At 41.3% G+C, this 258,510-nt stretch overlaps 3 protein-coding genes across 8 annotated transcripts; 2 read left to right on the top strand and 1 right to left on the bottom strand.

Moving 5' to 3' along the window:
• Positions 1 to 44,691: 44,691 nt before the first annotated feature.
• Positions 44,692 to 45,582, top strand: TSSK6 (testis specific serine kinase 6). Its single transcript, XM_050900413.1, has one exon. The coding sequence runs from the start codon at positions 44,749 to 44,751 to the stop codon at positions 45,580 to 45,582; it is 834 nt and encodes a 277-aa protein (XP_050756370.1). The 5' UTR covers positions 44,692 to 44,748.
• Positions 45,583 to 60,743: 15,161 nt separating this feature from the next.
• Positions 60,744 to 176,416, bottom strand: MYO1B (myosin IB). 6 transcript variants are annotated; one of them, XM_050899465.1, is made up of 31 exons: positions 176,344 to 176,416; positions 158,004 to 158,144; positions 143,305 to 143,420; positions 125,297 to 125,391; positions 122,022 to 122,126; positions 119,012 to 119,058; positions 116,330 to 116,393; positions 107,087 to 107,185; positions 106,612 to 106,715; positions 105,581 to 105,728; positions 104,781 to 104,899; positions 103,900 to 103,986; positions 103,505 to 103,570; positions 91,433 to 91,537; positions 89,857 to 89,919; positions 88,886 to 89,086; positions 86,551 to 86,777; positions 86,183 to 86,383; positions 84,815 to 84,908; positions 84,220 to 84,369; positions 81,994 to 82,062; positions 80,205 to 80,291; positions 79,828 to 79,914; positions 77,031 to 77,117; positions 73,803 to 73,877; positions 73,256 to 73,390; positions 72,243 to 72,349; positions 69,103 to 69,235; positions 67,379 to 67,531; positions 66,321 to 66,448; positions 60,744 to 63,734 (listed from the first exon to the last, which is right to left on the bottom strand). In XM_050899465.1, exons 1-31 carry the CDS (start codon positions 176,368 to 176,370, stop codon positions 63,611 to 63,613), a joined length of 3,444 nt encoding a protein of 1,147 aa, XP_050755422.1. In that variant the 5' UTR covers positions 176,371 to 176,416; the 3' UTR covers positions 60,744 to 63,610. The 6 variants fall into 6 exon arrangements, with proteins under 6 accessions (XP_050755422.1, XP_050755417.1, XP_050755418.1 ...); XM_050899460.1 differs by lacking the exon at positions 176,344 to 176,416 and adding an exon at positions 174,278 to 174,335; XM_050899461.1 differs by lacking the exon at positions 176,344 to 176,416 and adding an exon at positions 170,958 to 171,012.
• Positions 176,417 to 212,868: 36,452 nt separating this feature from the next.
• On the top strand, positions 212,869 to 251,462 carry STAT4 (signal transducer and activator of transcription 4). Its single transcript, XM_050899467.1, has 22 exons — positions 212,869 to 212,996; positions 214,547 to 214,691; positions 228,131 to 228,229; positions 229,023 to 229,115; positions 231,053 to 231,131; positions 232,753 to 232,838; positions 233,760 to 233,911; positions 235,129 to 235,287; positions 236,210 to 236,302; positions 237,151 to 237,210; positions 238,624 to 238,641; positions 238,721 to 238,814; positions 239,650 to 239,694; positions 243,029 to 243,112; positions 243,380 to 243,478; positions 245,944 to 246,085; positions 247,246 to 247,289; positions 248,076 to 248,170; positions 248,613 to 248,749; positions 249,189 to 249,380; positions 250,657 to 250,723; positions 251,244 to 251,462. The coding sequence occupies exons 1-22, from the start codon at positions 212,869 to 212,871 to the stop codon at positions 251,425 to 251,427; spliced, it is 2,295 nt and encodes a 764-aa protein (XP_050755424.1). The 3' UTR covers positions 251,428 to 251,462.
• Positions 251,463 to 258,510: the final 7,048 nt, after the last annotated feature.

Raw genomic sequence — 258,510 nt, 5'->3', positions numbered from 1 at the left:
AAAACCTTCAGAGTGATCAAGTGTATGACAGTACATGAATGGCTTTAATTTAGTCACTTGGGAAAGAGTTCAAACCAAACTCCAGGAATGACAGTGTCCCTGGCAAAGGCTGGACAAAAACAATTTTATCCGTAGAACTGGTAAAATCTTTCCATACAGATGGGGTTTTTCTGCCTTCCTCTCTACCCTTTGTCTGCCCCATCTATTTAGAGCGCTTGGAAAACAATCATTTTGTATCCTGTGTTTTCAGCCCCAAGCACAGTAGGACCCCATCCTGGATCACTCATCAGGCCCTACCAAAACAAAACATGACTCTTGGTACTAAAATGTCTGGGACAGGACAGCCAAAGGCCATATGCTGCTCTGCCTCATGGAGAGCAACCCTATGGAAAACCTCCACAACCAGTCCCAGCTCTTGCGTTCTGACTTACTAGGAGGAGAGAAAAAAGAGAAGGTGGATCATACAGCAAATCTCATTGGAGATTTGAGGAGAATCCTTCATTTTGCAAGAAAAAACAGCTAAAAAGAAAAGAATACTCACCTTACAGCAAGTCTCGGGCAGAGAGGAAGTCACGAGGGTGGTTAGCTCAAAAGCAGAAAACACTAAAAAGCACTTCACCAAGGACACGCTTCTAGTCATGTGTCACTGGTAAGATAGTTTCAAGTGAACATCTGTCCAGGAAGGCAAATGTCAGCGTAACACAGCAGCTGGGAGAGGTGCAAAGGACGCCAGATCTGGGCTACCAAGCCACCTTGCTGTTGTAGTCAGTATACTTGCAAATAGGCAGACAGGCTACCTTTGCGTCAGTGAATGTGACCACTTCTCTGCAACACATCATGCCTAGGCTGCCTGGTGCTCATCGGCCAGCACGGAGCCACCAGGCCTGCAGCAGGGAGTGCAGAGACCAACAGTAAGCACAGGAGGAGGTGGATTTATTTTGCGCTAAGGTTAAGTTTAAAGCTGGTGGGAAGAGGTTTAAAGTGGAAATGACAATACAGCAGGGCCCAAGCAATCTAGGAGAGTTCAAGAGCACACTGATGACAATTTCTGGGCACAGGTGATCGAGGAGCTAGTAAGGAAGGGTTCTCTCCTGGACCAAATACTTATAAACAAGGAAGAACTGGTTGGGGACATGAAGGCGGGGTCAGCACTGGGTGCAGTGACCATGAGATGGTGGAGTTCAGGATCCTAAGAGGGGAGAGTGGGGCAAAAGGCAGGACCACAACTCTGATTTTGAAGAGCAGACCTTGGCCTCTTCAGAGGTCTGCTTGTGATACAGTCCTGGAGAGCATAGGGGTCCAGAAGAGCTGGCTGGCTTTCAAAGATCACCTCCTCCAAGCTCAGGGAAGGTCCATCCCAACAAGTAGGAAATCAAGCACAGGCAACAGGAGGGAGGCAGACTCTTTTCAGTAGTGCTTGCTGACAGGATAAGAGGCACAAACTGAAACACATCAGATTCCATCTGAACACAAGAAAACTTTTTACTGTGAGGGTGCTCAAAAACTGGAGTAGGTTGCCCAGAGAGGTTGTGGAGTCTCCCTCCACGGAGATATTCAAAACCCAGCTGGACACCATCCTTGGCAACCTGCTCTAGCTCATCCTGCTTGACAGAGGTTGGACTAGATGATCACAAAAGGTCCCAGCCAACTTAATCGATTCTGTGATTCTGTGAAATATTTCCTGTCTTCTCAAATGCAAAAAGAGACACAGAACTCCAGAAAGCTTGATGTGTGGAGTAGGAAGGCAAGGTCACAAATTCCCTGTGTCTCCGTAAGGGGCTGGGACTGTGCTGGGGAGACAGAGCTGGTCATCTTCTCTGTTAGTATTGAGGAGATGCAAGTTCCTTCCAGATTCGTTTTAAGACAGTGTTTACAGTGTCTATTCTGCCAGTGATGAACAATTTTGCTCTGTTTGTTTCACAAAGAGACACTTAAAATCTTGCTCGTATTTTTTTAATCGTCATTCCAGTTGCCAACCCGTGAGAGTGCCCTTGGTGTTACCCAGCAGAGATTGAATGATTCCTATTTGCTGTGAAGGTGACCTGCAAAGCAAAACAGTTTTTTCTCCCCTGCTTCTTTATAATGTATAAAGAAACCAGAATTATTATTAATTTATTTTGTTTTTCTAGTGTCTTCTTTCCTGCTGCTTTTTTAACCTCAGAACCATAAGGCTATCAAGTCGCAGGTGTGGGTGATGGAAGCACCAGCTTTCTGACCTCCTCGCTGGAGGTGTAGTCAGTCTTCTGCAAACAGGAGGAGCACAGAGGGCTTTGATGCAGGTGTGTCTTCAGCCACAAGAGCTTCCAGAAGACTCGCAAATACCCTGTAACAATGGGTACGCCTAAAATGAAGTCCGGAAGCCACGACAGCCATGTGCAATGGAAAGAGAGAAGAGAGAGATGCATTGTTAGTATCTAGGGTTCCTGCAATAACCTGGTCTTAAAAAAATGTTAATGAGCACTGACTGCATGAGTGAGTCACACAGAGAGACAGCACCAAAACTTTGCTCATGCAGTTCACAGGAGCAGCAGGGAGCATGTTGAATAAACTGTGACTGCAGCCAAAGGAGGAGCCTTTCCATCACTGAGGGAGTTGAATGTCTGTGTGCCACTCAGTCGGTGTCTTACCACACAAGCCAAATTTAGCCCGCAATGAATGTCTACAGCAAGGGTTCCACTGATGAAGTTAAGGCCGTTTCCAAGCTCATTTGCTTGCTGCAGAACATTTTTCTTCTGTATGCAAGATGCAAGTGTTTATAGGCTAAGACTCACAGGGTGGTTTCAGTCCAAACAAAATCAGAGTTGAGCTGTTAAGAGAGTTCTCAGCAGTCACGAGTCTGGCAGAAGTCCCATGCATCTCAACAGGGCTGGGATTTCACCCTCTGGCTGTAAGGGAGTTACGCCAGCAGAGACATTGGTCCAAACTCCCCTTTTTCTGTCAGTTGCTCAGTATTCAGTGCTACTGGAATCCCAGAGTAGATCTTCCTGCAAGAAATCTGCCAGCAAGAGCGAGAGCTGATGTTTAGTATTTTATTGTACACAGAGATTAAAAATGTACAGAAGCCTGCAAATGCTACCTTTAACCAAGCCTTACCAGGCCATTACCATGCGTCTGACAAGCTCCTAAATTAAGCTACAGGTTCGGTCAGCTGTTTTTTAACATTGATGACACTTCAGCTCCCTGATGACACTTCAGTGCCCATTTAACAAGCTGGCGGCCAGTCCGGCATTCTGGAGACCCCAGAAAACAGTGGTTTGGTGCCTTCAGCATCTCTTGAGCACACCATATTCAGGCATCGGGGTCAGGATTTCCCCAAGGAAATATGAATGACTCCAGGGGAAGCCACACAGGCTTGAGAGGAACTTCAGTGAGAAGTCAGTGGGACAGATGCAGCGGGGAATCCCCGCTGTGTTGGGGTCCTGCTCCTGGCTCAGGAACACAGATCCGAGCTGCCTGCTGCCCCCCCCGCCTCAGGGCAGTGCACCTGCAAGATGCCTGAAGCAGGAAGGACTGCCAGGTGTGCGATGCCAGGATTTCAGGCAGCTTTGTCTACCTACCTAGCTGTTAGCTAAGAAAGCCGACTGAGTACCTGGGCACCGTAATGTACTACAGAAAAAAAACCAAATGCAAAGTAAACATTCTGAATTCGCAGCATTCTTTCCAGAGGAGCCACGTGAGTGTCCTGCAGCACTAACGTAGCCTTTTCTTCCTGGGCTCCACACGTTTTAGCAGATGTATTCATCTGAGGACCCAGTCCTGCAAGGCGTTTATGGAAGTTCTTTACCTCCCTCTTTTGATTAATCCCACACACATCAGTAGGACGACTTACATGAAATCCCTCATGTGGGGCAATTCTAGGGCAACTTTCCTGCTCAGCTGTGAATCTGGGCTTGGACCAGAGGAATTTGGGTCTAAATTTGCCCCATACAGGTAGAGAGCATAGGAGCTAGTGCCTCCTCATCTTTTCCATTGAGATCCAGAGGACTATGCGGAACAAGTCTCAAAGATTTGTGGGCTTAAAGCCCGCTAACACTCACAATTGCTGTTTCTTGGGTCTCCAGCGAGTCCTATAGCAAAAACCAGACCTCACAGCCTTGCTACTTCATCAGACTGATCTTTACTTAAAAGGTTTAACAAGTGCAGATGGGGGGATTAGCACTTTCCCACTGTAGCTATGCCAGAATAACCCCGGCTCTGTTCACGAGGACACCAGTCACAGTCGCCTAAACCAGTTCAGTAACTTCTGTTTACATAGAGAAAATAGATACCAGCTTTACACCAACAAAAATGTGGAGTGATCCCTTAAACTAGCCCTGCTGCTGTCGTTGGTTGGCTGATACAAGAGACAAATGCTTCAAGTCAGAGGAAGAAGGCAGTTCCAGTAGGGCACAGAGCTCTGCACAGGCCTCTGCCTTTCCCCTGAGTGAGCTGAGTCACTTGTTTCACACATGTGGCTCAGCGCAGGGCAGTCAGCACTAGGGAGTTGTCTGAAGTGGCTCAGAAACCCTTAAAATACCGGCAAGGTATCTGGTTTTAGCCAGGGGAGGCAACATTTCAAAAGGCTTTGGAAATGCCTTCTCCTTTTGTTAGCCCTCTCTCTGCCAGGGGTGACTCCTGCAGGCTAGCCCATGAGTTTGTCCCATGGCACCCCTGTGGCAGCAACACATGCCCTTAGAGATGAGGAGGATCTCTTAATTCTTTCCACTCCAGGAAGGGTTTTGCTTCTCACCTCTCCTCCAGTGCCTGGAGGAGGTATGCAGACATACCACATCACCCTGTCTGCTGGCTGGCTCCGCAGAGCCTAATGGGCTGGAAGTTCAGTGTTGGTCTTGCATCATCTAATGCTGACCTTCAAAAGAAAAATAGGGGATTTATGTCCAGGAAGGAGGCTTTGAAGATTTAATTTGGTTTGGATTTATTTTTTGTAATGGGGATTTGGGTTTCTTTTCTGTGTTTTTCTTTTTTTTTTTTTCTTTTTTTCTGTAGCAGCATCTGCTTTTCCCTGAAAGTTTGTTGGTGGTCTTAACAATATGGACTTCTACCTTTCTCAAATCTTAATAAGCGATAGGGTGTGTTAAAGATGGAAAAAAACCGATCTTCCCACAAGTCTATTCCCTAGGCAGAGGAACCACGTTTTGTTTGCACTGCCACAGAGCTGGATGAAGATGTGGTGACCCCCACCCTGCCAAGGTAGTCACCACCCCTCCTGCCTCACCTCCCAGCACTGCTCCACGTGTGACCGCTGCATTCCTGTTAGGCAGACAGTGTGCCTGCTGTTTCGCTAACAAGTCAGAAGCGGCTGCAACACCTGGTGGAAAAAGTGGGGGGGGTGCGGTGCTGGGATGAGTAACTGTGGGAATATTAGCCCTGCCCTCTGTGCTGTGCAAACAACGCGGCCGTGCTGCCAGTGATGTGGCTTATCGCTGGCAGGTGCAGGGCACAGAGCAAGCTCGTATCTGCAGAAGAGCATGTAGGCACAGTCTCAGTTGTTTAGCTCTGTGTTAACAGCAAAAACCAAATCCTAAGTGGACTAAACAAATCTCATCGTGGCAAAGTGCTTCATAAATTACTAATTCAGCCTCCGGCAGACTAATAGGGAATCAAGCTGTTCACCTCAGAGTATGACACATTTTTCTTTCTTGCCTTCTCCCTGTGGCATCTGTAGATAGATTCTGATGTGCAAAGCTTCGTGTCAGTGACTAATGAGCACCTAACAGTTGCTGCAGATTTCCATAGGCTGCACATTATCACTGCTATTTACAACATCAGGAAAGGACCTAAGAATCATACACTTGGGCCAAAAAGGGTCAGCAGATAAAAAAATGTTCTTTCAGAACATCAAACTTGGTGATACAGCACATTTCAAGTGTCACTGGCAACACGAAGAGGTTTTGTACCACAGCTTTTGCATTTCCACTTCCATTTTCTGACCATATATAACATCAACATTCCTGTCCAGATGGGATAACAAAGGAAATTGTTCCTTCTGAAAGCCACCAATGTATGTGAAATCAAATGGGTACTCCAAGTGGTCCTTTGTGATGAGCGCCTCTGGGAAGGTACTGTTTGAAACCAAGTTGTAGTTTGGGATATCTTAAAACAGAAAAAAAGCCTAACTCATAGTGCTAACGTGTTAGTAGGAACCATTTTACTGCAGCTTACGTTGTTGCCCCATGTTGTGTTAGGGTGTGGGAGGGAATGGAAAAACAAACAGTATAGTGAAAGCTTCCTAGGGCTTCCCAGCTCTTGGGCTTGCTGATGACTGACAGTTCAGGAACACATGTTCCCAGATATTCCTGAATAATCCAGGCAGGGCAGCTCAGAATAGGACCATCCACCCCGCGAGTTACTCGGAAATAGGTGTTGCGCTTTGAATTCAACGTGCTCCAACTGAAAGGCACGCACTCAGGAGGGCAACACGGCCGAGCTGCTCCGGCATTGCACAAACAGGGACAGAGCTCCTTATGATCCCACAGCAACTCCAGGCACAAAAGCTGTGCAACAGGCTCTCAGGTTACAAGCCTCACGTCATCAGCCTCAAACCAGCCGGGTGATCATTCCTTCCTGGCATCTTACGCCTACCAGCAGGTTAACCTTTAGAGGCCTGATTTAGTTCTCGCTGCAGTGCCCAGGAGCTCCTCTGAAAGGCAGTGCCAGTGGAGTAGGCACCACATAGTCAAAGGCGATTTTACCCAGGCTTTAAAAAAACCAAAAAACCAGCTCGTATCAGATGTCTCAGTGAATGCAGCTTCACTTTAGGAAAGAGGAACATGATTCCTCACGGGCACTGGTGGGGAAATGGTTATCCCAAGGCATCAGATGCCTTCACTCCATTTATTTAAAGGGGTTTGCCAATTGAGTGCATTTCTGCTATTGTAAAACTTGTACTACCATGAAATAACTATTGTTTCTGTTCTGCTGGGTCTCCTTGACCAATAAAAGGCTTTAATAATAGTAAAATATCAGATACTGTCTTCATGTTGTGTAGCAAGTCACTCCTTTCCCTTCCTGTTACTGTCGGACATATATAAAGGAGAGCTAAAAATTCGATTCTTGTATGGACTGATTTTTTCTGTGTTTTTAACCATGAAGACACTGGTGCTGCCAAGTATACTTCTTCCTGTTGAGGTTGTATTTAAAGCATTTCTAAGAGTGTCATCTTTGCTGCAGGGTGGTATTAGATAATACTTAACAAGATATATTTTCTGCAAAAGGAAAATTAATAATTAAATAATTAATTATTGGAACTAAGCTTAACAAGCAAACGTAAATAAAAAGTGTTATATAGCCAGGGGACCAAAAATTCCTCCAGGTTATTCAGTTTGCAGTTCTATTACCTATTGATGCTGTAGTTTCATTAAGTTCTCCAGTCAAGCTAGGCAATACTGAAATCTTAGCATACAAGAAAATTATTTTGTATTACAGATATTTCAGGCTTCTTTTGTAATTTATAAAGAAATAGAAGAGCATCAGTCCAACTGTTTTATGTAAGTCATCTTTACTGTATGTGGATGTTGACCTCCACCTGATACAACCTGAGGGTTGTGTCTGGCATCTTGAACTCCAGGAGGAGCCGATCCTTAAAAATTCCACCCAGTCATTCCAGAAAAATACCCTTAGCTTCTGCTCCAAAGGCTGAATACAATGGCAAGAAGAATCTGAATGACCCTACTTCAAATTTGAAACTTGGTCCTCTTTTTCTCTCACATCTCTGGAACGATTAGACTAACTATGGAGCAAGTAGCGTCAATGGCAACAGTGAAAAAAGGGATGTTCCTAAAGTGGCAACCACCTGAAGGCAACTCGTAAAATACTCCAGATGATGGCTAACTAGCAGAGCTTTTGCTGGGCAGATGACCGTGAGCCTAGAGGACGGTTCTTGCCGTGCTGATTTACTTGATATGATGAAGGCTTCAGTGTAATCGAAGTCTTTCATCTATTGGACTTGTCTGTATCCTGGACTTCAGTGTGAAAGATTAAAGCCAATACACATTTATTACCAGAGTTTTGTCTTACTCCTTCTACAGCAGTATTTTAGCTTCTGCTGGGTTCTCTGATTTTTCCTGTACCAAGAGGGAGTTTTTCCAGTAAGTTACACTACAGGTTTGTTAGACTACTGTTTCATACACTGTTAAAATACTGTTAGGTAAACTAAAACAAACTCCTAGAAGAACAATCCACTTATCTTGCAATACTGATGAAACAAATAATATTTTATACCTGTCTAGCGTCTTCCAATGGATAGAATCCAGGCACGTTATCAATGGTATATTAATTTAACCTCTTGAAATGATTGTAAATTAATGGATATTGTACTTGGTTAACAGATGAGGAGATATTAAGGAAAGTGGGTACCTTCTCAGTTTGGGAGTTGCTAGATTTGGGAGTAAAATCTGTTATTTCCCCAGTTGTATTGCAATGTCTGCTATTTTTTTCCAAAGGAAGCAAACAGCAAACTATCAAAATGATCTCACCATTGACATAAGTAGGAGTAGGACTTCATTCCCTGATGCAGAGTATTTTCCTGTGATATCCTCAGCACATTTTACAGGTCTGGGTAAAGTCAGTCTGCCTCTCCCTCCCACATGGGCTCACATACGGAGAGTCCGACTGAGAAAGTACTTACTGGGACATATGCGTGTCCATGGAAAGTCTGCCGTTTTATCCGGTTTGCTTACTTCCCGTAGGATCATTAGGAGGCACATCATCTGCTCGTTGTCATTTAGTCATCTATCTCTTATGACTGATGTGCTGTGATTATGATTCTGCTGTGATGCAGAATTGAAAGACACGAACACCTCAATAACACGGTTCAATAACCCCCTAAATAAGTTAGATCCTGATCATCATCAGATGCCACGTAAAAGAAGATACATAATGACACACATCGTGAATATTTTTGTACAGGTTTTCCATATTCGAGGTCATTTTTCTCTCATGATACAACAAGAGTTTTTGAAACGTTCATATAAGCCGGGCTTTAACCAGATGTTAATTTCAGAAGCTTGGCGGCACCTTTCTGGTTTTGAAAGCCAGCCCTATATTGGAACTATAACGAAACTCTGCAACGTACATGTGTTATATTAAGAAAACTCCTCGTGACATTTGTCAGCCTAGCTACCAAGGTGAAATCATGGCCAGTCCAGCAAAACAGAGAGATGTGCATCTGACCGTCCCTGCCCATCTGCAATGCACAGGGACCATCGAGCAATGCCAAGAACACATTGCTGAGATTGAGGGGTTTGTTTAGCCTGACACAAACCCTCTCAGCACAGCCCCTGCCACGGCTGCTCACCCCCACCCAGGAAACCCCGCTGAATTCCCAGCACCGGGAGCCACTCCTGCAGTTCCCCTCAGCCTTCTCTGAAGCCTGCAGAGCAAGGGAGCTCCCTCCTCTGACGGCCTTGCTGCAAGCCTGCAGAACCACGGCGTCATTTCTCTCCCTGCTGTTTATTTTTCCAAAATGCATCTGTGCCAACACGACTGGGTTTCTTTTCCAGCCAGATAAGAAGAAATGGCTTTTGCTACTGCAGTGTGTTCACTTCCCTGGAGTTAGGAACCGTGACATTTACATACATTTATCCCAATCAATATTGCTGTATTTCTGAACAGGAATATCAGTAAATCCTGAAGAAGATTAAAAAAAAAAACCACCAACAACCAACCACTGTTGTATTAGCCATTCCAGATTCTCTCTCTATTAAAATTTTTATCCTCTACCTCCGCATTCACTGAATTTGGTGGTCACTACCCCAGAGAACACACATCTCAACTTTGCAGCTCTCCTTAATTAGCAGGTAGCAGAGCAACACGTAATTAGCAGTAAGTGTTGTCTGTTTTCAGCCAAATGATGCACCAGGGGAGGGTGCAGAGAGCTCACGTGGAGCCTGTGTCACGCAAGCCACTCCATGCTGGCATTACGGCCATGCAGGCTCTTCCTGGGAGAGCTCATCAGGTAGAGGTTACCCAACACCTCAGCAGAGACGTGTAAAAGACGCTCAGAGCATCATTCTGATAGCCACCTTCTGATTTCATGGGGTTGATTTGGCATGGAGGTATCTGGTGTGCAAATCACAGACCAGGTTAAGGGCTTTATAAATAGCCCCAGGCTTTCTATCAACCATCACTCCCCTCATCCCAGTAGCAAGAGGTGTAACAGTGGCAGGAACCCCATTGCTAAAGGTGCATCAAGCAACTGAAATCAGCAGTGGTGGCTAGTACAAAACACTTGCTTCCTTTAATGTCAAGACCTAAGAGTGGGAAATACTCATTTTTACCAAAGCATGAGTAAAGATACAGCAAAACAGTTTCAGGTCCGTGGGAATTTGATCAAACTGCTTCAGTTTGTCAAATGGAATAAAAAAACCCAGTTGGTTTTGGTTCAGCTTGGCATTAACAGGTATCTACCCAAGTTGTCAGAGTACTTCATAGGAACTACAGTTAAATTATTTCATGCCCCCATTCTCCTACATGGACCATGCTCCCCCATTTAATTTTCCACCCCACTGTCCCCCCTCAGCAGTGGCAGGGCCTCATGTGGTTTCCCTGGCCAGGATGGAGCACAGGAGGTGCTGCCCTGCTGGAAATCTGGGCCATGGAGGAGAATCGAGAACACGGGGCATCCAAGCCGCGGTTCCTGTGGGCACTGCTGCTGCTCAGGCAGGGAACTTCTCTGCCCAGCTGACCTGGCAAACACAGCTTCAGCATTTCAGAGTCATGATCTTTTTCAGCAAGGAAAATGACTGTCTTTGTCCCTCCCCTGGGGGAAAATAAGTGTCAAATAACCAGAGTTCTCCGTGGGACAAAATTTGTTGTTGTCAACTCTCCTGCCACAAGCCCAGAGCCGCTCAGCCCTGCCCGGAGGAGGTCAGCAGGGTGTGAAGGCTGCCCTGCATGCGCCCTGCCAGCAATGAAAGGGACGAGCATCAGCAATGGCTGGGAAAGCGGGGTGAAAACAAAAACCCAAACCACAATCTGACATTGAATGCCAGAACACCATCAGTGAAGCTTCCCTGGCCCTCCTTATCAAGACTGACAATTTTGCATGAACGCTGCCAGACTGTGCACAGCACCGCAGTGCCCCCGGGACTGCCTCCCCCCCGCTACACACAGCCGTGCTAGGTGGCCCAGCACACACCTGAAGCTAGCACCCAAAGGGTTAATTCTGCTCAGGGAAGTATCACTCATTTGAAGAATCAGTCACTAGACACCAGGTAGTTTCCATGGCCAGTAATTAAACCAATTTGGACATCCAAAGGGCAGTTCTCTTGCCAAGGTGCAGCAGCTCCTGGCAGACAGTCCTCCCAGCTCTCCTGCATCCCGCCGTTGCCATGGCAGCATGGAGGATGTGCACCTTAGTGCTTATTAGGCTCCAAGAAGCATTTCCCATGTGAATCAGGCTGCGCAATCACAGGCACAGAACTGTTAAACCATCACGGTATGAACATTAGCAATGGACACAATTACACGAAACTCAAAAAGGTGCTCATCTTCTTTGCATGTTGGCTGTCCCTATTTAAGGCTTTATCTCTTGACTTCCAAACCACTTCAGTAAGCAGTGTCTGCTACATGGAGACATCAGGTAAACAGACATCCTTTGCATTTGACAAAGGAGCCCTTCTCCCTTTCCACTCCTGTTACAGTAATTCCTTTAATATTTACCCCCCATGCAGTGTTTATTCTGCAGTCAGAAAGGAAATTCATCTGCTGTGCCTGTGCTAGCGACCCCCTGGAATTGCCAGCAGCAAATGTAAACTCCAGCGTGACCTCCTGGGTCTGTAAAGCCCGTTGCCCTGGATCACGCTCTGCTGTTTTAGTTTTTTAGGATTCCACAGATGCCAAAAGTAATCTTAGTTTACATTAAATACAGGCAGGTCGAAGACACAGCACTGAAGCCAAGAGCACTACTTGCATGAGTAGGGCCTACTCACAGGCAAAGGGTTACTGGTAGAAATAGGGATTAAAAGACTGAAGCCATCAGACCGTAAGTCTCTTTTTTGCTGTGTCAGGCCTTGGCTATGTAAACTGGTCACTGGAGCCGAAAGACTTCCAGGATGACGTTGCCTGGAGATCACAGCCCCACCTACATTCCCCCAAGGCTAGGCTTGGGGCTTTTGAAGTTTCTGCCATTTTGGAGGACACCCAAGCCTAATTACAGCAGGGACTAGGTGCTGCCAAAAGCACAGAAGCTGCTGAAAATGTCGTCATGATCTAATATTGCAAAAGTGGCTCGGTGAAGCTGAGCAGTTGGTTGAGGCTCTGGCTCCCAGCAGAGCAGTATATTAAGGAGTGAGGCGGTGACAGGTAGTGACGAAGCACCCACAGCAGTGACCCTTTCAGGGCTCTGACAATACCCTGCACCAGGACAGAGCGTGCGCTAGCTGGCTGGCGTGAGGGTCTTCCGAAGTACATGAGGGCTGCGACCTTTGACAAGGTCAGTAACAGGTCTAGGGTGACCCAGTGTGTTAATTTGAGACATCTGCAGCAGAGAGGGAACCCTGCGATGTTGAGTCATGTCACACAGCCACTACTTTGAGCCAGTGACTTGGCTACAGCCTGGGATGCTGCCCTGCCTCCCACTTGTTAGCTGTGGCACAGGCAAGAGAGGTTTTGCCCAGACTGTGGCTTGAGAGACCTGAGAGTGTGAGACAAAGTGGCTCTGGTCTCTCTCTCTTTCTCTCCTACTTTCAACTAAAAGGAAGTCTGCCTTTGACAATGCATCCTCCACCAGTGAACTCAGCGGTCTTCTGTGATGGCTCCAGCTCTGTCACACGCTCTATAGCGGTGGACATCACAGCACTGACATCTTTGCAGGTTGGGGGCTAACTCTGGTTAGGAATTCCCTGCACACGTCGCCTTGGTACCACTTTCTCTCTGGCCATACACAATGCATACCTCCTAGGGAGGATGACTGGCAGCCTGGTAAAAACCGCTGTGCTGACAAGAGCACCAATCTCTATGGGGTGGGTAGGAGTGATGAGGATAATGTCAACACAGGGACAAAGCAGAGAGCCTTTTCCTAGCAGCCTCCAGTAACAGCACCATTTCAAACCCCCACGTTTGTGCAAGCCGATATTTCAGTGCCTTCAGGTTGCTATGGACAACCAAAGACTTCTAAACTGTCTTACAGAGCAGCGCCCTGTCACACAATACACAGCAACACTTGGCATTTTTATTACCAGGAGGTCTATATCAGAAGGTAAGAAATACTGTCATCGCTTTGCAACTGAAGATACTAAAGGTATGATCACTCTTCGGTAAAAGTGATCCCTCAGGTAAACCCCACCCATTTAAATGCTCTAGTACCTGAAATCACCTCCTCAAACATACAGCCCCTTCAGAGAACCCACACAACGTCTGGGGCTGAAGCACAGGCAAACTATGTGGAAGTGAGTCACTGGGATAAGAAGAACAGGCTCTAGAAAACGACAGGGGGATTACTGGGAAGAAAGGTCCCTGGAGTGAAGTTTCCCCACGCGCATAATCCCGGCTGCAGCGAAACTGCGTGTTTGTTTACAGAGCAGCCTGCTGACTGCACGCACAGCGAGCGGTGTTTCCAAGGGCATACACAGAGCCGTGAAGAGAAAGCCAGGGACGGTGCAGAGCCTCCATGCCCCCCCGTCCGGCCAGCTGGCATCCGCCGCGTGCAGCGCATCCTCATCCACATGGCTTCAGAAACCCGAATATTTAAAAAAACGCCCACAAGTTCTTTCTTTGGATCTATCTCATGAACATTAACGTGGCGTTAGTAACACTGTGCCTTCTGGAGGCAGGGAGTACTGTTACCTGCAATTCAGACACGGGAAACGAGGTGGAGCAAAACGAAGTGACCTACCCAACATCGTGCAAGAGGCCCATGGCAGAGCTTAGGTCTCCAGAGTTTGCTGACAGCATTGCAGTTTCTATCAGGACAAAGGCAACGATGAAATTTAGTAGCGTTACTCCCATTTTAAGCTGGTGAAAATACCTGTACAGTCTGCAGAGTTACAGAAACTCACCCTCCGCAACCTGTTGCCTTAAGCATAGAAATACACTTTCATTTGCTCTAAAATGAAAACTATGATACAAAATGGTGCAGGATAGTTAATAAAATTACAGTCTCTGAACCGTTCTTTGGCTTGGCACAGAGAAAATGTCAAGGAAAAAGATCTACGAGTAGATTTTGCTTATCCTTCTCCATCTATACTCAATGCATGCCCTCCTGTCTTTCAGCAGATCTGCAAAGTGCCACCTAATTTATCTTCCCACCAACACAGACACAGAGAGCACACCTCCATGATTAATGGAGTTTTATACGCAAGGAGTTGGTTACATTGCAGCAGACAATGAGAAATTTGATTACCACTAATACGGTATTGACACAAATGTCAATGCTGTAAGGCAAGCAATATCGTTTTGAATCAAGGATCCCTTTCATCATTATTATTTTTGTTTGCTTCTTCCATTTTAATAAGCTGTTGCTCTGTGTATTACCCAAATACTCCTGACTAAAACTATCTGGGGACAATTTAGTTTTTATGTAACACTTCATTAAGTAGGAGGCACCTTTAACAAAAAGGTGCTATGTGTTCACGTAGCCCTATTATCATTTAAACACACAATACTCCAGGCAAAAACTCCGGTCAGCTGATGCCTTTATCTCAGTGATAACTAATCTGTTGTTTTATCAAAGTCAAATACAGCGGGAAGTGGGAATAATGGCTTTTTTTTGTCTCTGGAGAATTGCACCGATCAAATCACTCAAATCTTGACCAGTCAAAAATTAAATTAAGCCTGGCAATCCCATCACTCAGCGGAACGACTGAGGGAGTCTGATCTGCAGGTGGGGATCTTTCCTTGCAAAGGGCCCACCACAGCATGGGTGGGAGGCTTCAGCTGATCAAGACTTGTGTTCCCCTGGCCACCCCTTCGCTTGGGAAGAGGAGCATCCTTCCCAGCTGGGCAAAGGCATAACAGCGCTACTCTGCTGGGTTGTCTGGTGGGAGCAGTGGCTCGGTGCAGGGCTGAAGGGCTTTGCACTCAAACGCCTTTCCTGGTTCTGGACTTCCTTGGCCAGGCTGCCGATTTCAGACTGTGGTGCCTGACCTGGGCCTTACCTCCTGTCTCCTTCCCCACACCCGTCCCTTCCTTGCCATTGCAGAGGTCTAGGGGTCTCCCACCCGTGAAGGACGATGGCTTCAGCTGTTTTCCCTGTCTGCCTTTTCATGAGTGAATCTCATTTCGATGCTTTGTGACGGTGCCTCCAGCCTCTTTGGGAGCTTCCAAGCACTGCCTGCAAGCCCCAGGTCTCAAATGGCATCCAGCTTGGCGGATGGAAATGGGTCCATGAAGAAACCCAGTTACCCTCACTGAGTGATCATTAAATTTCCATGTCTTCAAGAAGGAATTAGCTTAGCTTCTGACACAAGAATTTCAATAAGGCCTAGAGAAATAGGCAGGATGGGAGAAGAAGCAGAGTTTCTGGGGGCTACGAAGGGAGCTTTTAGTGGCATCCGTGCAACAATTAAAATCCTTAAACACAGCATGGAGGCTGCACAAGAAATTATACCAAGCCTTGAAGCTGAGAGCGGAGTGGAGGGAGAGGAACGGGAGGCAGGGGAGAGACAAGCCTTATGGCCAAATGGCAAAGTTCATGCATCGCTTTGAACTTTATATCTGTCCTTCAGGAAACGAAAGCACAGACCAGGCAAAACAAACACAACAGAGCTTACCTGGGCAAAACCCGAAGTGGAAATTGGCAAAACCAAAAAAGAACTTTAAGAGCTAAAGAAATAAAAAAACCTCCATACTTTTTATTAAAAGCTGAAAGTCTGCAAAGGCATTTGTAACCACCTGAATGGAGCAAAGTATGAGATAGAAAAGCACTGTGAGGCAGGTAAATAATCTCCTTGTCTCCGTCCTGCTGCAGGATGCAATAGGGCAGCATCTACGTCTGACCTGCTCCTTGGGGCGATGGTCCGAGGTACTGTCTGGAGTGGGGTGTGAAAGGAGGACACACAAGCTCAAACTGGTAAATAAAACAGAAAAAATATTATCACAGGACTGGAGTGCTTTCATTGAACTGGTATTTCTTCTGCTGTTACTAGTTTGCTTACTATTACGCCTGAAAATTGGGAGTAATAATAGCTGAAAATAAAGCATGCCAGTAACGGAAAGCTAAACTGTTTGAACAAGTGAGTGAATCGCTCGTGCTGCGGGTATCAGCTCGGTTACAACAAGTGTCCTCTTTTCTTCTTCGGATGTTATGGCCTCTGACTTGTTTCATCTGATAAACACGTTACACCTGCCGGTCAGCAATTGCGTAGGTGGGCATTTCTTTCTTCCTCAAGACCTAGATATTCTCACAACCCAGTGTTATCCTGGATTTATTATTTAGTGGTGACAGCAAGTTTAAAAGCCAAAATGAAGGAACTGAGTCACAAACAAGAACGAATTGATACTACTTCAAACTTGGGAGAGTCAGTTCTATAAATAAGGAATACAGCCCCATAGACGAGATAGAAAAAGGCTTATTTTGAGTCTGCCAAGGTGCTCTCCAGCCACGGAAAGTCAGAGGGCAGCTCTGCTCTTCACCTTCTAAGCGTTACGTGATAGTATTCCGACTCCCGCAACATTAAAAGGAAGACGACAAAGATCACTACCCAAATCGTTGGTCATTAGTGCAATCTAGTAAACAACCATAGACATGAGCTACAATTACACCAGTGAATATAAAAATTGTATGGAAATGCCAGCCATTTCACGCTGCAGGCTATGAAACAGGCAACAGCTGTGACAAGGAAAAACATTCCCGTCCCCATCACTGGGGATTTTAAAAACTGAGTTAGACAAACACCTGCCTGGTGAAGGTAAAGCTAGGCATGCCCTGGGGCAAAGGGGTAGCCTAGACAACTTTGAAAATGTTATCCAAGCCCTATTTGCTACAGCCATACATGTGCAACACTTCACAACTGCAGAACTGACTGTTCAGAAGTCGGTGTCTGCTGGCAGATGAGATCACGGTTACTACAGTAACCACAGCGATTTTCTTTTCTAAGGGATAGACAGAGGAGCTTTTTTCCTCAAACTGTAAGTATGCTCAACTCACATGCTTAAATGCCTGCTGCTTCCAGGCTCTACAAACTAGTCCTGAAACAAAGAGTAGCAGCAGTGTTTGGTCCAGGCGTGGGCAGTGGTGGTACCCCCCAGTACCCACACCTGACATCGCAGGGCTGCTGCAGAATTTAGCACCGCTCTCCCAAGAAATTTAAAAAACAAACAAACAAAAAGCCTCCACAAATCTCCTTCCTCCAGATGCAATGCTCAGGTTTAAAAAATTGCAAATTAAAAACTAACTGAAATAGCTACAGAAACGGAGAACAGTAATAATCAAGAAAATCTAGGGTTCTCATTGGTAGGCCAGGAACAAGCTTGGTGTGAGACTGGAGATTGCTGTGCACCCTGTAAATAAGCTACGTGGACTGCCCTCTACAGTATATCATTAGACTGCACTTAGTTGGCACTTTCCTAAGTCACTAGGAGTATTTTAAAATTCAAGTTGTACATTTAATTTATCCTCCCACTTACCCATACCGTTTGAATCTAAGTGTGAAAGCTTGATCTGCCACATTTCTCTTTCTTTACTTTAAACATTTCTCCATTGCTTTACGTTTACTTTCCCTAACAGAGAAATAAATGTTATTCTTCATTTGGTAACCTACTAAAAACCCCTCTGTTGGTACTCATGTTGCTGATAGGGATATTCTCTAATGCTTTTAATCCTCCAGTCCTTATTCGGGGAGTCATTACTTGGGAAAAACTGCTTTTGAATCATCAGACTTGGCCTGAAATTGAACTGATGGAGCCTTTATTCAACCCAGATAGAGCACTGGTTTCGATGGCACGATGAGCATTAAATGCTCACCAGTAAGAGCAAAGGCTTTCTAAACTGTCCCTCACGTATGCAAGTGGGACTTAACACCTCCCATCCCAGCACTGGTCAACTGCAGAGATCGTCCTAAGCATATTTCTAATGCCGTGTAAGTCTGATGTTTTGTATGAATTTACTGATGCCTAGCTTTATGCCTTCTATCCCATTCTCATTGCCATATGTGTAAAACTTGGGGTTTTTTTCCCCCTCTATGAAAGTCTTCCACTGGGATCTGCTTCTCTGTACTGGGCACTTTTAACAGCATCACAAACTCCTTTTCCCCAGCACATAGTTTCCCATCCTATTGTATTTATGTCTCTGCTTGACTTTCTCTGCCAGCACATTTGTTGAGAAAATAACAGCCCTTGGGGGCAGATAGTTCTTATATTTTCTTCGTGCCTAAAATAATTGTACCTACTTATTAAAAATCTCACTGACAATATGATACAATAACTTTTGTGATTTATTTATCTTTCAGTGAGCTTTAAAGAGAGATCCTGCCTCTTTTCCACCTTTGTACTGTATAGTCCATCATCAAATGCAGCCCTGTGCTCTGATGTTCGTAACATACTACAACAAGAAATTGGTCTTTGAATTACATTTATTCTACCCTTATCTAGTTGATTTACTGGTTCCTCAAATATTTGCTTCCTTATACTATCTTAATTGAAGATTCCTCCTGCCTGTATTTTCTTTCACTGCTATTCTACAGAGAACAACACTTTCCTAGCAACACTTTCATGCTGTCCTCCTCATTTTCTGTGTACAGCACCGTACCTATTTTTTGCCATTGCTTTAGTCTTCAAAAAATCCAACTAAAAGATTTCAAGGGCATTAAAACCAGCTGGATTCCATGATGCATTTTTTCTTTTCCCCAAGGAAGCTGAAGGCACAAGCAAAACATTTATAGGAGGTACCAGCATCCTTAAGGAACCTCCTTAAGGTCCCTTGCCCTTGTCTTCTGTATGCCCAGTATTTTTCTGGTAACTTGGTATGCAAGGCAAAGGACCTATTAGTTGTGGGTTTGTTTATGTTTTCTGGTAGACATGCCTGGAAACATGGCCAAAACATCACCAGTTTCTGGTCTGTTCCTGCTGTTCTAGCTTGGAGTAACTCAACCATAATTAATGTTCCACTGGTATAATGGAGATCAGCATCTGGCCCCACAACTTGCCCAAAGCAATGTCTAATATACCCAAAATCAAGAAGTTTAGCCTTCCTGCAGTGTTAAGAAAGTAGTCGTGGTTCCCTCTGAATGGGGTATCCCAGACATACTGACTGATTGCACTGTTGGGTAGGGCGCAATGCAAAGCAGCTCCTTCACTCTATGCCTTGCTAATGAGAGATCAATAGTAGATATTATAATGAATTTATTCTTGTGACCAGCGAGGTGGCCTGATCCTGGCATTGCTCCACATCTGCCAGCACTATCCGAATCAGCTTCGGGGGGCACCGGTACTTTTTTTAGAAGAGGCTGCTGATTTCAAACCTCTGCCCTGCGGTGGAAGCTCTCGGCTGTGTGCCAAGGCTCTCGCAGAGACCAGCCTGGAAAGCGGGAAGAGCCCCAGCAGACTGGAACAGCAGAGACATGGTTTTTCCAAACAAACAATGAAGCTTTGCTAGCTCAGCCTCACTATCAGTTGGATCTGTACCTGTGAATGAAAAGCAGATGAAAAGATCTACAAATTTAATCTGTTGGGTGGCGGTGGTTTTTTTTTTAAATCAGGTAACTGGAGTATGGGAACTCTCATCACAGAGCAGACTAACAACCCAAAATTGTAAGTGAGCAGTGGCAACTGCTTGGAATAAAACAAAAAAGAAAAGGTAACAGGTTCTTCCAGAAAAATACCAAACAGAAAAGGCAATTCTTAAATATATTAGAGAAGAGGCAGACACGTCATAGGGCTGGTACAACTCAACGGCAAGGACTAAGAACTTCACTTTACGCTTTCTCCTGCACCGTACCAACCTCTTTGATAAAGTGGTATTTTGTGGCAAGGATTTACGCAAATTAATTCTGAGCATTTCTTTGATTGGTTTAGCTCTTCTTGGTTTTCGTATCTTTGAGTGTCCCCTGTTTATCCTTAAAAGAGAAAATGGAAATGGTGCACCTGATTATCTCCTCACAATATCACAGAGCGTGGCATGGCACATGATGGCACTCCTTGTTCTTTTCTAGTACCTTCTAAAGTTTCCCAGGGCTATTAATTGGGCTAATTTGTAGCCCAATTTTGAAGCCTCCTTTTTCGCAAAAAAATAATCATCCAGTTAGAAGGGAGTTTAGCCCTTGAGAGCAACAGAAAATCTCAGTTTTTCCTTTCCTGCTGTGTGCTGAAACAGACCTGTATCTTGTCTTTTTTTTTTAATTAGATCCAAAGAAGGTGACTAATAATGACCACAAATAGGAAAGCTTTGCCTGAAGTTGCTAATAATATTCTATCACGTTATCTTTAAATAATTTTTCATGGATTATAGACGTTTATAATTATGAATCCCCCCAGCTTCATTTTATCTAGTACAGTAACATAATCAAAATCATCCTGCTCCAAACTCTATATAGCAAATCCTCTTTTTAAAGCCCTTGTTCAACGTCCTCCCTCATTTTCATTTTCTTTGCTGCTGCTGCTTATTATACTAAAGCCTGGCATCTGAAAATTGAACTGTAGCGTTAACCATTTTTTCAACACAGCCCATACCTATTCTTTCTGGATGTTAATACTGTAAGTATATTTTAAAACACCAGCCTGCCTGCAGTGAAATGCCTTGCATTCCCATTGTGTTACTGTAAATACCATTATTATGAAGAAATGATTGACTTTAACGCACTGTTCAAATAGTCTGCAGAGATGTCTGTGGTGCCAGTTTCATTCCCGTGCTTTAATTATAATTTTAATCATCCATGATCTTCCATTTGTTTGTGCTAGAAGTTAATTATTTTTTTTTCTATCACAAAGCACTGGAAGGATGTCTTAGTATTAATAATTTTTATTATTAAGTAGATTTGCACTTCGCTCCTGTTCACTTGCTCCGCTAGATCCTCAGTTTCCAAAGCTGCTTCTAAAAACCCACGAAACATCTAATTTCATCTGCCTCCCACCCTCTGCACCTAACCAGGACATTTGATGACTCGTTTAGACTTGGACTTGCATTAGCAGAGAGTCACACCGCAGGGTTAATACAGGTACATACCTACAGGGCAGCCGAGCAGCCAGGGTCCCACAGCTCTGGGGACCTCTCAAACCCTTTTCCTTGCCCTGTGGTCAATAATCTACATCAGATGTCCTTCACAGCTTGCGGCAGACTATATCCTTTTCTCTCAGTTCTTCAAATTGCCATGAGAGGGGAGATATAAGAGTGAGGAACCGAATCTGTCACATGTCTCTGCTTTTAACACTACCCCCGTACTATCTTTGGCAAACAGATACAGGAGAACTTGCTCCGCTCTGCCACCTGGACACCCGGTAGTCACATAACATGGCACCAGTCCTGAGACAGTAACTCCAGGTGAGTGGTGGATGATACTTGTTTGGGGCAAAGCACTCGACTAATGCAATCCACCTCTTTCATCGTACAGCGAGCTCACCTTAGGCTGCAGATTGCAAGACTTGATTGCAAAGGAGCAACGTGTTGCTCAGTTTCTGAGGTCACTTGAACCCCACCGAAAGCTCTGCCAGGAGCTAGAGGCACTCTCATCCTGAAAGCAGGCGCAGCAAGGCATCATACTCAGAGGCTCCCGGGTGACTGTCATTGCCTTGCAGCAGGTAGAGGGGCCTACCTCATTAATCAAGCTTATCCTAATATAAGGTTATACCTTTATATGATTAAAAATCAGCCTGATAAGAACATGCCTGAAGTCCAAATACAGAAGATCTGGAAAAGGACTGAAAACTCGCACTGGGCTGACCGAGCCTCCTGCTCCACACAGCCTTAACTCTAGCAGGGAGATGAAGGACTCACAAGCGCCCTACCAGCTCCTCGGCCGCAGCAGACTACCTGGCAGGCTGCAGCTCTGCAAGAGAAAGCACGAAGGAAAAAACCACTACTGATTTTAGGAAGCGATACCGGGGCTGCAGAACCCGACCCCCCAGTCTGCTCGGCTGCTTGGCCACCTGCGAGAAGTACCGGCTCACCTGCCCATGTGCATCCGAGAAGGCAGAGAAAGAAATAACTCTCCACCTGATTTTCCTCATCGGTCTTCTTTGGATGCCTGCGCACACTACACAGCCTGCGGGTCGGCTCCAGGGGCAAGCAAAGAAATATTACTTAGAAACAATTAAAGAGAGGCTCAAGCTGTGACGCTGGATTCATTTTTAAAAAAATCCCAAAGCGTGGCAGGTATTTGGATATCTGCTATTAGTTCACGTCCACGCCTGGAAACGCAGCAAATCTGCGTTACTTTTCTGCTTCTGTAATTTCAATGAGCAGGCATTGGACGTGCTGCGAGGTCATTTGATGTTACGCTTTTCTGCTTTTATCTGTTTTGCGGATTTACATTGCTTGCCCGCGTGCGAAGCGTTTCTCCTTTTGCAGCGGGCTGCAGGCAGCTGCCTGCGCAGGGCCGGGCTCGGCGCGCCTGCTCTCTCCTGGCAGCCTGGTGCTGGGGAGGACGGGGGGGGACAGGCCCATCAGGAGCCGGTTTCGTGCCGAGGGGGTGACCCACAGCAGATTCACACCAAGGTTTTCACCCGCTGCAGTGCCTGCCAGAGTTTTCCCGTGAGGGGTTAATCTTCCTACGTGAACTGTGCCGAAATACTGTACTTTCAAATGTATCTAAAATAACATAAATATTACAGCAATGTGTGTAAAGCACAAAAAGGGGGAATCAGAACAAGGGGAAGGGGGCCTCTCTGAATTAAATTAAGAACTATCAGTTTTTTTCCCATCAGGCTTTTTTGGTCAGTAGCTCCTGTATTTTACATCCAACAGCAAACACAGTAGCCATTTCCAGAACAGCTGTATCACTGACGTAAAGACACCGAGGCAAATACACTCATCAGAGGTAAATACACTCACCAAGTAGCTACAAGGAAGGCATTAAACTAGGGCTAAACACACCGAACATGTCTTAATCTCTCTGACATCAGGACATGGAGAGCAGCCACCAGAGCGACCTGAAAAAAGCAGAAGCTGCAGGGTGGAGTAAAATCTTCGTGCCACCAAAACTTGGGGTGAGGCCGTGGTAGACCTCAGGGGCCAGGAGCTGGCCAGGCTTCCAGGTCTCTGCCCTCCTCCTCCGCCCAGAGAGGCTGAGCTGCCTCGCTTATGTAGCAATGGAAACGCAACCCTCCGATGAAAACAAGACTGGTGGCTTTCAGGCAGCTGGACTGGAGTGTGAGGCGGCCGTTTCCCCCCCTGCGTTACCCAGGACGGGCACAGAGCTCATGGGGCCTCTGCCAGGCAGCAGAACCAGGTCCTGAAAGCCAGGAGGCCCTCGGGGGGGCTCAGCGTGGGCCTGCCTCGCTGCCCGCATGCCCGCTAGCAGTGTGCATCTCAGCCGAGGGGGACAGCAGCCCCAAAGGGGCCAAGAGATGCAGCCAGCACTCTGGCCTGAGCACCTGGGACAGCTGTGCGGTGCCCGATTACTGCTCATCTCAGCTCATGCTGTGCTTCTGTACAGCTGCGTCGCAGCGTACGCCTATACTCAGTTCTGCATTATGCGTATTTTTATGCATATATTCAGTTCTGCTTTATCCCTGTGTAACTCTCCTACTCGTATGGCTCCCTGGAGCACTGCGCAGAGCTGGCTGCCACCAAGCAAGGTCTTCAGTATGTCTGCAGTGGTTATGCATGCCAAGGAGCAGCCCCACCAGCCTCACCCAAGGCCCTCCTTCACAATACCTTTCTTACTAAAATCTGCCTGGAGCAAAAATCTGACCCTCCCGGAGTGAGTGACTTCAGACTCCTTTAGTGGCTATTTCTAACCTCCAGGCTTTCCTCAGAGAGGCTGTTCTCCAGCATTCCTTCCAAGTGATAGTAAAGCTGAATCAGATGTGACTTACAGCGGTGACTATTAGCTTCCTAACAGCCCTGCCATTCCTTTTAAAGGCCACCCAGAACAATCATCTCCTTTTTTGCCTCAGTGGAAGAGTAATTAGCACCTAAACCATCAACCTGTATGCTGAGTGCTACGGTTGTGAGCTGCGCGCTCATCAGCTCCCATTTCATGCTGCCTATCCAAAAAGCTGAAATCATTCTCACTACATCGTCATATTCACGTATCGTTCTCAGTTAGTTGGACTTCACTTGGTTATTGGCAGAGAACAGCCTGTGCTTCTTGACTGATACTAGGGCCAGAGCGGAAAGATGCTGATCTAGAACAACCATTGTGTCCATCTTTTGCATTACACTGTCTTTGTTTTCTGCAGAGGTTGTGCTTTCGCATTAAATACTGTCTTCCTTTTAATGTTGCTCTGCTGGATTTAGCTCTGTATAAAATGATTACTACCTTAAAAATAATTTTACAAAAAGCGGGAGCAGCCAATGCTTAGAAGTGAATCCTCAGCTTCCTCTTTTCTCCTCAGTGAGACATGAATCAAAAGCCAGCTCAGGCATAGGTAAAAGGCTAACATCATTTCCCCAGCAGGGAGAGGAGGAAACGCTCACCTTGGAACCAGCACGGTACACGGGGTTTTGTGGGGATGGAGCAGAGCACCCCTCACATACCCTCACCCTGCCTTCCGTGTTTTGCCCGCGCCGGCCCAACGGCATCGTCACCTCACCCTCTCCTTTTCTGGTGGCGGACAGCCGAGGAGACGATGACGATTGATAAGCTCCTACTGCTGCTGCCAAAGCCACTTAGCGCTGACTCGGGTGAGAGGCATCACAGGACCTCATTTACCAGCTCCCCACAGGAGTCTAGCACAGGGTTAGGGGCAGGCAGGTACGCCTGGAGCTGCCGCTGCCGTTTCTGCAGCCCCCCTCTGTTCGTAGCCCCCGCACACTTCAGGGAGTAGACTCAGACTCAAGTCCCTGAGCCCTGTCTTTCACATAAGACTGTTCACAGCCTCGGGAAACGAGAAACCAGTAAGAAATATCATGCTTTAGAACTTGAATAGGGTTCAGCTGGCTGAAGACAAGCTTCAGAGCCTTCTCCAAAGTCTGTGAAGCTGGTGGTAATGCAAAGACTCCCCTTGACTTCAGAGGGATGAAGTCCCAAGGGAAGAGCGAGTTGATAGCTGACCTGCTTGCCTCGCAGCGCAGGCTGAGAAAGGGAGCTGTAGCAGAAATCTCTTTGGTGCATCGTTACAAGCAAGTCCCCTGACGCTGCAGATGCTACAGGAAAGATGAACATGAGGTCTGGGTCTCCCCGGGTTTTTTGTTGTTTTGCTTTTGCTGAAAGCTGCTGTTATGGGGAGACTCCTTTGCTGATCTGATTTTGCCCAAGTGTTTGTGCTTCAGAGTCACTTAATTTAGTTAACAAACAAATTACAAACTCACACAAAATCTTGGCATTTCAGAGCATCCCAGTGCTCATCTATACTCTCCTTGCTAATATTTGCCCATTCCCTTCCCTCTTTCCCCAGCCACTCCGCTGCTATCAAAGCTTTCTCGTCAGACTCTTTCCTTAGACTTTAGGCTCACAAACAAACAGCATCCTTTGTTGTTTCCCCCCCTAGAATACCGGGATATAAAGGACAAACCACAGCGCTGATACAAATATCAAATTAGCAACAACAAACAAGAGCAAAACCCTTCATATAGGAGTTTCCACAGGAAAGCCCAGGGACAAAACAACACGATGTGTTTCTTACCCCCCACACACCTTCCCAGGCTTTGTTAGCAGTGTTACATTTACAGTCCTCAAGCGAGCAGCCGGGGCCCCGAGCACGCTGGTGATCAGTACTGCGTTGAGGGCACAGCGAAGCAGGAGACCACACCCCATCGAGACACTAAGGCTGGGCAGGGCAAGCATTTTTATCATCCAAATTCTAACAATTACGTAAGCGAAGGGTCTCTCCTTCACTGCTGGGATGGGCTAAGGAGGTACACACAGCCTGTTTTGCTCAGCTGGTGTGCAGTAACCCACGGAGCCGTGGTAACCTGCTGCCTTAGGGTTGTCCCTTTGTGCCCTAACGCCTTGTTCTGCACAAGTGCTGGGCTGTGCCTCCAAAATACACATAGTAGAGGTAGGAAAAACGGTGTAAATTAACCCATTTCTTTTTTTAAAAGAAACAAATCTCTCATTTCTAAAAAAACCCTGTCCACAAAGTATTATTCATGATAGCCTAACATCTGTTACTTTTTAAGTAGGAGTTTGAAGAAGGTTGTCAGTCCACAGTTACCCTGTATTAAAATCCTGTAGGTCAATATGGGAATAACTTCCCTTTATTGAATAGATAAATTATACATACCAACAAAAATTTATCATAAATGAAAAATCAGGGGCTTTTTTCCTCCAGCTCTCACAATACCTTTTCGCATACTGTATAATACACAGTATGTGTGGTTTCCATTATGGAAAAAATGGTTTGTTGACTGTGACAGGCTGTAATTAGACTGCAATATAAAGCAGGGCCAGTGTAACACTCCATGTTCATACACTCTGCATCACAATGGGATCTCAGTCTTGGTTGCCTGTTCCTTGTGCCTGCCGTAATAACCAGCATTAAGAACAAGAGCGGGTAAAAGCTCTTTTCTTTGCATATAGTATACAAAGTCGGCCTACGGGTTCCATAAAAAGAGTGATACTACGCTGACCGTACCAAATATGAATGGAGCTAAGAAATGAGCTTCTCTCCAACACTGAATTTGATCAGTGAATTCCAAAAGCATCACAGACAATTCAACCTGGGTAAATGTCAGACCTGTCTATAAATCAGATTAGTTTTGAAGATTCTCCATCATGAGGCTTCTACTACTTTCAGCAACCAGGTAGAGCATGATTTTTCCAGGGTTTGGAATTAAACACAGTTCCATGAGTCTGTAAGTTAGTTCAGCTTGCAAAAATGCAAGTTCATTTTTATTTTACCCAGACTGGGTTCTACTTTAATGCTGGACTGGCTCCAAATCCCTGAAAGTGTTGAAGATACAATCAGCTGCCCTATCTGAGGAAGGCCAGGGACAATTCTAGATGGTGGAGGTTGCAAGAGACTGCTACCGACGTATCTAAAGGACAGAGTAGTATAGCAGGTACAATGGGAAGGGGTGGGGGGGGGAAATCAGAGATACTGTGTAGGAATAGAAAGAGAGACAATGTTGGATCACAGGAGAGCACATAGGGTCAAAACCCTAAGATGAGTGAACTCATGAAAGATCTTGAAAAGAAGCGTGACCTTGGTCATGCAGGAATTCAAAGAGAGGAGCAATTACAAGGTCACACTGAAGAAAGCTCAACTTAGCTGTGTATTCTCTGGATCGGAGGGAGATTTTGTGCATACTAGGATGCAAGAGGGGAAGAGGCTGCAGCAGCCAGTGCAGGAGATGTTGAAAGAGACCTTTAGGTGGAAGGAGAGAAAACAAACACGAGCGCAATAGGTGTTATCTGAGCGGGGTTATTGTGATCTCTTCTGAAGAACTGGTGAGGAAGCTGGCAAGGAAAGGACTCTGCTGGGCTTGTTGCAGCAGCTATGCTAGTGAATAGTTGCCGGTCACAGAGCGCCACGTGTCACCAGGGTGAAAGCTCTGGAAGGTTGTTTCCCATCTCTGGCTTTCTTTGCTTTCCTCTGTGAGCAGCTCCCATTCAGATGCTGTGATAAAGCAGGTTTCTCATTTGCATTTTCCAAAACAGGCTGATGGTTTGTTTGCTTTTTTAAAATTCTTTCCTATGACCTTGGCTGGAGAAAGCCCACAAATTACTTCTGCTACTTGACTTGACCACTCATAGGAAGCAGAGAGGAACATTGCAGCAGTTCTCAGCCCGTGCACGTCATTGGCAGCTGCCTGGTATCTCCCAGGTTTCAGCTCCAAGAACTCAGCCTTTCAAGCAAGCCAGTTTGATACGAAAAACCACAGTATAGATAGGAAATAGAACATTGCATATGTCTAATTACTGTTCCTCTGCTGCCCTAGCAATTAAGAGCAATACTAAACGATCTGTGGGCTGTCACCCTTGCACCCTGGCTGTGTGTGTTCTGAAGGGTTGATTTCACACTGAGGGGGGCACACGGCACACAAGAAAACAAAGACCCCTATTTTTTCCAAGGCAGCGACTGCTTGTGAAAGCCCTTGCAGCAGTTTGTTACGGCCTGTGTCATGGAAAATGCTGCCAAACATTCAAAAGAGAGAAGCAAAGATCTGAAAGATCTGCAGAAAATAAAGCCAATCACCAGGGCTGGGATTTTCCAAGGGAAATTAAGTGGGACAACCGTACTGAAGAGTGGACCTAAAATACTGTGAATATTGCTGTCTTGCTGTGACCAAATTAACTTTTGTGTGACTTAAAATAGAGCTGACAAGTCCGTATGTGATCCGAAATAGCTTCATACAATGCAAGGCTCTTTCATTCACTTCCATTGAGAAGGTTTTCTGCCTTACGCAGCCTAACCGCAGGCAAGGTACCATGCTAATGGAGAGGGTCTTAGTGAAGGGCTGAGGCTCCCAAACACAGACGTCAGATGTGAAAAAGCAAAGCTGGGTGTCATGGACGCAGCGCTTTGTAGGAGGATGTACTAGATATATTTGCTATTGAAAAACCTACCCTCTTTGTTCAAGGAAAGCTAAGTGGTTTCATTTCTCTGCTGCAAACAATTGACTTCCTCCTCCTTCTAGCAGAAGGAAGCTGCGGGGATTTTAGGCAGGAGAACGTTAACCCCAGAGAGAGGCCACGTCTGAAATACACCTACGTACACCAGTCACTCATGGCTGCCTCAGAAACACTGGTTTGCTGCTTGATCTATTTCTGGCTTCAGCAAAGGAGAAGAAGAAAAACAACCCACCATCGATTTTGCAAGTAGTTGTTCTGCAGAATAAACCAGACCAAACCCAGTGTTTATTTTGCTTCCTGGGGATCTGTCAGAGAGGTCACTGGAGGAGTTACAGAGATTTAGAACAGGAGATAAAGAGACCTTGTTTTCAGTTCAAGAGGTTGATACTTCCTGAAGCTACCCACCTGCCCTAGATTTCCCCTTCCTACAAGAGTTTGGTAGAAAAATAAAACTTATAAAGGCCAAAACCTGTGAATTCTGAAGTGGCTTTGATTCCCCAAAGGAGGGGTTTAGAGCAGGCTCTTAAAGACAGATGATAAATTATAACCCTCTGCGCAGGCTCTCAGCATGAAACACGGCCACGAGCATCCTTTCTCAACGGCGCTCTCTTACTCCTTTCTCAGCCCCTTCCCTTGCCTTTGCTGCCGCCTCAGCCCAGCTAGCTTTCATTTCTGCTGCCACACGGGGATGAGTCCTCCCTTAGCCCATCCTGCAACAGCTAGGATGTCCTCCACTGGAAAGCTGCTCTTTGCTAGCTATTTAGAGAAAAGCGGCTCCCGAGCCCCTGGATAGGCGACTGAGCTAAAATGCCCTGTGGCAGCAACGTTTTTGCCCGGCTGGAGGCTCCGTGGAGGTAGAAATGCTGGGCTGGAAGCAGGCGGGTACACCTGACCTCTGCAGAGCCCTGGATGCAAGTCTCCAGGGAGGCACCGGCACAGACGGGCTCGGGCGGGCGGAGGGGAGCAGGCGTCCTTTCTGGCAGGTTGCAGCCAAAGGCTCTGACTTTTAGTACTTGGGTTTGTGAAGGGTAGAGGCAGAAAAGCAAAGGCTATCTGTAAGATGTAGTTTCCCAGACAGGTGCAGTGCTGCTGGGGATTGCATTTACATCAGGCATAAGTCATTAGGCTTAGCAAATGGAAACGTTTAAGGTCTCGTGCATTAACCAAGAATCACAGCACTGGCTGCAGTCATCTTCGAAAGGAGAAAACAAGTGACATTTGCCCACACAGAGCAAAGTGAAATGGGAAGCAGGAGGCCACACCATGACAACACCCAGCAGCTAATTTTTTTTTTCAGGACAAGATGAATGTAAGAGCAGCCAGGCTGCGTGAGAGGAGAGGTCTTTCCAGTGCTGTTCCCTGTCCCTGACAGTAGCCACCTCATAGAGACTGGGAAAGCATGTAGCAAAACTTCCCCAGAATATTTTATCCGAGGATTTGAGGAACTGAAGCCTCCCTCTGAGACATATGGCAGAGGGCTGGAAATGCCAGTGTGCCCACACAGGTCCTGTACTAGGAAGCATGGAAGTAGACCTCCCTTTGAGGCCGATCCAAGAGGAAAAGGTGAGGTGCATGGCTACAACAAAGCCTTCTGAAATGGCCCTGTGGCAAGGAGTACCTCCGGGAGGCGTGCAGAAGAGGCAGGCACCAGGGCAAGTGTAATTGTTGCCCACCCAGTGCTTTGCTCAGCAAGTCTCCCGGCTATAGCTGATGCAGTTGAGTGCATGTCTCGGGGGTAGGCACAGGAGGGGGAGCCCGCAGGACACGCTGCTCCTATTCCCATGTCTACCTCAGGAAGCCCAGCCCAGCCACTGTGATCTCTCCGTGGTTAACACAAGAAAGCTTGAACAGAGCAGGAAAAAGTCGATCAATTTGCGATGAAAGAGACTGTAAATCATGCACGCAAGCAAACCGGTGACGGGACAATCAGCTGTCATTAATGAAGACCTGGATAAAAAGAGATGAGGAAGCAGAACAGTGCACTCTCACCTGGCTCCTGCAATTATGCACTCAGAAGCATTAAGCATAATTAGATAGAGCCGCCTATTTTTGGAGTTAGGAAAATGCAGCAAGAGTGCCTAAAATCAGATCCTCCTAAAAGAGAGTGGGGAGAGGGACTACAGAAAGCAAATGCACTGCCTGGAAAGCACTAGTGATGGCTTGCCACGCTCTCCTGACCACTGCCAGGGAGGACATCTTCCATCTGGGGGTCACAGCAATGCAGGGAGAATCCACAAGCTTTGGCAGCAGAATAATTGAAGATTTCATAATGCAGGGCCTTTTCCCATGCCTGAGGACAAAATGCTTGATCAGCACCTTGCAATCAAGCCTGCAAGCCTGACATATCAGGTATGTTTGGTATTCTGAGAGGTGAGGAGGAATTTCAGAGGGGCTGGAGAAGCAGCAGTTTCTCCCTAGCCAGAGGCTGTGTCTGCCAGTAAAGAGACGACGAAAGAACATCCAAGCTGAAAACAAAGGCAGCTAGGTGGGAAATTCCCCTCATTATAAGTGTAAAGAGCATTTTCGTAGTAGGAAAAGGCACAGAAAGGAGCTACAAAAAGTAAGTCCTCATGTCCTCCTAAACAGACTTTTTTCTCAGCAATTCAGACCCAGAAACTCCCCTTCAAATATTCCCTCTCGGAAACAAGCTGTAAAATCTGCAAAGGAATGATGCATCTCGCCTAGGAATGCAAGGAACCTATGGAGAGGGATGCTAGGAGGAAAGAGAGATCGCACCAGCCATTTGTGCCATCACCAGGTGCCTCCCTGTTCTAAAGCTGCTTGCACAGAATCCCACCTGGCACAAGGCAGATCTGCCACAGAGCAGTGGGTTGCAAGTCTTTGGGAAGGAATGGAGACATCCAAAGGAGCAGGCCCTGATCCTGTATCCTCTTAGACATGCTTCTCTTATGAGGAGCCTACGTCTGTGATTGCATTTTCCTTCTCAAAGAACTACCTCTCAGACCACCACTGGTATTACAGTGCCATGAAATACAGGACATATCTGACAGGTCCCCTCTGCTCTGTGTTGGTTTTGAGTGCTGAGGGGTTCAGAAGTGCAAAAAACTTCTTATTCTGAGAGACAGATTAGAGAAAAATCAACATCTGATGCTATATTCTACCGTCAAAATTAGCAATGGCCATATTGATCTGTTCAGGTAATAGCTATGCGGTTAAGTCAGTGGTTAATTTTGAATTAGATCTGCACCTCGTGAAAAATTGACCACCACACACCAGAAAAGAGAATGTCGCTTGAATATTTAAAAAAAAAAAAGGGGGGGGGGGGGGGCAGGGAGGCATATGAACCCACTTCCAGTACATGCTTTGCCAGCATACTTTGCCAGTGTGCAATGAATGCACACTGAGAGCGGCATCTTCTCCCTGCTGGGGCTGGATCCATCACCTGTGGTTCACACTGTTGATCCTGGCTGTCAGTCCCAGAGGTGTGCAGTGCTGCTCCACCACCAGTCTGACCGCACCTTTCGGGAAGGTCTTAGTCACTGGTGGTGTCTGTTTACTCACTGGCCCTCAGGGGCTTTCTCAGCTGATGTCAAACCAACTTCTCATATATATATGTCACATGGGAAAGTAATCTGACTGTATCAGTGGTCTAATTTTGTCATTGCTGCTGTGCAACATACATGGGAAGCCACTGGAGGAACTGGTAAATGACCAAGATCTGAGCGTCTCTGGACTGCTGCTGCAATATATCCTTTGGGACCAACCAGCCTGTCTTGGCACAGGCCTGCCTTTACTGGCCGTGAGTGCAAACTGGATAAGAGACACTGGAGAGAGACACGAGGGTCATTTTGACAGAGGCTTGTTTCAGGCCTTACTGCTTCCTTTTGCTGCCACCATTTCTAGTTTAATCCACCAAAAAATGGACTATTGAAGAAAATAAACATGCCATAGCCAGGCAGGATATGGATCTGGGAGGACAGAGGGACAAGCAGGTTATGCATTTGATTACGGTGGAATAGACATCAGAGGGATGTGGCCCTGGAAATATTCCTGCACGTAAGCCTGCTTCTCCAAGAATACAAGTCAATATTTGCAGAAAATTCCCATGCTCTACAGACATCACAAACACATCATGCTGGTCCTTTTTGTGGACCTTTTTCACCACTCTCCCAAACGCCCTTTTGCTTATTGTAGGGTGCAGTCTGAGGCTTATGAGCTACGTGGCTGGCAAGTAGTTGAAGCCTGGTCCTCTCCTGGGTCTTCATGCCATAGTGACCAGCGTGACTAGGCTACCACAGGGTGATCCAAATCCCAGTCAGGATGGAGAAAGAGTCGCAAGGGTCATTAAGACTGCTGCCTCCAGATCACCTTGGGGCCTGGACACCCATGCCTGGCTCAGCCCTATACCATGGAGAAGTGTGGGATCACCACAGTCATGACCTATGGCCCAGAAGTACAAGTTATGCCCAGATGTGCATAGGGTAACAATTCACTTCACACTTGGGTGAAATGAAACGCAGGGGTGCCTGGGGACCCTTCATGCTGTGGGTGTAAGTCACCCCACGTACTACTCCTTTCAAGTCCCAGGCTCTTTTCACCCCCCCATTCCTGTGCCCTTGTGCCTCCCTACAATCTCATCAGTCAATTGAGTCTTACACAGTGACAAAGATGACCAATTTCTTAAACTGTGCCAGGATTGTAGCTAGTGTTCCCATGTAGGGCAGGAGGACCCTAGGGACTCTTTAATGTCCAAATCCTATAGCAAAAACCTATCTGGGAATTGATAAGATGAGAAAGTTTTTATCAGTTGTTTCTGTGACTGCAGATACCGCCTGCCCAGTGCTGTGGTTGCTTTTCCTCTAGAGCTCACAAAGGCTCTAAGGCTATTTTTTCCCCCTGGGAATGAAAATAAATCACTCCAATCAGCTGCTTTTCTTGAGGTGCTACAAAACAAACTACAGTGGAAATGTTATCATTGGTAACAGATTTAGCCTGCAGGACCGTGTGTTCATTTAAATTTTAACATTTAAAAATAGTTTCCCGTGGCACCATGTAAACACAAGGTATGGCCAGCACAAGCAGATACAAATTGAGTGAAGTTATATTGCTTCAAGTTGTTTATTTCTGCATTTGACAGCTACTGACAAAACCCTGCCTCATTGCTCCTCCATGCCCTCTGTGCATTCAGGACACCAGAGTGACTCTGAGAGAAGGAAGAGCATGCAGGAGACATTACCATCTTAATGATTACACTGATGCCTCTCTCTGTCACACCTACATGCCACCCAAATATCTGGGAGGAATAAAACATTTACTATCTTGACAAACTGATTGTGCCTGATTCACACCACTGCCAGAATTATAGCAGTCCCTAAGAGCCCAGAGATGCCATCATTAAACTCCTGCTTACCATGCTACCATTACAACCTGCTGATACAGGCTTGATGGGACAGCAAAATGGGGTTTGAATCCACTATCTTCTCAAAAACAAACAAAAAAAAAAACCAAAAAAAACCCAACAAAAAAATCAGCTGTTTTCTCTGGAAGCTGTGAGCTGGAAGGGAGAACCTGCAAATATTTTGTCATCCCCCCCCCCCCCCCCAAAATAAACTTTAAATGCACCTGCTCAGCTGTATAAATAAACCAGCTGGGGCGGGGGGGGGAAGATGCGCAAGAGAGGCTCTTGTCTGCTCAAAATTCAAAGCTTGCTCCTGAGGTGGAGAGCCTGTGTACTGGAGGCAGAGGCACCCCGAGCAGCAGCCGACCTCCCCGCTTTGCTTTCCGAGCGGCATGGCAGCGGCCGGCTGGCCGGGGCCAGTGCTGCAGGAGGAGATCCTGCTCACGCTCGCCCCAGTCCCTGCACCTGGAACCGCTGCCTGCAGGGCATCAGCTGGGCTCTGCTAATCACACACTCTTAAGACTCGCAGGCTGGCCAAAACTGAACAGATTTAAGCCACAGCCCTAGCAGAAGCTATCATTCCTCCAGATGCCAAGGCCTTGCCCTGTCAGACTATCACAGCTTCTCAAATAATAGGTTTTTCCTCCTTTCCCACAGAAATGATACTTTCCTAAAATACGGCTACTTTCCTAAAATACTCAACTTTAGTCCTGCCTGGCACAAACCAGCTCAAGCCACGCAGTTAAATCTTGCCGAACTTAGAACAAACTGAGAGCAGGATCCAGTAAGTAGCAATCAAACAACTTGCCCCCTTAAAATGAAGCCACTAAATACCAAAATGAAAGCAGCCGATGCCTTTATACAGGCTGAGGACAAGCGAGAACCAAGGAAACGAAGACAGCACAGAAGACGTGCTGCGTCCTACCTCGTGGGAGCTTAGAAAGCAAAGCAGGGAGGTGGAGAGGCCAAGAGTTGTCGTTGCAAGGAAAAAGGCTTCAGCACACAAAGCAAGGTGCGCTCAGAAGTACAGGGATTTCTCCCCCCTCCCAGTTTAACAAAGGGGTGCCTGATCAAGGAAAAAAGAAGATCTATCCTAGCATTTCCCAACTGCACCTAGCTGGATAAGTGTTCCTCACATCGTTTTTTTGCCCGTGCTCTGTCTTCCCAACCGATTGTGCTGCCTGGTATAGCTGGATGACATCCAAGGGCTGCCGCCCTGTAACAGCGTCATTATCTTTAGGGAGATAATGACATGGGAAGAGGGAAGGGGAGAAGCAGCAACATGAAAGACTGACTGTCAGAGCCCAGTACAAGTTTTCAGGCCTGGCATTTAGGAAAACTCTATTTCTGATGTGAAGTAAACTAGATCTAGAAATAGAAAAAGAAAAGATATGGAAGCCCTCATCATCAATCTTAGAGGCTGGCTTTTCAGAGAAATCAGCTTTTAGGGTCATGGACTCATCTGCCAGGTGGCACATCTTTTTCAACTGAATCCTTACCACAGATGGGCTTTTAGCTGAATTTGTTAAAAAAAAAACCCAAAAGAACCAAAACAAAACAAAAAAAACCCAAACCCCCAAACCACACGTGCAGTCTCATATGTGTACATGCAGGAAAAACTGTCACAAATGTCAAAGGCTTGTCATTTCATATCTTCCTTAAAACAGAGGTTCTTTCATAATCCTACAAACATAAGGAATCAGGGAAATGATAGGTCTATATGACACCAAAAGTTTCTGTTAGTTTGTTTGCCTATTTTCGTGCGTCAGAGTGGCTACTGAAAAACAGGCAAAGTGTTTGGTCTTAAGTATCCTACATTCAGAGCATTAACAGCAACAGTGGGGCATCAAGAGCCATATTAGCTGTGATATAGTTACGGTTCCATAGGATCGTCCCAAATATTTGCTGGAAGTTGCGTTTTTATTCACGTTTTATTTCTTTTTTAATGTTTAACAAAAGACACTACTGCAAAAGCCAGAGGAGAAGAGAGACCGGTCACGCTCCCCTCCTCTCCAGGCTGTTCCCGCAGTCGGCAGGGATTTGCCATACTTACCCACGTCCTTATTTAACACTTCAGTCATTCTTCACACTCCTTTGCAGGAGACGCCAGGGCTTTGAGACAGGTCTACCAGCAGGTGCACTGGGACTCAAGCGCGCTGTGAAGGAATACAAACACCAGCTAATTAAATCTATTGTTAAAACAATTTGTTTCTTGCTGGGGCTGAGTCATCTGAAAGTGTTTAAACAAGACAGGTTTCATTTCTGAGGGCAGACTGCCATCTTCACTCGGGAGCTCCTCACCCTCCTCGCTTCTGTTATTTTAGATTTAAAGTACAGCTCAGCAGCAGAGAAAGGATTTATACTGAAATAATAATAAAATAAAAATCCAAGGCCAAAATTCTGAACTCTCCCTTAGAGAAGTGTTCGGTGGGAAAATCCATGATTTAGCTAGGCAGCAGGAGCTCCTAGAATAAACGACAGTGGTGAGCAATGAGATCTGCAGCGCAGGAATCATAAAGGTCTATTTCCAAGGAACACCTGCCCCCAAGAGGGCACTGTGATATTATATACTTCATGGCTTGTGAGCACCCACCGCCTGAGCAGCGGGGCGCAGGCATGCCCATCCCTCCATCCCAGCCCAGGCTGGCGTGCCCGGCCTCCACGCTCTGCAGTGACTGTCGGTAAATCAAGGGGAATGCCTGGTTTCTGCTTTCAATGGATTTATCTCCCTTTTAGGGAAACACGCAAGCAGGAAAGCGGCAAAAAGCTCAATTTTCTGGAAAGCCAAGCAACAAACGTAACGCAAGGTCTTCTGCTACTCGTGTGAGCAGATCCGTATTTACTGCCCACCCAAACTGCCCGCCCTTTTGTCTCTGCGTGTGATAAGCCTCAGTTTGCTTTGGCGGTTTTCCTCTCAGGGTCATGGCTAGTTTCTTGCTTGGTTTCCCAGGCAGTTTCTTCAAATCCCACAAAAGCCTGTCCAGTTAGATGTTGGATGGAGTAGACAGATGGAGTCTGTTCAGCAGACAGACCTTCAGACCCTGTTAGCTGCCTCCAGTCTTGTTCCTGAAGTGCCTGCCTGCCTACCTCCCTCTTTGACACATGCATACCCACACCAACTATCTGGTCCAAGATTACCTCCTTCTGCCACTTAGAATTTGTCTTTACTCTCTTCCAAGTCTCAGCCTTAACTTTCTCATCAGTCTTGACAGCTCTGAAGCTTTTTGGTTTGCACGTCTAGCCTGTTCTCTCCTTTAACTCCAGCCCTGCCAGACTCTCGTACAGGACTGGCTCATCCAGGGCTAACCAGACCTGTGGGATCTCCGTGATCAGTTGAGCACCTTCAGGAAGTGTTTTAACACATGACTCTAGAGCAACTCATGAAATCAGCCTCTGACGACGTCCATACCATTTAAAGGCATTTAAAGATCTGCTCCACAGCCATAACACTTTGCCATCAACTTTCCAACTCTGTGTACCATAGGCTGTCGTATCCTAATTACAGGCCAAATTCTGCAGTCCTTAATTGGCCACAGATTAATTACAATAGGTGCCAGACAACTAAATCTCTTTCTGAATATATAATGCTCTGTGATGAGGTTCTTCACAGGCAGGTAAGTAAATCAGTATAAGGAAGAAATTTAAGTATCGTTCATTTGGGATAGTTAACCACAAAACACTTACTTACCTGCTTTTCTAACTTCATTATATTTGGATTTAACAGACATAACTTGACATGGTAAGAAAAGCTTCTCATTTCCCAACTTTTCTCTTGACCCTCGTCACCACCCAATTCCAACTCCATTTCCACTAACCCAAGAGGCACTTGCTGCAGCTTTTGAAATCTCTGCCTTGCTTAAAGCCTCACCTGAAGCCCGCTCCCTCCTGTTCGACAGTCAGCCATGACAAAACACCGGCTAGCTCTGCCTAGGGACAGAGATAGCAGGCACACAAATACAGTAAGCAAGTCAACAGCTGCGGTAGGCGTTTGATCTTTCAGCTATGAAAAGAGATTTGTTGAGGCTGAACCAACAAGGAGAGCAAAGAAACGTTCCCTGGTCACAGGAGACATGCAGCACAGAGCCCCAGTTCCTACCCATACCTTTCTTACCAGCTGCCCAGTGCCGAGAGGGTATCTCAGCAGGCTTGCTGAGCTCTTTCCCTGGCCTCAAGGAGGGGCAGGAAGAACAAGCTTAGACACTTCTCTCAACCCGGGAGCCTGTCAACACTGCACAGCCCTTCCCTTTGGCTCGTGAGGATGTTTGGAGGATCTCCCTGGTTAAGTGCGCAGGAATCAGCCACTTGAAGGCCAAGCCAAGCGTCTGAAGCATGGGCCAAGGAAGAAGAAGCTTCCCAGCTTTCGGAAGGGAGGTGGTGGGAAGGAGCCATCTGAACAAAGACCTAGGGAGATCAACACTTCCAGCCAGGAAAGGGGTGTGGTGAGCTCCCGAGGCTCTGCTCCCAGCTCTCCCCAGCCATGCCTCCCCCTGCTCAGCAGCCATTCCAGCACCAAAAGGAAAGCTTGCTTCCCTACACAGCTGGTTTTCCTTAGTTCTGATGAGCCAGGCATGACTTTCCACTTACCGCAAAGATGGAGGCATAGGATCTCACTCTTCTTCCTCCCTCTTTCCAAAAGAGTTTTGGTGCAAAGCCTCTCAATGGCAGACGTGCCAGGGGAACCCTCCTGCTCCTCAGGCAACCAGCCTGCCAAAGCCTGCTTAGCCCCTTTTGTCTCCCACTCCACTCTAGTTTATTGCCTTCAGGTTTGAGATTCTTGGCAGGTGCAGCCTGGCAATGCCAGCCCTTTCCATGCTTCATCTCCTTTGGCACCTACTGAGGCACTCACACGCTGCTCCAAGAGGCGGTGGTGTGGCCTATTGCCATATATCCACTCCCTCTGATGGCTTACAAGCCCATTTTATGTCCCTCACACGGTTTAAATTCTCATTTACATAAAGAGATGTTTCTGGCACACAAGGCTTGCCAGCCTCAGGTTTCTCTTTGGTGTCTGAACAACCTTGGTTAATCAAATGGACATCCACAGTTTTCTGTTTGGTGTTCCTCATCTTGCTGAATTTCTAGGAGACCTCTTACTAGTCCCACAACCAGCTTCACTAGTTTATTCTGTTTGAACAAGAGGCCAAGTGCAAGACCTGATGGCAAACAGCTGTGGGGATCACAGCTGCTTCTGAACACCAGGAACGTGAGGTCCCAGGTCTCCTTATCTGCCAAAGGGGTAAAAAACCCAACATAGCCAGAGTATTTTACACAAACACCAATCCTTGAAACATGAGAGGAAAAAAAGAAAGGAAGAAAAGAGAAAAAGCAGCACATTACCAAGCACAGCTTCCTGACCACCTGCGACTTTGGTTTTCTCCATTGCCAAGGCTGCTGTTGCTGCCAGTAAGGAGCCACGAGACCATGGCCAAATTTAGGCTGCAGTTGTACGCACGCACGCAGAGCTTTCATCAAACGTTCAGAGACAAGGCTTTGCAATTAGTTTTGTACCTTTGACTTTACAGGTCCATTTAACACCAGTGCCTAAAATAATCTCAGAGACAGCTTGATTTTGCAGGAAAGGATCTAGGGCGACAACAGCAATTCAGCTCCTGAGGCAGCTTGGATTCGGTGTGCTTTTCATGGGATCTGCCCCATTTTTCCAACTGCTCAGATATCACGCAGGCCAGCGATCAATTACCTTTAAATAGCTCAGTGAATAGTACTTGGCAAGTAAGGGGCAAATAACATCACTAGAAAAATGAGAGTACTTGCCAATAGTATCTTTTTTTTTACTGGCTATGCCCTATCTAATGAGTGGCTGTACTTGTTACAAGTTAGCCTCAGCTTGGCTTGTTCCCTTTGGTACTAATACCTAGAGAGTGTAGTATAGCTCCATGGGACTACAGAAGAATTCTCATCTGCAAAATTTTCACCAGCCTTCAGCACCTGCAGCATCCAGATGGATGGAAAATAGTGCTACAAGCAGCGGGTTTCTTTTCAGGCCAGTGTTCTCTGTGAAAGTAAATCAATCATATTAAAAAAAATAATAAAATCAAATACAGGATAAAACATGGAAAGCTTTTGTTGAAAGAGCTTTCTTTACCCATTGCTGGCAAGATGATCTTGGTAACTTCAGCATCTGCTAGGAAAAACTGTGGTTACCCTTTGCGCTATCTATAATGAGGTAGTCAAGCAAAAATATTAACATTATTTATTTTTACTTCTTGTGCAGCTGTTTGCCCATTCCCACATTCACAGGGTGCTAAGCAATAACGTCTGGCCATAGACTGGCCACAAAGTGGGGCACCTAGGAATTACTTGACTGGTCTTGAAAGTTAAAACTCCTGGGCAAAATATTTCTGCTTGTATGGAAATAGACGTATTTAAAGAAATCTCAAGGGCTCCGTGCAAGTACAGAGGTCATTCTACACATTGTAACTTACAGCTTCATGGCATAAGGTGTAAAACTATGGTTTGTTTTGGCTTCTAGGACATCTGCATTAACAGGAGTTATATTTTGGTACGCTTGTGCCGGCAGGACCCGCGTTACGCTCAACAGCATTCGCTCACATGTGAAATCCCTGCCCCAGAGGTGTCAATCTGTCATCAGATCAATGACAGGCACTCTGAGCCCATGTGGCCGCTCTGCCCCTTCTGCCCCCACGCCAGCGGGACTCCCCGCAGCCCTGCCCCGATGGATCGGGTCACAGGATGGGGGACTTTGGGAGCGATGGGATCGCAGGGGAGAGGGAGAAGTTTCCGAAGCATACGTGCTCTAATGGCCCTCTTGTTAGCTCAGTTGTTTGCCATACTGCATGACAGCTGGTATCTCAGTCCAGTAATTACACTGAGGTAGCACTGCCTCGCTGAGGTTCGGCAAGAGGGCAGCCGCCCGAAGAGGCACTGCACAGACGTGTTTGATTAACCCCGATGTTCAGATAGCAGACTGGTGATTTAGCAGACTGGTGATTTCGCAGCTATCAGCTGCAGCACAGCCAGGATTTTCCTGCAAGAGAAGACCTAATTATTAGTGAAAAAAAATCTATGGAATGACGCAGAAAGAAAAAAAAATCCTCCTCTGTTACCTCTCATGGCTTATTTGTTCTTCTCTGGTCAAAGGTAGCTGTATACAGTACAGAAGGCTGGAGGCCTTCAGCTGCGTTAGCTTCTCAGCGAGGTTGAGTGACCCCCAGGGAACACCATACTATGTAATTGTAATGCACCCAGGACCCAGGCAAGGTTAGCTCAGAGCTCCTCCTGGTTTTGGTGTGAAGTGATGCCCAGCACAGCTTGGTCTCTGGTGAGCAGTCCAGCCCTGGGCGATGCAGGACGCACCCTGGGTGAACTTAGCCAGGGAGGTACATTAGCTTATGCTGAGTTTGAAACAGGCAAGTTGCTTCTGGGGCACCTGGTAGCTCTCTGGCGTCCCTGCACGGCACAGCAGCTCGAATGGTCCTTCAGGAGTTGATCAGCCCTTTGGCAGAGGAACTAACTGCGTGTCAGGCTGATGCACGACCACGCCGCCACAGTTGGAAAACATCCCCATAATGAAAACCCTGACGGTGAGCTCCAATAATTTGTGCCTCTGCAGACCAGCTCCTCCTGCTCACGTACGAGATTTAACAAACTGGTAATTGCTGCCTGATTTCTAATTACTCTCATTTACAAAAGCAATGGAACAAGTCAGTTCTACAAACACAGCTTTGGTGCAAAAAACGTACCAGAAAGCTCAGAAGCTTGGCATCCTTTTATATGTTGGTACTGAGTACTCTACTAAAGCATATTGGTGTGACCTAAATATTTATACCACAGATAGCAGTACTTGAGGTGGAGGGATTGAAAGCAAAAGAGATTTTTTGGTGCATTTTTATACCAGTAAATGTTGAGCCAGCAGCTAACAAGGCAAAAATCTGTTTCTCTGAGATCTAAGCACAGCACAAAAAGCTGAGCTCAGATATCTTTCCTCCTCCTCTGCCTGACAGTGTCCTGCCAAACCAAAACCTCTCATTCATGCCTCTTGCTGTCTGTCTGTGGAGCTTTTTGCAGCAGACCCAGGCCATGCTGCGAGCTGCGGGTCAGGAGCACGGCGATGCACAGTAATGATGTCTGCAGCCCTGGCAGCAAAGCCGGCTCGCAGGGGTTTAGCCTGGAGCGTACAGGAGGGGGAGCATTTGCTATGATATCTGCTCCGTCCCCGTTTTCACCAGCGCTTTCTTCCCTGTCTCCTTCGAGGCACTGCTCAAGCCCTTCAGCCCCCAGGATGCTCCTGCAGCATCTAACTGCACAGGGCTTTCTCTGGGCTTAGCAGAGGGCTTACTGAGTCTGAAACTGTCCATCTCAGCCACGCTTGCTGAAAACCTCCCAAAAGTGACAAGCTCCCTCGAGCAGATGGAGAGTTACCAGCAAAGCGGGACTCCACAACGTTACTCCTTACCATCGCAACATGGTTCGTAGCCACTGCTTCGGTTTTTCCACTGCGGTTTGGACAATACCCCTTCTGGTTATGTTACTATAGGGGACTTCAAAGAGGTTTCCCATAAATGAGGATTTTACCTGTAGGCTTTGGGAACATGTCTATAACGTGAACTCCCGTTCCTGTTTTAAAAGATATACTGAGCATCAGCCAAGCCCCTATAGATAGCTACACACACATCTTTCTATCTGTCAGAGCATGTGATGACGGCATTTTCCAGAGGTGCTCCAGTAGTAAGTGGGGAAGGGATGCCTGGTCTAAGCATTTTCCCTTGTAAAAATGCCCACATTGGTTCAGTTATGTTTAGCCACCTCAAAGTTCCCAGCTCCTGTGAAAAGTCCAGCTCAGACCTCTGCTGAAGTCACTGTGGTTATGACTCACGGGCTAAAGAGAAGTGCCAGGAAATCATGTGTATCCAGCAAAATGGCTTTCTGCATCTGGCCTGCTGATTGCTAGGTGGGATTTTTTTGTGTTTAAGTAACAGCAGTTTCTGAACGGGAACTTCTGGAAATGGCTTCTTTCTGATCTGCTTCAGAAGTAAGAAATCTGGGGGCATTTATTTGATGGCCCAAACAGGAAGGGAGCGTTGGCTGGGTCACATCCTGCACCTCTGTGTGCGTGTGAGATTCCCTCCGCTCGACCTCCATGCAGACATCAGCCCCAGGCAAAGTCCTTGCCATCAAATGGGGCCACCACTCTCTTCAGAGGAGATAAGGAAAGACCGAGGACATTCCTCAGTGGCCAGCATAGAGTCATAGAATAGTTTGGGTTGGAAGGGACCTTTAAAGGTCATCTAGTCCAGCCCCCCTGCAATAAGCAGGGACATCTTCGACTAGATCAGGTTGCTTAGAGCCCCGTCCAGCCTGACCTTGAATGTTTCCAGGCAGGATAGCTCCTGCACAGTAGCAAATCCTCCATCGTGCAATGTACATGCCGCTTGCCTGGCCTTTTGACAGCATGCCTGAGGGTACATGCCTGGCAACTGCACTTCCACGGCACGTTGAATTCCCATACTTCCAACTGGCCTGTAGAAATAGCATCTGAAGTGGGAAAGTGGTTTGGTTTTGACCCACAACTTCTGCAGCAGATAAAACTTGACATAACGATTGCATTACTTGCCCTTAGGAGTCAGGGCAAAGCACCCCCGCAGCACCTAGAGACCTATGTTTGCAGTTTGTAATTAATTTAATTTCCTCCAGTAACTTCAGAACACTGACAAGATGGACTCATAAGAAAGAATTTCTTCCATCTTCGGTTGAGTCTTATTCCTCCTTAGAACTGATTTGCAGAATAAAACATATATTCAAAAATTAAAAATAGCATTTGGGTTGGTATTCAGGAAGACGGATATTTTGTGGTCCTAGGCTCCTTTGTACAGCTGGAAAGGAAATGTGGGCTCCACAGGGAGGACAGGATCCTTGAGCAGCTTAAAAAACCAGTACAAAGCAGAAACAACTGTTTGTGAGAGCCGAGGACGCAGCACCTGGAGGAAGGAGCCAACACTGGCCAGAGACGCAGCACGCAATGGGAGGGACGCTTTGCTCCGGAGTGGGTGTTGCAACCCAGCCCAGCTGCCCTCTGCTCCTGCCCCGTGCTTAATTCAGCTGTCACCTTATGGCAACCATAACTGACTAAAAGCCTTTAAAATCTAAATTACAGAAGCTCTTTGAAGGATCTCTGGTGTCACTTCTTCTCTATCAGTCTCCAAAACATCATTTTGATAAAAATAGAGGGAGAGCAATTCCAAGTTCAAGAAACTGAAAAGCTGTTTCTTCTGAAAGATGCATTTAAAGTTCCCTGTCCACACTACACAAAGTCAGAAAGCCTACCTAGTAAAATAGCTCCCTGCACCATCGCAATAAAAAGGTAAAAATTTACAGCCAGCCAAGGTGGTTTGCAGTTAGGGACAGTAGAAATCACTCCTTTGTACCACTCTGTGCGGTTCTGATTTTAATATAACTAATACCCTGGTATAGGTCCCCAAATGGATTCCTCATCCCAGAAAGCTGACATTTTAAACTCTCATCATCCAAAGGGCCCTATTTTGAAAACTCAAGTGAAGAGGCGGAAAAGGTAAAAACTCTAAAATATCCACCAGTGGGAGTTCTCCCCCGGCGTGTGCGTGGGCACGCCTGGGACACCCGTGAGCGGAGGGGACTCACCAGACACCCTTGTCATCTCACAAAGGCGCTGCCACCCAACACCCCACCCCATCACAATACCTGGGTGAGCCCTGGAGCCCACAGAGGCACCCGTGGCACCATGGGGGAGAGTGAAGGTCAACAGCTGCCACGCACCATATATTAAAGCTTTCCAATCCTGGAGCAAAACACCAGCTTCGATTAAGCCCATCGGGATCACACATCATGCCAAAAAACAATACAGGAGAGAAGCTACTTCATGAGCTGGGCTACAGGCTGGGTCACACATTAGGGGAGGGCAGCTTCTCCAAGGTGAAAGCGGCCACCTCCAACAAATACAAGGGCCCCTTAGCCATCAAGGTGGTGGACCGGCGACGAGCACCCCCAGCCTTCGTGTACAAGTTTCTGCCCCGGGAGCTCTCCATCGTGCGCAAGATCCGGCACCCCAACATCGTGCGCATCTTCGAGCTCATTGAGGTCTGCAATGGGAAGCTCTACATCGTGATGGAGGCGGCAGCCACGGACCTGCTGCAGCTGGTGCGGCAGCTGGGGAAGCTGCCCTGCGTCCCCAAGGCCCGGGACATCTTTGCGCAGGTCGTGGGAGCCGTGCGCTACCTGCACGACCGCAACTTGGTGCACCGGGATCTCAAGTGTGAGAACGTGCTGCTCACCGCTGATGGCCGCCGCGCCAAACTTAGTGACTTTGGTTTTAGCAAGGAGGCCAACAGCTACCCAGACCTGAGCACCACGTTCTGCGGGTCAGCAGCCTACGCTTCCCCAGAGGTGCTGATGGGCATCCCCTACGACGCCAAGAAGTACGACATGTGGAGCCTGGGGGTGATGCTCTACGTGATGGTGACCGGCTACATGCCCTTTGACGATACCCACATCCGCAGCATGCCCCAGCGGCAGAAGAAAGGGGTGCTGTACCCGGAGGGGCTGCCCCCGCTGCCGGAGCCCTGCCAAGCCCTCATCGCCCAGCTGCTCCGGTTCAGCCCAGCCTCCCGGCCCGGCGTGGAGCAGGTGGCCAAGAACAGCTGGCTGAAGGGGGACATCTGAGTGAGGAAGCCCTCCCCAGAGATCCCGGGAGAGCACAGTAACACTTTAGTGCCATCAATGCTGTAGTGGAAAAGCACTTCTGTGGTTTATTGATCATTTTGAGCCTTGGGGTGCCTGTATGTGGAGCTGATTGAACTTCAAGCACCGGCAAGACCACGTGCTCTCAGAAGCTGGTCAAATCCCTCCACAAAGGAGACACGTGAGCCTGCTGCGGGTTGGGTTTCAAGACACAATGACCATGCTGAGCTAGCGGTAAGAGCCAAGCGTGGGGCTGCTTACACCAGCGGTGGCTGCCTGACCGCAGGGGGGACCTGCACCCCCCGTCAGGCAGGTCGGGGCTCTCCCATGGAGCCAGCGGCCAGGGCAGGGTGGCAAGGTGCAACATGCAGCAGCACAGTCCTTTATGTTGCCTGCTCCCTAGTACATGTAATGAACACTGACACTCCCATGCAGCTACCCCTCTCTGCTGCTCCCCCCCTCTGCCACCGTGTGCACAGGGCAGTGCCCAGGACTGCAGGAGGAAAGCTGTTCTCACGCAGGTCTTGGCTTGTCCTCAGCCTTGTTTGCCACCAAACTGTGTTTGAGCTGGTGGGAGGGGAGAAGTAGTGGTCCTGCAAATCACTACTGCAAAGAAAATTTCGCATTTTTTGTGTACCACCGTTTAGATCTCACAGTGATATTCACAGCCCAAATTCACAGAAGGATCTTTGCAGGCAACTGGACAGCATTAGCGAGCCAAAAGTTTTGGTGTGCGTTTGAGATCCACACCTTACATTCAACTACATCTTTCAGATATCGATTCTTACCAACATCTGAAATCTCTGCCAAAACATATTTGATGAGAAAGAAATGCCACTGGCCATGGAGAACCTGAAATGGGAAAGAGATAAAGATATAAAGGAGAACTGCTTTGCTGTTCACCTGCTGTCCAGCTTCAACATAGAAAGTTACCAATTACTCTGAATGCAGCCCCCAAAATCTACTACATATCCCTACTGGCAAGTCCCATTCTCAAAGGGTTAATTAAAGGTAGGAGCTGGTATCTGAAATGTGCTTTCATGAGACATTTCAAATCCCCTTTAAACCATCTCCAATCTAGCTTCCACCGAAACTGAAGTCAAACAGAAGATTTCCAGTTGGGTGGTCTGCCCGTCTTCGTGTTGCTGGTGCCACGTGAGCTAACACAACACAGCCCTGGCAGCAGCTCCCGCAGCCAGGCTACGTCTTACATGAACAAACCAGTGCACATGGTTCTGCTGGAAGAGAAGGAAACATCTTTGGCAAAGCAAACATTTTAGGTCTATTAAAAGCAGCAGTTTAAGTAGAAAAAGATGTGGCAGCAGAGCCAGTCCAAGGCTTTTCAGCACACGGGCTACAGTGAGTTTTGCCACCCCCAGAATGAAGATTTATTTTGTTCTCCTCCTTGCAGCTGCAAAATAAAACTTCATAGCAGCAGCAGCAGCAAAGTCCAAAGTAGACAGAGTAAGGGATAGGAAGGGTGTCCTGGGGCCGTCCATGGCGATGGGGGGACAGGGGAAGTTTTCCTGGGGAAACAGGCTTGGGAAGGATCAGGAGGATGCTGGGGATGCAAAAGAAGGAGAGAAATCATAAGGATGCAGGAAGTGAGGAGGCGGATTTCAGGGTAGTGAGACTTTCAGCAAGGCTCAGCTCTCCTTTTTCTACTCGCCTTCCAACCACCCTGTCAGCCTTATCCCTCTCCAAAGCCACCACCTGCCTTTGGGAGAGGTCTCCACTCCATACCCCAGGATATCCAGGTACCTTCTCATCTCCATCCCCTGCCTCACTCCAGCCCTTGCTTACCTCCAAGTACCTCCCCACAACCTGGGAAGCAGAAACCTGATGCCAGACCTGGTGCTACTGTATTGCCTCTCCTTTTGCTTTCTTTTAATTTTCTTTCGTTAAAGACAAAGCTGATAGAAAATGAGTCGTTCTAAAACCCAGACCCTATTAATCTCCCCTCAGCACCACGTTCTCCTAAACAATTGCATCTGTTGAGGACATGAGTTGGGACAGATGACTAATGTTTTGCACGGATGTACCCCCTTGAGTGGCTTGGGAAAGCAGCTGGGGTTCGAGTGGCAAGTGATCTGAATGAGCCACAGGAGGCTCGTAAGGCTGCCCCGCAGCCCTCGCCTTCTCCACGCAGATGGTAATCTCACAGGGCCCGGCACTAACGATCTCAGAGCAGTCCGGAGACTGTGAAGATAGTCCGTTACAAGTCTAATTATGCAGATTGAAAATAAAACTCACAATTAAAGACTCTGAACCAATTCTTCTCTAATTTGCACCAATGGGAAATGGGTTTTGAAGGAGAGCAGAACCAGAGGCGTTGAGCAGGCTGAGGCTCCTCGGCCGTGCCCCGGCAGCGGGGCCAGGGGCACGCTCTGCGAGCATCCCTCCCCTCCTCTCTCTGCACCGGAGGGACTCCTGAGGTCTCTGTGTGTGCTAAGCCTGCCGCTTCCCTGCGCTTATTTCCTCCTCAGGAGCGTAGAAATGCTTTTTAACCTTCCTGGGAGGTGCACAGTCGATGGAAGTGCCCCTTCCCTGACTTCTGGCAGATGAGCCCTGCTATCCCAGCCATGAATCACAGTGCCCTGCATTTATGGGAGAGCCCTTGAACTTTGAACGAGCACCTGTGGGAGTCATAAACAGCCACACAGGGCTATCAATGTCCCGATCAGTCCCACCAGCATCGTTCTGCAATGTGACTCTGTCCTCCTCAGGCTGTTTGTAATGTACTGGTGCGGTACGATCTGGAAATGAAGGGTCCTGTCTAATACCAGCACCAAATAAATAACTTTCAATGTGGGAGCTGATCACCATGCAAGATACACAATAAATATATTTTATTTAATCCTTCTTCAAGGACAAGAAGGGAAATGTTGAGAGACCGTATAAGGCAGCTCTGTAGTATGCCACCATCTAGCTCCTGTTGGTCTACAGGTCTGAGCATTACCCCACTTTCCTCCCACTGCTTTTTTGTCCAAATTCAGCATCACCTTGCCTGAAATACGGTCTTTTTTCAGGCAAATGAAAGGAAGGGAGATAATTCACTGCATGTTGACATTAAAGCTCCCTTTTCAACTAAGCAAAAGTTGCTTTCAAGATTTTAGGTCATAGCTGATGTGTCTGATAAGCTTTAGGACTCAGCTATTTAAAAGTCTACATGTTAACAAAACTCTGGAGATAAATATATTCATGAATTGTGGGAAAACACTGTTAAGTAATCAAACATCTCGTGTATTCCTGCATTAACTCTCGAGCTGGCTCTCTCAGGGCCGTACATTTCTGCCCACAGTGAAGCTGGGCTGCCCAGCCTGCAGCTAATGACCTGCTTCAGTTACCCTCGGCCGAGCCAGCACGGGCAGGTTGGGTGAGAGACATACCTGAGTGACCCTGCCTCATTGGGAAGGCAAAGCTTTCAACAGGCAATTTAGCAAATAAATATACCTCACTCTGCTTGAATACATTAACCTTTCCACAATTGCAGTCTTTAGTGGTAGCAGCCTTTTATCCAGCTACCTAGCGTCCACCTCTCTCTTTTCAGACCCCGTGCTGTACCAAGTTATGGGTCTCCATGCTTTTGTGTGCATCTTAACCCTTCTTCAGTTTAAGATCTCCTCCTCTTCTCTTTTCATAGTCCATCGCTCTGCGGGTCTCTACACTTACTTGTCTGTTGGAAGAGAGAGGGAGGGAGAGAGGGGGCAAACATTTTCCTGTCTTGAGCCATTTGATTATCTTAAGAATAATTAAAAAAAAAAAAAGCCAACAGGTTCTGGCCAAAGGACAGGATCCAGAGGCTCTTTGTGCACATAATTTTCCTTGCAGACAAGAAGCTTTCTGTGACTAATATTTTCATTTTCACAGCACCTAGCAAACATTAATCCTCGCTCTAGCACCAAGTGGTAAATATTATTCTCCCCGTGCCATAGCGAGCAGACTAAGTAGCTTACCTCAAGCCAAGAGGATTTCATTTTACATTACAGTTCAAAACTTCCCTGGCCTCCAGTCTTCTGGTCAGATCATGACTCTGTCCTGAAGTGATAATAAATTCAACAATATTTGATGGCCTGGAAAGACATGTGAATTCCCTCTCCCAAAGCTGCTTCCAAATCGATCTCATTTTATCTCTGAATGAAAGGAAATATACTACAACAGCAGATGGCTGGAGCTTTTTTCCCATGCTCTGAATCAGGGATCCAAATTCCTTAACAGCATTTAATACCCCTTTTCAACAGTCAAGGGGGCACCCACACCGCGGGATGTAACGTGAGCCCAGGTTGCCCAGAGAGGTGGTGCGATTTCCATCCTTGGAGGTTTGCAAGGGCCGACCGGACAAAGTCCCAGGCAGCCTGGTCTGATCTCAGAGCTGACCCTGCCTTGAGCAGGACATTGGACTGGAGACCTCCGAGGTCCCCTCCCACCCGAGTTACTCTGTGATCCCACAAACCCAGAATTCTGCTATGAGGTGATGACTATTCTTTCTCTCACAGATACACAGACTTCTCAATGATTTTGACCACAAGGGTGATAAATAACTATTTTCTAGACCCATGAAAATGTGGGACAGCAAGCAATGCCTGCATCTGCCAATTACGTTTTGGTTATCATTGACTTCTCTTATAGGTGGCAACATGACATAAGCACCTAAAAAGACAGAGCACAGGGGTAAGCATGGTTGTTAGGTGTTTCTCTTTGAAGTTAAAGAGCTGCATAAGGGTGGGTGGGGTGTCTGTTCTCCTTCCTTCCTTCTCACATTATTATCAGCCACAGCAGCAACCAACAGATTCCTTGAAAGACATACGTGGTGTTATTTCTTTCTCTCAGCTGACAGATGTTCATTATATTCAGGTAGCACCTAAATGTCACAGGAGCCCTGTTGTGAGAGGTCCTGTGTACGGATGTTGTTATTGATCATCCCTGCCTCAGAAGATCTCACCTCTTAAATGAGAGGCACCTTGGCCACAGGAGAGGACCTTCTCTTGGACCATGCAATCTGTAGGTGGCCTCACAAAGAACAGAGGGTAGGATACCATGGTGATCTGTTTGCCTTATGCATTACCTAGCATCAGAGAAGCAATTCTGGGCAGCAGAGCTCACAGTGTGCTTTACAATACAAGTGATTCCTGCTAAAAAAATAGGAAACTAATTAAATGCCTCTTAGCAAACCAGTTTAACGCCAATAATGAGACAAGGTCAACAGCAGCAGCAGCAGAGTCAGCATGGTAGCTGACAGGTTCACAGATCACCTTGCACCCTCGTAGGAGTGTATTTACAAATGGGCCAGATCCCACCAGATGCTGAGAGCTCTCAAAGCCCTACTAAATGGTTTTAAAGTAAATAGTAGCTGAGGGAACTGAGCACCACCAGACACAAGCCCTGAAGAAATCCCTGACCACTCCTTCTCCATATGGCCATTTTGCTTATTCTCCATGTACTGTATTGACCCGCTGGAAGTGTAACTGGCAACATCGTTTTTTTCGTAATACTCTGCACAGCACTGTCATATCGGCATGTTCTCCAGAGAGGGACAAATGCGCCATTTCCATTAAAACCTTAATTAAAAATACAGCTGAAGCATTTACTGCAGCTGACTTGGCTTTAGCTTTAGCTCAGACGTTGGCATCCCCAGCCTGAAGGCTGGTGAGATGTTGGAGTTCCACCACAAGTACAAGGTAGGGCTCGGTGGGTGGAGGCAAAAGGGAGTTTGCAAAAAGGAGAGGCAAGATTTGCACAGCGCACTGGCTGCTACGTCCTCCTAGCAGAGCACAGCGAACAAACAACCTCACCCAGGGGACACCAACAAACCAGACAACATTCTCATTAATTACGAGCAAAAAAACCCCAAAATACGCATTATTGTCTCAAATATAATGATAATCCTTGGCTCCTCGTTTGCATGTTCATTAGCTTGTTAATAGGATACCTGTTATGGAGGACCTAAAACACAGAGTCATGCACATATACACCCAGTCATTTGTTATAACAACAGCTTCCTCTCTTTCTATTTGACATATTTCTCCCCTGTCCAGAAAATGGTTCAAATTGCACCATCCAGGGCAAACTATAATTGATGAATAAATCTCGAGGAAAGCAATTTTGCTTTCTGTGCATTATACAGCCAATTATCTCTTCCAATACTGAGAGCTATGTTTATTTACTAGTGATGGATCCAGAGAATTGCTGGAGGAAGGACCCATGGGAGGGTTGGACCTACTAGCAACCTTCAAATAAATACACACAGCCTTCAAATAAATACACATATTCTTATAAATAGGGGGAGAAATATCAAAAGCAAGTCCTCACAAGCAACAGGTCTTCAAACCACTGCGTCAGAGTAGAAGGAAACTACTACTGGCGAAGGAAGCACCCGTCGTGCAGAGGGGTGGCCCAGGCACAGGCGAGGACAGACCTCCCGAGTCCGAGAAGGGAGGATGGGGAACGATGTGCCCGGGGAAGCAGCGCGGCAGCAGGCAGGACAGCGGCGGTGGCACAGGGGGGGCTACGGACACGGAGGCAGAGCTCAGCCAGCCTGGGTAAGCAGGGCAGTTGCTTGTGTACATCTTGAGCTGATCATGCCATAGTTTCTGATTCAGCGGCGTGGTTGACTATGAAGATGTGAGTGAGACATTACTCAGGGCAGAAAAATATCCAGGACGTTCCCTGGAGGAAATTCATGGTGGTGACTGTAGCCTTTCCTGCAGCCACGTGTATTTCATTTCATCTTCACGGCAGAAAAAGCAACTTCAGTTTTCTATCTTTTGTTAGACTATTTCAGGCAGCGCCTGGCAGGACGACTTTCATGGAGACAACTGTGCTGGTGGTTTTGGGATGGAGCATCAGTCTGTCAGCAGATCAAATCTATTACAAATGCTATTCTCAAGACATTGTGCAGGATCTAAACTTCAGATCAACAGCTCAGCACAAACTTAATTTCATTGTGAAACTGGAGCCTTTTCATATTTCGTCTGTAACGCTTCTAAGACATTTGTGTTTTTCGTTGCACCCTGCTCCATTTCTTTGGTTTTACTCTACCCCTAAATTTGCTGCGTGCCGCAGATTTTTACGTGGGCAAGGAACAGCTGCACCTCAGATGCTTCGCTAGCAAAACTCCACAGCCACACAGCCCCACAGCAGTCAGGGAGGACACCAAAATGGGCATCAGCCGGTGACCTACCTGACAGCAGGGGAGCAACAGAGATTTTGTTAAGTGGGTTGGTGGGTGTGTGGAATGTCCCATCGAGCAAAAAGCATCAGAGGAGACTTTCGCATGTAGGACCAGGACTTTAACCGAGTGCATACGTTAAAATGCTGACTACCTCAATTATTAACTCTGCTGAAAGTTTAAATCTTGCTAGTCTCCAGAATGAATGGTCAGATAAAACAAATTGCTATATTGAGTTATGGTTGAAATCATCACCCACAAAAAGATCATCACAATGCATCGCTTAAGTTGAGCTCATGTTTCCAAGATCTTCCCCTAAATTTATTGGCAAGAAAATTTTAAATAAGTATACATGCCTGCAGAGCTGCAATTCATGCCTGAATAGGACGGAATCTATAGCTAATCCCAGTATCAGAGAAATACAAAAAATAGCACACAGAGGGTAGTTTTTTATAATGGTGACATTTTTTCCAGTAGTAGACAGACTCAGGTCACTTGCACGTATTTAGCATCTGTCAAATGATAAGGGCTGTTGCCAGCTAGCAAAGCACACACGATCTCACTCTGGGCACACCAAACATTTCCATAGCTTGTCATTACCCATGGCTTTTATAATCTCTGCCACCAGATTTGCAATTCATTACTGCAGCATAAGCAGACCGTAGCAAATCTTCTCCTCTCACCACCAAAAAAACCCACTTCCACTCATTAAACTATGAAGTTCTCAAGCGGGACCTGACCTTACCGAGCACTGCGGTGGACGAGAGTCCTGGGACACTCTCTGGCCTCAAGCCTTCTGCGTAGGGGACGACACGCAGAGTACGAAACCCTTGCGTGGCAGTCGCCCCCCGGTTGCCCATGCACTGAGGAAGGAAGGTCAGTACTGCGCCTTGCAGTGCCGCAAGCAGACAACGTTGGAAAGAAATCAATGGTGGCGTAGGCTAGGCATGGTCAGGAGAGGACTGCTGCTGTCAAGGATGGTCTATTGTGGTAAAGATTTCTTGGTGCTATTACTACACATCTTGTAAGGTAGCTTTCCCCACAGTTTGAAAAAAAAAGTTCTACACAGACGAACTCACAACAACGAGTGACATCGGGTAACAAACTATGAGGTTCAAGGAGTGCGGGAGACTGTTTTTCACGTCGATGGCTAGCGGTCATTTCAGCTGCTGCTGGGGCTGGGGAGGCTGGAAATGTGGTTGCTTGGAGCTGGTAGGAGGAGGAAGGGTCATAAGAAAAAAGCCCAGAGACCCATGGAAGGTCGAAGAACACACACACAAAAAAAAAGAGCATGTTGTGTCCAAAGAAAGTTCAACAATTTTCCCAGCTCATTGGATTGTGGGAACTTTGCTTTTCCAGGGAATAACTATGCTATTTTTAGCATTTTTATTATTCAATTTGTCACGAGCCGTCTCAGGAGACTATCAACAATTGGTTTCAAGCAGCATCTGACCACAAACACTTCTCCACATGTGATTTAGAACATCTGGAGCGAAGGAGTCGGCTTTCAAAGCATGCCAGCACTGCGCTGCCTCCCCACATTTCTTCTCCTTCCTTCTATCTTCACATCCATTGTCAGACTGTGCATAGCAAGCAGGCTCGAGAAGCCCAGCTCAGAGGCCCTGACAGTGCATCGTCACTCTGTATTTGCTGTAAGTGCGCAGGGAGAGCGGACACCGCCTGCTTTGAAGAGGAGCACGGCCGGGGATTGCTGGTGGCACGTTCCCCGCGTCGCCGAGCTGCAGTGATTTATACGTCACGTCCCCTAAGGATGGGAGATGCGAGTCTTGGCCTGGAGGCCGGCCAGTGCGAGAACTCGTGCCAAAGTGTGAACACTGCATATCGCATCCACAGACCCGAAAAGGAGGTGCATGCTTTGCTCCATACCAGCTGTAGGCACTAGTAGCTCTGTATTTGGTGCACGGATTTCTCCGGCAACCTGGGGAAACCTTTTCACCAGAGCTCTCTGGCAGGTAAATTGTAAATTCACAAAGCAGTTCTTCAGCAAGCCTGAGGAGGGAATGGGAAGATATGAGAAAGGAATCCAGGCAAATAGCAGAGGAAATGACATTATGATCCCAGCTGGAAGCTCTGTAATGATCTGCTTGGTGTCTGCGCAGAAACCTGCATGAGAACGGCGAGAGGTTCTGGCCCCCGCGGAGCCAATGAGAATTTTATCATCAGCTAGAGGGGGGTGAAGGTTTCACACAGTCATTAATTTTTTGTTCATCTTTAATTTCTCTGAATGATCCACACGGATGTGGTGCAATCATACAGTAGTCTGTATTCACACCACCTTCTGCCTTGCACGTCTGGCTTCCCCACACGGCTTCCAAAAGCTGTGTTCATTAGGACATATGCTGTGGTGCTACCAGCGCTCCCCAACCAAGTCCCATACAAATCCTGGCTTGTAACAATGAAGTCAGCACTGGGGGAGAGAGAAATCTCAAACTGCACTTTGTAAAGAGCTGGTGACGTTGCAGCAGGATCTGCATCTACTTCTTGTTCTCCTTTATATGTTTTTAGAGAACAGCTGGAAAAATTCAGGGACATTTGTCTGTCTTAAGTTAGAAAACCTGGGATTTTGGCACGCAGTGTCTTTTAAGAGAGCTCACGAAGTCCTTGAAACCTGTTACGACCGCGGAAAGCACAACCTCTGTGCCAGCGCGTGGTTTTGCATCGTGGCTGAGCTGGAGTCACAGCTCCCCACGTCCGCTCCCCCCGTCCAGCCCCATGGGGCTGCGCAGGGACCTGCGTCCCCCCCAGTTTGCTCCTGTCGCGGGGCGACTTCTCGGCCCTTGTAGCACATGGCCCCGGCTCACCGCAGGGTCAGGGTGGCACGGCCGGAGCCGCGGGCAAGAAGGACCAGAGCAGGCTACTGCAGTGGCAGGAAACGCGCTGGTTCGGCCGACGCTGAAATGTGAAACCACAGCCTCAGTTTTACTTTTCCAGCCATTTTTAGGAAAGAAATAGCTGTAAATACAGGTCTCGTTTGTAGTTGCTAGGATCCATTTTGTTTCTTTTTTTTCAATACTGAGAACTGTTTTCAACTCCCTTAGTAGTCAGTTCACTCTAAAAAAAAAAAAAATAAAAATGAGGAAATTTGTCCCTTTGTGTAAAATTACATTTTTTCACGAGGAAAAAGATGCATCCTTAAAGCCACAGCGACCTTTATGTCACATTGCAAGTGCAACAATCCAAAAAAAGAAGAAAGAAAAAAAAAAACCAAACAAAATCACCTGAATTAAGGCCTCCACAAGAGACCAGGCATTATCTCCAAGGAAAAAAGTGGCCAAATCCCTTAGATAGTGAGGAATTGCATCCAGTGGATGTGCCAGGCTGAAGCTGTTCACACACCGTGCACATTTTCATTTCTTTGAAGTACGCACCCTGGTTGCGGATACCAAAAGCAGCTCTCCAGGCGCCACTGCGAGAGCAACGTTTCCTCAGTGCTGCCCTGCCACGTCCCAGCAAACGCGTTTCCCACCGATTAAAGTTGTCATCGATATCGAACTGAGCAATGACGAAGTCCAAAAGCCGCACGCTGATCCTCACAAGCTACCTGTGAAGCATGAGTAAGATGGCTGCCATTTTGACCGACACTCTGGTTTTGGAGCTCAGGTCTTCAAGATTGAAGAGGCAAAGCAGCTAAGCCCTGAAGCCAGTGGCTGTGGTTCAGCAGTCACTAACAAACTCCTGATGCCTTGCAGCTCAAGTGTCTTTTCCAGATGCCTCTTACCCATACCCTGCTTTTGATTTGGTCTCCCTTCAGAAAAGGTTTCCTGCTCCCCCTTACATCCCACCAGTTTCTAGGAATTCCCCCGCAAGCATGACCGAGCCGTAGCAGAGATGGGCAGAGAGGTCTCGGGTAAAAGGAGGCTGTAGGACACGCTGGGGTAATGCGAGAGAAGGGAACATCTGGCAGTGCAAAACCGAGCGCGAGGAGAAAGCCACATCAAGGGAAGCCTCTAAATAACACCACGGACCGGGATTAGCACAGGAACACTAAAATAGATCAAATCTACAACAGGCTTTGCTCCACCCTGGCTGGAGGAAGACGTAGGGCCCCACCCGTGGCATCCCAGGGTCTGGCAGCTGGTGAAGATGCTCTCCTCTCTTTGGAAAGGGTTTCCTCGCCCCCTTTGTACAGAAGAGCCTGAAGATGGGCTTGAAACTTGAAGCATGGATCTGGCTCACAGTCCCCCCTCCTTTTCCAGTTTGTTCTTTTGTTTGTTTGTTTTACCCTGAGAAATCCTACCTCCGCCTCAGCAGAAGGGAGAAAACCGCCCAGGTAGGATCAAAACCCACATCCCAGGACTGTGCGGTGCTCGGGAGCCAAGCACGTGCGGGACATCGCGTGATGTCAATACAGCAACGCTTTCCAAACAGAGCCTTCAAATAAAGGACCGTCAGGGAGAACATCTCTGTGCCAGAAACGGGCTGACTGTGAGCTGGAAACAATTCTACATATATGTTGCAATGAGTTTGCTGTTGGTTTAAAACAAATGCCTTTTTTCTGTATCAGAAGCAGCTGAAATTTTTTCTTATTTTTTGCATTATCCCCAGAACAGCTCATGAAAACTCAGGAACCTGCCATCACAAGGCCACAATTCCCATATAATATTAAGAAGTTTGGGATGCAATCAACATTTAGGATCTTCCACTGCGAGCTCATCCACAACTTTTGGACTTTATTGTTAAAAATTAAATGCTATTCAAAAGCTTATGCTGATTTTGATCAGACAGCATTGCTTTGAACACCTCCAGTTGGAGTCTTCATGGTTAAACTTATGCCAAGGCCCCTTCCCATAGCTATAGCAGCATACAGGCAAGTAAAAGCACACATAAGTGTATTCGCAGCTATTTAATGCTCCTTTGCATCTGAATATAAATGAGTTCCCTCCTTTTGGCACCACAGTTTGAAACTACCTATTTCATATTCTGATGGATTCCTTTTTTCAGGCTACAAGAAGCACGTACAGCAACCTTGAAGGCTGCATGCCGTGAATCAAGCCAGCAGGGACTTCATTACAACATCACTTCAAGTGGATTCTTCTTCTAACAGGAAGAGACAGAGCACATAGCAAAGGCAGCTTTTCATGTTTCCGGCTTCAGTTTTGCTTTTTGTCAGAGTTTTGGGAAACACTGGTGATACTGATACAGCTAGCAAGTTAACTCAAAAGGGAACAAAGCATCTTTCATTAAAAACAGCTCTTGATTAGAAGGGAAATAAAGCATTTCCTGTATGTTCAGCTGAAACCAAGGTACCGAGATGCGGTGGTAGATAATGGAAGAAAATAACCTAAAAGAATACATTGCTGCTTTACCCTGGAGACATACGCCTCCCTTTATCACTGCAGAGAACGCCAGAGGCACGAGGGAATCGGGGCAGGAGGAATCGGAACGCGATGAGAGTCAGAGTGGGAAATGGCACCCAGCATCTCTGAGACCGCCCAGCATCAAGTTACTGGTGGGGAAAGGATTTGCAACGTCCAGAAGGGACGTTGCCAGGCCAGCAAAAATCACCATTTGTTGTGGCAAAAAGCATCGTCTCTCAGAGAACAGCCTAAAAGGCATTCGATGTTTCAGAGGGTGAAGGTGAGACTGGGCAGTAAAGTCCCGGGAGTCTGGGCAAGGACTCCTACAGAAGGACTCCCTGCAGATCCCCAGCACTTTGCCATGTTTCCAGGGAAGAAGATTCCCCGGCCAGAGGAATATTTAAGTTTTTATCTTTTCTCTAATAATTAAAGTCCATAAACAGTAGAATGTTATACAGCAGAGATCCTTACCTTGGGTTAAGTGCAGGGTGCAGCCTTGGAAATCAGTTGAATTATTAAGAAGGTATATTCAGATTCTTCAGATTTTCTCTTCATTCATGTATAAAACCTTTTGTGCTTCATACTTCAAAATTTTGCCTAGTCAGTTCACAATCAGATGTCAATGTCTTAAAAGTTTAGGATGAAGGAGAGGGGGAATCTGTTTCTAAAAATCTTTTAGGACTCAATTTCATCAGTTGATCATCATCAAAGTTAACTGCAAAGGCCTCAAACTGTCCTAATCCTCATTTTAAGTTAAAGCCTGAATACCCAACTCATCCATGTGGGCAACGGAACAGGAACAGAACTGGTTCTAGCTGATAACTAGATTAAGTTGATATTCCTCTCACAGCCCCAATCCTTTAAATAGCACTAGTTTACTGTAGACAAATACAGCCACACATGAAATAGTGATGTGTTTCCTTAAAACCAACAAATTTGTAGGAGCACTTTTTCCCTCTGTGCATTCCAGCTAATTTTTTGAGACTGGCCAATGCAAATCTGCCCCAACCTATGTAAATACATTTTTACAAGAATTATTAACAGCAACTGCAAATTCACCACAACCCTCCGTCCTCTATATACTCTGCTTCAAAAGTGTGGAAGAACTGAGAGATTCAGTGCTGTTGAATGAGCGAGTACTGCTGTCAGTGTTACCCTGCAAGAAAGATCGTGGCTTTTCCATGCAGTGTATATAGATAAGTGTGCGCTTAAAGCAGCGACCGCTCATACGTATGATGTTTCAGCAGAAACAAGTGCTGCTCTGCCAACAAACTCTGGCAATGAAGTTTTATCTTCATACACTAAACCTCTCTTTACCTACATCTCTAGGAAGAAACACTCTGGTTAGTCGTAAAATGGAAAGTCGTAAAATGGAAAGTCTCACTGTAACTGGGACTGACATGCGAACGCTGTTCTCTCTGAGGGAGGATGCCACTGCCCGAATTAAGTCTCCTGAAACGACTTAACAGATCACACAATTTCAGACAGAGAGGTCTGTAGTGGAAATTAGCAAATATTGTGCTGGAATGGCTACAAGATCACGCTACATGCCAACCACCTTTAGTTACCTTTAACTGGAAGGTCATGGGACAGTGACATAACATGTAATTATTTTAAACCACGTGATTAAAAGCAATATTCAGAGAATTTCTGATCACTTTGAGGGGTTTTACAAACTTTGGTAAAGAATTGTTCCTCCCACTCACAGTCATATGTCTGTGTAAGCTACAAAATACTCCAATAAGGATGGAAGCTAGATAGGAGGAAAGCCAGAACTCATCTGTCAGTGATGCTAGAGATTACTTAAAATTCACGCTTGCTTGTATTGTTATAAGTTGGCAGCATCCCCATAAAACACTTCCAGTTCTGTCTTTGAAACGCATGTGTGTTGGGAAGTTCTAATGTCCAAAGCATCATAGACATGTGCCCATCACCATCACCCTACAGTGCAACCTTCCAAAATAACCATGACCATTTCCTATAGAATATGGAAAATATGTTGTTCTTCAAGATTAAGGATCTAAAAGCTTAAGAATTAACAGTGAAATCTACACCGACTGGGGAAAATGATCTCATTTCATATCAAAATTTTGAATTAATTCTTCAATGTTTTTCCCAGAACTGTTTAGAAAAAGGCTCTTACTTTTGCAATGAAAACAAACCTGGATTAAAACTGAAAATGCTTTTTTCTGAATTGACATTTTAGTTTCTTTCTTCCATAACTTGTATGATGAACAAAAATATACATAAATCAGGATAAAATTGTTAAGGATAAAGAGAGAGAAAAAGATCACAAGACAAAACGTGGAATATGATAGGTTTGGGGCTCAAAACCATTTTTTTAAAAATCAGATTATCTGGCTATTAATACTGTTCTTAGGGAATCAGTCCAAATCCTAATGTTAGGAAAGTTGAGTTTGCAGAATTTTCAGAGAGAACTATGTCGAGGAAAGGACTTGCACTGAAGAATTGCACTGAAAAAGGTTACTGTGAATCACTGAGGAAGACATGCTGCCTCTTAAGGAATCACGTACAAAATAAAAATGTCTTCTCTCTCCAAGTCACACACCAGTGTTGTGTATATTTAACCTAAAACCCAGCCACCTGCTCTTTTCAGATTTGATGGCAGTAAGGAAGATACAGATATAGAGAAAGTATAGGTCTAGGAACAGAATTTTATTTGATTCTGGAAAGTATCATGCAACAAATCTCATTTTTTTTTAATGATCCTTGCCCAGCTTTCAGATGACAAATTAAAATTTACAAGTAAAAGGATGTGTAAGGTTAGCACCATAGGAGGAATAGTCTTATCTTTACAACTCTATTTGATAGACGATTATAAAAGAAAACAGAGGAAAAGAAAAAAAAACAACCTAGGTGACCTTGCATTTTTACTTTTAACATCCTAGATACTTAAATCTAAACATCAAGATACCACGACTCTCCTAGCACATCTAAATAATTCATGTTCAGCAAAACTTGCTCTGTACATTGAGAAATATTTAAGTGGCAAATGGTAACTATCACAAAGTACCAGCTAATATGCAAGGTAAAAATTGTAAAGGTACAGAAAAAGAAATGAAACAACAGAAATCAAGTGAGGAATTTGTCCCTCTTCCAGTCTTTTGCAGGTATGACTATCATAACTTGCTGCAAAGATCAAAAAAATAAAAGGGATGTGCACTGGGTCTGGCTGGGATGGGTCAAATATCCTAACATTATCCTGTAATACCCTAATTTCATGGGCCAAATATCCAGATGTACTTAATCTAAACTCTCCCATTTCCTACCTGCAAGCAACTACAGGATTACATCAGACTTCAAATGTTTGTTTTCCTTACTTTTGTGTTCATTTTAAAAATTTGCTCCTTGTGGTTCTTCCTGTAAGGTTTTCAAGATAGTGGACAGTTTTACAAACCCTCCAATCTTTACCAAGCAGGAATTTTAATACAGGAGTTAGGAGCTTTAAATGCCATGTTATTATGTGCTGTCTTCTTAAGGCAATGGAATAATTCCTTTGAAGCCTCCTAATTTTACATTACAAATTGATACTAAGATTTCCTGCGTAAGCATCTCTAATTACAATACATGTAAAACTATTTAAATTTTATTAAACTACTAACCTGACTCAATTATTAAAAGAAGGGTTCAAACTAAGATCATAAGGAAGAGGCAACTTTTTGTCATAGTTTGGGAAATACATCTTTTGATTACTGCCACCTTTCAAGGTCATGTGCATGGACTTTTAACAGCAACATTAAAGCAACCAGTTAAAACAATTGTTTTGTATCCAAATCATAGCAAAATCATTTACTTTAATCCCAAAGCAAAATGCGGTATAACCCAAACCAGCTGGTTTTTGCCGACCGATAACCTTAGCACTAGAACATGCAGTAAATGCCGTTTTAACGCGGAGAGCCAACGTTAACGTTGAACTACCCAGAGGAGCCTTCGCAGCCACGAGTGCTACATCACTTTACCACCGGGAGAGTAACGAGACTCTGAACTTGTCTTTATCTTTTCTTTATTTATGCTTGGACTTCCAGCACTGCACATCAGATACCCAGGGTCTTAATCTGTCCTATATCAGACTGCAAAAATACAATGCTTTCTCAACTGTCCTTGCGTCAACAAATCAAACAGTCACATCCAACAAACCCTTCACTTGAGTAGTTGCTTCTATCTAAAAATGCATCTCTCCTCTTCAGGATTTCAACTAATGCTTCTGGCTTATAAAAGATTAAGTGCAATCAGTTACACTGAAAGTTTATAATGCAGCTCTTGATTGTATTTTCTGTGCACGCATTTACATCAGGCACACAAGTTATATAAAATAGTTTGGAGTACAAAAATATGGTTATAACATAGGAGTACCAAACAGCACAGAATTAGAACAGTTTTATTACTGTAATACCAATTTATATACAGACCCTCAAATTAAAGATTTTTTTAATTCTAAGTATTCTTCCCAAATTGACAACTGTAGTGTACACTCTAAAAAACTGCAAATTAACAACACAAATCTATTTTAACCCCTACATTGTCTATGCAGTCTGCACCAATCCTCTCTTGCACACAAAAATGTATTATAAATAATTTTTCACAAAATGTCACGTATGTTTTATTGCACATTGTACATGCCAATATCTGAAAGAAAGGCTCAAACCTTTCGCTTGATAACTAGCTGTTTAAATACCTAGCATTTACTGGTGTTATGAATACTATTGCATTTTTCAGGCTCTAATCTTAACTGATAATTTAAAAGAAAAAAAGCAGAACAGAAAACATGCCTCAAACTGTATAGCTTTTGTGAAAGAAGCAAGCTTTTTTAATGTTACTGATTTCTACTGTATAAAGTCATTAAAAACATCTGACCTAATTAAAAATCCTGTTTCAAAATTTCTGCATTTTTTACTATAAAATTATGCATATAGCTGCTTGTATAATCATATATTCCTTCTGTTTTGCAGAATTAGACATTCCTGTGCTGTATTGACTAAAAGATCGAGTTACATAGGTCCTAGTGTTAACTATAGGAGTTAGTGTGTCAGTCTCCGTTCTGCCGGTCTCCCCAGCGGTGGCAAGCAAGGAGCCCGTCAGAACACCAGAACAGGTCGGTATAAAAAGACACTGGGCACGAGTGGCCATCAGGCATCAAGGCCATGTATAGTTCCTGTTAAGCGGATCTCTAGACTAAGGAATATGAGTAATTTATCGTTAATATGTGGGTCTACGGTATGCTGCACTAAAATATGACCGCTAAACAAAGAGAATGATTCGTGTGTGACAGATATGTGCCAGCTGGTAAAAATACCTCACTGGGTAAAAATCTGCATTTTGAGGGTTAAAAGTCTGGCACGAACAAAACCATTAAAAAGTCGATTGATCAAATGTTTTGCCAAGGGTTTCTAAAGCTATTAGCCATCAACAGCTCCAGAAAGGGATAAAAACAGCAAAACCAAACAACCAAAATTGCACTATTACAAAGAAACAAGTCCGTGAAAGGGAGAGTCACCAGCTGCAGTTAAGGGACAGCCACTTCAAGAAGCCGATTGTTTTTTCGCTTGCAAGTTGGGATGTTGCCGTTTTTCTGGCTGCCCTGTATGAACTTCACACACACTTTGTCTTGTCTGAACTGGACCAGAAACCTAGGAGAGGGAATAAGATACGTTTTAGTTAAAGGTGGAAAAACCCACACGAGGAGCACAAGTCTTTTCCTGTTGGTTCTGAGCATCACTCCAAAAGATGTCATTTTCAGGTCTGTATTAATAATAAGAGTTGGGGAATAAAAAAAAGCCATAGGTTATGGTATGGCTTGAGTCTCCTTCAGGTAGTATCTCTTAATTATTGCCTTTTGCCTGTAACTGTGGACCTTTTACAACAGTTAGTTTGCTATTCCTTTAGAAAGAAGGCAGTTTATAACAGAATTTCTAAGGTACCAGAAATGCAGCAAAGACTATTTCCACCTGCTTCACCGTCGTCCAAAGGGACTTTTCTGTTTTCATGGAAGGAAGCTAAATACTTCTATAGCAACAATCGGGAGTGCTGCTCTTCTGGTTTATGCTTAATTTAGTATATCTGGTATTTTATCGGCTCTCATATTTCTAATCCTTTGTTAGCCTTTACAGCCCCCTGCTCGGCAACTGGGAAAATTCACTTCCTTCCCAGCAATCTCCAAATTTAGATATTCCCTACAGTCCAGGATAAATTAATCTGGATTTGACTCTTCACTTTTTACTGGAAGAGAAATTTCATTGAATGTGGAGAATTGCTTTAAAAAAAAACCAAACCAACAACAAAACCAACAGGCTCCTGTGGAGCCTCAAATTCCTCACTGATCTGGATAGCAAGATTAAAAGTAATAAACAGGGCAGCGCTGCCTTTTGGCTCACATGGAGCGGCTGCTGACCTAAAAAGTCCTTTGTAATACAGCAGATTTTCCCTTTTAGCATCCTTAAAAAGTCCTCCAGCAGAGGCCAAAAATTTCAAAGAATTTGTTCTCCAGCCGGAAACCACAAATCAAGCTGACGGCAGAGCTCAGGGGAGGAAGTGGCCTCTGCTGCGCCGACTTGCCCTTCAGTCCCGCTTTCCTGCTGCACAGCCCAGACGCTCAAACATTAACTTGTTCGGCGCTCCCAGCCATGCAAGCATCCGGAAAACGTGAGTAGCTCTTATAGCCATCATCTCTTGTCACCAACGCTGCTTTTTCCTAGACCCATTGTTCCAATTATATATATAAACGGTATGTCTCTTGCTAGACATACCCCTGGATCAACAGCATTTTTGCTTATATCAGCTCTTTTCCCAAAAAGTAGCGTACAGTAGTCAAAATAAGGCCACGTTTTCTCCTCAATCCCTAGTTGCGCTTGTATCTAAACTCTAGCAGGGAGAAGAGATCACTGCTTCACCATCAACAGAGGTGGAACTGCTAACAACTTAAAATTATTTAGTCTGGATAAACTCAATAGCAATACATATTTGCATGTTTTTAATCTGCAAGACAAGAAACAAAACCACATCCCAAAATGCAAGACTTCCAGAAAGCAGACTGTTTTCCAGACCTAAGGCAGGCAGGCAGTCCAGACTAGTGCAATGCATGCTTAAACTTTGTTTTAGTAGTTTATTCCTTTGTAGCCATCATTAAACTAGAAACTTACTGGGGACAGCCACACTCTTTCAGAGGCTAAAAATGCACACCCTTGAGCAAATTAAATCACAGCTGGTAACAGAACAAAGGAAAATGGCAGATGTCATTTTCAAGGAAAGAGCAAAATTAGCCTTTAAGTAAACCCTCAAATCCGAACAGATACAAACTGTACTCGCCATCATGACTCTACAATACAAGCAGTGCGGTGCAGCCAGATGAAAGGTTCAATTTTTGCCTACAGAAATTTTATTTCACTATTGTTAAAGGGTTCTAAATTTTCTTCTTTATTCAAAATTAATAAACCCACCAAAATCAACACTACTGAAATCAGGGGGCACTTCACACAACAAACGGAGCACATAACTATGGTGGACTAAGTGAGGGACTCTTACTCAGCAGGCTTGAGGAGTTCACACACACACAAACATTTTTATTCCATGGCGATAAACACTGCAAGTGCAGTCCTTACTTAAGGCCGAAATATGAAACTGCACCAAGCAGAAAGAAATACTAATTTGAGATGCAAGCTTTTTAACGACCAAAAAACCCAAAACAACAATAGGTGGTTCAAACACCATCAGCAGGAATTTTAAGAATACATTTTTCACCTTCACAAAAGAGAAGGTAGAGCTTTATAGACCTACATTACTAGCAGCATCGTTACGTGTGTTTGGGGAGGAGCTTTCCATTCTGTTTTGGTTGTTTTCACTAGAACTTGGCACCTAGTGTCCACTTTAATCAATAAACATCTCATAGGAATATGTGAACTTTTCAGTCACACATAAAACGATTCTCTCAAATGTAGTACCTCTTAATTATTTCTACAGCAGCAATTCTGCTTCATAGCCCTATCTGAAACTACCTTAAGAAAAGCACATTTTTTCTAATGACTTTCAAGGAAATAAGAACCAAAATTAATACTAGAAATGAGTACACATTGAAAATTGGATCCTTATTTACAAGTATTCTGTCAAGAGAAAAGAAGTATTAGTCACACAATAGTGTTTTGTTTTTCTAACATTAGATACTTGACTTTTTAGCACGTTGCATTGAAGGAAATGCACTTTTAAGCAAACAAGAAACATACTCATCAGATATCTCAATGTTGAGCTTCTGTTTGGTTTGGCTGAGAGTAGTGCGGTAAAGTTTAGTGGCCATTTCAATAAGGTGATCGCTGCTGAGCAGGAAATCTCCTTTACCAGCTGCTCCTGAACCCTGAAACAGAAAGGAAAGTAGTTAGGACTACCAAAACCTAGAATATGAAAAATACTAAATGCCAGCCAAGCAGGAGGTTTTACAAGGAGTCTTCTCTTCCCAGCACAATGAAACAACAGTCTTTTATCTTGTAAATTAAATAGGGATGCAATGTAGTGTATAGGATCAAAATGCAATTCACTCTCAAATAAACTACAAACCTGTTGAGAAAGTTAAAAACCCCTTCCGACCCTAAACGAGGGTCACCTTCATTTGTCCTACAAAACTGTAGTGTTTCTGTATCTCTCTTCTGGCTACACCGCAGCAAGCTCACAATATTTTCAGAAAAGAACAGAAACAAATTACCAACACCAGTATTAGGATGAAGGTGGTCGGTATGAAAAGACACTATATATGACATTCTTCAAATCCATTTAAGCTAGAACACAAATGTCAGCTTAATGATTTTAGCAGAGCAATGCTGACGGTGCAGTGAAGCAAATATAGCACTGAACTAAGTTCTTTAGAGCTGAGTAACCAAATTAGCTGTGCCATAATGTGGATTTCTTGGCATCCCATAAAGAAGAGAGAAATATTCTACCAGTGTGTCAGGAAGAATTATATGAGCAGCTAAAAAGGAAAACACTGCCATAAGGTATCCGAACCAGATTAAAGGCCCATATCACAAATGGAAAACTCCAGTCCTGAAGAGGCTACAGTGAAATATGAAGTCTGATTTTCACAAGTAAATGATCGTTCATAATGTAATAACTGTTCTCATTTGGCTTCAGTAGTTTAAATCAAAGTTTTTGCAGATATGGCAAAGTTCAATAAACTTCTAAACCTACAGGCTAATCACTACGATTTAATGCTACAAGATAATTAATAAACAATTTTTATATCACCGCATGTAAAACAGTTGTATTATTGTACTATAAAGTTGTAACCAACCTCCTTGAGGTGCACTGCAAAGAAGCCATCATTTTGGGAGCTCATGGACACTTTGGTAACATCTCCCAGCGGAACCTCTGACTTGATATTCCCAGATTTTTGATCCGCAAGAAGAACGTTATTTTTGGTTAATAAGAAAATCCTGGATGTAGCCTAGGAAAATACAAAAACGCAAACCATTATCTACACAAAGAGAGAACTGGTCTTTATTGAACATCTACTAAGACTACAAGCAGTTCATAGAGTTAATAAGCTTGGCCCACATTAATAAATATGAACATCTGATGTTCAGTAAAAGCTGCAGATCAGTTAAAATCAGGTCAAATTTATTTATGTGTCTAATTATAGATCGAGAAGCTTCGCTCATTTTGTCACATATGCTTAGGCGTAAACAGTTCCTTTAATTACTAGCTTACAGTTATAAAATTCAGAAACTGAAACTCAGAAACTATGCAAATCAGGATAACCTCATTTCTCATGCTCTGTCAATCCCCAGGAAAACCAACGTACCTTTTCAGTGACAGCTAATTCAGGGTTAAGCCTCACTATTTACTGTTATTCACTGAAACTGTGTTGCAGAACAACACAAATCACATAGGTATTGTCAAAGTTATGTTCTCCTCCCTTTATCTATTGGAATTATTCTTTAGGAGGATAAACATTCATATTTTCAAATGACAAATATTTTTAAAGCATGAATGTGCGTTCTTAAATTAGTTTTAGAAAATAATAAGAAAGAGAAATGAGAACTTAATCTACATATAGCTTTTTCTCCTGTAAAATTTTAAATAATAAAATCTTAACTATTATAATTAAGTAGCTGTCTTAAGCACATAGAACCATAGCTCTTTTTTTTTTTCTTTTTTTTTTCTTTTTTTTTTTTTTTTTTTTTAAATCTTGACAGCTGTAGCCTATGCAAGTACAGGACAGATATCGTCTTCATTTAATTAGTTTCTTCTAAACCGGAAAATTAACTTGGCATCAACAACAGGCAACCTAATTTCACTCCTACAAATGCATAAGTGACATCTACTAGTTCTAATATTTAGACAGATATGGTGAAAACAATTACATTTACTAAGGGAGGATAATACTCCCTGGTTTAATAAGTATAATTTAAATGCAAAACAAGTTCTGTGTTGGCAGGATAAAAAAGTACCCAGCATATTTAACAGCTTTATTCAAATGATACAAGAAACTTGCCTCTTCATTCCAAAAAGCTTTTGATATCAATCAGAAGATAGGCAAAGCTAACAAAGTATGCCACTCACAATTTTAAAACATAATAAAATGTGATAATCAGGAGCTTGAATGACAATGTGAACCTTGAAAGGTTAAGTTTTCTAAATACTTGAACAAGAACAATATTCTCTAAATATTTATTTTCTTCAATTGGCAAATAGAAAATCTAAGTTTGGTACAGAGACTACATTTAGTTGTGAATCAATACAGTCTGTTACCAGTTGATGAGATGCCATTATTGTTTGGAAAAGTCACTGAAAACTACAAACCCAAACACAAATTTAGTAATCTTTACGTAAATGTAAAACAGGTGTTTAAAATCACCAATTTACATAAATCCAACATTTCCAGTCTTGCCCTTAAAAAAAGGCATTTTTTTTTAAATCCTTGGACTATTACATGACAGAAATGAAGTCTCCCTCTCAGTTTATTTATAACAAAAATGATCTACCCTTCTGGATAAAGCAATTCCATTTTATTACCTTCCCATTAGCTCTATTGATCTTATTCACAACTTCTGCAATAATGATCTTTTCATCCACAGCATCTTTAAGTTTTTTGTACTTGGGGTTCTTGCTGATTTCCAAGTAAGCCCCTTGGAATGGCTGCCCAACACTGCCCAACAAAAAGACAAGGGGAACACAAGTTAAATATGAATCTCAGGGAAGAAGCAAACCTCCTGAGACCGTCACATTCTGCTTCAGGCTTCGTGGAGCCAGGAGATGCACCAAGTACCATTTTCAATGACTCTATACTGCCAGAAGCTTCCTTAAGCTTTGATACACTCTCTGCCAGGGAAAGTCATTTGCTGCTTCATTTTTAGTGAAAGAATACTCTAAACAACCCAGAAACCTCTACTCACAATTTCTACCTGTTTTAAACAGCAACGCAAAATAATTTGCTATTGTCTAACAGAATAATTAGAACAATACATAACTGAACGCAAACAGGGCTCTCAACGTGGTGTTCGTTTATGCAGCGTAATTGTCCTCCATCCTGCTGAGAAGCTGAAAACTGCAGCGCCCTGCGTTCTGCCCCAGGACTCTTCAGGCTGGTACCACCATTCACTCAGCGCGGTGGTGTCGGCATTGATCTGTGCCGTGCAGGCATACTACCTCAGCTGAAAATAACTTGGGAATTGCTACAAAGTAGTGTGGATATAGTCCCCTTTCCAGGGGGGAAAGGGGAGGAGGAGGGGTAAGAAACAGTACGTGTCTCAGACATAGAATCTTGTACACATTAACAGCACAGTGATGGTGAATAAAGAGAAATTTATCACCAAAGATTTTTTTTTTTTTTTCCCTTGCTCTGGAAACATTTTCCAATTAAATGGGCCAAATTGCTACGGATATCAGACACAAGTACATCCTTGCACATGCAATCAATTTTGATTTAAAATCACCCAATAACAGTCTCCGTGAACACAGGAAATAAAACTTCAGCAGGACTGACACCTCTGCTCTTTTGAAGCATTTCAGAGTGACAGACAAGAACTTGCCTTCAAGATCTCCTGTTGTTTGTTAAATGTGTACCAGCTCTTCATCAAGACTTGCTGCGCTTGCAAATCACCCCATCTTTATCCACCTCAGGGTTATACAGTAAGAGCTTCGCTATCAGTTAAGAATTGGTGAATACAGTTGCTGCTTGCTTTGTTTAGCAGTCACTTTAACTAATCACTTTGATTAAATTACAGTCAAAGTACTAAATGCAAAGCTTTGCCAAGACTAGAGCCCAAGAGGAACCAACATATTATGTGGAATAGCACTGCCTTTGTAATTGCATCTCTGGCACACAGGGAGATGGGAGAAAAAAGGAAGGGTACTGGTATTTTAGTAGTCACAAGAAGTCCCTCTCTGTTCTTAAATAATTATGTTATACACAGAAAATTAGCCACATCCTATGAATCATTATCATACTAAGTAATCAGAAACTTTAGACAGAAATTTCTTCCACCCTTAGGCCAATTAAAAAACCCAACAGGAGCTAATCAGCTATGAATACAAGACAAAAAGAGATGGAAATGTTTCTAAATGAGTGCAGGGTGGGGAAAGCATTCTAACTTCCTACCATGTTGGAGCTTTGGGTTTCTTTGTTTTTATTAATTAGCATTATGAAACCATAGTCACCAAAACAGTAGATTCCCCTGTGGACTTTGTCCCTAATCAAACGATGACGCTTTACAAGCTAAAACTGAAATGAATCAAGTTACCCTCTATCACATATGCCACTTAAGAACGTCTTCGATAAAAGTAACTTAGGTATGTATTTTGCTGTACAATATTTCATTGTTCAGTCTTGGTGTAAAAAGTACCAAACCAGGGATATAAATAAAATTCCTTCCTTCCCAAGGAGCTCTACACTGATCAGATGTATACTGACTCAAAGCAAAAAAAACTTGTTTGCTCCTAGAAAAGTCCAAAGGCAGCATCTTTCTCTTTTCCCAGCAGCATAAAAAGACATCCCAAAGCAAATAAGGAACAAACCACAACATATACAGCCGTTAAATAAGTGATCTATTGAAGGGAAGAAAGAAAAACATATACTGAGCCCATTACAGGAATAAAGGAAATGTCTCAATAAAAAATGACACAAAACAAAACCAATAAAACACACAAACAACCAAGCAGAGCTTGTCCATGCATGGAACTGCTCTCATCAACTTTTGCAGATTCCTGTTCTTCCCTCTACTGAACTTTGCTTCTCGCTTTATAGTACCTTGTTCCTGCTCAGCTCAAACTATGGCTTCTAAAAGAAAATTCTCCTGAGATGGACAAGACCTTTGTTTTCAAGAAAAACACAATTTCTAAGCTCATATTCACTTAAAAAGTTCAATTCAACTTCTTTCAAGGACATCAGCTCTCTTTTTTGTCAGTTTTATTGCATGCAAAAAAAAAGTGCATTCTTTAGGTAAAATCAGATACCACTGCACTTTCTTGAGTAATGTTAGCTCTGCAGATAGCAATGACAAGAATTTATCAGTTTTTAAGAATGCAATAATCTGAGAAACCAAAAAACTTATTTGCAGAGATTTCACATTTTTAAGAAGTCTCCAATTAAAAAAAAAAAAATAAATTCTAAAATGGAAATGAACTTCTAAGCACCTTTTTTTTTTTTTAAGTATTCTTTCAAAAATATATATACCAATGTATCTAACTCTTAAATTACCTAGTCTTCACATTAGAGCATTATGCTGAATGTACTAAGTTTGAACATAGGAGTGCTCCCTGGCACGCCTCACCTGGGAGTGACATTGTCACTTACAGCCTTTCAGTTCACTCTGCATTTATTGGTTGCAGAAACCAGCGTGATGGAAACTAGGGGAAGGGGTGAGGGTTTTTCCCTTCTACAAGTTCTCCAAACTTCTACGATGTGAACAGGTCACGGGGGGTTAGAACAACCAGTGCTCAGTATCACAGGATTAGTGGGCTGCAACAACATTTAAGTCAGAAGCAAAGTGAGGTCAGTTTCCAGGATTGAAAAGTAAAATGATAGAGGGACATTGTCAAACAAGGAAAATGCTTTTTCCTGCTTAAGATGAAATGCAAAATCTTGCTTAGTTTCCTAAATCTATGTAAGGATATTGAATTTATTGTACACTAAAAGCAGCAGAATAAGTCATTACCTGGCTGGATATAAGGCCTTCTTGTCCTTGAAAAGTTCACTTGCTTCCAGTTTTTCTTCATATATAAGCTTCTGCTGATCTGTGAACTGGTCTCTGTACTTTTTACACTACAAAACATGATATATTAAACCAAAAAATTATCCTTCCAAATCTGATTTGAAGCAGCAGCACCACAGACTAATGTTTGCTTATTGCTCAAGATACACATTCTTTGTATACTTCTGAAGTGACTCAACTCCATCCTACATGCCACTGTAGCACAGTAACAAACCGCAGAGGTGTTTTTCTCCTCACCCATTCTAGAAACTTCTGAATTACACCAAAAACAATATCTAAAACATCTCATTTAACCACGTTGCATTTGAACATGAGCTTAATCTATCAGATACCAGTCATTGGAAGACTGTGCTAAAAAGGTTCACAGAAACATATATACAGTTCCACAATTGTGGAAGTTTATGTAAGCAGAGAGAAAGAACAAAACACAGCTGAGAGGATGAATTTTGCAGGCTCAGAAAGAAAAACTGTTCCTTGACAATTCACAGAAAACATAGCCCACAAGATCAGTAAAACGTCTCATCAGCACTTATACAGATTCTCGTCGGTCTATCCACCCAAAGATCCAAACCAAATTTCAACTAACCACAGTTCATAAGTAAAAAATACTACCTGGTACTTCCAATGTTGATCTAAGAGCTAGTCCCAGTTCCAGCCACGGACACAAGTATTATAAGCTACCAATTAACAGGCAACAGGCATGCTGCTTTAGTATTAAGTTAAAAGCTGATGGCAGGAAGCAATCTTCTCTCCCTAGCCCCAGAAAGGAGTAGGCAGGATAGTTATACTCCTTGCAGGCCAAAGACAATGATCAAAAGACATATTTCTTCCAAAGAAATAAAATCATCCTGGCTGGAACGGGAAGAAATACATCCTAAAAATAGGCTCTTCATGAACAGAACTACTGAAAATCATGTGATGAAGTTCCGTACAGACTGGACCAGAATGTGTCCTACCCTCCACAAATGGAAAATCCTCTTTAGTTCCTTGTGAGTTGAATCCAAGAAAAGGTAAGGTCTCGCTGGCCAGTTTTTATCTATTGGTGATAAAGAAGGCATCTTATTCTTCATTTCCAGGAAGTATTTTTGCATCTGTGATAGAATTGAAACAAGATGTTTTATAAATATTCAAATACCAGAGTTATTGAAATAAGCAAGGAAAAGCAGACGCTCTGTGATTAAAAGCACAGTTACCAAACTGCAACTCTCAGTTTTAATAAACCTGAATATGGATTTAAAAAGCCAGGTATACTGAGAAATGCAGATTTAGATATCATACCAGTGTGGCAAATGCTTAGTTAGTGTCATTCTCACACCTTCAAAACACTATCACTATCCTTTCTTTACAACATCAGAATATTTAAGTTGTCAATTTTCTGTATGCTTAGCGTAGACATTTCCTTACAAAGACTATCAAGACTATAATACAGCTGTTAATTTGGCTAGAAAACAAAACTTTAAAACACAGAAAATGTACATGTGCTTTGTATGGATATATACATACAAGTCTCTGAAGGGTAAATTCATAAATTTTCCTTCCAGCATTGGCTCTGAAGAATTTCCTGTACTCTCTACGGACCTGGAAAGTTAAACAAACACTCAAAGTGAATACAAAGAATGAATTTGTTTCTACAGGTACTCTTTTATAAAGCTCTATGGCAGAAAATACTAAAAAAGCATACAAACATGCAAAGTGTTCCCTGAAATAGCAACACTAACTGGGTACATTTAAAATATATGAACCAGGCTGGGGACCAAGAGGTCAGAAAGTTACCTCGGATGACCTGAGTACAGTCATCTGCAAATTTAACAGAGAATTTTAAATACTTTCCTCTGAAAAAGCAAGATATTCAAATATTATTGAATTCACAGCATGCATCCATTTTCATAGGCTTTTGCATAAAATTGGACTGGAAAAAGTGAGGTATCTTCAGTAATACATATTTTATTGTGTCTGAAGCAACACTGAACTGATATTAATTACACAGTTAACTGATGAACTGTTTCTGATTTTTCTCTTTTAAGATTCTTAATACACAGAGTTTACTATAATAAAAAAGTTATATTTTTTTCAGAGCAGACTTATACATGTCTTTTCACACAAGCAGTCTTCATTCCAAAAGGAAAATAAGTTTTTGGTGTTTGATAAGAGCAGAGAATCAACACAAAGATTGCTTAATGTCAGCAAGGTTGATATTTGCTCCTAAAATTTATTTTAAAAAAAACAACAAACAAACAAAAAACAACCAAAAAAGTGATCGTTGAGAACCATTTTTGCAGGTGATACTAATTTTTTTACACATGCTTGTAAATGCAAGTTTCAGAGTACTTGTTTTGCCCTTGGTATTTCTCAGTGCTAACTCGCATAGTGCCTAAATTCCTCCCCTCAGAAAACCCAACCTGAGAGCACGCACAACTGGTTTGCAGTTTTATGTGAAGCCCAGGCTCATGTCAAGTTAGCCGAAACATCCCCCAACTTTTTTCAAACTTTGGCAAAGCCTGCAACACACCTGTTAAAAGTTTTGAGCAAAAACCAGGGAAAACATTGTGGCTTTGCATAATTTACCCCAGAGCAAATTTAGTGGTTTTAGCTAACTCGCTATGTGTTGCTGAGTTCACTGTAACCAGAAAATAAAGGGAAACCCATAGAGGAAAAACCCATATTGACTTATACAAAAAAGTTTGCTTGGCTTCTCCTGGCACACCTTCTGCCCCATACTGAGTGTCGTGCATTTTAAGATAAGCCAGCATTTTGAAAGCAAGAATCTGTCACCATTCTCGGATTAAAAAACCCCCACAGATAAATAGGCTTTGCTTAATTACACATTAAGTGGCATCAACAAAATGGACAGCATTCAGCTGTCTTCATTCTATGCAAACACAGTACGTAATCTTTTCCTCCCCACTTTATAAGGAAAATTATTAGAGTTCTTATTCACTGATTTTCTGTAAGGTTTAGTGCTCTATAATCAGTGTACATCCTTTATTTATTATTCAGGGATGGAAATTAAACACACTCAAAGCCACTCCAACCACAATCATCCCAAATCTCACCATGTTCTCATAGACTCTTTTTTAATGATGTTGCTTTGTATTATTCTTCGTGAGCTGCAAGGTGTGCAAATTAATTTGGAACAAAGCGACTAATATACACCCACACATCCTATTGGCACTGCAGGGAAGCTGCAAAGCAAGCACTGAGAAATGCAAGCCGTTCCAGAAAAGCCTAAATCTGGAAAGTACCACAAATGCTTATCATACAATCAAAAAAAAAAAAAAAAAGACTCAAGAATTAATGGTTTAATCTTGATCACTTTTATCAACTTTAAATCTTCACCTCCATATGTCATGGGTGAAAGTACTTTGCCATCAGACAAATGAGAATTGCCTGTGGTAACAGTAACATATTCGAATCACAGACTATGTTCTTATTCAGAAAAATCTGTGTGTTTCAGGTGAGACGGAAGTGCTGCTTACACTGTTTAAAAAATACATTGAAAAACCACACCACAGACAGGCAGAAACATATTCCTGCTCTAATGTGCCTTAAAGGTTTTGGATTCATCAGTTTTCATTTAAATGCCGCTGTTTGATATAAAACAGCCTCTGAGTTCTCAGGAGGGACATATTCTTGTTTTAAAATCATAAAAACAGACCCACTTTGGCAGTAATACCTAAAGTGTGATTCTGATCTGCAGAACGACTTCTTAAAATGGCTCCTTTGTATTTCCAGCTCTGGTTTCCATGTATGTATTGTAATGGATTTTTAATATACGTAATATACATAGATTGTATATAATTATGTTTTGTAACTATTTTTCCCATTTCATCATTATTGGAATAAGTATGAGAATATGAGGGCTGGGCTTTACTCTGCATTATCAAGCAAATTGTTCCCTTTTATACTTCTGTAGTCTACAATATCCCTATTAGCAAAAGTGACAGCCAGCCAAGCAAAACTGATTCAGATTTCCAGTTCTTCAGGACTGCATCTGTAAAACTATGTTTGAAAACTGTGTTATTTAAATCATGTGGGCACAGACCTGAAACATCTTAAGATGCCATTTTCATAGTCTATTTACAGAGCAGAACTACATTTTTCCAGATTACAAATGTGTTTTCTTTTGCCAACCAGTCCTTGAAAGCAAGGGACAGAAAACAAAAGACTCTTGTACGTCTCAATTTTTCTGGGAATTCATGGCTGCCACCAGCCATAGGTAACTGCAGGCAATTCCATACCCTTAAAAGGCTGGATGGAAGCGACAGGACATCATCATCTGCTTTACACCATGCCCTCGACACCGGGGTCAAGGGTCTAACGTGAGCAGCAGTGAGAGTCAAACAGCTCCACCCCGCTTCCCATTCAAACAAGCAGAGGTCACAATAAGAAAATACATCCTTGTAATCTTTCCGGATAGGATCTTTGCCAACATAGGTCAGGTTTTTAAGTTAACAAGCGTAACAGAGTCTCTTTAATCTGACATTTGTCTTTCACTTGAAAACTGAAATTCCTGATGTGACAAAAAACACCTGAAGCCTAAATATTGCTGTAAATGAGGCACTTTCAGCTTATGAGTTTTTCAGTAAAGTCCATGACAAAATTAAGCAATGTAATTCTGTGTAAAAATCATCCCTACTCGTGAGCCCACATAACTGCTTGTTTATTAAGTGTTAGTAAGATGCCACGCTTTATTGAGTTCATGTTGACAGATGGGAGTGTTTGAGAAAGTACCTTCAGTCCAAGCCAGTAAGCCCAAATGACTGCAACAGCATGCTTACGCCTAGCCTCCTCCTTCAAGCGTTTCAATTCCCTTCGAGCCTAAAAGGTTTAGATAGTGAACAAAAGAGACAGCCCGATGCAGATAGCACAACCACCAGGAAAAGGCTTCTCCCAAATAGAACAGCCAACTTACAATCAAGGTATAGAAAGAAGGAAGAATAGCGTTTCACCTTTAAAATCCAATGTGTCAGTGTGAATTGGTGTGAAGCCACACAGGAGGCCAAAAAAGCCTCTACTGCTGCTTAAGTGGCATGTACAGGTAAGAATTTTGTCAGCCCTGTTATTCACTATCAGCGTTTCCAACTTCTCTTCCGTGCACACCTCGCAATCAGTGGTGTCTCGTAACTTGATTCTAATGGAGAACTTTGCCTGCAGTTGCGTGATCAAAATAATGCATATAAAAATGAAGACTTACTAAAATCTCACTATCTAGTCACTTCTTCCACTGGCAAGTGCGTGGGCAGAACAGAATCAACTCTGAAACTATGTATGTAATGATGAATTACCGGCACTGTATTGATGGCTTTTATTCTGGAGGTTATTTTTTATTTTGATCTTTAAGTACTTTAAAAAAAATTCTCCAGCCTGGTAAATTATGTCTGTCTGTGGAATGAAGGGCTAGACCCCCTAAACCTAGTGCCCTCCTCATGTACAAAGATATAGGCACCTACCTACATTTCATCAATCATTCCCATTTTAGGAAAACAATTTGCAAAGTATTCTAAACACAAAGGCATGTGTGGGCAACTTAACAGAATCTCACATTTTAGGAGATACCAGTACGTTTGTTATTCAGTTATCTGATGATAAAAGTCAAGTAAAATGAAGAGTTCCAGTATTATAGGATCAGTCACAGCAGCTCTAGCCATATATCTGCAGTTGTCAAGTTACATGTTGTCAAACAGACTTGTGCAACAGCAGTTCCAGCCTGTGCCAGTTACACTTTTCTGATGTAGCTAGAAAGGTTAATTTGCATCAGATGTAGGCTCTCAAAGAATATGTTTTCACTCATCTGCTTAGAACAAAAGCTCCTACTATACAGCACTGTAAAAACAAGGACTCTGCAAAGCTTTTTTCTGTCTTGTGAAAAGAAAGGAAACCGAGAACTTGAGGTCTAGAGCTCTTTTTTTTTTTTTTGTAAAGAAAGTGATCTCTGATGATAACTTTCAGAAACTTTTGTTTTAAATATTCCCCTGGGAAAAGATAAAACATCACACCAATAACAAGTTTTATCTCTTATCAGATACCGTAATTCTTTTTCTAATCTTAATTCAATTTAGATTATCTTTAGAGAGAGATATATTACTATTATTATTTAGATTATTTATATTTAAGGAATAAGGAGGCAATTTTTCATTAAATTCCTGTGAGCCAATTGATAAAAATAACTACTAAAACATGTTAAAAATTATCCAAATCTACTAAATATTTAAATGAGGAGCTCTAACACAGTTAACACTATTGCATCCACCTTCTGGATGTGTCCTTTTTAATTCTAAAGAACATCTTAAATCTAGGAAAGTAAACATCACTTCTGCAGTACTGAGCAACTTTTTTGGTGAAAGGAACTCTGGTTAAAAATAAAATAAATTATCAATGTATTGCATTTAAACAAGCGTAGAGGAAACAGTGCATTTGTCAAATTACACAGCTACCTAAATATCAAGCTGGAACTGAAAAGTTCCACAGTCTCTCTAGTATGAGGGAAATTCTGTACATGTTTGTTTGGATTCCCAGGGCTGCCATTTCATTAGAAATCTAATAAATTTATATCAAAATAGCAAAAGTCAAACTCAGCATTATACTCCAGATGTAATTTGAGCACATTTCTCCATCTAGTTGGCAAGGTGTTCTGACAACACCCCCACACCCCCAACCTAAATAATAACTGGAAAATGTTTTAAACTTAATGTATTTACTCAATATGGTTTTCAACTAAACTACGGATTTATTAATTGAAACCAATAAATTTTCGACCTCTAGTGAACAGCATTGCAAATGTTCACATAATCCACAACTACGGGCTGGGGATTAGCAAGAATCTTTCAGTGGGACTTTGCTTCTGAAAACAAACAGCTGATGCTGGAATTCCTGGGATTTTTCTAGGGCTGTAAGTTTAGAATTGCAAACTGACATAATTTTCTGCTAAAAGATCAGGTCATAAAACCGCGCTTTACTTGTACTTACTGAAATTTTCTTACTGGTTCAAATCACAGCCAGAGAATCAATTAAACAATTAAAACTAAATTTAGTAAAACTTAATAGCATTTGTTTGAACTTATAAGTGAAGACTGTCCAGGGTGCAGAATATACAGCCTGGTGAAAATCTCAATCGGATCACTAATATAGTGTCACTGAAAGCACTTGTTAGGGCGGAAGAAAAACACACCAAAACCACCCAACCTTCTCTCCCCCCGCAAACCATGCTTTGCATATTTACATGTAGTTAAATGCATTTCCTAATTTGAGAATACTGTAGTCCAGTCATTTTTAATCTAGTCTAACAGCTTGTTAGTGCAAATCACTACTTGGTTGCCATGCAAAGAATTTCCTACTCTACAAAAAACTGGCATACAAAATGTTGTCAGATTTATTAAGTGTGGCATGAATGGAAATGGAAGGAATCAATGATCATGCTCTATTATTTTAAAGTCAATTGTATTAGTCACTAATTCTCACTATTTACTACTGATTAAATGTTGATATCGTTGGGTAATGAAGGGGGGCATGTGGTATGTGCATGAAGTACCTTATATCCAAGCCAGTAAGCCCAAATAACAGCAATAGCATGTTTATTTCTAGCCTCCTCCTTCAGTCGTCTCAGTTCCCTTCGCGCCTGTGATGCATTTGAAAATGGGATACAGAAAAGCTTAGGAAAGAAAAGGTTACTGCAAGTTCCCAATGGTGCAAGAAAGAAAGAAAGAAACGAGTCACTACAAATAGCAAATATTAAAGCGTGTCCCAGCTTCCCAGATTGCACCAGCTAAAACATGTTAGCAGCAAAGAGAAACAAAAACAATCAGCAGTTTAAGCCACCAAAAATATTCCCAGATAACTTTACCCTGAAGGGTCTTCTTCATTCTATGTAGAGACAATCAAGTGCTCAATTTGTCACCATTTTCTTACCTGGGTACCATGCCAATAAGCGGCAATTATTGTGGCAGCCTCATTACAACGCTTCTGATGCTTAAGTTCCCGAAGAAGTTTCCGAGCCTGTAAACAATTGAAAATGTTATTTTATTAAAAAAAATAACTATACTTTCTTAATGATTTTAAACTAAGGCACTGCAACCTGTAAATCTAGGCAAAACCAAAGAACAATGCCTCCAAATCCCCAAGCAAATAAATTCACAAAAGCTACACAGCCTAACATTTGCTGTTCCAGGGCGGATTCTGTGCACAAGTGAGAGCTTGGGACTGGCAGTTCAGGGGACCTTAGTTCATTGTTTAGTTTTCTCCCAGATTTGCTGCATCACCTGAGATATCTATATGTCTGTCTGTACAATGGTAACAATACTTTTCCTGCACACAGTATATGTCTTATCCATTTAGACTGCAATAAAGAATAAATCACAAGTAAATCACCTGGCTTTAGGTCACACTAAAGGCTGCTGTCATACCAGGCTTTTATCCATGGCAGTGCTACCACAAAAGAGCGTGTTCTCCAATGACAAACAGAAAACCATAACTCAAGATGAGATGATGCTTTTACCCAGTTTTCTTCAAATAACACTCACGGGAAAAGACAGCATGTCAATAGTTAGAATGAAAGGATATTTTTAACTCATTTAAACAAAATAATAAAGACAAAGTAAAAAAAAAAAAATCAAGAAAAACAGTAAAATCAAATTATGCTAGCTTATTGCTGGCAAACTCTAAAACCTTCTGGGCAGGAGAGGGCTATTTACACCTATAGCTAGTAACTGCAGCCCCTTCCTTCCCTGTCTGACAGGAAGGGAATTGACTCCAGAGTTAAAGGCAGTTCTCTCTTCCCTAAATAGAGGAGAAAGCCACATTTAGTGGCGTGGAGAAAGGTTAATAAGAAAACAGAGGAGCCCAGGGACATTTTTTCTGAAGCTGGACAGCAGTAGTTGCTTTAAGCACTGTGGCTGCTTTCACGTGAGCTGTTAACCTCATTTTTACCTCTTATTACAGCATCACTCCTTAAGTCTCTACTATGGCTGCAGGATTATCCCTTCACGAAGTACCAACCTCTCAGAGAAGAAGCAAAGTTGTAGCAATTTGAGGCAGAGGACAAGCAAACAGCAATAAAGTACTTGCTCAACACAAGTTGAGTACAGTATACTTTCACCCCTCCACTTAGCACACAGAGGAGAATTGAAGACTTAACCCAAGTAACATACTGCCCAGGTGACCCAAACTCTTTATTTTAAGCCTGCTTTCAATTTTGTTCATTCTTTGAGAACCCTGTTAACTGTAAAATAACTGCCAACCACAACTTATTTCTTCCATATCAGTCCAATGTTACAGTTTTCATAAGCCCAGTGGCAGCATCCCGGACCATCCCGTTCTGGAGCTGCCGGGCTGCCTGGTTAGCACATACCTAGGTCTGCTCTGAACACCAGACTCACTCATTCACACTCCAGCCCATGTAAAGAGGGCACCTCTCTCCAAATTCTCTGGCAGAAGACACCCCAAGGATAACCCAGTAGTTCAGTGTGGTCTCAGCCTTCCACTTGCACCGTTTGCAGGGATTTATAGCCGAGGCTGCATGCAGATGTCCCAGACTCACATCTTCTATGGCAAACACGAGTCTTTAACAACGGCTACGGCACAGCCACAGCTCAATGGACAGAAGGCACGAAAGTCAGGAGGCTCAGTGCACTTGGAATGTGTTTTCTGACCTGCTCCTTACCGCACCATGCAGACATAGCCGCAGTAACAGGAAACTCACCTTCCATCCTCTGATGTAAGACTGTACTATAATAGCCGAACTCTTTATCTTCTGATACTTTTTTTGTTGCTGTATTGGAAACAAACATGTGATGCTTAGAACAGAATATTGCAACTGTAAAATACCGTATAATAAAACTTTCATTACTAACATTTGAAAATATGATTGTGTAAGAAGCAAACAATTTTTGACCAAGCAGGTCAGAGCGTAGATTCTGTGTTCAGCTCGAGGGGAAACAAAGCACATCAACAATGCTGCGTGGACAATGTCACTCTCTGTTTACAGAAACACTAAGTTCATGGTCAGCAGCACAAAAGTGACACGGATTAAATACTAACAGTAACAGCTTTATTTGTCTTTCCCACCAACAGAGTAGCATACAAACCGTCACAAATGCTCAGGTTTGTTGGCTAAGCTTTTCACCTTCGTTTCGTAAGACTTGTGAGTTCCTATTACCTGCAGTCCCTTTATAATACAAAATGCTGATGATAACTTAGGAACAGGAAAAAAGAAAATCCATGATTCCTGAATGACATGCTAGAATATTATCCAGGTATCCCATTTTGAACAATAGATTTCCTTCTAAAAAGCTAACCACTGGTCTACTGGAGAACTGAGTATAATACTAAGTGAACAACAGTTGACAGACTTTGCAACAAGGCTTTTAGACTTTTTAGACACTCAGCCCACTCACTCACAGTGAACATCTCTGCGAGCAAGCTAGAGAGAATCCCCTCCAGGCCACATTCATGCCATGACTGACATCCGTCATGCCTTACAAGGGAACAGACAGGCAAGTGTCTGCAGATCCTTTAGCCAAGCCTCCAGCACAAGGAGCTGTCAAAAAGCTTTGTTCATGCAAGGATTCCTTATGAAACCTTCCAAATCACAGCGCCTATCAGCCATGTTGGGTTAGGAGAATGGTGCCCTCCACCTGCATGAAGAGGCTGAGGAAATATCTCCATTGTCACCCGTAAGTAATTCTGAGGGTCTTGCTATGACTTCATCGTGCATTCAAAGACAACTGCTGCCATGTTTCACCAGCGAATCGATAAAGGTCTACAGTTAAGAAATCAACAATGATGTGAACTTGGTCACGTATTTGTTTTCATTTCTTTATATTAAAAGTTGTGCCCATCTAGCTGTGGTAACTCCATTTTTAATTCACTAAGATTGTATGAGATCATAATGAAGCCATATGGGCACAATGCAATTCTGTAATGATGCTGTTTGTAGAAATGGTGCATTCAATCACAGAAGTTCAGAGAGAACAGTTTTTACAGTAAAAAAGCATTTATTCATACTTTTTCCAAATGATATATATTTCTCTCTAATTATCCAAGATAACTGAACCAGATACTAACAGCTTTCAAAATGATAAACAGAAGTGCTCATCAACTGAAAACCAGTGCTTCTCAATTCTGCAACTTGCAGTTTAAGATGCTGCTTTCTTTCCATATCATATATTTTATCAAGCTTTCTGATATGCACACAATAACAAAATGCAGCTGAGATGTTTAAGAATTGTTTTAAAACTTAAAAAAATCTTTTTTTATAAGTCAATGTTATTTACTAACTGATGAAAAGACATGAAAAAGTCACGTAACAGTACTTGTTCAGTTCATGACACAGAATACCCAGTCTACAAACAGATTTGAAACTGTTTTAGAACTGTATCAGTAACAATACTGAACTACGAGTCTTACGAGCTATAATTAAAATAACTCCCTAGGATCCTCCCAAGCAGCATTCTTGGGCCTCAAATGCAAAGGTTCCAAAATAAGACAAAAATACAAAAAAACCTTAGGAATGACTGAATTCCACAGAATTGCACATGTATATTAATGAACATTTTTTACACATTAACCATATGTTTTGAAAGCACTGTAAGTGCCAGGCAGCACAGTATTTTAGCTGAATGAAAAAGACTCTTCCCAGCTGGCCCACAAAATCCTGCTCTCCCAGAGCTAAAGGACTCTGGTGAGCTTTTCAATTATTTAAGCAGAAGCACAATGTAAATGCTTAATAGTGGTCTATAGAAACTAAATTTTCTTTATTCATATTATTGGTACTTAAATACTACCATGAAATTGAATTCTTTCAACACTTCTCCATCCATATCAGGGAAAAATATTGCATGAAGGTTATATGAAATATCAGAAAGTTATATGAAAAAATGTATTAAACAATGAAAAGAACCCCCATTTAGTAAGGATAGTATCTTACTGCATATCTCCTGTACCAGGAAGCAATCACAATCTGGCTTTTTTTCATTAACAAGAAGCGTGTGCGGCACTTCCAACCTCTATAAATCTTCTCAATTAGAGTAGCCAAGTCCTCCAACCGCTGCTTTCTCAGATCTTCTAGTTTGAAGAGCTGGGTGTGGGTTTTTTTAGGATTTTGTTTGACATTGGAAGAAAAACAGCAGGGGAGAAGAGACCAGAAAAAAAACCCATAAGCACAGGTACTGTAAAAGAAATCTCTCCTTGAGTCAAGTCCCCCTCCAGACACCTTTTGGTTTATTCATCTCCAGAGCTATGGGCAGATACATCAACAAGGTTTGTGGCAGATACGCTGTCACAAGTCAGTGCACGAAAGTTACATTAAATTCAGGCTGACAGCTATTGTAGAGTCTTCATTCACACCAATTTTAATGGGTCTAACGTTAAAAGGTGCCTTTTTGAATGCTATATTTCACAGCAATATATCAAAGCACTATATCTAGAAACATCTGTAGTAACCAGCTAGTGAATTATGCAGTTCATAACAGGCTATCCTCATGAAAGATGGCTTGATTTTGCAGAAGACATTTTTCACTTACCGTTCTTGGGTTGCGGATGAATATCTTTGATCTACCAAATGAAAATTCTTCTTCAGGGATTTCCAATTCATTAAACAGTACCTCTACTCCAGCCCTAATAAGAAGTGAATGAGCTTAACAAACGTGACCCCCAGCTCTAAAACTTCTTAGTTTACATATTCACAGATTAATTTATAGAAAGTATATGAAAGCATGTTTTAAATTCTTAAATAGTGCTTGACATAAGAAGATTGAAAACCTAACTCATTTACTCACTGGTTATTTAGCTAAAGGCAAGAGTAATCACTGTAAAGATTCAGAATCATTTGATGAATAAAGAGCAATTTTTATTTAACAGCATCAGCAATGGCCTATTTTTTCCTCTTATATCTATAATGATTTTACTTTAACAAAAACAAAAAAGGAAAGGAAAGGAAAGGAAAAAGGAAGGGCTCTCACACTAACATCAAAATGTGAAACAGACTGATGAGTTTGACAAATGCTAATATTCCACTCTACCAACTGCATTTTATATATGTCAACAAAAAAGAAGAGAGGAATTGCACAGATCTTTGTGATGATTGTAACAATGCTATTTTTATCAATACTGCACTTCCACCATTATCTTGATAACCTAAAGATTTAAATTGTAGCTAAAGATACTAACTTATTATGAAAGAAATTTAAATCATGCTATTGGTGGCCACATGTAAAAAGAATTAAGAGAAGCGCATTTGCCTACCCAAGATGTTATCTGTAAAAATACATGTGAATACTATGCAATTTAAAATTATGTATTTAATACAATTGATTTGCAAGAGGCATTATCTCATAGTTGTTCACCAATCATGATGTAAAATTATTCATGAAAGGCAGAGGAAGATTGCATGACTGTCTTCAAAGAAATAGGTGTTCCTACACTTTGAAAGTTGGTTATTAAAGATAAGTGACCTTCTGATCATTCCAGACCTCCTAGTCATTTTGATTCCACTCCAGTATTTCTGTCTCATCCTTTCTTTCAGGCCCAAATCAGTAAAGGCTGCAATATATTCTAAAAACAATGTGCTCTCCTTGCTCACATGCAAAATCTTTTCCATTAGTAGATCAGTTCATCACTAAAATAATCTCCTTTGCCAAGGAACTGTAATTTTTAGCCTACTGAAAAGTATAGGTTTCCCAGTGAATGAACTCATTCAAAATCTGGAACAAGATGCTAAGGAACAACGTACAGGTAAAACACTTGAGCCACGCTGGCCTACTTTTTAATTTACTTTTAAAATAGTTGAATGTTCATTAAATTTAAAAAAAAAGAATAAAAATCAGAACATATGGAAGATAGTAATTTCAATCATTGGAACAGGACAGGTAAGAATACTGATGTTTTCCTACCTGGCTGGCCCTCTCCAGTGGGGCCATGTCTGCTTACACAGCATTTTGTACCTCTCCAGGCAAGGCTCGTACGCCTGCCTGAATGCGTAACCTGCCCTCCTGACCCGGACGTTCTCCAGAAGACCGAGGTAGCGGATCTGGTGGCACACCAGGGCATCATTGAAAATGTGTGCAGCCTTTTTGTCATTGGGTTTGATGCATCTGGAAAGGGAAATGAACAGGGACACTTGTTTGCAGCACTGTACGTGTCAACAACTACTATTGCGAGTTTAAACCATAGATTTCAATAGTTTGTCTTTGGATATCAAGATTTATTTTAAACTTCGCCAAACATAAATTCACCAAAGCTTTGCCACAGGGTAATTTACCTGATATAGTTTGGATTTTTTGTCTGAAGATTTTTCATCAGGGTAGCAACCGAAGCCTTGAACTGTGAACCTGCCGTTGGTGGTCTCTTTAGATTGATCTTAGCGGGGTTACCTTCTGGGAACAATGCTTTGATAAGAGAGTGATTGGCCTTCCACATGGCCTGAGAGAGGTCACGGTACAGAAGATCATTATTTTTGTCAACAAATCCTTCCACCTGGTACATAACCTGAACAATACAGAGAGTCTCATCAGAGCATGTTTTGAACTATAACATAGGCCAGTTCAAGATTGACCCAAGAAACTGATTTCTCCTTCTTTCTCACTATCCAAAACAAATGAAAGACATTTCCGCTTTCATTTTAAATTTGACATTTGGAAGATGTTTTGTTGGATGAAATTTCTGTGAACACGCTACCTGAGAAAGAGGCATTTTCTCACACTGCTAACAGTTCCTTGTGCTGATCAATTCTGGTTTCTGAAATAGAAAAAGCCCTTCTTCCGTGATAATTCTGATACACCATCACTTGCCAATACTCCAAAAATAATCTTTTTTTGGCTGACAAAAGGTTTTCTCCCTCTCTTTTGAATCACAACAGCAAAAATACCCTTTCCCTTCAAAGTACTAATGCTTAAATTATTTGCCTAACTAAAACAAGATACGAAATATCACCTCGTGATATCGCAGCAGCGAACAGCTATCTCTGCAGTCCTCAGGGGACTGTTATTTTAAAGGACTTTTACCAGGAAAACAGTCCAACAACAAGAAGCATGAATGCAAAGCTCTGACCTGCAGCTGGAGACCCAGAAGGCATCCAGGGGAACTTCACGTAGATCTCAGATTGCTACTGGCTTTTTTAATTTTTGAGGGTAGGGAATTTAGTTTGATTGTGACAAGTCATCCGGCTGGTAATACAGATTCTTCAGCTTCATGATTTCTCAGTTCTGTGTAGATATGTACTATGTACACAGAATATTGAATAAAACTAATACTGACATAGCCATATTTTACACAACAGCAAGTGACTGGGAACTCAGGCAGCATTTTTCTTTGGAGTACACATTTCTGTTTCTGACAGGTGTGGTAAATGCCACTACTGAAAAAACTGTTCATATGAACTTGTTTATATTTCATAAAAGGAGAATCAAACTTTTGTTGTCCAGTGACGAGATCAAAACGTTCTCAGCTGAGGATGGAAAAAACAACATTCCTCCCAAAACAGGAGGAATTCACTGACTGCTCTGCTGGGTAAGTGAATGCCAGTAACAATCAAAGACCCTCACTGCCTGCTAAGACACAATCTGTTTGCAGTCACTCTTGAAGTACTGGGGTATTTTCAATTCGCTTTGAATTTTGACAACCAAAGAAATATCTAAGTATTAATCCTCGATAGATTATATGCAATTACAAAATCTTCTTGGCAAGTACATAACGTAAAGTTAACGAATGGCTCCCTCAAAGGCTGTAAGTATGATTTCCAGCACTATTTTGAATGAGCAAATTATTGGGCTATTCAAAATTGTAAGATTGAGAAAATGTTAAAAACTAGGGAAGTATTAAACAGTCCTAGGAAAATTAAACACTTTCCAAATATTCTTTACTTTGTGAAATTAACAGTTCAGCAGATTCAAACAAGAGGTATAGTTTCAACCCCTACGTTTACTTTTAAGTTTTTTTAAAAATAAATTGTCGTCTTTTTACAAATTTAATTATTTTGATTTTCATTAATAAAAAGTCATACTGAATTACACATCAAAAACTACCAGATTTGTATTTATTCATACTGCTTATGTTGTAAAAAGCAAATACATTTGCAAGCCCTCTGTATAGCTTTCTCTTCCATCTGTTTAAACACACCGACTGTCAAAATAAACTCAGTTCCTTCAAATGTACAAAACCTCCACTTTCTCATCAACATGACTAAGGACTTCAGCTAGCTCAGTGACAAAGAACGTTTTCCAAAATATCTTGCCTTCAAACGTGTGTGAATTTTTGTCATTCTAAACAACGTTTTATTTCCAGAGACCTAGCAGCACAAGCACTTCACCACCAAAGCATGTGGGATGTCTTTCTCCTTTGATGAAAGAACTGGCCTTGATTTCAGCTAGAGCAGCATGATCTCTGAAAACCTACCAGCCCAAATCACGAATCTGAGGCTTAAGATGGAAAAGATTAAGATGGGTCTGGATTTTTTGATCAACTATTGACTCAAGCAATTCTCCTCCGTTACTGTAACATCATTTAATGAACGAAGAGCCTCCTCCTTGTACCAGACCTAGGCCTCACACAGGTACAACACCCTCCACACACCACGTACTCCCTGCTTCACCAGGTACCTTGCCAGCGTAATGTTGAATCCTGAAGCAGCTGTGAGGCAAGGAGGTGTCATTGAGGAACCGGGAGCACTTGCTCATCCTGCTCTCAAAATGCTGGTGAGTGGCACAGACTTGGTTCAGTTTTTCTAAAAAGGTGTCATCGGTAACAGTTCCTGGTCTCAGGCATTCTTCATCTAGCATGGCCAGGATTCCAGTTTGGTTCTGAAGTTTCAAGACAAGAGCTTTAGTGTTTGTTTCCATCATGGCATAAAAAGGAGACTGTTCTCTCCTGTTTGACTTCTGCTACCCAGAAAAATGTTCTTCAAGCCATCTCAAAATTTGGCTCTTTTCCTCATCCCCATTTCCAATAGATTTTTAGTATCTGCATTTTTGAAAGACTGCTTCTGAGATCTGAATCTTGAACTTCATGTTGGCATTCCGTGTCATTTACTCAGACTGTAGAAACTCCAACTTAACTGAAACTAGCCAGTTTATGGGTAAAACCAGCATACATTTTATGTTAATGGTTAAAAACTGTTCTTTTCCAATTGTTAAGGAATTTTATCTTTCTTGCTGCGCTAAGTCCATAGGAAGTCCTCTTATTAGATACAAGTACTTTCTGTGCCTAACGCACTCAGTAACAAGCCATTGAGTTTTCTAGTTTCCATATAGAAAGAAATGTTATTTACAACGCAGCATGTGATATCTGCTATTGAAAACAGCCCTAAATGTAAACATTTAAGAGTTGTTTGGGGGCTTTTTGCATAGGTGCTGCTGAACATTTCTAACAAAGTACCATATAGCCTTATAAAAAAAAAAAACACAAAACTGTTTTAGTAAAATAAACTTTTACCGTACAAAATAAGATGACTAATACAATGAGTGGCTTGTTTCATAAAATCAAAGCGTGTGAGGATGCGTACAGACTTTACAGCTAAATTCAATCCATGCATTAAAAAAATTATTCAGAGAGATTCTTGAATATAACTTACATTTTCTATTAGGTCACAAATTATAGCATTGTTGAAATACTCAATATGAGTCCATTCAATCCCCTATAAGAAAAAAGAAATAAATGTATGAACAGGAAAACAATTGAGGGAGCTTTTCCTCCAGGCAATTTAAATGATATTCCAGTTAACCAAGATACTACTTTCAAAATTGGTTCTATATGCTTACCAACATTTTGTTTATTAAGAAAGAAATGCAATCATCTACTACTAACATTATCTGCGCAAAATGACCGTCCTTGAGCGGCTGCCAAACTCGCTCTCCATTCCTTTCCCCCACCCGTGTCAGCTTCCCATGCACTCCCCTGGCGCCCCGCCAGCCTCCTCCCGCCGCCCGCCCGCCCGCCCCAGCACCGCTCTGCCCACGCTCCCACTGCTTGTGAGGAAATAAGCCCGTTTCACTGCAAGCATCCGAGATCAAAATTTCTAAGCTCTTAGTTGTTGGTTTGTTTTTTTTTTAATGGGAGGAAGAAAGAGGGCTAAATTTAGATGAGACCATCTGAAAAATCCAGAGTCTGGCTGTTGTTCAGATATTCCTAATATCCTAATTTTTTCAAATATCAGTGATAAAATTTCCAGCATGAGATGCCAATGCATCAGGAGGTAACACTGGTAGGGCAAAGGACTGGAAAAAGAAAATATTAATTTCATTCTTAATTTGCATCCTGCGGTACTTCTTACAGTTTAGTTTTTTCAGAGCATTTGAAATATCATTCAAGAACCAAATGGCAGTAATGATGTTTCAAGAGTTTCACCACTGAATGCAAAAAGAAAAAAAGACATGCCCAACTTCATATTATCCTCAGGATTATAAGGCAGGAACTTTATTTAATTTTTAAAAATGTTTATACAGCAAAATGGTATCATCCAATTTGAGTACAGATAGCGTATGCCAGTTTCTACAGCTGTGAGCTGGTATTTTGTCTGAGCTCTGTATATCATGGGGAGTACTGCTAAAACCTATTAAAACTTTAACTTGATGTTCGCTCACAGAATAACGTCAACCACCAGAGTCCGGGCTCCAAGGCACATCTTAAAATTTACCCATAAAGCTCACACAGCTCCCTTCAATACTTAACTGAAAGCAAACTAGAACCAAAAATCTATTTGTAGTTTCTTTCATCTTGCATGCTATTGTTTTACCCACCCAATTCCCTTTTGAAACAGGATTAGCTGTGGTTGGTGTTGGGGTGTATCCCAGACACTACTGTGTAATCCAAAACACAGGCTGTAGGGTAATGGCACTAACACCAGAAAGTGATATTAGTCTTCTAATAAATTAATTAGCCCTTGCTCAGAACTGCCAGTCATTGTTTCCAATGAATGAGAGCTGGGTCTGGTTTTTACCTGGAGAACTCACAATGTGAAACAAAACCAAAACCAACTTTTTTTGCTTAATGTAACTACCATACGGTCCTACACGAACATGCTCCATGCCAGGCCTGTGGTCAAAAAGTGACCCTGTTCCCTGAAAAGAGGTTCCAGTATGCATGCCTGTGTATCTTTACAGGGACAACAGGAAGAGGAGAGGATAAGGAAAGATCCATTCAAGTATTACCTCTCGGATGTATTCCTCCTGCTCTTCTTTGAGGGTAAGTTCAATGAAGATCTGCTGCAACTTCTCATTACAGTAGTTGATAATGAATTGCTCAAAGCTGTTGTCCTGTCAGATAAAACATGTTTGTGTTTCCTGTTGTGTAAACACCCTGGAACTCAGCTGGAGTAAGTTACTGCAGCAGCTTCCAGTCAACAAGCTGCTTTATTAACTACTCCTTCGAGTTTTGTGATGTGATGATTGGAGTAATATTTTATTGAGATTAGTTTGGAAGTTTTAGACCAAATCCTTCCCTGAGGCTTTCTCCATTGGGAGGGACAAAAACTCTGTAGGTTATATGCATGATGCCTCTGTATCGATTCCTTGGGACAAGTCATAAGGGCACCTGTAGTGCCAGGGAATAAACAACCAAAGTTTTGCGTACACTAATCTGTCCCCATATGTAAAATGTAGTCTCCTGCAGGTTTTGAGAAATAAAATTATGACAGTAGCATTAGCTCTTCTCCACTCAGTAGCCAATAAAGTATCCTATTTCACTGCAGATCGAGGCCCAAGCTGCTACTCCGGTTGCAGCTGAGCCCGAGTTAAAAGATTATTGGCTCCAGAGATCAACCCACCTCCTCCCTGCCAACAAACTGCTCATGTAATTGCCCCCTGAAATGATGGGAATTAAAAGAACTTTATCAACCAAAAATCCTCTAAAAGGCTAATTCATATAAAACTGGGTTAGGGAGCAAGCATGCGTGTGGCCCTTTGCAGAAGGGAGCAGGGAACGGAGCAGACCCCAGCAGGAGGGGTGGACAGCAGCAAGGCTGCTCAGTGACTGCAGCCACAGCAGCCTACTCCATCACAGCTGCACGGAGGATTGCTGCAGGAGCAGGGCTGTGACATTACAGCAGCACGCTTCCAGAGGGACACACGTCAGCATCAGAAATGATGGCCGCAGCAAGCCCCTAAATACCACAGGTAAAGCCTTCGCACACTCAAGTCAACTGAATTTTTACTGCTAACATCACCAGGGCCAGGATTGCAGCATAAAAGCTGTGGTTCACCACTTCATCTCCGTTATCTTAAATGAGTGCAGTTTGGAGGCCAGGTGCCCATTCTGAGGACCGGTTTAAAATGCCCCTTTCAAAGAAAAAGGGAACAGCAGCTTCATTAGTTCTTTCCAGTGCTTGAAAGAGTCATTAATATTATAAGAATTCCATGCATGCATCTGCAGAAATAACGGCAATCAAGAGTAATTTTGGATATCTGCTGCTGGTCTTCTCTTCTCAGCTTTAGGGTTGTGGGGTTCCCTCCCCCTCTGACCTTTTTTTCCCCCCCCCCGCTTTCTTAATTACTAGTCATCAAGAACACTTTGGTTATTTAGGAAGCCTGAAAATTTGCAGAATAAACCACTATGCCTTTTTACACTATCAAATAAGTCTGCTATACAATACCTGTGAAGGTCAAGTTATGGTGATAGAATTTTTATGACTAAGGGCAACTGCAATCATTTAAATGTTTAAATTAAGGATCTGGTTGCTAAATGAGATTAAGAACACACAAGCAGATTAGAAAATATTGAGGTAGCACAGATTACTTTTATCATTTTAGTTTTAGGTAAAGCAAAATCATAGCTGATCACCAAACTTTCTCAGCCACATCAAACTCTGCCCCTCACACCAACTGCAGTTATCAGTCAGAGATTGCAAAACTTGCATAGCTCTAGATGAGAAAGTTAAAATTTGGCATGCATCAAAATCAGCACTGCAAACAAGTCATACTTACTGAATTCTGTTGCAAAAAGAAATTACATAAGCTGCAGTCAGTACTTATACTACTTCCATAACAACACAGAATATATCTATTAGCATTTATTTAGCATACCAAGTAGATCAGTCTTTTTATCAGACTCGTATTTGTACGTCACTGAAAATGTGAAGTACTACATAAATGTTATTTATTACTTCTTTGCAGATGAGTGTATCTTTAGGTACTATCCAAAGATTATCAAATAAACCGGGAGATTGAGGCACATCAGAGCGTAACACAGAACAGCATTCTTGCATTGTCATGTCTCTAAATCACCATGTATCTCTTGTCTCAAAAAGCCATATATATAAACTTTGGTAGACAACTCTCAGTAAAGGGAGAGGAGAACGGGGAAGGGAAGAGAGAGTACTGGAGGAAGAATGAGTATAAGTTTATTTGACACATTCAGATAAGGCCATCACTTTAGGTATATTGAGTTTGAAGTAAAAGGACCCCAACTGACACATCACCTTGACAAAGAGGAAGGGTAAAACAGACTCTGCATCCTCCTGCCAGGCACATGCCACCCAGCGCAGAAAGATTGTTTCTCCAAAAGATCATGTTATTCCGATTACAAGGACTGCAGGACTTTTCGCTCACCTATTATACACAGTCTTCGTCTTCAAAAGAGGATGGAAACTGAACTGCAAATCCAGCTAAACCATCTAACTAAAAGGTCATTAACAATATATTAAAGTAATTGCTAGATGCTTTCCTGGTTTGCTATGTATCTGTGATATTTATGGTTTGCCAAAGAAAGGCAAACCAAAATCCACAGAGTTCTTCACATATCACTCACTTTAAGGTATGAAATTCTATTTGACATTGCCAAGCCCCTGAAAATTGCTGTTCCAGGAAAAAAGTCATTGAAGAGTAGTAGCGATGTTGTTCTTTATGTACAATACAGAGCAAAAGGCTAACAGTTAATTACAGCAAAGAAAATGAGGAAAAATGTTTGGAATTACTAAAATTCTCAAAACACTTAACTCTGAACAGACCAGAAGACACTTGGTAAATTAACTACACTTCAGAAAGAGGCATTTCCTTTTACAGGTTTTAAGAAACACCGTATGAAAAACCAATTAGAGAGTTTATCTCTGGGTAAATCTGAGTAAGGCAACAGAGATTGTGAATTTATTCTCCCTTATTGTATATCTATAATTTTTAATTATGTGAATGCTTCACAAAGCATAGACGAATGCTCACAAATGAATTGTCCCCCAATATTTTAATGAAGGCTCCTAGAAATTAATATGACAGAAGTAGAAGGGATCTAAAGGACTTCTGACATTGGTTTTTAGAAGACAACAGAGAATGATTAATATCAGTGATAGCACATCACTAAATCCATTCAGGAGAAACAGGCTGGAAGGACCCAGCCGTCAGAGACTGTACTTGCTCCTTACACTGACCATTTGCATTAAGCGACAGAAAGGGGTTTGACCAACACAGAAGCAGCACGGTCAGACCCAAAATTTCAGGAAGAGTTAGTAAATTCAAATATTCTTAGGAAATTTTAGGAAAAAAAATATTTAAGACCAGCACTTCTCAAAGTGTCAGCTTCTCTTCCAGGCTGTAATTCTGCTACTTTAATGTTGAGAGCATCACTTCAATCCCTGCATTTTTATGGCAGCATTTCAGACTATCCCTTTGAAATCACTGTGGAATACAAAATATAACCTTTGGGGAAGAAAAAACCACTCAGTCTCTCAAATTAAATTAAAGGTGCTGGGAAACAGAATGTCACCTGAGATAGGCTTAAAGTCATGTCAAATTTACAGATACAGATCAACCAACCACCGTCAGCTTATCCTCTCAATCTTTTATCAGGTGCAACAATAAATTTAGACAAGTGGAAAAATTCACTGACAAAAATCAAAGCCTACTTCACCATGTTTTTCACTTCACAAATAATGGTGTCTTGCTCATACAGCTTTGCTCTTTATCAGCCTTCAAACTACCAGGCATCAGGGTGGCATTTCATGAATAGCAAGTTTTTGAACTCTAAAAAAATTCTGCTCCATGCAAAAAAATATAGAGCTTATATACACAAGCAGATCACGATGTTGTACTTGCTCAGGTTGTTAGAGTCAACCATGAAAAGATAAAAAGTTCTAGTTTCGAACCACTGCTATTACATGAATTACATACAGGTGCTTGAAAGTCTAAGGAAAATATTTTTTGTTCCTCAATATTTTACCTAATTTCTTCTTTGGAAGATTCCAGTCATGTGTATCATGGAATCATCTAAAAAAAACATATATGGATGTTCCTGACCTTATAACATTGTTATACCAGTAAAATACCAACAGCAAACAGACAAAATAAAAATATTTTTGTTAAAAAAAAAAAAAAAAAAAAGGCTAAAAGTCTCTTACTGGTCCTAGGCAGAAATGTCTCCATATGCTGATGCTGAGTGTAATTTCTTGCATTAGACTTAGGAACACAAAATATCTAAAACAGGGCATTTTCCTATGAAAACCAGCTACCTTCTAACCCTCTCTCCCCACAGAGAATTCAAATTGACTTTTGAGTACCCAGATTCCAGTGATTTCCAGAGACACTGAGGCAACTAAGATACCTACTTAAAACTGAAAACTGGGTACTTTTCCATACTAGCAGGCAGGAATAAATTCTTATCTTCCACCTGCCTAATAAAGTCCTAGTTTAAGTGTTCAATTTTCTTGTGTCCTCTCCAATTCACTGTTTTCCCCAAATCAAGCATATGTTGTAGATCCAATTCTACAGACTCAGCTATATCATCAGTATCACACCTATACAAGGTGTTTCTCAATATTTCCTCTTCCTTAATCTTCCATCACACCAGTTCTTGTTGAGAGCCAATTAAAAAAAATCTACGTATTGCTCAGTCTACAACGACACTGACAAAAAGGTGTTCAGCAACACCTTTACAAATACCTTATATGAACACATACAACAACAACAACAACAGAGAAGTATTTAAAGGAAAAGCATAATTTAAAACAAACCCTAAACATTTCAAGTCATGAGACTGTTGAAATCAACAGAACTAATGCCATTAAAATGAACTTTTTGATCAATATGGGGGGGAGAAGACATACAGAGACTGATGCTTTTGCTCTAACAGATATAGCCCCAGAAAGTAACTTTTCTCAACATCAACGCAGCTCCAGGCATCAGAGGTCTCTGACCTCCTCTTAACATAGGCAGGTGATCCCAGGCAGTTCCGTCAGGCCCCTAGACTACTGCTGAGGCTCCTAGAGAAAAAGCCAGATGGCAAAAGTAATGATGATAAAAGACCAATGTATTTGCTTCACTGAGATGAATGGTGGAATGAATGGTGAAACCAACCAGCAAATTTAATTTATATCCTACTGTGGTGTCTGGGGATAGGGATTTTTATGTATGACCACAGAAGCATATGAGTTTATGAGATGAAACTAAGAAATTTAAATGCTAGAAAATGAAAATCAGCAAAATGGGGAAAATGCATTTAAAGAAAATGAAAAAAGACACTATTTTTATCTTAGAAAGCAATAAGCTACATGTGACTCAGTTATAACAATTTTTTTTTATTTTTTACAGAGTTAGTGATGATATGTTATAAATATTTATCCCTTACTTTTCTGTTTACATATACAAACATTTGAGTAATCAAACTTAATTGAAAAATCTCATGTAAACTAGAATAAGCTCTGTGCTTTTGTGTAAATATCTCTATAGGCAAAGAACCAGAGAAGCATATCATTTAACTATAAATATTCCACGTATATGTACTCAAACTATGTTTCAGTGTATCTAATGGAAGCAAGAAAGATATATGCCAAAGCTTCAGGGATTATCCATTTTCCATAGTTGCGTAGCACAACCGACTTCAGTCCTTATTGATGCTACTAGCACTGGTAGAGAACCAGGCACTCTGAAATCCATCTTGCTCTCAGCTGTGGTGTCCGGACACACAGGTCTAAATGAAATTTGGAGTTAAAAGGGTAAGAAACTAGTGAATCCAGTGCACACAATGCATGTGTGATCCACGGGGAAACCCAGGTACAATCACTTCAACAAACTCAACCTGATAAATTACAGTCCTGGAACAACAGGAATTACTAATAGACAAGAACCTACTATATAATCATATCCATTCCTCTACTAAGACAGAATAGCTGCTGTAGGGCAAAATGTTGTTCTCGCAAGCTCAAGCAGAGCATTTGTGTATATTTGCTCCAACATTTCAAATATTTCCTCTGTTGAAAACAGCCAGCCAATGGGTTTTACTTCATAAACTTGCGTTTTGCAAAATAAGCCTCTCTAAATACTTAAATTATAATGTGATTAATTAAATGGTGATTAACTTCCTGGGATGCACCCTGCTTCTCAATATTCTAGCACTCAAGGAAATTATTGCTTTAACTGTATTTTAAAATCACCATAGCACCTAGGAGTCCAACCAAGGGTCCCTCTCTGTAAAGCTCTTCTCTTTCATAACACTTGCCAGCAGATGTAGTGGATCAATTATAGATTAAAAATTCAGTTCTCCTCTTTCACACTAGACTGGGCTTTGCCCTGTGCGATCAGATTGAACAGAGGGCCGGGTACACGCATTCTGGCACTGCCGCTTGCCAGTATACAATATGCTGATGGGCATCAGAAAATGGTTGAACAATTTCAAAAAGGAAATCTGTTGCTATAGGTAGAGTGCCTCAAAAAGGTGGCTGCAAATTGCAGTCTGGAGATGAAGGCAACTACCAAAACAACAGACATCCATGGCTGAGTTAGAGCCAAAGTCAAGACGTGAAGAAAGGGTCCCCAGAGCGTAAAAGAATGAAGGGGAAAAAAAAAAAAAAAAAGATGAAGATAAAAGATGATCCTGATAAGCCACTTTTCTCTGTATGCTTTTTTTTTCTCTAGTAAGTTGTCTTTCTAGCATAACTAGACCCTTCTCCAGTAAAATCATCCTTAGGGGGGAGGGAGGGGAACTCTCTGGGCCAGCAGCAATCTCTCAGAGCTCAGCATGCTCTGCAACTGTAATTTCGTTCATGTAATGAACAGGATAGAAAAAGGCAAAGCAACTATTCAGCAACTGGACCGAGCTGTCGTATAGGTTTATGGTAAAAGTGGAAATACCTCCCCAATTTTTTCATGCCTTAAACATCTCAGAAAGGTATTTTCAGTGTTTACCCCCTCCTTATTTGGTTACCTCCCTCTAAAAAAAAACAGATAATGACCACAATTGTGAACACGTTAATGTAATGAAACTGCACTCTTCATATTTCTAATGGATTCCCTCAATAAAGATATTGGCATTTTATCAATGTCCAGATGACAGTTTATGTAGTACATGCAATATGACCAAGCTTCTTTCCATCACAAGGGACTTCTACACACATGAAACAAGCTAATTGCCATAAATAAATAGAAGTACTATCAATGCGCATCACAGACTGTGAGAAATGGACCTGATTTTACTGCTGGCTGGCTTGTTTGGCTCTTTTGTTGGTGGTATTTTTATTTACTTCTGGGTTTCATGCAGAATGTGATGGATGCTGCCCCGTCTTTGCATGTTCTCGTGTACCTGGAGCAAAAGCAGTTGGTCAGATGCTGTCCCTAAAGACAAGGCATTCACATCACCTCAGGTCAAGCCTCAGCAGATGTCCGAGGGCCAAATGGAAACAGTCCCTCTCTTCTTGCAGCCTTTACTTTTGCAGCTCTATCCCCAACGCATCCCTGCTTCTCGTCAGGCTAAAATACGCGGAACAAACTACTCCGCTAAGGAATTGAGCGGAAAGCATTCACACTCTCAAACTGTCTTCTCAGGGCCTGGCAAATTTCAGGAATAAGCCTTGTTTGGCAGCCTTAACTTTCATAAAACTGCACTCCAAATCATTAGCTTCGTCATATGGTCCAGCTACATAGTGTCGCCTGAATAAAGCCTTTAAGCCAACTAGCACGCACAGACATTTTTATCTGCGAAGGCTAGGCAGGATGAAATATTCACACTTGCTCCATGACATTCATTTCTGCATACCCTAGCCCTCATCTCCACAGGAAATGTACACGACAGAAAATTAAACGTCCAAACTGAACAGAATGAATCTTCTGCTCTTCTCCATTGAAACCTGCCAGGGCCTCAGTCATCTGCCTTCTACAGCCTTCATTTCTTTTTCATAAACCCCACCCCTTCCACAACCCTACCCCAACATTTTGCAGAGATGCGGAAACCACTTCTGCCCAAAAATACAGAATCAAGCATGGAATAAAACAAGACCAGCCCTAAACCTACCCCAGGAAGTCTGCAGTCAAGCTGGTTCTGAAATTCCCAGTGCCACCAACCATCGTCCCTACCCCATCTCAAATCACAGTCTAGACTTCAGACTGACTACGCATGCAGCCGCTCAAAAATGTGGATAAACATACTTGGAGCAACTGGTGTCAGGCTTCAATCCATTGCGCAAGCTCCAGCAGCGTTACACAACCAATCCAGTCCCGTAGCCTGCATTTTCACGCTAATCCTAGTCCCTAAATCCTTGCCCATAGGCAATTCACGCAGAGACACCCAAAATTTCAGCATTTCACTTTCAAAACATTCGGTCCCAGCACACAGCTTACCACAAAGGGCATGGCAGGATTCAAAAATAAACACAGCTTTACAGCACCTGTTTTGTGGATTGTTTAGCCAAGCTTGCTGTTGACATCTGCCAAACCCACAGAGGCTGAGGATTATCAATAGATTTAAATTCCCTAATCTGAATTTTTGGACAGCCAAGTCCTTAAATCTGCTTTCTTGGATAGCTTTTGGGTTTGTCTGAAAAATGGGTTTTGTGCTTGATAAAAATATTAGCGGAAACCAAATCCCAAAGAGTATATGCCAGCGTTATCAATACTCCAGTATCTTTCCTTTGTTAAGTTTCAAGAAACCCCCATTTACTTTGTAAATCTACTTAAATTATAGAAAATTGTAGAAATAACAGTGGACAGTAAATAAAGTAATCTTTCAAAAATAGATGACAAAAAAATCTCATTTATATAAGCTTCAATTTGCATATAATAGAACAAGACTGCTATTGTCATCAGAAGGTGAAGTGTAGGATCTTTCAGAATGGTAAATCTGGATTTCTTTACCCTTCTTACGGGAGGAATTGCAGGATCATCTACGGAATCATCCTAAACAGGAATAAGGCCCAAGAAATACTGTTGGCCCTGCCCATTATGAAACAAAAGAAAAACCTCAGAAATCTGTAGCAAACTAATGTTTTTGCAGTGGAAGCAGACTATTCTATAATGTATTCCAGTAACTTTTAAGTGAGAATCTCAGGACAAAACAGGTAAACTAGAATATCATTAGTTTATTCTTTCAGCAATCCTGATGGGCAAGTGTAACACTAAAGGGGGGTGGGAGGGTGTGAATCACCCTTCAGTAAACATGTGTCTTGCTACTTATTTCAATGGTATTAAGCTTCATGTGTAAATATTTAGCATGTATATTAAAAACTCCTACTACACCTTCTATGTTTTTTGATATGTTCTGTCTCCAAGGTACAAGGACACTTTAGGTCAAAGAACATGCACTAATGATAAACCTATCTGCTTCCTGAGTAGAAACATGATTGAAGTAGGCCTTTTTACCTTCAGCATATCAAATAGCTTATAAGTTTAAAATGCGCAAGTTTACGGATGAAGAAGTCTTTCAAATACATTTTTGCCAAAAAACATTCTTTGTAGAGATGATGTTAGTTCTAACCTTCAAGAACAGACATGAAAATCAAAATCTGACTTAAGAATTAGGTTCAAAAGGGAACTGCACATTTTTAGTCAGAGGTTTTAAGTAATTTATAATTAGATGGATATAGCTGCTGCCTTTAGCTACACCTCAGCCAATATTTTGAATGTTTAGCCATTGTGTTTACAAATATACCACGCAGCAAAACACTCCAAATTCCACTATACTTTTTATGCTATAAATCTTACGACATTATTGAATTTTCCTTGAGTTACGGTATTGTACAGTGTTAAAATTTCATTCATTTATTGATTGTTTTAATATAATTAACTTTAAACAATATATTTTCTGTGAAGTGGTTACTTAAATTCTCAACAATAATTGTTTTTTGTAAGCATTTTCTCAAGATCTTTAACAATTTTTGTGAGATTCGATCATTTGTTACAAAACTCGACATAAAAATATTTGGCAGGCATCCTCTTAATTGACCTTACTACATGACATTCATTCAAGCAACCACAAGACCAGTTACACTTTGCCTATACAGTGTTCGTTACAGAATTATTTTACTCAATTTAAGGATTATGACACAACATCATCTTTTGTTCCAACTAGAGCTGCATAGAAAATTAATTTTGTTTTGCCTTGAAAGAATATCTTCGCTTTTGATTCAATTGAGAGTAAGTCAGCAGTTTCTGACTATAAAATTAACCTGTCTGGAAACACAGGGATAGCTAAGTGGGTGGTACTGGAAATACAGCTGATTCAGGATTTTCTAATGGATTGTTTTTCTGTCATTCACCCTTTGAATTACAGTACTGCCACGCAGTCCCAATACCAGTAACTGTACTAGTTACCTCTAGAAACCTAAACCGATCAACTTTCTTTCTCAAACATCTTTAAATTAAAATACGGTATAGTACAGGCCATGTATGTTTCTGGCATACTACCTGACTCCCATTTTGAATGTTCAGAAATAATTCCATTATTTCTGTGATGCTGAACCAAGCTGCTTGGCTACTGCTCTCGCCACAGGTCTTAACTCACGAGAGGAAGAGTCCTGTCTTGTATGAATGTACTGATGAATTTGATCCTCAAGTCACAAGGCAAACCTTTCCCACCTTTTCCAGTAGAACCAATACTCAGCATTTAAAGGAGTGAATAATAACTACCCATATTATTTTAAAGCTTTTGAGTTTGTATGAATTGGGAAAGCTACATTGTAATTCAGGATGAAAGGCAAGTGAAAAGAGCCTTGTTTTTTCATTTTTCTTCTGCAAAGCTACATCTCCTGTACTCAACCACTTACGACCTTCTAAGATGTTGAACTCCTACAAAAAAAGAAAACTACATGTGAGAAACAACCTTGTCTCTGGAACACCATCCCACAAACACAGTTACTCAGTTGGCTTGTGTGCTAGTGCAAGGTTCTGTCTCCCACCTCACCCTACAAGTTTATCCTTAATCAAACATAAAAGAAAGAGCTAGTGAAAGCAAGAGTCCTGCCCGAAGATGCCAGCAGTACCATTCCAGTGTCCAGCTTTCTAAAGGTACACCAAGGACCAGCTCCAAAGAGATCTGGCACAGAGATCTCCATTCAGCGACCTGACCACTTGCAATATATTTTCATAAATATGCTCTTATGTTTAATGCAAACAATACAACCTAGCTTAGTAAACCCTTGAAGCAAGTATCAGCTTCGTTTTTCCTCTTCATAGAGGTATTTTGATTTGTACATACTTTGATGTTACGCGTTTCTGAAATAAAACTTACATCACCCTCCCATGTATAATTACTCTTTTCTGGATTATTCCTGTCTTCTACACAGTTTAAACACACTCCCTGGATTTTCAAGAGGGATGTAGGGAAGTGGGTAAGGATTGCATGTTTTCTACCGATTTTTCTCCCCAGTTGAGTTTCTAGTTTAAACACTACACAGATTCCAACCAAGATCTATACATCTCTTAAAATAAACTGTCAGAATAAGATTTATGAAAACTCCCTCTCCCTGGTGTTCTCTAACCCAATTAAAAACTCCTCGTTGATTGTTTTTGTTTCAAAATACCACCAGTCTAAAAATACTATCGTAAACAAACAGCAGTGAGCCACAGATTGTTAGCTAGAAATCGGTACAGAATATTTATCTAAGCGAAGAGATGAAATGGAATGTAATTCCTTGTTTTATTTTGACAGGGAAAAAAAATGTATAGTTTTTGTTGTGTTTTTTAAAGGATACAAAGCTTGTTCAAAGACATCCACAAAATGCCTCAGGGCAGAAATGACACCGCCAGAGTTTCTCTTATGCTCAGAATGTATGTCACAACAAAATATTAGTTTACTCATCACAAATATTTATTTACCTATGGTGTAAAAACACAAGTTTGGCTTTCAAGAATTTTTGTTTCAATTGCCAGACATGCTAAGACATCTCTCTTTGGCTTACTTTTCTAGTGGTTTTTTTGTCAGGAATGACACACTTGATTCAAATCACAAGTATTCTGATTACAAATTCATTAACTACTCTATTAAGCTTTAATAACAGCTCTCATGTTAAATGTTTATCATTATAAAGGTCTTACCTCAAAAATTTCAAAGCCATAGATGTCCAGCACCCCCATTACCTTCTTTCTCACTTTTGTTTGTGCCTTAAAAAAAAAAAAATTAAACATTGATTCAGTCATCTGTACATTTCATACTTGGGAATCAAGAAGACTAATGTATCTTATAGGTAGGCTGTCAAATTCTGTAAACTAAAATGTTAAGTATGGTTTCCCAAAATACACTTAACATGAATATTTTCATAAGCTTAAAAACAGAGCAGACAGCAATTCGTTGAGCTGTGATACAGTTATTCACTTGTACCATGTGTAACAGTGTACAATCAGGAAAAATGAAATCGGCAAATACAGTTTTACTGTCCACTTTAATTTAAAGGATTTCTATTGATTTTTTTACAGGCACAAACCAACAATACCTTAATGCTCTCATTGATTCTGGTAACAAGCCAAGAGAACAGTCGACTGTATAAATTCTTAGCCAGAGCATCACGGGCGTAATAAGCCTAAACAGAAAAGAAAAGAAAAATGTTATAAATGCTGGGCTAATCCCAAAGTTTTTATGTTACTGACCTATCTTAAAGGTGCTATGAACAGAGTGAGAATGGCTCAGGCAGCAGTGCCTCTGCCTAAGCAGGCACTGGAGCCAGACCAGGGGTGGCAGGACACTTTGGCAGTGTTGGCGGCTTGCTGGTGCACCCGTCTGCCTTCCTGGCCGCGGGCTGGCTGGAACAGAAGCCACAATCGGGGCACTTCCACTCCCTTCCTGCCCATCTGGATATCCTCTAAAGACCCACATCCTCCATCTTAATCCTAAGCAAAGGGACTTGAGCAGCTGTGGTTAGGGAAATGACATTCCTGCGAGGCTGAGCTGATGAGACACAGGTGGCAATCACACTGGCTCTGCAGCATTACAGAAAGATAAATTCACACTGGCAGCAAGTTTTTCAGCAGCCCGGGGCATACAACTCACGTGAAATCACACCAGTTGCTCTAAATGAAAACAGTCTGCCACAATACTTTCAACATGCGTTTTGTGCAGAACTGTTTCATTTTTTCATTCTCTGCAACATTTTCCTATCCCTCATCTTTTTGAGGTAATTCACACATAAAAACAGAACATCTAGTATATTTGAACACTTAAAAACTGCTGAAGAAAAAACACACTTATGCTAGTGATATGTTTTATTCAGTACAGCCTATTAGTTGTAGTTTTTATTTGGGCAGTTATGGTTTAGTGATGTAGAATAAACTGCCATTTAAAATGACTCTCTGCTTTAAAATCAGGACCTCTTTTTACCTGAGCCACATTTAGTGTTGTTGAAACTTTCTCTTGCTTGGCTTCGACTGTCCGGAAGCTGAAAGCTCTTTCCAATACAGACTGGTCTATACCCGTCAACTCGCAGATTTCCTTGAGTTCTAGCATGAAAAAGGAGAGTGTAAATATAAAGAATCCTTTCGTATCATTGCTTTTTCTTCCCCAAAACTATTAGCTTTTAAGTAGTTCAGTATTTTCCCAAAACAGGTTTTCTTCAACAGAAGTATCCCCCATCCACACACTCTCCTCCCTACCCTGCCAAGCAAAGTTTTTAAAAAGATGCACAGCATGAGGAAACAGAGTTATTGGTTTTGAAAGCACTTTCTATCTGGTTATTTTTGTGAAGAAACTTTTCTTCCATTTATCACAGACTACTTTTCATGATGAAAAACTTTCAAATGAAAATAAATGAACTTTCAAAATGTATCAACTGCAAAAATATGACAAATGAATCTGACATTACAGGCAGCAATACCCTACTACAAAGGAACAAAAAGCCTCCACTGCAGAATAACCAAGCAGTTACAGAAATGCATAGCACCATTTAACATTTCAGAAGAAAGTGTTAATAATGTGGAAAAAAAGAAAATAATCAGTTTTGGAATTTCAAACGGAGTGATTGAAATTGCACAGAATTCAACTCATATTTGCCTGAGGGTGAGTTTTGGAAGCAGTCTAATTTAATTAATCTGTAAGGATATTGTATGTCTATAGAAACTACGAAATTAATAACGACTTCAGACAAATTAGTGCTTTTCCTTCCATCACTAATCTCATCTTACCATTTTTATCTTTGATTTTACTTTCATCTAGGCCATTCACACGAGATTCAGGCTTAAACTCAATATTTCCTAATTTCAGAACGGCTGCCACCACTTCAAAAACAGACTGTGTTTCATGATCCATAAAACCAACAATCTGCATTGCATTCTGGAAAGAGGGCAGATAAAATTATGAGATAAAAGAATCTACATTTAAACAGATCATACTTGCAAAATTCACCATTTATCTGTATTAGCATAAATTAGAAATGTTTTATGAACACTTTTGCTAAAAAAAGAACGATATAACTACTGCACTTAGATAAGTAAGTTTTTTTACTATAAAAGACAGGTTAAAGAAGATCTGGTAGTTGAGCTGGCATGTCAGCCCAGTCCACTTCCAGGATTCATTCAGTTTATGGGGTTTCTAAAACGCAGTACTTTTTTTTTTTTAGCCACTTAATTTAGTTTATAACCCAACCCAATTTTTCACAGTCAAATGAACAGGTACTGCTGTCTTCTCAGTCCACTCTGTTGCTCTAAAAGCCAGTAACTTAGAATCTAAATTTGCATACACTGGGTAACAGGGTCCTGTATTCTTCTTGTCCCTGAGTACAATCAAGCAAAAACATCACGGTAAATCATCTTGAGAACCAGCCCAGCCCTGTTTTTCTTTCGACTTGGTCAGCATCACCTGGTTCATGAAGCTCAGTCACTGCCATCATAAGAAACTACACAATATAATCTTTTCCATGATCTGATCAAGGGGTCTGGGCTTTTTTTTTTTCCCCTTCCTCTTTTTTTTTTTTTTTCTTTTTTTTTTTGGTGTTTTTTGTATTCTCACTAGAATACTCCAGAAACTTGGTTCTCTGTGTTTTCTAGTTGTAGCTAAGTTTCCCTGTGCAAACATGCTATACCCTTGCATGACGAGTGCTAGCACTCAGAAAAGACAGCCCTCCCAGCCCAGAGCGAATGGCCAGATCGAGGGCAGAAGAACTCTGCATTAGAGTTGAGCCCTTTGGGGTTTACACCCAACCCCTGTTACTTCTTACCCTAACTGTTCTGAAGTTTGCAGCATCATCCACTCCATTCACTTTGGCAGAATCAAGGCCCAGGTAGTTGTATCTGCTGAAGTCCCGCTCCAGTTTGAGTTTGCCTAATAAATCAAATAAAAATATCATTAGTAACAGCATTCTTGTTAGTAGCTCTTTTATCCCAGAACCAGTATTGTGTCAAGAACTGTTGTTACTAGTAGGATTAAGTTTTCTTCAATGATCTTTTAATTACAAGCCTTCTGAATAAGAATAGGCTTTCTTCTTCATTTATAATACGTTGCAAAGCCAATTCTGACTCAGATATCGATAATACCAAACCATATATTTACCTCAGGTATTACTATTGCCACTACCACCAATAATTTGAAAAATGAATCAATATCACATTTCCCACAAAAGATGATGTGCATGGAACAGCACATTAAATATAAAGATGACTCATATCTGAAAACGGCACAAGGGCAACACTTACAGAGGAAGTCTTCTGATGCACCAGACAGTATCTGATAGAAAATGTGAAAGTTTCTTTCACCTCTTGGCTGCTTAACAACACGAGACTTCTCTAGCAGATCTAAACAAACAAACAAAATCTCACAGGTCAGGGAAAGACTGCTGGAGGAAAAACCCTTTAATATGAATATAATCCCCCATCATTTTCTACTTCATTGCTTTATATCATCAGCAGCAAATTAGAAGATGATAAATGGTAGGCACAAACCTTACCACAATGTATCACATTAGCACATATTTCTCAAATAAGTTATTTGAGCAAGCTGTAAACCCAGTACGCTTCTAAATGCTGCAGTCTAGGAGCTGCAAAGAAAACTCAGGTCAGGGAGGCAATGAGCTCAAAAGATGTCAACTGATTTACAGTACCAGCACAAAATTAAGATTTGGTGAGAATGACTGTATGGGTGAAGGTTTGAAAAGAACTGAAATGTTAACAGGCTAAGCACATGAAAGATGGGTAAATGAAAGGGTGAGGCCAAATAAAGAAAGAATTTAAACTGAATAATCATGTAGCACTTTGTGATCCTCAGGTGCATCAGACTATGAAATGATTCCCAATGGGACTGACAGAAGCTCCATCATAAGACACTTCAAGTGAAATAGAAAAGCAACACTTTGAAAAGCATCACTGCACTGACTGAGTAGTTTGACAAGAAGATTGCTTTGTCCACCGCCATTAGTGACGGGCACATTTCTAAGCCTTACTAATAAGGGTAGGAATCCAGGCAGACAGCAGAAGCAGACTGACTTGTAACACACTGCAAACACTTCAGACTCTACATCATATTTACCATGGAGGTGACAATAAAAAGGTTGTTCAGCCTGTACTGCACTGAAAGGCTGTGGTCCCCAGCGCACAGGGAGAGGGATGCAATAAGATAAGCTCTGGACAGGTATCGGTGTCATTCGCTGTTTTTGTACAAAAAAAATGTTTTTCCTTCTTTTCTCACTGGCACACAAGGGCTCCACACCATTTTTCCAGATAGCAAACCCACAGTTCCCAGTATACAACTTCTCTTAAGCTACATATATTCATCAACATAAAGATAGAGACATTCAGTGCCTCATTCCAAGTGCACAGCAAAGCAGTTCCCCCATGCACCTACCACTACGTACCCACCACAGCTCTCTCTGACTGGGGTTAAGTTCCCTCTAAGCTGTGCCCACGTAAGAAGAAAGCCCCAAAAGGAAAATTACCACAGCTTAGATGTCACTCTTCAGAAGAGCTGCCACAAAGTTGAGATAAGGTTTCACAAGGGTAAAACACAAGGGAACACCAATTCATTTAAGGACACGTGGGGTTGCTAAACACTTCCCCTGCCTGGCTACTATAATATCCAACGTGTATTCTACTATACCTTTCCTCAGATTTCCATTTCTGCTGAAATTGAGCCTGTTCAGTCTTAGCAATCTGGAAAGTTAGAGGCGGTGCTCAGTGCAGCTACCTTCGTGCTGCGAATCCCCCTCCAGCCGTACCCCGGAGGAGCGGCTGGGGAGCGGGTGCCTCTGTGCCAGGCTGCAGCCCCCGGGCTCCGCCACCTTTCTGGCACACCAGGGGTTAGCCCGAGAGGGAGCATCTGCCCTGGGGTTCGCTCCATGAACAGAGGAGTGCAACAGAGTGTGTTCATATTTTCGCTAGCTACAGGCAGCATGTTGTGCCTGTGTTGCCCAGTGTAATTATCTAAGCTTACACTCCTTCTCGTGGAATAGGAATCATAGACCAAACTTCAACCCACAAAATTATACAAGCCTTAGGAGGCCCTCCTCCAAATAAACTACAGCAAGACAGATTCAAAAATTAATTTCTGCTCTAATAATTAGCCAGTGACAACAGTGACAAAATTCAGACAGTATTATTAATCTTCTGGCTGGCTTATAGTAGGACAAGTTTCAAATATTTTACAGACCAGCTGAACTATGTTCTTCCATAAACATGCAATTGCCCGAGAGAAGAACTGTAACCAGCGCAGCAGGACAGTGAATGGACCTCCCAACGACCAGAGCATCTAACTGTATGAAGACGAATACCTCTTCACTGTCTAATGCGTTGTGTGAGCACATCAGAACTTTAGCCTTGTTTGAATAGACATTTGTGTTTTTATAACTCAATAACCCTACAGTCTCTTTCCTTCCAAAAGTGGCCCTGTTTCAGCACCTGGAAGTTCTGCACATCCTGATGACAAAGCACAGCCAAGATACACCCAAACAACTGGCTGTCACATGTTGCCAGCAGCTCATCTTTACATTAGGACGGGGCAGGCTACAGATTTCCACTTTTGCTTTTTCCATTCTATTGGTATCTTTTTTTCTTTTTTTTTTTTAAACACATATGACTAACATCTGATGCTATGTCAGAAAAGCATAGATCAGAAGGTGTAGTTCTTACCAGCAGCCTAGTGTGCAACCTCTCTACCTCTGACTTCAGCTAAGGTTGGGGCTCCCCTCCTTGAGCTGTGGTTCAAACTGGGATTCATCCTAGTTAGTTAGCCTAACTATCCAGTTAGTTAACCTAACTATCGGATACCTGATCCTCTCTAGTTTTTAATTCATAACTGAAAGGGAGAGGCTGCTCCACCACCCAAGTGTTAATACTTGGGCCGAGAAAGGCAAGGTGAGCGCCAGGCAGTTCAGAGTCACGCTGGCTGTGAAGGTTCTCCAGTGAAGTGTTGGAGCGGATCGCAGCCAAATTTAATCTCAAAGAAATAAACAACTTCAGCTCCTGCAGTGGCTACATGCACTTCAGGAAACAGCTGTATTTTCAAAGGATATTGAAGCAATGCGGTTTGGCTTATTTGGGTTTAAAAATATTCTACATATAAATTTACTCAAATGCTGTCATAAAAGCTTAGCTACATATCCTGGCAAAATATTATATGTAAGCCTTCTTCTAATTACATGCATGCCTTCAGCAGATTTAACAAACAGTTTCTTGAACATATGTCAAATTAGTTATGTTAGAAGGACAACTGTCTTGGGTTTTTCACCGCAGTCTATCTTATTTATATATTTTTAGAAGCAATGAGGTTAACAGTCAGCTTTCCAAAGTCCCAGTATTCCATATTCTGTCAGCTTTTGTAATTGAGGAAAAAAGCTCCAGAAAGCAGTTACTGCCAGAAAATCAGGTATTTACCTTAACAAAGCAGCTGCTACCAATTCTTTTTAAAGCTGTACTCATTCACTGTTTTTTTCCTTTTCTTTCTGTTCACATGCAGACCGAAATCAGACTGGTAGAAAAGATCCAGACCATCTGCCCTACTGTTAAGAAAACAACTTCCCTTTGTTTGCCCTAATTAGCATTTTAATAAATCAACCAAATAAATTTTCCTTAAAGCAACTACTGCACAACCAGTAACTTTCATGTTACCTCTCACATGACTACAAATTCTGTGGATCAAACAGTCAAAAGAGAAGATGCAAAGATGCACATCAGATTTCTGCACACATCCACTTAGTAATTCTGTTTACAGTAGCATATGTGGACAGATGGTGCTTATCTATATGAAAATCCACACAGCAAAAAACCCAAAACTCTACACATATTACATTTTGTTATATAATCTAGAAAAATTATGTATAGGGACTATACAGAATTATCTAGAGAGAACATACAGAACTGCATATGGTGTATTTATGGATTAGGTATTCTTTCTGCATTATCTAACAATGCTTCTGCTTGAACTGAAACATTTAACATGTGGCGTGTATCAAAGCAACTGTAAAAATTAAATTGCTTTGGAAAGGTCCACCCTGGAAACACTTCTTAAATCATATTGTTTGAATATCCATCGATTCAGACGACTCAAAATCCAGCTACATTCCTCAGGTTCTGAAGATTATTTGTTATTCTTAGATAACACTGGTTTAAATGCAAGAGATCTGTGTAAGCATCCTGCTAAACCATTCGACTGAACTCAACATGAAGGGGGGGGGGGGGGGGGGGGGGGGGGGGGGGGGGGGATAAATTGATGCTGAATACTTCTGCAAACTCTAATGTACAAATTTACATGATTTCTTTTCACTAACTTGACCCATGAACTTGACCAATGCAGAAAAATTTCGGATATTTGTATTTCTCTAAATATACTAGAAATTAAATTAACATTCAAGAAAGGAATAAGTAAACACTAAAACCAAAAACTGACACTACCTTGGTACATTCTGAATAATCCAGGAAAAGTTTATTTTAGTCGTAGTCTCTTCAGCTGGCCATGACCAAGGACCTTTTTAGGTATTCAACCAAAGTTACAGAACATTTTCTGTCACAGAAGCTTATCTCTACAAGCCACATTATGTTAAATTATGTTTTCTGTTTTCCTACCTTGATTCTTCAGCTGTCATCAAAAAAAGTCACTGATGAAAAAGAAAATACAGTAGTGGTTTCTCAGGAACTTTTTCCCATTATTCCCACCAAGTTTATAATAATGTTCTCTTGAACAAAATGATCCATAATTGTATCAAACAAAAACTACTATCTGGGCAGTATGCACAGTGAAAACACAATTTTAAGTGTTAAATCCTGATTACTCAAGTGATAAATGATGTTTAAAAATGAGCTAATCAAAATGTTTAGTATTTTTTTGTTGTTTGTTTTTTCAAAGACTTCCTAATTTAGGCAAGGCAATTGCCTAAACAGTGGCGACTGTGCTAACAGGAACACCAAGGGAGATGTTGGAACAAGATTTAAAAAAAAAAAAAAAAAAAAAAAAAATCGACAAGAATGAGTATCTCTTTCCATAATGTCTAATTGCAAAATTTGTGTAATATTTCCCTAAGCAAAGGAGCTTACTAACAGCAATCACATAACTAAAATCAACAGCCCGAGTTGTTCATTTTTCAGTAGCGGGTAATTACTTCTGTCTTTTAAAATGAACAAACTAGTTGTAAAGAGCAAGTTGTAAAGTTATCACTATCACTTTGCTAACCTAAAAAAGTTGTTGCTTTAGATAAACGTCAGAGGTTTCTTTCATGTTGTTGCTGGAAAAGATGGCAAAACAGGGCCCTTTCTTAATCACTTGTTATTTGGACTTTAAGTTCACTGTGCTGGTTAAAAATGGCTTTTCAAAAGCAGGCATTACATATATTGTACTTCACCTGCACCACTGTTGTCTTCTAGTTAATCATTAAATCACTGAAGGGCTTAGGCAGATTAGGAAAGATCAGCTAATGCTTAAAGCTAGGTATCTGTCAGCAGGAAATTCCAGGTGAAATGTGAAAATTTAAGACTTACAAATATTCTGGGAAAGATGTTGTAAGATCCCTACTTTTCAAAAGGTCTAAACAACTGCAAGTGTGAAACATTTTGGACTGTACTATGCAAAACCATTTCAACCATAAAATTTAGCGCACACAAAACCAGTCACAGAACTAACGAACCAAGTGTGCACACAAACATTGCCTTGAGTACAAAACAGATGCAGCATCTGTGGACAGAGAGTCATATTTTAGAGCTGTACAAGCTATTGCAATTAGCACCTATTACTTCAAAAACAAACATACCCATTTTTAATACATATTATTCTGTAATTACAGGTGGAAAAGAAACTACTGTTCTCCTTTCTCCTGCTCTCATCCCCACTAACACAGTAGATATAATAAATGGAAAACTAAGAATAGTATTGATGGTTTCTGTAATCTATTTCCACAATACTACACCCAGGTGAAAGCAAGTTAATTACCCAACACTCCAGCTGCCTTTCCTCACAAGTGCTCTGGGAAAAAAACCTCTGAGCACATAAGCGCTGACAAGACTGTTCACTGCAACAGCAGCAACCGTAAACACCTCGCAGGAGGACAGAAAGAGCAGATACACCTCATACTCAATTCAGTGAGAGAAAATGTAAATGCAATTTACCTGTTTGCAAATGTATTTTAAAGCAGCAGCATACCTTTAAGTGTGGACTGGTGTTTGTTACAAAACAGAGATGGGATGTCTACAGTCACAGTGACAATACAGCAAGGGTTTAGTGTTCAGGAATGCTCACAAGAGTAATTTGGGCTTCCTAACCCCATGCACATGAAACAGGTCAGCCCGTGAATGGATGGGCTGGCTGTTAGCTAGCACCAGGACTGTGCATCTCACCTTACACGGATTCCAGCATCTCCCACCCATTAGGAAAACAAGCTGGGACCTTCACAGAAAACTAACTAAAAGGGAGGACTCGAACGACTCAGGCTTACTACATACCTCAGCTTACTCAGCCTTCTTCACCCTCCTGCTCACCCCCACGCCTCAGTTGCTGCCGACGTAGGATCAAACAAGTACAACACATGCTACCTGGAATCATTTTTCTTTTGTAGTCTAAGGGGAAAAAATTCCTGACTGAAGTAATATATTTAAAGTTTGCACAAATCACGTTCATCTCAAATTTTGCACTCTCAGTTTCTTTTTATGACTGTACACCATGATATCGCAATATGTCAAATGCCTTAGAAATCAGTGCAGTCGGAAGATCTGAGCAGCCACATAATGTAATGAGTCTATATGTATTTTACGCTTTCAAACATAAAATTATCTTCAATTTGGGAACATACCAGTTCTGACTTAATAGTTGTTACAAATCCCTTTCATTACAATCCCTTCCATTTTATTATTCCCATTCTAATTTTACTCAAAAGATTTACCCTTCCATTTATGGCACATTAAACATTTCAGATCTATCAGCTCCTGCTAAAGCCAATAGACATTTCCATTCGCTGCAAACCGGACAGGACAGACATGCAGTATGCATTGTCATGATAATTTTACCCTCTAGCTGCATCCCACGAAAGGTTCACTTGTAGGTTAACCCCTGTCACTAAGAAGTAAGAGCTCATTGAAGGACATCAGGAGAATGGCCCAAGAGAAGGTCACAATAGCATCACGGGTAGATTGACTAGCCTTTCACAGAGCTTCCTCGCATTTCAGAGTATGACAGACCACACTATTTCAAACAAGACCTTTTAGCCTAATGGGTCTCTGCTTACCTTTACCAGACTGATAAAATTAGTAGCTTATCTTTATTACCCTTCTTGCCACCAAAATAAACTAGATGTTCACTGTGTCTGCTTCCAGCCACTCACAGTATGAAATAAAGATTGGCGACATAGCCTGTGATCCAGAAAGCCCGCTAACTTCATTGATGTTTGGAAATCAAGCTGGTCAGATACAACTATTAAAGTTAAATCAAAATATTATGATATTATCTTCACATCATATTAACACCAAACCAACAGATGGTCAGAAAGCAAAGAATATTTACGAACAAACTAATCATACTTTCCCTTCTAAGGATAGGGAACTTCAGCACTACTTGATTTCCTACTTGATGAATTAAGACGACAAATCTTAAATCTTACTAAAACCAGAGTAAATTGTAAGTGGTGTAAAAGAATTTAAGCTCCCAATATCTCCAGAATGGTGATACCTCACAACAGAAACATTTCTGTTGCAACACAATGCTGCAGATGTGCGGAAAAGATCTAAGGCAGGGCAACAAACTTGCTTTAAAACTGTACAGAATTCAAACTCTCTTTTAAAGAGAGATGGATGGACTATCAAATTTTGTGAACATTAAATCAAAGATGAGATACATTAACACGCAGCTACACGAACTCAGTATTTACCTGTGACATACCCTGTCAAGTACAGGGTGCTTCACAGTTCAACGAGTAACATCATCTCCACAAAAGGGCTTACACATAAGGTCTTTATTTTAAAATTTAAGTTCATCTTCTTGCTATTAGATATTTATTAAATGTGAGAAGACAGGGAGAATGCCTAAAATAGGCAACTTTTAGGAAGATGTAAAAATATGTCTGCCCTTGATTACATGTCATCACATCATTATAATTACATGGAATGTTATAATTACGACATGCAAAGATTTATAAGGCAGATAAACTATGGAGTAACTATTTGGATTGCCTTTTGATATGACACAATATTTTAATTAGATGACTCAGCACAGCACTTTCAAAGACAAACTGTTGAATGTCCACTATACAAAGGAGGGTTCATTTTTATGTATCTATTTTGAACGTGAAATAAAAAGAATCAAACAACACAGCTAGCCTGCTATAACTTTTTTGTTCACATTTAATTATTGATGAATGCACTGAGTATGTTTGGCCTCTAATTTAGTTGACTGCCAAATGTCAAAGTTAATAGATAGCCGTAAAGAATTAAATAGTGACCACTGAGTTTCAACATCTACTCTGTCACAAAAATCATGCTCTTTCAGGCACAGTTCCAAAAGGTGACCTGGTCCAGAAAAAATGTTTGCCCTATGAAAAAACACAAAACCTGTATTTATGTGTAAAATTCTTCACAATGTTTTAAAATGGAGAATACAGTTAGCGATGAATTTGGCTGAGTGGGAAGAGAGGTCAAGGCTAGGTCAGTGACACCTAGTATAGTCACTCACTGCCCTCTTCCATCCCTCTCAAAAAAAGAAAAACAAACAAACAGCTTTATATAGCACAGAAGAGCAATTTCTTTAAAAAGCTACATTTAAACGCTCAAAAGGAAAGCAAGTCAAAGCATCCTGGGCTGGCATTCAGTTCCCAGCCTCTTTCTTCCCAACAGAGGGCTGGTTAAAATTTCTGAATTGCTATAGATTTTGTAGCAGCATCCTCACATCAAGTAACACCCTCTGAGGCCACCTTTGCCTCCCTAAACTCAACAGCTGTTCATCCTCTCTCATGATAAGCCTTTTCCTACACTGGGAGGTGTGTTAAAATTAGTACAGGATGCTTTGATTCCAAATAAACATACCCACCTCATGGTGATCTCCAGCATACTTTGTATCACTCTTACGAATTACAAAACAGCGTATCTCAGACATCACCTACCATAAATACACGACCCATGAAATCAAGTAACACAACTGATCCCAGGGATTCAAGTATGAAAAGAGCCTCAGATACCCTTATCCATCTGCTACCAGCTTCAGAGACAATATACAAACCCACACACATTACTCAGTACCTTTTAAACAATACAGTACATTCATTATTCATGATTACTTCTTCAAGTCTGTTTTCACTTACTCTGAGGTACACTATTCAGCACCAAAACAACAATAAAACTAAAAAGCAGAATTTATCACATAATGGAGAGAGATTTGATTAGACAAATGCAGCTGATCTTTTAAATAATTTAACCATCTTCCTTTTTGAACAAAACATTTTAAGCTGTTAATATGCTGATACAAAGAGTAATACTCACAGTTGCTTATAACTCCTCCAAGTGGGTCACCTTTGAAATCAAACTCAATATCCATGTATTTTCCCTGTGAAAGGAACATATTTTAAGACTGTAAGTTCTGTTTAAGAAAAACTGCTGAAGACATTTTTTAAGAAGTTAGTTGGTTGTTTTTACAGGCTAAAAGAGCAATCCTGGCAACCTTCTGTTTTGAAAAAAAGAAAATGATTCAAAGCTTCTAAGACAATTGCATTATCACAGCCAGAGATTTTCATGAGAATAGCTTTAATCAGGTTTGTAATGCAACCCAGTAATTTGCTCAGTTTCTAAGGTTATATGAAGAAAATGCACACTATACAAACTTTCACCAGAACGCGAAGAACACCAAACAATACTTGTGGCCATGTAGGTATTACCATGCTTTTTAACAGAAGAATGCAGGAAGAAATTATCTTCCACGCAGACTTATCTTCTCAGTGTAAAACCTTCTCAGAGCATGAATCAAGGCAGTTGAAGGATAGCCACTCAGTTTGGCTTGAAGGACTGGCTGGCAACGATTGCCGTTAGTAATCGTGGGGTGTCTGTCCCTAAGCGTGTGCCTGCCTTGTAAAAGTGATGGATTTTTCCCACTGAACTCTTTCCCTTGTAACTCAGGAGACCAGAGGCAACAATTAACAGACTGTCACCGCAAAAGTGATTTCATTTTTAGCTGTACTGGTGCAGTGTGTTTCCTTGACTTCTGTTTGACTTTTCCACGTCACAGAAGATCGCTCTGGTCTTTGCATCATTTTAATTTATATGACAAGTGTTTAATGTAGTAACAGCTATGTTTTACAGTGACAAAATGGACAGACCCATTCTGTGTAGAAAAGGCAAAAGCAGCGCAGCTCACATTGGCAAGGAAGTTTAGAAAGATAAAAACCGCTGGTAGTAATTCAACCAAATTCCACAAGCCATGCATAGAAATGATCTCACCACCCTCTGGTGCTTACTTAACAGAGGACAAAAACAACCTATTGAAAAGACAAGCCTTGTGTTTATACTTCCTTATTCACTGCATTTATTAAGAGTTTTCTTTTTTTCTTTCTCTTTTGATTTTAATTACAGAACATAAAAAACAAGCACTTTACATTGACTCCCTCAAAGATATTTTCTAATTTACTAGGTATTTTGTCAAGATTGGCTTGACTCTATTTAAACTCTTATTCTTCTTGTAAGCAGCTGAGGCAGGCTAGACAGGACAGTACTTGTATTTTCTTGTTTGAAGTTAATTCTGAGCTGATTCAAATTTCTGAGATAAAGAATTAAATCGGATAATTAAATTTTAATTTCCCGAGGACTGAGCCAGCTGGATGTTTCCAAAAGTATTTTTAGCTTTGTGTTTATATGCAAGGACTTGAAAGGCAAAATAGTAGTTGGTTGCACTTTGTCCTGGAAAGACTTCTGTTTGCAAATGGCACCTCTCCTCTTCACTGTCTCCTCCTCCTTTCTCTAGTACATCATCTCTGATAGTTGCATTTCTTCTACCCTTTCTATCCAAAAAAACTTTCTACAGTGCCTCAAATTTTGGCCCTGGCCTTGTGATGAAGACCCTTTGCTCTGTTCACAAGCAGGGACGATGACAGCCACCGAAGGAGCATTCATAGCCATGTGGAACAATATCATCAACCCTCGAGTATCAGAAGGGAAGTGGAGAGAAGTCTCGCATGTGGAAAAAAAGCTGCTCTCCAGTGTCACAATATCCCAGGCTTTTATCCATTTGCTTTTACTCGCAACACACCATTTTCCCAGTGTATTAATTTGTCTTCTCTTGTCTACTTTACACACGTCACAATATTACTCTTCTGCACACAAGTGAGCAAATTACAAAGTTGCATTCAGTCTTCTGATTTTAGCAGGAGAAACTATGATGAGTACTCACACTTCTGAATCTCCCAACTGTAGCTTCAACTTTTTTTTTTTTTTGGCCAATTGTCAACTCCTATAATTTCACATTCAGTTTCATGCTAAAAAAGCCTGAATTCAACCAGATGATTATAAAGACTATAAGCAAAAAAGTAACATTACAAATGTTTGTATTAAAACTAAAGTTGTAAACACAGTTTGAAACATCATAGAAAGAAAATGAGAACCTGAAGTAGCAATTTTAACAAAAAAATTTATACATATGGATGGAAAATGAGATCACGCAGAAAGATCGACTTGCTAAGCAGACCAGTTGCTAGGCACATGGTCCCTGACATTAAAGCCACCAGTGCCAGAAAATTAAAGAATCCAGCTGCGCTGTAATTATGTTTTCATCCGGTCACAGACTGTCACATCCTAATTCCCCCCCCCCTTTTTTTTTTAGCCTTTACTTTGATTCTCAATAGAACTCTATGCCCACATCAGAAACCAACAAGATTTCTGACAAGGAGGTGAAACATCTTTTTAAAAGAGGGGTGACTGCTAATAATGCACTACTAACACATCGGGGAAGAACAATATGCTCGAATGTACAAAACGAAATATTGATTGCTGCTGAAGGTGTTTGCCTTCTCCAAACACCACAGTCCTCAGACAACTACAAGAAAATTCTCTCTCCAAATTATTCATTCCCTCCTTACAGATGCCTTGATGGCTGATACAATGTAAAAGAGAAATAGCCAACAATGTAACATGCTCGCCTAAAAGGAATTCAAATTCAGCCTTGAAGAAAATACTTACAAATCTAGAGGAGTTGTCATTCCTCACAGTTTTGGCATTTCCAAAAGCTGGAGAAAGAGAAAAACAAATATGACAATCAAATCTATCAGTAAAAAAATATTTAAATGCTAAAATATCTATGACTGTTTATATATTTAAAGGAATCATAGACTTCTGAGAAACAATACCCTGTTCCTTGTATGGGTATCAGTCACTGGGGATAGACGAAGCGTGACAGACACGATCACAAATGAGAAAACACCTATGGAAGTCCAAAGAAGTTTTGTCTCAACACTTCCTTTGTTTAAAAAAGTGAAAGAAAAACATATAAGGGGAAAAGGTTCCAAGACAAAACTGCACCTGGATTGAGCATATATCCCTGGGGTTTGAATCATCAAATTTAAAATTTTAATTACCCAAATAACTTTAAATATAGGAAATACTTCTTTCTCTTCAATTCAGAGAAAGAAATGAATCACAGTTCCCAGAACGGAAGACGGTAAAAGATGCAGGCCAGAACTGAGGAAATTACAGAATGACACTTAAAAATTGTTTGCATGGGACAGTTTAATCAATGCTTTGAAACTGATTTATTTACACTATTCCAACACATTTATCCTAGCTTAAACTGAATATTAATCAGCTGAAATAAGTCTGATTTACAATGAAAGTTTAACACACTCTCTTCAGCTTGACGTAAACTAGCTTTTTGAATAGTTTGGATTTAATTTCTTTAGCTCAAGTTTTCTGACAATGAAAACTCTCCAAGAAAGGCCTTCCCCGGGCTACGTTCAGATCGGCAGCCATCAGCTTAGAACATAAGCAGGACAAGAACTCAGACTGGAGGACAATTCAATCTCTAAACATCACACATTGTCAAAGCACACTGAGTCAAACAGGAGTATCCCCTACATTATTAAGTATAGCACTCCTACTCCAACAGGAGACTTTATTTATCCCTGTATTTATTTATACAGCATACATATTTTCAAAGATCAAGTCAAGTCAATGTTTTTTGGACAGAAATAAATACATGCTTTTAGGCTTCAACAAACTTGCATGAGTAGACTTATTCTTGATCAAAGAACTGAAGCCAAAAGGAAAAGTTTGTTGCTCCTGAAGGCCAAGGATAAGTGAAAGAATTGTTTTTAAAATCTTTATGCCCTGCAATAAATCATCTTTTCAACAACCAGATCTCTGAGCTGCATTTTCTTAAACACAGTGCTGAACAGTAGAGTCATTTATAACTGCACAGAATCAAGCACAAACGTTCCATTATAAAGCATGAGACACATTCCCCAGTTTTCCTTTAAGTTCATTGTTTCAAAAAGTTAATTTACAGTAGCAACTCTAGTTAAAAAAAGTAATTCCCCTAAGATAAATTATGCATATGTAACATTTATGTCATTTTCTTGCACTGCAGCTCGACTGAAACAGAACTACATAACCAAAGAAAAATAAATCTAACCACAAATGCTTAATTTCTGTCTAAAGTATATTTAAGCAGCCAGGCTTGCTCAGCGGCCTCGGGGAATAATCCAGTGTCCTACCTTACAAAAAGCTAAATAAGCAGTTACCAGCGCACCAAGTAAAAAAAATACCTTAAAATGATACGGCAGTCATCTGTAAGCTTGGTCTATTCCTCTTGCATTAAAACAAAGATTCACAAACCAACAAGAAATCCAATACATTTGGCAGTCCCTGGGGAACAGTCCAGCTTTGGCAACAAAACCCCTCCAATACTTCCCGTACTATTTCTGTCTACATCTGAAATCTGCCTTCCAGAACAGTGATAAAAGCAACACAGCTCTTCTCTGTGAATCCAAAACAATGGAAGATTGCAATCCCCCCATTCAGCTTTAATTGGAACATATCTGATCATCAAAGAAAGCCTTATCCAGCATTTTTATTATTCTTAAATTTTAACATTTCATCCTTTCTTTACAAGTCTTTGCTTACAATTTTTGTTTTGTGCACAGTCAATGACCATATTTTACCCATCCAGTTCACCACTGCTCTCAGCCCACTTTTGCATTCCCTTCCCTTTTTTTATTTCCCCCCTGTTCTGACCTGTAGAGTGCTTGCTCCCTATAGACTCCAAATCATTGCATATACATATAGATAGCTAGGCAACAAATAATATGTTGACACTCAACAGTCTTACAAACACTGCGTATCATCTGGCCATAATGCAAAATTATTGTACAGCTGTCCTGAGAATTTGTCTCAGCACCACAATAGCTTAGAGAACTGTGGGGAAGACTGAGCCAGGAATCAACACAATAGACCTAAATAAGTCAACGCTAACCAAGGCACTTCTGAAGGCAATTATTAGACAATGGGACAAAACTGCAAGCTTTGAGGATCGTATATCCTATCTCCTGGAAAAATGAAGATCCTGTTTCTGGCAGCCAACGTCTTTAAATTAAAATGACTAAAAAAAAAAAAAAACCAAACAAAAAACCCCATCTTTCATGGGAGAGCAGGAAAGGCAGTTGTCAGGAAGACAGGCCAACAGAGTCACCAGACCCAGGGAACAATAACTCTCAGGGAACAACAGGCATGCATATGGATTGGCTTAGTTTTTTCTAAGATCCATTTCTTCACTCTTTTTTTTCTAAAAGAAAAATAATGCTTTACAGAGCTTGTTTGTTTACTAGAGACTATAATAATATAATTTGGAAGGAAATTAATCAGAGGGACTGAACTGAAGTTAAGTCTTTTGATACAGCCAAGCATCATCAAGGCAGGGTTAAGAAAGGCTATGCCCTCAGAGCGCAGCAGGAGGAGTCTGGAAAATATGACCTAACTTCCTAAGCTCTCCCTTCGTGAGGGAAACAGTTTTCTTCTCAAGAAAACCTCTCCGTAATTGAATAAAATCTTGTAGCTGTCTTCACAGAAAGCATCTCCTATGGTTTTGGACACCAAATAACAATGAAACAACAACAGATACAGTTTTCCAAACCAGCTCAGCAGGAACACTGATACACACAGAGGTAATACGCTTGTACATGCTCTATGAGATTCTTACCTTCAAGAACTGGATTTGACTGCAAAAGTTGTTCTTTTACTTGATTAACCTCTGCCCCTTTTCCACACACAGCAGCTACATACGACATGACAAGTTTGCTTGCCTCTGTGAGGAGAGAGCAAAATAAAACAGTGATAAGTATTGGCAAATAGGCCATAAAATGATTTGCAGACTTGATCTCCATCACATTTTCACCATGCCAGACAGGAACTGTAAGCACATTTCATTTCAGTTTTCTTCTACATTGTTGTACCATCTGGAAATGACGAAGGAACTCATCCTGCTATGAGACCCATGCCATTACATCGGCAGCCCTATTGACTTAAATACCTAGAGCCCTCCCAAGCTAAAGAAGCAACCAGTGGATATGGTACATTACCCACTACTTTTTCATTTAGCCTTCATTTAGCATTCAGTAAGGAAAGAACTTTATCCCCAGCTGACACGTTGGAAATGTTTTAATCTAGCCTGAAAAAATAGGCCCAAGCAGTTTCAAGACGCAAAATTCAATCAGTTTATATCAGCAGATACACAATACCACAAGGGTAAACATACAACACTATACACATGTAATTACAATTCTAAAGTACACTACAAGCAAATAACTAACTGCAATTCAACATCATATAACGTTATGAAGTCTGTTTCAAAGTATAACGAACAGAGAAAGTGAAACATTCACTTAATGAAACTAATTTGAAGGTACAAACTCTTAATAAAGACTGGAACAATTTTTGGACTCTCAAAGCTGGCTTCATATGGGTGTCAATCACCCATATTCAGACAGAAACAAATATTAAATAATCCATCCACCCCTTATGTTTTTGCTGGTCAGGATGAAGAGCAGCTGAGAAAGGATTCTGTTTATAAACAGTCTGTGATGTTTAGTATGATGCAAGATAGTGAAATTTGAGGCAACATCAGCTGATATACAATGTAATTACTAACAGCTGCAATCGCTATCAACTCAGTGGTCATAAAAAACCCATTACTTGTTCTTCAGAGATCTGTTACAAATTTAAGGGTTTCATTTCAGGAAAGAACTGACAAACACGAAGTTATCCCTTAGATTTTGATTCTTTCCTATTTAATCAAATTTTTTTGCTAGTATTAAATTACTATCCCATATTGAAGAGAAAACTGAGCAAACCTGCAACACAGGAAGCAAGCAAGGAGCAAGAACTATAGGCATGTCCATAAGGTTCCCCATCTGCTTTAGTCGCACCCCGAACCCAGCTCTCATTTTTAAGAATCTGTTCCCTTCAGACCTTGGAATTACCAAATTATTTGATTTTAAATGTTTCCTAAAACAGTCAACGTCTTTAAGTAGAGCTACTTAATCACCGAGAGAAGAAAGCACTGAAGCAGCAAATAAGGTATTAGAAAACAATATGCATTAAGACAACACAGAATGACTTTAAGATAGGCTTTGAACATCACTGAAAGAAAATAAAGGCCTTTTCTTTTATTAGCAACTCTGTTTGGTCCAATAAAGACACCAGGAAGGGAATCATCACCTTAACATCTAAAAGCATTTAAACACAGCACTCATTCTGGTAACGTACCATGTTTTCTTGTACAATGTTACTATTGATTAGCAATATAAACATGCAGTGAAACAAGAACAAAATTTGAAGTAAATAAAAAACCCCACCTGATGACAGTTCAGTTTCAATTCTTCCAGCCCAAACATGCCAAATGTTCTGGCTACCAAAAATCTAAAACAGAGTTATATAGGATCTGTACTAACAAGTTTGTTTCCTCAGCTCCAGGAACTTCCTCCCTGTCCCCGTTTTGGGGTTGTTTTTTTTTCTTTTTGCAACGGAAACCTGACTTCTCAGCTAATAGCCCCACTTCAGCAACAGTAGTTACATCAAACGTTAGACAGAGAATAGCACAGATTCCGAATTGATTATTGACTTGAATTTCAAACCCTGTATTATTCTATACTTACCTTTATAAAGAAGGAATAATTCATATTATGTCCCATATGGCTATGAAAATTACAGAACATTCAAAATCTCTACACAAATCTGAATCTACCAGAATATCCTCTACAAATAGAGACGTTCAGAAACTCAACCACTGCTACACCTTTCAACTGAATAAATAAATGAATAAAAGGTGGACCTCAGTTGTATGAGGTGCTTGATAATTCACAATTCCTGAGGAAATCAAGACATTAAACAATACCAGTACAGAACTCCTTTCTAAAGTCTGAACTCTTAGACAGAATCCCTAACAATCCTATTAATAAGAACTTGACTATTTTAATATACACTTTTACTTAACTCACATGCATTTTCATGTTATTGAACTGAAAAAAAGGATTATATTACATGATTTCAAGACCTCTCAATTGGATGCCACTAGTCAGACAAAGAAAAACAAAGATGAAGCCTACACTTTACATTTTCACAAAAGGCTTGGAAAGCAACTTCTTGTTACCCACTTTAAGTCTTGCTCACTATAAGCATACAAAGCTCCACATTTTCTCAGATTCAAAGGAAAAAAATCTCTTAAATTACACGGATACAGATGTATGTGTTCCTACATGCTGTCTCTTTTGCAAGTCACCTCAGTTTTAAATTGTTATTTCAGAAAATAACTGGCTTCTTTCTTTTTTAAGGTCTACCTAAAATGTTCTGCAGTTATGCAATCCTCACTTGATTTCTACCTTTCCAGTTTAAAAATTAGCAGCCATTTTCAAGGCAATTCCAGCTTTGCCTGAGAAACAGAGTGTTCTGGTACACAAGCCAATCTTAGAATTGCAGCTGAGCACAGCATGCAAAAACTGATGAAATTTCCGAAGTAATCAGCTACTATTATTTATTTTCCTTGGATAAATGGCATAATCCAGTTTAAACATATATATTTATGAAAAGACATGCAAAAGTACCAAAGGATTGTCTTCCAGTCTAGAAGACCAAGAGCACTCAGTTTTCTCCATCTTCTTGTTTCCCACAGGGAGAGCCTAAAAGTTTTCCGGCCCTTGCAATACTCTATTACAAACCAGCATTACTTTAGTATGACTTTGCATACTGATGAGGATACTGTATTAACATGCAATATGACTGCATCATGGTGACAATGTGAAAAAATGCTAGTTTATTTAAGTTCACACCTACAGCAACAAGCGTGACAGCATTCATTTTCTGCAATCGCCAGACACAAAAAGATGCCAATATCTCTCAGTTCTTACAGACTCTAGCATCACTTTGCAAGACTCTGAATAACTCTGAATGTTTTTGAATAAGATCAAAACTGCTTATTACCTGTTTTTCCAGCTCCACTCTCTCCTGTAATAAGGATACACTGGTCTTTGTCCTGGTCCCTTAAAGATCTATATGCTTCATCTGACAGAGCAAAGCTGCAAAGTAAGAAAGAGTCAACTGAGAATTAGATAAAACAAATACCAACAATAACTACAATCTGTCGATCACATCCAGGCAGGAAAAAAACCCCCCAAAAACCAAAACCAAAAACTAAAACCCCTCAAGTCCTAATATTCTGTAAGTGGTGAAGCATTCACTTTTCAGAATATAAAGACCCACAGAAGCAAAATGGATACTTTTTCTCAGTGGCTTTTTTAGACTTTCTCCAGGAAGAAGTAAGCACAATCTCTAAGTTTTTCTAAAGATAGAAAACTCAGAACAAATTCACAAAATTTCAGGGAAATTTAGGTAGGATTCTTCATTGAAAAAACCATGTTATATTCTTCATTGAATGAAATATCAATGCATCAACAGGACGTGTTCTGTCTGAAGACATTTAGGAAAAAGGAAACAGCACTAACAATATCATAAGCTGCAATTTCTACTCTGAAAAGTATGAAGAAATCTCAGAACCTTATAAAATATTGAGCATTTTAAGCATTCAGGTATTGCTGGACTTTTGCAAAAATATGCAGAAGTGTTTCCCAAGTGTGTTCTTAACTCAGTAAGGGTGATGTCATGTAGTGAAACTAAAGAATATAGTAAGAATCAACAGCTTTCCTGTACCAAAAATGTCTTTCCATGGAGCTCCAAACATCATGACCCTGAAACTACTGGGCTGCAATTTGAATCCAGAGGTGCTTTGTTGCCATGCAGCAACATATATTTTGGAGAAATGGAGATGTGTTACTTATATTTAGTTTTCTTTAGTAGTAGTTTTGAGACAGAGAAAGAGTAGTATTGATTTTGTTTCAACTGCATTTTTCAGTTCATGGAATAAAGGACTCTGGAAACTGAGCATTAGAACCCCTTGGAAAAACTTAAGCAAGTCGTATCTGAAAAAGGACATAAAAGCAAAATCCAAATAAAACGGCACACTTGGATTGCACAACTTAAAAAATCTGATAGCCAAACACGGCATATTTTTACATTAAATTAACATCCATTCAACAGACTAAGAGCTTTATTAGATTACTGCACCTAGTAAAATAGTTAGTGTTTGTATGTACTTAAAAGTGGATATTGTTTATTATTTACAGCAAACAAACCATGTATGAAAAATAGAAACAAACTCTTAGGTCAATATAAAATGCATAATCGTTGCAGGTTCAGTGCACCATTTAGAAACTTGATTCTTTATTCTACAACAGTTCAGGAGCTTTGCATTCAGCTGGTAACTACAAATAGATCAAGTATGTGTTTTGATTAACGTAGCCATATAGCACTTATACAGGCAGCCACAGCCCCTTTACAGATAAGCAAGCTCTTTGTCATGAAACTAGTTAGGGGTAGCATGGACAACACAATGCCAGTAGTGAGAGCCACACAAAGCCTTTTCCAGAGGCTCCTTATTGCCGCAGCTTGAAATTTTCAAATATTAAACCTACATATACTCAAATTAGTTCATACTTATTTCTTTTTTGCTACCACTGTCCCTTAGCTCAGGCAGTTCTTCCTTCTGGCTTCTCTCCCCCAAAGAGTTTATGAAGAGCATGTCATATTGTCCCCAATTTAGTCATCATGTGCATGTGCAACACCATCTATACTTCCTCATCTCTCATCAGTATTAGACTCATCTCATATTTGCTTATTTGGGTTTTGGTTTTGTTTGCTTGTTTGTTTTTATGGCTGCATCATGTTATCAGCTCAGCCATCCTGCCAGAGACCAACATACCAAGTAAGCGGTATTCTGAAAAGGTTGGAAAACAGGTAAATGAAATACCTTATGGCTCCTTTACTACTAAATAATAACACCTTCCCCTCCCTCCCTAGTTCCTGCCTATGATGCTCATGTCATTGATTCCCCCCTCTTTGTGCCTCTCTTGTCCTCTTCTCTCCTGCAGCACATCTGCCTCTCCAGTTGCATGACCAACCCAGGGCTCTGTGTCTCTCTCAGCTTTTCTCACCAACTTACTTTGTCTAAGGCACTAAATTACAATTCCTCTCTCTGCACAGGTGGTTGGGCCATCCACTCAATCGCGATCAAAGGTCATTAACTCCTTTTGATACACATACCATTGAACTCGAATTAAGACTGATCTCTCAAAACTTAATACTGCTATGGTGATTGAAGCATTTGAACTCAGTAGTTCAACTGGAGGTGAAAATGTGTTTACGAGAAAGTAGCAGGCTGTAATGTTTTTAGCATTACAACAAAGTCAATTTGTGATGTGTCCAACATGCTGGAGAACTAGCAAAAAAAAAAAAAAAAAAAATTCTGCTGCTGCTGAGAGACCATGACACAATTTCTGGCATCCACTTTACTGTCCGGAATCCAAACTACAGTAGCAATAACACTTTACCAGACTCTCTTACAGGACATATTTAGGAAATGAATAATATTTGTTGAACGCTGCTGCAGATATACTTGTAAATTGAAGAGTACAATGCACGGCACTCAGAAAAGCTTATTCCAGCACACATTACATTCCTTTTTGCAAGCAGAAAAAAAAAGGCAGTAAGATGAAGAGGAAAGAAATAAAACTGCACTGAGCATTCATGGGCCATGTGAGAGAACGTTAATACTAATGCCATGGTTTCCATGGGTTTGATTCAGGAAACCAGCTTTCAGCAGGAAGGTAAGACTCTGAGATGCTTTTCAAACCTACAGACTGGATGGCTCATTCTGTGCCTGCTGTCCTTCAAACAATCTCAGCCATCAACTACCTAGTATTTCACTGTTGAAACAACTTTCTTGGCGGTAGTTTCACACTGGAAAATGAAGTCAGCATCAAGCACAGAGAAAGTATTCTCTCTGTTGATATACTGAGTTATGAGTTAATCAGCTTAGTAACCATTCATCTTTTCTAATACACTGAATTTTAGTTTCCCAACAGCCCCTGTCAAAATATATTTTACTGCTTGATGTATTTATTAACACTGCCTGCACTGCATAGTTAAAAACACCAAATCATGCTTTTTCTCCTCCTTCAGCGGAGAAACTGAGAGTCTAATACTGCAACGAGACCTCTGAAGTTGGAGAAGAGAGTGGGATTTCATCCAGTTCTGGTTTTAGCCAATCTAGTCAGAGACGCTTGGCATACATTATCTTTTCCTCCAATCTACACAATCCAGCAAAGCCTAATACTTCACAAGTATATCAAATATTATCTACTACAGACAAAAGAAAAAATAAGTCGACTCATTTCAAAAGAAGTTTTGCATATGCGCTTATCAAAAGTTACCTAATAGAAGTGTTCTAAAATTGACCTCTGACATTTCAACCACTGCTCCAACAATTCAACTGGAGGAGGCATAACCAAGAGTGTATTTAAATAAATAAGATTTCTTTGTCTTTCTGGCATCGCATAAACAGCATTAGACACATTTATGTCAGAGCCTGAACAAAGATCTTTATCTCAAAGAAAAAGATAGATCTATTCATTTGTCATGTTGACTTCCATGGCACACCATCACACCTCACAGTCCTTCCTATCCATTATCACCTTCTATCTTTGCAATAAAAAAAAACAAAAAAACTTTGATTCTTTTGGTTCTAACCCTATTTCTTCAAAAAATGTAATTTCATGCTATTCCCTATTTGTTACAAACATATAAAATAATTTCATTTAAGGGCATTTTAGTTTAACACATTTTAATGATCTGTAGACCACAAAGAATCCTTCTATTCTTTTCCTTTTAGCAACATTAAGAGGCACAGCTCTGTAAAGTCACCATTTGCAACTATAGGTTTAAACCACATACCACTCTTTGAGCCACCTCACAATTACAGAGCCTAAGTAAATTTTTAGAATAGTCTGTAGTTTAAAAAGCAGTTATAAACCATGTGTTTTGAATTAGCTGGTGAGTGTGTCAGCAGTGTCATTTACCATACCTTATAATAAGCTCTCCTTTGATTTTTAGGTTTTCATGAAAGAAGACTGCATTCTCCTACCACAACAAACACAGAAATATTTACTGGAGTTCTCTTTTAGCTAAGACTTAAGTATAGAAGCAATTTGAAATCAAAATGCCACCCACACCTAGCTCAGTAAGAAGGCTCTGCTTTTTTATAGCACGGCTTTTTCAGCCACATAGCTCCAGATGGCCAGATCTGTCACAAAGTCCTAACCCAAAAATTCTAACAAAGGGAAACAGCAAACAGGCCTCCAAGGGGGATTTCCAAAGGGCTCCGGCAATTTTCAGCAGCACAACAGCATCTCTGTGCTCTATACAAAACACCAGGGTCAGGAAGAGACAGGAGCAAGGTTCCCACCCACTCACTCTGAAACGAGTATCAACTGCTAGCGCTTCATTTGAAAGCTCAAGATGGCACCAGGGCTAAACACTTTGCTCTTACTGTCATAAATTCAGCTCACGAGAGCAGCTCTTCTCTGCTACCACCTTTTTCCTTTAAGCCAAAATCACAAGGATCAGTATTTGCCAGCTATCGGTACTTCTTTCTGCTATCATTTTCATTCTTCCTCTCATTTCCCTTAGTATTCTCAATTAACAGTAATTAGGTAACACTATCTTAAACTCCCTCCAATTGCTTTTCTCATGCACTAAGAGAGTCAATTCCCTTCATCCCATCTTCACTGACTGTTGCTTTGATTCTGAGAGCCTTGGTCCCCAGTTTAACACATCTATTGCTTAATCTTGGCTAGCAACTGCCAACTCATTTGCCACTTTCAGAGGAAATCAAGAAAACCTCTCTTCTTGACCATTCCAAGTCCTCATGAAGCAGAGCCCTGGTACCACTTCATTTCTGCTCAACTGTGTTTAAATACACTGGCAGGATACTAGAAGTCAGTGCTTATCAAATACTATATACCATGCTAGACTAAAAAGAACAGCAGTAAAATGTAAATTGTACATATATTTTTAATGTAAATTTTACATAAAGTGTAATTTATATTAATTCTTTGAAGTTTAATTAAGAGTATCATTTAAATTCCTTTTTTTTCCTGAATGTACAGAAGTGCTGTGTAACAGGGTAACAGCAAATAGATTATTTTGTCCTCTCACAACATGCAGTGGGAAAACATCAGAATTACAGTTTGTTTGGGTATAAAAATTCCTAATAACCTGAGCTAGGGACAGTGGAAGCATATTTTATAAAGTACTTTGAGGTTTTATGTTGTAAATCATCACTATTTGCTATATATGTTCCTCCCACCCATTGAAGCTCAGTGGAAAATTCACCATTCAGGAAAAACAACTGTAAGAGATTATTTATAGTATTAGCTCATAGTGCAGATTCATTTAATCTAATTGCCCTAAGGATAAAAAGTGTACTCCCATTTTCCATAATTACAAACTGTCTCATGTTCAGCACTTTGACACACTTGAAAAGAAAAGGTTGATTAGCCTGCAATTGGAGTGCATAAAGTAACAGCTAAATTGATGGAGCATCGGCTAGGATAGACCTTCACAGGCAAACAGCTGCTCTTTGAAAAATGCCAATCAGGAAAAAAAATAAAAGAAGTTTAAACAGCAGGATAGAGAGATGTGCTAAGACAGATTGAAAGCCTTTACTCCTATTCATATTTTCCAATTTTATTTTCCTGGTGAGCACAGAAATTTGTTTTATCAACAATACTCTGTGGCTAATATACACAGCAGAAGGGTACCTCCTGCGTATGCTTCCCCACTTTGTTATTCACGTTAGCAACTGCGATGTTATTAGATGCAGAATAAAGCCCAAAGCTGTGTAAATCAGCCCATTTGATTTGTAAGAAGCAGCCATAATTCATGGAAGGAAAGGGAGAGAGGGGAAGGGAGGGGGAAGAGCACAGACAAAGCCACTCTTGATTTTCAAGAGCAAAACACTTTAAAACACAGCCTAATATTAAGCCAGAGATTTATTTTCTGTTCCAGTAGACTGGGAATATAATATACCCTCCAATGCTCATATACACACTGCAGGTTTAACAGAAGAGTTGATTCAGGCCAACATTTTGAGGTCTGGACAAAAAGAAGAAAATGTTCTTTCTGAAAATCTTGTCTTTCTCAGGACGAAGCAGATTTCAGACGTGTCCAATGGACTTCGCCTCAAAAACCTCCCTACAGAGAGGTCCAGCCAATGCTTCTTCCCCAAATACTGTGCCCGCACAATCTCAGAGCTCACCACAGCCCAGTCTGTCCCCGACCCTTTTCCCTCTCGCAGGATGGCACACATTTCCCCTCCAAGCGAGCAGGAGGCTTTACCAGTTTTGATGACTTCCTTTTTACTGACTGACAGTCCAAAAAAATGTAATTTTTTGAAAACCAACAGTAGTCTTTCCCCTGCACTGTACACAAAAGCCAAAAACGCAGCCTATGATTTCCTGCCTATTTCAACAACATCTAAGGCATCTCTTTAAAGCTGCACATTAGTATGATGGAAAACAAGAAACGCCTTTTACCAGGAGCCTATGACCCAGCTGTTGCATTATTTTCCTTCGACGGGCGGAAAACAGGATCTCTGAAGCTGAGGATGACTGTGCCACCTTCTAATCCAGACTACAAAATAAATCCTCCCTCTAAATGTTAGTAAACACTATCAAGCCCAGTAAGTGTGTCCAGATCACATTCAACAGCTCAGTCCTCTAAGCTGGCAATGAAATACGCCCAGTAGACTGTCATAAGACTGCCACCGGGCATGGGTCCAAGGTTGGGTCCTCCAAAGTAACATAGTATGGTGGCAGAGCGGAGCAGCAGGCAGAGCTTTGGTGCTGCGGGTAAAGAAGCCGACAGGTCAGTCTCCTGTCCTGGTAACATGCGTTAACCACGGAAAGCCCACTAGGGCATACCAAATTAAACTAACATGGGCCAGTGCCAGCTGTACACACCATAAACACCTGCAGTTGCAGGCAAACAACAGGTATAACTCGTGACTTGGTTTGCCTAAAGAGGGGAATTAAAATAGTGAACCCTCTTTTATTTGGAGCAGCTGAAGTAAATATATACATAAACCAAGGCGGGGCAGGGGGGGAAGCAAATATTTCCATGTCATCAGCGTTTCAGAATAGCAGCTTGGCTTGGATTCCCCCTTGACTAGTCCCATTCCTTGGCATGTCATCAGCCAGCTGGATGCCATGTAACCATCACCTCCTCACCCATACTAATACTCACCCCGTGGGTCTAGCGTGAATGGGTAACTCCCATTTCCAAGGCACAGCATTAACCAGATGACTTTGTAACCAAAACAATCTCTCACCCCACATACCGGGCTGCGTTATCCAAGGCGGCCAACCAGCTCCTACACAATCACACAGAAGGACACAGCTGGGCCTCTTACAGACCTCCAGCAAGTCAGTCTGCTGTAACGTGCACTGCAAGGATTTTAACTTTCTTGGGGGAAAAGGCATTTCTGTTTACAAAAATAATAATTTTACTGGGCTATGATACCCTTGAAGGGAAGTACAGAAAGTGTTTTCTATTGTTTTATTAAAAACCATATTTAATTAGATGTAGTTTATTTCCTAAGATAAATCAGCACTTGCATGCTTGATTTAATGACTGCCTAAACCAGACAACTCCTTACACTCAGTGGTTTTACTGCAAAAGTGTACGCTGAACCTTTTTGGTAGCCATATTCTGCATCAGAAGCTCCAGACTTTTCCTTGAACTGCCAGCCTGACTGCACTACACAGACCTGCGCCCCCCTGCAAGGGAAGCAGTTTCATGGCACACCAGAAATGCTGGCGGCGAGAGATTCGCATTTCTCCATGGACCTTCTGAAGCTTTGCAGTCCCTGAGGTTGGGCTTGTAAAAATTAGGATTTATTCCATTAACAAGCGCATTCCCCAGTTCAAATGGAGTAGCAAGGGGTCAGACAGCTGAACGGGACAGTAAGGAAAGAGAGGTGCAAACTGATTTGCCATGCTTGGCTTCTGTCAGAGTTTAACTAGAGGGCACAAAACGGTTTGCCATTAGAAAAAATGCCAAGCACTCCACCAAATTCATACTACAATACTGGAGAAATAGGAGTATTATCACATCCTCATAGCTATTCGTAAGCTAAAGTAAGTTGCCAATCATCAGATGAAATCTAGGCTCTGTAACAAAAGCTAGCATGCAGCTGCCCGCAACATAGACAACAGTGACAAAACTGCAAATAAAAGTAATTCATTTATCTGGAAAACATCTGATGGGCAACGTCAACACTATGTAATTACATAGGTATGTTGCTACTTTACTCAGAGGAGTTACTGAATTTTTTAATTTTGCAAGTAGCTCTTAAGTCCTCTTAACAAACCAAGTAGTTTGTTAGGAAGTTAAGAAGCCTTATGCAACTTATTTTTTGCCTCCCAGCTCTCTCCTCCAAATAAAGTACCTTTCATGAACCCCTGGACAAAGTAGGCACTAAAGCTTATCTGAGCTTCTGAGAGCTTGTTAGCTCAGGTACAACATCAAGCTAACATGTCTATTCAGTCTATAAAATGGCATTTGCTCAAGTTTGTGTGTGAGATTTGCGGATACATATCCAAAATTTTCTTTCCATGAATGGTCAAAGCAAGAAATGAAAAGCCCTCTTCAGCCCGCTGAAACACTAGGCTTCAGTTCAGCCCATGTGGACTATTTCCAGGGACAATGTATTTCATCTACGTCCTTGGTTGGTCTCCTGATACTCAAGGAGGATGTCAACTGCACACAGTTTTTTTTGTTCGGTGGATACATCCTCACTAAGAATCATCTTGGAGTAATTACGATCAGTTGCAGTTCGAACTCCACAAGGTTTAGCAACTAAAAATCATTTCTCTAGTATATAAAAAGGAAACTGTGTATACAAGAAAAATGCAGATTTGAACTAATTTACTGAAATGACCACAATTAAACTGTCTTTGTAGTTCAGACCTTTGTTTGTAAACCCCAGCCCCAGCTCTCTTATCTATTCAAAACATAAGTAAAAGATTATTCAGTGTGCTAGACAGTAAATATTAAGACTGTGTATTTCCTGATTCATAACATGAAAAAGTTTATCTTTAATAACCCAAACTACATTAACTATGATGTACCCAGAGTTGAAGAAATCAGAGCCTTTTACATAAAGTTGCTGATAAAAATAGATTGAATGGAAAACGTTCTGCCGCTAAAGGTGGTACAAGAGCTGGAATTTTACTGACGTTTCTTTAAGGCTTTAAACATTAGCCTTGTTTACACTGTATCTAAAATCATGACAAAGGCTCCTAGCATAGCAGATGGGCATTTCCTGGTGTGTTATAAATTGCTAAAAAAAAGAAAAAAAAAGGAAAAAAGACAACCATTAAACACAATGAGACACTTCCAATGAAAGGACGACAGCTGTTCTTAATTGCAATTTGAAATCCCAGATCTTAGGAGAGCACCATGCTGCCAATTCAGGAAAGGCATAATGAAAATTCTGGTCCATGTACATACAATGCATAAAATGGGATTTCTCTCATTTCTGACAGGGCCTCTACCTGCCCTCATTTTTCAGTCCGCATTTAAGAAGTGAAACACAGCAGTGTCTCCTTTATAAGTACTTCTCATTCTTTTCAGTGTGCAAAAGTCCCAAAATTCTAATGAAAAGAAAAATGAAGCTATCGGACCCTTTTTTAAAAATCAGGTTACATTTAAAGCCGCATGAAGTGTTCAAAAACACTGTTATTTCCAAGTCCTACCACAACATCAGTCAATTTTCTAATTGGAAGAACTTCAATTTGTTAAGCAGCATGAAAAAGGCTAGTCTTAGTTCTAGCCTAGACATACAAATGAAGAGCTGGAAGGAGAACTATTTGAAATGTTGAGAAGAGACAAAGAGCAGTTATGTATTGACAAACTTGGAGAACTGCATTACAAAACTGAAAAATTATGGCAGGTCCTTTCCTTTTATTAAATAAAGTGCCCACTTCATTCACAAAATTCAGTCATACTGAATGGATTCCCAAGCCTTTTGTGTATATTAGAGGGATTCTACCTGACAATGCAAATTAATTTCTAAAAAGTCTCAGCATTTTATGTCCTAAAAATATCAATGGCATAATATGAACACTAGCTAGAACATTCCAGTTCCAGGAAAATGAGAGAAATGGGATCTGGCAAAAAAGTTAAGTTTAGACTACTGGAGCATTAACACATATCTCCAACTATCCAACATATATTAAGGCTTTTTTTTTTTGTTTTTTAAATTATCTTTGCTCTAACAATCTAGCCAAACCCCAAACTTTTTTATGCTCACAAATAAACACAGACTATAACAAATACACTCACATGCAAAAAAAGGAGAGAGATAGTCACAGATAACTAAAAACATTTGACTCTCGATCCTTGACATGACTGAAGTCAAATGTGAAAGTATGCTGTGTACAGAGGTACAAGTAAATATTTGAAAACAGTTCTGAAAACAAAGTTATTTTGTTGAGGCTCTAAGCCAGCAGTTAATTCATGAAAGATGCCCCAAGATTATTTTCCTTCATACACCATGACGACAATTACAGAGTAACAGAAGCATCTGGAACAGATTTCGAGTTGAGTGTTTCCCTTACAAACTCACTATGTTTTAAAGGTACCCAATTCTTGCATTTTTGCAAGCTTCTTCAAAAAGTCCACTAGACACGTGAATGTTGGCTAGGACCACACACAGCTCTCCAAATGAGAAACTGATGGATGAGCAGGCTCTACCGGAGCCAGGTGGGTCCTGCCCAAAGAGGGGAGCCTCCGGCAGTGGGACTTCAGGAGCTGTGACAGACGCTGCTGACAACTGGTATGGCTGTGGAGACCAAAATCGGTTTGTGAGCCAGTGGATCTGGTGCTTTTGAATAATTTTGTCATGGCAGCATATGCTGCTGTAGCTTCTGAGAGACAGAGAGATGCTGGAGGGTGAGACCAGAGGCAGAGTCCTCTCTGTGTATACCTCCTGGTGTATTTTGGGAGACAGTTTTTTCTTGATGCTTTTTATATCCCCTGCAGTCTATATATACTCCTTCCTAGCCTAGGAAGTGTTTAAATGCCACAACAGCACAAAAATCCACCTGGACTCCAGACTGCCTGACGTCTGGGCAAGCCTGTGTGCAGGCAGCTCTGGCAGCTCTATCCACCTGTGCTACAGCTCTGCAGCTACACACAGCATCGTACGTTTTCATGTTGGAAATCCCATGTCCTGGACACTTACAGAAGAATGACAGCACCAGTGCCATACAAAAAGAATTTAAAGGGCCTTTTCATTTCTTAATTTAGGCAGCGCTAGTTAGAGGACCGACGGAAAGGCTCATTCCAGTGAACTTTGGAATCCAGTCTAAATGTCACTCCAGTCCATTTTAAAAATTAAAATAAAGCACAACATTCTCATCTGTACACTGCTTTTCCAGGCTGTTTATACTTCTTGGGTGTTGGGTGCATTTTTTGAGCCTCCTTACAACCGCATGTCCTGCTATAAATCAGTTCCTGTATTACTATGCATTATTTCAAAATTTCATGCAATCTAATACCGGCAGCAAACAAGCAACTACTGTTCTTGTCAATAAGACTATATTCACCTCTGAAGCACTGGGGTGAGATGGCTGCATTATGTGCTATCCAAACCAACTAAAATAGCCCTGCTCAAATTTCAGGAAAAAGCTAAATTTATTGTTGTATGGGAGAGAAACCTTGCTTTATACCCTAAGCCTTCAAGTTCACAAATCACTTCCAAAATGCTCTTTAGAGAATCAGACAGCCATTTCAATATGGCCCCATCACAACTGCCTTCCTCAAAACTCTGTTTTCTCAGAAGGACTTCTGAGGTCTCCTACGAAGTGTAACATTTAGGAAACTGTGCATCCCATGGTGGTATGCCAGCAGCCTGCAATAGAAGAGGCTCTTCTCAGGCATTAAGTCCTCCTGACTCCTGAAGCAAGTGTGATGCTTCATCCCCTTTTCATCTATATGCTTGAGGGATTTACTTTCATGGATATACCATATCCAGTCGTGCCTCGCTATAGAGGTTAAGAGAGCAATAAGCCTGACCCCTTCCAAAATAAGATTTCAATATTCTCTGTAGGGTTTTTTTTTCCCCCTCTTCTTCTTTCAACTCATTCGTAGCATGGGTTTAACAATTAGGTACTGGCAGTCCTCCCTAATTGCTATTTATGATTTCTGTCAGCCATAGATGTTCCCTCCCTGCCCAGCAGTTAATTTTGTCAACTAATCTCTGAAGTGATCATCTTCCCTTGACTATAAATCTCTTCTGAAAGAGGCACTCTGCTGAGTCACGTGAACAAGTGCAAAGACTGAGTCTCTGGAGAAGTCAGGAATTACTAGGAATAAGAGCAAAAGGTCTGTAAAAAGGGGATACTGCAAGGTGAACAAAACGGGGGTGGGGGGGTGGGGTGTGTGTTAAAAAAACAAAAACAAAACCAAAAAAACACCCAAAAAACCTCCCCAAAATGAAAGCAAATGAAGATGAGGCAAGGACAAACTGAAAAGGAAAAGTTAAAATAAACATACTGGGGCAATGAAGGACACTAAACTATGGCACAGGCTCTCACCCCACCATCCCCTTCTTCAACAAATAAAGATAGCTACTGTGTACCTTAAAATTCTGCTACTTATGGGGAAAAGCTTAGTTTTACATATAGGCAAAAACTATCCTTCACAGATGGGGCTTTATCATGCCCTTCAGACAAAAATATTTGCTTAAAATCAAGGAGGAAAAAGAGTTACTGTAACCTTGGTGTTTCCAAAGACACGCAATCCTGGAATACCAGCAAAAAAAAGCCAGAAGCAAAAATATAACTTCTATATTCGCAGCTCACATTGGCTCAAAACTTGAAAAGGAAACAGTAAATCGTATCTATTGTCAGAGCAATTGCAGATATCTACAGGATAATGATTTGTCCCAATAATTATTAGTATGATGATCATTGAAATGGGGAACATTAACATGTTCCTCATTCTTGCATTTTAACAGGCATCAGGTTGATATCTTTGTGCTTGTATCCTATATAAAGGCAAGCTGGTTTTCAGGACTTGCCTGCAAAAGTTTAAGTCTCTCTAAATTTCAAAGCTTTTAATGTAAAACTATTGTCTCTTCAGAAATATTTGACTTAAAAGAACTAATAACAAGTAAATAAAATATACAGCAAAATTGCCTAAGTAGAATTCAATAGATGTCTGATAAAAGCCTTCTCCAGTTATTTTCCTTCTGTCCCAGTTATTCACCATAAATACTTCAGTGCATAGGTAAAAAAATGCACATCGACTCTGAACTCTGATTTGCTTGTAGCTTGCCATTAGCAGTACAGTTGCCACTTTCTATTTTGTCCCTCAACTTAAAATAATCTGTGATTCATCTAAAGCGAGCAGGTAAGGTGTTTCAGAACATAAAGGGGAGCAAAAAGCCACACGCCACCCTACCTCCCAGAGATGGAGAGCTGCTAGTGGCCAGGAGCCAATGTTAAGATAGGAAATGCAAGAAAGCACCTACTCTGCAATCTTTTAAAGCAAACCTGTTACTGGTAGGAAAGTGATACGGCATGATGGCTACAAATAAATGGTACGATAAGCTATTTATTTCCTATTGCCTTCACTTCAAAGGTGCCAGCAGCTGCCTTTGTCACTGGTGGAAGTCAATGTAAATTAGCAAGATAGACAGCTTGGTTCTCTCTCATGTCTAGCTTACCCACAAGGTAAGCAAAACAGCAATTACATCAACCGAAAGAGTAATTACATCAACTGAAAGAGCAGAAGAGAAGTGTAAGGACTGCACAAATCACGCAGCAAACTGTTTGAACGCTGAAATGTCATGCTCTGCCCTGTCAAGTCAGAGACAAGTTTGATCGTGCCTTGCAGATAAAGACAAAACCAGCAAGATTAACAAAACATTGAAAAAAACAATTTAAAAGCTTGGTAAATTTCCTATTACAGCTATGCAAATAGCCATAGACTATGAAAACAAGCATTCCAGGAGACCTAGAAAAGTAACACTTTATTACATGGTGCCACAACAACAGTGGTGTATTTAGAGAGGAATGAACTATTAAAATAAAATCTCTTTGATCAAATTTTATCAGGTATAACACTATCCAAAATCACCTGACCAGAAACTTTCTCCCAGAAATCCAGTTTGGCTGCCCATTCAAAGTGTGTCCGTGGCCTTTCTCTCGTTTCCAAAGATCATGGGGAAAAAAAAAAAAAAAAACAACACACCCCCCCCCCCCAAACCACCTGCCCAAACCCTGCAATTAAGTATTAACTAGCGCCACTGAAAGCATCAGTCACTCTCACAGACACTCTTGAGGAAACACAGAGCAGATGACTAGGTGTTCACTCCCCTCCTCTTTCAGATTAGGGCTAAGAAAACACGTGAACAGATTTTTCACTTCTGTAAGTATATGTTTCCTTCAATGACCATATATGGAAAAGAAATCTCTAGGTATGGATTTCCTTCATGTCATTATATACTTCTCTCTCTTTTTCCTTCCATTTTCATTTGCTCACCAAGCCTGCTATTTTACTGGGACAGTTGGCATTCTCAAGTACATCCTCCCTTTACCAATCCATCACATTGAAACACTTGCATGTACCTCGAGCATAGACAGCAGGTCATATGAAACTACTGGAAAATAACCAAAACACAATTTAGATTCCTTGTTTCCCAGGAGCTCCCACACAGAGCCGGAGCTCTGGGAACGTTCCACGGCAGTCTGCTCCAGAGATGCTGACGCTTAAAGCCTGGGACTTCCAAACCTGAAGGTTCTCTCCAAAACGACAGATCTTAGAGAATATGAGCTATCATGCCAACAGGTGACAGCACATTTATTTCTGACAGAAGAGTTTTGGTGCCATACAGACCTCGTTTCTATAGGAATCTCAAACCAAACCACTGCTAGAAATTTTTTGCAACAAATTGTTTGCATTTTTCTAGCTAGCACTAGTAACCAAATTAGATTGTACAAAGGAGATGCTGAAATGAGAAACACACTATATATCGTTTTATTTCTAGACACACTGTCTAGGTCATATGCATTAGCTTCCTTATAAATGGTCAAGAGTTTTGCTTTGCTCAGGATTATGCAATAGGAACCAAAAGTCTTTTCCCAAAGCACACTTAGATGGTACAGTGGGCTTACCCACAATCAATTCTTCTGAAGAGGCCATGGCTCAATGGAGATTTACACATCAAAGAAAAATACGTATATGCATCTCCACAAATCAATGTGGGGTTTTTTACCCCCACGTCAGAAGAAATACCACAAATTGCAATTTGTCTCACAGCATCTCTTCATTAAAGTTCCTGAGCAGCTAAAAAAAACCGCCTTGAAGATTGCAAGGTCTCTGTGGAAGTGTAGCAACCTCCCCAGATACGCCTGAACCCTGCTTTTAACAGTGGCCTGCTACTCCCAGATCAGTCAACCCTAGAATTAGCTGCAAGCTCCAAGGCTGGGATGATGTCAGCTCTGTCCCAAACCCAGTTCTTGGCCCATACTGACCAGCGTGGTAGGCAAGCACCACATTGGTGAATAGCCCAGGCTTGGCTGCAGCAGGACTATATGGCCACCTTGTAAGCTCACCTCATGGTCTTATTAACCAGCATGCAAGTACCAGCTCTATGTTCACAGAGTGAACAACTGGACTGGCATGAATCCTTACACTGCAGCACAAGGCACTATACATTAAAGGGCATGAAAAGTTGTTTAGGCTTGTCAGAGATGGCATAAGGCAGCCTACATAGCACTTATTATATACACCTACAATATTTGAAAAGTATCTTTTAAAGATGGTGAGAAGTTTACCAATTTTAGCAGAGACAAAAGTGACTCTCTTGATTCTACAGTTCTCATAAGCATCTACAGACAGATGGGAAGGGAAACAAGGTCACTGTAAAGTAAGATCATTTTATACTTCTACAGTTTGAAAAGAAAACACTGTATCTGTAAAAGAACCCATAACAAAGATTATTTCCTAATCCTGTATTTTTGAAGATATTTTGTCTACTTAGCAGGTGTCAGAAGACAAAATTTTCATACAGAAGCAATACCAAATAAAGAAAACTTGTGGAGAGATCATATCCGCCCAAGACAAATTAGCCTAACACTTTTCACGACTTGGCACTCTATCCAAACTTGCAAGGAAAATCTATTACTTTCACGCAGTCAAGATCTCCTGACGTAAGTTAAAATTCAACATTTTCTCACTTCAATCTACTGCTCTTAAAGTGGATTTCTAGTGTTTGGACTCCAGAAGTTCTTGCTCTGAGATGGCAGCCTGACCATACAATTATTGTCATTAGTGATGAATGATGTTTATGAAACATTTTTCTACCAAGTTAAGACTCTCATAATACACACAAGAATGACTGTTGACCATTTCTATTCTGGAAAACCACCTCTCAAGAGAGATGGAAAAATGCGAAGATCAATATATTACTATGTACTTGATTCAACACGTAACCAAGTACGTAGTACTGACTTTCAGAATGTCAGATGAACTTTAGCTCCCAGATTTTATTTTTAAAATCCTCCATCATATGACAGTAAATTTTATGCAGCTGAACAAAGTTAGCAGAGCAGAAAGTTCTTTTAGCAAGCAACTGTGTTAATTTAGCAAGCAATTGTGCACACTAAACAAAACTGTGAAGAAAGAAAACCTGCATGTAGCCAGAGTTCAGATCGAAGAAGGCCAAGAACTACCAGAAGCTTATTCAATCTGATTAATTGGCTGTTTGCATTTCAGCCAATGTATCTGGAAAAGTTACAGATTAAGTGTGAAGGCAAAAAATTGATCAGAACAAAACAACTTCCAGAACTCTTTCCACACATAATTTCCTTTTAACCTAAAAGCTAACACTGAAGGAAGATGCATAAATTTATCGCCATGTTTAGACACTTATCCGATCGCTGATCACTCCAAGTCAGTCTCCTGAATATGTGACCGCAAAGTCAGGTGGCAACCTCACAACATGCTGGAAACACTTCTCTACCCCAGAGTTATGCTGAGGAGAAGAGCTGGCTTTAATCTCACCACTATGATGTCTAACAAGATAAAACGACTACTGCAACATACAGACCTTGAAGACCAGGTACCTCATTTTCAGCCATACCACCTACACCTGTGATCAAAATCTTGTCCTATTATGGACAGGGCTTAACCATGTGCCATTACTCTCAATAATTCTGACCAGGCCCAAATAATACAGGTTGTGTCAGTTCTCTATAACCACAAGGCAAGGCCTTTGACTTCTTTGCAATATGCACCCCTGTAGAGGAATTACAGAAGGTGAATCAAAGTCAGAATAAGAGATTATACCTACTTCCCAGCATTCTATTCCTAAATTTAGACTTGGAATTTTCATCAATTGCAAATCATATTTTGCAATATTGTATGTCTGTATATATGCTATATATTTTAGCCTTAAAGTTTGCATTAAATATTTATGGCACTCTGGCTGCCGTCTTAGAATGGGCTCATTTCCGCTCAGCACAGAGGAGAGGAGACCAAACTTTTATTTTCCTACAGTTACCATTCAGATATATCCAATATGTTTCTGCATTCATGAGGGTTTTTTCATTTTTTGCATTGTGAAAGAGAAATTAAGAGTTTCAGATATCAAAAGTAACACTATATGACTCAAACATATTTAACACCTAGAGGCTTTCACAAGGCAATCTGGACCTTGAAAGAAACCGATTTCCTTGGAAACAGACTACTTACTTTACAATGCAGCAATAAAGGCTACTGCTAACAATTACAGGAAAATGTTCCGAAATGCACATACCAGGATCTAAATACATGAAACAGAAAGAGTAACTCATCTTGACTTCTCTTTAAAATAAGGATGAACTAATAAAAAATCATTTTGGGGGAGTGGTGGTGTGATTTTTGTTTTGTTTGCTTTAATCAACACAGACCTTTTGAGGAGAGAGACAGCTGGTACCATCTGTTTCAGGACAGAATGAAAGTTAAAACTTCTTCACTGTACTCACATGTGAGGACTGAGTTCATAGAAGTTTCGGTTTCTGTATTCTTCCACTTTCTCTGGAGTATAAATGGGTAGAGATCTGTAGGGGTTTATTGATATCACCACACTGCCAATGTATGTCTGTTGAAGGAAAACAAAACAATTATCATGGATTTTTCTTTTTAACATACTTTTGCTGCTTATAGATTATTCTCCCATTTAATACTTATGCAAAAACAAACAAACACAAAGCCTAATTGTAGCAATGAATAAATATGTACATACACTCTGAAACACCTTTTAGCTCTCTCTCAACAGTCACTGTTGGGCACCAAGTAGCTATTTCTACACAACTGAAAGCGTCTTGTGAACATTTTTTAAAAGAAAGCCCAATCGTACAATATTTCTGTGACTAATTCATTTGGGGGAGGGAAAGGAAAAAGGACACAGATGTTCACAAAGAACCGACTCCATCTGCATGACAAATGTCACACGAGTTTTGCTGCAGCCCTTGGGCACTCATACGAAACCACGGAAAGGCAAGGCCGGAGTTGGACTGCACTCCCTCACCCAAGGAGGAGCTTCGCACCATCTCGTCAAACTCTCAGGCACAGAAGAGCTTCACAGAGAAGAAACCTGAAGGCTAAGAGCCTCTGACAGGTTTCTGTCAAAGGAGAGATTTACTGTCAGGATTCAAGTCAGTCGAAGTCCTGCCATGGTTCCTCAGCAGACGCGAAGCGTACTTTTTATTTCCAGATTCTAAACATACTTGCCATTACCCTCGGAAAGCAGACAGAGTAATGTGCTGTTTCACTCTGTTAGGTCCCATTCACTACCGAGCTGCATGAAGACCGATACTGTACATCACGATTACCATGTCGGCATACGACGCAATTAACCTGCCTTCGTCAAGCCTACTGCCGGGTGCCGCGCAGCTCTCTACACCTCCCTCCAGCTGCAAGGGCTGCATTCAAATACGCCTGAGTGGCAAAAATAACAAAACTCCATTCCATCCTGCCTGCAGATAGTGATCAAAGATTAATTAAACCCCAAGTGTTTGGTATCTTTTTCCACAACCATGAAATAAATAACATCTGGTCAAACACGATTTTCGAATAACCAGGGACTCGCTGGGAGGTGTAAACACTGTATACAAAAGCCACAGGTTCCCGCTATTTGGATTACATTTGCTAGTAACTACAGAAAAAAACCAATGGTTTTTACATAGATCTATGATTTTAAATGGCTTCTTTGCAGTTATACCTTAGCACATCACAATCACTATTTGGAGTTCTCCCCACAATTTTTCTTACGGGGAAGTGCTGTAATATGCATTTTTAAATGGGAACAGAGGCACAAGGAGCCCAAGTTACGCACCAACAGGTTCAGCAGAGCACTGAATTACCTCCAGAGCTGCAGTCACAAATTAAAAATATTAATTGCTGCAACCCTACCCTATCTAACTTTCACGTCTAAAGCAATTTTCTGCTAAATGCTAACCAAATTTGGTCCTAAGCTGAAAGCTAGGAGAGCAAGATTTCCCATTTTCCATAGCATGCATATGCACAGGCAAGCTACGAACTCACATGGCATTTTCTGTCCCATTTAAAACAGAGTTGAACAAACTAGACTGCAGTGATAAAATAAGTAGTATGAGGCTTCCAGAGACTCTCGTAGTTCATCCGTGTAGTGTTTACTACCCACAGGATGAAACAGTAGCAGCCACTGCTGACAATTCATCGTACAACTGTTGCCACAAGGAAACACAATACTTTGCTAATTGGGCTCAAGACTCACCATTTCTAAACAACGCATACTTTCTCCTCTCCTTTGGGACTAGCCAAAAGCCTCCTGCAAAACGTCTCCCCCCATGCATCTGAGCCCAGAACAGACCAATACTCTAGAAACACGCTGGTTTCACACCAAGAGCCCATGCAGAGTGCTGTGAGGGGGAGCAAGCCTGAAGGTGCCTCACATCTTGGCAGCCAGGTTGCAACTCAAAGGAGGGACAACTCCAATCTGCCTCGCACCGCAACCCAGGAGGGAAGCGCCCCCAAAGGCATTCAGATACAGACTATTGAGAAAATCCCAAAATAATTAAGATTTTTGCTTCTTTCAAAGACACGCCGCAGTGTGTGCTTATATATTTTTTCTTCAAATAGAAAAAACCCAACTTGTTCTAGTTTTGTGGTTATCCTCCCCCTAAGGAGGAAAGCATTTTCCATCTGTGTCTAATCTCTTTGGCTAAACAAGAAGAAAATGCAAAAATTGCCTTTCTACAGTGTTTAGTTTGCTCTCTTAACACACACGGCTTTGGCAATTTGCAAGTCTACAGATTCTTGGTGAGAATGACAGATACCCAAGAGTAAGAAGCTTTCTAATCTTCACACATGCATGGATACCCCGATTAGGACTCTTTCCTGATAAAACGTTAATATATTAACTTGTTTCCTCCTAAATCTTAAGAATTTGTGAATTCAGCCTGTTGCGAAATCAGTGCTGGAAAGTATCAGTAGAAGAGAGATGAAGAAGGCCAGATCTTGAAGATTATATTTTGAAACAGGAATTCTTTGGAGCTCAAAGACTTGCCCTTTTCGGCTATTCTGCTACCATAACGGCATACAATTTAATTGCTAAGTCCCTTGAAGTACCCTGAGATGCCATGGTAAAGAAAGATGAGTGAAAGTGAAAACCTTGATTTTTAATTTTGAATACAGGCATTCAAATGAGATTTATTTAGAATCATCTCTTCAGAGCTAAGTATTGCTTAGATGATGTATTTTGGGAATTCAAGTCAGCCATTTATTGTCAGACATGAATAAATACAGACCATTTCCTAAAATACCAATATTTCGAAAGGTCAAATGACTATATAGAAACAAAGACATACTCATGTCCGTTTTAAACACCAAGCCAAAGCATGCCAAAAAATCATTGGTCTTGCTGCAAAGCTGCTTACAAGAACTAATACCTTTCCTCTTCTAAAAATGCCAATATCTTAAAGCTGATGCCTAACCTAGTTGCTACTGGTGGTCTGCGAGATTCCACATAACGGGGATAAACAGATCCGGAAAATACTTTTCCCACATAACATCTGCCTTCCCACCAGAACTCTATTATAAACAAACAAAAAAAATGGCTTAAATTTTTGAGCAAGTGACAAGCACAGAAACATTCCAGTGCTGAAAGCAGAACGCTCAAGAGTAGTGGGAGACCATACCGTGGCACCCCAGGGACTAAAGAGATCCTTCATTTGCCCTGTTTGAGAAAAAAAAATGAAACCCCAGAAGAATGTCCTCATGATGATGAACGCACAGAATGCAGTCAGGAGATTTGATTTCTTTCTTGGCTTTGACATGGTCTCGTTATGCAAGTTTGGACAAGATCTGCTGTCTCCTCAAGTTTTGCTAACTAGAGACTCTTGATCATACTCCTTCCTCCAAATTTCTACTTTATTGCAATAACTCACAAAGGCAAATTCTGCCTCCTTGGCGTGTTTGTCCAGAACTCAAACCAAAAGGACTCTCACTCGTCATTTATCAGTGCGTCTGTCATGTAGCCGGGCAACACTGTAATGGGCTAACATTTCATCTGCAGAATAGAGCATTCAAATTTCTATCAGGTCAAGTGACACCACCTTCTGCATTCTCCACCAAGACAACACATACAACTCATTCCTGTTCAGTACAGGGTTTAACCCCAAGCTGGAAGAAAATTCTAAATCACAATTCAACTAGAAAAGCTGATAATATTTGTCACACATCACTTTAAGTACTGTTGGAGGTGCAATGACCAAGACACTTTGATGCCTGATTTTCTCCCCCTAGGACTGAAAGCTAACGTAACCACTTGGGACAAGATATTACTGCTACTTCAAGCTTACATGCGTCTTGCAAGGCCTTCTGCACCTTTCTAACCCAAGCAGCTTTAAGACTGGCTTAAGAAGAGGCCTGAAATGGCAAGACAATGTGAGGCTCCCATTGCTTGGGAGAAACTACAGGCAGCAGCCTCTTCTCAGCCAAGCGCTGGGGAAAGCTATTGCTAGAAACTGGCAAACTGCCTGAAAAGCCTGTGGACCTTTTCAGCTGAGCAAAAACCTTATAGAGAGCCCGGCAGAAGGTCCCAACACACCTCTGCAGCCAGGATGCACAAGCGCTGCGATGAAATCTGATACACAGGGAAAAGGCAGTACAGGCCAGCTCGAGAAGGGTTGCTTTTACAAGACCACTAGTAGAGCTTATGGGAGAACATTTCACACTGTGGGACACAGTATATTAATAAAGCTATTTTTCCTCCTGGCAAAGTTAGTCTTTCAATACCCCAAGGGCCCAGAAGAGAGAAGACTGCAGCTGCAGAAGCCAGGGAACGTTATCGACAGCAGCTGAGGCTGCAGCACAGGAGCTGCAGAGCTGGGGCTACCATTAACAGCCTGCTCTATATCTTTAAAAGCTTTTCTGCATCTGTGGCATCCTCTGCAAAGCAACCTTCTGCAGAATTTAAAATCATTAAGCAGCTACACAGATTTGCTGCAAACGTTCTGGAAGCGTACTCTACACCACTTTTGGCACTGCTTCTTACCCATGGTAGCCTGTAACAGTCCAGAAAAATTGCTGCTGCACACAAGTCACTCCTGCTGTAAAATGTCCAATTGCTAATGTACCCTGCAAGTATGCTGAATTCCCAGGGCCCAATAAGGTTGCTCTATTTACTTATTTTTTAAATCCTGGAGCATTAAAATAGAAAATAAATAAATTCTAGGAAAAAAAGATCGCTAGTGTGGATACTGAGTCTTCCATTTAAGCAGACAAGTTTTAATACTCTAGATATGCATAATGCACATGTCTAGTATTAATTATGCTCAAGTGTACTGGGTTCCTATCATTTTGAACAGTTTCAGATCACATCACTAAAACAATTCATTGAAATGAGAGAGACTGAAGTAAGATCAAAGAGAAGTGTGGCTAGATTTTATTGGAACAAATCCAGAACCGAGGTTTGGTCAGCACTGTTTTCTTTGCAGGGGGGAGGGCTGTGTTTTGTTTTTGTGGGGTTAACGTGACCTACGCAAAATTATATTTCTAATATAATACTAATTTTCATTTGTATTTGCCTGAACTACTGTGGTTCTGGATCTTGCCAGCTCATAAGCACATGGGCCGCTGCATGCTCAGAATAGCTGAGGCCAAGGAGATGGCAGACACAGAGGAAGCCTGTACTTACATGTTCTCAGTTTTCTGAACTGTCTCAAAATCAAACAGAACCTGGCAAATTTAACAGTGCAATGTTACTCCATAATGAAGTTTCTCATTTTAATAAACATTAGCAGCCAGATCAGTACCTTATTAAAATATCATCTCTTATTTGAACAATCATGCTGTGTGCTCAAATTTGTTTTTCATTGTGGTTGGCCACAATAAAATAGCTAAATGCACCCTGCTTCTGGTCTATTGTGTTTTTCAGGTCTGAAACACTCGCAAAGTTGCAAGACACTATGTTTGAAAAGAATAAGGAAAAGAGTAACATCAAGACTAAAAGCAAAACCACCTTAGACCATTATTACTATTTCTGGGGCTTTGATTTACTGTATTGCTGTGTATAGCAATGTAGGTGTTTGTATTTTTTCGTGGAGAGGGATGGGCTGGGTACTTGAAAAACATAAACAAACAAACTAGGATTTCATCCTGTAATACTCCCGGGTTTGCCTGCACTGTTTCATGACAGCACATACAAAATAAACTCTACCTGTGATCCAAGCCATGCAGCTGCACTTTGTGTTGAGCCAATGCCTCCTGCTTCAGTGAGCTTGGAGCATGAGCAGAGCCTCCGGGTACCATCTGCAAGCAGCTACGCAGGCCGAACCCCAGGATCCCCAAGAGCAATGATCAAGTGGAAAGAACAGGAACTAACAAAGTTTCATCTCCTTGTACAGGAGCTTCTGTGTGGATTTTCCCATATCCAGTCAGGGTTGGACTCACACAGCATCACACGGCACTAGTCCTTAGCAAAAGAAACTTCCATGCTTTGACTCCTCTCATTAGTATTTCCCAGCAAATACAGCATCTCTACAAAGTTCCTGATCAGCTCTAAAGAGACCACAATAATCAGTGAATTGCTACAGATAGGAAAGCCTTTTTCCACTCCCCTCACTAGAAGGAAAGCCAATGCTAAAAATCTACTTTTCCAAAAGCTAGCCTGCAGTAAACTGAAAATACAAACCAGACTCTCATACATAGTCTTTCCCTCTCTCTCTCTCTCCCCCCATACATATATGAAGAAACTTTCCTTCCCCTTGATACTATTTTTCACTGTAGTTTTGATGGAGCCCTTTCTAATTGTGTTTGTATGAGTGAAGAAATATAATACTGGATTTCTGAACAAACACAGCCTATTCCCCATGATGATTAAAACTCTCTTGGTCAAGGCCACCCTCTTGGACATAGCATTTTCACCCCAGAAATATAGTGGACAAAGTCTGTATGTTGTAATAGAAAAAAACCAATCCTGGTAAGCTATTATATGTGCTTAATGCAGTTATTAATCATGATAGGCAGCCTTGTAAAACCTGGGCAGGACAGTAAAGACCGTAAAGAAAACTACGTAGAAGAGCACTGGATGAGTTCCTGAAATGGCAGGGGGCAGAAATCAAGCAAAAGAAGAAACTGAGGCAACAGCATCCACAGTTCAAGCAAAACCATCTTATTGCTACAGGAGACAAAATTCAGCATTAATATGTATCACAGTCACGTACCAAACATGTTGATGGCTGATATAATGACTCAAGAAACAAAGCTCAAACAGGTAACACAAAGGCAGAAGTGCAGATCTATATCCCAAAGCAAATAATCATGACACAGGCAACCTATGTCAAAAAGGATAACAACATTGCTTAAATTTTCTTCAATACGGGCTTGATCCTGCAAGTCACTGTGCAAACAGCAGCAGTCTGAACAAGCTACAGGTAACCCACACCGGCCAGGATCATGCCCTTAATCATACTGCAACCTGTCTTAGATCTGAGCCCCAAAGTCAGAGCAGAGTGTTTGCCAGAGAAAGACACCCACACGGCAAGTTGAAGTGAGTAGTTACAGGGGATGCATATGCACAGATTATCAGGTTTCTTTTCTGAGTTTCTCAAGGGCACAGAAATCTCTCCGCTGCTCAGTGAATATTGCTGCTAACCTTGCGATCATTATGACAGGCTCTAACATTATTAACAAAGCAGATTAATCATCTCAGCCATCCGCCTCGCTGACTACATTGGGATGTTTTTACATAAACAAACAAAATTCCTACACAGGATGCAATAACAGATGAAACCTGTAAAGTAAGCAATGAGGAAGTCAACCCAAAGGAGAAATGAGAAATTTTAAGGCAAGCATTTAAATACTCCAGAACGTCAGTCCTTGCTCACTTTTGAAAAGATAAAGACTTGTTTTCATAAGCAAACAGTAGCTGGAGATCGGATAGTGTCTATGCCAAGAAACCATTGGTGAAAACATTAGCAAGAGCACTCATTCCAAAATGTTTCATTATTTCTGTACAAATAAAATGTGGGAGGGAAGTCTCCTGCCACGCTGCAGCCAAGGCTAACCTATGCTCTTCAGGGTGAGAACCGTGTTTTTACAGTACTTGGATGCTTTTCCTTCTATTTCTGTTATTTGCCAATCTTTCATTAATCTTCCTTTTGTGTTTCTATTTCATACAATGTCCACTGAAACCACTGTAAATGCCCAAAATGTCATCATCACCTTAGTAGAGAAATACACGGCATTTTGGGGCAAAGCCAACACTGTAACAGTCCCTGGGGCCCTACAAGAGGCATTTCCTCCACCTTCTCTCTTTTTTCAAAGTGTCACATCAGAGGCCAAATAGTGTGTAGAGAAGACAACCCCTATACAGAGCCCACAACTTGCATATAATTTTCTGTGATCCTTATTCATGTTTTCTTACTCCTTTATGCAGATACTGCATACGGCTCTACAAATAAGTGCCTCAAATGCTACGCTCAGCATCGTGGGAGCCGTACAAAAAGGAAAGGAAACAAAGCACTGCCTTGAGATAAGTAACTCTCCTCCCACGAAGCACTTCAAGGTTAAAAGTAACCAACTTGCTGGCTGCAAAAATCTCTACTCCTGACTCCAGGCAAGTTATAAAGTTTGTTTTACCAGAGCGGGCTGATGCAAAGGGACAGAAGACCAATGGGATTTCTATCTAGATAACAAGCAAAGCAAGATTTACAGGGAGGCAGAATACTACTTCTTAGACCACAAACTATCACAGGAAAAGACGTGCCTTGGGCACACAAACCCTTCTTCGCATCTGAAGCAGAAGCAGCATGCTTCAAGGCCCTAGCCCGTGGCAGCTGCAACAATATTATTACTACAACTAAGTAGCTTCCCTCAAAGAGGGAAACTGTTGAGGCACTGGTGGGGGGAAAGAAAGAAAGAAAAAAAAAAAAAAAAAAAAAAAAATCACTCAAACCTCCACAGGCATCCCCCGAGGGAGGAAGAGAAGGAGATCTGAGGAAACTTGGGTCCCCTGGGCTCCCATCACAGGCGGATGGATGGTTGCTCTGCTCTAGCTCTCAAACCATCCTGCCTTTTAAGAAACGACTCAGTCACCACACCTGCCACTCCTCAAACTCCCAAAGGAAGACCAGCAGTCCAGGCTGGACTCGCCGGATAAACACAAGTAAGTACACTGAGGTACAAGAGAGCAGGGCCGGGTCTGGCAGGGGGACAGACTCTTCTGCGTGTTGCTGCAGGAGCAGCAAAGGCACAGACCTGCTACCGACAGGCATGCACACAGCTAGGACGTACCCAAAACCACAGGGGACAACAACCCTCTTCAAAACCCAACAAAGGACTCCATCTGGCCTCAAAAACAACATACTAAAGACCAATGTGATCATGCTGACATCAGAAGGTAATGAAATTGAGAATAAAATTGAACTTCAACAATCACTCAATCATATTACAATGAAGATTTTCCCAGCAAGCTGCATTTACGTTTCCCAATACCACAAAACTGTTCTTCACAACAGCAACAGAGTTATATGGAGGGATGGTCACACAAGGCTGATGCAGACCAAGACAATTGGTCTCATTCACATAATTCTGTCCCCCACTCTCTTCTTCCAAATGTAGCATTTGGAACACCAGGTATGAGTGCAGCAGGAACAAAGCCACTATGCTTGACAGCAATTCAGTAAACTCCTAAATACTGTAAGGTAGCTGAAAAAGGGGTGAGTCAATACTACAGACAGACATAGTGGAGTAAAGTAAAGTCAGAAACAAAAAGGCTACCCCTAAAATATTAAACAATAGAGATCAACAGGAAGCAGCTCAGTCTGTGAAACAAGCACACCACAATAGCCACACCACCAGAAGGCAGCCACAATGATGCTACCTCAAACAGCTAACACTGAGTTATTACACTGGAATGCCAAATATTTAATGTTTCAGTGATAAAACAACATGTATTCAGTACCATAAGACTGTTCCTGCCCAAAGCAGCCCACAAACTCCACGCACAGAAAATACAAATTAAACACTGACATCAGAGAAAGATTCTGTTTTGTTGTAAGAACAAAAAGCAAACAAACATTTTGTTGTAAGGAACAAAATGCTGACCTCTGCAAATTTGGGAAGACTTCAAGAAACAACATAACTGCAGGGAAAAATGTGCAGGGCAGCAGAATAAAGCCATATCTGGCCTCCAAAGGCTGACTACCGTGAGCCTACGCAGCTCTGCTCCCCTCCAGACTCCTCACATCTCCTTTGCTGCTTCCACATGCCTCACAAAGCAACAAACCCAGTACAAAAATAAGTTTCAGACTGATACATATACTACAGTTTATCCCAAATCTCTACCATTCAGGAGTCACTGTAAATACACATATAGACAGATGCCCCCCTCCCATTTGTCAGCATCCCAAAATACAAAGGAAAAATAATTGCTGAGCTGGATTGGCTGAGCACATTTTAGTCAACTTAAAAAAAAAAATAAAATAAAAAGCTCATGGAGGGAGTTCAACAGAACGAGTCAAAATTCATCAGTCACACACGAACTGAATTTTATGAATGTATTTGAAGTTTTCCATGCGGTCTCTAGGTCACACATTTTAACCGCACAAACTGCTCCCTGGAACCTTCAAATAATCAACATTGTGTTTTTTTCTACTTGCTAACTGCATTGCCCATGGGCCACATTTTACTCTGTAAAGTTAAAGAAAAACTTTCACAGGCTTTTGTTACTGATATTTACAGAAAAGAACTTTTGCAAAAAAGCGATGCAAATTTTATTAATGAAAAGTTTAAGAGTTGCAAAAAGAATATAATAAACAATTACAGCTTTCTAATGAGATTTTTCTTGGTCAGACATACCCCAGACATTTCCAGACATGACTAAACTCCAAGATTCTCATTTCCAATTAACACATGCATGTTACCCAATGAGCCCTTCTCCCCAAAGCCACTCAGCATGAGATTACTGCAGAATATGATGGTCTTTAGTGGAATATTTGGCCTAACTCCAGCTCCACCAGCCTTCATGCTTATTTTTATAGGCACAGCCTCCAGCTTTGCGCTCTGGTATGCAACCTAACACCCAAGTCCATTAAACTTTCCATCAAATACACATAAAATTGAACAACAGGTAATCAAGCTGTAGTCCGTTCCCTAACTGTTAGGAGTACACTTATTGCCCTGTTTGCAGCATGGCATGAAACTTAGCTAATTTTCTTGAAGGGCTTACAGTGACCGTACCCAGGATGGTACAAGAGGACAGTCAGGGGATCCAGATCTGAATGCTCTTGCAAGGGGAGCTCTTGCAGAGAGGACCTGGAATTTCAAAGGGGTAAATGGAGCTGACACTAGAATCTCCAACACCAAACATTCAGCATCAAACATCACTACTGTGAAAGAGACTAGAAAAGACAAAAATTGTATTCTCTTCCAGTGGAAGGAGCCCATTTATCTTGTCATCTTTGGCTAGGGAAGAGATTTGGCACTGTTCACTGATGGCTCGATCTGACTCTCACATTTCATAGAATAGTTTGGGTTGGAAGAACCTTTAAAGGTCACCTAGTCCAACCCCACCACAATAAGCAGAGACATCTTCAACTAGATCAGGTTGCTCAGAGCCCCATTCAACTTGACCTTGACTGTTTCCAGGGATGGGGCATCTACCACCTCTCTGGGCAACCTGTTCCAGTGTTTCACCACCCTCATCATAAAAAAATTTCTTCCTTATTATCTAGTCTAAATTTACCCTCTTTACCCTTGTCCTACTGCAACAGGCTCTACTAAAAAGTTTGTCCCCATCTTTCTTATAAGCCCCCTTTGTGGGTTCACCTATCAAGACTGGCTAACACAATTATGCAACATCTGGCCAACGTTACAGCATTTTCAAAGCTATCCATGTTACAGGTCTCATTCCTCACAACAAACCCTTTTGAAGGTTATAACTGCAACTCTGTTTTAAAACTAACATATGTAGCACAGATACAGCCGTCAGTCTATAGGAAACTGCTTAGAAACTGATGTTGAGTTAGCCCTGGTTTACTGATGTAGAAATATTTTAATTCGTTCATATGGCTTCAGTTTGACTTAGTTTTTTAAACTTGGACACAACTTTTGGTAATGCCTACAATGGAGCACTGACATGAGGGCTGAACTTAACCCCACAACTGGGCCTTGAAAGGACAAATCCATTCCTACTGCCCTCTGAAAGGATCCTGAGAGGTCAACTTGTGTATGTAGCTTGTTAGAGCTGAAGAAATCTGCAGTCTTTGTTAAGTACCAACAGCAGCTCTTTAACAGTCCAATTTGGTTTCCCCAGGATAGCATGCAAACTACAGATTTTACATAGTAAACCAAACACTACTTCCAGATGTAACAAAGACTTCATTGTGCTCATCTGAGTCTAAAAACAGAAATGTAAAGTGTAGTTTTCATGAGTGAAGTTTGGGGAGAAGAAGAGTGGGTGGCAATAGTAGAAGGGAGAGAAAAATTTGCACTTGAAAATTAACGTGGTTGTTACCGTGAGCACCATTCCAGCCCTCACTGTTTTAAAAGTTTTCTAAAATATGCAACAGTGGCATGAAATTTGCAGGGCAGCAGAACTCAACTGATACGGAAAGGAGATAATATTCCTTAAGTGATTTGGTAAATAAAACCATGCAGCATCACAAACTAACTTGTATACTTGGTAGCAGCATGTGGCACAGACATAAACATCTATTCTTTCCACCACTGATGTAGTGAACGTTTTAATACTTGCAAAGATCTGCAACATTTTGCCTTCATAGTGTGGATTCACAAACAGTACTTGTAAGACCTTAAAAAAAAAAAAATCACATGATCATACAAACCTGGAGATAAAAATGGTAAATGATAGTGCAACAAACTACAAGGGAATGATTCAATGAAAAAAAAAGAAACAACAAAAAAATCCTTTGGTTTTGGCAGCTGCTCACACTTCTCAACAGAGCATGTTTTAAGTATCAGGCTTTCCCACCTGCAAGGCAAAGGATCCTACATTGCTAGAGAAAAGTGACACCTTATATCACTTGCCAAAACACATACTAGAGCTAATTACACTGCACATCAGTGCCAGGCCCATCCAAATCAGAAATTGGGGGAAATACATACTTCACTGTCACTGTCTCAAAGAACTGTGTGTTTGAACATGGTTGTCAGCTAGCACGTAACAGCAGATAAAAATAAAACAGATTATCCATTTGTCATTCAAACTGATTTCTTTCAAGAAAAAGCTATCCAGTCTAAATTAAGTAGAAACATGTAATTAAATACTTTGCAATTCATAGTAGTTTACAGTAAAAAAAAAAAAAAACAAACCAAAACAAACCTTGAGAAATCCACTACCATATCACTTATAGCAGTCCTTCTTAATAGACTGCGTAGTCTAGGGTACCCTCACAGAATAGGTTTCTATCCTTAATGCTTTAAATAAAACTTTCAAATATGACCCAAAGACTGGGCAAGGTAGTACTGTCTTCTTCAATCTCTAGGCAAATAGCTCCCTTTCCTTCTCTTCTCCTTCATATTTTCTTGATCTAAAGTGGAATGAGATGATTCAATATCATCCATTTTTACTGTAGGTATTAGCAATATAGAGTTAACCCTAAAACTGATATGAAACACGTTAATTATACAAGCCACTGACTGAAAAAAACTCTGAATCCCGGAAGAGGCAGCCGCTGCAGCTGTTGAATACGGAGCACCTGGCAGAAGCAAGATGAAAGAGCAGCAAAGAGGAGTCTGATATCTACCTGCCTGTATCAACGTCTAAGGGTTATCAAGAGGGAACAGACTACATCTTCAAGGAACAAGGAAAATTTAAGACACAAATTTTTGGAAATGCAACTCTCAAAGGTATCAGGAAGGGTTTTTTTAACCATTGTGGAAGAAATCTTTCCACAAACACAGATCATTTTGGTTTCTTCTCCAACAAGGTTTTAATGGATACTGAGAGTCCTTGTTTTATTTTAATTTCCTGGTTAATTTAAATTGTCAGTCCAAACTTAAGGAGCAAATAGGTGGAGGTGATACAATAGCAGATAGGCACAACTGTGTATTACCAAGCTAATGCCTACAGAAAAGGGAACAGGAATAGTTGAGTAGAAAGATTACTCCGGAAGAAAGATGCAGCAGACAATGAATAGCAGAGGTACAAAAGCAGAGACTATAACTAAGGGATAGCAGCAGCAAACAAAAATAACACAGATCCTCCCATGCTGGAGGATGGAAAAGAAAAGGTACAATGAAATCACAAAGATTCAAATGCTTAGCAAGAAGGAAAAATACAGTCACACTAAAAATTAAAAGGGGGGGAGGGCTAAGTTATAATTAAGTACAGCACACATCTATTTGTAATAAGCTGCACACACAATTGCTTGCAGATCATAGATATATTTTGGCTTAAATATTTCAGCTTTACTCTTAAAAGACTTATCTTCCACCTGCGGTCTTGGAAAGTCTCTACAGATCATTAAGTTCACGCAGCCTCAGCAGTATAACAGATACAATACTGTGCACATTTTAACAAAAATGGAACAAAGAGAAATGAAGCAGGAAATGAAAGGCTTAACTGGAATCACAATTTGCCTCTTCACTCCCTGCCTGTGTTTCAACTGTCAGTTCACAACATCTCTCCTATTGATCATCACTCAGAGATTAATATGCCTGAAGATTTTGATTACTTCCACATATATCCAAACTCATTGTTTCTAGTTTAAAATCCAACCATTCTAATAAACATAACTTTTTTGCAAATCAAAGGTAGCAGGCAACATTTAAGCTAGCCCTAGCATATTGCAAGCATGTATTGTTTCTACATCAACCTGCTCTAACATCCTGGAAGTGCCTTGTATGTGAATTACTTATAACTGCAATGTCCTCTGACAACAGGAGTATCAAAGTGTCATCATCAGTTCTGGAACTGTTTTTTAAGAAAATCAGAGCTCCACCATGTTGTGCAATGGGAAAAAAGAAAAAGGAAAAATATCCCAGATGGAAAAGATCAAATGCAAACAATGCAGTACAGGAAAGACTACAGCACAAGTAAGGTTTAAAATATCCCTAATACAACAGATTATGTTCAGGCATTAAGTCAACATGTATCCTTATAAATAAAAACCCACATATTTTAAGAATGACAACATAGCTCCTCATAGGATGTTATCTGTTAACATATACTCACATATACTTCATTGTGATCAAAGCGCTTTTTCAGATTATTGAGGAACGAATCTTCATTAAGTGGCTCTAAAAGAACCATATCTCCCACCCCTATCATGTTGTCTAAAAGTGACGTCTTGACCTCCATTTTGGCCATTTTCTCCTGCAAAGAAAGAAACAAGAATAAAACAAAGAGCAAAGTTAGCTCAAAATTATTCTAATTATTCACAGGCATTATCCAGTAACACTATTTAAGGAATACAAGTTAAAAATCCATCAAATGACACTGCTTTAAAATTATTTTTCCAAGGAACATTCTCAAAGTCATTCTCTCTACCCAGGTAGTCCACAGAATTCCAAAAATTTAACTTCTAACAGTCAACAATGCCTTCTGGTCCACTATACATCAAATACGAAACTGCAAGAAACAGGAATGAAGATTCCAGTGGGCACCACATCCACATTTTTTGGATGACTTCACCACAGTGTTCAAGTGTACAGAAACCCAAGTTTCATCAAAAGCTTCATCAACATCTCCAGTGTATCATATTAGGGTTTAAATTTGTCAATACCTTAATCTGAATATCTTTCTCACCCTTACTTCCATTTCTCCAACTCCATCAACTTTTAAATGGAAACCAACTAAGTGAACCCACTCAGAGACAAAAATCACACTATTTTATCTTAATTCATGAACGCTGTACTCTAGAGTGCCTATATCCCAGTACAGTACTGCTCTTGGTCACGAGGCTACCAAATTACTTCGTTTCCTAACAAGACTCAATTAAGTTATGGATTTATTTGTAATTTTATTGCTTAAGGGAGCATTTTCGTTGGGCAGCAACAATCCAGCTGACAAGTGGAAACTCTGCATCTATATAACCGGAGTGGCAACAGGCAGAAGCCGGGCTTAAACAGGGGACCAGAATCAAACAAAGTAACCAAGTCTGATAAAGGAAGTAATTCAGACAAAGAAATCAAGGTCAGGCCAAAACTCAACACCTATTTGATCCTCCCAGCCTTTTATCCTTCCAATTCAAACGCTAGAGAAGATTAACCGAGCTCCTCAAGAACTCCAGGCACACAGTTACTGCTTTCAGCTTTCATGACGAGACTGAAAAATGAATGTATTAGCAGTGGCGGCCGGCAAACAGGGAACCAGTGGTGAGAAAACAACTTTGCTGACAACACAAACCAAGAATCAGCTACTGCACAGCTACAGCTACACAAAACAACAGTTGAACTTCACCAGTCAGCTGTGACCTCTCAGCTATGAAATGCTATCGGGCTGTCCTTGCTCCCCCTATCACTGCAGCATATTTTAATTCTAAATATTTTTTCTTGTTTTTCAAAATGCCTTTGAACAGCTATTACCTTATACAATCAGCATTAACTTGCCGTAGTAGCTATCCATCAGACAACTAATTTAAAACAAGTAAAGTCTTTTATCTCTTGCTTCTGTCCACAGCCACTGCATTACTACGTTATTTGATTTTCTGAGCAGTGAGTGACATTTGAGGGATATTAGATCAAGACTTAAGTCGTGTTTGATGTTTTTCCAAATTCAACGAAGAGAAGCGCAGCTCCACAGGCAGCTAACGGAAGTGATACAACAAGATCCCCAAAACCTGAACCAAGCCTGGGAATTACTAGAAATTCACATGGAAATGAAAAACCAGTGCTGAACTATGGTAACCAACCAAAGCTGAGTCAACTCTGCTAAACAAACAGAAGAGCATTTATTTTAAACACAAACACTAGACAAATATTTTTGTAGAGAAAGATACTTTTATTCTTAAAAGTTGACCTCTTAATCACCAAAAAAATTTTAAACATTCACAAAATCTTTTCAGAGGTATCACTTCAACTTCTGCATCCCATTAAGACAAATTCTTTAAACTACCAGTCTTGTTTCAATGACCTAATTACTTCCCATACATCAACTAATGCTCAAATAATTTTTGAAGGCTGAAAAAAAAGTCCTTCTCAAGTATGGAACTTATTAAATATTGGGTTTGTAGCCAAAAAAAAAAGCCAATGTAAAAATCCTAATATGGGCAATTTCAACCTAAAATTTAAGTTCTAAGTAGTATACCTCATCTACCATTGTGAAATTACATACCACCTACCACACTTCATGCATCACTGCTCGGGAATTTCAAGACCAAGAGCAGCCAAACCCGTCAAGAACATTCATGTATTCCCAAGCTCAGAGGCATGTTTTGCAGAAGAGGTGCACAAAGACACTATATCCACTACTAAAAGCTGGATCAGAAATTTGTATATAAATATTAATTTATTGATGTATTTGAAAAGTTCCATTTTATAGTCAAAGGTTAATTTTCAGCTTGGGTTTTTTTTTCCCCAATAATTTCACATCACACTATGGTTAAAACATTTCCATTAACTCGCGAGCTAGAAAATATTAGAAACATAGGTGATGAAAAAATTGGACAATATGCCTAGACATCTTGCTTAACACTGAATTCTTAAAATCATTTGCAATAGCTTAGCCTTTGCAAAATATTCATGAAAGATTACATACACTGATGTATGATTCAAGAGTATTCTGCCATACCAGTGTTGTTCCACTTTGGTGGAATCCAATCATAATCCCTGCTCTGGTTTAGCTAACAACAAAGGAAAATCCAGCAAGCTTGTGGGATAATTTGGTTACCTATCTGAGGTCACAACTGGGAAAAAAAACACTGTTAAGAAAAGCCAACAATACTTAAACATACATTAAACATTTAGATTTAACTTAATCAATAATTTAATTTAATCTACTAGAAGAATTTAATAGAAGATCAATATATACAGCACTTTCAAAATACCAGATACTAATTTTAAAAAGTAGCTTTAAAAAAATAACCAAACTCAAAAATCAGCACACTACACAGAAAAAAATAAATAAATAAAAAATAATCAAACCCTTGCTACATTGCAAGACTAAACTTCACTCAAGATTTTTAGAAATACGTCACTAAGCTCAGAAACTCAATCCAAATCCATGTCCAAGTATTTGTATTTGCCATATATTCAAAGATGCCTTGCAGCTGGAAATCTTTTCCCATCAGTGCTGGTGACAGCGTGCTCACCACAATTTGGAGAACAGTACATAAAAGCAAGCACCTTCTACCTATACATGTACCTGTGCACCCTTAAAAAGATGAACGTTCCTCAAGAATCATTTTCAAGACCCAGAAGCATGAGAGGTACAGGGCCAAAACACGCTCCCAGTGCCTGAGAGATCAGTAATGACTGAAACCACAGCTGTGCTGGTGAGAGAGCAAACACCGGCAAACAGGAAATTAGGTTTGAGGAAAGAACCAGAATGGGCTGTGTCCTTTAAAACAAGGACACACTTAGTGATTTTCAGATGAAGATTGCTGAATGTGGGAAGGTGGATGGAGGTACTGCTGTGAGGCCCTATTTGAACTGTGCTGTAATTTCAAACTGGAAATTCAATAAAAAATAACCTAAAAATATAAGTGGTACTCCCTCAATTCACCTAATACCTTGCTTTTGTGACTGCAACGTCTCATTCTGTTGACATCAAGAAAAACAAGTGTTGTGTAAAGATTACAGCTGCAAATTATTAATATAGCAACAAATTAGCCCAGCAAAAAACCCAAAATTCTTCTAACACTTGCAGTCTGCAAATCAGATTCTTCCTCAAACATTCCCTGATCTCTCCCACACCCACTTACCACTTGAGTCTTCTCCTAAATTTACCCTTCTTATCCTTAAAGCAAACATAAGCAGCATTTCCAAACATCTCCCTTCTCTCTAGTCATTTGTCTAATCTGTTCTTCCTCACTTTGGTCTCATATCTAGGCCTTAATTCAACGGAGTGAGAACACTTTCAACATGTTTCCATTCTCAGAAAAATAAAAAAGATTATTCAGTAATCCTTCACAGCTTGATCTGTTTTATGTTGGACAACATGCTCAGGAAGAGAAGTGCTGGGCATGCTATGTCTGTAAAATGCTTTTATCCACATGCTCCCACGTTACACGTAGCCTTTTGAAACACAGACTGTTGTATCTACTACTTGCAATGCCTGGGATTGCCATCCAGCTAGGCCAGTTGAATCCAAAACCTTCTTGTCCCTCTTGGCTGCAAGGATGGCAAATTAAAAATTACGCTACTCCACAGCCACAGCAGTCTTATCAGCCAATCTGAAACAAGAGCTAATGAAAACTATAAATAGATGATGATACAGAGAATAGGCAAAATCCCAAAAGCCTTGTACAATTAAGTTCACACATTCTCTACGGGGGAAATGAAGTAATACCCCGTTATTGGCATACAGCATGTTACGGAATTGTCCAAGGTTTTCCACATCACCCTCACACAGTAAAACAGCAACAACTGTCAGCAGCTTGCTACAGATGTGCAGTCCTTAGCACACATTTGCATTTGCTGCACTGGAATTATCACTGGCTGCAGAGGTGGCTTGTTTTTCTTCTTTTTTGGCATTGTAGCAGAAGGACAATTTCCCTACCATCAAAATTAACACAATAGATGTACTCATATATGCTTCAAGCTCTGACTATTAAAAAAAAAAAAGCCTTTGGTTTCACTACCACCAAGTCACTGTAGAAAATAACCTTTTCTTTTATAAGAGTTAACAGGGACAACCTGCAACATCAGTAATTCAATATCAGAGTTCAAACTGATTTCATGTTCCAGGTCTGATCCTGAGCCCCCATCAGGCTGTAATTATGCTTGCCCACTCCTTCCCTTTTTTCTCTGTCAGGGAGCAATCAGCCCACACAGAGTGGGGACACTGACAGGCCACTGCCGCAAAAAGCAGCTAGGGACACAGTGTCATTACCTGAACAAAGCAAAACCAAAAGGGACTACAGCCATCTTGTACTACTCATGACAAGCATAAGTACCAATTTAGCAAGCAGCAGGATTTAAATTCATCCTGTTCTGCTGCCCAACAAACCCTGCATATCACTGGCCTCTGACTGATGCCCAGAAGAGTTCACTTCTGAATTCCTTTTCCTCCCACAGTCCTACTGAACAAATCAGAGTTTTCCAAACTGAAAAAGTTTATAACCTGGGCCTTTCGAATTAGCTAATGTTTCTCATATCTTACCTACCAAGCAAGAGCTATTACTTGAAAGCCTTGTACAACTTCTCTTTATTTTCTGTAGGCACTGAACATCACGCATGTGTATCAGATTCCTTGAGTACTTAACAACAAACAGCTCCGGTGAATTACAAAAGTAAAATGCGGCATTACAGGGTATATTTGTATTAGGACTGCAGGAATGTTTGCATTCAGCATCAGCTAAATGAGAACGGCTCTTTAGCAACATCAGATTAGGACAGAGTTGCATGCCAGTGACTGCAATTTAGATGACAGAAGATTTGCCCAGCAAAATGTCATAGGAGGAACGAACGCTCCGCTGACTCCTGCTACCAAACATCACGCATTTAGCTAAAGATTAGGTAATTTTCAAGAAAGAAACAGGCCACTTAAAGTACTGCTGAACAAATAGCTGCAACCACGTGAAGCAATATCATCTTTTAGTAGTTTAACAATGGAGGCTTAACTGCATTTTAGAAAAACTGATAGTGTAATGATGAGACTTCATTAGGACGTGTACAAAACGCTCGCTGGGACATTATTTCCTACTGACTTAAACACTGGTTGAAACTTTCTTCGTTAACAGGACTCAGGTCCTTTATAAATGCAGAGAGGAGAGGTTTGGTTGTCGTTGCTGGAGTTCTTTGGGGTTTGTTGGGGGGATATTGTTGGGGTTTTTGTTTTGTTGGGGGTTTTGGGTGGGTTTTTTTTATTTTTACATCAGCTTGGATACAATCTACATTAAGCAGTAATTAGTTGTCATTAATCCCCAAAAAGTAAGAGATGCCTCTTTCATGCCTCTGTTCATATCCTTCGCGACGAGACGACACGCCACTCTCCTATCCTGTAAAAGGTGTACAGTACCCCACCACAAAACCAAAATAACCTGAGCCATGTATGCAGAAGATATAGCTTTGCCCTCCTTCTCTTCCCTAATAAAAGGCTAATTCATGAGCCTTGGGGAAGGAGTGAGGGGCTGTGTTTGCATTTCTCCAAGGCTACTTTCTGTTACTTCTGCATACTAGTTTGAATAACATTAGCATGGATATTACCTGCTGTAAGAGACCGTGGGGTATGTCTATTCTACTATTTCTACTTTATACTCCCAGCAGTACAGGTTTTCAAATTACTTCTAATAATTATTTTGCAACCACAACACAATAACTGCCACCAGTAATTGCGCTCAGGTGTTGATCTATTTCCTCAGTCAACTTGCAGCCTTGCTTTAACTCATCTGGGTCGGTCATACAGTCACGCTAGGTTTCGGGAAAAACATTTGGGTCCTTCAACATTGCTAAGGCACCCTTCTTTAGCACCTGCTAAAAACCAGTCTTAACATAATCAAAAGATGTTTGGTACTCCATTTTTACCCTGCAAAAGTTCCTTTACATTTTGGATTATATTGACAGGCTTCAAAGATTGTAGGTGTGGAGTAGCCTTTTCTGTAAATGGTTATTCTGGAGCCTGATTTTTTTTTCTCTTTTCTTTTTAAAATTACTTCTGTTTAATGGGGAGAACACCTTGGGCATTTTCAATGCATCTGGAAATAGGTCTTCACTAACAAGGCTGTTTGCAGTCCAAAATTCTGGTTAAATTCCCACTGACTTCAGCAGAAACAGGATCCATGGTGGTTTCTTACATTTAGGCTTTTCTTAGTCATTGCCTAACCACAAAGTTTTATAATCATTCCAGGTCCACATCTACAGAAAGGGATAAAATATTGAGGAATAAAGGGGGCTCTTTTTGGCACATACCTTGCTAAGATACTCTTGAATCTTTTTCAAAATAAGGAGCAAAATGTGACTGCAAAACCAAAAGTTGTCAGAGGTCCTGCCTTCTTCCCCTAAACCAAAGACTAGATTTCAGACTGACAGTGTTCTTCAGACAACATGATTTTTTAGAAGTTGTCAGTACAGAACATGAACACAAAGAAGACGCCCTCATTCTTTCAAAATTAAAAAAAACAAAAAAACCCCAAAACCAAACCACAAAAATTAGCTTTTACTACTGGATATCTGAACTCCACTAAGCAGTGGATGCCCTTTTAAACTGATATCTTCATATTTCAAGCTGCCGCTTAAAGTTTTCTGCCAATTTTTTGGGATCCTGCCCAATCCAAAGGTTATGTTTGCATAGCTGTTGCAGAACAGGGGCACAAAAACCAAGGTAGCACTTATTTATTTTGGGGGATCTTCTCTGTTTGTTTTATGTCACACACCAGTAGCTTGCTACCATACCAGAGCTTGCGTTCAAAAGATCCTGCAGTAGCAGATCCTCACAAAATACTACTTAACAACAACCAGCCCTCACAAAGTCAAAATATTTCTTTCAACTCAGGTTTCACTCCTTTGGGAGCGCTCCAGCAATCAACTGTAATCTAGATCTTTCATTTATACTTTTATTGTAACAGGATTTTTACTTTCCCTTCCACACAAGCACGTGGGCAGAGAGCAAGCCTTGCTTTCCTCCAGTCAGCACATGAACCACACATCCCTGATACATGCGAAAGAAACCTGCTCGTGGCGGGGCAACTGGAGTGAACACCAATTTATATCATGTCAGTAAGGTGGGTGTTAAGAGATGTCTTAATACTACAGGGTTAAAATACCAGAGTACATGCTATCTTCTCAAATGCTTGTGTGCGTTGCCTGTTAAGCAGTCGGTGATAAGCCTTCAAGATACACAGAACACGAAATAACAGAACAGGTAACACCGCAGCTTCACTCAGCTGCCAACAGCAGAAGGAAAAGCAGCTGCAGGTGGTCATCATGGCAGGCACTGAACCAGACTTAAAACTGGTCACAGACAAACACAAAGCTAATCATGAGCTCCAGGAAATCCAGATCTCAGAAGAGGCGTTGGTGCCCCTATTTACCCACGATCGAGCCACCCATGATAACTGAGCATACCTGTAACTCCTAGAGCAGCTGGCAGACACCATCACGCTCACGGAGTTACCCACAGAGCAAGGTCCAAGTTTCTATGCACCCATATTCTCTTCCAAGCAGTAAAAGTCTGGGTAAAGCTACAATTTGCATGGTTGAAAGCACTGTGTATTTCCACACCATTCACTTTCCTTTTCCATTTAAAACAGAAGGAAAGGAAGTCACCCAAACACCACCCCAGAGACCTTATTCTTGCCCGTTGCAATCTCCCCATCCTGAAAACTTCACTGACGGGCTCCTTGTAATATTTGTAAATAATATTTGGAACGTTTTTATCCTAGTATTTTATAAAAATAAGACAAATCATGCTAGCTGTACATGTCTTGGTCTATGCGTCTACTCTCTCATACATGCCTAAGGTTGAAATTCATTCAAAGGACAGAGGAATAAAGGACAACAGAATAGCTAATTTTCCAGGTGTCTGCAAAACCAGGCAGGAAAGGATAACTGAGCATAAGTGTTCCATCACAGACTGCAAGGAGAACAAACACCTTATTAAGTACCACAGAGCCATTGCAGAGGAATGGCTCCACAAAATTCCCTAGCCACAGAAAAGCTTCAAATGGAAATTACTGCTTCTTTGCAAGTCAATCTGTCACAAGAGAAAAACCTGCAGGAAGTCAGACTTGATTAGTCCCATTTCTCCCAGGACTAGCTGCCAAGGTAACAGAACAGTGCAGTTTCACCCTACAATTTTCCATCACTGTCTGTTCTGCACATCAATTTCTCTTCAGCAAAACGCTGCTATTTTTAATGAAAAGCGGGGGGGGGGGGAAGGGGGAGACAATAAAAAAATTTGGATGCAAGTGTTGCAGCAAGAGGAAGCAATATTTGCCCAAACTCAAGCTAAAAAAGCATCTATTTAATGGCAGAGGAGGCTTAGATAAATTACGTGTACTGTTTAGATGCGTTTGCTTATCTCAAGTGTTGAACTATATCCACAGTTTTGTCATTTTCATTCTCAACAGTCATTTTCAGTAGGACACCTGAAATCACAGGATAAAAGTCATCAATTTTTAAATCAAGGTATGTCCAGCTATTCCTGTGTATCTCTTATCCAGAGAGATCTTGGACAACGGGAGCAGTTCAAGAAGCTGCATTTCAGCACACAGTAATCACTCTTGTCCAGATGTCTGTGAAGTTAGAAGCCAGCAGACAGTGTTTTTATTAACATCTAGCATGATAAACAGAGGCATTTCCAAATGAAATGTAACGCTTCGCAGATTTAGAGAGGGACACCTTCCTAAAACATCAATAGAAAGCACCTCCCTCCCACAGAAGGAAGACAGCCGGTCTCACGGCAGACAAACTCAACGTATACTTACAGGTACTGAGTTTTCCCTTGCTTTGTTTCACCGAGAACTATCATCTGGCAGTTTTAGGAAGCAAAAAGATCTATTCTCATGAGATACAGGCAAGCTCCCCCCGTGTCAGAAATCTGTTACGAGGTACGAGGAGCGCCAGCTCTACCCTTGCTTGCCAAAAGATTTTCCAGGGTTTCTCCTGGAGTGAACTTTGTTTTAACACAGCCTTGCACTCTTTGATCACTGAAGGTAATCTCCAGAGCCCTTTTAACTCCCGCAGCCTGACAGTCTGTGAACTGAACAATGGCAAGAGTAGCTCTATCTGTTCTGCATGTTTGACACCAGTACCAAAACCACTGCATCATACAATCATGACGACTATACTGCACTACTCCAGAGTGCGATTTTTCAGCCTTCTAATGTTTCATGAGGAATAGTTCCTACAGCGTGCCTAATTTCTAGCCTAAATTTATTCATGGTCAGCTAATATCCACTTCTTCTTGCTTGTGCTAATGCTATTGGGTTTTTGTTTTGTTTTTAAATGCGTTTTCTCCCTCCCAGGAAAATATTTAGAGAGGATCGTCTCATGTCCTCATTCTGAATAAAGCACAGCCAGTATTGCTCATTTTTCTCCCAGTGGCTTCCCCATCCCCCTGACCATCCCAATAGCCCTTTTCTACTCCCACTCCTATTTGAGCCCATCTTTGCTGAGCAGGGTTAACCAAGGCTGTACAGAGGATTGATTCCTGGTACATTGTGGCAGTGATATTTCCTCACTATGACCAGGAATATTCCTTCAGAGACAGAGGGATTCATTTTCACTCCTTTGACTACTCTTTTTCCTCCTCCAAAGTTTCACCTGGAATCAGCACACTTCCCCAGCTTACCCTGCGCAACTAAGCTCGACTGCTCTATCGGTCACAGACCTACTCTCACATGTAAAAACTAGGAAGGGTCTCCAGACACTCAAGCAACCAATTGATTACTGGTTTAGCTGTAGGTTTAACTTGTTTAGCTTGTAGGTTTCACTACTCCCCAAAATAATCTGCCTTTCAACCCCTACCATCTTCCTTCTGACCTCTCTCCAAGCCTCTTTTGATGAAAGGTAGAGCAGCTGGTATTCCTGCCGCAAGTTAGACATCCCAAGTATTCCTTCTTTCACATAGGATAAGCATGAGCTCCGCTAGAAAAAGCTTTTTTTCTCCACCCTCAAACATGAAGCTCTAGCAAAGCTATTTGGTGGACAGTTAACTGGTCCCCAGGGTCCCAGAAGAAATGGCACCTCTTCATCTCTCAGCCAGCATCACCAGTGCCTCTCTGTTAAGCTGCTTACTTGCTTCCGCAGAGAAACAATGGAGAGCATTAATACCAACTTCACTCCCTTCAACAGCTCTCCTAAAAGCAGAACTAACTTCTCATTACAGTGCCATCCAAAGAGTCCTTATGCAATAAGCACTTTAAGGATACCTCTTTGATCTAAAAGGACGCCCTTAACTGTCCTACAAATTGTTTTAACACAAAGGCATTAAAATACAGAGAGTAAGTGCAACTTCCTTTGCTCGTGCTTTCACAAGATACAGAATTCAACACTCTCACCCAGCGGTTTCCTCGTTTCATTTCTGAGGTGCAGGTTTTCAAAGGTCAGTGGAAAAGATTAAAGCACAGTATCAGGACATTACATATGCTCCATTGTGCATAAAAACTGGTTACCTTAAGGCCAAGTCTTCACAAAGATATTCAAACGCCAGTATGCTCTTGTAGACACGAGGAAGAACAGATTCCATAAAGAAAATACATATAAAAGAGTAGAAACATTTCAGGATGTGACTGCTCTCTACCTGTTTTTCTTTCCATTGTAGTAAATCCTGCAGTTTAATTATTCTTATTCCTCATTCAAAGTACCCCCAGTAGCACTTCAGAACATACAAACTATGAAAATTATGGAAAATTACAGAAAAAGAAGCAGAAAGCGAAAAGCAAGAGAGCTCGCATACAAAGCATATTTGTGGGCCCAGGAAACTTGTACCAATGCTGACCAGGCTGTGGTCACAAACTTTTAAAAACTGCTTTCTGCTGACAGTAGGGAAAAATGAGTCTCTCCTTGCTGCCTGTATTTAGAAAATAAAGAAATCTACACCAAGTAATTCTGGTCATACAGCACCCACCAACCCTTCTGTTACTCAGCACCTATTCCTCATAATTATCTCCTCTTTTTCTCCTTCCTATATGCTTTTTCTTTCTTCCTGGTATCTCCTCTTTTCATGGTCCTCTTGCCCAACAGCATAAGGATTTCTGCTAATATAAGACCCTCTTAAGGACTGCTGCCTCTACAAGAGAAGGAGAACAAGGCAAGGTTTATTAGTACACCCACACCAAAGCAGCACTGCACAAAGTCAGGGACAAGGCAATTACCTAAACCGCAAGATACACCCACTCCCCAGCCCTGCAAAGGAGAAAATCTTTGTGACAGTAAATGTTTCTTGCCCTCACTCCTTGGGACTGTGGATATTTGGATTCCTTATCTTGCTCCTTCAGCTTGTTTGCTGAAATGTCAAATCTGGCCGCTTAGGCTAGAGGCCACCTCTCGATTGCTTTCATCCCAAAGGCTGGAGTATTAGTGTGTGTGTTACATGCGTGTCCGTACTTTTTCCACTGGATAGAAAAGGATGCTGCTCTTGGCTCTGGGGTCCATTACTCCTGCTATGCTGTCTGCACAGAAGGATTCCTCAACCAGTTACATCTGAAAAGGGGACTTGATAATTCTTCTTCATCTCTGAAACTGTATTTTGAAACTTCAGTCTTTCCCACTGAAACACTTTCATCACCACATTGACTTTGCTAGCAGACTTAAAATATATCAAGAAACGGACACAAGTTTACTTGCTGGAAATTTCCCAGTAACAAGGAGTTGGGAGAGACAAAAAGATTAAGTGTCTGCACAGTTTTCTCTAAAGCTATGCCACTAGCTCTTCGCATGGAAAAAGACAATTTGGATGGTTCTAGACCTGCAGCTGGATGAAACATTAGTCTAAAATCTCGAGTCTGCAAGTAACTCCAAAGACTCTACAGTTACTTAGAAGAAAGGTAAGCAAAAGGCGAGATAAACTGCTTGGTTTTACAACAAGGTTCTTCAAACAGAGCAAAGGATCAAAAATGGCAGGAGTCACTGAAAATGGCCATGCATACCATAAAAGCTCTACTCCAGCTCTACTCAAAGAAGAGCCTGTCACAGGCCAGGCTGGTCCCTGAGGATCAAGCCGCACATTTCACGGTTACCTGCCTCCCAGATACAGCATATGACTGCAACAAGCATGATACACCAGTGGCTTCTGGAGGAAGGGGGACAGGTACCAGAAGTAAAGAAGTAAGAGGCCATGTGGTTAGAGAAAAAAATCAACTTGGCAGGAGACCAAAGGCAAAAATGATGAGAAAGTATGGAAAAGAGTTAATGTCCCTGCTGAGGTATGGAAGCCGGGAACCCCAGACAGGGTCACAGAAAGCCTTCCTTTATTTGCTTAGTGAACAGAGGTACTTCTCCTATTCAAAGGGAGAAACACCTACTATAGTTCTTTTATATATTTTTACGTATGTGAAAGGACATGGAAAAGTTTTGAGAACCTCACCTTCCTCTTCCTTCACCATTCTCCCCCAAGATGGGGCTTAAGTCCAACAGCAAAAAAAGAGGAGATCCTGGTCTCCACACTTTGTTCAGACACCAAAATCTGGAGTAATACAAACAAAAAGAGCAAAGCTTTCACAATCTACAAGCAAACTGAGGCACAACTATAAGGGTGAATGTTTTGAGACTAATGCTCAAACCCACCAGGAAAGATTCACAAAAAGACCCTTGTTGCAGTTCCAGTATCCTCTTTAACAGCTACTTCACAGCCTACGACAAAGAGTTGCAGTCCTTCCCACTATGCCATCAACGCAAAATAAAAATCTTTACTTTTACTTCTTCCCCCCCCCCCATTCTAGGAACTGCAAAACAAAAGAAAATTAATGTTATTTTTTACTGCTTCTTTATGACAAAGCATGCCTTGATGTTAGTTTATACATCAGAAATCAAGCTCTGGTTTCCTTCTTTTTGAAGGATATGAATGCAGAGGTTACATAAGGGTGTAATAGGAGCTGTTACTTCCTTTCTCAGTTGAAGAGAAAAAGCTGTGGATCAGGTTACAGACTCAAGGGCTGGCCATCACTACTGCAGCCTTCCTAAATTTTTTGCCAGTAGTCCCCCAACAAACAGGAGAAGCTACTTAGAAGGCTCTGATAATTTAAAAGACTAAGTACACAGCTATTGGGGGGAAAAAAAAAAAAGCCTTTCTTTTTGTCTTTTATCAAACTCAGGAAATTCCCCAAGTCAAGTCACCCTTTTCCATTTCAGTTTGTTCTTCATTAGCACAATAAAAAGGATGAATGAAATATAAGGTAAGATTTATAGGACGGTCTGACACGTGAGCTGCACTAAGTAAGCTCAGCACACTGACAGAGTGCTTAACTTTGGCGGGTACGTGTTTGTCCCAGCTCTGACCACATAGGGCAAGCAAAAGGAGGAAATGCAGAGCATCCAGATCGGCCTACACAAGCACTAAGCTGTTCTCCAAACAGTCCCACTTGCGCTTTCTTCACCTTCCTCTCCGATTCCCAAGCCACTGCTATTACTGCTGCCGAAGGAAGATGAGATCAGACTCCAACACGAGGAATTTCTGTTCCCACAGAGCTCAGAGAAACCAGATGATCTCAGAGGATCATGTGAAGCAAGTCCATGACACTTCCATGAGGCAGAGTATCTCCAGTATATTGCCAGCAGTTTCTTAAGAGCGCACAGTGGGAAAAATTAATGGCTTTGCTTATGTTTCCAATTTCTCTCTCCCACTTCCTCCTCTCATTTCCCAGACTTTTATTTTCCCTTCCCCCAAAAGCACTAGTAGGCTTGCAATGTACATTTGCCCTTCTAAAGGGAATTACATCAAGTCTTGCACAATGTTTGAAAAGGCTAACACACATAGCTAAATTAAACTACCATCCCCTGGCATTGCTTCCTCAGAGTTCCTCCCCACAGACGTGATTTAACAAAGTCTCTTACAAAAAAAGGAAAGAAAAAAAGGCAAGTTTCTGTGATCTAAGATGCTTTCATGAGTTCTTCCACCTTTGCCTTGCAGAGCACTCAATCTGTTTGTAGTGCCCATAAAGATCCAGAAGCTTTTAAGAAGTCCATCAAATACGCCAGGTAACACCACATAGGTGTTTTCAGAAACATCTTCTTTCCTAAGGACAGCGGGGAACTTGTGGTAACCTAACACACCAGTAATTGCTACACAATGGTAGATGCCAACATGAGCGGTGACCACTGTATGTTACTCTGGGAATAACGGGAATGCTCCAACCATTACACCTTCACACAGAATCAAGCCAGAAGCAGTATGTTGCATTAAGCACTAAATTAAAGACATTCTTAAACTCAGGCCTGGGACAACTGGAAATAAAAACACATGAAGAGAAGAACGTCGTTACCTTTAATATGTTTAAAAGCGGCCAAGCACTGAACTCTACTTTAACAGATGGGTCAGACTATTTCTGTTCCCTAACACTGCACGCTTTTGGGGAAAGCCTTGTTTTTGACACAGGGCTTGACAAAGTGATGATTCATCCAGGGAAGGATGGGCAGCTTATTGCCAGCCTTAATTCACAATTAACAATAGGACAGCCGGATATGGGAAACTCATGATTCAACACAAAAATTGCAGAGTCAGCCATTCTACCTGACCTTTACATTTTCTAGGGGTAATTTCTAATCTGGATATATTTTAAATAGTTTCTCCAACGTACATTTTAAGAGTAGTTAGCTTTTATTTCATTACTGTTACATTTGACCTTTAGGATAGTGGTCCTGATTAAATACATAGCAATTGACTTAATCACATCGTCTGAAATTGCAAAGGTTTAAATTACTCAAAAAAGCAAATAGCATACGTGTGCATGGACATACGAGCACATAGGTACCGTGGGCAAGACAAGTGAGCGCTGGACCTATGCGCTTGATGACCATACCGCCAGCCCCGCTGCCGGCAGGCCCTGCTAGGATGGCCATTGTTTTGCACGGGGGAGTCTGGCCACTGAAGAACAAAGGGATGCTCTTCCCAAAACACAGCAGCAGCAGATGTCCTACACCGAATCCCAACAGCCTCGGCCTCCATAAGCGCAGACAGACGGTCTTAGTTTGGAGGCTACACCAAGCCATCCCCTCCGGGAAGCTCTTTTGGGACAACGACCCTGTCCTGGAAAGCCCTTCCTCAAGTCTCTTCTCCAAAGTCACCCGACGGCAGAATTCATCATCCTGCTCCAAGTTACCAGCACTCTTCCCACGGTCCTGCCCTCTCCCCATACCCAAGCCCGCTCTTTTGAATTAAGCAAAGCTGCGCACAGACGGTAATTATTTTAGACAAGAAGAAACAGATGCCACGGTCTCTTTCCAGAAAAAGCACACACATTCTTATTTTAAAGGGTAAGATCCGGACCCTCTCTGCGTGTCTGCACACCAGCATTCATGCCTAAATTAAGCTGCCTAAAGCCCACAACCATCCACCAGATGCTAACGAAAGCCACAACGCCCGTAAATCGTCCCACAGCCGCAGTTTTGCCCCGGGAAGGGACGCCCAGGAGGCGCCGGGGTTCCCGTGCTCGGCACCCGGACCCCGGCACCGCCGCCTCCTCCTCGCAAAGGGCCCGGCGCCGAACCCCCCCCTACCCCAAGCTTCTGCAGCACCGACCCCATCCCCATCCCCATCCCCGCGGGGGACGCGGCAGGTCCCGTCCCGTCGGGCTGCCGGAGCCCCGCCGGGGCGCAGCTCCGCGCCCCGCAGCCCCCCGGTCCCGCACAACAAAGGGGACGGGGGCCGGCCGTGCGGGCACGGCGGGGGGATCCCGGGGGGCGCCGTACCTCTGCCGCCGAAGGGCGCTGCCCGCCGTCCCGCGGCAGCCCGACGCCTCCCGCCCCGAGCCGGCGGCGGACGCTGCCCTCCCGAAGCCGCGGCGGAGCGGGGCGCAGCCCCGGCCCCTCCCCGCCCGCGCCCGCGCGGGGCGGAGGCGCCGCCGCCCGCCGGCCCCCGGCAGCGCCCGCCCGCCCGCCCCGGCCTCGCAGCGCCGCCCGGCGGGCGCCGCTCCCCGGCCCGGGGCTCCGCCGCAGCCTCCCTCCAGCTGCATCCAGCGCCCCCCGGCCTCGCCTTGTGCCGTGGCAGGTCCCCCGGATAACCCCGCAGGGGCTGAGCGAGGGCAGGTGCTCCGAGCCGGAATGCTCCTCACCTGGTCTGCCCCGGGTGCTGCAGGGAGGGGGGGTTCCACCCGTCCTGTTTGCTGCGCGACTCAAGCCTGTAACCATCTGCCGTTCTCCACTTACGCCCTGGTCTTAATTTTTTCCCCCCTGTATAGGTCACCTTTAGCCTTCAAAAACTAACCAAAAAGAGAAACTGACCTGCTTTAGCATGAAACCCAACGTCCTCGACTAGATTTCTGCAATAATGTTTTCAGCACCTCCTCGAAACATACCAGCATTTTAAATGTAAGCACCCGAAAGTATTTACAGCAGGCTTTGACATAACATATCTTATCTGCCCAATCCTGCCCCTGATAAGCACATCAGCCATCAACAATGTAGGGTGACTACCCCATTGTTTGAAAAGAGGAAAAAAAAAACCAAAAAACCCTAAGGGCTGTATTCATACTGTGCCTCAGCCGTTCCCTGGCCTGAAACTGGGTCTGAGGGCAAGTAAGCAGACATTTCTCCCCACCCCCATAAAAACTCCCCAATGCACAGATGAGACAGGGAGCATTCAGGTCTATGTATTACACTCACACACTTCCTGGCAAAATACCCCCCGTGAAAAGTTTCCCTGCATGTGCTTTTTCCTAGGAAACTAATTACCACATGACCTTTTTGTTATTATTTTCATGTTTGCAAGTAGGCTTTTTCCAAGCTGGGTTGTTTTTAAACAGCAAAAAGCTTCAATTCAACTACAAGCTAACCCTATGTTTGATAGAGAAGAGCGAAGAGGACCTGAACTGCAGACACACAACCAAAACTCTTCAGTATGTGGAAGAAATCCAGCTTACATCACCAGATTCAATATGATACAGAACCATCCAGTAAAGATGCAAAATGCATTTTAAAAGCCTTCTCATTTAAACACTTCAGTTATTTCACAGCAAATGCTGTATTTTCAGCTACATATGATATACTTTGGTAGCCCTTGCGCGCATAGAAAGAGATTGTATTCTCACAAAATTTTTCAAATCTGTAACTACACCAATGTTGGAGACAGCTTTCGGATGAATCCCAGGAACTAGAGCCCTGCAGCCCTGCTGATTCATAGATTCATCACTATTTTATTATCTGTAGATTTTCAGAGCAGATGCTTAGCTCCTAAGATTTGTCTCGCCCTTAAGTATTTATATCTGTAAAAATAATTACTGCTTTCACTAGATGTGGTCAAAAACTGCTTCAACAAAATATTTTTCCCACTGAAAAATTGAAGGCTTGGTCAAACCTTGGTTCTACGGAAACAGTGACAGTCTGCTGGAGGTATTCTCAGGAAGATAATTTAGGTTTGGGGTGGTCTGAAAGAGACACAGGCAAGAACCATTCCTGAGCAGCACCGTGACCCCGTCCTTTCGCCCCGTTCTCCATTCAGGTGAGTGCTTTGCTCATGACTCAGCTTGCTGTTCTGGGACATAGTTATTGCATTCTTTCCCAATTAATGAAGGAAGGGGGAAAAAAAAAAAAAAGTAATTTCCTTTTACTCCAAGTCTAAATGAAAACTAAATTCAAGTTTTTGTAAGGAAAGCAGTTACTGTCCAGCCAACACTATTTATCAACAACGCACCCAGAACAGTAAGTAGCATCACAAGACAGTGACGGCAAACATTTCACAGAGAAAGTATGTATTTCAACTTTACACATTAAAATTATCATATATCATTGCACTGGCATGAAAATACAAAATTTTCTACCTCAGAGGTTAAAATTCTCCATTTCATCCAAAGCGAAGCGTCAACACAGGAAAAAAGCAGTGTAGTTTTCCTTCCGTGGCCCTGCCGCTGTGCTTCAAAAGGGTTAACGGTGGCTACTTCTCAGATGCACTCTTCATGCCCATTTGATGCTTAGATTCCTGTAAGTAAGACTGTCCATGTGTAACAGCTGGTGATATTTGGTAGCATTTATAACACAGCATATAATATTAAGCATCCTCGTGAGGCTGCCTTGTCCTCCAGGAAACGAACCAAAAATATCCAGAGTTTTCCCCTAGCCTTCCAGCACTCCATTCCCCCCTTGTTTCAGATCTGTGCAAAAGAAGATATCTCATTACTCATCCTTATTCTAGGACAATTTTCCATTCTCACTCTTTATAAAATGTGAATTAGCAGCCTATCGCTATATCTTACACTCTTTGCTTTGTAGAGTAAGCAAAGAAAGAAACATTGGTCCCGAAACCTGTGTTCTTTCCCTAAAGCAAGTTAGCGCAATGCAAACCTCAATCTAGAGGGGTTTTTTTTTTTCTTTTTACTACATCTACTGGACTACCATATTTACCACTGACACAATCTGCAGTAAATGAAAAAAAAAAATCTGAAACTAAAAGACATGCCTGGTCACAGATGATCAGGCAGATATCAAGAATTCCTTTCTTTAAGAAATGGCTCATTTCTTAAAGCCAAATGGTATATCCTGGACCATATAAGAGATCAGGGATAAGCAGTATTCAACACACATCCAGGTCTCTTCTGAACGTTAGATACAACCTAGAGGATATTTAAGGGGAATTTCCAACTATTGAATCATTAAATCTGCTTTCCTTAGCACACACACATCATTCTGAAAGGGCATAGGCAGAGGCTTCGTTTGGCAACAGCCTACAGCAATTCCAGAGAGAAAATGGGAATGTGGCTGCATCCCTGTTTTGCAGCTCCCGAATCACGGACTCACCAGAAGCTGTGGCAGACATCTGTGTACGTCAGAGCAGTTTAGGAGCTGCTTATTTGCAGATGACCCTGGTTGTTTTTTTCCCTTTTCTTTTTTTGGACATTTCCACAGGGTGGATTATAGTTTCTTGATTACAGCCTTAAGGCCTACAGCTTCACAAGCCAAGCAAGTCAGACACAAAACCAACTGTAAAACTAGCTGTTGCTAAGACTGCAAGGGCAAAACTGTGGAGATTCAAGGTCCCGTTTAGACTGACAAACCATGAATCAAACACAAAACAGTCCTTGGATTTACCTATGACAGTCTCTGGCAATTAGAAGAGCACTAGTTAATGGCTAGAAGTACCTCCTAGCCAACCTTGCCGAGAAAAGAAGGCAAAGAATAGCTGAGCCAGCCACTTCAGAGAACAAAAACAGAACTACTGTGAACCATAATTTGTACTGCCTGTCAGGATTTGCAGCAAGGCAGGATAGTAATCTAGTCTCAGTTTTGTTCATGGCTCTAGGATGAGGTTAGCTCACTAGCAATACAGAAGCATCTGACTTTATTAGATAAAATTGGATGGGAGGTAGAAAATGGTCTCAAATGCATTTAGTTGGTTGAACCATGCATTTAAATACCATAATTAACAAATCAGTACTTAAGACATATATTATGATTTATAACTTAAAATTAGCTTTCAATAGTTTTTAAAAAAACAAAAGAGAGAGAAAACAAAACCAATCCTTGTTTTTCTTAATCTTTCTTTCAGACACCAAGAATAGTTACTGATTGACATGATTTATTATTTCATATTTGTTTGGATATACAATTCTCATATATGGAGAGATTAACTATGTGAGATCAAATTATTCCTATCCATAACTGAGGAAATTGAGTCAGCAAGAATAACTCAACCAAAAAAAACCCAGCAATTCCTTGACAGAGCTGCAAACACAATTTAGATGTGCATGTTTCTAATCTCACGTTTAGCCACAAGACCAAGCTTAGCCACTTTTCCTATACTCAGTGAGAAAATTCTGCGCACTCCTAAAATGTTGCAGCTATACCTCTGTTCTAAATCAGTGGGACTGAGTGCATACCAGAAGTTGCGGGAATACACCCTACAGTAGTTATAACACTTTTCCAGTTCAAGCAAAAAAAGCCAGTACTCATAAGACAACGGCAGGAAATCTTCTTCTAAGACTGAGCATGGGGATGTAACAATAATAGTCTCTGGCGTCTTTGTCATGGAAAATGGCCACAGGTTTGAGCTCTGTCTGCACACAAGTGAATGATTCAACAAACAAGCTGCCAGTGGTCCAGAGAATTCCAGCTTTGTGACTGGAAAACCAGAAAGCAAAGACTGTACATGAACACAGCTCATCCTTCACTCACCTGTGGCAAATTAAGCTGCGTACAAGTTAGAACGAACAAGCAGTGGCTCTGTACAGCCACATGCTGGAATGCTCCTCAGGTGCTTTGGAAAGCATCGGTTAATTCAGTACTGAGACAGCTCATCTGCCTTCTCCAACTGTGGATCTTATACAGGATTTGTATTCCCACCTGTCAAAACACTGTCAGCTTTCCATTTTGCCATAACGTCTCCTCGTTTTGCCAAATACGGACTTTCCCTTTTTGTCCAGGCGCAGCAATATGTCTTCAGTTAGCATGGTATTTTTGTCCTTTGCAGTGAAGACCTGCGTAAGACAGCCTGAGGGTCTAGACCTAGAATTCAAGAGAAGAGGTCACCCCAGGGGAGATTTCACCCTGTGTGTTGGCATTAAGCACAGGACAGGATCTGAGAAGCAGCATTCACTTTTTTTCTGGCTAATTCAGGCTTGAAATCAGTTTGGTGCTTGACGCAAGCTACTGAAGTCCACCAGCCTAACCTGTATGTTTCATACTAACGCTCTTGTGATGGCCAAGAAACCCCTGCTATGGAGGTGGCTCAGCCCCCACCTCCTGCTGTCACACACCAGGCTCTATCTGGCAGCTGAGTGCTCCCTAGAGACATCAGCATGTTCGGGCCTCTCAAAAGGAACATCTGGAAAAGTCCCCCGTCAGTGCTAACACTGGTGAGATCTTTACATTAGCATGAACAAGTTACAATAGCAGCATGTTTGAAGTTTCATTTCCACAGTTGTTTCCTTCGAAAATACATTTAAAAAACTGACTAGGTATAAATCTGGGGGCAGCTGATGCAGTTCAAGAAAATTTCCCCTGAAGATGGGTTTGGGTGTCCTCCTCAGCAGTCAGCAGGGCGGAAGGATGGAAAAACTCCCGGAGAATTCAACACTGGCAGGCTCTGCAGCTCTGTGAGCCCGTTGTACAAGGGCACATCCCCAGCCTGACCCAGTGATCTCAGTAGCCGGACCCAATAGCCACCAGGCAGAATGAACCTCAACACGGTTCATCTGCTCTGAAGGGCTGAGCACCTCCCTCTTACGTACTTGGGTGATTATTTTCTGGTTTCTCTATGTAAGTACCTGGGATGCAGTGCACAGAAAAATGGACTCCCCAGGGAAGCAGATACTGCAGTGTCCGATGGACTCACTAGCTGCTGGATCAGCACACTGAGTCATGAAACCAGGAGTCCTCAAACAGGTTTTCTTCTCTTACTATTTTTTAAACAAACCACATACAACTTTCCCTGCTAACCTGCCTTCATAACTCTGCTTTTCAGTTTGAGAGTAAGTACATCCATTAAAATTAAGAAAAACATAGAAAAAAGAAAACGAAAAACACAAGAGAGCTACAAGAACCTTCTGAACTGTCATCTCATTAATTCTGCAAACTTGGAATGTATTTCAAGAGCTTAAGGAAGAGTTTGATCAGAGGTAACACTTGAAATTTCAGAATTCCTAAATCATATTCCCCCACCCCCCCAAAGAATTGTACCGTTGATGTTACAGAACAGGAGAAGGTCCCATTTTTCCTAGTAGAACAAATTAATCTTTCCTCCCTCTATGAAAGAAATCCTTTTGAGACATAGCTGCATGCATCCCTTCACAAGCACCCCCTCAAGCAAATCGTAAAAACTGTAATTATGGGAGGGAAAGGCCTAGTGTCCTGTGAGATTCAAAAGTTCAAGTCAGATCAGTCCTCACATTAAGTGGCAAGGGAAAAATCTTCAGTTTGAAACCATGTAGCACTAGGGAGAAGAGTCTCTTCGTGCACCAAAAAGTATTCACGCTGCGATCTCCGTGCATACAGGGATATACAGCCTGAAAATCTTTGCAGCAGGGTAATTATGGATATTCTTTCCCCATTTTACATACTTCTCACAGAACTCTTTGATTTTGTAATGTATGTGTTTTTGTGGATACCCAAGCACAATATGTGACGTGCTAAAGATAGAGTTGCACTTACACTGAGATTTCTAACCATACATAACATCTGTTTGTGGGGATCCTCCTTCCCACAGGCATATGAACGTAGTGATGACATGTTCTTGTGCTTTGTATGGTCCTCTGTTATCAAGGACTCTGCTTAGAAAGAAAACTTGTTCTTGGATTAAGGATATTGGACTACGACTATTCCTGCAAACAAAATTACCCAACACAAAAGCATTAGAATTGAACTGCAGGTATATGCAAACTTATTTTCAGAATAAAACCAAGATTATTGTAATAATAAATCCCGCATGTCACATATTGAGGCTTAACAAGTTGCTGCAAACTAGGAATGACCATTCCTGTGTGGTAGTATGAAATGATATGAAATTTCTACAATATATTTATCACGACTTCTAATGAGGAGTTATGCTTTATTATTATTTTTCCCACTATTTAAAACTGGTCTGCAATTTCCACTAGAATTTGAAAAATGAAAGCTCACTTCATACGAAAGCAATCGACAGAAGACGGTGTTAGAAAAGGAGTTGTGCCACTTAAGCCAAAAGAAGTTTAAAAGAGAATGACCTTATAAAAGGTCTCATCCTAAATACTAATACTGAATGGTATCCAGGCAGTTACAGATGAGGAAATTATTATGCATATATTTCCTTTAGTTATGTATGATTCTGTCACCTTTGTGATTTTCTTAAAGAAGAGTTTAAAGGGGAACTGACTATGCAAGTTTTAGGCTGCGGATTCAAAACCTTTTTGACTCCAAGCAAAAGCGCAGACAGATGGACAATTCAGCCAAACTCTTTGCTGGCTATCCACCAGTCTATGAATGGTAGCAACAATGAAAGCAATATAAATAATAGAGAGAAGTGTAGCATGGAAAAATCAATGGCTAAAGAACTCAGAAAAGAGATGTTTGTGGAAGTTCCATCTTAATAATTTTGTAAGCCTGAGAGCCTTCCACTTCCCCTGCTAGCTAAACAAGAGAGATCAGCTTATCTAGGGCACATAAGGACAGTTTTTTCTTCCAACTTAATTGCAAGAAAAGCCTGTGGAAGGTAACCCAGCTGTGAAGGATGTGACTGCACATGCCAGACAGACGTTGCCAGCACCAGAGTTCTTCCTATGTTCCCCAAATGTTAACTACTCACTGGGGATTATGCATGTCTTATACGCAGGGAAATAGCAGTTTCTTTGTTCTCCAGCTTTATTACAACCTAGTGAACTCTTTAGGAGTGCAAATTTTTGCCAACAAGAAGCAAATTAATAACATATGTATATGGTGCGTTTCTGCTTCCATCATAGGTGAATGCAGTGCTTGTAAGAGATGCTATTTGCAACCTTCTTGAAGCAAGGATCTTGAATCCAGCCCCAGCTACACTACCGTGAACCAACTGCAATTCTACTGGAAGAAGCAAGGCAACAGTGATGTAACTGATGCCTCAGCCAAACTTCTAACTCCGTCCAAATAGAAACAGAGCAGACACATCAATGCAACTTTCCTCTACATTGCCCTATTAACTCCTCATCAATGCAGTTACTCAAGCTATTCCACTACCTGGTTGAATCCAAGAATATACTTTATTAAATGTCACCAGATTAATCACTAGTCTCTCTGCCAAAATGTAACTTACGTGAACACCTCCAGCATTCACAGATTGTGTATGATTTAGCTATTCTCTGTGAATATTATTCTGTGTAATATACAGATTCTCATTTTTACATAAACAAAAGATACACATTATAATCAAATTCTATATATTCATGGTGTTTGGTCCTATGCATGTGTTGTCCTATCATATGTATTACAAACCATTTGCTTTCATAGATCTCATCAATAGACAGTCACAGTCTGTCTTTTCTTCAAAACATCCTGTTATTTCATGTTCACTCATTAAGAAACACTCTTATTGTGCAAGTAATAAACCATCTTTATCTCCAATACTGGTTTAACTAAAAAGGCCCTGCTACTTTTTGAAGGACTGCAGCCAGTGAAGTGCATAAACCATGCTCATGTTTAAGTACTATTCCTAAATGCATGCTTATTTGAAGCAGAAGAGCTGAGCTGAACAAGGCTTTGAACATTGAAAATACACTCTGTAAAATCCATAACAACTGCTTAACAAAGATCATTATTTTTATTCCTCAAACAGATGCAAAGGCTTGGGGCTGACTGTCCCACAAGCCCTGGGTACTGTGGCCACTTCCAACATGGGGTAAAAAAAGGTAAAGAGAGAGGGACATAAATTAAAACCCTGTGCCAAGCCATTTTGGGGGTATTACCCAGCAGACCACAACAGGTCTGAAGGTCACATTTCACGTGCATAAATAGAGATATTTCTAACTGACACTTACTGAACAAGCAGACTGGCTACTTGCTTTAGACAGCCCTGAACAAATATTAACTGAAACCATCTGTAGGACACGTTATCTCTGAAGTAACTAAAGATGTTCAGTTGACTTTGGACTAAATTACCCAACAACTTCCACACAGAAAAAGCACATTCATGAAAGAAAGTGGTTTACTGTTTTAATATAACGCACAACTAGAAAGGGCTCACACGTGACCCTATGGTTTCTATGATTATTCTCTTTAGGAAAGCACAACTGAGAGAGAGAAAATAGCTAGAAAGCTGCCATTTCATCTGCATAATTTGTCTGTGAGCTCTGAAGCACCTGCTTAAGGAATGAATTACTCTTGTTGCCTTAAAAAACTAATGAGAGAGGGGGTCCTGAGAGAAAGAGATAAAAAAGGAACCTTTCCTCCAGCATGTCACCCATCCCCGGAGCCAGTGAGAGTTTAAATGCGTTGTACGTAGTAGAGCACAAGGATTGTTCCTGCCATACATCTTATAAATACTGCGAAACTGATGAGGGAAAAGGGTGCCTGCCCCTCTTCCTCATCTCATTTGCTTCTTAACAAAAGAATACATACATACAAAAAGAATGAGAAGAGTCCAGATTGGTCAAAGTTGCTTGCTGTACTGCCTCTTATATCTAGCAGTTACCTCAGCAGGGACAATGCCAGAAAAACTTTCACTATAGGATGCACGACAAGGGTTACCGCACCGCACTTTACAAGGAACCATTCTGTGTAATGGTTTAGTATCGTGCTAAGCATGCTGTCAAAGTCAATGATGTGTTGGCAAGGCCACAGAACTGAGCAGGCTGTTGAAACAAAGGACAAGCAATGTAAAAAGGCAACAGAGAAGCAGATACTGAGGATACGTATGCTATTCAAGCCCTTGAAAAGAACACTTGTGGCAAGGGAGTTTCTGTGATCCGATGAAAGGACGGATAAAACACATTTGCCATGGTGGAAGAATTAGGGCTGGTAACTTTGTCAAGATAGCATACCAGAAAAGATAGAAAAGTCTCCAAGAGGCTGGATTCTTTATTGCAAACAAAGCTGGTAGACATCAAGTAAAACTACGTAGGCTATAATGAATGTGTTTGACTGTAGGGAGAAAAATGAATGGCTTGAGTCCAGAAACTGTCTCTGCCTACATACAGAACTAGGTCTGTAGGAGATCCTTATTCAGCACGTTTCCTACAAAAGACATTAATTTACATTTTCTTGTTTAAAGAACAGATAACTCTCTCCATGTGAGAAATTCCAGCAGACACGGGCTCAGAGGAATGAACAAGCACTGCAGAGAGCACTGCACATTTCATACAAACACTCACCAACTGTTGCCACTTTGAGATTTCAAAGCTTGTGAGGAAAATGCATTGGGGGTTTTTTTTCAGAGCAGAAACGAGGATATCAACCCTGATTAGTCTGCAGTTGCTCACCTCCTGACAGTGCAGTTTGAGAGGCATGATGCCTTAATCAAGCTCAGATGTAAAGGAAGTATTTCTTTTTAAGGCTATCAATGTTAATGAACAACTCAGTCTTGTTTAAACATCCAGACTGTGATATGGGCAAGTATCTGAGTTTATCATGTCCTCAGTCTTTTGAACAGCCAGATTTTATTTGCTAAGCATTGGTCAGGCCAAAAGGAATGAGCTTATCCTGAGTGGCGGTGGCTGGACTTGAAGTCTGGACTTTAGATAGCAAAATGTTCAGGATTTGATGCATTTTGCCTCGGCCACCTATGCCGAGTTTTGGGCTGTCCTTGTAAACCCAGAGACTAAAGGAAACTGTCCTGGAGCCTTACTGGAAAACAGAAATGCACATTCTCACTCTAAAAGGCTTTTACTTTGTGCTTCTGTATCTAAAAGCTAAAAAGAGATGCTGAATCTTTGTGCCAAAGGTAACAATACAAGCACAACGGGATGTACTAATGTTAGCTATGGTTTTGCCACCCCTTGCACATGTTAGGAGCAGAGGATTCCAAATTAAAAGCCATACTGAAAGCCAGAAACTAAATATCACATCAGTTTTAAAAACAAACCGTTCAGAAAACTAGTCTCTTCACCTCATTTATGAAGTGAATTTATATAGGTTCATTTTATCCTTTGATTAGTTTTTTATTGTTTTTTTGATTATGCCAGTAATCTACAGTTGCAATACTGTTGCAAAAACCATACAGGTGTTTAATTTAAAATAAAAAGGCTTTCATGCAGTTTTTTTAATCATGAAACTGTTTCTACTAATATTAGATTTTTATGGAGCCATTTGAACTTATACTTTTCATATATAGTGGTTCAGATCATATACTAAAATATCTCCTGTGGAATTAGAATAGCCCTGCATAATTATTAATCTACTAAAACAAGGCTTTTCAAATGCTTACTCACTGATCTGTTCTGTGTACTGTTGCACAACAGCTTCTCATGCATTTATTAATCAAGGACATATCACTGTTGAAACATTCAATATGTTACACTGGGGCTTCCCACTCCTTCCCTCAGGGTAGACTCCTTTCTTATTGCTCTGGCTCACTCAGCACCTATGTTGTTGACTTTTTCAGTAATACTGCAGTTTAATCTTTGAAGTTTTTGAAGAAAAAAGTTGCAACAGAAAGATGTGCATAGAAACGGGTATGAAATACCAATTAATATGTTCAGCCGCCTGCAGAAACAAAGCCCTATCCTCTGCAAGCAAGATTCAACTAATTAAGGGGCAAGTGCACTCTTACTTGCCAGTGATACTCATTTAGTCCTCTACATCCTTTCCAACTGGAGTCGAAGAAGGGTTGCAGCTACTTCTGCAGCCTCTTATCCTTCTTGCTTTTTCAGCCTTCACTGCAACCAAATTTTTAGGAAATTTAGTGAAATTCATATTCAGCAAATAACTGTTTTCTGAAAATCATGCTCTAAGACTGGAGCTTTGCAGCTATCAGGTGGTGAAAGACTTCACCATTTAAGCTTGATCCTGCAGCTGCATTAACGCTTCCTCAGGAAAGTCTGGTTTTGTTCCAAAGCTCTTATCTGCCACCACTCCAAATACAACACATCATGAAGCTCAGATTCAAAGCTATTTACATAAAGATGTGATGGAAATGTCATTGTCAACATAATCATCCCTTGTCCACATTACATGGATATTTCAATAATTTTACCTCTGTACTTAAGAAAAAGCATATAGCAAGACAAACTTCCTGAAGCCCAAGCACAGTATAGGATCGTGCCACTGCTTCACACAGGGTTAAATTCACCACCACACTGATATCCAACACAAGAACACCCAATTGTCACTTAAATAGCAAATTTTTCCTTTAGGACACACAGCTTGCCTGTCCTCATTAGCAGAAGACTACGACACAGCTGAGGAAACTGCTCCTCTCAACTTATGTTTTCCTAAAGGATCCACAGAAACATAAGCTGAACAAGAGAAAGGAAAAGAAAAACAGTCTGCCCCCAGGTGCCAGCTGATGTTTTAAACTTAGGAGAAACCTACCAGCTACAGCAGCTGGAGCCCATGGATGGGAGCCCCCAGACTGCCTCTGAACCACCTTTGATATGGCTGAGGGTGTAGTCATGGCAGAACGGAGTGTAACAAGGACTGCTTGCGCGAGCTGAAGCCATGCTTTAGTCTTCACTGCAGGCGTTCCCTTAGAGTTGGTGTTTTGAGGCATAATCACTCATTTAATTTAATATTAAGCAGCTTGTAATTTTAACTAGGGAGACCATGCATACCTATAGTCTTAAAAAAATTTTAAAAGTAAGGCTAATCACTGATCTTAGATGACACATTTTTTCAGCTGGCACTTAAAAAGTAAACAAAAAACAAGTTGGTTTTTTTTTTTTTTTTAAAAGAGAAATCCTGCTCATCTGCTTGTGTCCTTCCATTATCTGTGTTAAGAAATCTTGAGCAGCACCTCCTTTCCCCCTCCCCCCCCCTTTCCTTGTTAACCAGTTAGCTATAGCCGATTTCAAACATAAGTCATCTATGGTAACTCATTTTATTTGCATAAGGGATGTGTTAAATATTGTCTTATTCTCTTTCTTCAGTGTACTCTTCCTAAAAAAGAAGAAAGCATTACATATTCCAGCTCCACAGGATGCCAAACACAGACATCTCCTGAGCAAACAGAATAAGTTACTCAGTATAATAACTATAAAGACAAGAATAAGATTACAAGAAAACATCCTCTACAGCTGTAAACACTAGCTGCAAGGCATAATATTCACCACCATAACATTTTCATGCTGGGCCTATTCTGATCCCTTCTCTTCTCATTGCTAAAGCAAGCAGAATTTTTTTCCATTATTACAGATCTCCTATGTACTATTTTTGCAGAGAAGAAGGGACATGTGTTGATAAATGAGTCTGAAAGCCAATCAAAACTAAGACTGGATCATGTATCTCTTGTTTTAAGCTTTGACACCCCCAAAAATAAGAAAAATTAAAAAAAAAAATCAGAAGTGAATAGCCTGGGGAGTTTCTGCTTTGGCAGAACTAGAGTAAGGCAGTAGCCCAACACATTGCTACTAGCATCCAGTCTTGGAAATTTTAAGCCAGCAAAATGATAGCTTGCTTCAGTATAATTAAAACAGATGCTCAAAGGGGGCACTGTAAGGCTAAGTGAAGAAATTATATAAAATGTATTTTAATAATCAAAATGTCTTGAGCAATCAGGAGAGGGGGAAAATGGTACTTCTATGCTTTGAAACTAAATCAGGAAAATTGAAAAAAAAAGTATGCATAGTAGTAATTAGATGAGAATTCTCCCCATTGCCCTAAAACAGCCAATTTGGACTAGTGCTATGTATTAAATCTAGTATTCTATAGGTCTTAATTTTTGCAAGCCCTGCATCTTTTGCAAACATGCAAAGATTTTACAAAGAATTGTAAGCCATCAACCAAGGTCTGCCTAAATGCATGCATTGCCATTTTCTTTAGAATGCTGTTAGACATTTTGATGTCATTGCTCAGATGGGTAAACTTATACCTACATGGAAAGTGTTCATAGCGTTATCCACTATATGTGCTTTGCTGTAGCTGCTTTATCTTGATTGTGGCAGGGGAAAAAAGCCATTAACTGATTTAATGATTGGTTAAGGAAAGCTCATGTCTAAAACCATAAAGGTCATCTTAGCTATTCTTGTCAAGCTGCATATGGTCTCTATAGGAAACAATTATCACTTTATAAGAAAACATTAATTTCTGTCCAGCTTGTTCAGTTTCTAGTGGAGTTTGGACGTGTCTGTTCATTCTGCTATTTTGAAGTCACTCTCCTCATTTTTTAATGACTTTATAAACAGAGCTATGAACAGGGCTATTGTCTCCTGGATGGAGCACTATGTCTGATTTACATTTGTATTAAATACTCCTTATGACTCCCTCCAGCAGTATAGAGGACCTTCAAGGAACAGCATGAAACTCAGCCTGACTACGGCCCATTGATAATGCCAGAATGAAGTAAAGGGGTCTCATTAGAAAGGGAGAAGTTAGACTCCCTAGCGTTTAAAGAAAAAAGTGAGCTACAAGCCATACACACCAATTCTTTTTTCTTCATGGATGGCAATGATCCATATGGTGACATTTCATCTGAGTTCTGTATTTGTTAGCAATATTAAGTAATAGCTTTCTAGTCTTGTGTTCAGAATTGGTGCATACTGTTGTCCTCAAAATGCTATAGTGGACTTGTGGCAGGGAAGTTAGAAGAATCTTTGGCTTCCAAGGCTTAGGCATTAGTAATTTGGTGGCAGAATGAGGGTAATTCAGACCACAGCATTTGTACAATCACACTATGTAAGTCCATGCGGATAAGATACAGGTACAGCATACAAGATACAGGATAAAAGAAACCCCTTTTATCCAGCCTCTTACATGGTTCCTGCACTCCTCAAGATCAATGGTAAAAGAAGCTACGCACAGCCTCTCCTTAGAGAAATCTGAGGGGGATCATGAAACAGGTCAATATGTTAATGTTGTTAAAAGAATGAATAGAAGTATTAACTTATTTCAGATCCAGGATATCCTAAATAGCTTTACTGAAACACTTCCAGTGGCTGCAGACTGAGCTCTGCTCTCCTAGTCGCAGAACCCAGAGGCATCAAAAACTGCTCAAGGGCAAGACCGTCCTCTGCTGTACACTTCCAGCCATTTTTTACATCACCGTTTCAGTGTAGTGAGCAGTGTGGTTTCTAGGCATTACACAGAGCAATTGTTCCACATGCTAAGAGATATCCTACATGTCACAGGCAGATCTAACTTGTCTTCTTACTTTAACTTTGAATGAACAGATGAATATTTTACTGTAATGCTTTTTGTTGAATGTATTTATAGGAAAATATCACTTATTTTATCACTAATTGGGAATGAATGAGAATCCAGCGAGTATCTTATATGCATTGTAAAATGACATTCTAGAGTGGCTTCAGTTTTTCAGAAAAAAGACAGAAGACACATTAGTCTGAAAGCAAGGGATTGGTCTTGTGATCAGATTTAAGACATCAATTCTCTATTTGTCAAAATTATTTTGATTAGCCTTATCATGCACCTTATACAGTATAAAAACACAACGGGGAAAATAAAAACACCATTCATTCACCAGGTAATTTTTCACATGCATAGAAAAACTATACTTGATAATATAGAGTACCACTGCCCAGTCTGAAAATCTGGTAGTCAGGCTATCTCTAGTGATCTCATGGTTCTGCTATGATTCATGAATGTAGAAATCCATTAAAATGCTTTCATTAATCCCCGATGTTTTTACTGTATGCAAAAGGCATGCAGCTTAAATACCGAATTATACAATAGGCTTTAACCTTCTGCCATGACTCCCTCCTGAGTCTCATTGGTTTAGGGAGGGAAACGAATGATGAATTTGAACTACGTCAATGAAAAATTTCGAGACAAGTTAGGGCAAAATGTTTTGCAAGACATGACCAGCATAACTATCACATTTGAGTGAATAAACAATATTCTGAAGGCCGTGGTTCATCACCTTTTTATATGAATGGGAAAGCATTCAGCTTTACGTTGCTGAAAATAGGTTGTGCAACCCTCGTACAAACCGGTGCAGACAGGAGCTGAGAAACAAAAATAAAAAGATGTTAGGCAGGGGCAACAGTTTCTTTTATTAAAAACGAGCAATTTGTCTGTATTTCCCCCCCACAGTCATTGATGCTCATTTATGTGCAATGTTATATGATTGCTTTTGTTGTTGTTGCTTTGCTCTGAAGACAGTTATATTGTAAAAATTAGGTTCCATTCCTTGTGCTTTCATTAAGCTAACAGTCAACAAAAACAGCAACAAAAAATAAAAAAAATCACATAAGCAGACACAAAAGGTACACACTAACTCACGAGCTCTATATTCCCACTGAAAAGCGGCGATTGCTGTCCTCCATAACTGCTTCCAGAGCCGTTGGAACTGGTCCTACTCACAGGAATCAAAAGAAATAATAAACTGTGGCCTTTTAAAAATGAAACACTTCTGTGAACTTAAGGATATAGTTTTCCACCTCCTGAATCTTTTTGGCTGCTTCCTTTCGAGTGGCAGTAATCAGGCGACTGCAAATACAGGTAAGCTATAGGGCCAGCCCCAACAGCTAGCCGACTGCCACCGTTTTCAGGCTGTTTGAAACATTTAGTTGCTTCTAGCTCTCCACCACCTCAAAATTATTCAATTGTTACCTGATGAAGTGCTTCGTGGGCTTACCCAAACGTCTCCAAAATACCCAGGAGCTACTGGGCGAACGGTTGTCCATCAACACGAGCACATAGGAACCGACGTAGCTGGAGCGGCTGCTCTGGGCTCAGCGGGACTGGGCCACGCTGCCACCTACAAAGAGTTAACCAGCCTGGCTAGACACCCGCTCCTTTCTGCAACTCTGCCTTCACCACTGTCGTCAAACCATTCCACAGTGAGACAACTCATGCAGCTGCTATTTCGTCAAACCCTCGCAGAGAGGGGTCATGCGAGGCTTTCGCCTTGGCAGAAGCATTTGAGGCCGGCACTGATGCTGAGTCTCTGCTGCTGGCCCCTCAGCCCCATGCAACCACCATTTCTGTCTCAAGCTGTTAGCTGAGGTAAATACCTCTGTTTTGTCTCCACTGTGATATTGAGGCACCATAACTGGATTTGGGTAGCTACGGGGTTTTACAGGGAAGTATCTCCCTGCAGGTAACTACTCCACCAGAAAGCACTCCTTCCTTATCCAGCAAACGCATTACTTCAGATGCTGAGCCCCACTATCTTGATCAAATAATTTCACTTTTGTTACTGATGCCTAGAAAACAACCAGTACATCCATCTTTTAAAGTTCACCACAGTAACTTTAAATTAATGAGATCAAGGAAAAAAAATTAAAAAAAAAAAAAAAGATGCCAGAACTAAGGAAGCAATGTTTGCATCGCGGGAGGTTTGCTTGCAAGCTTCTTTCAAACCTAAATCAGGACCCACCATCTTGTTCTCTCCAACACGGCCAAATTTTTTTCCAAGCTCTACTGAACCTTTAAGCAGCACAATCATGACAGTAAGTCCTGTAGCATTCAGTGACAAATGTTTACCAGAGCAAAGACAACATACATTTCTAAATTTAAAAACCAAGCGAGAAAAATAATTTTTCCTTTTGTAATATAAAATCAAAACTGTCAGTCCTTTTTTTCTTTCTTATTTTTTAAGGTAAGTTTTAAATTAACTACTGTGCTGGAAATACATTGGAGGGATTCATTCTTCTCATTCAGATTTGAAAGATTAAGTCTTCAATTACTAAATTGTATCAACAGCCGATGACTTGCTGTGCAGTCTATTTTTAAAAGTACACGAAAGATTAGTGTAACCAGAATACCTGGAATAAGAATTCAGCAAAACTCTGCCATGCAGAAATCTGAAATTTGTGTTTGCGATCTGCTATATCAATTTACAGTTAATCCCAGGCTTGCTCTCAGGGGGCTCGGGTCACTTTTTAATGGCCTTTAACAGCTGCACACACACAACCCTCCCCTCCCCAAACCACCACGCAACACACAAGTATTGTCTCCAACTATGGGGATGATCCTAACCCTTACTAAAAAGATTTGATGCCTGCTTTACATTCAAAATTACATATTAATTTACAAAAGGAAGGATATCACAAGTTTGTCTTTAACAAAAATGAGTGGGGTGGGAGGGGGCTATTTCAAACTGGGATTGATGCATTTCTCTAGAGCCACCAGTGGGTCCCTTTGAGGTCCAGCTAAAATCCTGGTGCCCATATTCCAGAGGATTTGTGCTTTGCAGAGCTCCAGGGTGAGGAGAAGAGAGGGAGGAACCAGAAATCTCTCCAAAACATCACGCTCTGCTTACTGCTACTCTTTGCAGACTGAAGCAAGTCCCTCTAACAGAGGTGGTGTTCCTCCAGGAACCATAGGTGGGTTAGTAAAACAAGAGCCCTTCATACAGGTCACTGTCTCCTCTGAGGGTCTCCTAAATGTCTCACTCTGCCTATAAAATTCAGTGATTCCTGTGAGGAGACTAGCAGTATGCACCTTTCGGCATCTGTTTTCTCAAGAAATTCAGCTTGTCTAAACCCACCTGAGCACCTCTCTTCATTTAAAGAAACACCACCTCATTTTGCAAGAACTCATGTTTTCAGCATCTATCCCTAGCCAGAAAGTCTAGTAGAGGTTGCCCTCAGTGAATGATGTCTGATGATGTCTTTCAGAATCTCCTCCTGAAAATTACACCCCATGGAGGGTTTACTGCTGTATCTTGACCTACTAGCTCCACGCTACAAAGACCTGACATAATATACTAATACCAAACACAAGTTACCTCATTTAAAAAACTCCTTTCACTTAAATAAAGTACTACCTCAGAACTCACTCCATAGACCTGACTAAGCTGAGACACGAAGGGACATGAAATAAAGTAAGTGTTAATAAAATTATGTGACCCCTTGAGAATAAGCTTTATTTCAGTGGTAATTTCTGCATTGTGTAAGCCGAGGCAGGAGAGAATTCACGCACACCAGCAGCTAGCTGAGATGGCACATGATGACTGATCCGTTTTGAAACAAGTATTACAACACTAGCAGGCATCAGCAAAGCATCAGTGCAGCAAGAGTTAAGAGCATGTGCTGTACTTCACTGGTGGGAATAGTTTGGGAAACAGAAATAGTAGGAATAGGTTCCTTTACAATGACTTCAGTTTTTATTAACGTATTTTTACAGGATATCCCAGTTAAGCCAGACAGCTTGTTTACAATAGGGCCCTGTCCAAGGACAGCTTAAAACTATTACACAGTACATACAGAAGGACAATACAGTCCCAGTACAAGCTACCACCAGGCAGTAAATCATGTCAAAGCCTCATGTTACACCTGATTAACTGCTTGGCTCCAGTACTACAACCTATTCCAAGAATGCTTGCTTCAGTGTAGTTAAGAGTTGTCAGAGAATTTATGTCATCTGATGGCAAGTTACATAAAATAGTGCCCCAGTGTACCATTTAAGAAACATTACTTGGCATGAGCTGCAAGAGTGTGCGCTTCACACCTGCAGTATCCTCTGGTGCTATGTATTCCTTGAAAAGGGACTCCATTTAGATGTCTCATTTACTAGGAGAAATCACATCACCTCTGTCCCAACAGGATCACCTAAGCCTGGATTACAACTCTATCTGAGTTACGCTTCAACAATCACATCCAAAATTTGATCACTCATGAGTCAGCCCATCCTCATCATGGCCACTGCAATTATACTGATTTCCCACAAAATTCTTCTTGATTCTGCAAAATGGCTTAAAAATAGATACCCTTGTAAAATTGAAGAACTTGCATTTTTCACTAAACATACGAGCCTGCGAGTGGACCAAACAGTGGACTCTCTGCACCACCTGAAAACAAAGCAAACCTTGTTTCTATGAAGCTCAAAGTCAACCCAGACCACTAAAGAGGCAAATTTCAAAAGCATCCTCAGGTCCATAGATTGCATGCCTGTCAAACACACAAGGCACTACGAAAACCAAGCAATAATCCTTATGAAGTCTCTGTTTATCCAACTGTCAATCAGCAAGCTGTACAGCATTAACTGAGATGTCATGTGTCTTGATCAAGAGTTAGAGTCCAGCAAAAGTGTTTAATTGTAAAATCCATTAGCTCTGACTCTGTATGTGCAGCTTTTTCCAGAGCTGTGCGGGAACTTAGCAGAAAGCTGGAGCTCAATTTTAGCAGAAACACCTTCTACACACACACACACACACACACACACACACGTGAACAAATCCAACATTTCTATAGGGTTCTTCACACTTGGCCAGCAGGAGGCTTGTTTATATTCTTTTATAAGATGAACTGATCACCACCTTTTTCTAAAGTACAGTCTCATAATTATTATCTCTTTCCTTAGGCAAGGCAAGTGATATTTCAGCTTTACCCTTGATTTCATAAACTGGTGAGCTAGATTGTACTTCAAGTCTCTGCAGGAAACATAAACCCAGTAAAAAGGACAATTTCTTGTACTTAGTGTATTACAACACACATGGTGGGCTGAGCACCTGAATTCCTCCTCTTGCTTATTGAGGCAATTTCTTATTTTAACAATTATATCGCAGATCACAGTAAAATATTTTCTTCTAAAATTCAACAAGGAGTTTAATTAGAATAAGAACAAGCCTTCTAAAAATAACAGCAGAACACACATCTCTGGATTGCAAACCTATTTATCTACTTTTTCTGCTCAGTCATAACAGCATTTCCACAGCTATCACAAGAAGAGCTGTTAACAAGTGGAAAACCTCATATTCAATCACTTTTCCCTGGTAGAAGATGACAAGAAGTCCTTCTGGTTTTAGTATGGAGTAAGACCCAAACTAAATACTAAAGCCATGGCAAAACAGATACGCAAAATCTTTTAGAAATCCAAATTTGGAAATGCAGATCATCCACAAGCTGTAGTGACATTTAAGGCAGAGGAGAGCACCTGAACGGTACCACTGTGGTGGCCTTTAGACACAGGCACCTGTGGAATTGAGAGGCAAGAAAGAAACCAGCAGACGTTCCCTAGCAAGGTGTGACATGAGACATGAGCGCCAAGCACCAGGGAACAGCAATCTGAAATGGAAACGCGTACAACACCATCTGTGAGGGGGGCTTTTGGGTTAGCGGTTAATGCTGGGAGAAGTGTTTGGGGATGGGTTAGCTGAGGCCAGCTTTTCAGAGGACTTCTCTCTCTGAATCCTGAGCGGCACAGGACTTCTCCTTACAGATGGCACAGCTTCAAGGGACAGTAGCTCTGGCAGGACCATCTCTAATGCTGCCATGTTTTTGGATTCAAAGCTCGCAGCTGCTTAGCTGGGGAAGGGGGAAGGAAGAAGGAGGGGAAGGGGGAAGGAAGAAGGGTGGGTGGGAGGGAAGCAGCTCAGCCATCACTGAGCTCAGTAGCTGTAAGAGTCAGCAAGGCTGAACACAAGTGCTCACAGGGTTTAGCAAATTGCTCTCCAGTTTGGGTGAGATGTGACCAAAGAGCTGCAGTGCCGTGACACGAGCCACTGGGCACAGTGTACCAGTTCAGACGCAATGTACAAGATCTTCTGTGTGGCTAGAAGTCATGCTGACTGCTCGGCAGAAAGAGCAGTCATGCTGCAGAGGGACAGCTAGGTCTGGGAAGGTGCTCACCAGTTGACACTGCCATTTAGTTGCCATTTGCAGAGCTCAGCGTCTTGAGCAGCCTTGATCCTCACAGATTTGAGCTGAACATTTTAATCAGCTCTGGTTTGGAAAATACAAAATTAGTAAATTTGCTTTTACCCAACTTGTTATTTAATGGCAAGAAAAATCAGAGGTTCAGTCTCAACTAAGGTTTCAGTGAGTTCAGCTCTTCAAAGTTCAAGGTGCAACTGAAAACCTGTGACTAAAGCTAGCTGTGTTCATTGCCTTCCTCAATTACCTGCAAATGCATAAGTGGAAGCAGTGGTATCTGCCTAGACAGACTTGGTGACTAAGTGCAGATATTACTTACATGTGATTTTCTTTTCCCAGTCTTGCAAGGCTTCGCCCAGAGCATCAAATACCAGAGCCATGATGTGTTAGCACCACCTTTCCTGTTGAGCTGTGCTCTACCATTCCACACTGGGTTTCCAAGAAGTTGCGTGCCTCTGGTAATTCAGCCTGCTAGAGGCACTCGTAAGGCAAAACCGAACGGAAACTGCTCTATTGCTTTCAAATGGATCCATGCAATTTTTAAATTGACTTTCAAAAATACACCAAATATGCCCAGGGGAAATAACCTAACAATGTGGATTGCTGCCTGAAATCATTATACAGATAGCTCAGGGCATTTAGTGTTGTGATGAAAGTAAAGAAACAAGAAGAAAAGATTAGCAGCCTTCACAGAAATAACGTGGTTTAGTAAATCCAGCACTTCACATTCCGCAACAGAAAGTTTGACATCACCTAGATTTATAAATACAGTACTGTACGTGTTGGTTTTCCCAATTTGGAAGTCCCTACTGATAAGTTCAATATTATACAGGATACATGCCTGTAGTAGGGGGCTAGCTACTACTCTCATTTAGACATACCTGCAGATTTGTGACATTATCATTATTTCACTGCACAGCTTTGTAAGAAGTGATTTTACTGCAAATAAGACTACCTTCTCATAAAAAGGCATGTACATTCAAGTGCAGTACTGAAAGACGAAGTTTTGCTTTGCCAGTGTATCAGGCTAGATCAATTCTTGCTGAGAAACAACACAAAGACAGGTAATGGACTTCAGGATGTCTCAAAGCCAGAGAGTTAAGAGCTGAACCGTCTAAATACATAGCAAGCCTCAAAATCCTGACAAGCTTTCTCTTATTTAACTTTAACAGAATTTAAAGGGAACTCAGGCACCATTTGTAGGTGAGCATAGTTTGATGAAGCTCTGAAAAATAAGCCTTTGGGTTTTTTTAATATTTCCTTTAAATTAAATATTCATATGATAGTAGTTACATTTAAACAATATAGTAGCAAGTTTTAGCATGTGCACTGAAATGGTATTTTACTACCTTCAAATAACCAGCAGGATGAGATATCAGAGACGTTAGTCCTGACTGTATTATTCTTCCACTGAAACTACACCTACAGTATTTCAGCGTTACAACAATTTGCACTTGCATCATCTTTTCCCTTATTAAAAAAAAAACAATACAACTTGACCGGTGTTTCTACAAGCAACTCTTGCTCAATTAAAATGATATATCCAAACAGATTTATGCAACACCCTGTTTTCTCATTAAAGTACTTAATTCCAGGCGATGAGCGTATGTGGGTGTCTGCTCATGACTCTGAACTCCTGTTTTAAATGTATGTTTCAAAGATACTGTCCATATAGTCAAGGTCAGTGGGGAGGAAGCAGGAAAAACTGAATTGTTAAAATTTCACAGAAGAGATTAAGAAAGTTATGTACAAGGGAAGAGTTTGTTTCAATGCCAATCTTAGCAGGATTCAAATCTTTTTTTTTGTATGTTTTAGTTTTTTTAAGGCTTGAAAACTTGGAATCCGTGAGAGACAGAATCACAGGGTAGAAACTACAGTGTGAACACTAAAACGATAATAATCTGGAAAGTTTTCCCCTAGTTAAATTAATAAGATGCCTAGCCACTTGTTGGTGTGATCTCACCAGTATTTCCTTGGTTTGTTACATTCACATCTCTACATATGAATTTCAACAGAAACACTGGCTGTTTGGGATCCATGCATCAGGGGACCCTCATACCTAGTTGCACAGCCCCCCCCAAAAAAAGAGTAACAGGGAAACAAACAACAAAATGAAGAAGTAAAGAACAAAAGTTGACAGATAATGACTGAGGTGATCTCTAAAGTGACCTATACTGTACTTGGAATTTCCTTATTTATCTATATCGTGATGATTTTAATAACACCATCTACTTGAAAAAAAATTAGATCGGGCAGTTCTAATTATACCAAAAGCCCCTATTAACAAAAATAATGGCTGTGCCATCACAACAGCATTCTCATGCAAAAACAACAAGAACTTTACAAGCAGGACAACACACTTGCCAGATGGATATAGCTATTTGCATTTTACAGATGGGGAAATAGAGGCACTGAAAGCCAAACATGTTACCCTAAGGGGCTTTGCGTCAAAGTTTGAGTCAGAGAGGCAGCTGAGCAACGTGACTACTGCTTCAAATGCTGATCACTACTCAGCTGTCACCTTTTATTCCCCCTTCTACGTTTCTAGTGTTCATTCAACTGCATACCCATTTACCTTTAAATAATAAGCACTTTGGGTGAGAGATGCATACAATGTTTAGCAAAGTTGAGTCAGGGCCTCTAAGCACCATTACTACACACACAATGAGAGTAGTAACAGTCCTAAGCCTGGCTATAGGCTGGATGGGAAGGAATGATTGCAAGAGGGAATTTTTATTGTAATAAAGTTCATTACATATTAATCTGATACTTCTGTTTTGCATAAATGATGCACAACCTCACCACTCTGAAGCATCTTTGTGGTCATCATCACGCTTCTTTTCCTCCAGGTCAAACAAGCATATCTATTAGAGATTAAGATATAAACACTAAAAAAGAAGGAACAAAAAAAGGAACCATAATTAGAAAAATCTCTTTGAAGACAATACCAAAATAGTAAAGCAGATATTAGAACAAATGAAACATTTTATTACAGTGAAGAAATGCTTACTGCTGTGATCTGGCAGATACTGCGACATACACAAACCTGAACGTTAATGGAAGACCAAATGGGCTTCTACAATTTGAATCTGAACTTTGCTCCTGGACTGTTCGAAGTGCCTTTTCCAATCAGCACTCTCTTTAGCCTATTTTCCATATTCAGAAAGAATATTTACAACTCATGGAAGAAAATACTGATCTCATGTTTTAACGGATAACAGCTCCTTGGATAGTCTGAATCTCAGCGTGAGACATGACTTGCTTTCCAATATACTGGAATTAAACACACTTCATAACACCCATTACTTTGGCTTAGTTTCAAGAGGTTCTCCACATCCCACCCAGCTGGCAAACTATGAAGCCAAGCCAATGTTTAGGCCAGTAAAGGTAGCTATGGGAGCAAGATCTGGTTTGGAAACAAGCTATATCGAATGGGTCCAGAGGAGGGCCACGAAGATGATCAGAGGGCTGGAGCACCTCCCCTATGAAGACAGGCTGAGAGAGTTGGGGTTGTTCAGCCTGGAGAAGAGAAGGCTCCAGGGAGAACTTACAGCAGCCTGCCAGTACCTAAAGGGGGCCTACAAGACAGCCAGAGAAGGACTTTTTACAAGGGCATGTAGTGATAGGACAAGGGGTAATGGCTTTAAACTGAAAGAGGGTAGATTCAGATGAGATATTAGGAAGAAATTCTTTACTGTGAGGGTGGTGAGGCACTGGAACACGTTGCCCAGAGAGGTGCTGGATGCTCCCTCCCTGGAAGTGTTCAAGGCCAGGTTGGATGGGGCTTTGAGCAACCTGGTCTAGTGGAAGGTGTCCCTGCCCATGGCAGGGGGGGTGGAACTAAATGATCTTTAAGGTCCCTTCCAACCCAAACCATTCTATGATTCTATATCCTACCAGTATTATCTTTCCGTGACACGAGGCAGAGCCTAATTTTACACACTGTCTTTCTCAACAGGATCTTTTTGAATGGCAGCGCCGTCCTTTTAGTCTTAATTTTGGTAATTTCATCAGGATATCTCTTTATAGCCACCTTCTTGCTAATTACTTACTACCTAGCATAACATTAGCTTTTGGTAAAGAAAGGCACATGGAAAACAGTCTTTACTTTGGTGAACTCAGGCAATATAACCACATTGCTTGAAAACAAATGCGTTCATGGAACTCAAATGTGGCTGCCTCTGAGTCACCACACAACTCCCACATCAGCACACAACCTCCTGTCATTTGAGAACCCCATTAAACCTATCAACACTTGTATCTCTTCAGAGTGATGAAACAGGAAGAGTTTCGAGACAGCAGTAGGCTTTGCTGTCCCCTAGCTATAATCTGCTGAATTTGGGAATTCCCTTCATACTTGTTTCCCCTCTTAATGCTAATGGACATGGCACAAAGACCATAGATGCCTGCATTTATTCGGAATTAGGATCCTCTGTTTGAGAAAAAAATATGCCGTTTACAAAGCAATGTAAAGATACTTGTTCTCAGCAGAACTGCAAAACAATAAATCTTCAAATAAGCAAAAAAAGTCTGATTTTTCCAAAAACACACTTTAATTACTGTGTGGTTTGCTCAGTTTTCTTTTGAAGATGCCTAACATATTGTATGATGTACACAACACTGGTAGTGAGCTCAAGACAGAAGATTCAAATCTAGCTGCAGAAGTATGCAAAATTTAACACCACGCATCAAGATCGTTCTTCTCATCAGCTCAGTATGGCCATTTAAGTTTGCATATATAGCTAAGTCCTATTGCTAAATATTCTTTTAATACTAAGAAATGTATTTTTATATTTTCATATGTATGGCTTGTAGTCATAGCTGATGACATAGGAGCTGCCAAGGGACGGAGATCACTTGCTTCCTCAGACAGGGCAGTTGTCTCCTTCCAGATGTCCACTTACACTCCTGGCTCCAACAGTCTCAAGAAAAAAAAGAAGTTTGTCTACAAGGGAATGGCACTTTACAAGATGTAGTCCTCAAACTATACAGCATACCAACTCCAGCTATACCTCCCTCCCTCAAGTGTTTGTACAGGTCCTTTCCGAAGTGCCCCTGGGGCTCGGCCCCCCACGGCTGTGCCAGTCACCAAGCCATTGCACAGCCGCCTCTCCCAGCAAAAGGAGGCATGACAAGCAGGTTGGGCAAAACCCCTCAGCTGTCTGTTTTCTTTCGAGGGCTTCAAGGAAAGAAGTTACAAACCGGGCCATATACTACAAAATACTACAACCTTCAATAATCACACACCTTTTGGCATTGCTCAGTGCCCTGCACCTCCCAGTGCTGTGACCGCTCTGTGCATTCAAATACAGAGTTATGCTATTTCCTTACCAGTAAAAGCACTTGAAAAAACAACAACATACGGCTTGTAAAACAAAGTTTAAAAAAAAAAAAAAATACCACAATAGGTATTAGCATCAGTTTAACTGAGAACCTCTTGCTCAGTTCTCAGGAGTTCAGAGAACTCAGTGGTTTCTTTTTTGACAAAAGATAATGTTAGCGGTGCAGGTTATCTGCACCGCCGTTGCTATTGGAGCAGCACTTCTCAGTCTCTGGGTCACAAGTAGGTCATAACCTTCATGCAGCAGTTTGCAAAACAACTATACACAAAGCAAGATTTTTTTGAAAGATATGCGTACATTCCTAGGTATGGAAAGAACTAAACAAAATCAGCACTGGAAAAATGATAATAATTCAAAAGCTTTGCCTCATTTTTTTTTGATTGCAAATGATAACTACTGTGGCAGCACTCCACAATGCCTTTGTGATTCATTTTTTCCCCCAAAGAAGTCAGGCAACTCTCAGGTTTTTTCCAATAAGTTTAGGAGGCCATATGAATAAAAAAACCTTGAAAAACACTGGTCTAGATGGCCTCACCATCAGGGTTCCCTGTCTGAAAGTCTAAGAGTTGTGGATTCTCACCAGGCAGATGCTGGGGATCCTGAACTAGAGGAGAGAACAGGAAAATTGAGATCACAGATTTCCACTCGTGTTGGTTTTAGGATCAATGATACAAACTGTACAAAGAGGAACTCTTTATTCTGTGTTCAAAGTATTGAGAAATGTGAGAAATACATTAAATATTAGAAATGATGAGTCAAAGAATATCAGAAAAAAAAGTGATTTATGGCTTGTATTTTAAAAGAGTACCTTCATAGTACCTACCATTTTCATATTTTGGCAACAGTTACACTACTAGACACTTAGGACGGAAGAGAAAAAGCCCTTGTTTAATTCCTGTTAACCAGTGTGAGTCTAACACAAGACTGCTTGCTGGGATGCTCCCCCAGCACACAAAGGCCTGACAAGGACAGATGCAGAAATACCCAAGTAGTTCTTTACTGGGACCCCTGCACCCAACTTGGCTGTGCACAGAACAGCAACAACGCAGCAGTTTGTTGTCTAACACAAGGCAGCATATCAAAGCAAACCTTAGCCTCATTTTTAATTAAAGACAAGATCCTAAATGCACTTAAAATGAAATCTGGGTGGCATTTAGGAGCCGAGCTGAGGAACGCAATCCTCAGAATTGCTGCCCAGTCTTTTACACACCTAGAATTTGTGGGTGTCTGAGTGATGCCATTGAAGTTGTGCCGCCCGTACCCAGGTTTGTTCAACAGCTTGCTGCCCACTTCAGCCCTAACCCAGTTCTGATTCAGGACTCTCCAACTTGGCAAGAGCTTCAGTGCACTCTAACCCAGAGCACAAGCTCAAACAACACACGACACGCACCAGTCTCAGGGAGGAATTCCTGCTGCAAACATCACCCTCCCCTTTAAATCCATGCACTGTTTTGCAAATAAATCAGTAAGTCCGTATTTAAAGCATTTACCAGGACTCAAAGACCTGGTGTAATTTCCTTACCAGACTGAGGGAACCCAGACATACTCTTTCTTTTCCTTTCCCAGCAGACTCCTGCAATCCTGAAACTGCAGGCTGCTTCAGAGTACTACAGAGGGAGGATGAGGAGTACTTTCTCCCACAGCTGAAGCTGTGCCACTTCATCCAGACCAGGAATGAAAGCAACTTTATGCCCAACCACAAAGGCCCTCACCTCTTACTGGGAAGAAGGCTGGGGTTTGATTCCCGCTGCATGTACACCAGACATCATAACTTCTTCATATGAAGTGCAAAGTCCTTGGACTCTGATGCTGGACTGCCTGAATGACCAGGCTACAGTGAATCAGCAAGCTATCTCCTTGAATCTCAAATCTGTTTCTCCAGGAGAAACAGGAGAACACCCATTCCCACCCTACAAGAGCCTCATGACCAGAGCAGCTTTGGGGACAGTGCAAGATGACCACAGACTGACAAAAGAATTGAACTTTGGTTTTACCCAAGTCCTTTTGTGGCCACAAGCTGCTTTCCTTCCTACTGGCATTTCACTTCATGTTAGCCAGCTCTAGGAATCGCTTTTTTCTCCTTGTGAAGACAAGAGAACAACACAAGTTTTGTTCACACCATTAGAATAACTTCTAGTGCTAAATTTTCACATACAGTCTTAGTTTTCCATGTCATCCTACACCCGCAGACACTCCAATTGTCTCCCAGTGAAAACAAGCTTGTTTTCATTTCTGGCATGAACCGATCATACTAAAAATTGATTCATACTGAAAATTTTGAAACATACTATGAAAAGCCACTTGGAAAATTCAGAAACAATAATGATTTTCCAAATAAATACAGGATCATTATACTCATCCATACTGCTCCTCCTTCCCCACTGCCATGGGAATTGCACTGAGGGACATGCCAGTTTGCAGCTAACCTTCCCATCACAAGGGCCCTTACCTACAGCATGCTGAGGGGCTGAGATCCAGGAAAAAGCAGGTTTACAGAAGAAAAATAAAATCTCATCTGACTGGGATTTGTTATAGGAGGCTGGAGAGGAACAGAAGGATCCAAGCAAATACCACTTTCGTACATCCTAGAAGGAAGACAATGAGTCCCTAATGGGCATGGGATTGCCAGCCTCTTTGTGATATCCATCAATACAGTTACGGTCAACTGTACAACTGCTTCAGATTTGTTGATATCTTATTGCTTAGCCAAGGAAAAAGCTGACATTATTTCTGAAGATGTGTGCTTTGTTATACAAATAATATAAAAAGATAAGGAGTTTCAGAGACTAACATAAATCAAGAGGTTCTTTTGGTACCATCAGAGTTAAAACCTGTAACTTTAATATAGAATATTTTGAGTATTATCAAGCAGAGATAATCAGACTTTGGTTTAATTGCTCCCTTTGTGAAAAGACTTTATTAAATTAATTAACCAAGTTATCTTCTCAGAGCACGATCCATTACTAATTCTAAAATTATTGATCTTTTCATTTGGAAGTCATTGTTCGGCATCAAACTGGTTTTTGCATTTAGCATATACTAGCAAGCTTAATAAAACTCAAGGACTCCTCTAAGGACCTTAGAGACTGCAAAATGAAAATATTCCTAAGTATGCTCAGAAATTACCATTATGCATAGTCATCTTGATCCCAGGCAAGGAAGGCAGTAAGAACTTAAGTAACTATTGACAGCACAAATCCCAAGTGAGCTTACTATGAAAAAATTCTCTTCTCTCTTGTCCAGCCAACATTGACTTACATACTAATCAAGTTGCACCATCAAGGGTCTCCATTTTGTCCTCCAAACTGCACCTCGCAGGAACGTATATACAAAACCACAGCATTCCCCAAATCACACTGACTTCGTATTCCTTTCTCACACTCTACTTTGGAAACCACTAATCACAAAGTCTTCAGCTTCTGTGCAAACAAAAAATGATCATTACCAATTGACAGGGAAGCTGTTGTATAAAATAAGAAAAAAGCTTCCTGAGCACCCACAGACTACACTGAGTGGAAAAGCCTATTAAAATAGCACTACTAGCATTCCTAATGATCTACATAACTACAAACAAAAAAGGAAATCTGACTCTAAAGTAATTCAGGAAAAGTAAAACTTAAATTTGCACAATATCATTTGGAAGTGGAAGGGTTAAAGCAATCATATATATCAAGCGATAAAAATTGTTCAAAAAATAGTTACCGCGGGAGGGATACAAGACTATGCAGATTTACAGTGATATTCCACATATGCAATTTTTCATTATCAAAAGGAAGTTTCATTTACACTACAAGGTAATTAATACAAGGTCCCCAGAGTTCCTCTCCTTCTCCTTGCTCTTCTAAACTACTTTTTTTGCCCTCACTTCTTTCCATGCTTCCTCCATTTCTCCACACATGCCCTTTCCATAAACAATGATGGATTGGCATTCAGGTGGAATTGGGACCTTTCAGAGAATTTCTTCCTACCTTAATTTTGTCAGTGTATAAGTTTGCATGGTGACTGTAGGACCCGAAGTGGCATTGGCCTTAACTTCTACAAAAGAGATGCACAGGCTTCTTTCTCCTTAGAGGAGTACCTCCTTCCCAGAAAAAACTCACCAGAATATCCAAATCTTTCCTCTTGAGAGCCAATACCCCCGAGTTTTCCCAGGATACACATTAATCACCCAGTGCAAAATTGCAAATATGACATCAAGAGGTAAAATGACAAATAAGGCACGCATCAAAGCAAGATACCTGTTGTTCAAAGATAACAATAAAAGAAGAGAACTCCTGATGTCTCAGCTTGACAGAAGAACTTCTCACTTTGATCTTGCAATGAACCGGTGCAGAAGATCCTCTCCCCAGCAGCAGGGATGAGCATGGACCTTCCATTAGGGCCAAAGAGGTCTGGGCACAGGCACAAGCTGCAGCAAAAAGCCTCAGAAGGGAAGTCCTCTACCTACAGGGTACTCGTTCTGACCTGCTCCTGCATTGCTGAGTGGTCGCTCTACCTGCACCTGCCAAAAAAGCAAAGCTAGAGACTGCAGGATCGAAAGGCCATGCTGCCACAAAAGCAGAGACCTGAGCCCAACTCGGTGGGAGAAAACTTCACTTTCTATAATTCCTGATTTCTTATTATTCTCTACATGGCAAGTTAATTACTTTTCTCTAGCCGATACCATCTTGAATTTGGGTGAGATACGTATCTTTACTTCATATGGATTTATACATCTGCACATATGGTTCATTCATTACTGGAAGGGGGAAAACAGTAAGTTTTTCAGCAACTGAGAACAACCAAACAGCCAAAAAACCCCCATCTTATCTAAGCATAACAATCATGCTTTTAGCTACACACGAACACAGAGCTGAGAGTTCTTTCCAGTATTCGTAAACAGCTTGTTACAACATGTAACTTCAGGACAACATTGCTGTTCCTGTCTTTTTCTCCAAATAGAGGACAGTAAGGGATGTGACCTGCACGCACAGCTGCTGATTTGTGCTGTGCTGACCAGGAGGAACTACACTGTCAGCAAGACAATTTCTCATGATTACAGTGTTTACTAGTCTCTCTGAGACCAGAAGCCCATGTTCTGAATGTAAGAAGAGCTATGAACAGTTCAGATACAAGACATAATGCATGTATAGCATGTACAAGCTAAATGTCTCCTTTATGTAAAAGACAGATGACACATACTCTAATTAAAGGTTAGTCAAGGAGTATAATGACTAGAGGCCAAACATAAGAGATGATAATCTTAATTACAGGTTGGTCAGACAGATCAAAGCAATAAATTGGCTCAGTGTTCCTAGAAACAACTTTGTGAACTTTTGATGAGAAGATTACCGTGTCCTGAATTCCTTCTCCATCACTTGAGACTTTTTCTTCCCTTTAAATAGCCCACACAATTTAGACACTTGCTTCTTATTCTCCTGCTTTGACCGGTGCTGAAACACTGGTGAAGTGGAATGAAGTGTTACACAGTGAAGATTAACCTTCACCTGCCAAACTCAACAGTGGCGTGAACCTTTCCTGGCCTGTGCCTATCCGTACTCTCCAGGGCTGCAACCTGCATCCTCACCATATTACTATGAGTCAGTGCAGCTGAAGAAACTCCTTCCCCTCCATGGGCTGCCCTAGGCTCTTTACTTCCTTGCCCCCGACTTCGCAAGCATCGTTTCAGCCTGCCCTGCCTTGCCAGTGTGCCTCACTGAACTCTTCCCCCGAGTGTGAGCCACAATTCCTTGCCCCTGAGCTTCTCCTTTCAGCCCACACAGCTTCCTCCTTCCACCCTCCTCATGTGTTAGCTCAGCAGTAATCACTGCATGCCTCAATCCACCTCCTCCAGGATCCTATCCACATAGCTCTCCTCCAGAGCTTCCTTGAACTGACCTAGACCATCTCTTTCTTCTCATCTCAGTCCTGCTCCACAGCAGTTTCCCTCACATCTCCAAGCACCATCACATCTTTCATGGTGTGCTAACACGCTCCACTGACCCTTCTTCCAAGAGCACAGAGCTGAGCCATCCCTCAGCCTCAGAAGGCAACCTCTTAGCCCTTACCACCCTGACAGCATGCTCTGCTGCTCCACACCCTCCTCTCTCCCACCTGTGCTCCTCAAACAGCCCCCCCCCCCCGCCTCAGGCTGCCTTATCTTCCACATGCACACCTCAGGCCTTTTCATGCTCAGCCATACCTCAACCCCTTTAACCATTCAACTCTAACGCCCTAGGACCACAGGCCTCTTTATTCCCCTCCTCCAAATAAAGTGTACTTCCCTTCCACAGTCTCCAGCAAGCTTCTGTAAAGCCCCAGGGTTCCCCCTGACTCACTGCAAGGTCGCAAGCGACTCCGCTCATTTTCCCCGCGCCCCTTGCTGTGAGGATTACATCCCTGTTCTGTCTCCACAGCCATAGCTCGTATCCAGCATCCTGCACCCCCAACAGCTGGGTCCACAGCTGCTCTCCATCCCAGCAACTGACCTGCCTTCACTGCCGTACCTGCCAGACACTGGTGGGGAGGAAGGAGGGAAGAGGGGAGTAGGAACCATCTTCTCAGAAACTGAGCTGTGGACCTCAGATGAAGAATGACCTCTGATTACCCCAGGTTTTGGGAATGACACCTAACTGAACTTTTTTCTCATGGCCTCTTGAAGCAAGCCTGAATAGATATTTGCATCAGATAATAGGAAGCATAGTATCGTCTTCATAGCAACCACTCTGCCACATAGCTTCTTTTCTAGGTTAAGTAGAGAAACAGCAAGCAAAAAGGGGATTGGAAACCTGTTAGTCTTGTTTTATTGGGATGGTATGAACTACCTGTCTTCTTATCATTACGGATAGCAGTTACATAAGGATGCTCAGAGAATGAGTACTTAATCTAAAAACAAAAATAAATAGTTACCAATATTTATTTAAAGGCTAAAGAAAAAAGTACAGTGCAATAGTTCCCCCTACTGACAGCACAAAATCAAATTACTAATCAATGTTATTTCCTGGGTGGTCCTCAAATTACTAATTTAATGTCCCAATGTGGTACCCACACAAGCTTACCAGTACGCAGTAAATCATGCGAAAATCAGCTACCTTAGAAAACGGTGAAGATTTGCCAAATGGTAGAGAACAAAATTTGACAAAAGTCCGGTTGATCCCTAAGATTATTTATCACATATACAAAATGACAGTATGCAGTCCTATGGAAAGTTTATAAAATATGTGTGAGTGTATGTATTCTGAATGAAATGCCAGGATATACATCAGCAAAAAAAGAAACGTAAATAAAGTACAGCTGTATAGCTTCCTATGCTTGCTGAAATCTACAGGAAAGATAGCAGGTCTGAGCAGAGACTTGCCAAACTCCGGCTATATTTGGGGACTAACCTCTTCAGACAAAGAGCAAGTCTGGCGTTCAGTCTGGTCCCCAGTTCCCAACAAAAGGCAGTGAAAATGTTGTCATTCTGCTCTAGTGTCAGCTCTTTGGAGCCAGTGGCAGCTGAGTTAAATCAGAACCCAGAACAGCCGCTTACAGAAGTCAAAATGCAATTTAGGACTAGATGTGCATCTGGTCATGAATGGCAACAGAAGCGTTCCTCCAGCTTTATATGTCTAGCTTTCATTTCCGGGTTGTAAAGCTAACATGATTTTGCACTCTAGTCATTTAGCAAAAAAACAAGAGGCTGAAGAAAATCCTCTAGTACATTATATCCTCATCTCACTTGAAAAAGGTAATGAACAATATGCAATGATACAGCATAAAAGAATAACAGAAATAGTCAGTCTACTGAAATATGCACTGAACAACACAATTCTATAAATCATTTTGCAGACTTCTGTTATGATCCTGGTTCTCTGTATACAAATGCACCTGAAAAATTGCTAAATGCTATTAAAGATCATGCCAAATCTCATTTCAAGCACGTGTACAGTGAATATGATATCTACCCAGCCGATATTCAGACACGGTCAGCTGCTGACACCTGCATACGATCTTCTAGAAGTTGCCTATGTATCAAAGCTTCTCACCTCACTTTCAATTCTCCCTCTGCTCTGTCTGGAAAATATAATTACACATCAATAGGGACACGCACTTTCCTCTTAACTGCATCTCCAGCACCTGGCTTTTTCACGTGAACAAGGTTTCATGTTCCTCCCAGCACACAGAGTATAATACCGCTCGGTCGGCTCCCTGATAGGTTCTGTGAGCATGCCTCTTGCTCCAGGTTTGCACAGCCTGGTGCAGAAAAGCCTTGCTCATGGCTGGGGTTTCTGGTGAGACAAAATATGACAAATAAAACAATAGGCAGTCAAAAGGATCCTCTTTAGGGCAGATTACAGCTGCTTCGCATCACACCAGAGCCACGATCCTACCATTCAAGCTCTGTGCTGAGGTAAGATGGATTTGAAATGGTCATAATTTAGCATTTTCCACTCACTTTGTTTTTAGCAGCGTTGCGCCTGCTATTATAGAAATACTCTTTCCAATAATATACTTTAGGGAAAAAATACTTGGAGCATGTCTCTTTTGCCATAACCCTTGCTGTAAGAATATTATTTACAGATACAATGTTGGATCGTTAACTCCTTAGGACAGGGACCAAACCTTTTATCTTAGAGAGAAGCTCCTGCATCCCAGGTACTACCTGAAAAGAGGAATGCTGTAGGAAGCCACAGCACACGTCGTTTCCACGTTCTACCGCCAAACTCCTCAAAGGCCCACCCTTTGCCTTTTAACTGGTATTGATTATAGCAGAAGTCGGATAGCAAGTACGTGCAGGGGGAAGCTGGTGGCTCCATGCCTCTCAGCGGAGCAGCAGAAGCCTGGCTCCCCAGGGGCGCGATGGCCCCCAGCATGGCGGGCCCCAGCCCTCTGCCCAGGCTCGGGCCCCACAGCACGAACTGAAAACATTTTAATGCTTTTTAAGCCTCCTGAAGACCAGTGACCTCCTTCCCCCTCTGAACACTTCCTAGGTAATTGCCGTGACTTCTGTTTCTCTGATACCTGCACTTCACACCACCTGAAACACCACCGCGCTGAGACACCGGGGGGGGTCCGGTATTTGTCTGAGGAAGGGGGGGGGGGGGGGGGGGGGGGGGTGTTTAAGCGCTCGGCACAAGCCCAGAGCCGCCCGCCGTGCCCGCAGCCGGGCGCCGAGGCCGAGGGCCCGGCTGACGCACAGGAAGGCCGCTGCCGGCGGGGCCGGGGCCGGGGGCGGGCGCGGCATAAAGCGCGCGGTGGCGGGGAGGGGCGGGCGGGCAGGAGGGAGCGAGCCGCCGGCAGCAGGGCTCGGCCGGGACCCGCTGGCGCAGGCAAGTGGGGGGGCCCCGGGGGGAAGGGGGGTCCCGGAGGCGAAGGGGGGTCCCGGAGGGGGGGGAGCCGTGCCGGTGCCCCACGCCGGCGGAGTGGAGCGGGGGCGCCCCGGCCGCCCTGCGGCTGTTGCGGAGGATAGGCAGCTGGTGAACGGCGAAGCGGTTCTCTGCCGGGGGGGGGGGGCCGGGATAAAAATCCCGTTAACGTGTAGCATAGGTGGTACCGTTAGACAAAGCCAACAGCGTTTAAGCGAGCGCTGGGCCGCGTAAAGAGGGGGACGTCAAGCCGCTGCGCTACCAGCATCGCAGCGGACTACATCTGAGTGCTGGCCCTTACGTGCCACCCGCTTCTGCCCGCGGCCGTCAGGGGCGACCCCGAATAAAGGACCACTGCCCGAGCTTCCTAGCTTTTCGTGCGGCTCCTTTTGCGCGGAGGGAAAACGGACGGCAGGATGCATTGTGCCGAGCGCGTCACAGAAATCCCACTTACACGCTGTACCCGTGTGCCTTGCAAGCATTTGTGCGTGTGAGCATCCCTGCACGTTACGCAGAGGGCCTGAGGGGGTTGCAGCCTGCACAAAATCTTGCCTTTTTTTTTTCTTTAGATATTAAGTTTTCTTATTAATCTTTTTAGGAAATCATAATCACCAGAATTCACCAGAAATTGCAATTAAAAGTCCTACTGAAAGTGAACAGGCTTACATATCTTAATTTTTTTTCTGAGTGTGAGTTATTGATGCATCATGCTTTGGTTCCTGGTATGCATCTCAAGAAATAAGGTTTGCGATTCTTTGTAACTATCGGTATAGCAACAAAGACAGTGAAACATTGCTATGCACTACTGCTTCTCAGCAATTTAGAGAAACAAAGTAAATGTTCAGGCAATATTTTTTCCTCTCTGAATGGAAGTAATAAAGAGGAGGGAAATGTCACGCGGCACACTTCCAGTGACGTTACAGGCAGCGTCCTTCATACCACACACAGAATCATCCCATCCAGCCTTTGTTAAGGAGAAACTAAAACCTGTCACTTTTACTTTTGTATGAGTAAGTACTCGGGGACTCCGTTACACCTTGAGATACATCTTTTTTTTTTTTCCTTCTGACTTAAGAAAATGCAAAATGAGAGACCACAACATTAAAAATATGATGTATTCTCTACTTCAAACTGTTGACATTCTGAAACTATGATTCAGAATTAGAAATAGAAAAGCTGTTTATAAAAAGGTCAACTTTTTATAAAAACGTCGATTTTGATGAAATCTCATCTTTTTTTCAGGAAAAATTTCTATAAAAAAATGTTCAAACAGATGTAATATGTTGACCTACTGCCATGCAATCTTTAGTCCGTGACTGAATTTTGTGTAGCTTGTTAACAAACATCCTAGCGAAAGGGAAGACCACCTCTGGTATGGGATCAGAGTGTGGGCAGAGCCCGCTCGAGGACGGAGATCCCAGGGCACAGGCCCTAGGGCACCCCTCTCCTCTGCTCCTCCGCGATGGCCTCTTCTCAACCCCGCCGCTGACTTTTTATCCCCCGTGCCACATCTAGAATTACAGCCTGGCATAGCCTGCCCTGAGGCAATATTTTATCTTTAGTCTTTCCTGCACTGGAAAAATCACAATGAAAACGGTGTTTTCACCAGCGGGATTAATGATGATGTGGTGCAACCCTAGAGTGCAGGTATCAGAAAGGTAATGTTCTCCTAAGTGGAGAGAGAGTCCCTCGGGCTGAGCTGTCTACGTGGAGAGCCTGCTCACCCAAAACAATCTCTTTAGTCCATGGAGAGGAGCAGGTATTAATTCAGCCTGCCTAAAATCTGGAACAACCAAGCTTCTAACTCCAGTATCTCAGTAAACAGCCAAAACTTAGTTGGGATAGTTTTTTCAGTAAGAATTTCAGAGCCTGTCATTGGGCGATGCTACTCTTGCTTGCCTTATAGTTTTCATGTGGCTTTACGCTTCCCAATTTTTTTTCTTTCTGTAACATCAAATCTCAGAATTCTATGGCAATTAAAAATGGAAAAGATGTACTAGATAAACAATTTAGGTTGTAAAACAAACAGTACCCTCCAAACAGAAGATGTGGGGCTCTAGGAACAGCACAATAACATACAACCATTATGGCTTTAGGAAAAATTTGAGTGGTATGAATTCACTAAGAAGAGAGCAAATTCGTTGCTTTCTACTACTCTTTCATAAGAATAGTTTTACCTGGATTTGAAGAGCACAATCCTAAGTTACTTCTCTTGATGAGAGATGCTGTGTAAATCTCCCTGCTTTATAAGCATCATACAGTACCCCAAAACATTTGCATTAAGGAAGGAAATTGGCAGAGGTGCCCATTCAAGTGTAAGAGCTAGAACTTCTTTTAATGGTCTTGCTCACTTTTCTCCCTCTTCCCTTTAACTGACTAACTTTAGTCAAGTACTGTCTGTTTTGAAAGACAGAATAAACAGGAACACTGAAGTATATAATAAGAACTACAATGAAAATAAGGGATTTATGCGCTTTGGATTAATTCATATTCACCTTTCAATGGCAAACACGTTTAATTTTTTCTTTTGCAGTATGTCCCAATGGAGTCAAGTTCAACAACTGGAAATAAAGTTTTTGGAGCAGGTAGACCAGTTCTATGATGATAACTTCCCCATGGAAATCCGGCATCTACTAGCACAATGGATAGAAAGCCAGGATTGGTAGGATTAAATTTATTCCCTCTCGTATGATTTCAGTCATGAACAATTCTTTTGTTATCTGGCAGATTTTAGGGTGCTCATTTGCGAACTGTGCAGGCACCTGCACTCCAAGAATAGTATTCCACTAGTTATGGATTTAGCCCATTGAACTGTCAAAGTTTAAATTTAAGGAATGTCTGGAGGTGAGGTTTCATTTGAACTTACTCCTAAACAAAATCCAATAAAAATCATCTAGGAAATTAATGGTATTACAAGTTTTTCATAGGAAAAAAAAATGCAAGTTAGTTTTCAAAGGAAATGTTATACATTTACCTCTTGCAGCATAAATTGTTCATTTGTTCAAAACTGCACTTAAAGTTGGATATATAAGTTTGGGGAACAAGCCAGCTATTTGCAGGAACTGTTCTCTAGAAGGTGAATTTATGCACAAATTTGGATCAAGTTCACTGGGTACTTATCTTAAGAAAATTCAGAACTAAATTCCAAAACAAAGTTTATATTAGTCGTACCAGAAAGAGACATCTCCATTTTTCAAGCTAAATCCACCAGACTATTGGAGGACTATTGCAAAAAAAAAAAGAAAAAATCTGCTAAGAAATATAATCTTTCCTTACAGTTTATAGCTCAATGTTTATGGGGCTGTAGGAACATGGGAAACATTAAAATGTCCTTTTCACCAGATTTAGCAGGCATATCTCAAACAGGCATCTGCCATTTGGAGGGCAAGGAGAGAGAATATCCCAAGGACAAGGATGCCATGCAATCTAAAGTCTATCTTCCTTTATTTTGCTCGCTAATGTTACTGCCCTTCATGTACCAAGCTGTTCCATAAACAGCAGAACCAGTAAAGCCTGGTTTTGTGTCTGTTTGTGTCCTTTGTCCCCTACATACCCTTCACCAGTAGCTTCAGAGTCTTCCTGTATCCCCAAATAGTTTGACCGGGCGAAGGCTCATCTGGTGCCTGGTGTGAATGTATATATCTGCTGACTGGCCATCTGGCTGTTGCCTCCTGGAGCAAGTTATTACTGCCATTTTCCTCGGTGGAGGCACTCATTTGGATTCCTCTCCTCTACCAACCTGCCAGTTTTCTGTGAAATTTGTAAGAACATACTATCTTTTGGACTTCGAGCCCAGCGTCAACTTTGTCTGAAACTGGGCAGCAAATTCAGAAATTGCATCTGTGTGACTGACAGAGTGAGAGGGACAGTATGCATATGCCCCATTTCCTCTGAGAAGTAGGCTAAAAATATTTAAATATTCACTGGACCAGAGACTAGAAAACCCTCGTTGTCTCCCCTCTGGCTGACTCCAATAGCCTGTGCTAAGAAGATCCTCACCCTGTCTTTATAGCTGCATACCTACATGAATATAAATAAAAGGATCATAACGTCAATTATTCACAAACCTCTAACTATATGCAAGTCACCATATATTTAAAGCCCTTTTTGGCTGCCTAGATTTCTGAATGGATTATAATTTTCTGTACAGATAGACTGACGCTTCTTTCGACATTTTAAACAACACGTGGTTCTCATTCATTGATTCATTAGGGAGGCTGCATCCAACAATGAAGCAATGGCAACAATCCTTTTACAGAATTTGCTAATACAAGTGGATGAACAGCTGGACCGGGTTTCACAGGAGAAGAATCTTCTCTTGATACACAACCTGAAAAGAATCAGGAAGCTGCTGCAGGTGGGTCGTTACTTCAGATGACAAATTGCACGCTCTTACTGGTTTCTAAAGGTAGTGCCCAACCTCTGTTGAACGCAGTTTATTCCTGTGCACAGCTCAGAGCTGTCCTGATTGCTATAGACTCCAAGCAGCTTTGGGAAGACCAACCCTTCAACAAGATAATTCAAAATAATAATTCCACTGTCTGTTACTTTGTGGAACAATAATTCCCATTTTAATGCACGCTGCTCAGATACAAGAGCTGTGACTTCTTAGCTCTGTGTGTATCTGTGTGTCACTGAGCTCTTAAAAATAAGACTGTATAGCGCTTATAGTTATTGCAAATGTAATTACTACCTTTCAGACACATACAGATATTTAACTATGGAATAAAAATGCATATTTGGGGCTTAAAGCAGCACCCGGAAAAGGAACCCCTGTAAATCATTAGCATGTTTGCTATTTTATGCTTAGCTGGGATTATTTGTTATGAATGGCTTAAAGGATTTTCCGTTAGGCTTCTGCAAAATGATATTTATTCTGATTGGCTGAATGTTTCTCTAATAATTGTTTATCTAAGGCAAGGATTCTCAGAGTTCCACTTCATTAGTCACCTACTTCCTGACATCTGTCTGTCTTCTGCATAAAACAGATACGCATCTGAGTTTAATGAAAGTTTGGGGTTTTTTCTCTTCTTTGATGGTGTTTTCCATAAGTACTTAAATGACAATTATATTGCTTGCAAAACATTTTCTTTATTTGATATATATATACACACACTGGTCTGGAAAATCTTAGCATGACCTTGCCAATTATTTTGTTCTCTTTATGGCTGTGTGTCTTTCTATTCTTTATCCCTAATGGTGGCCTCTTAAAAATGTGACAATATTTCCATTGCTACCACTTTTTCTTCTGGTGTTATGCAAGCAGTCTCATGTAACTTAAAGCTAAAGTTGCTTTTTGTTTCTTTTCCGGTTTGTGTAGCAGCACTATTAATAATTTTAAGTAATGCTCAAACACCAAATTTACTTAACTCCTTTTGGAGTTAACTGCAGAAAGCTTAATCCTGTTATTTCTGTCATGGTCTTGGCACGCTTTACCACAGTAGGGCTGAGACAGAGCTGTATCACCTTAGTAAAGGTACTCTCCCACAGCAGCGCACATGTGGAAAGAGCATTTCAGGGCACTGAAACAAGCAGTTGCATTGGTGTATTCCTGGCTTAAAAGATTGTGCATTTATGATCATACCATCACAATGTGCATATGCAGAAGGACGGGTATATATTTACATTCAGGCTCTACAAAATTAAAGTCTCTCACTGCTCCTTCTTCTCTTCACACCATTTATTTTATTCTAAAATCTTTGCCAAAACTTGAAGTGGCAGCTCTGCATGCTCTGTGAAATTTGGCATACCGAGACAAGTAATCAGGTCTTGGGTACACACACGAGTTTACATAATAGCCAGTGTGAAAATGGCCAGAATGAAAACCATTTTCTTTAAGTCCTGGTGTGTTTGGAAACTATATTATGAAGTGTTTCCTGAAGAGCACAAAGCAAAGGAAGCTTATTCCAGAAAAGCAAGAGAAGTGATTTCTGATTAAGTGGTTTCTCAGGTGGCAAGGATCTGAGTCACGATTCCAGAGCAAGGCAAAATGCTCAGGCATCCCCATTACAACTGTACAGCTAGGTTACAGTCACCATATACTAGTTACAGCAGCAGCGCCAGCACCAGAGCTGGTCTTTTCCTTCTGTAGATAAAGCAACAGTAAAGGTCCATGTGGAGTAGCCTAACCCATCATTTCACTTGATTGCTGGCTCTGAAAAGAAATGCCACACAAGTTGCAATGTACAGCAACTTGTTTTCTCTATCACCCTGTAGCACTGTAAGGTCCTGACTTAGCAAGCTTTCTCAAGCAGCGAGGTCTCTCTGCTCCCTTGGGTCACAAAGGTCTGTAGGTTTGCAGTCTAAAGCATTGTGAACTTCTTGAGAGGACACGTGTGATGCTGGAATTACACTGCTTATTAAAAAGGGTCTCAGTCTGGAGCTTGGCAGTAAAATGTTTCCAGCTGAGCAAAAAAACACAACAGCTCTCTCCATCACTAATAATGTTGGCCTTTCTCCATTATATCAAGACAGCAGATAACCTGTATCTAGATAAAAAGCTACTTGTTCAGTTGCAAAATACACATGCGAACCACCAGATACTGAACGGCACTTTCACTATTAGAGCTTTTCCTGATTTCTTATGACCATTAGCACTATCATCCACAGTCTATTCTGATTTTCAAAATAATTTCTATAGGCTGGAGTAAGACCAGACTCTTGCAATGGGTTGGGGTTTTATTATTATTATTATTTTGGATAAGGCAAATAACTTAAACTATGTCTTAAGAAATCTGACACAGGTATTTTGGATTTTTGTGTAAAATATTATGTTACAACTTCTAATTTTTACAACATAGATGATAAAGGCATTTTCAGCCAAAGTATGGGCTGCATGTTCTATAGAGCTACACAGGCAGTCTCCTGAGCTTCAGCTGTTAAAATTATTTCTTTTTTGGTTAGGTAAGTACATCAGGAAAAAAATGCTATAGTAGTTGTAATCAGCTGACATCCTATATCCTTGTTATTAACTGTCAAGTATTATTAATGGACTATGAACTGTATATGACACATAGTATGGACAGTATCTGCTGTAATGGCCTTAAAATTTGAGTATGCAAATTATGTAACTATGGGTCTAATTTTTTTAATGCATCACTGATTGTATTTTATTGCTGAATATATGAGAAGTTTGGAACTGGGCATTTGGGTCCCCACCCACAGCTGGATGCACTTGCAGATACCTAACTCTTGCAATTTGAGCTAGTTTGTGGCAGTTTCATGAGACACCACCAGAAAACGGCGACTGATGTACGCAGTACAGTGCCACGATCCCTTTTGTCCCAACACACCACCTAGAGAAAGGGAGACTGGAAGGGTACGCTGTAAAACTAGCAAGATCTTTCACCGACTTTGATGGAGGAAAGACTGGGTTCCTAAATAGGAGAGGAAGCTGCATTTGTAAACATTTTTTCACGTCTGGTGACTCTGCGAACGGTGTTGGTTTGATTTTCTCTGAAGGTTAGTTACCATGAGCCCACCTTTATCTCTGCTTTGCTCTCTGGCGCAAGCACTTCTTTGAAATTTCACAGTTCACTCCTCTTCCTTCCCCTCCATACCACACACACAGACGTACAGACACATGTACAGCGTGTACAGAGACATGTACAGCGTGCATGCACACACAAAGCTGTTGAACCTCAATACATGATCTGAGTGCAATGTTTGTTCATTATTTTGAGCCAAATTGTGTTACAATATTAAGTAATACTTGTCAAACTAGATAATGCTGGAAAGCAGCATTTATCGCTAAGTATGCAGAGTAGTATGTTGAGCTATGGTATAGGTTCCTAAATACTATGACAATAGCAATAATAATTAAAATTAGACAACACACAAAAGCCATTCAAAAGCAATCTGTAGTTCTTGACAAAAGGCAAAATGGGGGACTAATGTTTAATTAGAAATACAACTAGGTAGTTAATGAAGAGCAGCCTTAGAAGAGGAAGCAACGCACACTTTACAAATGCCTTGTGCAGCTGTTTGCTAGACAGCAAAGGACTTGTTAGGATCAAGATTCCTGGTGCTGTTACTGAATCTAGAGAGAATTATGTCTACAAGTTACCAGCACCACAGCCAAGCACACCCCGTCTGAAAGATCTCCCTGGGATTCATTTTTGTTATAAAATGGAGAAAATGTTCTGTTCTGAGCTTCACCTGAAACATCTTTACATGAACATCTTAGTTGCTCCATGAAAATAATGACGGAAGTAGTGGAAGAAGTGAGAACTTGCCTGCCTCATACTTGCAATACAAAGCTTTGGGCAATCTTAGGCGTTGTGAAGGGCAAGGAGTAGAAGTCTTAGCAGGAAGACGGAGTCTGCCTGGCACCCTTGCTTTTAGGCCACAGGGACCATCCCTATTCTCTCACCATTAGAGAAATAACTATGGAACATGGCATTTCTGCTCAAACTGCTGATGTTTCCAAACTTATCTTGAGGCAAAAAGAAAAATTGACTAGGAAACTTGCAATTTGACAAAGTTATAAGCACTTGAAAAAGTCCTGAGAAACTTAGCTAAGCAGCTGAGGTTACTGCTAGCTCTCAGTAATTCGCTTCTCTATTTCTTGCTTTCATTGAAACATCGCTTCTTGACATTAATCTGGTATAAATGCACATACAATATTAAAATCAGGGTCAGCATTTTAGGTTAAAATCCTTCATATTTACTTCTTACATTATTATTACTTCTCTAGTCAGTAAATTGGATTCATTTTTATAGCTGAGCAGCCTTTTGTTGCTGTGCTCTTCGGTGGGAGACAGTACAGCACCGTCACTTGCTAAGGTTAAATTCTCTGTCCATCTTCCTACAGAACTCCTGCTCCCCCCAGCAGCAGTTCTGGAAAGGGATGAGGCGAGAAAATGTTTGGAAGCAGTGGTAGAAAGAGGGAGGAAACTATGTCTGTGGTTCTTTCTCCTGCTTAAAACCTAGATGGAGAAAAGCAAAGCAGATTAGTCACAAGGAGATGGTTTGTGCTGTTGCCATGACAACAAAACGCAAAGGGCAGATGTTAAGCTCAGAAGAGCTGCCTAGCACCTCTAGGAACCAAACTGCAGATTCAACAGTCTAAATGACCTTAGCCCGTGAACAATTACATCTTAGTTTTCAGAAGGAATGTTTTTAAATGACAGCATACCTGTCCCTGATCTAAGCTCCTGTGCAATACATGAGTAGATTTAGTACACAAGCACGACTGGTGAAATATAGAGACACTCATGTAAGACAAGCACTGTCCATGTTCCTGACTCACATGCCAAAATCTTTGGTTAGGGGAGAGCAGCCGGGCTGCAATGCGCCAGGGGAGCCAAGGCAGGGGGGCTCAGAGTATCCTGGGAATCAGAGATGGCCACCATACCCCAGTGTCCCACCACTCCGTTTAGGAATGGTGCTGGCAGGCGATTGCCTGTGGGTCTCTGAGTAATCCAGTGATGTTCATCTCAGGGATGTTCTTCCCCCACACTCCAAGCTGGAAATCTGGAGCGCTCAGCCGGTACCTGCGAGACAAGATGTAGCTCCATGGGCTGCAGCCTGGCCCATGCATGGGCTCAGGTGGGCTCCCAGGAACTGAAGAGCCACTGGCTGTGCTGCGCACTGCAATAGGTGCATGACAACTACATCAGGAAAAAGCAGAAATTCCCAGAATCATCCTACTCATAACTGAAGCTCTCATTTATGCTCTAGTCTCAAGATAACTTTTGAAAGCAATCCCTTCTCATTAATGGCAACATGCATCTGTGTCACATCACTGTTTACGGTATTCAGGGGAAAATCTGATTACATAAATCTTCCTTTATAGAAGTGAAATAATAGACTTCAGGAATAAGAAGAAGGGCTGCTCTGCTCATTTACCATTGAAGCCTGAGTTAATGAGTATCCTGTGTGCTCTAGGGAACAATTTGCTGTAAATGATGTATATTCATGATATTCATTTAACACTCACAGCAGATTCTCAGGTATTGGTGAACTTTACCCACTCACCAGCCCTGCTAGAGCCTAAGAAGAGGGGAGGGAGGGCAATGGGGATATTCTGCCTGAACGAGCAGGTCTGTGCGCACATCATTAACACCTTGGGGTGTGCTTACGAAGGGAGAGGTCAGGCAGAATCACCAGATTTGCTGATTCACACCAACCAGTTATATCAAAATGAGCTTTTGGAAGCGCTATAGTTATACTATGGAGTTGGGAAATAATACTTCAGTCATATTTCTTTCTCCTACACAGCCCTACTTTTTTATGGGAAGATCTGGAATAGCATCTGAAAGCATCTTCTGCCAACTTAATCAACATATATTAGCATTATGGCACTTCTTTCCATATAAAATTCACCCTGTTTTTAAGTAGTACAAACAAATAGCATCTTACTTTACACAATGCTACTTAAAACAGTAACATAGTAGTGCACTCCTGATTCTGTTTCAGGTTCTCGGTTACACTGTCCAGCTTGTTTGCATCTGTAATGAGAACTGAACATCTTTGTGCTTCCCCAGATAGAACTAAAATGAACATATAAAGGTTTTCTAGTTCACGTGACTGTTTACGCAAGTCACTGTACCAGACAGGTACATGCATGAGGGATCCTAAGGTTATTTATTTCAGTACATCAAAGAAAATGGACAAAATAGCATTAGATCTGAAATAGAACATTCCAGTCCATACTTAACAAACAATTCTAATAAGCACTGTGCTGAGAAACAGTTGCAAAGAATGGAAACATAGCCATTGATGTTTAAGTTGCAGTTTCCTGTTAAAGCTTACAACAGGGTGAGAATGGAACAAAATAGAGAAAGTTTCTAATACACCACAGCAGATCCATTTCAAAAATGTTATTTACATGTATTTAGCACTCATGTAACCTGCCAGAGCAACAAAGCAACAAATTGTAGTAGGAAATGTGTTTTGAACCCGTGTGTCCTGCTGTCTAATACAATTCAGACTGATTTTTCATATTAGCATCTTGCCCCCAGTGAGTGTTCCAGTTCAACCATTAAAGCTGTTTACAAAAAATTTTGGCATACAAATGGGAAACCCCGCACAGAAGTCTGTACGCTAAAGCAGCTAGCTGTCTGCTGTTAGTGATCGCAGGCTGGCGACTGCACATCAACTAATAAATATTTTTTAAAATGATTGATACAAGACTGAAAAAAGGTTATTTATTAGAAGTAAAATATTTTTGAGTTCATAGTTATTATTTAAAGAACACAACTCTAACAGTTTATAAACGTTTCAGTTTGTAGAACAAATAAGCATTAACTTACGAACAGAAGTAAAAATACAAGCAACTAAACTAAACAACCTCTTGTGGGCTTTGTTCATTCTGGAGTATTAAGGGCCCAGTTGCAGTCAAACATCTGCCTGAGAGACTAGTTAATAATACTCAGATCTTTGTGTCCAGAAGATGGGGGGGGAAATAAAAACATCAGTTCTCTCTCTCCTCCGCTGTTTTACCCTTTTTCATAGGGAACACTGTACTTTTATTTATTCTGAAATTAATCTCATTTAAATAAGAAGCATTGCTACGTTATTCATCCCCCCTAGCAGCACAACTCTGCTGTCTGATGATGAGATCTACAGACATACATTTTCTGTAGCTGTATCTCACCCTACCTGCTTAGAAATCTGCTGTTTCTATAGACTGTTCCTTGACTGGTATTAGTGTCTGCTGGGACGGACTCAGCAGTGGAATTTGTGGACAAACTGGGGGATGGAAAAAAAGATCTCTGTCTTCACAGCTCATTCACTGTGCTTTTACAGCTTTGCCTATTGCAATTTGGTTGTACATGCCCTAAAATAATGTACAATCTTTTGGAAGTTATGCATTATACGACAGGAGAAAAGCAGGACTACAACGCTACAAGACCTATGTATTAGGACTTCCCACACGTCACAGGAGTTGTCTAAACCAATGAGGTTGCCTTTAAGTTCTCTCATGTATTTTGAGACAGAGAAGGGGAAATCTAAATTTAAAAGTCTAACAAGAGCAGTCTAAATAGATAGTGTCACAGGTACTTCCTCTTAAAGACCTACATAAAACAGAGCCATCTTTCTAGTAGAAAAAGATTTTTTTAGTAAGAACACCGCCTGTTTAAATACAGGCTTTGAAAAAACTCCTAAGCACTTTACCTATATCAGGGTAATGCAATGACCGACTCTTTCTTTGTATTCTAGTACTGTCTTCATTAGACTTTCTGCCTGGATGCATAAACAAAGGTAGAAAACAAATCAAGGCAAAATATTGTTTGTTATATTTGAAGGTGAAAACGGGAAATAAGTGTGTGTGGTTATGCCTTCCCACCCACACATTTCTTTGAGATACACAACTATACCAAAGGTTTTTTTCTTTCAAAAATAAAATGATAGACAAAAGGTTTTTTCTCCTTGTTTTTTAATTGTATGAAAGATGAGATATCTGCTTATCTAGAAAGATGCTGAGTATCAGACTTAGTAAAATAAGCATATCACAAGTAAGCAACAGGGAAGGAAATGTATCTTTGCTTGACTTTGTAATCCTGTTTCCTGTCTCTCTGTGTCCCACCTCCCTTCCATCAGCTTCTTTAAATATTCATTCAACTTCAACAAATCCATCAACAGTCATACTAGTTAATGGTTCCATACCTCCAAGTAAAGCTCTTATTGTATACAATTAAGAGGCTCAAGCAGGGTTTTTCTAGCAGAAACAAGAAAAAATACAGCGATGTTTTTGATAGTTTAAAAAAAAAAAAAGAAAGAAAAAAAGAGACAAGCAGGGAAAAAACAACCAAATTCTGAAGTGCTTTTTCAGAATTAGAAAGCACTAAGACCTACTCAAGGCCTTTTTAGGTCACTTTGAAAACCAAGAGATAACCAGGTAAACCCCTGACTGACTTTCTAAAGGTTGCACAGCACATCCTTCTACATTACAAGCAGAGACCAACAGTCGCTAATACCTAATCTTCTACTTTAATCACTGAAAACAGAGTCAGGATACTCAGTAGTGTATATATAGTATTCATTTATAGATATGTGCGGTATACAGAGACCTTTGACACATGAAAAGAAAGCTGGCCAATATTACTGTGGTTGGGAGTGATCCACTTTGTGACAGAGCTGTCCACAGCAAAATAAGCTGAATTTTGGAAAATTAAAAAAATGGGAAGAAAAGAAGAGTGAGAGAATGGATCTCTGGTCTAGATTTCTTCATTCATCTCAGGAAAAGTAATAAGTTTCAGATACTAAAACTGACAGTTGTTTGGTGTTCTTTTTAAAAGCACATGTATTTCAAAGTGTCATAATATGTATATTTCAAAGTTTCTCCATGATCTTACAACTTACAGAATCATATCTTGCATTTCCCCAGTCACCGTTTCACACATCTTAACATATCCCAAATAGTTCAAGCTCTTTTAAAATTTGGCTAAAGGGTCTAAACTCTGCACACTATAACGTATAAATCGTTTTTGCAGAAATGTCTCTTTGTTTTTCTTCATGATCTGGTAAGATACTATCACAACAGCTGTCTCTGGAGTAGAGAGAGTGCATGCTGGGCGGTAGTAGGAAGGTTTTCTCCTGAGGAAATGTCATCAGCATTCAGAGAAAATGTTCACCCGTTCAGAATGAAAGTTTAATTTCCCCCGTTTGCTTAAATTTAGCATCATGCTGGTAGTTATTGAGAAGAAGCCAGTCCAAATAAGATCATTTGTTGTTTGTTGTAAATCATAATATGGAAGACCTCATCAAAACGGAAGAGGGGAGAAAGAAAATGTCTAAGAACAGAATTACAGTAATATTAGCAGATAAGACAAATGTTTCCATTTAAAACTTCAGATGAAAAGGGAATCCTCAATTTCTCTTTGTTGGTATTTATCAACAGACAATTACAAGCTTTCTCTATAAACATCTAAACTTAATACAATTTTGCATAACTACAGAATCCACACCTTTCCTCCTTTCCTGGCTGCCAATGCTCATGTTACACTAAGTTAGGATTCCCCCATCTCAAGCCTTCTTTGGTTACATTTCCTTTATTTTCCAACTTATACTACTCTTTCAATGATGGGAAATAATTTTCAATTAGTCATTCGGAAGCCAAGGTCATCTTGAGCAAATTCTGCCATCAATGAAAGACAAAATGGAAGTGCAGAACAGCAAGACTTGGCAGTAGACAGATAATAAGAGAATACTGAGTGGCACATTCTGAAGTGTAATTACCTCTGAGAAGTATAAAACATGGGGAGAAAAAATTCAGTGTTGTTATTTTGACAGAGTCAAACACATTGGTTATTGTGACTTTTAGTAATTATTGTTATTTAATAAGTTACAATTACTGAGATCTTTAATGTTAAAACTTATTTATTACTTATCAATTTATTATTGTTGAGTTGCAATCTAGATTACTGCAAAAGAGGCTATCGATACAGCATATATTGTACAAATACAGCCATTCTAGGAGAGAGAGCTCAAGACTGAGAGAAGGGGATGCCCGCTCAGGCTGTGGTACGCGGTTCAGCTCTGTGCCAGCTGTCCAGCGTTCAGAGCGTCTGTCTCTCAGAAAGGCAAGGCGCGTTCCTAGCCTTTGGTCCCAAGCGTTCGTACTGCAGATCCACCGCTATTCCAGCTTTTGTCTGTGGGGCTGCTGCTCCAGGAGGGCAGGTGGCAGTTCTCTGTCAACCTGCTTGGTGTCTGCTCAAACTGAATCAAGCTGAACAAGCACCAGACAGGCACAAGTACGGGAATCACTACAGGTACAGCTTATTACTAGAGCTTTATGAGTTAGAGAATAAAGGGAAAAAAAAGTGAATTTCCACTTCATCTCTTGATTCGGATGGTTTTCTCTTAATGAAACAAAGAAAAAGAGAGAGAGAAAGAGTTTTTAAAAGTTTTGCATATGAATAGTATCTAGAAATGCTAGGAAAGTCCCTAATACCTGGCATTTTTGTGGGGGATTTTAAAACATCCCACTGTCAGAAGATTTCTTTTTTGAAGTGCCTCTTCTACATAAATGCATTTTCCAGCTCCAAGAGAGGATTTTTGTTTCTTCTTGACTTTGTTAAATAGCTTTTGTTTGACTCCTTGTTGTCACAAGACAAAGACAAAAGGCAACCATCAGCCCTTAGAGTGCTTGAATTCTGTTGGGCAGTGGTAAGCTGGGACTAAACACCCCTCAAGCTTTGTAGCTTCAGATAACCTGCAGATACCAACATGTGGTATGGTCCTCATATACCAGCCATCTATGTGGAAGGTGGGACCCTGTTTTACCAGCAAAAAAACAACAGCAACAAGCAGAAATTAACAGACATTAACTGAGGAATTAACATGCACATCAGTGGATTTACACCAGTCATAGATACCTCACCACAGCTTTCATCCCAAGCCTTATTAAAAACAGGACTTTTTTTTCCTCTAATCAAGGTGCAGATAGATGAGACAGGCTTAGTGATACAACTGACTGCAGCTGAAACAAGGCAGGCCTGTTCTCCTCTCTCCCAGCCAACCTCTCCTGACTTCACGTGCGCTAGTCCTCAACAATAAACTCATCCTTTGCTGAGCAGTTTCAGTCCGCTGAGGAGCAGAAAACCCGTTCAGCAAAAAAGCGCGAGTGGTTTCCATCCCAGTTAGCAATCTGGATTGGCTCACTAAGGAGTCAGACAGGCACTGGACTGGCATGAGACAAGGGCTGGTACCGTACAGCCAGGAGCACAACCATTCTTTGCAGCAATTAATTTGCTCTGGCTGTTGCTGCTGTACCCTACTTTACTTCCACATGAAGCTCCACTCCACTCTTAATCTTTGGCAGGAAGATCATAGCCATTTCCCACATTCCTGTGTTCCCTTCCCAAAGTTACATCCTGACACTACGCAGAGACAGCTTGGGAATACGCTCAATAAAGGGGACTAAGGATATATTCGTGGACCTGAAGTTCAGTTGTGCTGAAGGAAGCGTGCAGCGAGAACATAGTTACTACCCTTATAGCCAAGAAGCTGGCAGGGAGAAACGGGTCACAGCAGATCTTTGGCACTGTCATTTGACATGGAAATCAGCAGTGTATCCTTAATGTTAAATCCCCCCTCACTGCCCAGCAAGGAGCAGGCAAGGAGGGAGTGCTTAGTGTTTCATCTGAGACATAGCATGTCCTGGGGTAGTATTACTCACCGCTTCTTTTTTCCAGAGAAACTCCTAAAATCACAGTCTAGTCCATAACTCCTGTTCCTCAGGGTAATTGATACAGATGATTGCTGGAGTAAAGCACCACCCTGAACTGCTTTTAAAGAGATCAAAGGAGGCACAGCACTGGGACTACTTTGGGTGTGCACTGGTTGCACTGTGGGGCACGTACTTTATGTGTCCTGAGAAGACTTCAGAAACCCTGGAAACATTAGAAAGCTTAGTTTCATTGCTAACAATGCCATGGCAGTCAAAGCTTCTCTAGAAGGGAACATTTTGTACATCAGTTATTTAGTTTTAACAGTCGTATGTCTTCCACCTTAGTCTCTACCTGGAACCACAGCATAACCAACAGCAAGGTATTTAATACCAAGCAGCTCAAACCAAGTCTCCATGATTAAAATTACCATTTTTAAAATGGTATTTCTTTACCTTGTAATTGAAGTCAAAACTTATTATGCAAAAGTCTTTCAGATTACTTAGATTTCATGCAAAAGCACCCAGGAAATGATTTGGTTTTGTCTGTCTAGTAAAAAGTGTTAGAAATATATGTTCACTGTCACAGTAGTAGTTGGCATATAGAAGTAGCGTGTTCACATTTCTATCAGATGTGTTCACACCCTTGTTTCTAATACAACAATTGGAATGAGATATCAATGGAAAATACAGCATCAATTTAAGTATGTATAAACTTATTGTGACACATTCAGAGAAAGCAAGAATAAATGAAGTTCTGAGTGGCAGCAAAATATGATGAGAATAAAAACTAATCAGAAAGAGGGGAAAATAGAACAAGTCCAGAACTGGGAACTGTACAGGAAAAGAAACAAACTGGATTAATTCTAATGAATGGCTGAAAACTGCATGAGCACTGAATAAAGGGCATCTGAATGAATGATACGTGAATACTGAAAAAAAGGCATGAAGGATATTGAGAAACACTGAACGAATACATCACCATGAAAGAAGCTGCTTGAGAGTCCTCAATCATTCCAATTTGATAAATACAGCACAAACCAATATTAGTTCAAATTGCGCCCAGTCCTCAAACACGCATCAGCAATTCTGCACCTTATTTATGGTGGTGTAAAAATACAGGCATTTTTTGGTTCTTTGGCTTGGGACAAGAGTTGCTTCTTCCTTCATCTTAGGTGCATTATTTGTTGAAGGAGAAAAATTGTTCATAGACATTAAAATTTAAGTCTTCTGCTTTATGCCGAGAAAGCTTTTCTGCTTGCATCATTACCGTATTGATATGCTTACAATTTTTTGTTGGCAGAAGTGCTACATGCTAACAGCAACATCCTATTGAAAATGGAAGACATGATAAAATCGTGCACAGACTAGGCTGACAGGAAAGGCCTTTCAAAAGAGCTGTTAGCAGTGGAGCAATTTGATCTTCAAATGATGTACATCTCAGAGTTGTATCTTTATAATCTCTGCAGAACATTGTTAGGAATATTTTATGACAATGGCACTAACTGATGCTGCACTGCAAGGCTGAACCAGCACTACTAACAAAGGTCGAGAACAGTAGGGGAGTCTTTTCCAGCTGCACCAAGCTGTAGCTCACAGACACTGAAGCACACTGTGTGTGATTTCCAGAGGGACACCCTGAATTCTGAATTTTTAAAAGTTGTATTCACTTGTGCTTGCAGGGCAAATATCATGGTAACCCCATGCACATAGCAGTGATCATCTCAAACTGTTTAAGAGAAGAAAGAAGAATATTGGCTGCAGCTAGCATGCCTGTACAGGTAATGAATTACATTTCATTCATCTGCTCCATGTTTATCTGCTGACATGCTTTTAGGACCAAATCCTGTCCTCTCATTCCACTAAAGTGATTTGTGTGCGCTAGGGGTTGCCAAATGTTGCTCCTTAAACTCATGTTTGTACTTCATTAGTGGCTCTACTGCTGCAAACATTGCTGTAAGTGACTTCTATGTTACAGCTAATCTTCAAAGACTTTAATCTGTGGGAAAGGCTTTAAAGACATTATTCTTTGCAAAACAGATGCGTATATTTTAAATTATGCAATGCATTAATTCATATTAATTATGCAATGCAAAAGACATTCCATCTGATATGTTGCAAAGGCACTGATAGTTTTTATGTTGTTTGAAGAAACAAACTTTAAAATTACATATAAAACCTATTTGGGGGAAATTGTTACATGGTTAAAACCCAGACAGAATTTTTAAGTCCAATGTGTTCTTTTTAATCACCTGTGGATGTAATACATATTCTTATATGAGTATTGTGACATGGGTGTCTTTTTCAGAAATCTAATAAGCTATGTTTCAGTTTCTTTAATTTACTAGATGTTTCATGTTTGCAGGATACCCACACCCTTTCACCTTTTGTGTTTCAAAGTTAAAGCAGCATGTTTTTCAAATCTGTGCAATTAAACAGATTTGTCTGTTTACACCAGTCTCCAGCTGGTTGAAGACCAGCTTCTGAATTCCCTCTCTGTGCTAGAATTGCAGTACAGTTACTATCACTCGTTATTATTACTCATCCACCCATTATCTGTTCAATGTGTTCCAGGGGCCGCTGGAAAAGTCTCTGCAGAACTCTGTGGTTTCAGAACGACAAAGAAATGTAGAACACAAAGTGTCAGCCATCAAGAACAGCGCTCAGGTATTTTTTTTGTCCTGTTTGCTGTTTACGCAGCCATGATTTTCATACAGACATACCTGAACTATCTTTAAGCTGGGTAGCAGAAATACTAACAAGTTGCGCCAACCATTTTCCATTATTCTGAGGACCTCAGCCCAGACTAACTACTCATGACGTACCCAGATCCTCAGGTTTTTACAGCTGCTCTGGGTTCAGTGTGAGAGCTACCTATTTTAAAGCTATCACACTCATCCCTATGCGAGTTGCAGGCAGACCACTGAGTCCAGTAAGAACATATCTACTGTCTCTAAAAAGATATGAGGTTCAGTAAATGTATTTCTGCAACTTCACCTCTTTTAGTTGGGTCAGCAGTAGTCAGCCTTCATGACCTGTGAGTCACGTACCAAGATCTTTATAAAGCTGAAGGCTACGTGACATAATTACATGTTTTAGAGATGTGAGGGGAGAAGAACATTGGGAGCTGACGGTAACAATTCTCCAGGAGTTTCCCATACCATTGCAGGGCAGAGCTGGGCTGAGCCAAACCTGTAGCTATGTCCCATAGAGATCGTGAAAGCTCAGTCAGAGAATATCTGCCTGTTCAGTTCAAGGCAGGATAAGGATTCAGATTACCTACGGCCTTTTTGCTATCCCAGCCCCGCTTTCAGCTTTGCAGCAGTCTCAGTGTAGAAGTTATTTTTGAAATACCTGTCCATATGCCATTCAAGAGCAACACTTCTGCTATACTGGAAAGAGGTCCTAGTAGCATTCTCTCATCAATCTCTCCCTGCATGGGGAAGAAGGGTTAGAGAGGTGAAACCCTTAAAAGGATAAAGCTAGCTTTAGAAGAATGTGATACTAGATCTCTATCTACGTATAAAGATATAAGATAAGAGCTGCAGAGCAAAAGCAGACAAAGCTGCAACCCAGCAGCCTACCATGCTGCTCCTTCTGCCTGTGTGGGGAAGCATAGCCATCCCTGAAAGAACAGTGAAAATGAGAACAATTTCTAGATACAAGGTTTTTTTAGTAGGTAATTAAGTTGAACACAGAAATCAGCCAGCTCCTTGTGTATGTAATTTCATACCTTATACATATAATTTAAAAGTTTAGACTCCAAAATAAAGAGGAAACCAAAATGGCTAATTCTGCATGTCCTAATTTAGCAAAGGAGTTTTTGTATTTTGACAGATCCTTAACGTGCACATTTCAGGGAACTAAAAAGGATTGTTTATGAGTTGTTGGCAGAATCAAGGCTTCCTCTAAACAGCACAGAAACAGACCTTCGAAGTAAAACAGATGATTTCCTACAGTTTTATTTTCCTTGTTTTGATGTGTCTTTTTTTGAATTATCATTGTCTGGTTACTAGAAAACACCTTCTAAACTTTTTGCAGTACATATGAAAACAAACCTTTGCAAAAAGCCAAAGCAGCAAAAATGTTTCATTTCTTTACCCAAATTCTTCAGTAATTCTCTAAATAAAGTCTCAGTTCTGCTCCTGTCTCTGGCTCCACCTTTCTTGGCTTTGCATACCCCATTCCAATTTCCATTGAAGTCAATGCAAAATTATCCATTTGCCCTGCTTTAAAGTTCCAAGAAGAGAGTTACATTATTGGCATAATAATTTCAATTTAGCTCAGGCTAAATGTAATCATTTCTAATTTCCACTATGTCATTTAACTAGTAAACAAGAAGTGGTTAAGCTGTATCAACTACTGTTTTCTGAACTGCTTTCTGAACACATAAAATAAATCTGTAGTTATATATGTGCATTTATAATTCAATCGTCTTTTTTAAAGATTATAAGATAGTAAACCAGAGTTCCCAGAACTGCTTAGGGATTTTCAAATGGTAGGAAAGGAAAATACTGCATTATGCATTTGTCCATTACAAAACAAATTCATTTTTATGTCACTATGAACACCCAAATAATTTTACTTTCTTTTCCCCGGGAAAGATGACTGACCAAGACGTCAAATACTTGGAAGACTTGCAAGAGGAATTTGACTTCAGGTATAAAACAATACAAAGCTTAGGTAAGAGTTTTTGTAATAATTTTTAGATTCTCTAGGAAATGGCTGATTCCGCAGCTAGACCCCAGTATCAGGTTTTTTTGTGTGTTACCCAGATAATATATGTAAACATAAAAATGGATTTTTAGTTTACATAAAGTTATAGCATTGGAACATAATGACTCTTTTGGGGTTAAGAGGGTAAAGAGGATCTTGTCGAGCAAGTATAATTATTTTCTATAGATAAGCTGCATAATGGCATGAAAAGTAGTAATTTTCTTAAGTTAAAGTACCTATTTTTCAATTTCCTTACCATCGACATGGTCCTTCCTTGGCAGGATGCGGAAGAACCTCTTATTTCCCAGAGTAGACTTGTGCAAAACTGATTTTTTAGCCTCTAACTTGGCTTTCTGTTCTTTTTTGACCACAGTGGTGATAACCAGCTGGTAAGCACTCTGAATGCCTGTTTGACCAACCTATGATGGTTGAGATCTGCACGTGGCAAGAGTCCTTGCATGATCTCTTCAGAAAAGAAAATGAGGTCCGCTTGTGTCTGCTCAGATATCTTCATATTATCTCCCTTTGAACAGGCAAAGATATTGGGCTTGAAATGTCCGAGTTCTTAAACATGTCAATCGTATATGTTTAAGGCCGGATATGGCCAGGCAGTCAGAAGAGATCAAGTTGCCATGGTTTAATGAGTTGTTAGTCATCAGGCCAATCATAATTATTGACCACACAGATGACTGAAGCCTGCCCCATTTGCAAAATAAAACATGATTACATAAATTACTTTCAGGGCTTAAAATTTCACTGTGTCAACAAATGCTCTACACCAGCCCAGCCAGCTTGGAGTACCTTCGAATGTGTGTGAGCAATTGCTGTGGCTGAGCTGACAATCAGTTACTTGTCTGCCTCTATTGAAACATGTACCCTAACATAACAGGAAGATGTCAGTCCAGAGCTTAGCAGAGACACAGTTGGCACCACTTTCTTTTTTGAAGGTAGCATGAAAGATGCAAGAGCAAAAGGGAGGGGAAAGTGAGGGCAGGGGAAGAGCTGCATGTGAAAGAGCGTGGGGCAAGCCTGGGGAAGCTTGAAACTAATGCATGATCCAGAGAAGAAAAAAAGTTACGGAGAGGGGGAAAAACCCAGTGATGCTGGGATTTTCCTGGCTGCTGAAATCCCCATAGCAATGAACATTTTATCTCTGTTTCAAATGCCTAACCTCCATTCTCTCAGCCACACGTGTAATTCACATCAAGTCCAAAGAGCTTTAGTCTAACTGCTGACACCACGAGCATATTTCAGTAGTGTACAGATCAATCATTGATCCAAGCCAGATGTACATAATACACGAGTATGCACATGAATAAGAAATTTATAGATTTCTAGGTATCATCCGTATGTTTTCTACCTTTTCCTGTTCCACACACACATCTAAAGAGCCGAGTCATAAAACCTTATCTTAAACTTGTACTAAAGTTAGTCCATTCAACTGAAATACACTATTACATAATCTACTGATGTCTGCAGTTTATTTTTTCACTAGTTCATGCTGCAGTCTGGTCGTGGTTTTTTCCCCTCCTCCCCTTATAAACACGCACACGCAGCATTTATACTGATTTTTTTTCATCCCCTGCAGAGCAGAGCGACAAAAACAGTGCCCTCATTAAACAGGAAATGTTGGCATTGCAGGCAATGCTCAATACTTTAGACTACAAGAGAAAGGTTAGTGACATGTTTTGTCATTTGTGGCTTGTTTGCTTTCTCCCCTTGTTCCCACACCAAATACTCAAATGTGTATGTGTGCCTTTTTAAATTCTCCTCTCGGAAGAACGGACAAATAAGATAGGAGTTAAAAATCCACAAAAGTTTTGGGTGGGTATGGGTGATTTTGACTAGCAGTTAAGAAATTGGCAATTAAGTAACAGCTCAATCAAGGATACAGTTCTGTACACCTTAGAAGTGAGACAAGGGCATCACTTCACAGGACCTCTTATGTACTGTATTAAATGGATAACTTAGCTGGCAATCTGTAGCTTTTAAAGTAAATAAAAAGTATTCAAAGTAAACGTAACCTAATAATTGCAAAGAAAATCAAACAAACAAACAAGAAAACCCCAACAACCTACCAATGCTACCTTGCTCTTTTCAGCAACCAAGACTGGCAAATATGACAAATATTCCCCTGACCGCTTCTTTGCTGGCACAGAAAACAGTACATTTAGCCAATTTGTTCGAGTTCATGTACTTTTTACCGTTAAAAGCAAACAAGCAAAAAACCGATGCACTGGATATGATGCAAAACAAAAGGAGAACTTTTTGACCTTGACAGTGCTTGCAAGTGTCAACTTCTTGGAGGTGTTATGCCCACAAAGAATGCAACAATCCTCCCTCCCACCTCACGGCTCCCCCCTCCCCCCAAAAAAAAGGTTTTACCGAGGAAGAGTTCACAGAGATTCAGGATTAATTTCAAATACAATGGGTGATGAATCCAGTCACCTCTGAGTTAAAGAGGCTGAAGTGGTAGGGACTAAATACGGTACTTTCAAAATAATTGAAAAAAAATGTAATCAGCACTTTATGATAATTGCTGAATTTTGTGGCTGTTCCCTGTGGTCAGTTTGTGACACCTTTCCTATTTTACAGGAAGTACTCAGTAAAATAGGGCGTGTGATTCATGAAATCGATATGCTTATGAGCAACATGCTGACTGAAGAGCTGCTAGACTGGAAGAGACGGCAGCAGATAGCCTGCATTGGGGGTCCTCTCCATGGTGGGCTTGATCAGCTCCAGAACTGGTAAACTTGCCTTCAGCTTGTGTTTCCACTGAAAACCACAGGAAGTCTGCTGCACACAAAATGATCATTCCTTTAGATCAGTTGCCTTGCTACCTTGCAACAGCAGCAAATTCATTAGCAGCTAAGCAAGTAAATAACTAAAAATACAATTTGTTTTAGTGGACAACGTTTGCTATTCAGAATTAACAACGCTACAGTGAACTGCTGAGCCTGAGCCGTCGCAGTCGCTCATTTTTTGGTTTGGCAGTTGTTCCAGATACATGATACATACCCTCTCGGGAGTTTTGCTTGAGTAAGAACTGTGCTGACTGAGTTTGTCACTGAGGACAGTGGGAGTTTTGTCTAGGCAGGAGCTGGGTAGACACTTTATGCTTTGACTCACTAGGTACATCACTCCTCCAGACTTCAAACTACACAGGAATTGAATGGCAGTAGGCTCAGTGGTGGCAACTCTAAAGGTGATTGCAAATAAAAAGAAAATAGCATTATATTTAAAAAGACAATGCAGCCAGAGAATGTCAATGCCCTGGACAGTTCTCTCCTATTAAACTTCTCTTCTGGAAAAGGTGAAGTAAAAAGTAAAAAGAAAAAAAGGAAGGAAAACAACCAAGAACCTTTTTAGGTTTGAAGAAAAAAGTATTTTTTGCCTTTTTTATGTGGAGGTTGTTTTTTTTTTTTCCACTGAAGTATTTTTTTTTCCAATGAAGATGTTAAAAATAGCTTTAAAAAAATGTGATTTTATACACAAGCACCCTATTAAACTGTTAGCAAGTGTGTTCGGATTTGATTTTCCTTATTGTTTTTGCACTTCCTCAGTCTTGGTAACTTGCTTATTTTATATAAATATTATCCTTTTAAAGAGTACGTTTTGCAAACCTACTGAGCTGTAGGAAAGAATTAAAATTGGCACAAATGCCCTGCATGTAAAACATCAGGACCATTTATGTATTTCTTCCATATTATTACAGACAGCGTTGCATTGCTGTTGATGAAGCCTGTTGCGTAAATATTTAGCTTTGAAAATAAAGTAGGTAATTTGCCAGATGTATTTATATACTTCTGTAAAAAAAAAGATGAATGGACATGAGTTTGGATAAAGCTAGAAAGCACCAATCGGTACTGATTCTGATTTCCCTAAGCAAGAACTTCAGTAGCCATTATGTTCTAAGAAATGGTTTACATGAAAGATTGCAAACTAATCTTTTTTCTTGCTGTAGTTTTACGCTGTTGGCAGAGAGTCTCTTTCAAGTTAGAAGGCAACTAGAAAAACTGGACGAACTGTTGACCAGACTGACTTACGATGGGGACCCTATCCCAGTGCAAAGACCTCAGCTGCTGGAAAAAGTCAACTTTCTGCTCTACAATCTTTTCCGGAAGTGCGTAAGCCATTGTCAACGTACATAACTTTACCTGAACTGACACAAATTTATTGGCAACAGTGAGACCATATTGTTAAGAAAAAAAAAAAAGAAAAAAAAAGAAAAAAGTTTGAGTCTCTGAGGGTCTTAAAGACCAAGTTTCCAATGTAAAAAGTATGTACAGCTGTCATCAAAACTCCTAGAAGCTGAAGGTGCCAGGCAGCTTCTCATGTGTAGCAGTTAAGGGTTCGTGATCAAGTTCTGACTCTAAGTGAACACACAAAATCCACTTATTTCAGTAAGAGTTAAGTACATACTGCTGTAAGAGTTGTGGGGTTTGGGGCGGGGGTTGTTGCGTTTTTTTGTTTGTTTTTAAGTAAAGCAGCAGTGCTAATTTGTTCCTTGTCTTTCCTCTTCCCCACCAAGACATTCTTTCCCCCCCGCAATTCACCCTTCTATTAATAGATAAAATATTATCATCATTCCTCTTGCCTTTTGTACTGACTATACTAGAGGTACACCACAAGTGACTATCTGAAAGCAAAACATGGTCAGTTTTTTTTTTTATAAAAAATGAAAAAAGTTAAAATGATTGTTTAATTTCTTTGGAGCCAGGCTCAGTGTATTTTCATACTCTGTTTTATGGTTCTGATAAAAGCCTTGTCTTCCAGACTACTATCAGCCTGGTATTTTAGGACTATGAAATCTGTTTTGTTTTGATTTTTAATGTATTCCAAATATTTGTTTCTTATGGGAACAATCCAACTGTAAGTTAGACCACTGGATCATTTTGAGAACTGAGAGTTGGAATACATACCTCCCACTTCAGCATCTCTAGAGAAATAAGTCTCTAAGATACCAGCACTTTTTTTTCCCCTAATACAGCTGTTTGTTTATGCATATTCCTAACAATCTATTTGTTTCATTTCTTTTCACGCAGTTCATTCGTGGTTGAAAGGCAGCCCTGCATGCCAACACATCCCCAGAGGCCAATGGTTCTTAAAACGTTAATACAGTTCACTGTTAAATTAAGGTAAGGAAAGGAAATCTGATATAAACTCCTTCATTTGCATACTGCATTTTATCCTAGGAGAATCTAGAAAGCAAAGCAGACCAACTTGTGTTAGAGATCCTTTTGACTCCAGGGAGATTTTCTGGAATAGGGATAGAAAGGCCACAAAATCCGTCACTCTTAGGAAGCAGCAATAAAGAGTAAATCAGTGTGAGGAACAAAGGCAGATTGTGGCCAAAAGTCAGCACCTTCAGGGTTCTGTATGCATTGAATTCTTGTTTTAATGACTTCGCAAACTGAGTAAATAATGATCCACATCATACAAGCCAACATCAGAATACTCAGAAGCACTTTTGCACATAGGAAAGAGAAACTTCTGCATTTTGGGGGGCTCTGGTGAATCAATGACAAGTTATTTCTCTCCCACTAGCTCCTTGCCTGACTTTGTGAAAAGAGCAAAGATTGGAGAGGAACTCTCATCTCATTTCCACCTTGCAGCAAAAACAACGCATGGAGGGTTGGGGGGTGTGGAAAGGGTACATGAAGGAAAGTACACATCTACGGTGCAGTCACAGATTATACAAATCCATCTCTTAATTATTACTTCTTTGTTGTCTCTCTATCCATTCCCTCAAACACATACTAACTTTTCAACATGCTTGCAGGGAGGGTAGAACACCAGCCACTGGAACAGCCCAGCTCCTCTTTCTGAGTATACAACCCTGTAAATTGTGATATAATCCTAGATGCCTAATCGGTTTTCAGATTATAATCATTCAGATACTTTAGTGTGGAGCTACTGGTCTCTAATATTTTCTGGTGAGAAATTTATTCTGTTAATGTTCACTTTTACATTTTCTATTTTGAAGGTTGCTAATTAAATTGCCAGAGCTGAACTACCAGATCAGAGTGAAAGCAACTATTGACAAGTAAGAAGCTTTAAAGTGAAGATATTCACTCTCTCCCTACAGAGATAACACAGGTTTTTCAATTGATACCCTATCTGATTTAGAAGTTGCTCTAAAAAGGAAAACAAAACAAAACACCAAAACAGTTAAAACATCAGGGTAATACTTTTTTTAATGTGGAAGATTTCTTTGTCTTTTTAAAAAAAAAACCAAGCTGCTATGTCTAATTGATATTTTCAAATTGGAGGCAAGAAGTCCATTTAAGATTTATTTCAAGACTTAGATAAAATTCATCAGTCTGAAATAGTAGTATTACACAAAAACTTTAAATCAAACTGTATTGCATTTACGGGATAGTTAGCTTTGAAATACCGCTTGTCTCTGCTTGCGTTAATAGGCCCAGTACCTTCAATGCAGCTGCTCCTAGTAGTACATGAAGCCTGTGCTTGAAAAGCTAGTGCTGTAATTAGTAACTATGGCAGCTTACAGAGTTTTACCCCTGCCTGAAATTAAGACTGCTACATAAACTCCTCCTTTCTGAAGTGTTTGGTTCTCCTTTGTGTTCCCATTATTTTTTACAGCGGTCCCCAATGAACAGGATCCCCAGCTTCTTTGGTTGATTTTAATTTCCTGAGCAAAAAGCATCTCAGAGCCTGTCTATACTACGTTTGTGAAAACAGTTAATGCTGCCTGGAGTATTTCTATTTGAGTTGATGCATCTTCCCTCAGCAAGGTGTATTATTTTGAGCAATACCCAGTACTGTAGAGCAAGCTTGGTTACAGATAGGTCAGGGCACCGTAGCACGATAAAACATGGGGCAGAAGACTTGCTGTCAAGGTATGATTTCAAAATCAGCAAAGGTGATCCAAATCCTCACTGCCCACCATCCCCAGCCACAGGTAGTGGCTACCTCCCTTCTTCTGGCTGTTGTGCTTCTCCAGGCCCCTAAAAAACACCTTGGCCACATGGACATAGATGTTGGCCCAAAAGAAGGAAGGAAAACACCTGGTGAGGAAGGAGCAGGAGAGAAGCCAGGACTGTTTCTCTCAAATGCTGTGTACTGTCCGATTTGCTGCTGTGCACACATTCTCCCAGTACAGCATGAGCTATCTACACAGACTTGTATTGTCCCAGAACACAGGCATGCAGCCAATTAGATAGTACTGTGGCTTTGAATACCCACATATCATTCCAATGGCATGAAAAAACCTAGATAAAATATACTACTTGCATCTGGCCAGATACAAAACTCTAACTGGACAGTACAAATTTCAGTTCTTTAGTTTAAAAGTTGCAGTTGTATGGGTAATACGAATTAACTTTGACAAGGCAAAATCTACTGTCTCAAGATACGTTTCTCAGTACAAGTCATGGCTTACACATTTACTGATTCACAATCTGTTTCCTCCCCCCCCACCCCTCTTCTATTTTAGGAATGTTTCAACTGTAAGGTAAGAAAATAAAATAACATATTTCTTAAATTATCCAATACGATACTATTTGAGTACGTAAGTGTAATGTCCTCCATAGTAATCGTAGATTCGTTCTGTGTGGAACACACGTGAAAGCAATGAACATGGATGAATCTGCAAACGGAAGCCTGTCGGTAGAATTTCGACATTTGGTAAGTTGGACTGCTTTTTTCCTGTCGTGTACCTCTCGTAAAGAAATAAAAGATTCTTTAAAAACTGTGCAGGGAGAACTGTATTACTGTCAAGTCTACACTCATTTTCTTTTTCCTTATACAGAAAGTTTACTCCTAGAACCTCATTATCCCATTCCATACTTTATCCATTCCATAAAATAAGACTACGTATTTTCACAGAAATGACAAAGGAAATCCTAATTAATGCCAGAAAAGGAAAAGACTAATCATGCTGAATTACACAGCTTCTCAGAAACTGAGTTTTGTTTAAAAACAAACCAACCAACCAAAAAACCAAAACTAAACCACACCACCATTGTCCATGGCAAATATATAATTGAATGCTTTAGATCTGGTTGAAATTAATGCCTGCAATAACTGTCCTTTGAGAGACTATAGTACTGCTTCTGTAACTTCTCTAATATCCCAGTGAGTCACGCTTTCTGACTAGAGTCCCTCACCTATGGTATTTTTTTTGGCTTAACCACAGATGCAGTGCATCAGTGTAGTTTTGCAAAAGGAGATGGAGATTGACGGTCTTTAGTGCTTTTTTTGTATTACACACTTTGCAAGCACCCTAATTAACGCTTTGTTACATTAACTTAGTTTCTTAAAAAATTCTTTAAAAATATCAAAAGACTATTCACTGAATAGACTTTTCAAGGCATGGTGTCAGAGCCTTCATTACAGCATATTTGTATATTGTAAATAAAACCTCATTATACTAAGAATGTCATGGTTACAAATGATGTTCTTTATATGTACTTCTGCCTATAGTTTCTTTGGCACATAAATACTGTTTTGCTTTATACAGCAACCCAAAGAAATGAAATCAAGTGCTGGAAGCAAAGGAAACGAGGTTTGTGCATTTATTTTACATGTTATTTTTGATTACTCTCAGAAGTATTTCAGATTGGATTTTATTTAAATCAAACAGCAACCATAAGTTGTTAGATTTTGAAATATACATTATCCTTATAATAAGTATAGGACCCAATTATCATATGATAGTATAATGAGAACTTTTCAGAACTACTCGTAGAAATTTTAATTACATGCCTTAAATTTGTATATTTAAAAAGTTACAATAGAAAGTAGGAAGTAATAATCTGAATGTATGCATTCCACTTTAAGGCTGCCTTTTTAGTCATTTACATTTTGAAAAAATAAGCTTTTTGCGGTTTTTGTTAAAACAATTTTTCCTATAGGAACGATTCTTTAAATATATATTCTGTTGGCCAAGTTTACAGCTGAAGTAAGGGTATAATTATATTTGCATCAAAGTTGTTTGCTTGCCTCAACCAGGACCAAAAGTGTGCGTAGTTTAGCAATACTCATCCAAATCCGGTCGTAGGTTCCCCTCTTGTGGTGACACTATACTATGACACGTTAGCCCTAACAAACCAGCAGGTACTTTGCAGTACCCGGATTTCAGAGACATGCACCTGGCACGTAAGGTGAAAAGATATTGCAAGTGCTTGCTTCCTAGCAGAGGAGCTTAAAATCCGTACATTCTTGCTTTGCGGAGAACAGAGATCAGAAGTATTAACATCGGCGCTAATCCACACCCAGAACTCCGTGCCCTTGCATTCACCTGTGTCATAGAGCGCTCCTTCCATTCCTGGGTTACCCTCCAGCACCCATCACGTCCAGACCACCGCCCTGTGCTTCTTCCCCTGCCCAGCTCCTCACCCCTTCCCCTTCCTCACCATCTGCACAGCTCTACCCTACAGCCTTCTTCCCAGCTCTGGCTTCCTACAAACCGTGATTCCCCTGAGTGCCCCCGCTGTCACAGACAAAATCAGAATCACAGGCAAGAAAGTTACTGCCTTCAGTCACTCACCTTCCACATCACTGGCAGGAGGGGAAAGGAGAACCACCCCAGCAGGGCGAGAAGGCAGGATGTCCTCATCCAGCAACTGGAGGCAGTAGGCAGGGAAGGGAAGGGCACGAGTACGCACAAACTCTAGGGTGGCCATGGACCATCACCATAAATTTAGCATTGCTATTTAACAGCAAAAATCTGCAGGTAAATCTCTGACTGAAGCAAGAGTCGGAAGCTTGCAGCCAATGATACACCCTTTGCCAACGCTACCAGAACAATTAGTGTCTCCCAAGGTAACTGAAGTCATAAGATGCTTCTATGAATGCCACCTACCTACCTAGGAAGTGAAATAGCCTGTACTGGTTTAAGGTATCTCCACACCAGTGTAACTTTTTTGCACAGTAGAAGCGCTGAGGGTAAACTTGTATTGGCAAGTTTAAAAAAAAATTTTTTTAAAAAATAATAAAATCACTCATATCACAGCCCAAATAGATGTAGTTACACAAGCACAAAAGCTGTTACAAGTAGTCTTTAAGTACAAAGCAAAGGTGTGATCAGCATGGAGAATTTTAACCAAAAACCTAAAGCAGAAGATACTTGTGCATGCTTCACACGGTGTTTCTGAACGGAGTAACTTGCAACCTGATTAGCAAGACTGAAACTCAAGGCTCGCCTCCCAATTACTTTGCTACTTACAAAGTCATTTGCATCAAGACAAGCAAATGCAAAAACGTAGGTGTAAAAATGTTAGTGCTCTACTTTTGGTAGCATTTTACTCCCATTTTCAGACATTGTGCCTTTATAACTATATAAAACAGGGCTGGGGAGAATTAGGACAGCTGAGCTGTGACATGGTTCACTGCTAACTGATTTCCTCAAACAGAGCTTCTCCTTGGTCAAATCACAGTCTGTGAAGTCGTTATTATCATGAACAAGTTTTTTTTATTATTAACAGCAACTATAATAATTCAAAAATTTGGTTTGTTATAGGATGTTTAGTAAGCTGAGAGTGTAGTAGTTAGGTATGACTTGCCTCGTAAAAAAAAGTGGAAGCTCTCTGTATTTGAGATTTGTCCTTTCATGTAGATATGACTTTTTGCCTAGATGATTTTTCCATGAGAATAATTTAAGTTTTTGCAAAATCATAATAGGGGGCAGGGAGAAGGGGAGTTTCACCAACCCTTTTCAACTTAGTGTCAGCAATACAGGTTGAGCTGTATTAAAACATTTGAGCTCATGTGATGGACGAGTATTTCATGTAAAAGCCTTCAGCTCTAAGCTGGATTTTCCCTTTGCAAGGCAGACTTATTATTCAGATGCCTGAGGATCTCCTGTGGTCTCAATCCCTCATTTATACAGTATCTTTTGTTGCAGTGGCCTATACATGTCCTGGAGGAGGTGCTCCAGGGGAACGATAAGGCCACAAGGCACGGTGCCAAGGAATAGTTTTATTTTACATTGACTGAAAGCAGAATATTTCAGTAAATGGAAGCACTTTGATTTGGGATTTTTTATTTTGTTTCTTTTTTAAAAAGTCTGACAAAACAAGTATGTGATGGGGAGGGGAAAACCAACAACAACAACAAAACAGGAAAAGGACAAATAGATTTTTATATTTTGACTTCTGGGGATAGAAGTGTATTTCGAAAGATCTGTTTCCCAAGGGGCAGAGATTTGGATCTTTACAGAGCTATGCTGGTTTATAATCAAAACAAAATGCTTGTACTACAAACTTTAATCAACTATGACAAACAGATTCCCCCCCGCCATCCAAGAAAAGCTTTGTTTTTTAATACCAGATTCACTTTGGATTAATGATTTAGGCCTCTACTCCTTCAACTAATACCATTTAAGTATACTTACAACAAACTCGTGTTCCCGGATGAGGGCCTACGTGTCATTAAAGCTGTGGCTTTTTGTTTTGTTTCTAGTTTGTTTCTCCTTGAAGTTTAACATCTCTGTTTAAATTGGAATCGTCAATCGGAAAAGAAACTTTAGGAAAAGAAAATTTTGAGACAATCTTTATCAGACACAAAAAATAATCTGTTAACTTTTTGTGTGCAAATCTGTGTTTAAAAGCACCGGTTTAGAAAAAGTTAAAAGCAAAAGTCAAAAGTTTAAAAGTATTGTTTTAACTATGTCAAGGGTTTCTTTAGATTCATCAGAAAAAAGCACCAGACTGCTGGACCAATTTAATGTCAGAGTTTAACAAACAAACTATTTCCTTCACTTCCTTCTTTTCCTGTTCTACTTATATATTTGATACGTGTTTTCTTTCAAAGTTGTATAATCTCAGCAGTTGGATCACTAAAATAGTGTTAAATGCCAACCGTGCGTTCACAGTTTTATAACCTACTTACTCCCTCAGGGCCCTCACATGGTGACCGAGGAACTGCACTCCATCAGCTTTGAAACACAGGTCTGCCTGTATGGATTGACTATAAATTTGGAAGTGAGTATTCTAGCCAGATTTTCTGGGGCAAGAATAAAAGGCATTTTCCAGCAGCGTATAGAAGAACAACCATGTTGGGCCAGACGACAAGTCCATCTATCCTAGATGCTATCTTCAGCAATAACCATAAGCGGATGCAAGATTTCCAGAACTTCTGGACAAAAGTGTACACTTCGGGAAGGAAGAGGGGGCTAAAAACCAAAGCATAACACAGCGCTAATACTTCACTCGCCAGCATTTACATACCACATTCATTCTTTCCACCAGACCAGCTCTTTGCCTGTGGTGATGATTTCCAATGTCAGCCAACTACCCAACGCATGGGCTTCTATTATTTGGTACAATCTGTCAACCAACGATCCTCAGGTAGGTCTTGAGTATGCAAGTACTGACTTTCTGCATTTTCACATTTCTATTATTTGGTTACCGAATATACTCATTATAAAAAGGCTGTGTTTCCCTCTTAAACTGGCCTTATTTTCTTCACATGCACTGTTATCAACATCATACTTCAATGTTGTTCGCTTTATCTTTTGTTCCTTGCCCAGATATAAAAGCATATGCATGCTTAGCCTTCCTTTTTGTAGGCTAAAGTAGTAGTTTTTAAACTAAGGAAAGGTGATAGCCCTTCTCCACAACTTTTCTAGTTTAAATTTGTCTTTTTTGGATGCGGTTGACCGAAATGGTAAACGGTACAAAATAATTCTACTAGTACAATTGAAAACTGTCAAAGTAGGTGTATAGGTGGGTCTGTAATGTACTTAAGTGCTGCTTTCCCTCATGCATTTCATAGGACCTAGTGCTTTCTATGGAGAAGATTGTCAGTGTCAAGTACCAGCTTCTAGTGGCTCTAACAGTGAGCAAAAGCAAAAATCATTCTTTCTCAGGCTCCAGCTGGCTCAGCACATATTTTAGATTCAGTCACTGTTACTGTATTTGCAGATTGTAGAATAGTGCTGTCAATAGCTCTCAGGCTTTCAGTTGGGGATTAGTGGCAGTCACATAGATGTTCGGAGGAGAGAAAGGGTAAGACAGTTTACCATGGAGTGCACCTAAGAATGATGCACTTGCACTGCTTCTTGTAAGGCTTGTCCTCCATTGGTTCAGGTGGTTCCTGCTATAGTAATTCCTATAACATGCAACTCAAATCATGGGTTACAACAATTTAAAGGTATATCCATTACGATCTCCACCCCTGGTCCCTTTGGACCAGACCATCAGGTTTTCCAACATGGCCTTGCCCATGGCTGCAGTCCCTCCAGGGGTACACCTGCTCTGTCGTGGGCTTATCCATGGCCACACACTTTGAGGAGCTCCAGCACGACCTCATGCACAGCCACTGATGCTTCAAGGTGTACCTGCTGCAGCATGGATTTATCCACAGCCACAGATGCTTCGAGGTGTACCTTCTCCAGCATGGACTTATCCTTGGGCCACAATCCCTTCAGGGGTATAACTGCTGTGGCACAGACATAACCACCGCCACAGATGCTTTGAGATGTACCTGCTCTGGCATGGGCTTATCCACAGCCACAGACGCTTCAGGGTGTCCTGCTTCCACGTGGACTCATCCACAGGTCACAGTCCCTTTAACTCGAGTTCACACTGGAGTTCCAGCCTGTCCAGTACAGCAGCACAGAAACAGCAGCGATGCCCTGGCCATCTGCCAGCCCAGGCACATCGCCATTGCTGTTATCAAAACGTTCCCAGGCACAGCAGAGCAAGACGATAAGCAGTACAGCAAGCAGCGACAGCAAAAAGTAGCCACTAATGAGCACTAGACTCTAATATACAGTAAGGCAAGCAAGCCCCATGGCAAGCACAGGAGCCTGCCAATTAATAGCTAAACAGCAATACCAGCTATAAATTCAATTTAGCACATTCCAATCAAACCTGTTGTTATCTCGAACCCTTCGACCCCCACATTGGGCTCCAAAAAGGACTGTTGTGGTTTAACCCCAGCTGGCAACTAAGCACCACACAGCCACTTGCTCACTCACTTCCCTGCTCACTCACTCCCTCCTCCCCCGGTGGGATGGGGGAGAGAATCAGAAGGGTAAAAGTGAGAAAACTCATGGGTTGAGATAAAGACAGTTTAATAGGTAAAGCAAAAGCCGCGCACACAAACAAAGCAAAACAAGGAATTCATTCACCACTTCCCATCAGCAGGGAGGTGCTCAGCCATCTCCAGGAAAGCAGGGCTCCATCACCTGTAACGGTTACTTGGGAAGACAAACGCCATCACTCTGAACATCCCCCCCCTTCCTTCTTCTTCCCCCAGCTTTATATGCTGAGCATGATGTCATATGGTCTGGAATATCCCTTTGGGCAGTTGGGGCCAGCTGTCCCAGCTGTCTCCCCTCCCAATTTCTTGTGCACCCCCAGCCTCCTTGCTGGTGGGGTGGGGTGAGAGGCAGAAAAGGCCTTGACTGTGTGTAAGCACTGCTCAGCAGTAACGAAAACATCCCTGAATTATCAACACTGTTTTCATCACAACTCCAAAGCATAGCCCCACACTAGCTACTATGAAGAAAATTAACTCTATTCCAGCCAAAACCAGCACACATAGCGAGGTATTTTATCACCCAAGATGCACACAGAGACTCTCGCTCTCTCTAGGAGTCTCCCCCTACAACTCTGCTCAGGCACCCAAGTGGACCTTGCTGGGTGGCTGCAGGTGGGAGGGCGAGCACATATTTGTCCTGATGTATCACCCCCGCACACCTCATTTTTAACACTTCCAGATTCTGCTCAAGTACTTGCAGCCTTCTTTTACAGCCTGCAGTGTACTTCATGGTTGCTGTCTAAACAGAGCACTAATTCTGTTGCAGAATTTGTCTTTCTTCAACAATCCCCCTGCTGCCACTTTAAGTCAGCTCTTAGAAGTACTGAGCTGGCAATTTTCATCGTATGTCGGTCGTGGACTCAATTCTGAGCAGCTCAACATGCTGGCAGAGAAACTTATGGGTAAGTGTGTAGAAATATACAGATTTTATTTGCTTTTGGGCTCTTATATTTCATAGTTACAGGTAATGACTTTAAGCATGACCTCCACTTGAAGCGCTGACTTCAAAAATGCCACAATGACTTTTATTTCTTTAAAGAAAAGCACACATCAGCTTATTCTTACCACAAAGTGATTCAACTTCTGAACTTCCAGGCTGCTAAACTGAAGAAAGAGGGCATCACAGTCACACTGAACTGTGATGTTATTTTGTTTGCTTAGCAAGTAATTATCTCATGCATCTGAAACCAAAAGGAAGTCTTTTTGCTTGCTTATGGGGTTTGGTTTGGGGTTTGTTTCATTTTAAGTACCTGTCCTTGTGGGTCTGTTTAGTTCTGGGACCCATCCTTCACTGGTGACAGTGTAGCAGAGAGGCCCTGTAACTTCAACGAGATGAACTATAGAATGCTTTGGTCTGACTGTCCCCCAGAAGGGAGAGGCCTTAGGGAAAGCTGGCAGAAGAAAAGAGAGATTTATCTGTTTCTGGAGAAGAAACAATTATAAAATATATTGTGAGCTGTAAGAAACTCCAAGTTGAGGGTGTAACGATACCTCTACTGTCGGGCAAGAACAGAAGCATTTGTCAAAGATTGGGGGGAATCTTTACTTTTATTGCTGTCAAAGCTGGGAAGCAAAGACTGGTTTCCCTGGGTAACAGTCACCTTTTCTGATGGTTTCTTGGATTAGTGGAGATTTCTTGGTTAGTGGAGGTAGTGGAGCTGAGAGGTGCCACTGTAAATCAGCAAGAATCATAAGAAAGAAAAAATAAATTGTCTTAAAATATGGAAGCTCAAGATAGAGTGAAGGCCAAGAGAAGTAACACTCAGGCTAAGAACTGAAACTGAGCACACAGTGCTGCAGAAAAAAAGTCCCAGACTACTTTAGGCAAATATTCCCCAAACTACCATTATTATCAGCTGCTTCAAAAGGATACAGAAAAACTGATCTACAGCCCCTTAGCATGCCCCTCCCCATCCCTCTCCAAGTCTGGATGTACCGTACTTCTCCTCCCCCCCCCCCCCCCCCCCCCCCCCAACAATACAGGTATCAAGCTATATCTATTTCAAAACTTCAGAAAAATAGACTCACCGCTTGGTTTTGGTTTTTTTTTTGCCCTCAGGACAACAAGTCAGTTACAATGATTATCAACTATCCTGGGCAAAGTTCTGCAAGGTACGGTTCCGAAAGTAAAACTAGACTCTTCTTTCTCTTAACGCCCGCATGTGTGCCTAACTCTGTCTTCTCAGATGCTACTGGTAAGATTCCCACTTGCCATACGTGGGACTTGTAGCCCAGCACAATCACATTCATTGTAAAACTTTAACTAGGAAAATAACATTTCCAGAAGTTTAAAGCTTGTACTTAGTTACATTGCTACAGATATCAGAAACTGTCATTATAGTGTGCCCTATATATTTCTGTAAATGATTAATAGATTGTGCTATCAAAGCATACAATACATTTTTCATAAAGCATACAGTAGTTTTTTTCATATGCTCAGTTGTGGCCTAAATTATTTCAAGTCGGTCGATATATTCAGTAACTTTGATGAAGAACAGACAAGTTACTGAGAAAGAAGGGTAAACCCATTTTATTCATATTAACTACATTAAACAAGTGTAGAACCTTGGAAGGAAGTTCAACTTTCTCATCATTGTTTCTCTCAAAATGTAATTTCATAACCAGGAAGAAAAAACAAACGTGATTTTTTTTCTTGAAAAATGAGGCGCTTCCAAGGCATATCTTAAAAATCAATTGTTTGTATGTCAGGCTGAAAGAGACGTTACTCAAAACAGCAGTTCAAATTTGTCATTCTTGCTTGAACAAACTAGGCTATTCTTAAGAAACTGAGATAGCCATGTCATGTGGATGTTGCATAACAACACTCTCACAGTTGTCTTCTTGTGTGTGTTGGTTTTGTTTGTGTCTTGTTTTTTTGGTGTTTTTTTTAACCATTAGGAACATTTGCCTGGAAAGTCTTTTACCTTTTGGGTTTGGCTTGAAGCCATCCTGGACTTAATTAAAAAACACATTCTTCCTCTGTGGATTGATGGGTGAGCAACAAGGAAACTGCTGTATATTGATCTGTCTCTGCTTTGTCTTTTTTCTTCACTATCTCAGTTTTAACTATGCAGAAGAGAATTTGCAAAGAGTTTAATATTTCTGTCTCCCTCTTCCCATTTATAACTTTTGGAAATTTTTGCCACAAGGGAACACCATTGAATCTCTTAGAAATGCAGGTTTAGATCTATTTATCAGTTCTGTCAGTGTACAGCCAAGTACTGTGATAAATTTCATGATGCTTCATAGCACTTTGATCTCAATGCCATACTCCACATGTAAATCACGTGAAGCTTTCGTCATAGTTTCAAGACCTTATAAAGCTTTTGTAACCAGGCTTTGAACACCTATATAAAGTTTAGCCAGATGCATTGCACAGAATGAAGTCTGTATTTTTTTCCAAAAGTAAACGTACAATTTCCTGTTACACTTCAGGTACGTAATGGGATTTGTAAGCAAAGAGAAGGAACGAATTTTGCTCAAAGACAAGACACCAGGAACATTTTTATTAAGGTTTAGTGAAAGCAATCTGGGTGGAATTACCTTTACTTGGGTGGATCAGTTAGAAAACGGTAAGTATAATTTTAAAAAAAATAACATAAACCTCAAACTCTGCAATACACTTGTAATACAGGAGCCACGGTTTCTTTGGTTTGAAAGTAAAATTCATGCGTATCATGTCTTAGTATGGTTTTGGGCAAGATACAAGTATCATATTTACTGAAACACAAACCAAAACTCTGAAAGTCTACCTCTCAGTTCTTTATATTAACTATATGAGTTCATTAGGAGGTGTACCTGTTTACTGCAGGCTTTAAATTTGTTTCCAGAAACTGTGGAGAAAGTATATCTTTCCATGTACAGAAAGTATATCTTGAAAGATACTGACATTGGTATGAACAGGTAAAACCCACGCTAGTGTAAACTGCAAAAGAAAGGCAAAAATACGTTCCAACTGCAGATGCTGATCTACCAGTTATCAGCGGTTACAGTGCCTTTGTATTTTTACAGGAGATGTAACATTTCATTCGGTGGAACCCTATAACAAAGGTCGCTTATCTGCACTGCCTTTTGCCGACATACTGCGCGATTACAAAGTTATTATGGCAGACAACGTTCCTGAAAACCCTCTGAAGTATCTGTATCCAGACATTCCCAAAGATAAGGCCTTTGGCAAACACTACAGCTGTCAGCCAAATGAAGGTTAGGCTCCATTTCTCTATTTACCCTTTCTGCAAAGCAGCTGCTAAGTCAAGAGGCAATCTGAAGAACATGGGGAGAGGAGGAAGGGAACAGATTAAGATGCCTCCTTTAATTGGCATCTTCAAGAGAACTGTTTTAACGCATGTCTATCATTTAGACAGCTTCATTTTGTAAATATATGCCTGGTCTTAGAGGTTACATTAGAGGCAATGACAACAATATTTAAAAGAAGCTAAGAAACAGCTCAAAAGAAAGAGTCAAAAAATAGGATTATTTTTCCTGACCGATACGTTACAAAATTCAGTGCTTGGGTTGGAGATGAAACTGAAAAGTCATCCTGCTTATCGGCTTCATAATTGCATTACACTGTAGCATGCTGTCTCTTTAATTTCAAGGAAATTCTGTATTTTCCAAACATCTTGGAAGACCTGCTTTATTTAAGTTCATTTGGTGGAACCCTATAACAAAGGTCGCTTATCTGCACTGCCTTTTGCCAACATACTGCGCAATTACGAAGTAGTTATGGCAGACAACATTCCTGAAAACCCCTGGCAACTGCACTGGAAAACACAAAAAGGCTAGACAAGAACAGCTCCAAATACAGTCAGGCCCATGCTCTTTCTTGTCCAAGTTACAAATCAGGCCATTTTTAGAGCAAACTTGCTCTCTCAAAAAAAAAGCCTTCAAAGCCTTGATTTTTTTAAATAGATAATACACATTCTTCTGGACTTTCAGTATAAAAGGTTACAATTCCATTTGAATTCAATTTCCTACACTACTCAAAAATATTTGGAGGCTACAAATGTCTTTCCTCCTCATTTTAATTCAGTGGACTTTGCCTAATGCTCCAATCCTCTAAAAATTTATGTATATGCTTAATTTCATGCAAAAGACATTGCTGAAGCTGTATCTGTAGAGACAGAGCTCCCCGCAAGCATTTGCAGAACTGAAATCTAGAGGCTCAGAAGTACCAAGCTTGTAGAGTTATGGTATATTTGCTTTTGAAGCCCTAACGAGATCTCTTTCATCAGTTGCTGTATTATATTCTGGGATGGCGATTCATATCAAGGGAACACAGTCCATTACGTGACTAAGACCTGAACTCAAAGACTAATCTCAGGAATTCCGCTCATTTTTATGGCTGTTTATTTAAGCATAAACAGGGACATTTCTTTTTTAATATATTATGGTCTGCAGCACTTAAAGCAGATAATCAATTTCAAATAAATAATAAAGTTACTAGGCGATATTTAATTTCGCTAATATTTATTTTTAGTCTCAAAGCCCTCAGATGGAGGAGGCAAAGGTTATGTTCCTTCCGTATTTATCCCAGTCTCCAAAATGTAAGTATCCTTACAGATTTTTACACTTTAAGTGTTATTTTTATTAAATTTACATACTGTTTCAGTTTTCCCTGCCTCCCTTCCCCCATTCAAATAGTTTGGGATAGCAACACATCGCGTGTTTTTATTTGGCCAAGGACTGCTAAAGACAAGAAAGGGAAGTAAAGAACTTCACTTCTACAGTGCTTTTCCCATTCATGTGGCAAAACATTTGTAAAAATTGAACGCAGAGTTTACGGTAGTCTGATCTACTTATCTTCCACTGTCTCCTTTTTCTCTCCAGCAGCTGATATTACAGAGTCAGGTTTATCCTCTCTTCCTTTGTTCCTATCTGCTAGATTTTTAAATGTATACCAGGTTGTTGGCATGTGCTTACAGGGCCACCAGCAAGCCCGAGTACAGGCTTAACTAACTTAATAAGCATTCACCATACTCCACTGCTATGCATCAAGTTAGAGGGATTTAGGTTGCTTTTAAGATTATTTTTGTGTTTTTTGTTTTTGTTTTGTTTTTTTTTAAGCTTAAATGATTCTACAGATCCACATTCTCCATCAGATCTTCTTCCAATGTCTCCAAGCGTTTATGCTGTGCTGAGAGAACACCTGAGTCCCACAGTGATCGAAACTGCCGTATGTTGTAAACTTTTCCATTCAGAAGTTAACACTAAGCAAATGGGACACGTACAACACAGATGCTGGTTATAAAAAGGCTGCTTGTACAATTATGAAAAAATAAGAGCTGTTTCATCGCTTGCTGTATTACATTCTGAAACGATGGTGCAGACATTTCCCATTCTAAATGGGACAGGATGCTGCAAGCATACTTGGAAGCACTGTGTTATATGAAATTGTCTGACACGCTGGCCAATGAACCATGGATGTCATAATTCAAAGATCCTAGAGTTCTTGCACAAACAAAGCCTCTACACTGACAAATACATAACGATTACACTAATTCTGTATATAGCACAAAGGACTTGACTTGCTCAGGGAAGCTGCACGAGGAACACAAAAACTTCCAATTCGGCAAACTTGCACAACTTTTCCATGCTGCAAGTTTCTATATGGGGTACCAAAGTGAGAAATTAAAAGTCAACTAAAACATTTTTAGCAAATAAAACTAATATTCAGTAAGTATATAGAAAGATTGGGAAAATACTGTACCAATGTCCCATTAAAAATATTTTCCTCTTTTACTTATTGACTAGAAATCGTGTTCTGAATCATAATGGCTTAAAGTACTTATAGCACCGGTGCATACCCACTGGGGATTTGTCCAGCACATTTCTATCAGGAAACACAGCAGTGGTTTGGCTTTAACAGCTTTAAAAGAAAACCTCCTTTTTTAATACTAGCTCTTAGTTTTCTGTATGTTCAATGATTTATGATCTTAAAATGGTTATGTATTTAAAAGCCTGTCAACTCCCCTTCAAATGCCTCTCTCTAAACACTCCTCCTTACCCACAAACAGAACAAAACTAAACCAGAATCCTGACTGTCAATGACTGGAAGCCCAGTTAAACTTCACATACAAATAGAGGAGTTCTTCATTATACACCAAGCTGAAGATCTGTTCGAGAGCAAAATATCTTTTTTTCTTCTTCACCTTTTTCTCTGATAGTGCTCATGACAAACTAGTTCTTCAGCTAAAATTGAAATACTAGCCTGAATGAAAATTCAGCATTAAAACCTACCACACCCAATCTAAGACATGTCCCCACTCATTTGTTGTTTGGTTTATACGTATGAAAACAGTTCTGACCTTCTAAACTGCATTTGTGGACTAAGTATGCATTTGCATTTCCTAAAGTTTCGGCAGTGAAAAGAATAGTTGGCTTCACTTTTGTTTATCATCAGGCTCCAAACGTTTTTCGTTTCTTTTAGCATGCACAGTAGTTCTCAAACCAGCTCTGTCCAGAGCTTCCAAACAAGCTGTGACCATTGCCATCTTTTGGGGTCATAACCGCACAAAAAGAATGTGTTTGGTGATGAATTGGGAGAGTCAAATACAATCACGTTGTGGTTTTTAAGGCTACTAGAGAAGTGGTTCAGTGTTGTTAGACGGTAGGTGAATTTCTGGAAGCTCTTACTAGAAATGTTTTCAAGTTCTGCTAGAAATTGGGGGACAAAATAGTTTTGGAAGATTTTTAAAGAATTCCTTCCTTCCTTTTTCCATTCTATTTACCTTGCTAAATGGAAATGAGGAAAATATGGAGGTTTTTTCTTTATCACCCCAAATTCACACAGCAATCTACCCTGGTGAAGAGCTGGCTAAGTACAGTAAGGAGACAACCTGCATTATTAAAGCAATACTTTTTCTCCATGAGATGCCAATAAAAAAAAAAAGCACTGTGTGAGACAGAGAACAAGAGTGAAATCTGCAGCGGGACAAAATATCCTACAACTCAGTAACTCAGTCTTAGCAAGATATACCTTCTGCAGTCTTGATGAATTCTCTTCTATTTCCCGCCTCTCCAGATTCCCCTACCCACTGGGAAAACAAGACTCCAGTAAGAACCCTGCTATACATATCCATAGGCTGTAAGAACCACAAAAGTTGATATAAAAATATATATTATTTTTATTGCAACTGTTTCCTACACCGTATTTACTAACAAGCATTTCTATACTTTGTAAAGAACTAGAAACAGGATCCTCGGATCCTTATCAGTTTGTATCACATTGTCAAAATGACACTGCAGTTACCTTGAGCCAGAGAAGGGTTTGTCTGCAGGTATTTTTGAATGAACAGATGTAACTGCCATGAGACTAATCTTTTCCTTCTTTTCTTCTAGCTGAGCTCTCCTTACTCAACTGACTGAAGTTCACATACTGGAAAAATTAGTAATCGTGTGAACACTGGATGGGTTAAAGATGCAGTAATTTTTTTTTTTTTTTTCCCATCATCTTTGTAAACCAGCATTTCCTGGAAAACATTATGATGTTATTCTTGGGCCTCTTTCTGTTATCAATACCATGTTGTTGTGTCTTAACCCCAGCTGGCAACTAAGCACCACACAGCCGCTCACTCACTCCCTCCTCCCCCGGTGGGATGGGGAAGAGAATCAGAAGGGTAAAAGTGAGAAAACTCATGGGTTGAGATAAAGACAGTTTAATAGGTAAAGCAAAAGCCGCGCACACAAACAAAGCAAAACAAGGAATGCATTCACCACTTCCCATCAGCAGGCAGGTGCTCAGCCATCTCCAGGAAAGCAGGGCTCCATCACCTGTAACGGTTACTTGGGAAGACAAACGCCATCACTCTGGACGTCCCCCCCTTCCTTCTTCTTCCCCCAGCTTTATATGTTGAGCATAACGTCATATGGTATGGAATATCCCTTTGGTCAGCTGTCCTGGCTGTGTCCCCTCCCAACTTCTTGTGCACCCCCAGCCTGCTCACTGGTGGGGTGGTGTGAGAGGCAGAAAAGGCCTTGACTCTGTGTAAGCACTGCTCAGCAATAACAAAAACATCCCTGTATTATCAACACTGTTTTCATCACAACTCCAAAACATAGCCCCATACCCGCTACTGTGAAGAAAACTAACTCTATCCCAGCCAAAACCAGCACACATGTAAAACAGGAATGTTCTCCCTAGGGATTACAAATAGCCTCCTGCAAGTCAGAATTGCTGTCCTCACTGATAAAAGGCCAAATCCTTTCTGGCTTGGAGGTCATTTGACTTCAGTGGGGTCCAGCAGGGATAAATTTTACTTGCAGAATTAACGTCCATAGAATTGCTGCAAATGTGAGAATATAAGAACAAAATGTTTTGCTTCCGAAAACAGCATATAAGGATAACTAAAGACATTAACACGTTTGGGGAAATTAGGATTTATTATGTTAAATAGTTTCTGTTTAATCATCATCTTGTATACCATTGGTTTGGCTTCTATTTTAAAGCGAAGATTCTCATTCCCCTGAGTTCAAATGTCCCATAGGTGTCTGGGGTTTGCTTTTTTCCAAAGATGAACTACCTTCAGCACAGATTTTTATCTGCCACCACAGCAGAAGTTGTGGAAGGCAGGCAGGCAGGCAAGGCAGGGAAGAGAAGGGAGTTCCAGAAAGGAAACAGACATAAAACTTGTGGTGTCAAAAAGGCTGTCTCCATTTTGCCACTGGAAGACAGGATTAGTAAAATTTACCCTTCTCACAAAATAATTGCAGAAGTAAATCTATTTGTGCATAAAGCACTTGGATACTACAGCAAGTACTATCAGAAAGTCTACAAAGAAAAAATCCTGATCTGACAGAGTTTGGATACTATCTGGTAAACATGAACTGGGAAGCATAGTTTTTAAAAATAGTTACTGAAGAGCTGCAGCATTTGCTGACCACTGGGCAATTTGTGCTACATGACAGAATATAACATGCCTGTCAGAGACTCATTTAATAAGCAGAATAACTAGTTTTTTATATAAGTGGTAAATTACCTTTTTAAGATATTTTTTTTCTTTCAGGCACTGTTTAGTGCTGGGTTTGGGTTGTTTGGTTTTGTCGTCGGTTTTTTCCCCCAGTATCATCCCTAAAAACTCTGTTAATAGAATAATAAACAGGCAATTCCAAGGTCACTGTATTTCATGTATGCAGGATCATTCAAGATTTAATTCTTGTCTGCAGAATACATGGTTAAAGCATGCAAAGTTCTTAAAATACATATGAACACTTGAGCATTTGCACCTTACACTCTTCTTGAGTAGGTACAAATTAGATATCTGGGATGAAAACATAACCTCCTTGAATCAGCAAGACCTGGATTTTACTTTCATTTCTCCTTTTTTACTCACTCCTCTCACCCACATTATTGACATTAGTTGAAAGCAAGTCAATGGAAACAGAGTAATGAGATATTTCTGTGATACATGGGAGTAGATTTTAAACGAATGACCACGTCTCTGTTCATTAATCTGAGTGATTCAAAGAAAGCTGCAGATAGGAAGTCATTTTCTCTCAGAAAGCATCATGTATAAATAATTTTCCAGAAGAACAAGAGCAATTGTATATATAGTTTGGTAACATCTGTAATTTATATGTCCATTATGAATAAAAACAGATTTTGGCTTAAAAGTTGGATACCTGGACTTTTGTGGAATTTTTTCCAAGACACAACAAAAATAGAGTCTTGCCATCTTTTTGTTGATCTCAAGTCTAAACTACAAGCAGTAACACAGATTTCTAAAGTATCAAACGTAACTTCACCTTGCATCAGCTATTGCATGCCTTTTCATTCTAACCTGTTCTCACAACCTTAATACAAACAAAATATGCTTTTGACCATCTAACCTTCATGAGAAGTACTGTAAAAAGGTCCAGACACGGCATGTGAATCAATCTTCTCTCTCCTTCCTCCTTGCTCCCCGTGCAACGCAACTCTTCAAGACTCTCAAGTCTTGACTTGAACACAATATATTTTGTGTTACTGAATAGCACTGCGGATCAGGTCTTGGCATCACAATTTCTACTATTGTTTTAAAACAGATTTTGCAAGGGGTAGGTTTAACATTTAACTGAAAGGCATATTACTTCAAATCAGTTTGCTGCTTTAAAGGAACACTGGAGTCATTAGTCCTTTTCTATAAGGTAAATGTATACAGCCCAAGCCTCCTTCCATTAAAAAAGTGAGAGTTTTACCCTTATGCCACTATAAGTAAGAATAGGGTTCTCTAGTGAAATGACCGGGGCGGGGGGGGGGGAAGGGACAAGAGAAAAACATGCTGAAAGGGATGCCTCAGATACTGCCAGAAGAAATGAAACATCTGCTTTTAAGTACTTCTACTAACCATGCTTGTGCTTTCACTGTGTTTTGCAGCAGCACAGTAAAAAGTAACAGGAGAAAAAAAAATTGCATAGCTGTTCTGTGCTTTATGTCTTGCTACATCACCGTAATGATTCTAATTAAATGAATGTAAAAACTGTCAGTTACCTTCTACTATAGCTTTTATTTATATCCACTACTCAGTAGCATTTCATACCACAAAATTTACCAAACAGACTTTCCATTTACTTGTTTCTTCCATGGACTAAGAATTGCCTCCTCCATCTGAGGAGAGAGGAGGATACAAAGGATACCAAAAAGGATCCAAGTATCCTGGAGACCTGCACCAAAGCCTGGACTTCCATTCTTCCGGTCTTTGTTGACACTTCATACACCAGACAAGAACAAACAAGACTGCACGTGTCTGAGTAGCAGTTAACAGTGTCCTAGCAAATACGACTGTTGCAAGAAAGATGACATGAAGGAAAGGGAAACCTCTTTATCAAAAGATATTCCCTGGGAAGAAAATTCTCAACTGACAAAATGCCGGGAACAATTAAAACACTCAGCCGCCTGCAGTTCATAAGCATTCTTAGTTTCTGTAACTTGGATGGAAATCTGGGTTACAGTTCATAAGTTAACAATTGCAACTGTGTTTGTACAACCCTTTATTGCACTTGCATGCCTTTCTTCCACTGACGCAACATGGCCGGTTGAGACAATGGCCACCATCACAGACTTCTATGCCCTAGCTATTTCTTTCCAGGGCCAGCCTGTCACTACAACGGCTGAGTAGTTCACCAACAGGAGTTGAAAACCGGGACATTTTCTGACTGCAAAGGTGAGAAGCAGGTCCCTTCCTATTGCTTACAGTTCAGAACTACTTCAACCTCCAATGCTTTCAGCCCGGATAAATCATGACGATGAGGAAAACGAGCCGCTGCTGCCTAGGTAGGGAGAGCCACGCCAGGCCAGGCCGGGGGCCGGGTGCCAGCCACCGTCCGGGACCCGAAGCGGCCCCTCTCGCCGCTGAGGCCAACTGCTCCGCTGACAGAGGGGGGCCGCTGCGGCCGCCGTCGCCAGGCATGCGGCCAGCCCGGGGGAAGTCGAGGCGGCCGGGGCCGGGCCGCCGCAGCTTTCGCTTTCGCCTTCCCCTCAGTCGGCCCTTTCTGGTTCCCTGCCGCCTTTCCCCGAAGTCACGTGGTGCGGCTGTTCCCGGCTCCCCGCTCCCCCTCCCGCCGCCGCCGCCCCTGCGCACTGCGGCCGGCCGGGGTGGCGGGCTCCCTGAGGCGGCCGGCAGCCGGCGCCCGCAGGCACTGTTGGGCTGGTCGCTGGAAAAGGCTCCCAGAGCCTTACCCGAGAGGTGAGGGCAGGTACGGCAGCTGGCTTCGGGGGGGGGGGGGGGGAACGGCGCCAACAGCATTGGGAGCTGCAGGGCGGTGCAGTAACTGCACCTCAGCGGATAAGGCAGCGGGGCGAATGCCCAGTGTAACTGAACCTATCGCTTCCTCAGACTAGCCCCGCGCTGGCTAGCTTGCCGTCCTTGGCGGCTGTCTGGAGATCGCCCACTCAGCTTAACGCTTCAGTATCTTTCCTCCCGGGGCAACGGGAGTCATCTCCCAACGGTCTTCATCCCTGACAGGGTCACCCCCCTTCCTGTGGGGACACCATAACGGCATCGCCAACCTCCCGGGCAGCCGCCCGTGCTTTTCTTTCACCTGTTACATCTGCTCGCAAATCCTACTTCTTAAACGTCTTTTAGCGCCTTCTCGACAGCTGCACGTTCTCTCACACGTTTCCAGGCTTCTAACACTGCCCGGCTCCCAACGCTGCTTGGGAGCGCCAGAAGCCGACAGAAACGGAGGCCTGTCCCCGGGGACGGTGCTCTCCCCGTTTCTGCTTCGCCTGCTATTGCCAGCATCGCCGCGCTGCTGGACGAGCCTTTTCTTAACGGGTGCAACCTCGCTCTACGTTCTACGCGCGGTGCTTCTGCCTGCAAACCCCGCGCACTGCCTAGGGGCCGGGCAGGGACCC

The sequence above is a fragment of the Gymnogyps californianus genome, chromosome 7 (genome assembly GCF_018139145.2).
Source record: "Gymnogyps californianus isolate 813 chromosome 7, ASM1813914v2, whole genome shotgun sequence".
Classification (NCBI taxonomy): domain Eukaryota; kingdom Metazoa; phylum Chordata; class Aves; order Accipitriformes; family Cathartidae; genus Gymnogyps; species Gymnogyps californianus.
The sequence above is the reverse complement of the archived record's forward strand: the minus strand, read 5'-3'. Positions and strand labels throughout refer to the sequence as shown.

Bases quoted from the DNA above. Each gene is read 5' to 3' on its own strand.
- TSSK6 (XM_050900413.1), top strand. From the start codon at position 44,749: ATGCCAAAAAACAATACAGGAGAGAAGCTACTTCATGAGCTGGGCTAC.
- STAT4 (XM_050899467.1), top strand. From the start codon at position 212,869: ATGTCCCAATGGAGTCAAGTTCAACAACTGGAAATAAAGTTTTTGGAG. The intron at 229,116-231,052 runs GTATTTTTTTTG...TCCCCGGGAAAG, and splicing joins CCATCAAGAACAGCGCTCAG to ATGACTGACCAAGACGTCAA. The intron at 250,724-251,243 runs GTAAGTATCCTT...TTTTTTTTTAAG, and splicing joins TTTATCCCAGTCTCCAAAAT to CTTAAATGATTCTACAGATC.
- MYO1B (XM_050899465.1), bottom strand. From the start codon at position 176,370: ATGAAATGGAGAATTTTAACCTCTGAG. The intron at 158,145-176,343 runs GTAGAAAATTTT...CTTTCTTTGCAG, and splicing joins GGAGAATTTTAACCTCTGAG to GAGAAAATGGCCAAAATGGA. The intron at 143,421-158,003 runs GTGAGTATATGT...TTCCTTCAACAG, and splicing joins TTGATCACAATGAAGTATAT to ACATACATTGGCAGTGTGGT.